The sequence below is a fragment of the Muntiacus reevesi genome, chromosome 6, assembly GCF_963930625.1.
Source record: "Muntiacus reevesi chromosome 6, mMunRee1.1, whole genome shotgun sequence".
In the NCBI taxonomy this organism is placed as follows: domain Eukaryota; kingdom Metazoa; phylum Chordata; class Mammalia; order Artiodactyla; family Cervidae; genus Muntiacus; species Muntiacus reevesi.
Genome location: NC_089254.1, coordinates 88472643 through 88761000, shown reverse-complemented (window position 1 = coordinate 88761000; position 288358 = coordinate 88472643). Strand labels below are relative to the sequence as shown.

Genomic DNA, 288358 nt, shown 5'->3' with positions numbered 1-288358 from the left:
TCTGTCTCAAACCGGGTGATTATTTAGATTGTCTGAGAACTGGGACTCTGGTGACCTTAAAGCGTGATTTGCCCTAAAGGAATATCGGTTTAAGTTCTCCTGGGTGGAGGAACAAACAAGCTCAGATTACACGGGTTTCCTTGTTGGTGGGGGTTACTCGTCTCACCCTGTTGCACAGCCTGGTGATCCTTTTATCTGTGAACCAGTGGCCCCTGCTGAAGGCTGGAGCTGCTTGTTTTGGAAAAGCCTATGCAGGCAAAAGGCCGTAGGCACAGCTCCTCACAGCTTATTGGCTGCTCTGTTACTACCCGGAAAAGGAGGAGGGGCGGAGCTACCAAACAGCTGATGGGAATGTGTGACCAGCGTGTTTATATACAAAAGAAGTTGGGGTTGGGGAGGCCTTGTGAGTGGTGTCACAGGATCAAGTGTATTTTCAAGGGGTAAAAGAGGAGAGGAAAACCTGACCTGTTAAGAGTACAAGAAATATTCAGGGTTAAATCAGAAAAGTGGATCTGATGCTAAGGAGAACTTGGCAAGCACTGTGTTTGTTATTGGTGTGAAATTTTGGAACTTAATTTTATAATACCAAGAGTTTTCAAAGAGTCCCTTTTTTCAGAGGGAGTGTGGTGGCTTAAAACCGGGTAACCACCACTTTAAATGTATTTAACTGACTCCTGCAGGGATTCAAAAGTATGGTAGAAAGGTAAGATTCCCTTATAAAAGCTTTAAGAGCAGTGATCAGAAAGGGCCAGTGTCTTATACTAAATTCGTTATCTGCATTAGTGAATCTTATAGAATCCTAGTTGTCTGCCTTAGGGTTTCAGAAGCTTTCAGTAACAAGTTCATCCCCTCAGCGATTTCTGCACCCTTCTCATGCCAGGCTTGGGGCTAGTTGCTGGGGGTTTAGTAGTGAAAAATTTGGTGTGTGCTTATGTAACTAAAACAAAAAAAAATCAAAGTACGTGTTGTGTTATATTAAGTGAGGACTGTATGTATCACCTTTTTTTTTTTTTTTAATAACATTTACTTTCAGAATTGACTTTTAAAGGAATAGAAAGTTTAAAGTCAATTTTATGTTATGGGATATATGGGGATCTCTCTTCCTGTTATTTAAAAGATTGATGTTAAAAACTGAAACAGAAACAAATATTAAAATGTGTAGCCATTTGTCGTCAACTTTGGTGTTTTGCTGTTGATCCGTAGTTATTCTTTCCCTAAGTTAGTAGTGTTTGTTGCTCTTTTATTTGTGCTCAAAGTGTGGACGGTGCTTTTATCTTTTAACTAACTCCAGTGTCATTGGGAAAGTGTGGTTTGCCTGTGATCTCTGTTTTAGTGAGATGAAAAGATGGAAGGTGGAACAGTTTTATGGTCTTAAAGCTAAAACTTAAAGCTTTGGCAACTCTCAGTGTTCTGAATTTGTCTTCTCTGCCTAGATTTTGGTGACAAATATAACATACTGGCACTTATTTTGGTTAAGCAGGAGCCTACATGAGTAAGCATTCACAGCTTCAGAACATCTGATTCCTGCAGTGCAATTCTAGTAAATTACACACAAGCCTAAAAATTCAGCTTTTAGGGGAAAACAGTCTTTGCAGATGTAACCCATAAAAATCCCTTACCTGTTTTCGTGTGTGTGTGTATGTGTGTGTTAAAGGAACCTGGATTTGTTGATTTTCTAGTATGCAGTTTCCCCAGCACCTTGACCTGTACATATCTACATACATTACAGATACATAATTATATGTAGTTTAGTATCTTGTTTCAGTCTTACCAGATTTTAATGGTTCCAAGAATCACTGGATTTTTTGGCATATGATTCAGACCTGCGAAAGTGCTTATAGTGAAATAGTTTTTTAACTGTAGACCTGCAGTGCATATTTTAGTAAAATACCTAAATGAAAAAACTTTAATTGAATTATACAAGTAGTAAGATAATTGAGGAAAATATAGGTTACAAAAAGGGAGAGAAAACCATCTCCCATAAGCCTTTCCTTTTAAATACTGGTTCTCAAACTTCAGTGTGATCTTAACTACTTGGTGGTGGTAGTGGTTTAGTCACTAGGTCGTGTCCGACTCTTGCGACCCCATGGATTGTAGCCTGCCAGACTCCTCTGTTCATGGGATTCTCCAGGTAAGAATACTGGAGTGGGTTACCATTTCCTTCTCCAGGGGATCTTCCTGACCCAGGAATCAAACCCGGGTCTCCTGCACTAGCAGGCAGATTCTTTACTGACTGAGCCATGGGGGAAGCCTACTTGGAGGGTTTGTTAAAATGGGTTGCTGGGTCCCACCCCTGAAATAGTGAGATTCACTCAGTCTAGAGTGGGGCCTGTGAACGTGCATTTCTGACAAGTTCCCAGATGATGGTGATGCTGTTCTGTCCAGCAACCACAGTTTGAGAACCATTGTCCTGAAATGTTAACATGAAGCTTTTTCTTATCAGTACTTCCCCCCGCCCCAGGATATATTATTTTCAATCTGTTGATCATACTGTATGTGCTGTGTTTTTGCTTAATATTTTTGCAACTGTTTTTCCCATTTATAAATATCGGATATAATAGCTCATGTAATAGGCTATTACATGAGCTAAACCATGACCTAAAGCATACCTGTGCCATTGATTTAATTCTTTGCCTTTTTTCTGTGATAAATAAGATTGAAATTAATGTCTTATGCATAAGGCTTTTCTTACATTTTTGGATTATTTCTCTTTTCTAGAAATGATATTCTAGATCAGAGAAGGTAAGCTTTTGAATTAAAATATTTAATTAAAAATCTTGGGTTCCCACACGCAGTGGACTCTTACTTTGTTATATTGTGTTTTAGTTGGTGTCATTTCAGCACTGAAGCAGTCAGCCTGGCATAGTAATGAAAAATGAGTTCTGATCTCTTTGTTTAAATTTTATGTTTTTTTGTGTGTGTGTTTGAAAATAGTGATTCTTACATTAGGGATACTTTTGTACTTCTCAAAGTGCCTTCTCTGAGTTGGTAGGTTGCACATAATATACTCATGAGCTATCTGATTGGTAAGAGCTGTAGAGTTTTAGTGACTTGATTATTTTTCCTTTTTTTATTTATTGAAGTGTAATTGACATAAAATAACTATACTTGTTTAAAGTGATAGATTTTGTAGGTTTTCACATAAGTATCACTCATGAAGCCTATTGCCACAGTCAAGATAGTGAACATACTCATTTTCCCAAAGTTTCTCTTGTCACTGTAGATTATTTTGCATTTTCTAGAATTTTATATGAATGGAATCATATACTGTGTACTCTTTTCTGTGTGAATTCTTTCCTCATATTTTTTATCTCCACACTTGTTATCATGTAGTTTTTTCCTTTTTTTTCTTTTTTCTTTTCTTTTTTTTTTTTAGAAAACCACTGAGTAGTATTTCATTGTATGACTCTACCATAATTTGTTTATGCCTCCCCCCTTTGTGGACATTTGGGTTGTTTTCTCTTTGGGGTTATTACAAGTAAAACTGCTTTGGACGTACACTTCCTTTTCTTTTGGGTCAATATATTGGAGTGGAATAGCTGGATCATGTAGTAGATACAGATTTAACTTTATAATAGGTTGCTCGAATTTAAAAAGTTAAATGATGATGGTTGTGGCATTGAACTCTTGTTTCAGTTGTGTGTTTTTTAAAGGAGTCCCATTAAATAACATAAGCCTAAACACTGATTTCTAACCTAACTCTGTCAAAGCTAGTTCTGTGGCTGCCCTTCCCTTCCCCCATTCAAAGTTAGTTAAATTTTCGTTGTGAAATATTTTTGTTTTGTGGCCCTTTGAAATCGTACTTCAAGAAATATGGTCACAAATAATTTTTATTTTTGCATTTGCTAACAAGACTGTGTTTTTGTGAGATGGTACACACCATCTTTGTTGATGATACCCTTTTCTTGCTTTTTGTAAAGTATTGATAAGTTTTTTAACATTAGTTTTACTTAGCACCTCCAGTTTACAAATAATTATGTAGGACTCTGTTAAGGTCTAAATTGTCATATGGACTGTGTATGCGTTTAGTCGCTCAGTGATGTCCGACTCTTTGTGGCTGCATGGACTGTAGCCCACCAGGCCCCTCTGTCCATGAATTTTTCCAGGCAAGAATACCGGAGTGGGTTGCCATTTCCTTCTCCAGGAGACCTTCTCAACCCAGGGATCGAACCTGCATCTCCTGCATTGGCAGGTGGATTCTTTACCACTAGGGCCACCTGGGAAGCCCCTTCCTATGGTCTAAATTCAGATAAAAAGAACCAACAGGAACCCAGTGGCAGAACTGGAAACAGATCCTAAGAGGGTATCCCTTAATATGTTTTCCTGGAATCTTTTTTAAAAAGTTAATATTTAGCAAAATAGTGGGTTTTTTTGTTTTGCTTTTTAACTTTTGGCGTCCTCTATAAGTGATTTGATAAGTTAATTAATAGACATTGCCATAGTAAAAAATTAGTTGTTGCTTTACTATCACATTTTTATACATTTCGAACGTTTGAATGTATACTAGTTTATATGCATGTTGCTCAAAAAATTAACATCTTAACTACTGACAACTGGAATTTTTAGCTTGGCTACCAAGAATAAAGACAACCTGTTTTATGTTGGAGTCAGTGACAGTTTATTCACTGGGTGGACTTTGGTTTTTGATAAGTTAATTAATAGACATTGCCATAGTAAAAAATTAGTTGTTGCTTTACTATCACATTTTTATACATTTCGAACGTTTGAATGTATACTAGTTTATATGCATGTTGCTCAAAAAATTAACATCTTAACTACTGACAACTGGAATTTTTAGCTTGGCTACCAAGAATAAAGACAACCTGTTTTATGTTGGAGTCAGTGACAGTTTATTCACTGGGTGGACTTTGGTTCAATCCTCAAACATGAGGATGGTGCCCTGAGCATATATATTAGTGTTATTTCCAGATTGCCAAAGTGTAATTTAAATGCAGTGTAGAAATCTTTGGAAACACAGGCAAGTCAGTGTGTACTTTTGATAGGCTGTTGTTACCTTGGTAACTCTCAGGTAGGGTATGAGAAGAATTGTTATATTTTTGTGGGGGTGCTATGGTTATTATAATTTTTTCTCTGTACCTCATTGGATGCTTTGGAAGCTGGCAGTTATTCGCAGGCTGGTGCTTGTGGTGGCACCTGCCCATGCCCGACAGAACCCAAATCCTTAAGACCCAGGTGGTGGAAAGTCCCACGGGGCAGTTATACGCTCATGAGGGGTGAAGGATCCTTTCCGCCTTACCCTGCCTTTTAGGTATCTAGGGCATCAAGTGGGTGGTTTGAATAGGTGCTTACTGATCTTTTAACCTGTCCCTCAGAGCAGCCAGGAAGGCATAGGAAAGCCATGTGACGTGGAGAGGCTTGGCTGCACTTTTTCAGGAGGACAGGGATGATTGGTAGGTCTGTCTTTGGGCTCTCAAAAGGTACCTGGGCTGTTGCACTTGGAGAAACCATATTTAGGGATTCAGAATATTATTTAAATGATAGGAAATGGAATCTTTATGACTTTTGTTCCACTTCCTGGTTTCCAACTTGTAAACTACTTTTAAGAAGGCATTATGTATCAGAGTAAGAGATACTCCCTATATGAGAAATTGTTATTAATATTGTCAATTGTGCATTTCGGTTTTAGTATTAGGCAAAATGTTTCTTTTTCTGTGTATTATGTTTTTATCATGCATGCTTTTCAAGGCTTCTTGGATGATAACATCTTAGTTGATGTAATATAAATAGAAAATTAGATACAGTGTGTGCCTGGTTCATGTTACTTCAGAAGCAATTGGGTTACTACTCAGCTTAGTGAATTTAGTTGTTTCATTCAGATGGTTCAGTATAACTTTGGTTATCTGAAATTTGCTTTTTAATCAGTTGACTTTCTGTTGTATAAACAGTTTTGAAAGATTGATTAATTTAAAAATTTGAGTAAACATTTCCATTGTAGTGTCTGTCTATAGAAAGTTGACTTGGTTAGAACTGTGTTGGTAACAGATCACTAGGTGTAATATAGTTAGCTACATTGTTTTATGGTTTTACAGACTACTGAATGTTTAGTACCCTTTTGCTAATCAATTAATCTAAATCTGTAAATAAATTAATAAGTCTCCTTGGCAACAAAGCTTGAAACTAGGTCATACTTTTTATTTCATTCCAAAGGAAAGAGACTGAATTTGCTTTTTTCACTAACAAATGGTCACCTTGAGAGTCCTACAAGTGGGATTTGGAACTTGGTCACATCATTAATTCAGATTAAGGCTCCTACAATGAAATCATCCCGTGAATTTCTTAGACATTTTGGGTCTTTATTGCAAACTTACATTGAAATGGATGAACACAGAAGGGAAATGTATTTTAAGTGCTTGTGGTGTTTTCTGGTGAGAGAAGTTTTAACTGTTTATCTTAATTTGGTGACCCATCTCAATGTTGCTTTTGAGTATATTTAAGTATGTTAAAATGTAGAACATAATGTGTATTTGATAACAGAATCACTGATCTTGACAACTCGATTTTGGCATTATTAGCATCTGTTGATTTTACCAGTTAATTCATTCAGTTCACCAGAGCCACCATCTTAATAATAAGAAAAAAAAAACAAACCCTGTATTTTGCTTTTCTATTCATTTGTATCTTTAGAAATTAAAACAAAAAACAAAATACTTTTCTTTTAAGTCAGGTTTATTTTATGAATGGAAGGAGGAGAGGAAGTAGACCTTTAAGTGTGTTCTTTAGTCTCATTACCTGGATTGCTGCCCATTTCTTCTGGTAGTGAAGGAAGGCCACCCTTGAATGCTGCCTTTGATTATCAAATGATGTATATTTGAGTATACCTGTATTGAGTCTTTCACCTTGTGAACATTTACTTGCTTTTTTCTTTCTATGGGCTCTTAAACTAGAATAGACAGATTCTATCAGTCTTTGAGTAATTAATGTGGCTTTTCCTTTGAGTTTTAGCCAAGAGATTTATACTGTGTTAACAGTGACATATCAGGAAGACTATTGGTGACTGAAAAAGACTAAATTCTTTTCATATATTTCATTCTGTATGTCTGTTTTCTCTTAGTGTGCCTCTCTCATATTGTGACTAATTTCTAGAAATCAGACAAAAGAGTTGAATTTACTGGCAGGAAAGTACACAAATAAGCCTTTGGAGAGAAGGTATTTCCTTAATTAAAAGTAGAAGTAAAGTCAGATTCTTTTTTCTAGAAGTTGGAAAATCAGAATATATTTGGCCTATTTCACTTTGTGCAATTTGGCATTTATTTATCAAACTTGAACTTACTTATGCTAAAAGCATGTAGTAGTTTACAACTTTGATACCCGTTCTCTGGTAAAAATAGACTGTGCCTTAGATTTGCCCGAACTCTGTTCAGTGAAGTGAGACATGGTGGAACTTGGCACCTTAATCTTGTGTTCTTACACTTTAAAGATCTTCATCTCTCATCGCTGTAGAGAATTTGGTTTTTCTAACTGGTTTTATGCAATCTGGCCAGTGTTTCCGAGATTCAGGAGCTGTTAACTATTTTCTTTATGTCCTCAAGGTAGGAAGTCTAGAGGTCTCTCTCAGCATCGTCCTGTGCTCTTCAGGCAAGGTAAATGGGGGTCTCCTGCCCCTTGGGAGCTTACTCCCAGGATTAAATTTTAGCGCTTTTACATCTTTTCTTTTTTGACCACACCACATGGACATGTAGGACCTTAGTTCCCCAACCAGGGATCAAACCCATGCCCCATGCAGTGAAAGCATGGGATCCTAACCACTGAACCTCCAGGGGGTTGCCCCCTTTGCATCTTGTAACTCAAAGAATGACTAAGAAAATACCATATCTACTTGTGCTCATTCTCCGTTTTGGGAGTTGGTCTGACCTGTGTGCTTAAACCTGTGAACTGGATTATCTTAACTGACAAGAGATACATGTCTTATCTTTCTGCTTAATGGGAAATAGAAATCTTTTTTATAGAATCAAAAATTAGTGTATGATTTATGCTTTTAAATTGGGGCTTATTATTTGAAAGAATTGGGTAAAATGTAACAATGTTTGTTAGTCTGTCAATTCTGGCTGTTTTAGTTCTCAGATGTCATTCTTAGAGTGTTTTGTCAGCTCTGATGAAGTTCTGATGGCATTTTATTATTTGAAGTTAAATTTTAGTAGATGTTACACTTTCATAGATATTTTAACCTGTTTTTCTACTTGGAGAAAACTTGGAATGCAGATGATAGTATCCAAAGCCCTTTTTAAATATGAGGACTCCTTGTAATTGAAACTTGAAAGTAATAATTGTATTCTTTTTAGGCAATATCATTTGTGGCCTTAGGTAACACTTTGAGAAATACTAGTGCTTGGCTATACTTCTTCAGACTAGGAGAGTAAACTTGGGTAACTTTGTTTTTGTTATTGATAGAAAAAATAGAAGCCAAAGTTGACATAAGGAATCTGCTTTTCATCTGTTACTTATAAAGTCAGTTTTGCTACTTATAGTTACTTTTATTACATGAAAAATAGATTTAAAGCAGTATATAGCCCAATGCCTCAGTTAATCCTATTTATGAATATATCATAAAGAAAAAATTGACTTAAATAGGTTTTAATATAAATGTTCTGATATCTCTTTACAACAGTAGAGTAGATGGCGTTGTATTTGGTATTCTTGAGATGTCTGAATTGTATGTGTCCTGTCAATAATTTTAGAAGAAAGTAAGCCTTGTAAAAAGTACCTGATTTATGGAAGCTTTCATCAAGATAGAATGGCAGCATGCTGTTCCTTTCAAAATTTTATGTATTTAATTACCTGAATTATATTTCAGATTTTAAAAGGTAAACTTAGGGAATGTGGGTATAATTGAGTAAAAGAATATGCCCAGAGCCACAATAGGATCCCATAAGAGTTTGAGACAGTTCAGTATTTAAGCATCTAAATATCTTTTTACCTTTGTCCTTTGTTTATTTATTTTTTTCAGATCATAGTTTAAATTTTGACATAGAGATATTTCTGTTATAATGCCACAAATGCATTACTGAAATACCTTGCATTCTGCAAAATCATGAAGTGGAAATAATAGTGCTTATAGACACCTCTATGTCTTAATACTCTCCAGGTATTGAAGATATGTCTATTGAAGAAAATTTAGTTGCCAACATTTTTATTGATACTTAAACTGAGTGTTTGTAGTCATTCAGTTTTGCTTTGTGTTATGGTAATTTTAACTATTAGTCTCAAGATGGTCAAGGATGTACAAACACTTTAGATGCTTAATTTTTTTATAAGTTGGGGTGATTTTAACAGAAGGCTTGGGATGTAAGCTGCCCTTCTTATTTTCTACTGATTTGCTTTAATGTTTTGATAGCTTTTTTATTGTTAAAGATAAACATAATTTTAGATCTACAGAGAAGTTGCAAAGATCAGAGAGTTCTTATGCCCCACCCAATTCTAGTTATCCCTGTGTTATTTATATTACTGAGGCATGTGTTTCAAAACTAAAAAATTAATGTTGGTATGTTACTATAAACTAAACTCCAGGCTTTATTCATATTTCACCAGTTTTCCCATGAACATATTTTTTTCTGTTGCACGTTTTCTGTATTAGTGGTCACGTCTCCTTAGCCTTCTCTAGTCTCTGACAGTTTCTCTTTGTTTTGCATGAACCTGACTGTTTTGGAGCACTGGTCAGGCAGTTTTTGGAGTGTCCAATTCCAGTCTATCTGATTTTTTTCCCCTCATGATTAGACCTCATAATACTTAGGTATTAAAATTTAGCCAAACTTCTTGTGGGGTTTGGAAAGAATACGGCAGAGGTGAAGTGCCCTTTTTATCACAGTGGGGTGTGTATGGGGGGTACCTATGTCCTCGTGACCTCACTGGTGATGTTAACTTTGATCCACTTGGCTTAGGTTGCACTTGCCAAATTTCTCCACTGTAAAGTTACTGTTTTTCCCTTCTGTATTCTGTTCTTCAGAAGCTAGTCACCAATGTGAAAGTGAAAGTCGCTCGGCCGTGTCCAACTTTTTGTGACCCCATGGAGTATGCAATCCATGGAATTCTCCAGGCCAGAATACTGGAGTGGGCAGCCTTTCCCCTCTCCAGGGGATCTTCCCAAACCAGGGATTGAACCCAGGTCTCTTGCATTGCAGGTGGATTCTTTACCAGCTGAGCCACAGGAAAACCCAAGAATACTGGAATGGGTAGCCTATCCCTTCTCCAGCTGGTCTTCCCGACCCAAGAATTGAACAGGGGTCTCCTGCATTGCAGGCGGATTCTTTACCAAGTGTTAGCTGACTGTCAAGGAGGCCAGAGGAGTTAGGCTTCACCTCCTAGAGGGAGTAATTGTTTTTGACTTTTGATTGTAACACAATAGTGCATTAATCTCAGTTATTGGTGGATTTTGTACAGAACTTACTCTTGAGTGGAGTATAAATGGTACTGCCTTTTTTAAAAAGTAAAATGGGATGTAGATATATGAGAATGTGGTCTTGGAGCACACAGATTTAGTGGGTTTGGTTATTTAGCAATTTGCATGGCAAATTTATCTTTCAACATTTGACTGTTTTTAGATCTAGAATAACATGTGGAAATGAAGATAAACTTAGGATGAGTTGCAAAGGTGTTAGTTAAAAACCTTATAACTCAAGAAATTCTATCATCTTGAGTTTTAGATCAGAAAGAGAACTTGGGTGTGAGATAGTGATAAAATGTTATTACACTCTGTATGTCTTTCTGTTGTTAACTAGTTATATAGTTAACTTAGAAAAAAAATATATTATTAGCTGTGAATTCTAACAAAGGGTCCTAATTTTGACCCATTGAAACATTTTATTCTATCTTAAAGGGGTGTATTTTTCACCATTTCGATCTTTTTCTCTTGTTTTTGGCTGTTCTGTTTGTAGTTTCAGTGAAAACTTTGATATAATTATAGTTGGCAGTTTTAACCCAGAAATTAAATTATTATGGAAAGATAAACTGCATAGAACTTCTTGAGAATTTTCAAAGCAATTGAAGCTTTACTTCTTTAATTAAGAGAACTTGTTTACTTTGACAGTTTTTGGTGTATTTTGACTGTTTTCTTTTTTTGTTGTTGTTGCTGTTTTCTCCTTTTCCCCTAGGAGTAACACTGATTTTCATATGATAAAAGTCTTAAAGTATTTACAATACATTGTTTTCTTGAGCAGAGTATATTTATAGTTGAGGTTATTGGGTAGGTGACTTCTGAAAAAGTAATAATGAGATATTAAAATTTGACCAAACCCGTTTGATTTCTAGGCTCAAAAGTTAAGCTAAAGTATTTAGCTCTCAGGGGCTTCCTTTGAAGATAGTGAGGAAGAATAGTAGAAACTGAATGTTAATGGTAAATATCTTGCTAGTTATACATATTGTAATATTTGTAGTGGTAAGAAATTATTTTAAGACTGTAGAAAATAGTTCAGGATTTATGTTTCAACTCATGAGGACGCCTGGGTTTTTGGCGTGCAAGTCAGAAGTGTTTGTAACCAGCTGTTTATTGTTTCAGTAGCTCTGGTGGTGCATTTTTAGACCTTTGACCTTAACGCCAGCACCTGCTTGTCACGTCAGTGCTAAGAGTCAGTGGTGTAGCACTTAGAGACATCTTACTGGTTTGATGACTCTGGGCAGATGTTCAGCTGGTTCTTTCTTTTGTACTCCTTTTTTCTTTGCTCACTTTCTTAAGTTTGAGTACCCTGGAAGGCCTTTTTTTTCTTTTTAAGTTTCTTTGTTTATTTATTCATTTTGGTCATGCTGAGTGGCTTGTGGGATCTTAGTTCCCTGACCAGGAACTGAACCATCACCCTTGGCAGTGAAAGTGCAGAGTCCTAACCACTGAACCAGCAGGGAATTCCCAAGAATATTTTTTTAGAGCAGTTTTAGGTTCACCGCAAAATTGAAGGGAAAGGTACAAAGATTTCCTGTATCCCCTGGCCCCACTCATAAGCAGCCTCCCTTCTTTATCAGTATCCCCTACCAGAGTGGGGCATTTGTTACAGTTGATGAACCTACGCTGACACATCATTATCACTCAGAGTCCAAAGTTTATACTAGGGTGCACTCAGTGTTGTGCATCTGTGGGTTTGGACACGTGTATAACAACATGTATCCGTCACTGTGGTATCATACAGAGTATTTTCACTGTCCTAAAAATCCTCTGCTCTTCCTGTTCACTCTTCCTTCCCTATCCCAGCCCCTGGCAAGTCCTCATCTTTTTACAGTCTTAGTTTTATCTTCTCCAGAATCATACAGTAGGTAGACTTTTCAGATTGGCTTATTTCACTTAACAATTCGCATTTAAGTTTCCTTCATGTCTCTTTTTGGCCCAGTTCTTTTTAGAGGTGAATAATAATCCATTGTCTAGATGTACCACAGTTTATCCATTCACCTTGGTGAGCCATTTTTTTGTGACCAGAGCTAATAATAACTTTTAATTGTTTTTCCAGTTTCGCTTTTGTACTTTAAAAAAAAACAACAAAAAACTCTTAGTAGCAAGTAGCTGAATTTTATACAGCTGCCCTGTTCTATCCTCACTTCTGCCTTTCTTATCCCCTGATACTTGTTTTATAACGCGTTACTTCTCATTCTAATATATTTCACATTTATTCTGTGAGAAGCCTTGCGTTGAGATGTTATGACCCACTTTTTATGAGCTGCACAGATTGGTTGAAAGTGCTGAGATGATAGCATTAAGTCCTTCTAGTGACAGGTCTGGAGCCCATGAAAGTTTCTCATGCTTTCGTCCCTTCTAGCACATATTCAGCCTTGCATATGAAGTAGGTGCTCAGGAAACACCTGTTCAATGAATTCTGATAAATAATATACCACAGGTTTCCACCAAGTCCTTGCTTAGATCAGTTTTAGACTAAACATTGTTTCTATATAGAAACAATATGGAAATCTCACAGGAGAGAGGCAGATCTCCTTCACATGATGAGGACTGAAGTTCTTTTATGTGCAGGTGCCATCTGCCATTTCTGTACACTGTTCATTTTTCCACATATAATATGTATTTGTGTTCTGAAATTGTCCCAAATGGTAATACTTTAGTTTATTAAATGGCATTTTCCAAGGAGTTCTTTTTAAAAATTCTTTGATTGCTGGTTTTATTTAAGATCAAAGGAAATTTTTAAGATTGGGAGAAGAAACAGCTGAAACTTTGGTTACTCCATTTGTAAAATAAAATACCTTAAACTCATCATATCATTTAGCTTATTAGTACTCTTATTTTGTACTTTATAAACTGTCTGAAGTTCTCCCTTACAAATTAGTAGTTCTAGAGATGACTTTTACTGTCTTAATATTTGATACCGTGAATTTGTTGGTCTGTTCAGGATTTTGTTGAGGACCTTTATTTTGTATTTATTTTTACCTTTTACCCATACTCTGAGGAAAGAGAAGATTTTAAGAAGTGCTTTAACAACTCACGCCTGCTGTAAAAGTTATATGTGGCCTATTTTTAGTTAGGCAGGATCATAGAAGGAATACTTTGTAATAGTTGGATTTAAAAAAAATCCTTTTTATTGAGGTATAGTTGATTTAAAATGTGTTAGTTTCTTTTATACAGCAAAGTGATTCAGTTACATATGTGTGTGTGTACTTTTTCATATTCTTTTCCATTATGGTTTATCCCAAGATAGTTTTCTATGCTATAAAGTAGAACTTTGTTGTTTATCCATACTGTATATTGATATGGTAGTTTGTATCTGCTAATCCCAAACTCCTAGTTTATCCCTCTCTCACACCCTTTCCCCTTTGGTAACCTTGTTTTCTATGCCTGTGAGTCTGTTTCTGTTCTGGAAATAAATTCGTTTGTGTCATATTTTAGATTCCACCTGTTAAGTGATATCATGTGTGAGTACATGTATTAGTATCATTCTTTTGTATGATGATCTCTAGGTCCATCCATCTTGTTGCAGATGTCATTTCATTCTTTTCTGTGGCTGAGTAGTATTGTGTTACGTATGCCACATCTTCATCCATTCATCTATCACTGGGCATTTGCTTCCATGTCTTTGTTATAGTGAGATATTTAAAAGCTCATTTTACAAATGCAGAACTTGAGGTTTAATGGTATGTTTAAACTATATATACACGTGAGTATACTTTTCTTTCTGTGTGCACGCACAGGCTCTTAGGGAAGAACAAATTTTTACTCCTTAGGTTTTTGGTAAGTTCTTCAGTCGTTTGAATTCTCTAACACAGAGGTTCCAGAGTTGCCTGCCTGGGGATCCCCAGGATGCTTTCAGGGAGATGATAAAGCAAAAACTTGTTTCATAGTTACATTAATTAATTTTTTTGCCTTTTTCTGTTTTTTTCAGTAGTGGTATTTGTACTGATGATGCAAGGCCAAAACCAATAATGGATTAAACTGTGAAAGGCTTGGAACTTCTCTAGCAATCCAGTGGGTTGCAGATTCAGTCCCTGGTGGAGAAACTAAGATCTTGCAGGCCACATGCCACCGCCACCCCGCCCCCACCATCGGGCCTGTGGCGCACCAAACCCGTATTAGTGGTTGTCATATTTTTCGCCACCATACATCTACAGTTTTTTAAAAAGGCATTTTCACTTGAACATGCTCTTGATAAGGAGTAACTTATCAAAACAGGTACTCAAAATTTTGACAATTACTCAGATTTTTAACTCTCAAGTACCTGTCTCTCTAGGTGGTGTATTCTATTGTGTTAAAATGGGGAGCACTTTTCCTGCATACTGAAAGTATGGTGGTGGTTTCCAGAAAAAGCACATAGGTGACTTGCCAGCCAAACTACCTGCTTTTTTTTTTTTTTTTTTAATGGAACACCATTTGAACTTGAAAGTGTGACTGACTGACAAACTGGTTATTCAGACTTGGATGTGTGGCATATGTTTTCTCAGAAAGGAACAAAGTGAGCCCATCACTTTAAGCAAAGCTGATAATGTATGTTGCCAGTGATGATAATATAGGCTTTAAAGTGAATATCAGAATTTGGAAAAACTTGTATCTGCACCACATGCTTGACAGTTGTCTAATACTTAGACATTTCTGATGAGATCCGTGGTGATAGTAACGTGATTTTTTTGATGTTGTGTGATGAAATGTGTCAATGTTGAGAAGATTTATAGAAGTCAGTAAACCAGTATTTTCTAAATGGCCAGTGCATGATAGAAAGTCATGTGTTGGGTAAAAGATTTGTTTCAAATGCAAAGTAGAGCAGTGGATTTAATGTAACTGTGAAAATTTCGTTTGTACTATTTCAGATTCCACATTGCAGGTAGCCTTTAGGAATCTACCACTTGTCAAGTTTAGGTGTAATACCAGAAGAATGTTCAGAATTTTCTGAAAAATCTGTTAAACTACTCTTCTGTCTCCTAACTACATGTGAAACATACTGCACCAAGTTGAATGCAGAAGCAAATTTGAGAATCCAGCTCACTTTTATTAAGCTAGACATTAAAGAGATTTGCTAAATTGTAATTTTTTTCCATAAAAATGATATGTTAACATGCATAAGATTTATTAGTAGTTTTAAATGAATTAACGTTTAAAAATTTTTTAATGATAAATATCAGTAGATATTTATACCAAAAAAACTCTTTGGGGTCATCAGTTTTTTTTTTTTTTAATTTTTAAAAATTTTCAATTTTTTTGCCTGCGCTGAGTCTTTGTTGCTGTACACGGGCCTTTTCGAGTTGTGTTATGTGGGCTTCTCCTGTGGGAGCTTCTCACTGCAGACCATGGGCTCTAGGCCACACAGACGTTAGTATTTGCATCAGGCAGGCTCAGTAGTTGTGGCACACAGGCCTAGTTGCTCTGTGGCATGTGAGATTTTCTGGGACCAGGAATCAAACCTGTATCCCCTGCTTTGGCAGGCAGATCCTTGACACTGGACCACCAGGATAGTCCAAGGTCATCAATTTTATAAGTGAAAAGGGTGCTAAGACCAAAAAGTTAGAGAACTGCTACTCTAACAGACGTGTGTCAGTAGGGAAGCTGTCATGTTGTTGTAAAGCCTAGGATGCGTTTTATTTGTACCTAGTATAGCGTTGGCAAAATAGTAGGTTCTTTAATAACATATTTGAATCAGATTGAATTGAATTATACAGTAAACCATGTAAATACACATTTACCCAAGAAGGAAAATAGGTGTGTGAAGATGGCAAGTGTTTTTATATTAGCAAAGAATGTCAAGTTTACACCGTACTTCATAGATTCTAAGGCATTTTTTTTCCCCTTAACATCTTTGAGATGTCTTAGAATTGGTTGTGAGTCAGTTTGTCAGCTCTTTTCTTTCTTGGTGTGTAATAGATGTCATGAAATAAGATAGTGCTTGTGTGGAGATGAGGAAACACATTGGGTAGCAGTTTACTTCTTGGGCTTCAGGGTATGATGCATTAAATGTTTTTATCAGGCAAAGTTGACTATGGGCAGTTGACAATGGGTCCATTGTCAGAATATTCCATTTGTAAAGCAGGTATCTTTATTCCAGGCTGGAAGACTATAATCCTAGAATTCAGGCTTTTAAAATAAAATATAAGACATGGCGTTAATTTTTTTATATATAAAGCTTTTTGTTTTTCTATTTAATCATAATGTTGGACCACAGTGGTGAGTATTGAGTTATTTTCATTTCTGTTGTAAAGCAGACTTTGGAAGGTTTTACTGTGTAGCTCTTAAAAATGAATGAAGGAGGGTAGCAGAATTAAGGTTTTTTAAAAAATTTTTTCAATTAAAATTTTCTTAATCTATTTACTGAAGCTTGAGGAAATTTACAAGTTTACTTTTGGCATCTGTTTTTTTTTAATCTACATATTTATTTATTTATTGGCAGTGCTGGGTCTTTGTTGCTGCGTGGGCTTTCTCTAGTTGCCGTGACCAAGGGCTACTCTAGTTGCCATGCACAGCAGTCTCATTTCTGTGGCTTCTCTTGTTGCAGAGCACAGGCTCTGGAGTGTGGGCTTCAGTAGTTGTGGCGCACAGACTTAGCTGCTCCTCGGCATGTGGAATTTTCCTGGATCAGGGATTGAACCAATGTCCCCAACATTGCAAGGCAGATTCTTAGCCACTGGACCACAAGGGAAGCCCTGACATCTGTTACTCTAAGTCTGAAGACTGTTAATATGTATTCTGCATGATTTCATGAGGACCTGTGAGGTATAGATACTCATTTCTTCATCTTCAGAGCATTTTCTGTTCTGTTAAATAATTCTAGTAAAAGATAAATTACTAGGTTCTATTATTAACCTTGTGCCTCTGTTTGTGCTGGTTTCGTTGCTAAGTTGTGTGTGACTCTGCGACCCCATGGACTGCAGCCTGCCAGACTTCTGTCCGTGGGCTTTCTCAGGCAAGAATACTGAAGTAGGTTGCCATTTCCTTCTCCAGTGCCTCTGTTTAATTCTATGTCTATAAATAATGAATAGGACCATGATATGAAGATATAAAGGTATTTAGAAATAGGTATTCTTAAAAATAAGTGTAAAAAGAGAGTTAGAGCCTGGAAAAGTGAGGAGTTAAGTCTGTTAGAGAAGGAGGAAGCTGAATGTCATAGAGACCGGAGGTAAATAAGCAAAAAGGCGCCTGTGGGGATGGCAGGTGGTTGGTGGCTTAGATTGATGAAAGGATCAGAGGCTGTACATTTGTCACTGTAAATATGTATATATTAGAGTGCAGTGTGTGTGATCAGGATTATATGAGTTGCTATAAGGTGAATTCAGTTCAGTTCAGTCGCTCAGTCATGTCCGACTCTTTGCTACCCCATGAACCGCAGCACGTTAGGCCTCCCTGTCCATCACCAGCTCCCAGAGTCCACCCAAACCCATGTCCATCGAGTCGGTGATGCCATCCAACCATCTCATCCTCTGTTGTCCCCTCTCCTCCTGCCCTCAATCTTTCCCAGCATCACGGTCTTTTCCAGTGAATCAGCTCTTCGCATCAGGTGGCCAAAGTATTGGAGTTTCAGCTTCAACATCAGTCCTTCCAATGAATACCCAGGACTGGTCTCCTTTAGGATGGACTGGTTGGATCTTCTTGCAGTCCAAGGGACTCTCAAGAGTCTTCTCCAACACCACAGTTCAAAACCATCAATTCTTCGGTGCTCAGCTTTCCTTATAGTCCAACTCTCACATCCATACATGACTTCTGGAAAAACCATAGCCTTGACTAGACGGACTTTTGTTGGCAACATAATGTTTCTGCTTTTTAATATGCTGTCTAGGTTGGTCATAACTTTTCTTCCAAGGAATAAGCATCTTTTAATTTCATGGCTGCAATCACCATCTGCAGTGATGTTGGAGCCCCCAAAAATAAAGTCAGCCACTGTTTCCACTGTTTCCTCATCTATTTGCCATGAAGTGATGGGACTGGATGCCATGATCTTAGTTTTCTGAATGTTGAACTTTAAGCCAACTTTTTCACTCTCCTCTTTCACTTTCATCAAGAGGCTCTTTAGTTCTTCACTTTCTGCCATAAGGGTGGTGTCATCTGCATATCTGAGGTTATTGATATTTCTCCTGGCAATCTGGATTCCAGCTTTTGCTTCCTCCAGCTCAGTGTTTCTCATGATGTACTCTGCATATAAGTTAAATAAGCAGGGTGACAATATAAGCCTTGACGTACTCCTTTCTTGATTTGGAACCAGTCTGTTCGTCCATGTCCAGTCCTAACTGTTGCTTCCTGACCTGCATACAGGCAGGTCAGGTAGTCTGGTATTCCCATATCTTTGGCTGAGCATTTTTTTTTTCTTTTTTTTTTTTTTTACCTTTTATCATCTAATGGACACTGTGGAACCAGTAGGGTACACCTGATATTTGCTAGAGGTATGATCTCTCATCTTTAGTCAACCCAAGAAGGACTCTTGGTAAAAAGAATTTCCACACATAGGTTGTTGAAATCTGATCATGAATTGGCAGGATTTTAATGGTGTTAGAAGGGAATGCATGGATTTTATGGCATGTTATATGAGAATGATTAAGGTAATGTTTTGAAATGCATATACTTTTCCAGATATGTACTACTTTTGAAAAATTACAGTGGGATGACTGTAGGTTTCAGTGACATACTTAGATTTGCATCTGCATTTGGTTTCCTTATCCAAAAAGTGAAGAAAATATTACATTATAGAATTGCTGAAGGATTATTTGAAATAATGTTTGTAAATGTGTTTACTGTGTATTTGCTTAGTTAACTCAGGAATTGTAATTGGCTAAGGTGGCACTAGTGGTAAAGAACCCGCCTGCCAGTGCAGGAGACATAAGAGATGCAGGTTCGATCCCTGAGTCTGGAAGATTCCCTGGAGAAGCGCATGGTAACCCACTCCAGTATTCTTACCTGGAGAATCCCATGGACAGAGGAGCCTGGCAGGCTACATTCCCTAGGATTGCACAGAGTCAGACATGACTAAAGCGATGTCGCATGCATGCACGCTAGTAAAAGATCTAAAATAATGTATCTGTAACATAGAGTTAGCAGATTGGCAGATAAGGACAGGATTGATGTTGGCAAGGATCCAGCTTCCTTCTGTTTTTTTTTTCCCCAGCCGTCTTTGTGTGTGGCTCACTTCCTTAAGGGGTCTTTCCTATCGTCATATTAATGTTTCATGCTAGAGGAGGAAGAAAGGGGTGAACAAGGTGAAAGGGATATGAACTAGGTAAGACAGCTCTTCCCCTTCCCTCGACCTCCAAGGAGATTTTCTGAACATCCTTTCCTACAAATTGCACTTCTTATATCCCAGGCACAACATGTCAGCTGACATGGAGGCTGCAAAGGAGGCTGGGAAACACTGCTTTTTGACTACTTTTTTTTTTTTTTTTTTTTACTACACTTTAATAAAGTCAGAATTTTATTAGTAAGAAAGACGGGGAGAATAGGTATTGGGTTGGGAAACCAGCAGTGTTTGGCACAGTAAATGCTAAGTTTTTTTCTTTCATACATATTTGAGAGCATTATCATTTTAGGCTTGGTTTTCCACACCTTGAATTTTGGTTCACAAAAATTGATCTTTTAACCCTTATTCCATGTCTTCTAGGTTCTGCTTTGTTGGGGGACTGGGATTGTATGGTAAATTATTTACTTGGGCATTAAAGGAGAAGAAAAGCCATTCACTTGACACTTTTCATTTATAATTTAGCTGGTATCTTCAAACTTTCACTCAGAGGACCTAATTTGGGAGTGTGGTCACGGGAGGTTGGTGGAGGAGATGCAGCACGTTAGTGTGAAGGATGACTGCCTGAAAGGCTCTTGCCCTTGGCTCTGCTGCTTCTTGCTGTGAAATGTACCTTTCGTGCTCTTCTGGGGTGTATCTGTTTCCTCACCTATCAAATAAGGAGTTGGCTTAGACATTTTGAGTCTTTGCAACTTGAAGACTTTGATTTTATCTGAAGGCATTTTGTGTATAACTCTTACTGTGTGTGTATGTATGTATATATATGTGAAGGAAGTAAAAGACCTTCACAGCCGTGTGTATACCTGGCATTGCCTTCTAGGGACTAGAGAGTTGAAAATAGCTTTATAGCATAAATTTAAAATCTTATTTTGGATCTTACTATTTTTGCAGATATGGGTAGCAAAAACAAGTAAGTTTTTTCAGTTTAGTACTTTCTTGGTATGAATTTTTACTAGGGCTTTTAGAAGTATGAGTTAGGAAACCCTGACATCTTCATTTCTGACTTTGAAATACGGTAGTAAAATGTTGCTTCATATTTAGAAACCTGCATTTAATGTTAAGTTTGTGTAGGAAAAGCCTGTTAAATGCTCTTTCATTTCTAGAAATGGATCCTTGGAATTAGTTAAAGTATTATGAAAATGTAATTATTCAGACTCTCTTCAGTGTTAACTCATCACCTATTTACCTGAGAATACAAGTGCTTTGTTTACCATGTTTAGGTCAAATTTTGACCTAGGTCAACTCTGTGAATGAAGCAGCTATTATCATTATTGTAGATGATGAAATTGAGGCAAGAGGTTATGGTCCTTCATTGACGATGGGTGCAGCCAAGTTAAGAGAACACTCATTTTGTCCAGGGGGTGAGTGTGTCTTTCATTGTATGTTTTAGGAGAGAAGCTTGTGGTCACCTCATGTCTTGTTTCAGTTTTGTTTTTTGTGTAGAGTATATTTTGAGAGGCGATACGGTGTAGCAGATGGGAGAAGGCCTGTGTTAGAATTTCTTGAAATAGTTAATGTAATTTCAATCAGTAAATTTCTTTCATCTTTGTTCTCTGATCCTTGGTGTTATGAACAATATTTGAGAATGCAGCCGTGTTTTAGAACCAGTCCTATCTAATATAAATCAACTCATATCTGTAATTACTTTTAGGAATATTTTCACTGATAGGTAAAACCAAGATATTAAATTATAGATCCTTTTACCAAATTTTGGCTTATTGGAAATGTGATTGAGAAAATTGGTTGTCAGTTCTATGATTTTTCTAAATTGCTACATAACTTCTAATCACATAAAAAGAGTCTAAGCTTGTCCACGCTGCCTTAAATAATGACTAGTAATACTATGTCATTCTAGGTTGTCAATAATACTTACTGGTTAAAATATACTGGTATCCCTTGATTTGGCTACATTGTAGATATTTTTTCTTTCAGCTATACATTTTTATGAATAAAACTACAAAAGCAGGTAAAACTTCATTATATTCTGGTTGTTAATTGATAACATAATTCAGATAGAATTGCATGATGTTGGCAGGATTAAGTTTGCACAGCAGGTATTGACTGGAAATTTTTCATTGTAGTTTACTATGAAAAATCTCAGATAAACAAGAGTGGAAGAATATAAATAAATTCTGTATACCTTCCCACTAGACTCAACAATAAGTGTTTTGCCATGTTTGCTTAATTATATATTTATAACTAATAAATATATAATTATATGTTTAATATAGATATATAACATATTTTATAAAAATGCACTTATATATAAATATGTAATTATTGGAGAAGGAAATGGCAACCCACTCCAGTGTTCTTGCCTGGAGAATCCCAGGGACGGGGGAGTCTGGTGGGCTGCCGTCTATGGGGTCGCACAGTCAGACATGACTGAAGTGACTTAGCAGCAGTGGCATGTAATTATATATATTTGGTTGAATCATAAGTTGCAAAAATAATGGCATTTGAGCTTAACTACTTTTAACATACATCTTCAAAGAGTCATGACTTTTCCTATATAACCATAGAACCATTATCACATCAAATAATTTTAACAATAATTGCACTTAAATCATGTAACTTCCGTGGAGGAAATATTCAAGTAATGAGACTGTTTATTCATTTTCAGAGTAAGAAGGCATATTTTTTTTCTTTAAATGATTTAACAGTATTAAAAAGACAAAGTGCCAAAAGATTACTTTAAAACCAATGCTATCCTAGTAAGGAAAATACTTTTCAGACATTCTAATAATTTATAAATTCAGCATTTAAATTAGAATTTAATTTAGCTGTTACAGCTGCTTATCTTCTAAACATTTAGCAATTTACATAGAATGAACTTGACATGTACCTATATTCATTGAATTGATTTTTTAAAGCAAAGCAACCAAATGGAACCTAGATTAGCATTCATTCATTGTACATATATTTATTTTTTTACAAAAAACTGCAAAGGTAGGATACATTTTAGTAAATTTTCGGTTGTGTATGATTTTGAAGTAGATTCTTTGAATTAACTGAAAGTTGAGCAGAAGGAACCCTTTTGATTTGTTATATATTAAAATCTTTTAAGAAATAGATTAATCCATTTTTCTGCCCTCAGAAAATGTGGAATGGTAAGTACAGTTGGACCCTGAAGATTAAAGGCCAGAGGGAGTGATGCGGTCATCCTAATAAAAATTAATAGTGACTGCCTCAGAGGCCATTGCATCAGTTAAGTGAGGCTGTACTTAAGGCTTAATGCAGTGTCTGATCTGTAAGCATTCAAATGCTAGCTTTAAGGAAAAATGTGGAATGTGTATTGATTTGAAGCTGTAAACACCAGGACATTTACAAGATTGCCTTTTTTTTTTTCTTTTGATGTATTCTATTTATTTGCTCATTTAAGAATGTCTTTAAAATGATGAAATTTTTTGAGTACCATAACAAATATGAGGAATAAGAGAATGATAGTAAAAGAGGATCTGTTACCCAGTTTAGTCTGATCTTAACATTTTGCCTTACTGCTTCAGAAGGTTGATTGATAACTTGAAGGTTCTTAGTTTCCCTGACCAGGGATTGAACTTGTGCCCTTGCATTGGAAGTACAGAGTCCTAACCATTGGACTGCCAGGTAATTCCCCAGAAAATTTATTTTTTAAAAAGAAATAAGATCAGATTACTTTCACTCCCCCTTGGAATCCTCCTGGATTTCACTTCCCTGTCTCCATGAAATAGAGGTAGCAACTTTCTTGAATTATCTTTCCAATCATTTTAAAAGATTTTCTAATATATGTATATGTCCATAAATATGTAGCATTATCTTGCATGTTTAAATAAGTGATATCAGTACTTACTACTTTTGAGATTTGATGTTGACAGGAGTAGATCTACTTCATTTGTAACTCACTTTTTTTCCATTATAATACTTATTACTAATTATCATTCTCATTGTTGGTACTTTTACTGCTGTTGCAGTGGTCAGGGAGAGGCATGCGTCTTTGGTGGTCTCCGGTAACTCATTTGTAAAAATTGCATGCATTTACCATATTTTACTTATCCATTTTGTTAATGCACATTTAGTTTATTTCCAGTTTCTCACCACTATATATAGTGCTGTAAAGAACATCTGTGAGAATCTTTTTGACCACATATGTTTCTCTAGGGCACTATCAGGCTTTTTTGTTTATTGAACACAATAAGAAATGTACTTTGCAATGAGATGCAGCATGTATATAAATAAATGTGTGTGTGTATATATATATATATATATACACATATATATAAAACAGAAACTTTCCTTTTGTAATAATATTTACCCTGAAAAAGTGATTACTCACAAAACCTTGAGATACCTCTCTTAAAAAATGCTAATCAGGCTCTACATTTGACAGATAATGGCTCAGTGTGTATAACTTGAAGCAGAATTGCTGCTCTTAGTGGTGTACATCTTCAGCTTTGATAGACATGAAAAAATTGCTCTTGGAAGTGGTTGTACCAAACTTTCCATCTCAGCAGCCCGTGAGACTTCCTGTTTATTCATACCCACACCAGCGCTTGTCTCGCTTTCTAACGTTTGCCAGTCTACTGGATGTGAAAGGGTATCCCAGGGTTTTCTCGGCCTGTTTTCTAATCAAATATTTTGAGTTCCTTTTCTGGCAGACCCTTTGCAAAGCAGTAGAGATGCTACCAAGAGAAGAGACATGGCCTCTCTGTTCTAGGAGAGAGAGGTGAGCTTTGCCAGCCTGTGAGTGGCAGAGGTGCACAGAGGAAGGAGCAGTATGCAGCCCACTGGCTATTGTTGCAGTACAACAGTTTGCATGGTCTTGAAGAAGTTTGACTTTGGTCTTGAAAGATGAGCAGGCATTTTCAGACAGCACATGAAAGTTGAAGGACATTCCAGGTGGAGAGGAGGGAACTAGACAAAGACATAAGAGGTGTAAAACCAGTCATTCAGAGAATTGACTGAGTGTTCATGACTGTGGAGAGTCCCAGGATTGGGTGGCCGAGGGAGAGGAGAAGCTGTGGACACATGGGCAGGCTGAAGGAGCTGAGCACTGCCTGCATTCACAGGCATCAGTGAAAGTTTTAAGTAGGGTATTAAATAGGAGATTTTTTTTTTTTAAGTCTAAAATAAATTTTTTGTATTTTAAAAGTTAATCTGGTTTTTGCTTTTAATTTCAGTTTCAGGCTCATTAGCTTGGCAATTTATTACTGCCTTTTGAAACAGATGATAGAAAGCGGTATTTTTCCTCTAAACTGGAATTGGTCATTTGCTTTCCAAAATAGAGATATTTGTAGCCTAGCATGTGATGCATTTGCTCTCATCCACGCTGCTTGGTTTTAAGTGGGACAGCAAACGGTCTTCATGGTATTTTATTTCTATCGTCAAATGGGTATAGTTTTGCATAGAATTGGTAACTTTAGGAATTTGTGGTTCTGGACAATCTTTCATGGTGATATTTTCAGTCTTCATCTCGCTCGCTACTTTATAGCAAATAGGAGTATAGTTGAAAGAACTTCCTTAAGAAAGCTTGAGTGCTTTCTGTCAATCAACTCTGTGCGTGTATAGATGATATGAGAGGTCTTTCTGAGGTCCTGTCTGCTTTTGGCATCCCTCAGCTGCCAGTTTTTTTTCATAGTAGCATTTCATAGGAGCATTTGTCTTGCTTTAAGGCGTGAAAGTTGAGGCCTGCCAGCACCTAATTTAAATAGGACAATTCTAGAGACCAGGTTGGAAAGAGCAACTGTATTTTGAAATTCTCCATCCCTTAAAAGAATAAATGTAAAATATCTAGCATAGAACAGTTAGCACTCGTAATAAATGTCACACTTGTGTTCGTTTTAAGTAGAGGTATGTTCTTTGAGATGCTGGGTCAACACTGACTACTGCGTAGATGTTATTTTTAATTTAGGAAAATCATATGCAAGTAGATACCTAAAATAACTTTTCTAAACTTTACAGTGCAAAGTCTTTGTTGTTTTTCCTAGCTACTTGATACTCTAAAAATACCCATTTCCCTCCATGAGATCTCTAAAAAAGGCTTTTTATTAGTTTAGGACTTAATCCAAGGAGAGCTCTAATTGAGGGAATCCTACCTGGGACTAAAAGAACTAGACAGAAGTTTGTGTTGCCCAGTTATCCTGCCTGTGCCTTTCGTCTCAGAACCCCCCAGTGTTGATTCTCTCAGCCTCCTATCACTCACACACACACACACACACACATACACACACAGTTCAATGGGTGAGGAAAGAGAGGGGTGTGAGGGCACACACACAGTTCAATGGGTGAGGGAAGAGAGGGGTGTGAGGACACACACACACACACACACACACACACACACACACACAGTTCAATGGGTGAGGGAAGAGAGGGGTGTGAGGACACACACACACACACACACAGAGTTCAATGGGTGAGGGAAGAGAGGGGTGTGAGGGTCTGTCCTCAGAATGGGGGCTGGGCCTATCCTACTTACTTACTGCATTTAGCAAGTGTAATACATGTTAATACCTTGGCAGCAGAAATAGGCTGGGTCAGTTGGATACAAGGTGACTGTTCTAAAATAAACAAAATGAAACAGTGTAATCTTGAATTTGTGGGCAACATGTGAGAGTGAGCAAAGGAGACTTTTGCAGATGGTTTGGCAATTAACTCTAAGCATGCTAGGAGTATGTTAGGCAAGTGGACAGGATGTACTCTGTGTGTACTGTATAACCTTGAAATCTTGCATCTATTTTCATTCCTCCAGGAATGAAATCTAAAACAGAAAAGCTACTTCCCTTTAGCTTTCAAAACAAAAGTCAGGTTAATAATCTGAATTAGACTGTTTGCTTAGTGCTGGAGATGATGGCTCTGGTCCTAGGTTTGATTTTTGGTGAGGATTTCTCTTTTTAAAAAATTCTGTTAGAACTTGAGCACAGATAAATGGTTTTGGAAGAGTGAGATGAAAGTCCAGGACTTAATCACTGTTCATATTCTGTAGGAAATGGCCGAGAAATTTAAACCAAATCTTTTGAGAGCTGTAAAGGCTGAGCTTGTTGATTTCTGTGTTAGATAAAGCCAGTGCTGTATCTGAAGACTGTTTTCCCAGTTTTCTTAGATGCATTTGGAATTGGATATATTTAATGGCAGAGGATTTCTATGTTAAGCCAGTTATAGTGCCCATTGAAACTTTATGTTTAGAGTGTGAGAGTCCTGGACTAAATAAATGTGATTATCTGCCTATTTAAAAAAAAAAAAACAGAAGTCATTTGAAGAGAAATGAACAGGTGCAGCACTATAAGCCATTTGAAAATGTAAAGTGCATATGAGAAAGCCTTCTGAGAGTCAGAATGTTTTATGGATTTCTTCTGTCTTGTCATTAATAATTGAACTTGGTGTGAAAGACATATTTTAGCTGGATGGACTTACAAGACTGGTAAAGGACAAGGAATTTTTTTAAATTATAGATTATCTTTGCAGTTCCTTTGATCTGCTTCTGTATCCTGAGCTAATGATTGAAAGAAAAATCTGTGGAACTGAATATTTTTATGGCTTTAGAGATGAGGTGGGAATTAAAAGGGACTGCGTGTTAGGGCGGGGGGAGTTCTGGGCAGGGGTCGTGGCCCACTTAGCCTGTGCTTCTGCTCTGGCCACAGGTGCACGCAGACTGTTTTACAAAGAGTTAAAGTTCTGCTTCTAACAGATGCCTTTCCAGTGTTTCTTCCTGGTGCTCTGAAAACCATATGTGGGGGAAGAGAGTCTTGTTCTGTTTAAAGGTTAAGGGCGTTGCCTGCCTGAAAGCACCAGTAGTATTATTTAATATTTATTTTTAAGGTTTGAGGCAAGAGATGAAGAAAACTTCCCAATATTTAACAAAATGGAGCCAAGCCATCGTTTTTTTGTTTTTTTTTTGGGGGGGGGGGTGGCAGTGTTTTTTTCTATGACTCCTTTAAAGCTATAAAAGTTAATGTCATATCCTCAGGGAAAGATGTTGCCTCCCTTAGAGATCTGTTCTAGGAGGGTTGGAAGTTAAAGTGATAAAAAGTGGGTTTGGGTTTGTTTTTGTTTTTTTTTTTTTTGAGTGTTTACTACGTGCCAGGCATTGTGCCTTTGGCACTTTGGATATCTTAGTCCTCAAAATAACCCACAGAAGGAAATCCTGTTGTCAGTTTTCCTGTTACACAGCTAAGAAACCTGAGGTTTAGGCTCCAGGCTTCCCGGGTGGCTCAGTGGGAAAGAATCTATGTGCAATGCAATATATGCAGGTTTGATCCTCTGGAGAAGGAGATGGCAGCCCACTCCAGTGTTCTTGCCTGGAGAATCCCATGGACAGAGGAGCCTGGTGGGCTACAGTCCATGAGGTCTCAAAAGAGTCGGACACGACTTAGCGACTAAACAACTCACGCCAAGTTAAGCTGCAGAGCTGGGTGATAACCCCAGTCTCTGACTCTGAGCCACTCAGCTCTATAGTACCGGTATTACCCAGACCACATGGAGAGATGGATGGTCTTTTTCCCAGAGGGAGTGGACTCAGAAAAGATAAGTAGTTTACTGTCATGAGGCTGGTGTTGAAACCAGAATTCAAACCTGGGTCAGTTTAAAGGGAACACCCATGTTCTTTCCATTAAGTGTATTGTATTACTTCTTAGAGTACATTGGTGGCTCAGACAGTAAAGCGTCTGCCTGCGATGCGGGCGACCCGTGTTCGATCCCTGGCTTGGGAAGATCCTCTGGAGAAGGAAATGGCGACCCACTCCAGTACTTTTGCCTGGAAAATTCCATGGACTGAGGAGCCTTGTAGGCTACAGTCCATGGGGTCAAAAAGAGTCAGACTCGACTGAGTGACTTCACTGTAATATCTGATTTACTGAGATCTTTTTGTTTCTTGTATTGGCTGCCATAAATATATAGAGAGAGTTGTTTAAAAAGTTCATTTGTAAGATGGTGCTTTGGAACTCAGTACGTTGTCTTCTGGCAACAAGTATTGTACCTGGTTGTCGTTCGGAGGCCATAGCCCCTTAGGGCAGTCGATACATTTCACTTTCTTATGCCTGTGATACCAACCTGGATTCTAAGATCTTTGAGTTTCAAGAGAATAAGAGAAGCAGATAGGTATGTGTTCCTGGTTGTTTCCAGGTTCCGTTTGTCCCTTCACAGATTTTATCTCCCTTGGTGTGGTTAACAAACTGAAATGAATGGGTTTTAGGATAAGTCCGGAGCCTCTGAGGTCAGACCTGGTTCTGAATGTGGCTGCACTAGTTACCAGTTCCACCCACTCTCCGCTCGGTGATTGAGATGAGGCTTTTAACCTTTCTCAGGCTGAGTTTTCTCATCTGTAAGATGGATGGGGACCATCACTAGCACTGGAATGAGAGACAAATAGGTATTGGGTGCTCAGCATAGTGTCTGAACATGAAAGGTGTTCTGGAAATGACGGCAGTGGTGATGGAGGTGGTGGTGTTTTATTCTGCTTCTGTTACCATCTCTTCTGTTACCAAAGGTTTTTGTAGCGGTGAATGCTTTCTGGAGTAGACTGTGCTGTAACCTTCTGAATTGGATTTAAGGTACAGTTTGGGATTCCGTTTATTTTATAGTCATGGAAATCAGTAAATTGCTTTGTAATTTAAATACTGTGTTCTTAAATTATGTGTTGTAAATTTTTATATGCTTTAAAACCTTGATTTTAACTGGAAATACATTGGTTGATGAAAGGCTTTGATATTAACAACTTTCATGAGCCTTTTAAATTTTTGCTGCATTTAAAAACATAATGTACTTTTTTCAAATGGAGAAACTGAGGTAGGAAGTAGGGATGGACTCTTGCCCAAGGACTATTAACTAAAACAGGGATGGGCCAAATAGTAAATATTCTGTAAAGAACCAAATAGTAAATATTTTAGGCTTTGTCAAGCAACAGTCTTTTTTTGCAACTCTGCTCAACTCTGCTGTTGCAGCACAGAAGCCGCCATCAGCTATTTATAAGTGGATGGGCTTGGCATGGTAGAGTCAAATTATATTTGTAGCAACAGATGATGGTTCATGGTTTGTGGATCCCTGGATTAAACAAAAATGCTTGGTTCGGTCTCATTTTAAAGCTCTGTCTTGGTCCTACATTTCTCTTTGTAGGTTGATGTAGATTTTTTAAAGGTTGGTTTTCCCATGGTTGATCCTCCTTCTTTTCACATAACACTTTCCTTACCGTAAAATGATTCATATACAAACACACATTGGGCTTCTCTGGTGGCTCAGCAGTAAAGAATATACCAGTGCAGGAGACATGGGTTCAATCCTTGGGTTGGGAAGATAACCTTAAAGAAAATGGCAACCCACTCCAGTATTCTTCCCTGGGAAATCCATGCGCATGCACACACACACCTTCAGCTGAATTGTTTCCCAAACTCTAGATATATACTATATAATTCTAGATATATTAGTATAGATATATACTATACTAATAGCTGCCTGCCTTCCAATTTCTCTCCAAGAATAAATATCCCAATGAACCCCTTAACATTTCTGATACTGATTTTAGTACTGTATTCTTCAGAGTCAGACTGTAGTCTTTGTATGTGTGGTCAGTCATCTGTTTCCAAGTGGGGAACCGGAATGTTCCCTTAACTCCTTCCCCATCCTGTTTATTCTGCCCCCCTTGAAATCTTTACTGCCCTGCTTCTCCCCATCCATATCACCACTGCTTTATTCAGCCTCCCATCATCTACCTGGACTGTTGCAAATTACCTCATTTCAGGGCTCCCTGTGTCTAGCCTCTGTCTCCTTCCAGTCTGCCTTTCATTTTGCTGCTAGAGTGATCCTGTTTTTAGTATTATATCTGATCATACCACTTCCTGCTTAAAAACCCTCAGTTGTTCTTCAGTCCCTGTGGTTTAAAGCCTACCCTTGGTGTAAAGGTCATTTCAGTAGAGAGGTATTGCCTTCCTATCGTGAGAGTCTGAGATGCGGTGCTGCACCCACTTTGCAGCACGCCAGCCTTTGGAGAGGACAGTTCCTAACTTGTCTGTGTAGTTCCTTTCTCTTCTTTTGGCTAACTTTGGTTTATTCTTTTTTTTTTTCTTCTTTGAATTTTTATTGTAATGACTAATCTTTTTTTTCCCAAGGATTTTTTTCCTCGATATTCTCTCAAAAATTATCCAGTCTGTGAATTCTTATATCTTTACTAAGAAGTCCTTTGCTGTCAATTTCCACTCTTCAAGTCTTGCATCTTCCTCAAACGCCCCAACTCCGTATTTGCCTTAGATGCTTTCCTGCCTTCTGCATTATTTTAATAGCACCCTTAGCGTTCCCCTCAGCAGTTACCACTTTATAATCAGTTTGTGCTTGTATATCCAATTCCCACCTCTTTCAAGCTGCTCCTTGGAGAATAGATCCTGAATCTTTTATACCTTTGTCCCCCGCTGCTAGAACTGTACCTGGTACACTTGGGCTTGGACATTGTGAAGAATGGTAAATATTCATTAATGAAGAGGTAGGGACACATGTACATTTTTCTTTCCTTTTTGGGGAGTTCTTATTTCTACTCTTCCAAGGGAATTAAAAGCCTAAGGAAAGTATCCAAGGGAAAGTTTCGGCTAGGGTCTTTGGTACAAAGAATGCTCAGTGAACAGGCCTGGGACTTAGAACTATCCCCTTGTATGCATGGCCTTCAAGGCTCTTCATGGCCTTCACTCCCTAGAGCAGTGGAGCTTCAAGGAGTGTGTGCACATGTCTGATGAATCCCTACCACCCACTGTCCCCACCCAATTATCAGTAGGGGCAGATGATGTTAATATCCTGGTAATTGTTATTCCTCCCACCTGATGTTTTCTCCCTGCTCCTTCCATGTATTTCAGAGTTCTTCATGATGATGATTCTTGTATCCTACTTCTCTTCTTCTGAGAGAGGGGCTCTAGATACAGTGAGGTTCAAATAATGTTAGCATCTCAGTATGGATGCGTATATACTTTCTAATAGGAATGTTGGTATAGATGAGGACTAACAATTCAAAGTAAAATAGTGTGCTTCAGAGATGAGTTTCAGTTCAGTTCAGTCACTCAGTCGTGTCCGACTCTTTGTGACCCCATGGACTGCAGCATGCCAGGCTTCCCCGTCCATCACCATCTCCTGGAGCTTACTCATGTCCATCAAGTCGGTGATGCCATCCATCCATCTCATCCTCTGTCTTCCCCTTCTCCTGCCTTCAATGTTTCCCAGCATCGGGGTCTTTTCCAGTGAGTCAGTCAGTTCTTTGCATCAGGTGGCCAAAGTATTGGAATTTCAGCTTCAACATCAGTCCTTTCAATGAATATTCAAGACTGGTTTCCTTAAGGATGGACTGGTTGGATCTCCTTGCAGTCAGTGAGACTCTGAATAGTCTTCTCCAACACCACAGTTCAAAAGCATCAATTCTTCAGTGCTCAGCTTTCTTTATAGTCCAGCTCTCACATCTGTACATAACTACTGGAAAAACCATAGCTTTGACTAGATGGACCTTTGTTGGCAAAGTAATGTCACTGCTTTTTAATATGCTGTCTAGGTTGGTCATAGCTTTTTTTCCAAAGAGCAAGAATCTTTTAATTTCATGGCTGCAGTCACCATCTGCAATGATTTTGAAGCCCAAGAAAATAAAAGATGAGTTTGATTGGCTTTTATTTGTGAGAAAGTAACATTCTGAGTTTTAAGTAATGAACTAAAGAACTTTTGAAACAAAACTTGTCTGTTCGCTAAGGGCTTGCCTGCTATAGTGAACATCATCCTTTGCCCTTTGTTGTACCCCACCTCTTTGTGGACCCTGACTGCTTAGCTTTGCAGGTGACCTAGGGGCTCTATGGGGCTTCCCTCATAGCTCAGTTGGTAAAGAATCTGCCTGCAGTGCAGGAGGACCCCAGTCGATTCCTGGGTCGGGAAGATCCGCTGGAGAAGGGATAGGCTACCCATCCAGTATTCTTGGGCTTCCCTTGTGGCTCCGCTGGTAAAGAATCCACCTGCAATGTGGGAGACCTGGGTGTGATCCCTGGATTGGGAAGATCCCCTGGAGAAGGGAAAGGCTACCCACTCCAGTATTCTGGCCTGGAGAATATCATGGACTGTATAGTCCATGGGGTTGCAAAGAGTTGGACACGACTGAGCGACTTTCACTTTCACTAGAGACTGTATAGAAAGGCAGCCTTTCTTGGGAGGAACTCCAGGTTGGCCCCTGGAAGGTGGGTTGGAAAATAGGAAGGGGGTGCATGTTTGTACTTTCTGCAGTTAAATCAGAAAGGTTCAAACAATTATTTGCTGTCATATTTAGAGTACACTTTGCTCGTTTTGAATGTAAGCCTATGCCAGTAGTTAGCTGGAGTCTCTAAAGAAAAAATCTCTTTATTCCTAAGTGACTGCTTAGTAATCTACATAACAAATGAGCCATTTTGCTTCAGAGATGTGAAATAGGCATCTATAAGTGAATAGTTTTTGAAACTAAAGTTGTTAAGACAAAGTTCATCTTTTCACAGTAGGGTTTCCCCAGAAAACCCTCTGAACTCTATTGAAATGCAACTAGTTTGAACTTGGAAAGCATATTCCAATAATAGGCCCATGCAATTAGCCTCTACTATATTGGAGTGAATGCTGGAATTTTTTGTGTATTATCATCATCAATTGGTGTTAGTCCCAGGGCAGCCACATAATAGCTATAAAACCTTGATTGAGAGATGCAGACAAAGGTTTCTGTCTTACTCATAGGCGTGCTTTAGTTCTTGAAACTAAATAAATGTTAGGCTCTTAAAATCTTAATACTTTTTTGGTAACCATCTGTCGATGGTAAGATTAAGAAATGGTGCTTCAGAACAATGTCATTATTTTGAATTAGACAAAAGTGTCGAGGGGCTCTTCATTTAGTGCCATATTCATATGAGACCTTGTGTAGAATTGACAAAGTGATGTGCTGGTGAATGCTGAACCACCACCCATGGAGGGATAAAGCCCTTATTTGTAGCAGTTACTGATTTTTGAGGTATAAATACTCCACCATGCCTGATTTTAGACTACAGATGGGAGGTCACTGAACTTGAGAAGAGATGCATGTGATCAGCAGGCTTCAGCACACTGCTGAATTCACCTCAGTCACTAAACGTTTGGACTTTTACAGCCTGTACTTTTAATGCTTGTCTCGTTCCTGACTTGGCGATTGTCCTTTGCTTTCCAAAAATTAGCCTTAGAGATGTATAATGTACTAATACATACCATAAAATTTTGGCAATTTCAAGTGTAGATTTGGTGAGTTTTGACAAATGTATAACACACGGTGATCTTGTTACCTTCTACCTCTTCTGCATGCAGTTGCCAGATTGATTTTTCCAAAAATCTTGCTTTGCATCCACCACCCATCTGTGCATAAAACCACTACTGGCCATACACTGTCCCTAGGATAAAGGACAAAACTCCATGGTCTTGTGCTCAGCTGTCTAGCTGCTTGTTGGCTTCTCTGGCCTTGTTTATTACAGTTCGACTACATGAATCTCTTATTAAAAAAAAAAAAAAAAAAACAGAACCAAACAAAACCTGTTCAGCTGATTCCTGGCACAGTTTCTGCATCCGTCCCGTTGCTTATATCTGTACTGTGCTTGTAGCACTGCTGGAACTTCACGTTGCCTCTTTTCTTGACTGTCTTGCCTTTCTCTAAATCTGGCTTAGACCCTATTTTCTAATATACAATCAGGTCTTGAGTAATTACGCCCTCATCTGACTTGAGTGTACTGCTGTTTGGCCTTTGAACTTTGCAATCTATGTTGAAATCTCAGGTTTTTTATGGAGTAATTTGGTCTTGTCTAGTAAACTTGTTAACTGCTATAGGGTAGAAAATGTTGTACAGCTCAATTTTTAGCACATGGCTTTGCTTTAAAAAAAAACAAGACTTAATAAATTGTTCTTGTTGACAGTAAACTTTTCAGTGGCTCTTCAAAATCAGTCACCAACTCAGTGACACTGTTGGGGTGAGTAGTACTGTGCTGTATTATAGTTCTCTTAGGGGATGAAAGTTTGATTGTCAGAGTGAAAAAAAAAATGTATGAATGGGCAGTCAAGTTTCTCAAAACCAGTGTCGGTCATTAAGATGCACATTGGCGCTTTTATCTCTGCCTCACACATCCATCCAAAGGTGGTTAGCATCATGGACTTTGAACTCTTGGCAAGACTAAAACATTTAAAGTAGGTCCCAAAAGAAAAGCCTTTGTTCCTTTCAACCAACCTTATTTCGCTTTTTCGAGTCCTAGTAAGAAGTCAGTAGGGTGTATCTCATTGATTTCCTTCCTGTTCCAGGAAGCCATATTATGGTATTCTGAAAGAACTTTTGTGTCTTTTTTAGCGACTTTACTATAACCAATTTGTTTTTCTTTTACTTTTTCTGTTAAAAAAAAAAAAATGGAGACGTGCTTGTTGAAATCTGACATTGAAAGATAACCTAACAAATATTTAGGACAATTATGGGTGCCTTTCTCTGTTTCACAGCCTACCTTGCAGATTTCTTTTCTTCCATCCTTTAAATAATGGATGTATTCAGGTTCTTCATCTTTTGGTAGTTGGCATGCCTTTCTTGGGTTCTTTCATCTATGATTGCTCAAATACAAATGTCTCCAAATTTTAAAAATTCCGTGTCTCTGGAGTTCCAGCCTTGGATAGCCAAATGCATGCTGGACATCTCCAGTTACCTACCCTTCAGAGACTACAGATTCAACATATCCTAAATGGTACATCGTCTATAAGTCTTATGCCCACTCTCATTGCTGTTGCTTTCTTGCTGAATGGTATCAACCATCCCAAGATAACTAAGCCTAAAATCTTGGATTCATCCTTGGCATGTCCCTCTTCCCTCACCTTCCCTATCAGTCAGATCCACCTCAACATTTTCCTTAAATCCTTTTCCTTGACTCTGTTTGAAGATAGGCTAACCTCATGCTTTGTTGGGAGAGTCTTTTAATTGGGGGGTGAACTCAGAGAAGAACCATTTCCCTGGCCTCAGGCTAACCAAACTCGTGAGTCTGAAATTGGAAAGCTAGTATATAATTTTCAGTGTATTCTCTGCTAGACATAGCTAGAAGCCCATACCATAATTAGAATGTTATCCGAGAAGGAGTCAGAACAAAAGCGATGCCGTGAATCAAGTATTTAATGGCTTATCATGATCGAATGATGCTACCGTCCGTCTCATAACAAACAGGAAGATCCTTTGTGACCAAAAAACTTATCCGTGAGCAAAAGGTCCTCCTCTGCTGCCCAGTTACTTCAGTGGCCCCTGCCAGCCTTTCTCTTTTCCATTGTTCTTCAGTGCTTGGAGGGCAGACCCTTGCTATTGAATACCTTCTTTCTTTCTTTTTTTTTTTTTTTAAAAAATACATATTTATTTGGTCTTCCTGGGTCTTAGTTGCAGCATGTGAGATCTAGTTCCTAGACCAGTAGTTGAACTGGGCTCCCTGCACTGGGAGCGGGGAGTTTTAGCCACCAGACCCCCAGGGAAGTCACTGAATACCTTGTGTCTCTACATATTTAAATACATTCTTTCTGGCTCTGCTTGAATCTTGTTATGCAGCAAACCAGGCTTTCTGTTTTAGATGGCTTGTGCCTCCCTCTTATTAGCCATTATGTGTTGATCTTGAGTTGAACTTTGAGGGCCTTCTTATTTCTTATGTTTAGAGAAAACTTCATTGTAGCTGCCAAGAGCAAAAGGCTCATCTCCCCTTGGGTTCAGCTGGCATCATTACCTCCTGAAAACACCCTCTCTATTCCCCACCCTCCTGAATTTAGAGCATCCTCTGTACTCCTCTGTAGTACCTCTGGGTAACCCTTACCATAACACTCACTCACTTCACTACTTGGTAGTTGGTTGTCTGTCTGTTCCCCCACGCGAGCTTGAGCTCTCTGAGAGCAGATCCCACTCTGTAGCCATGGGCCTGGCACTCACTTTATTTACTTTAAACAGTGTTTGCTGAGCACCCACCATACTCCAGACAAAGAATAAGTCAGATACTAGGTTCCCTGCCATCTTGGAACTTACATTTTCTGGAGGTTAGGGAGAATGAGATTAGACAAAATAGTACTTTAGTAAGACCTAGAATGAAACAGACCTTAGGTTGAAGTAAAGAATAGTTAGGGGTCTGTTGGGGTATATACTCCGAGTGATGAGAAAGGTCATTGAGGAAGTGGCATTTAAGACACAATGTAAAGGATAAGAAGAAGCAAACTATCTGTATAAACAGGGAAGTCAAGGCTAGCCAGAAGTAGCCATTGCAGAGGCGCTGAGAAGGGCAAGAGCTTGTATTGCAGGGAAATGAAAGACCAGCATAGCTAGAAAGGCAGGCAGAATAGGGCATGAGTGTGTCAGTTTTATTATGGGTTCGGATGAGTAAAATAAGACAGCTGTTCATACGGTGATTCACACAGGTTAAGATTTGTTTGCAACTGGATTCATCATTATTTGTTAGAACTTGTGATTCTAGATGTTCTTTTTGTGTATTCTTTCCTGGAAAGTTAATTTTCACAAATAATGATTGAAAGAGAACTGAGAATTTCAGTCTCATGTGTGAAAAATAGCTTACAGTTGGCCAAACACTCATAGGAAGTTCCTTTTTATGCCTAAATTTATCTCCCTAGGGAACCTAGAATATAGACAGTTTAGCCTTCTGTATCATTGAAAATTTTTCACTTAGTCTTACTATCATATTTTCTGCTGATCCACCTACTATTTCAGCACCAAGTCCTCTCTCCCCTCACGTATAATTTGTCATAAAGTTCATTCAGCTCTTAGAAATCTCTTTGAAACGTGGCTTCCTCTCTATCCTCCTGTTCCCTGTCATCTCCTCCCTGTTTTTGCTGATCAGATCCCAGCTGGCCTTCCCATCACTGGCTCCCAGACATTTCTGCACCTTGCCGGAGTTAATCTTCCTAAATCAAGACAAGACCGAGCACGCTCCACCCTTCTCCAAAAGCTCTGGTCTATATAGACAGTGTTGAGTGGCTAAGAAGAGCACAGACTTGAACTAGGCTGCCAGGGTTTCAGCCCCTGCTCTACAACTTGCTGGCTGTGTGAGCCTGAGAGGGTTACTTAGTCTGTCTTTTTGTAATAACAACTTGTCTCCCTGGGCTGTTGTGAGGGTTGTAAGTTAGTACGAAAGGCTTAGAATGGTGCTCAGAGCGTTGTAAGTGTTGAAGGGCTAGATGTTAATATTTGTGACTAAAGGGGAAGTAGCAATTTCTTAAATTGGGGAGGGGCTGCATCGGCATAGAAATTGGGCTGAATGCTATCTTTGGAACAAATTATAGGTTAATAATCCCCTCATTAGCAGTTGCTAACATCAATATTATTAAGGACGTAGGCATATTAAAGGTAAAAAGTCATTATATGCTTAACTCTTCTCAAGATTGAAGAGCTGTAATTTTAGCTTTGTAGGTTAGTAGCTAAGGTAGATTAGATGAATAGATGTACCTTGTTAAATCTGAGGTCACTGTCTTGGAAGTATTAATGATAATAGCAAATACTGAGCCTTAACCTTAATCCTACGATATATTTGCTGTTGCTTTCTTTGTGCATTGAGGCAAATGAAGGCACAGAGAGGTTAAGTGACCTGCCCAAGACCCGTATGGCATCTGGGGATTCACACTAATGAGCCCACTCTCTAACCACTAGAATTCCAGACAGTATTATTGTGAAATCTCTATTCCTGGAAAAGAGCCCTCTTCCTTTGGGGAACTGGAACTTTGCAACCCAGTGATGTGGTGAAACTGAGTGGCAGAGGTTGGTGAGAATTCTCTACTGTCCTGTCAGCCCTGGATTTTACTATCTGCATAATGCTGACACTGGATATTGTCTCTTGCTATTAAAGTAATCATAGTGGTTTTAACAGAAAAATTCTTCATTACACTTGGCAGAATACAGTCAGGTATTGATCCCTGGGCAGCTTCCTTTCTGTCAGCTGGGATATTCATGAGTCACCTTCCTTGGCTGTCTAGCCAGCATATACTTGGGGAACACATGCTACCTGATCAAGCCCAAAGTGTGGGGAAGGTAAATTTTTGAGGGAAAACATTCAAATGCAGATACTCAAATGCTCATCTTGATGGGTTTAATCATCAAGAGACAGTCTGTCAGAGTTGAAGGACAAATAATGATAGATACATTTATTTCTTGTTTGCTTAGTGTTTTTAGGGTGGTGATTATTTCTTTGGGGAAAAGAAATCCTGAAAAGAAAAAATCTTATAGTACTGTGTGGCTTAAGTTCATTTCAGTTGCTCAGTCGTGTCTGACTCTTTGTGACCCCATGAACCGCAGCACTCTAGGCCTCCCTGTCCATCACCAACTCCCGGAGTCCACCCAAACCCATGTCCATTGAGTCAGTGATGCCATCCAACCATCTCATCATCTGTCGTCCGCTTCTCTTCCTGCCCTCAATCTTTCTCAGCATCAGGGTCTTTTCAAATGAGTTAACTCTTCGCATCAGGTGGCCAAAGTATTGGAGTTTCAGCTTCAACATTAGTCCTTCCAATGAACACCCAGGACTGATCTTCTTTAGGATGGACTGGTTGGATCTCCTTGCAGTCCAAGGGCCTCTCAAGAGTCTTCTCCAACACCACAGTTCAAAACCATCAATTCTTTTGCCTTCAGCTTTCTTTATAGTCCAACTCTCACATCCATACATGACTACTGGAAAAACCATAGCCTTGACTAGATGGACCTTTGTTGACAAAGTAATGTCTCTACTTTTTAATATGCTATCTAGGTTGGTCATAACTCTTCTTCCAAGGAGTAAGTGTCTTTTAATTTCATGGCTGCAATCACCATCTGCAGTGATTTTGGAGCCCAAAAAAATAAAGTCAGCCACTGTTTCCACTGTTTCCCCATCTATTTGCCATGAAGTGATGGGACCGGATGCCACGATCTTGGTTTTCTGAATGTTGAGCTTTAAGCCAACTTCTTCACATCAAGAGGCTCTTTAGCTCTTCTTCACTTTATGCCATTGGGGTGGTTTCATCTGCATATCTGAGGTTATTGATATTTGGCTTAGCAGTGAATAATATTTATATGCTCATTATTACGAGATCTTTTGTTTTTTGTAGTCAGGGGTAAACTGTGTCTTTTAGTAAGTTGGAGACTAACATAGTTCTTTGAATGTTGAATATCTGTTGTTGAGGGATTCCGTTCTGTAATTCTTTTGTGAGAATTCATTATTTTGTATGCTGTAACAGCAAAAGTAGTTTGGTCTAAGGGGAGCTATTTAAAATATCAGAAGCACCCAAGAAATAAGAAGTTAACTTTACATTCTACTTGAGGGGATAAGTAAAAGTATAAATGATTTAAGTATTTAGAGAAATAAGCAAGGTACTACTCCCATCATTTAACTGAGTGATGCCATGTCAGACCAAACTTGCCTTGTTTTCAGTTTTTTTGTCCAACACGCTGGATCCTTTTCCTCTGGGTGACCCAGCCAGGGCCACACTTGAATTGGTGAGAAAGAGCACTGGCCAATTTGAAGCTCAGATGCAATTGGGGTAGTTTTTAAAGATTAACTTTGTTTCACTTTAAAAGCTTGAGTGCCAATTCTGGTGAGAGTATCAGGAAAACAGTTTGGCTCATATGATGGTGTTATAAAGTGATTGTATGCAACCTTTTTTGAAGGATATTTAGGCACCAGCAAAAGTACAGCAAGATTCATGTGTTGAGATGTTCATTATAACATTGTAATAGCAAAATACCAGCAACAACCTACTCTTCACTAATGGATGCTCAGTTATTTAATGTATAGTACAGGGGTATTTCACAGGCATTTTTTTAAGGGAGCTTAGGTCTATATGTAGTAATAAAGATGTTCTCTGTGTATAACCCAAAGAAAGGTGTTTATAGAAGAGTTTACACCTGTGTGTCTGGGTGTACATGATGATGTTAATGTGTGTATATATAAGCATTAATATAAACAGTAGTGATATCTGGGCAGTGGCATTAGAGAGGGGAATGGGGACGCTGCTTTATGCCCCAGTCACATTTTAAAAGACAAATTTTTAAAAGCCTAAAACTCAGTGCTTTACCGCAAGAGATTATTTAGTGGTACTGTAAGGTGTTCTCAGAACTGCACTCTGCCCTGTGATTGTGGGACCAGAAAACTGTCTCACTTAGTGGCACCTGAGCCTATCAATCCTACTTGTCCCCATGGTATAAACACAGGAGAGGGAAACCTAATAGTTTTGTCACCTTTTCAGTGCCAGATTTTCTTACTATATATACACCCACTCTTGTGTATGTCTGGGTTTATTTTTTCTTGTTTTGCTCAATAGCTTGGTTTTTTTCCACATTGTTTAATTATCCAGGAAGTAATCCTTATAAGAACCTTGACTTTTTAATTTCCTAGCAATGACTCATAGCAATATAGCCTTTATTCTCTTTACTGTTTGTATACATTTAAATCTCAAACTTCTGTTTAAATTATTATTAAACTAGCTTCCATATCACTCATTTATCATTCCCATGTCTCTTCATTGTACGCACCAACCCATTTCTTACTATGCACTAATCATTTCTGTTGGTCTCAAGCTAGCAAGCTCACTAGCATGGCAAGAAAACTTCCTTTCTCAGCTCTGTCACCTGTTACTTGTATGGTGCTTTAAATAGCTGCAACCTCCCTTGTATCACATTGCATACCTAGCTTACAGTTCACTTTCACCTCACATCTCTTGACTTTCCAGGGTTTTCTACTGTTCAGTCATATTGGGGTTATTTTCTTATGGCAGGATATTTCTCTAAAAGCGGCTCCCCCCCGCCACCCCACCATTTCCACCATTTTAAAGTTTCTTTTGTTTATTTTCAGTATGGACTTTTTTTTAAAGCAGCATTCCAGTTTCTGTTGAAATTTTTTATCCCAGTTTTTTTCATTCTAATTATGTATAAAGGTAATAAATGAAGGCAACTTGTAATAGCTACTTGATCTTATCAAATAGGACATTTGCCTACTCAATACCCTTTTATATACTATAGTTTTTAAGCAGAATTTCAGTCGAGAAGACAATGCTATTTTCTATATTACTTTAGATTACTTTTTAATCCTTTTCTTCCCCACACTTTATCTAAGCCTTTATTAAATTTCCAACAGAGCTATTACCTCTCATAAGTCTTCCAAATGGGCAATGGAGACTGGGCTCAACTGAATGAAGGCACATTCATTTGCTTTGGAATGCAGAGTTCTCTACATGGTGGATTGTACTTTAATTTAGCATCCTATCCAGTGTATTTATCTGTAGTTCTGCCTTTTTCAGTGTAAAATCTTGACAATGATCTTGAACGTGTTACTGTTTCCTTTGTATACATATATTGCTTTAAAAAGCCTGAGTCTGTGCTGCTTACTTCCAATTTATAATTTTTATGAAGTCAAAGTTGTTGTTAACACTTGACACCTGCTTTGCCCAGTGAACGTGGAAGAAGTAAAGTGAATGGCAGGCGTTGGTCCTTCATGTTCTGGGAAAGAACCATGGGGTGAGGAGGCTCTGAGACCAGGCTCTGGAGCAGTGATTTGTAAGAGCAAGCCAGTTGTGATCTTCCCCTCTTGCCTGGGTTTACAGGCATTTGTTTTAAAGAGCTTGCTTTAAGAAATTTTCCTTGGGATTATTGAAGTCATAAAATTATGATGGGGAAACACTGGTCTCCAGAGACACAAGCTTGTAATTAGCCAGTGCCGAGAGGGAAGGAAGAAGAGCCATGGCCTGGGTTGCACATCTAGGTCTTTCCATCTGTAGCTCCATGACCTCAAGATGTGTTGACTGTTCTTTTTTCTTTTTTTTTTTTTAAGAGGATGACTGACTACATTGATACCTAAGATCTCCTCATTTCTGTGATCCACTGTTTCTCACTTGTCTGTAATCTTCATCTCCTGAATGGGTACCACTGCTCAGTATTAATTGTTGCACATCACTTTGCAGTTGTAATATTCTGTATGTCACTTGGAGAGTGCAGAGAAAATATTTCCTTTAAAATGTTGCTGCTCACTGTGAATGCATATGCCTTGATTAGAATATCTGTGGGTAGGGATTATCAAACACGTAACTTAATTTTATTTTAATTGATTGGCATTGTAGTCTATATGTCAGGTGTTAGGGTAAAAACTGCTCTGCTACATTTAAAACCAACAGAGGAAGTAGGTTCTCAAGGATTTTCTGAGAAGAGAAGAATGCTGGAAATATGAATACAAATATACTGCATAGATACTCCATAAATCCATATTAGCTTCTTACTGAGAAGTTGCTTCATGATGTACATTGCCCTGCACTGTGGATGGCTTGGTGAAGTAGCATACAGCCCAGAAGAGAAGGTGGAATGTGTTTTAAATAGATGTTTCCATTAAGATTTTGCAGATGACCACTCATGTTTCTTTATCATCTCTGGGGAAATTACATGTTGCCTGTGACTCTGAAGTGTTCAGGTACGGTTGTCATCTGTAAGTCTGTGATTCAAGTGCTTCTTTTCCAGCCTGCTGTGATTAGGTAGTATGCCTTTGCAATGACAGGGTTCTTTCTGTTTCCTTCTGTGGCATGTGGAGCATGGTTTCATGGACTTCCATACTGAGGACAGGAGAACTGGAGATTGTAATTAAGTACTGGTATCTTTCAGTGCCTGCCAAGCAGAAGATGCGGGTTGAATCCTTGGGTCGGGAAGATACCCTGGGGAAGGAAATGGCAACCCACTCTAGTATTCTTGGCTGGGAAATCCCATGGACAGAGGAGCCTGCCGGGCTACAGTCCATGGGGTAAAGATTCAGATACAACTTAGTGACTAAAAATAGCAATCTTTCTATGTGTCCTATCTCTAAAATTTTTCCCAGTTTTTTTTTTTTTAAACAATTTCTCTAGATCATTGGTTTTGATTTTCATTATGGACTTGATATCTCAGAAATGTTCTGTGACTTGAAAATCTTGCCAGTCTTTTATTTTCTTCTCTGCAGTTCAGAGGTGTATTCCAAGTTTGCAGATTTAAATTGGACATTTAACCTGCTGATTTAGTTCTTTGACAGTAGTAGAAGTAGAGTACCCCTTTCCACAGAAGTAGAGTGCAAATATATATATAGTCTTCTGATTAAAAAAAAGGATAAGTATTGGATATTAAAGAAAAATAATTTCATTAAGATGTTCAAGTGTACACAAAACTAAAGGTTTAATGAATGCCCATTACCCAAATTGAAATTTTGTTAATTATCAGTATTTTCTCCCACATCTGTTTCTCTTCTTTCTGAAATATTTTGGGGCAAATCCCAGACACTGTTACCTGCATCTATCAGTAGGCCCTCTTAAAAATACGAATATTTTCTTAAATAACTGTAATGACATTATCACACTAGGACAGTGATTTATTATTTTTTTTTCTTTTTTTTTTTTCAGTGATTTATTTTTAACATACTGTGAATCAAGCTGTAACAAACCAAACTATGAAAAATTTTGTGAGTTATTTAAGAGTAATATACTATTAGATAGTACATTATCAGTTTGTATGCATGGATTTATACATTTTTAGTTAATAATGAAAAAATGTGTTGTTGCCATAAAATAGCAAAGCATCAAAATTTGTATATTAAAGTGCTGTTGCAATTTTGTCAGTAGCCTTCTAAATATTTTTAGGTGGTTAACCTGAATTTGAACTTTTAAGAAAAATTTCTAGTTTTTCAAGCTTTTTAGAAAATGTAAATCTTATTTCTGTTTTGACTATGTTTTCTTGGTCTCAAGATGGCATCATTGTTTTTCCATATTTCCCTTTGCTTTATCTCACTTCTGCATCTGGGTCATCTTTGACTATGTGACTTTGTAAATCTGCTGTATAAAAAATTTTGTGGAGTTGAATTGGGGCTTAGATTTCTTATGTGTCTTTCTGATACACTTCCTTTTTCTAAAACCCACCTGAAAAAAATTATTTTCCATAACATATGACTCTTAATTTTTCTTTTGAGTTTTTTCCTTTATTATTTGGGAACCTAGTAGCAGAATAATGCTTCTAGGGAAGAGCTAAGTTATAATGATTTTCCCATTAAAAAAAATAACATTTACTTAGGTCTTGCCGGTGTTTGCTTTGGTATCTGACATGGAAGCTTTAAGTAAAAGCATAAACTTGAGATGAAAAAAATACCCACACACAGAAAAACTGCAAAGGATAGTGTAATTTATAGACTGCTGGGTGGTAAGGAACATGCTTGGTTTTTAACTTAATTTTTGGACTATCTTTGTTAAATTTAAGAAATCATGCATGCTACTTTTTGCCATTTAGATAACGAGTCTTTCAGTGTTCAGTATATCATAGTAAGTTGTCAAATTTTTTGCTTTACTTACTTCCAGACAATATATATTTATTTTGAAGAAGGTGTTGTTGTGTTTTTTTTTTTTTTTTTTAATTTTGGCTGCACCGTGTGCCTTGTAGGATCTTAGTTCCCCAACCAGGGATCAAACCTGTGCCCCCTGCACAGGAAACACAGACCTAACCACTGGGGTGCCCGGGAATTCCCGGAAGAAACTATTGTAAAGTAAGCCATGTCCCCGCCGGTACCACGCGTCGGGCTTCCCAGCTGGCACTAGTGATAAAGAAACCGCCGGTCAATGCGGGAGACACAAGAGATGTGGGTTCAGGCCCTGAATTGAGAAGATCTGGAGAAAGGAATGGCAGCCCACTCCAGTGTTCTTGCCTGTAACATCCCGTGGGCTCAGGAGCTTGGTGGGCTCCAGTCCGTGGGGTTGTAAAGAGTCGGACACAACTGAGCACACACTTCCCTCCAGAGTTGTCTGGCCCGCTTTAAACCTGAAAACGTACAGCTAAAAATTATGTGTTGGAGAATGTCTTACTTAGAATTACTTACCCTTTTTTAAAAAATAAAATTTCATGAACTTTGGTTATCTGATTTTTATAACCTACCATAGATCCATTTTAAGGAATGGTAGCCCAGTGACAGCTCTCAAATGTGGCTAAAGAAGGAAGACAAAAAAAAAAAAAAAGAAGGAAGACAAACTAGGAAAAGAACCTGCCAATCTCTTCAACTAAGAGTATGGGAAATTTTTATTTCAGGAAAAGTATATTTCTTAAAGGGCGTCATTGTATTTTGTAGTACTGTATAGCAGCAATCCTGCCTTTCCATAGCAAACCATCTGTCTCTGTCTCTACCTCGCTGTACTCTTTCTACTCTAAACTCTAATATACTTTATGCAAACTTTTTTTGCGTTTACTTACACAGATCTTACGTTCTTTTGCTAAAATTTAAGCTTCTTGAAGGCAGGTTAGTTTCAGAGTGGTTTTTGTTTGCCTTGTAGTATGTGTGTGGGACATGTGTAGCATAACATTTCAGTAGAAATTAAAGCCTGTGATCTTTGTGAATTTAATAGATGTTAACATTATACTCTCCATAGCCCAGCTTATAGATTTCTGTTAAGTAATGTAGAAAGCATAAATATTTCACAGGGGGTGGAAAATACAAGGAGTAAAACTGCTGAGCTTAAGAGATAAGGCACAAATATATTGTTTTGGTGATTCCTTTTGACATTGTATTACACATTGTATTGTACATTGTGTGTGTATATTTCCCTCTTGCTACCTTTCATCTTTTTTGCCCTATGCTTATTTTCTCAGTAGCTTTTATTTCTGCTGTTTTTATTATTTCTCCTTTGAATAGAAGTCTCCCTTCCTCTTACTACAAAGAACACAAACATTTAGAAACTTTTTTAAAAAATTTAAACTTTGATCTCAACAAGGAGCCTTTTTGATATTACACATGACCAGTTTTTTTCTTATAATTTAAGCAAAGCCATGTCTGTAATTATTATTTTGCCCCAAGGCTGTTTGTCATGAATATGCAAAAGCCATGCTCATCTTCCTTCATTGTGGTTAGATTTTTCTTAGACATCCTTTTGAATTCACTTAAATTTGATTCTTCTAGAATTTGACTGTCTTGACACAGTATTCTTCTCTTTCAATATGAAGTCTTCGTTTTCTTAAGTACTAGATCACTTGCTAAATTTTTTTGTTTTGGGGCCTCACCACACAGCACTCAGGATCTTAGTTCCTTGACCAGGGATCCAGCCTGTGCTCCCTGCAGTGGAAGTGTGGAAACCTAACCACTGGACTACCAGGGAAGACCTGATCATTTGCTAATTTTTTTCTTCCTCAAACTAAATATTGGACTTCAGGAAAGTGTTGGATTATTTTGTAAGCTCTTAAGAGAGCTACAGTAGCTAAGTTCTTCTAAATTGTCATGCTTGTTAAATACTAAAGTTCTGATAACTGACTACATTACCTTTTCAGAACTTATAACAAAATTTCAAATGAGAGAGAACGTATAATGAACCCCCATGTACTCATCATCACATTCAGTAATTGTTGACTCAAGGTCAGTGTCCTTTCTTGTGTACCTCTCTCTCCTAAATGAGTTATTTTGAAGTAAATCCTACACATACATTTTAATTAATATTTCAATTTATATCTCTAAAGGAGAAGGATTCTTTGTAAACATAACCCCCAAAGTATTATCTTTGTTATTTTTGAACATTACTTGATTAGTAGACATACCATATTTTTATCAAGAAAACTAGATAGAGAAAGTTGCCTAGTTTCTTCAACTTTCGTAATGTAGTTACTCTCAAGGAGAGTTGGAAGCAGACTGATCTGAACATGTAGATAGAAAGCCATGCAAATAGCTTTTACCTTCTTCACAGAAGCAGCCCATTCTTTATCCTGGTCACTTAGTGCCATAGACACAGCTCAGGGAAGTCACCATCTTTTATCCTAGTAACTCATTATCAGCAAATTTAGGAAACTATGCTGTCTGAATCCCCTTGGCTCGCTTTTTGGAAAATCCCAGAACTACATAAAAATCATTTCTAAAATCCCAATAGACACGTTTTGCCAAGAATGTCAGTTGTCTCTTGACAGTTTGGCATTAACCTTTAAATATTAGATTGTATAATCATAATGCCATTCAGGGAAAATAAAGTGGTGGGTGGCTGGCATTTTAAAAGTGAAATGAACTTGGGTTCCTGGGAATGTTGATCATTATTCTACTGAAAATGCTGATATTCCTTAATAGTGAAACACTAAGTAAGTAAAAAGCAATATTTTACAAATAACTTAGAGGTGAGTAAAATGCAGGTTTTATGAATTTAACATATTTTTACCAGAACAGTATCTGAAGGGTGTCTTATATTTTCAGACTTTGAAAGTGAGACAGTAATGAAGGAACCTTCTAGTGAGTTCCCGCCAGGCTACTAGTCTGACCAGCACATATCCAAAATAGATCATTATTTTTGTCATTGTAACCTGCCTTCTCATTTGCCTTCCTCGCCCTTGACTTTACAGCAGAGAGCAGAAAGAAACTCATGGCCTGTACTGTAAATACACATGGTAACAGTAGTCAAGTAATTTTACAGTTTTTGTGGGCAAGTCATTCATTCATGGTGATGGAATGACTTATTTTTAACTCAGTGTTTTTCTTTCAACTAAACTTAAAAATTCTTTTTTTTTTTCCCATCTGATTTAGTGTCTGTACCATTGCAAGGCAGCATAAATTTAGCATGGCTTCTTCATTTTACCAACTTTGTAGAAGTGTGTAAAGGTTTCTTTCAGTTTACTTTTAGCTTTTCATATGAAATGGACTATAAGAACTCTTTAATTTACAGTATAATGTGTAATTAAAGACAGACGCAGTATATCTGGAATGTGGGTTCTACCAGGGATCCTGGGAAAGAGGAAATTTGGAGCATCAATTTCTAATCTCATTTTAACATGACGTTTTCGAAAGGAGAATCTTCTTTGGAAAATAGTTAAAAGCATAGACTAATCCCAGACAGATCACAAAATGGAAGAAACTCACATTTACTGCATCTACCTAAAGGATAGAAAAGATATCTTCAATTTTCTAGAGGGGACATTCATGTAGATAGCTTACACTTTTAAATGATTAATTAACTAATTGCTGTAGATCAATGTCATTCATAGCAAATTAGGTCTGGTATGGAATGCTGCTTCTATGGATTTTTATATTGTAAAATTAGTTTGACTTCTTTTGTTAAACTCATTTAATCCTCTACCTTATTCCATTATTATCCTTGCAGTTTTTTTAGTTTAATATCTGAGATATCTATGTGGCACTATAGTATATTCATTTTGACTACTTCTGGATACATCCCAATTAAACCGAAACATATATTAGAGGAGCTCTAGATGGTGAAAAGGCACTAGTATACACTAATAGACACTAATAACAGCCTCTTGTATAAATGGCTTATAATTCTTTCAACCAGTTTCCTATTGATAAATACTTAAATTATGGACTTCCCTGGCAGTCCAGTGGTTAGAACTCTGTGCTTTCACTGCTGAAGGCCTGGGTTCGATCCCTAGTTGGGGAACTGAGATCCCACAAGCCACGTGGCATGGCCAAAGGAGAAATTCAAGACAAAAAAATTATTTTCATTTTAAAAATTTAAGGTAAAAAATATTGTACATGCATCAGATAGTCTTACTTTTAGTACACTTTTTAATTAAATAGATACACAGAAAGTGCACAAATCATTTTTGTAGCTCACTGATAAATGGAATTGTAAACGTGTAATCCGCACTCTAGAAGTCCCCCTCAAACCGCTTTACAATGACCACAGTTCCCACTAGGGGGTAGCTGTCCTAATTTCTAACATCTTGACTCACTTAGCCGGTTTGAACTGGGTGTAAATGGAATCATACTGTATGTGCTCTTTGGTATCTGGCTTCCTTTACTCAACTGTAATGTCTGTGAGAGTTCATCCATTTACTTGTAGTGGTCGTTACTGTTTTTGTTTGTTTGTTTGTTTTTCTGACTATGCTGTAGGGCATGTGGGATCTTAGTTCCCCCAGCAGGGATCAAACCCTCACCCCCTATGTTGGAAGTATAGAGTCGTAGCCACCGGACCACCAGGGATGTTCCAGGTTCATTTTTCTTGCCATGTGATATTCTGTTGGGTGACTGTACCACTGTTGTTGTTTAGTCGCTGAGTCGTGTCTGATTCCTTTGTGACCCCACGGACTGTAGGCCACCAGGCTCCTCTGTCCCTGGGGTTTTCCCAGGCAAGAATGCTGGAATGGGTTGCCATTTCCTTCTCCAGGGGATACTCCTGACCCAGAGATCGAATCCACGTCTCCTTCACTAGCAGGCAGATTCTCTCTCACTGAGCCACCAAAGAAGCCTAGCTGTACTATAATTTACTCTTTTTATTGTTGATGAACTTTTGGGTTGTGACCTAACTTTTGGATATTACAAATAGTGCTATATGAACATTCTATTTTAAATTGTTTTTAATTTATTGACTGGGCTGGGTTATTTATTGCCTCACAGGCTTTTCTCCAGTTGTGGCAGGTGGGGGCTACTCTCTCGTTGCAGTGCAAGGGCTTCTCATTGTTGCTGAGCACAGGCTCTAGGACAGCTGGGCTTCAGAAGTTTTGGTTCCTAGGCTCTAGAGCACAGGCTCAGCAAGCTTGGTGCATGGGCTTAGTTGCCCAGTGGCATGTGGGATCTTCCTGGACCAGAGATCGAACCTCTGTCTCCTGCGTTGACAGGCGGATTCTTTGACTAAGCCACCAGGGAGGCCTTATATGAACATTCTTAAACGTGTATTTTGGTGAACATAGCACTTCCTGTCTACCAGCAGTGGTGCTGATGGATATAGGGCATATGTGTGTGCAGCTTACCACGCCAACAGTTTTCAAGTGGTTCAAACTGTATCACACTCCTGCCAGCAGTGTTGGGGTTTTGGTTTTTTTTAAATAGCTTCAAAGATGTGAAATTTGAGTGAAAGAATAAATTCATTTTAAGTTTTAGAGTATAGGGCTTAAATTTTGTTCTCAGGAATGCTAATATATACTCCACTGAACACTGGGTTTTATCTAGCTCTTTCATCTCTATCAATTAATAATGGAAAATATCTCATTTTTAAACTACTTTAATGAGTTGGGCTTTTTATAGCTTAATTCCAGTTTTCTTAACTTGGCTGTTCTGGCCTTTTCTACCTAGTTTGTGCCTTGTCCTTTGTTTTTTATTATAAAGAAGTTTTAAATGTGTATGTGTGCTTGCATCTGCTAATTTTTCCCTCTGTGGTTTCTGCCTTTGGTGTCATTCTTAAGCCTTTTTATCTCCAAAATGTTTTTGTTTGTTTGAGAACTTAATTGTTTGTATTTAATTTTGTTTACTGTAACTAGATTTGACTTTTTCTTTCACTAATGCAAGGGAGCTGTTTTGGCTTTTTTTGTTTTAAATCAAGCACTTACTTTAACTTACTACATTAGCATTAGCTTTGGAATATTTGTAGGGGGATGTCAGAGTGTGACTGGCCAGGAAGAAGTTAGTACACCAAATCTTGCATTCATGTGTCATCTGACCATGAGAAATGAAGCCAGTTTTCCAATGTGGTTGCTATTTGAATTCTTTCAGTGTGCATGTTATTAAAAGTAGTTAGTTTTTGTTTAGAAAAGAATGAGATCAAATAGACTACATTATCTTACTTAATATCTCTAGTTGCTCTTAAGCAAGGACTTTGCCAAAAATACACCTGACCTCTGTTCTGTGACCTACAGGACAGAGGATTTGGAGAGTCAAATTTCAAGCCTTAAAAAATAACATTTTTCTCTATTTAAGAGGTTGCTTAAAATTTATTTGGCATTTTTCTTTTTGTATAATAGTATACATAATTAAAATGTAATTTGTACTTCTGATTGAGAAAGAAGAGTCCAGTCTGTCATATCTTGTTGTGGTGGGGTTTTTTTTTTTGTTTTTTTTTTTAATGTTCCAATGGGATTTGAGAGTTCCCCAGAGCCCCCACCACCTAAAAATTTTATCACTAAAGTCCTTATTGGGTTAGACCACAAAGCACAGACAAAACAGAAATTAGACCAGAAGCCCTATCATCTAGAAATGGGTTATTTTGGTTTCTGTAATTGAATCTTAGTACCTTAAAGGAGTGAGTCCCAGACACACAAAATTGATGAGGAAGAGAACACAGAAGTGCCAGTGCTCTGTGATTCGAGCCCCTGAACACATAAAAAACTAGAGGCCAGTGTAAGGAGGATAGAGGTTTGTGAGCGAGGAAAAGAGTAGCTGAAAATAAATACTACACACAAAGTTTAAAAAAAAAAAAATATATATATATATATATATATTTTTTTTTTTTGCTGTTTTTTTTTTGCATTTGGCAGTGCTACTTATAGCACAGTTATATCACTAGTTGTTTCAATTATTCTCTAAGCCAGGGAGAAAATTATCAGGACTTCCTTAGAAAATCTGTAATTTTAGGTGCGCATTTCCAGTTCAGGAAAATCAGTGTTTTTCCTGAATGCTTGAATTTGACTAAAGGGAACACTGGATTTATGTTAAAGGATCATTGGGGAGAGGTTGGGTGGAGAGAAAACAGAGGGGAGAAAAGCTAAAATTAAGTTCCTGTTTTTCATTTACTTAAATACACAATGCAGTCTTACACATATTACATACTTAACCCATTTATTCTTCACAGAGGTCTGTAAAATAGTGTTTTCCTGATTCGCCAAAAACAAAAGGCTCGAGGAATGAGTTTACATTTTTTTTGTCTAGGCTCAAACCCACCAAATGGCAGTCCTGGGATTTGAACACCAATCTCTCTGAATCTAAAGCTCATTCATATTCTTTTCACAGGAGTATATATTGCCTTTTAAACTACCAGAATTATTATCACAGTTGATTGGTTTCTTGTAAGGTGTTGGTAGCACTTTAATTGGCATGTCTTGGGGGTGCCATCTTTAGTTCTGGGTAATAAAGCCGGTGTAGTTTCCTTTACCTTCCACCTTAGTATTGAGAGTAAGCATGAGGTCACTATCCTAGGAGGACTCAATGAATTTGTAGTGAAGTTTTATGGACCACAAGGAAGTAAGTATATGTGTTGGTATGTGTTTTTCTATTTTACTTATATTCCTTAATAGACAGTGTGAATATCAAGATAGATGGTGATATGTATAGTTCTTGAAAAGTAAATTTAATTGAATTCTAAAAGCAGTAAGGAAATCTTGCTGTTAGGATAAATATTCTATATGCTTTTTATCTTATCTCTGTGTTAGTGTGACTTAGTATTAGTCACTTAGCCATGTCCAACTCTTTTCGACCCTATGATTGTAACCTGCCAGGCTCCTCTGTCCTTAGAATTCTCTAGACAAGAATGCTGGAGTGGGTAGCCATTCCCTTCTACAGGGATCTTCCCAACCCATGGATCAAACCTGGGTTTCCTGCATTGCAGGTGGATTCTTTACCATCTGAGCCACTAGGGAAGCCCCGTGAGACAGTATTAAACATAAATTGTGAATTCTGGGTTTTGTGGAAATGTTTTTTGTTGTTTGGGGGGAGGGGTGGATTGGGCATAGGATAGACTGAGATAGTAAGCTATTACTTACCAAATAATTGAACAGTGTTTGAAGAATTAGGTAAAAATCAGGTAAAGAAACAGGTAAATTTGAGAGAGAAAATGAATCTATGCTAATTCTAGATTTTTTTTAAAGGAAAGTATTACATTTGAAGATAGAGTACCTACTAGTTATAAGAGTTCCCTGACTCTTGAAGGAATTAATTTGCAAGATTCTCAAAAGAGATTAGAATTTAATGTTTAACTTATAGTCAGATTCTGTTTTCTAATTTGGAGACAATTCTAATGTTTTAACATTTTTGCTTTTATTTCAGCACCGTATGAAGGCGGAGTATGGAAAGTTAGAGTGGATCTTCCTGATAAATACCCTTTCAAATCTCCTTCTATAGGTATGTTACTACCTAGTTTCTCTCCTTAGAGAATTTTGAAATGGAGGGGGGAAAAAACAAAAAGAAAACAAGCCTACATTTTATGGGCGATAATTAATTCCAGAAGTATTTGCTCAACTGAATTTCCCCCTTTTTTTTGCTCAGGTTATTTAGTAATTTTAAGGAGGGACTTCCATAGTGTGATAAGAGGTGTTTAAATACATCCTTTACATGCTTGTAATGACTGTAACTCTAGATTTTTCTGTCTTTTAGGGTAAGATTAAATAACTTTAAGACCCACTGTCCATTCAGGCTATTAGCAGTAAAATAATAGACATCTTAAATCTCATTTTAAATGCCAGATTGTTGAAATGAATATTATATAGTGCCTATTCTAGTTCTGTCATTTAAAAATCCTCCTCATAACCTTACTTTTGCTTTTGTTCACTCCAACTCTGTGTACCTTTTTCCATTCTTTCCACTCCAAATCTTTTTAACCCTCTAAACAGCTAAAGAAAGTAGAAACAAACCTTAGTTAGGGTTACATAAAATACCCTCAGTGAGGTATTTTTTCCTCACCTTCATCTTCTGCAGTAATTTGGTGATATTAACTTATCACCCCCATTAAGGCATTAGTGACAGTTTAGGTATTAGCATCAGATGCTGCGGAGGTATATTTTGGTTGAGCTTGATACCTTTAAATATTTTGAGCCTGTAGTAACTTAGCTAACTTAAGCCAGCTTGTAAAAGTTTCATTCTGTAGATGATTTTTAGATGTTACAAAGAACTGGCCAATTTTAAGAAGGAAGAAGAAAATAAAATTGGAATATGTTTAGAGCATTCTCTGTCACAGTGAATCATTTATTCAAAATTGTCAGAGCTAATGCCAAAACTCTTGGAATTTACACTTCTCCCTTGCCCCCAGAAAAGGGTTTTTTAAAAGAGGTGAACCAAAGACATTCCGAGCTTTGTGTTTTAATTTGAAGCCCCCATGTTTCTGTCTGGGATAAATAATGTGAAAATGTTAGTAATTCCCAATCAAATGCAGTGGCCTGTTCCCCTGATGTCTAGCTACTTTATATGTTTTACAATTTAAGGCTATAAAAATACTATAGAGCATCTATAATTCCTTTTTAGTCTGGTAACTCTTAATGTTCATTTTAAGAATAAACTGGTAATTTCCTCTGAAGGGCCCTTAGCTGAATTTTAAACTTGGTAATTAACAAGATGGGCTTGCCTCCCAGGTGGCTCAGTGGTAAAGAATCTACCTGCCAATACAGGAGATGCAGGTTCAGTCCCTGGGTCGGGAAGATTCCCTGGAGAAGGAAATGGCAACGCACAGCAGTATTCACACCTGGAAAATCCCAAGGACAGAGAAGCCTGGCAAGCTGCAGTCCATGGGGTCGCAAAAGAATCAGACATGACTTAGCAACTAAACAACAGTTGAGGAGATACTTTATGGATAATTGAATTGGAAATCTCCCGTTGCTATCAGAACCTGCAAACTGTAGAGTTATCAGATGGTGATATAGGAAGGGTACTCTGAGGTGTTGAATCTTTGAGACAGTTCCTGACTGTATACCTTAGCACAGGTGGGACAGCAGCTGTTTCTCAGTTCCTGGTGTGGTGGAATGTAGGTAGAATCTTTAAACCTTTATAAACAGAATCTCCAAACCATATAAATTGATTCAGGTATATTTCATAAGTAACTATTTACCTATAGGACTAAAAATTTGCTTGCTAAATCTAGCAGTAAATTTAGTTTTGTTACCCTAGATTCCTAGTCAGAAAAGAAACAGTATAGCTTGATGAAGTTAACAGTGAACCAAGACATGCAATTACATATCCTATAGAAATGTAGTTATTTCTCAAATCTTTTTTTTTTTTCTCAAATCTTAACATGTTTCCAGGTAACAATTATTTCATCATAACTTTCAAAGTAAAACTATCTGAACTTCAGACATTGTTTGTTAACTAATGATGCAACAGAAACCTCTGTACTTCCTTAAGTTAATGATGTAACATGAAATTGGTTAGGACAAATGACTAGGCTAACTTTACTTCTTGATAATTTTTCCTTTCCCTTTCTGTGTGCTTTTAGAACTTGATAATACCTACAAATGTGTATGTACCATCTTCTCTTAGGGAAGTAGATCTAGTTGAAATATTTTACAAGCTGTCCTTGTTTCCTCCAGAGGAAGATTGCATAAGAGTTTTAATCAGTTGTGTGGGGTGACCCATTTTCAGGTCATCAACAATGTAATTACTGTTGCAATGTGCTTTAAACATTTTGAGAGGTAGTAGCTCCTGCAGAGTAGGCAAGGACTTGTTTTTGAATTGTACAGATGGCTGCAGGAGTATACAGAAGAGGAGATAAGATAAATCCAACCTAACTGTTCTTTTTAAACCCTGCCTCAATAGTATATAAGCAAGCATGCCCTTCTGTCCGAGCCAAATATTAATCTCTTAAATATTAAGATGTGTAAATTTAGATGAAGTGTTTTAATGATTAAGTCTTGGGATTTTAAAATATATATCTATGTATATTTTTTTGTTTAATGTTGCTATGTATATTTTTTAATTGTATAAATGCTCCTTATTGATAGGAATGTAGGAAGGTCCAGGTGAGCAAAACTAAAGAAAAAATAGTGTCTTATAATCCTGTCCCTCAGTGGATATTATTATTTACATAAAGTACATAAAAATGTACTTTAAAACATTTTTCTCTAAATATTTAAATGTATATGCAATGTACTTTTACAGGTAAACTGTAAACTCCAAACACAGTTTAAGGGAGTTTTCAATAGTTACCTGACTGCTTGACATGTAACTGAAAAAGTCCTTTTAAAAAAAATTTTCATCTTTAAGTAAGTAAATTAGCTCCTTAATTTACTTACATCTTAACTCCTCTTTGGAAAGAGAAGGAATATTGACAGCCTCCTGGGGAAGTTACCAGCTTACTCTTACAAAGCTATCATTGTTCCAAATATCTTAATAAGCTCATCTTTTGGAATTTTACATTCTCTTTGAATATCATGAGTGATGGCGAGTCTTGATGCTTTGAAGCTGGATATAAATTTTTGAAATGGCTAAAGGTCATTTAATTCCAGAGAATAAGATGAATTGAAAAACCGAGTAACATCAGTTGAAGTCTGTAATGATATATGATTATGAAACTGACTGAAGTTTAAGAGTTACGATTTCCTTTTTAAACTGGCCCTTTGGGCTCTTTCAGAAAGAAATTCTAAAACTCCTTTAATCAGTTGTAACATCATTGAGATATTTGGATCGTTTTCCAGAGAGACTGCTTTGATATAAATCATATTTGAATCTCTAAGTTCTGATTTATTGGAAGGCCCACACTTTCATCTCCCCATTCAGAAACTAGAATGAGCGCAGTGTTGCTGGGCGTGTCACCTTGTAGGTAGGAGGGTCTGATTGGTCAGTGGACTGGTTATCAGGAAAGAATGGTTCTGGCCTCAGTTCTCCTTGACTCTGATGATACTTATCTGAATTGTTTCCTCTTCTAGAAAATGAGATAATGTAATTAAATGGACTGTGCATGTTTGATATTGACCAGTGTATTAAATATTCAGGATGTGTGATATGGCATTCCACCAGATACTTAGGAAGGCTGTATAAGGCTTTCACCAGTTGGGAGGGAAAAATATCAATGTATTTAAAATACTGCATTTGCTCTAGTGACAGCATTTCATTGCTTTTTAGGAGAAGTGTGACTCAGCACCTCAATTGAGGAAGAGAGTATCTGGAGGAGATAGATGTTTACACAAATTGTAACTCATGTATTGAGAATAGAGTCTTTACAAAGTTTCAGAGAGGTGAAGCTGAATGTAAGGACTTCATAAATACTCTTTCAAAACCCCAGGTGATGCCCAGTCCATAAAGGTTTTGTTCTATGCAAAGAAGTTGCTGCAGAGACTGTTGTATTCCGTACTCCTGTAGATTCACACTTTTCGGCCATTACACATGTGCTCAACTAAGAAAAAGCTTTTACCCATCTAAGGAAACAGACTTGCAGTTGCTGCCTGGGGGGAAATAAAGATGAGTGATCCCATATATAAAGAGGTCACATAGAGAAATTTTTTCATAAAAATGAAAAATAACCAATTAGGATACAAAATAGTTTTGTGTCCAATCCACAGAATGCAAAGATTAAAAAATGAGAAAATATATGACTTTCTAAATTGGCAAGTTAAACATTGTTGGCAAAGGTATTATGATACAGCCAACCTAGCAGTATATATTGATAAAATTTTATATCCTTTGAGTGATTTTACTTAAAATAAGGAAATATTCAGATCTGTATACTAAGATTAATGCACAGGAGTATGTAAATTGCAGTGTTATTTTTAAAACTTAAAAGTTGGAAGCAACCTAATGACTCCTTTGATAAATAAAGTAGTTAAATTATGGTTCCTTTTATCCCCCCTCTTTCTTACGCCACATAGCATGTAGGACCTTTAGTTCCCCAACAAAGGATAGAACCCATGCTCCCTGCAGTGGATGCGTGGAATCTTAACCACTAGATACTGCCAGGAATGTCCAAATTATAGTACATTTTAATAAACAATATGTTTTACCCTGTTTGAGTTTCCTGAGCCATACAGCAAGTTTCCCTTGGCTAGCTATTTTACATGTGGTAATATAAGTTTCCATGTTACTCTTTCCATACATCTCACCCTCTCCTCCCGTCTCCCCATGTCCATAAGTCTATTCTCTGTTTCTCCATTGCTGCCCTGCAAGTAAATTCTTCAGTACCATTTTACTAGATTCTGTATATGTGTTAGAATACAATATTTATCTTTCTCTTTCTGACGGAATTCACTCTGTATAATAGGTTCTAGGTTCATCTACCTTATTAGGACTTAAATGCATTCCTTTTTATGGCTGAGAAATGTTCCATTGTATATATGTACCACAACTTCTTGATCCATTCATCTGTCGATGGACATCCGGTTGCTTCCATGTTCTAGCTATTGTAAATAGTTAACACCATCTTTAATAAAAGAACACACAAGAGGGAATCCGCTAGTGGTCCAGTGGTTAGGACTTGGTACTCTCACTGCCAGGGGCCCAGGTCAGGGAACTAAGATCCTGCAAGTTGCACACAGCGCAGCCAAAAAAAAAAAAAAGATAAAATAGTGTAACTATAATTTTTTTCTATGCAAATACCAAGTTTGAATACCACATTTTGGCTATAGTTATCCATGGCTGTTAAGGGAATTAAAGCCATTTTTCTGTAATTCCCAAATAGTCTACAGTAAGTTCCCTTTTATTATAAAAGTAAGTATTTAAGAAACTTACACAAGTGTGTGTCTTTCAGATGTCCTGTCTGCATCTTTGTCTGAGTCTATGCTTTTCCTGTCTGTTCTAGAAGGCCATCAAGCAGTCCTTGGTCAGAATTCTCAGTTTGCTAAGGCTCCCGTGTTTCCCACCACTCCCCTTAATTTTTTTCCTTCAGTTTTAATTACTTGTGCATGTAAGTGTGACACAACTGAAGCGACTTAGTAGCAGTGTGTAAGTGTAAATACTGTGTCCTTTGTCTCTCTGCTTACAGTTTGGTTTACTCCATCTTGGAGCATCTTTGCACCTTTACATGTAACCATTCTCCACTCCTTTCTTCTCCTTTCCCGTCTCCTGTCCTCTTACTTTGAGTAATTCTTACCTGCTTTTTTCAGTCTGACTCTTCCACTTGTTCTCTTTTGTTCCATATTTCTCTTCATGTGAACCAAAAAGACCCCTTTGTATCTATTAATAACAGTAATCCTTTTGATAAACCTAACCCAAGGGGTAAAAATTATGTCTTTAATAAAATATGACATAAAATATTGGATTTAAGGCTTTCAGCCTCTAGAGGTCTTGAAAGTACCTTGAAAAGTTCGCTTCAAGATCTGCAGTAGTATCCATCAGATCTACCTATGTTACTTGAACAGTGGCATTCAAGGCAAGATTTTAAAGTTGTCATTGAACCTTATTTTTAAATGACTGCTGGCTAGTATATTAAGAGACATGCATTCTACTAATTTCAGATAGAACTGTAGAGTATTACAGAATCTTTTGTAAGTAACCTTAAGACAAGCTCAAGAACTCTGTCACCATTGATACTTTTTAAAATGGAAAACTGTTGCAAAAGCCAGCTAACAAGTCTAGAAACTAACTATGAAGTACTACATGTGTGTATCTCCATGTGAACAGTGAGGAGGACCTTTTCCCAGGAACAGGCTGCATGCGCTGTGTGTCTGGGACTGTAATTGGATGATACCAAAACTGACTGTGTAAAAGGAGTGGTTGGTTGAGAGCATGATTCTGGAGAGACCATGTCATGGTTTGCCAAGTGTTGATAGAATGGCAAGGGGAAAACCAAGCTCATTCCACAGTATAATTGATGTCAATAGCATATGGCAGGAGGTAGTCAAGTCCATTTAAGTAAGTAGAAACAAAATGAAAGTCATAGGCAGTAACAAAAATTAGAATGCTATTTTGAGCCATACTAGTGGCCTTTACTAGTTCAGACTATCATCTAAATAGAATGGTTTTAGGTCATTCTGTTCCAAAAGGAAGCTAGACTACATAACCTCTCAGACTTCCTTCTGAATTTCACAGTCTGCCGCCAGTTCTTAATTAAAAAGATATTCTGATGATCAATGGCAACCCACTCCAGTACTCTTGCCTGGAAAATCCCGTGGATGGAGGAGCCTGGTAGGCTGCAGTCCATGGGGTCACTGAGAGTCGGACACGACTGAGCGACTTCGCTTTCACTTTTCTCTTTCTTGTGCCCAAGAAGGAAATGGCAACCCACTCCAGTGTTCTTGCCTGGAGAATCCCAGGGACGGGGGAGCCTGGTGGGCTGCCGTCTGTGGGGTCTCACAGAGTCGGACACGACTGACACGACTTAGCAGCAGCAGCAGTGTACCATATTCTTTTTACTTGTGCCAGTGGTTAAGGGGAATGGTTTCACCTTTTTCGTTGACAGATTTAGCAGACTCTTCTTGCATAATACACTTTATTTCACTGTGACCAGAAAATACCTCATAGTATTTTGGGAATAGAGTTCTGTAATATGGTGTATGACTAACTCTGGAGCTTAGAATACTTACCATTTTCCTTTGCGTCTTCCTGGTTGGAAACATTGTATAGTTACTCCCTCAGGAACTAGTGTGAGTGACTTTAAGTGAGTGGTGTTTAGTCAGGAGTGGACCAGGATTTGGAATAGAGAGGAATGTCATTCATGAGAGGTTTGGGGTCAGTCATTTAACAAAGACTGATTTGAACCACTGTATTTCCACAAAAAGAATGAATTCTTAGACTGAGGAAGCTAAAGTCCATTAAGATCACCAATATACTTCTCTACTTTTATAACTTTGGGTTTGAATGTAGTTCCTGTTTAAAAATAGTTACTTAAGTGATGTTGTATAGTGATCTATATTTTTTGAATTCCGATAGAAACAAGGCTCTAGTAGGAGATTTTCCTTAAAAAAAAAAAAAAAGATAATACTATGAGATCATAAGCCATTGTTAAAAGCTCTCTTTTTACTGGTGTTCTGAAAATGAAATTTTTGGGATATGATTTTGAAAAGATTATGTTTGGCAGCTAAGGTAGAACCTACTTTCTCATAAAATGGATACAGCTTATATTATTTCTTCAAATCAGCTCCACAAATTTATCAGCTACCAGCTGTGTGCAGGGTGTCTTTCTAGGTGCTAGGGACACAGAAGTGAACGGATTGGTCTCTTGACCCTTAAATCATTTTGGGGTAAATGGGGATGGGGGGCCGATAAAGCAAAATTTTTAATGTCTTGATAGCTTTATTCAGAGAATTGATGTAATAGAATTGACCTGATAGCTGTCTTAGATGAGGTGTTCTGGAAGGGGATCTTTGACAAAATAAATTTAAGCTGGGGTTTAAATGAAAAGGGGAAAAAAGCCAGCCCTGATCTTTCAAGGTCAGAGATAAGAGCGTTTTAGGCAGAAAAACTGAAGACAGACACCCAGGCAGGAACTTAGCTGACATGCTCAGGGAACAGAGATGAGGCTGGAAGGCTGGGTAGAGAGCGAGATACGAGAAAGGGTCCAAAATGTAGGCAGGGTGAGGCCCTATTAGGGCTTTGTAGGCCAGATTAAAGGGTTGAGTTAATTATTTAATGTAATGGGAAAGATCACTGCAGTGTTTTAAACAAGTTCAGTGACCACTCTGCTGTTGTGGGGAAATAGTAGAGATACTAGTGGGTTGGATCAAGGTGCCAAGGTTGAAAATCTGTGGTGTAGATCCACATTACTTTGAAGAAATCTGTCTGTATTAAGGAAAGCATACAAAGGAGGCTAGTACCTAGAGGAAGATAAAAGGAAGGCTTTGCTTTCTATTTCTTGGAGATTTCAAAGGATGTTTGTATGCTCACTGTAGGGAGTTGTCTAGAAGAGAGGGAAAGCTTGGTGATGTTTGAGGTCAGGAGGAGGATGAAGGAGTGGTGCCTTCGACACTGCAGGAGGGGACAAGATGGGAACACACGCAGAGGACTGGTACTTGAGAAGACCATGAACATATGAGCAAGCTGTTCAGGCAGGAGAAATTAGCATGGGGGGGGGGGTTGTTGGGGACAATGAGGGGTCCTGCTGATTAGCACCCATTTTCACATGGAAAATACACAGAGCTGTTAAGTCCTACTAAATGAAATGGGGGACCAAAGGGAAGGAGAGATTTGCAGCATACTGGTAAAATGTCCAAGTCATTGGAGAATGGGGGAGCAAGCTACCACAGAAAGGAGAGAGGAAAATTATAGGGAATGTTGAGTCCGCAAAAGATTATAGAGCATATTTTTAAAACCTGGTACATTTGTTTCCTTAATGTCTCTTCTCCCTGCCAACCCAGGAGATACAAACTTCACAAAGACAGTCCCTTGGTGTGGTTCACTAAAAATCTATCTCCCCAACTCAGGACTTGGTGCATTGCCTGTTCTGCAGAAGAATATTGCTTGAGTCAGTGAGTGAATGCCTATTTAGTGGCATTCTCAAGTCCAAGTACAGAGAACTGTGAATGATCGGTTTCCTTCAGTTGTAGATGGGCATTTTGGAGGGGATAGTGCAGGGAATTAGTAGAGGAGTGCTAGAGAATGATGATGCTGATAGCTCTTAGACTTAGTATGGAGAAGGAGTGAAAATAGGGTGGTAGGTAGGAAGAAGGCTACAATCCATAGAGTTGCAAAGAGTCGAAGATGACTGAGCATATGTGCATGCGCACACATACACAGGTAGGAAGAAAAAGGGGAAGGGTCAGTGGATTAGAGTTCACAGGTGAAAGAATTGTTCATGGGGGTGGGAAGCACTTTGACAAGGATAGGAGACTGTCATTGGAGAGGGGATGTCTGAATTTGTGATTTTGAAAGTGAAGCTGTTTATAGGGATAACAGACTTCAAAAGCATGTCCTGGGAGTGTGAATGAGGTAGAACTGAGGAAAGATCATTGAGGAGAAGCTGAGATAACTGAAAGGCTAGGGTATGAAGAGGATGGTCTGTATAGGCAGTTATGTCACTAAAAATGACCGGCGTTGATGGGGGAGAAACTTGGGGGCCAAGTGCTAAAGTTCTCAGTGATGGAATAAGTCAGTTGCCAAATTGGCCCTTTCATTGAAAAACCTGTTGTTCACAATTTGTAATATCTAAGTACTCTTAGCTTCATCTTGCTATATAGCCAGAGTAAAAATAGTAGTCGGTTTCATTTCCCTTCCCCATATCACCTCTGAGGGGTAGCTTTGCTTTTATTCATGCTTGCTTCTGTGAGAAGTTTCACCCGTTTCCTTCCTGAAACTGGCTGATGTCAGTTTTAATTCTACCTTTGGCAATTTATGATTATACAGTCTTTCCATTTGCTGCATAGAAATCCTACCTAACTCACTGTTTAGGTTAGTTGCTACTTTAACTATAGTAGATAACCTCTAGCTTTAGAGCTGATTAGTTATTCTGACGTTTTCTGGGCATAAAATTCACCTTCCCTTTAGGACTGGTGGTCTAATGAAAACGTATAGTCTTAGCTTCATTTTTCTTTAGTTAAATGAAATTCATTTAAAACTTAAAAAACTAAGTAATATCTTGGTTCCCTTGGAAATGCTTGTCCATGCAGTTGAAGATTTTGTTCGTATTCTTGTAGATACCATGGTTGGTGAAAACCATATTGCTAGAAGGAACTTTGGAGATTTATACCATCCAGTTACCTTATTTGAAGGATGATAAAAATGAGACCTAGAAAGGCAGAGATACAGTACTGCTGACTAGTTGCAGAGTCTGCCTTCTAACTTCCATTCCAATGTTTTTTCCATATGCCAAATGCAATCAGAACAGTCTTTTTAATAATAAATGTTGGAGTAGATGTATTTTCCATTTCCAGTGTGATAGGGTTATTAAAAAAAAAAACTAATATCCCATAATCAAAATACCTTCTAATGTGCTTGACAATTCCTGAAGGATTAAGAGAAGGTTATATTGGATCAGATATTTTCATTTTTAGGACAAGGAAAGTGATATGAAATTACGTGCCTGAACTCTATCAGCTAATAGTAACATTACTGAGTACTTACTGTGTGCCAGTTACTGGTCACATGCTCTGCATGTATTCATTAAATCTTGGTGACACTCCTGTGATGTGTGGATACCATTATTTAACCCAGCTTTATGAACAAGGAGACAGAAAGACTAAGAGATACAGTAGGTCTAAGTGGAACTTCGGCAGCCTGACTGGAGCCTAATTTTTTAACCCCAACTTTGTATAGTAAGTGGCAGAGACTTGAAATTAAGTCTCAAAATTTCACATCCAGGATGTTCTGCTCATACTCCCCTGTCTCTGACCATGAAAATAAATCCTGCCTGATTGAGTCAGTGTGGTTATATGAGTGACCAGGAGAGTGAAAGATAAACTGTGGAGACAGGAAAGAGAAGGCAATCTTCCAAAAAATGGAACTGCCAGAGAGTAGGTTTTGGTAATCTGCTAGGCTGGTAGAAGAGTTGTACTGTTGAAGGATAACACTTCATCTTTTCTTAGTTATAAATAAACTTTGCTTATCCATCCAGCCCATTCCTCAGATTCCATATTATCAGAGAGAAAGGAAGAAGCAGAAAAGAGGACCCCTGGTTGAGTTTAGATCTCCTGAACACACACAAGATCAGTTCAGAGGTTCCCATGACACAGGGCAATGAGAGTGAGCTCCTTGCTTGGTTCCTCACCCCAGAAGAGACCGGCCCAGGTCCATCTCTTCTGAGTAGGAAAGGCTCAGCTCTCGGAAGAGACTTCTGCCCGGGTGCAGGCTGCCACGGGCTGGGCCTGGCTGTCCAAGGTAAGATGAAAAGTGTGTCTGAGGGTGCACTGATGCACAAGACTGGCAGCAGAGCTGTCGCTGTGAAGCTGGCGGCATCCACACCCCTTTTTCAGCTGGAGCATCCTAATTCCAGTCACCTCCTGCTCGCTAGGAATGAAGACCCAAGTTATTGCCCTTAAAAATTTATAGTCTGAGACACTGCTAGGGAAGATAGGATTTAATCTTTAATAAATATATTTTAAATAATTCTATCTACTTTAAAAATAGAGAATTGATCATTTTTATTCTGAATGGTCTACTTTATGTGGGTATTTGTGCTGAAGATGGAACACCAGAGTAATTTAACACTTTCTCACAGAGATTTATAAGCTTATAATTAAATTGTATCAGCTGCAGCTGCCCCAGCCATCTGAAGTCCAGGTTCATTTGTTCTCTAGGATAAAGTTCTCATTTCTGCCTTTCAAGCTTTTCACCCATTTACCTTAGGGTGGATTTACCTTGTTTCATGGATCACCTTGTTTGACCCCTCATTTCTTCAAGATTTTTCTGGATGCAATTTCTGGATAGGTGATTGGCCCATGGTATTTCATTCTATCCCCAAATTTGATCACTAAAAATATCCCCACGAATAAAAGGAACAAAGATGGAAAGTATGATTAATTTCTGCCTTTTTTATATATTGATCCAGTATCAGTTATTCAAAAGTGTGTACAACTTTGTACAGATCCCCTCCTGGGATTGGATACAGAAACAGTCTGAAATTAAAAAAACAAAACAAAACAGTTTTCAGCATGACTCGGCACGATATTATTTACTTTCTCTGCTTTTTAGCCTGTGGGTCAAGCAATTTGTTAGTCTAGAACAGTTGAGTGTTGGAGTGAAACAAGCAAAAGCATGGCATATTTTTCTATTTTAATAATCTGTGCTTTTATTTTCTAAGATGTGTAGTTTTGCATCAGCTTAGCATGGTTTGGATTCCTCCTCCAGAATTACAGATCTTCTAATTTCCTTCTGATAAAAGAGGACAGAGGTGGTAAGCTGTTCAGCTAAACCTTTGTACCTGTTGCCCCCCTTTGTATAAGTGCTTGAGCCATACCAGAGAATAATTGTCAAAAAAACTGAAACGAGTTCCGAATTTTATATGAACAAATCACTGAAATGTATCATTAGAACATCTGGTAGTGAATAAAATCTTATATCATGTGGATTAAAAATGACTTGCTGCTTCCACTTGTCATGTTTCCATAAAAGCAGTTTTCAAAACATGTTCTCTTAAAATATCTTCAAAATAGTTCCTGGTCGAATGGAAACAAGTGTTGGGAAAATTCTGTTGTTGCAGACAAATTCATTAGTGTGGTGATAAGCTTTGCCAAAAGGAAGGAAAACGTGCCAGGGCAAACACGCTCAGTCCTGAGAACGTTCCTTCCCTGAATTCCTAGCCTGTTCTTTATCCGTCTCCTCCCCTCCTTGTGCAAAAGTTCCACTGTTGCCATCATTATCCAGAATGTAAATAGCTTTGCCAGAAATGCTTCCCACAGCTTGTCCAAGAACAAATGTAAAGGACGTGTGTGTATATATATATGTGTGTTTGTATATATAGACACACACACATACCCCTTTCCATTTATTTGCATCGGGTAATTTTTCTAACAACAGAAAAAACCTGGTGTAGGAAGAGATGACTGTGCTGTGGAAATTGTTTTTTTGGTAGAATTGGTCTGGCTGTGCTTGTTTCTCAGTGGCAAGGTTATAAACGCCATTTCTGCCTACTTTGGAATAGTCAGCAGATTTTTGTGTCTCTTTGTGGTATTTTAGCATGTTAGAAGCTTTGTATTACATTCTCCAGAATACTTCTGTACCTAAAATGTGCCCTCACAGAATTAATTTCCTTAATGAACTTAACCATTGGCCATTTCTCCTTAAGGTTCTCTATTCTCAGAACTCTGGCCATTGTTATTAAAACCTAGATTTTAGAACTGACCGTCCTTTTACAAACAGAACAAGAGTAGGGGGGTTGGAGATCATGTCGTCCAGCTTTCTCTCTTTGCAGGTGAAGAACAGGCCCAGAGAAGTGTAGTGACCTGATCAAGGCCTGCAGTTAAAAGGCAGAGCTGGGGGCCAAGCCCCTGTTAGCACTTCGACCCTTGCGGTCTGGTCCTGCTCTCCACCTCACAGCCAGGTGGGGTTCAGCAGGGACAATGGGGACGGGGCTCCCACCCACTTGTTACTAAAGAATATGTTTACTGAGCCCTTTTTGGCTCTTTTTTTATGTAGTTTTGGACTCAACCAAGCCAAAATCTAGATTTAATTGAAAACAGTGTGGAAACTGTGTTGATGCCACATGTAATCTCCAGACCTTGTACAAGGAGTCAGGCACCTTATTCTTTCAGAGACAGTTTTGATAAACATTTAAGGCTTGTTTCACCATAGCTATTTCCTTGGCTTATACTTTTGAGGTCCCCTGTGACATCACATTATTGAAGCTTTATTCTTTTATTTTTATTATTGAAATATAGTTAATTTACAATGTGATGTTAATTTCTGTTGTACCAAAGTGATTCAGTTATACATATATTTTCTTTTTTTAATACTCCTTTCCATTGTGGCTTATCATAGGATATTGAATATAGTTTTCTGTCCTAAACAATAGGACCTTGTTGCCATCCATGCTGTGTATAAAAGCTTACATCTGCTAACCCCAGCCTTTCCCCTTAGCAGCCACCCGTCTGTTCTCTACATCCATGATTCTGTTCCTGCTTCGTAGATGGAATCATTTGTTCATATTTTAGATGTCACATATAAGGGATATCATGTGGTATACATTTGTCTTGCTCTTTCTGACTCACCTCTCTTAATATGATAATCTAGTTGCATCCATGTTGCTACAAATGGCATTGTTTTGTTCTTTTTATGACTGAGTAGTATTCCATTGTGTATATACACCACATCTTCTTTACCCTTCATCTGTCTGGACATTTGATTGTTTCCATGTCTTGACTGTTGTGAATGGTGCTGCTGTGAACACAGGGGTGCCTGTGTCTTTTTGAATTAATAGTTTTGTCTGGGTGTAAACCAGGAGAGGGATTCCTGGATCGTATGGTGATGCTTTATTTAGTTTTCTGAGGGGTCATTCCTTCTAGCCCATTTCCATGGGTGCAATCCTACTTCTAGTACAGAGGTGGAGGTATTTTTCTTTTTTTTTTTCTCTTTGTTTTATTTGGAGGATAATTGCTTTACGGTGTTGTGTTGGTTTGTGCCGTTAGGAATTAGCCACAAGTGTCCATGTGCCCCTTCCCTCGAGTCTCCCTCCCACTCCCCATCCCTGGCTAAGTTCCCTGTGCTATCCAGCAGCTTCCCGTTAGCTGACTGTTTACTCTCCCAATTTGTCCCACCCTTTTCTACCCTCTGCTCTGTCCACAAGGACATTCTATTAGCACAAGGACATGTGCTATTCTCTATGTCTGCATGTCTATTTCTCCTCTACTAATAGGTTCATCAGTACCACTTTTCTAGATTTCATATATATGTGTTAATATATTTGTTCTCTTTCTGACTTATTCACTCTGTGTCACAGGCTCTGGGTTCATCCACCTCACTAGAACTTGTGGAGAAAATATCCTCACCACTGAGAACTAAGCACTGTTAATATTTGTACATTTTTGTTTCCAGTTTTCTATGTGCACACTTAAAAAAAAAAAAAGAGCAAATAATATGTAAGCACATTATCTCTTTTTGGTATATGTGCTGCCAAAGCAAGCACCATCTCTTTTTTAAAGGAGTACAGTTCTGTAAATTAAATTCATCGTTAATCACTATTCCCCACTCTGTTCCCCATTCCCACCATGACCTTGACCCTGCACCCTCTAAAATAATCACTCTTGTAAATGTGGTATGTGCTGGTCCAGTAGTTTTCCCTTGTTACCGTAGAGAATAAGCAGTCTTGCTTTGTTTTCATTTATCTGAATGGTGTCATGATGCATATATATATCATCCTGCAGTTTTTTTGTTTCCCCTCAGCCTTGGCTCTATACTAATTGATACATACTGACCTAGTCCACTACCTCAGCTGCATAGGACTCCCAGTACAAGGATGTGCAGCATCTCTCCAGTCCCTTGGTGATGGGGTTGAACTTAGTTCTTGGTTTTTATAAACACTACAGCAACAGGTATCCTCACAGGTCTTGTTGTACACATGTATTAGTAATTTTCTAAGGTTAGGTAGAATTTCTATCCTGCCTTCTCTTCTCTTAACATTAAGGCATGAATGTTTCCATTGGCTTAATATAATCTCCTTATAAACACAGACCTTGTGAATCTAGACTTTGAGACATCTTTAATGAAAAATTAATATGACGTAGTAATTGGACACAAACCCTTTTGCATCAGAGTAATTTGAAGATTGCGTGGACTCTCTTAATAGTAGGTAGATAAAGCATTAAGCTATGTTAACACCAAAGATTAAAGAACAAAAATCGGAAGCATGATTAGTACTTTGAGTGGCTTGAGCAAGTAAGGGTTGGAGTGCCTGGGACTTCATATAGTCTAATCTCCATTTTCTAAGTCTAGAGAAATGTCGTAGATTTTTGGAGCTGACCTCTGTCACTCCTCATCCTTGAGAATCCTCCTTTGGTGCCACGTGTCTGCCTCTTTCCTGAAATCTCCCTCTCCTCATGCATGCTTCCCTGTCACCTCTTTATGCATCTTGCAGTTATTCTTCATGTCTCGTGTCCCATTGCTCCTGTCTCGTGACCTCCTCAAGAATAGTGTACTGTCTTTGCTTCGTTTTGTACCCTAAATAAGCACAGTGCCTGATACACAGTTGTTGAACAAATATATTTTGAATGAATGAAAGAGGTGAATGTGGAGGTATGGGGGTGAGAGGGAGGGTGGGATTGGAACATGGCGATGCTCACCTTAATAAAACAATTTATTGAAACTAGGGAACTGAATAAGGAAGTCTTAAAAGGAAGTTAGGCGGTAAAGATGACAAAATGACAGCTTTGACAGTGGATCTCTGCTTTAGAGGACTGTCATTTGCTTGTATACAAACTGATTAAATCACTGGTTTTGTGTTAGGAAATGATTTCTTTTCAAAGTTAAATACCAATACATTTGTTTAAAAGTCTACACCTGCTTGTTTTTATAGGAATAAATCAAAAAACTTGAATCCCCAATAGATATAACCCTCTTACAGAATTTTTTTTAAACACCTTGCTCAATTTCTTGGTTGCCCCAATTTTAGTCAAAACTGGGTTTCCTGGAATGAGTAGACTAAAGTTAAAGGAAATATTTTGGTCACTGTTCTTATGAAATCCTTTGTGGTTTGGAAGCAGTACTCCTTCAGTGTTTCTACAGCTTCATTCATGTTCCGCACACAGTGTAGCACAGTGATGCCAGTAACTGAGCTTCAGAAGGAGAAGTTCAAATGCAGAAGCTCCACATTTAGAAATTGAACAATAAACCTTTGGGGGAGGGAAGTCAGAGTAGCTTTCTTAACTTTTATCATAGTACTAGTTATAAACCATTTAATACTATAAATTTTCTTGGCAAGTACAATCATAACTCAGAAAGTAATTCTTTTAATGATTATTAGATGCTTCATTAGATTATTCTAATAATCTAATGATTATTAGAAGCTTCATTGCTCTCAAAGTTTGCCCATTTGATTAATAGAATGCTGATCTAGTTTAAGTAACTGACACTGTCAGGAGAATATCGTCTAATCAGTAACCCAGGATCTAAGATTGAAAGTAATGAGTTATCCTAATACTGAGATTATTTCCAATACTGAAATACTTTCATTGTTCTCTGGATACTTTTTGCTGCTAATTAACATCTCTCTTTACAGGATTCATGAATAAAATTTTCCATCCCAACATTGATGAAGCGTAAGTAACTATTTTTAAATGTTTAAATCTTAGCAGCAACTCTCTTGATTACAGTTTATATATTGTAAAAGAAAAGTCTCAATTATCTTTTCGGATTTTATCAACAGATAGGACTGTAAGGTCACTGACACTATAGAATCCAAGAATACAATATTCTAAACCACTTAGTTCAAAGTCTACTATTGGACTACTTGGTTTTTTTCTATTGTCACGAACGAGTCCTTCATTTCCCTTGGTATCCAGCTAACATTTGTACTATTCCACATCTCCATCTCTTTGTATAGACACAGTCCAGAGATCGGTCTTCAGTGTACAGAGTGTATTATTTTCAGCCCCTAAAGTATTTCTCAATTCTTGAGAGTAAAGCAAACAATTAATGAATCACAATTACCCCTTTCTTTCCAATATTTTCTTAGTGGTATTTTAAAATGTACTAAAAGTGCCTCCTATTTTGTACTCCCAGGGCAATTTAGAATACTATTTGTCCCACAGTTTTTCCTTCTCATAGCATTAAATTTTGATATTATGTGTATACACACATGTGTGTACATATGAAGTATTCTGAACTCTGAGAGGTTGTATGTATATATGTGTGTGTGTGTGTGTGTGTGTGTGTGTGTATATGTGTATCATGCCCCATTATCTTTTAAAACTGTCAGTCATCCTAATAAGGATGATCTCTTATGTAACTGCAATATAGTCATAAGATTCAGGAATATGAATATTAATACAGTACTTTTTCCATCTACTGCCATTTTCTGGTAATGTACTTTTTAGCACTTTTTTCATTCATTAAAGGATCCAGTCTAGTATCATCTGTTGCATTTAGTTGTCATGTTTCTTTTCTTTAAAGTAGTTCCATCTGAAACCATTCCTCAGATTTGTACAGAATGGACATTTTGGAAGAATAAAGACCAGTTATTTCATAGACTATCCCTCAATTTGGGATTGTCTGATTTTCCCTTATCATTAGGTTCACAGTATGCTCTTAAGACCAGAAAACCAAAAGGAGAGATTGTGTCCTCCCCAGGGTATTCCATTTGGAGGCACACAAGTCTGTCTACCCTGATTACAGTGTTAATTCTCATCACCCAGTTATGATGTTGTCTGGGTTCTCCATCGTATAGTTACTGGCTTTTCCTTTCAGTCTGCAGAGAGACACTTAAGACTTTGTGTATATTCTGCTCCTCATTGTGTTTTTACCAATTGGGATTCTTCGGGGTCTTGTCTTTTTTTTTTTCTCAATGATGTATTAAAAATATTTCTGATGATAAAATTAGTTGCCTGATACATGCAACTAACTTTCTGATTTTTTTTTTCTTTTAATGGCATTCTTTCCATCTGTTTCAGGTCAGGAACTGTGTGTCTAGATGTAATTAATCAAACTTGGACAGCTCTCTATGGTGAGTTTGGCCATGGAATATTTTTTAGAGATATTGAGACACTGCCTAAAAAAATGTTGTTTGGATTTTCTTCTCTGGTTTAAGATGTTTTGTTGGGAATGTGAAGGGAGTTTGAAGGCCTGGTGGGAAAGTTTAATCAGTGAAAAAACATATTTTCTCATGAGCACAGACTTTGGTTTAGTGGTGAAGGTTTGAAATAGTCTTTAAGATTCTGAAATGAAGGTATACTGATACACATATGCAGACACACAAATACAAACAGAAACATATATATGTTATTCTGAAGCACATTGTATACATGTTTATCTGTAATGTCTTTTAGTTTTGGAAAAACTCTTAGGAATGTCCCTTTGAAATGAAATGATGTAATTAGGAGGTTTGGGAGATCATCTGTTTCAAAAATCAAAACTTTGTTATGAAGCAAAGAATGATTTAGCCTTACCTTCATTGCTGAAACTGACATCTCTTACAGTGAATCTACACGTAAATTGAGGTCACAGAGAAAGAGTATCAGGTCTTATTTCCTTGAGCTTGTAACTTGGTTGGGGAGCTAAAAATATTTTTAAATATATTTAAAGTTAATTAGGGATACAACAAATCAGTCTGTGTGTTCTCCCCACATGTCCAAGTTCTCAGCTTCCCAGAGTCTCCCTGTTCTCATGCCCCCACTTCATTAGCATCCCCTGATGCTCCAGCTGGAAGTAATCTCTGGACATGGCTCAATTTTACAGCTCTTTTTTTTGTGGGGGGTAGGGGTGGCTTTTGCTTTCTACTTAGTGTTTGTTGTCTCTCCCTACATTGTCTGTGATGCTGGATTATTTGCTGCCCTAAGGGCTGGCAGGGCACCCGTCCGATTGGTCTTTTAAGTCCTGGCATGCCTAGCATGGTGCCTCGCACCAGTGTGTTTGTAAGAATGAATGGTCCAGACAGCAAACACTTGCTGAGAGGTGCAGAGAGGGAAAGATCACATCAGGCAGGGGTTAAGCAGAGATGGCTGCCTCTTGTCATGAGACCTTCTGGTGGTCTGAAGGTTCACAAGATCCCCTTATGCCAGCCTGCATCTGCGAGTCACCTTGCACTGACCTGGTGATAAGAGCCACAGAGGTTGGTCAGCAGCAGCGCAGTTAATCCTTCTTTCTCCCTCCTCCCGATTCGTTCAGAAGTAACTTCCTCTGCCTGGAGCTGTCCTCCCTGATGTCTCTGTGGTTGGCACCTTCTTTTCTCATCTCAAACATGCTTCCTTAGAGAAGCCATCTTTCCTGGCCACTTCATCTAAAACAGCGTCCATCCACAGCGCTGCACCCTCTATTTTAAAAACCTTAAAATTTGTTTATTGTTCATCTTGTTCTATCAGATTGTAAGCTCCACAAGACCAGAGACTGTCTCGTGTGTGTATGTACATAGGTACAAGTGCCTAAAGCAGTACCTCGTGTACAGTGAGGGTTCAAATATTTGTTGAATTAATAAGTGATGTTACATGCCCAGTACTGTTTAACATGAGAGTTTAGGAAAACGGCAGCTTATAAGGAGATGAGGCAACAGGAAAGAACATATACTCTGAGGTTTATTAAATGAATTCCTTTCAAGATGGTTTTTTTTGGTAAAAATGTCTCGTGGCAGGCTGCCTGGAATATCTGATGTAATGATGTGTTGTCTTAAACTGCATTCACATTTTAGAAATGTACATAACTAAATACTGCAAGCTGGTTCCAATTACAATAAAGTAAATTGGACTTCAGTTTGACTAATTCTTTTACTATTGACCAGAGGAGCTTTGTGGGAGAGGTTTGCTGATTCTCAAGCATCTCACATCTCAGAACAGATTTTTTAAAATGACTGTTTTATTGAACTTTAACTCACATACATAAAATACACACATTTAAAGTGTATATTTTGATAGTTTTTAGTATATTCACAATTATGCACTATACCATTGCCACATTTTTATCATAGACTATTTCTGTCACTTCAGAAGGCAATCCTGTACCCTTTAGCTATCACCCGTTCATCTCCCAGCCCCTCCCCCAGCCCTAGGCAACAGCTAGCCTACTTGTTGTCTGTATAGATTTGCCTGTTCTGGACATTTCTTATAAATGGAATTATATTAATATAATATGTGATGTTTTGTGACTGGCTTTTTCACTTCTTACAGCGTTTTCAGGATTCATCTATGTTGTAGCGTGTATCAGTATTTCATTCCTTTTTATGACCAAGTGATGTTCTACAGCACAGATACTTTTTTTTTTACTTGTCAGATGATAGACATTTTAGTTGTTTATGCCCTTTAGCTATTATGAATAATGCCTCTATAAATATTTGTCCACACATAGTCTATGTGGACATGTTTTCCTTTCTCTTGGGTATGTACCTAGGGTGATATGGTAACTTTGTTTAACCATTTGAGGAACTATTTTCCAAAATAGTACCATGTTACATTCCCACCAACAGTCATAATATATGAGGTTAATAATAGACTTTCAAGTATAAGGCCAAGATGACTAAGGTTTCATCACATCTATAAAAATTTTAGAATATGTTCTTGTATTACCTTGCAAAGCACTTAGTAATAAGAATTAAACCACATTGATCAAAATGAATTTTGATTTCCCAATTACATGTGTATGAGTTACCTTTAAGTGTTCCATAATACAAGAACATGAGCACATAGGTAAGTGTGGGAAACCAGGAAAAAATATTTTTAGAGTATAGTCAAAATTATACTCATCATGGGAGCATTGTTTTGACATTTTTCTCAAATCCAAACTATTCCTCAAGAAAATGCAGCATTTCTTCTATGAAAAGTCTTATTAGGAGCAGGTAACTACAATTTATTTATTTAATAAAAGTACTGGTAGAAAGGATTGGTTCAGGTGACCTTGAAGTTTCTTTTAGACTTAACTGATCTTGAGATCTAAACTGAATTTTTATTAAAAACTGCTAAACCCTCTGGCATTGAGGGTTAGTTCATAATCAGTAAATTTTGAATCACTCAGTTTCCTGCTGTGATTCTTGAATTCTAGTTCAAAGGACAAAAAAAATCTAATCTAATATGAAACAATTAATAGGAGAAAGTTGGCAAGTTAACGTGGATATTCAACTGAAAAGCAAGAGGCTTAGCTTGGTAACCAAAACTTGTTTAAGCACCTCTACTATATAATATGGTAAGGAGCAGGGAGGTACTTGTGAAATTTCCTTCAATTAACTTTGGCCCGGGTATGTACTGTGCAGTATGTATACATATTTTTATTGTAATGGCAATTCCTAGTTGAAATTTCAGATTTATACTCATCATTACCTGATAATAAACAGTATTTGTGTTTGTAGCAAATTTAACCCTTTATTCCTCTACCACCGTCACTACCACTCGCAACCCTGCAAAAGAAAATTGATATCTGGCAGCCCATTGACTCATCGCCTCTGTCCTCCTGCTTTTCCTTTACCCAGTGTGCATGCAGTTTGTTCATTCAGAAGCTCAAAATTGGTATAGCTGTAGTTGACTCACCCAGTAATTTTAAATTTTATGTTTTACTTTACCAGAGAATGAATTATAGTAGGTAATATGGTTAATTTTGTAAAGATGCTGCTTGTCATCAATATGAAGTTATCCGTTGGGTTTGGAGTTACTCTTGTCACTCTTTGCAACATCAAAAGGAAAGTAGCAGATGCCATCACAAGATTGACTCATTTTGGCTTTCTGTATGATAGCATCTTTTTTTTACATCCCTTTCTGCTCTTCCAGGCAGTAGTGATAAAAGCTTGGAAAACTTAGAATTCAGCCAAGGGAATCTGGATTTCAGTTTCAAAAACAACTGTAATTTTAAAGACTGGTGAAAGGAAAGTTCATTAAGCCATAGGTAGCTTTCTTAGCTCCTCTTCTGTTTTCCAGTCTTCCTTTTTACTCCAAAATATATTTTACCCATCAGTGTATTTTCAACCTACACTCCTGGAAGGTCAGGGACCTTCACTGCATTATACAACTTCAGTTTCCCTCTCACTCTCCTGGACTGTGCATACCTGACCCTTGCAAATTATGTTTCAGTCTCTAGCCTTCCTTTTGCTCATTTCTCAACTGACTTGATAAATTACTTATTTGTGAAGTAAGTGTGAACAAGTAATGTGGAAGAGAATTTTCTTATAAAATTGGGCAGTTAATTTATTTTCACCCTTAAGGTTGCTAGCCAATGAACTGGATGCTCCTCTTATTTTGCTGGTGAGAAAAATCAACATTTGGGAAATTACTTCACCTGGAGTCATTTGGAGAGTCAATAACAGACAAATGAAGTTGACTACAATGAAAGGAGTACTTCAGGGACTTTGAGATTAGAATTAGGCAGAAGAAACAATGCTTCTTTTACTAGGCATTTAGAAAAATTTTAAGTCATAAATTTGCTTAATAGTACTATGCTATAACTTAATGACTTTAAGCTGCTAAGTGAATTTAAGTCTTTCCATATTGGACGTACATTGTTATTACACCCCTGTTTTCGATCAGGTAGTCTGTGAATCTTTCCAAACAATTCAGATTGTACCTGAGGGTAACTTTATCTTACAATAATGCTTTAGGCTGCTTTAGAGTTTTGCTTGGTATGTTTCTAGACATTTTAGTGTAGTTGTAGAGATAAGATATCATTTATCTGTCTGCATGGATGATTGACTCACCAACAACTACTGTTTAAACAGGCTTGAGAGCTCAGTATTAATCCATGTTAGAATCACAAATGTCATCCTGCTTTTTGGAGCAGCTGGATTTCATTATGAGTCTCCTAGACTGAGGCCAGGTAGAGCAGTTTGTTTCTCATACTAAGGGAGAGATGTCAGCTGCAACAGATAAAAAAGAAATATGCTGGAGTTTGGGATTTGATGGTTTCTATAGTGCTAGCTTCATGATCCACCTCCTTTGTGTGTTTGTAGATATTTAGATTTGGTGTTGGCCTGTGGCCCAAGAGTTTAATTAGCTATGCACAGAAAAATGGGGCCGCCTTGGGTTGAACAACTTAGCAGAAATTCATTAAAAACATCACATTCACATTTGCTGATGGTTAGCATTAGAACCATGGAGTAGTCCAGGCTTTGTGGATCATGGGACATGAACCAGGCTATGGTCCTGAAAGATAGCCACAGCCATGTTCTTCTTTCTTTGGGGTTATAACTGCAAAGAAAGTGATTGTGACTTTATAGATTTGTTTTCTCTTTGTTTGCTTGTGATCACTGTGTCTAGGTAAAATTTTTCCCCACTCATGGCCACTTATCTTATAATTCCATGAAGTTATCTTGTTCTTTTCTGAGATTAAAGACAAACTAAATTATTGCCTAGTAATTTAAAACTTTAATAATGAGTTTTAGTATGACTGTAAGAATATCCAACTAGCTAATTATACATTAACTGCCCTCATTTCTAGAAGGCTAATAACAAATCCTATTACCATGTTTTAGCTTGCAATCTTTTAAGGTAAGCAGGGTCATGCCAGGTTTAAACTAGGATGAATGACCTCTAAAGAACACCTAGGTAAGGTGGAAAGTGTTTCGAGATTGATATGACGACAAGGGGAATGTTTTTGTTGAACGAGGGTCTCTCTTATTCCTTCTGATCTGTGTAGTAGCATTCATTTCATTCTGCAGATCTCCACAGTTTAAAGACATTATTGGGAGGGAGATGCAATTAGGCAGTGGATGAAAGATGACTTTCTAAGATGGCGGAATGCTTTAAAACATTCCATGTTATAAAACTACACCTCTGATCAGTGACCTGGTGATCTGACACTTGGCAGAATGTATCTGGTATTCCTCCAGGTTTTAATTAGCACCCTATGTCTTTGACATTGCTCTTTCCCACATATGACAGGAATACTTATTTTTAGCTTGGAATACTTAAAAAAGTGTAATGCTTTCAGTAGTGAGATTAAGTATATTATGAATATTGCAAAGATTCTTCAAGTGTTTACTAATTATTACCAATTCCTACTAATTCTGACTAGAAGATGTGAGGAGGGAAGAGTTGCTTTTTTGCATGCATGAGACCTTATTTTGTCTTTAAAATATCCCCATGGACTAACATGGGCTTCCCTGGTAGCTCAGCTGGTAAAGAATCTGCCTGCAGTGCAGGAGATCCTGATTCGGGAAGATTCCCAGGAGAAGGGAACAGCTACCCACTCCAGTATTCTGGCCTGGAGAATTCCATGGACAGAGGAGCCTGGTGGGCTGCAGTCCACGGGGTTGCAGAGAGTCGGACATGACTGAGCGACTTTCATTTTCATGGTCTAACACGAGAACATAAATCTAATGAGTTCATACCTTTCCTATATTTTATCCACACAGAAGACCCTCTCAGTAAAGTGATTGGATACATTCTTGAGTATGTCATCTAGCATTTTGGTGTGCCGGATATATTATTCCATTATAGCATGTTAGCATTTGGTAAACTAAATACAAGCCTTGTGGCCAGCTGGTTCTGTATCACGGTGCCACAGCAAGTCTTTGTAGTAATCTCTTCAGCTTGCCACATGTGTGCCCTCAAACAGCTATAGAAATAGGCTTTCCCTATTAAGTTAGATTCATGTTAGTTAGAGAATATTTCATCTCAAAGCCACTTCTTTTTTCAAGTCCTCCTACCTATCTGAGGGCATTCCTCCTGATTGGCTTTAGTATTCACAGACTGTAAGCAGGAGAAAATTAAAGTTAAATAAAACTCAAAACCATCATTTAGTGGTACAGCTTCTTCGGAGCTGACAGGAGTAGAAAAGTAAAGCTCTATTAATTAACCCCAAATTCTTAAATAACCCGAGGAAACCTGGAAATTGTATTTGCCTTGTTTCAATCTTACAAACACTGACTACATGTACGTTAGTGTGTTTTTATACATACAGATACCACCCACCTACCCCCCCCCAAAAAAAAAAACTTGAGTAAGCAAAATGGAATTTTATGGTTGGCTTTATTTTGAACATGTAACTGTAAATTAAATCCATAGTTTACTTAGCAATATGTTGAATTAATTCTTCATAAGATGAGCAGAGTCAATCAGTGGGATTTTAAAAGGTCAGCTGCTGATTTTCTCTGGCAAATTAAGGATAACATAGCTTTAATTCCCCAGTGATCTCAACTTATTTAGCCATCAGCTTCAGCTATAATGGCCTGAAGCCATGGAAAGAGGAGGTCACAGAGTCAAGAGTCCTAAGCCACTGGAATCTACTGCCTGTGGCTTTTGCCCATCTTTTTACCTCTCTGATTGTAAGGGGGTACTTTTCCTTTTTTACTCTTTTAGCCCTGCTTCCTATTGAATTACAAAACAGTTGAACACCTTAGGGAGTCATGGCCAACTCAGTGACTCTCAGCTTGGGAAACCAGGGGTCCTTCTCTTGGAGGGAGAGGGTCAGTAAAATATAAGTTTGTTTTGGATAACATGCTTCTGGAGTACAAAGTACTGTAGGAAAAACGAGAGGAACTTGTTCTTGATGGGAAGTAACCTGAGTGATTGTTTTAAGGACATGTTCTCTGGTTCCAAAGGCTAGTGTTTGGAGACTGGAAGGTTGAAGCCAGAGATGGTTGTCCTGACGCAGATCTAGAAAGATAGACTGAGAGACTTCCCTGGGGGTCTAGTGGTTAGGACTTGGCGCTTTCACTGCCATGGCCCGGGTTCAATCCCTGCTAAGGGAATTAACATCCCAAAACTGTGTGGTGCAGCCAGAAAGATATATTGGACTTGATATAGTTACACGCCAGGGGAAATAAAAGAGGAACTAGAGGCATTTCACTAAGGTAAGTAGTGAGTCTGGAAAATTGACTGAGTACATGGAATAAAGGAGGAAAGCCTAACCAAGATCCTTCCAGAGGTTTGGAGCAGTCAATATAGGTGTTAGGAGAAAGGAATATTTAGGGAAATAATTTTAGGCCATGTCGAGTTTAAGACCAAAAATGTAAAAGACTGGTTTGGTAGTTATCAGCATAGACTTAATTTCTTTAAAATTGTGAGATGATGAACTTTCTGGAATAAGAGTGTAAAACACACTCTTTATATTAATACAAAGACCACAGAATTCACATTGCTGTGCAGGTGGCTGATGTCTTTCCAAACACGTTTTTCTGTATGTTGTTTGTTTAGCTTTAATAAGAAGGAACCCAGGGCCTTGGGCATCTGAAGGATGGTGAGAAGAGAGGGCATGAGAGGTGGCATTGGAGAATGGAGGAGGGCTGTTATGGTTGGTGGTACCTGTCCATGACTGTGCTATACAGTGGTGGTATTTTCTGAGTCACAGTATTTTGGATGTTAAATATGAAAAACAAATGAAGATTATGACGTTTAGGTCTCTAAGAGGACTGCCTGCTTGGTAATTGTGGTTCCTGGTGGGGCTGGCCACGTCAAGCTTTGGCGTCCACAAGGTTTTAACCTGAAGATAGCAGCATGCTTTACAAAAGTTTCCATTTTAATGTTCAAAGGAAATAGAGGAAGAAGAAATAACTTACGGTCACTGGTTCATAAATAGCCAAGAATAAAACATGAGATACGTGATTCATCCTCTCCTATGTGTCTTCTCCCTTAAGCCACGTACCCATCTTTTTGTGAGTCACCTGGAGTAGGATGACTTTACTTTGAGAATTGGTACATTTTTGTGCGTGTGATTCATTTTAATTTTTAATACATATCACTTGAGGGATACAGGTAACTGAAATTTCTTCTGAGAAGATTGCATATTTGTATTAATATTTTAGTCTAGTCCTTTGGTGCAGTTCAAAGACTATTTTACAATCATTTTTAGAGATGTATATATCTTGTAAGGAATTGCGGTATTATACTTCTCTTTTTGCAGATGAAGAAATTGAGATGCAGAGAGGAAGAGACCTGCCTTTCCTACTTATAGTTTGGAATGCTCCCACTTGGAGGAAGTGATGGTGATAGCAGTGTGCAGGAAAAAAAACATGATGAAAGGGTCAGGGAGGGCCCCTAAATTAGAGCCTCTGCAACAGCTTAACTGCCAAGACCTGAACATTTTCTTGAGCTAAAGAACCCACCAGCACATAACTCTTTTCATTTGGTCATTGGGGGTAGGGTAGGTGGTGCATTTCTATACACATATCATACACATGCTGATGCCAACCAATCCTAAATCAGAATCCCTAGGGTATGTAGGAAAAACTCCATAGGTAATTCTAATGGATGAACATCCAGGAGCCAGACTCGCTAAAGAACCATTGCTCTAGACCGAGTTGGGTAACTGTTGCTTTTGGTGAGAGATCAGTATGATTTGAGTGTTTTTAATAATTCAGTCACTCAGTCATGTCCGACTCTTTGCAACCCCATGGACTGCGGCACGCCAGGCTTCCCTGTTGATCACCAACTCCCAGAGCTTGCTCAAACTCAAGTCTGTCCTTCAAGTTGGTGATACCATCCAACCATCTCATCCTCTGTCATCCCCTTCTCCTCCTGCCCCCAATCCCTCCCAGCATCAGGGTCTTTTCCAATGAGTCAGTTCTTCGCATCAGGTGGCTAAAGAATTGGAGTTTCAGCTTCAGCATCAGTCCCTCCAATGAATATTCGGGACTGGTTTCCTTTAGGATGGACTGGTTTGATCTCCATGCAGTCCAAGGGACTCTCAAGAGTCTTCTCCAACACCACAGTTCCAAAGCATCAATTTTTTGGTGGTCAGCTTTCTTTATGGTCCAACTCTCACATCCATACATGACTACTGGAAAAACCATAGCTTTGACTAGATGGACCTTTGTCAGCAAAGTAATGTCTCTGCTTTTTAATATACTGTCTAGGTTGGTCATAGCTTTTCTTTCATGGCTGCAGTCACAATCTACAGTGATTTTGGAGCCCAAGAAAATAAAGCCTGTCACTGTTTCTATTTTTTCCCCATCTATTTGCCATGAAGTGATGGGACCAAATGCCATGATCTTAGTTTTCTGAATGTTGAGTTTTAAGCCAGCTGTTTTGCTCTCTTTCACTTTCATCAAGAGGCTCTCTGGTTCTTTTTCACTTTTGTAACGGTGATGTTATTTGCATATCTGAGGTCATTGATACTTCTCCCTACAGTCTTTGATTCCAGCTTGTACTTCATCCAGCCCAGCATTTCTCGTGATGTACTCTGCATATAAGTTAAATAAGCAGGGTAACAATATACAACCTTGATGTACCCCTTTCCCTATTTGGAACCAGTCTGTTGTTCCATGTCCAGGTCTAACATTGCTTCTTGGCTGCAAACAGATTTCTCAGGAGGCAGATCAAGTGGGCTGGTATTCCCATCTCTTGAAGAATTTTCCACGGTTTGTTGTGATCCACATAGTCAAAGGCTTTGCATCAACTCAATGGACATGAGTTTGAGCAAACTCCTGGAGATAGTGAAGGACAGGGAAGCCTGGTGCGCTGCGGTCCATGGGGTCACAAAGAGTCGGACATGACTAAGCAGCTGAACAACAGAACTGAGCTATGAGTGTTGTAGTATTGTTAACATTAATACTGTAAGATCAGGCTGAAGACTCAGTCCTGATGGACTGCATTTTGTTAAGTGCTGATTTAGTTCAAGGGAAAAGGAAAGCTGTTTGCTCATCATAAACCATACTTCTCAGGGATCTTGGGACTTGCTTTAAAAATTAAGGCATCCAGTAATGGAGTCAGCTGACTGTAATCTCTAGATTGGGTGATCCGTGTCTGGCTGTCTCCATTTCAAAAAGTGAAAGGTTAGTGTTTTTTAAAAGACTTTGGAACTGATCAAAGTTTTTTATTATTAACAGTTCTAGGGGGAAAAAAATTATTATGATGGATTTTTCCAAAGATGAGTATCTTTATTTGATACTTGGTTTATGGTTTATGTCTCTCCTGCCAAAATACTTATCTTGAAAGAAGATATTGTGCACCTCTGCATGTTTGAGAGATGTTTCTTTGGGGAGGACCCTCTCAGTGGTCAGCCATTCTCGGGAGTACTTTACTGCTTTAAAATGGCCATGGCCACAGCATCTTGGCCTTCAAAAGCTGCCACCTTCACCCAACACTGGGCCGCATGCTCTTCTTTTTCTGTTCTTCTGTCTTTAGAGCTGTGACTAAGCACCTCTGTAAAATGGATCAAAAGTATATTACTGTAGGAAGACAGTAATTTTCTTGTGTCTACAAGAAGGAAAAAGCAATAATTGAGGGTTCCTTTATTTGTTTGGAGCAAATACATAGGCAAAGCCATCTATTGATAGCTTGAAAAAAGTAGTGGGGAAGGGTATAAAGTCTTTTCCTGGAACACATGAAGCACCTAGTTATGAGACATGTTGTCTGCAATATTTCTCAAGTCCTGAAACACTTTTGAACTTACAAAGAGTAAAATTTTCAAGTTTTTTTTTTGTTTTGTTTTGTTTCCGTTTGATGGGAACATTCAGCTGTTAATCTTCTGGGGGCAGCGCCTAGAATGCTCATGTGGCAGGAGAGGCCCCCAGTTTACTATGTGTGTGTATCTGTGAATGGCCATGGGCTCCTTCCTGGGGTTGGGCTACCTGAAGAAACACCTGAACATTCTCTGCTTAGAGACCATCCTGTTGGCCTTGAACATACGAGAAAGAAAACCTTCGGGGAGAGGGATGGCCAGAGATGTAGGGAGCTTGTGCCATCATGGTTGAGAACAGCGTTCCTTTAATCCACTAACAGAAGCAGCATAGTGCAAAAGCCCAGGTTTGAAACCCAGTCCCATGGACACCTAACCCCTCTCTCTGCCTCATTTCCCCCATATGTAAAATGGAGATAATAATGGTGCCTACCTCACTGGCTGTAGTGAAACGGAAGAGTGTGTATGTAAAAGTGTTTACAGGGTCTGGCTTGTAGTAAGGGCTGTGTAAGTGTAAATTCTTGCTGCCAGTACTATCACTGTTACTATCATTAGTGTTATTGTAACTCTTCTCTGTGCTGGGATCATGTTTAAGCTGTAAAACTCGGCGTTCACACCCCCTTTTTCCCTCCATTTGCTTGTGTGCTGAGTCACTTCAGTTGTGTTCGTCTCTGTGCGACCCTATGGGCTGCGACCTGCCTGACTCCTGTCAGTGGGATTCTCCAGACAAGAATACTGGAGTGGGTGCCCTCCTTCCAGGGGATCTTCCTGACCCAGGGATCAAACTCGCGTTTCTTATGTCTACCTGCATTGGCAGGTGGGTTCTTTACCACAAGCGCCACCTGGGAAGCCCAGTCCAGGGGATCTTCCCAACCCAGGGATCGAACCCAGGTCTCCTGCATTGTAGGCGGATTCTTTACCATCTGAGCCACCAGGGAAGCCCATGAATACTGGAGTGGGTAGCCCATCCCTTCTCCAGGGGATCTTCCCATTCCAGGAATCGAACTGGAGAACCCAGGTCTCCTGCATTGCAGGTGGATTCTTTACCAGCTGAGCTACCAGCGAAGTCCCTTAATTTGCTTACCTTTTAACATTTTCTACCATTGCCTTGATAACCCACCCACTAAAGGATAAAGAGAGAAAAAGAAAATTTTTTTCAGACTTGTCATGTTTTATTAAATGTTTCAAACATATGTCAAAGTAGAAAGTACATACTTATAGGCAAATGGCTATTTTTAAAGGTTAAAAAAAAAATAAAGTGTTATTTGAAATGTGAAAAGTAGAAATTACAAGCCTGTTGCTTTGACATAACTTTAAAAATGTTCTTATGCATTATACTGTATACATCATTGTAACCCTAGAGAACATAATATTCTACAGACTTTATCTATTCAGCAGTAGAGCATAAGCATTTTTCTCTGACCCTAAGCTTTACAAATAGTTTTCAATGATTTCATACCATCAATAATTATTGGTTTGTTAAATATGTTGCTTCCTTTAAAAAAAATAAAACAGCAGTGAAAAATCCCGCTGGATGGTTGGGGCTATCTTGGAGGATCATTTTTGTTTTCTCTTTTGGTTAAGGATATCCACATTTGTTTTCTGGTATGTGAGAATTTTACTATAATGTGGTTCTTTGGAAAGTTAGCCTCATCAGTAATACTGAGTCCCTGACTTGGGGTTGAAGGTAAACCTGCTCTGCGTCAGTATCTGTACATGAGAATAGGACTGTGCTAGGGGTCCCTGGTGGCTCAGATGGTAAAGAATCCGCCTGCAGTGCAGGAGACCCCAGGTTCAATCCCTGGGTTGGGAAGATGCCCTGGAGAAGGGGATGAATGGCTACCCACTCCAAAATTCTTGCCTGGAGAATTCCATGGACAGAGAAGACTGGCGGGCTACTGTTTATAGGGTCTCAAAGAGTTGGACACGACTGTGTGACTAATACACTTGGCCATCGTGGGACTCTTCATAGATCACTCTCCAGACCTGAGTTGTCCAATATGGGATCTACTAGCCACATGTAGTTATTTAAATTAAGGAGCATTAAATAAAATGAAAAATTCAATCCTCACAGTCAAACCAGCTATATTTCACGTGCTTAGTAGCCACGTTTCTAGTGGCTACCATATTAGTAGTAGATACAGAACATTGTCATCATTGCAGAAAGTTTTACTGAATAGTGCAGTTATAGGCTTTGTTTTGTTTTTCTATTTCTTGTTTTATTGAAGTATAATTGACATATGATTTCAGACGTAGGTGATTTGATGTTTTTATATATGTTGAGAAATGATCACTGCATTAGCCTAGTTAATGTCTGCCACCATACATACTAAATGAAAACTTTTTTTTTTTTTACTTGTGATGAGAACTTCTAAGATCTACTCTCTTAAGTTCAGTTCAGTTGCTCAGTCGTGTCTGACTCTGTGACCCCATGAACCGCAGCACGCCAGGCCTCCCTGTCCATCACCAACTCCCAGAGTTTACTCAAACTCATGTCCATCGAGTCGATGATGCCATCCAGCCATATCATCCTCTGTCGTCCCCTTCTCCTCCTGCCCCCAATCCTTCCCAGCATCAGGGTCTTTTCCAGTGAGTCAACTGTTTGCATGAGGTGGCCGAAGTATTGGAGTTTCAGCTTCAGCATCAGTCCTTCCAATGAACACCCAGGACTGATCTCCTTTAGGATGAACTGGTTGGATCTCCTTGGAGTCCAAGGGACTCTCAAGAGTCTTCTCCAACACCACAGTTCAAAGGCATCAATTCTTTGGCACTCAGCTTTCTTCACAATCCCACTCTCATATCCATACATGACCACTGGAAAAACCATAGCCTTGACTAGACAGACCTTTGTTGGCAAAGTAATGTCTCTGCTTTTTAATATGCTGTCTAGGTTGGTCATAACTTTCCTTCCAAGGAGTAAGTGTCTTTTAATTTCATGGCTGCAATCACCATCTGCTCTCTTAGCAACTTTCAAATATGCAATACAGTATTATTAACTATAGTCACCGTGCTGTACATTACATTCCCAGGACTTAATATTTATTTTATAGCTGAAAATGTATACTTTTTGACACCCTTTCACCCGTTTTGCCCACGTCACATCCACTATCTCTGGCAGCCACCAGTCTGTTAACTATTTGTTTCTTCTTCTTTTTTTTTTAAGATTCCACACATGAGACCATACAGGATTTCTTTGTCTGAATTATTCCACTTAACATAATGCTGTTCAGGTCCATCCATGATGTCATAGAGTTTTTTGAGTGCTCAGTTTTTTAACGTTACAGCGATAAGGGCAATCTGCTTCTTGTAGGATTTTTCTAGAGCAGAAGTCAGCAAAGGTTGGCTGCCTGATTTTGTATGTAAAGGTTTATTGGCACACAGTCACACCCATTTGTTTATCAGTTATCTATGGCTTCTTTTGTGCTGCATGGCAGAGCTGAGTGTTGAGTAGCTGTGACCGACCAAGTGTGGCCCACCAAGCCTAAATTAGTATATGCTCTGGCCCTTTAGAAAAGTTTGCTGACCCCTTTTATCTAGACCAGGGTGTTTCACTGTTGACATTTTGCTCCCAGATAATTATCGTGGAGGGCTGTCCTGTGCACCGTATTGTCAGATGTTTTAGCAGCATCCCCGGCCTCTGTCCACTGGATGCTAGTGGCACCCCAGCCTCCCCTACTTCTTCCCCCATCCAGTTGTGACAACCAGAAATTCCTCTCGACGTTGCTGAGTGGCCGCCGGTGGGCAAAATCGCCCCGGCTGGGAATCACTAAAGTGACGTGGCTTGACAAAACATTCACTCATAATACCACATGAGAACACCCACTCTAAAACACAATCTGTGAAAAGAGCAGAATAAATTGAAAAGTAGTTCCTATGCTACTATTCTTCAGCATTCCCTCCAGAAACAGAAATGTTCTTTATAAAACATGGTGAGTAACTTAGAGTGGGCCGAGAGATGGAAGCACTAAGGTTCCACAGTTCACTGTCTGCTAACTGAGCAGCAAATAGGATGGAAGTTAGAGCATCTCTGAAGTTATGTGGCTGTGTTCAGAGGTTTTCAAGGCCTGCTTCCTTCATAAAACCCTAGATAACTGCAGGGTTTTGTTGTTTTTGCTGTGTATGTAGATGTCATCTGTGTACACCCAGCACCTTATGCTGAATCTGGCAAGAAGGGAGTTAATAATGTTTATTTAAATGAGTATTAATAAAAGGAGTAAGTTGATACTTACCTGTCTTACGATGGTTTATGATTTTAAATGGTCCATATAGTTTTCTACCCTCATTGCCCAGAATAATTGAAAAACTGATTATATTTACCTCCATTAGAAGGAGAATTTTATTTAGTGTCAAAGCCCATAAAATTGTATTCAGTTCTCATAAGACCTAGTGCTTGAATACTTTTCAGAATGGGGATTTCCAAAATCATAGGAAATGTTGATGCTAAGAAATTAACTGCTCACTTTGTAAGAATGTACAGTGCTTATACAGTGTTGGGGTACAAGTTTTAATAAACCTTGTAGTATTTCAGAATTCACAGTTTACAGAGTGGAGTGAATTACAATTGGGACAATTGCCTTTCATAGAGAATATCAAGTGTACCTTTATCTGTTTCTTCAAATTAAAATTACATTTTAAAATTGTATTGAAACGAATATGTAATATAAGTCACATGTAATGGACCACAGTTTTATGGAAAAGTATCCGTGTAGTTAAATATTTTGGAAGGTAAGAAACTTTGACTACTGAAGTCAAATGAATTTTAGGTGAACTTGACATACTTGCCGCACATGACATACTTCTGTTTGTTTTGCAGATCTTACCAATATATTTGAGTCCTTCCTGCCCCAGTTGTTGGCCTATCCCAACCCCATAGATCCTCTCAATGGTGACGCTGCAGCTATGTACCTCCATCGACCAGAAGAATACAAGCAGAAAATTAAAGGTAAGGCAAATAGCTTAGCCTGGAGACAAAAGAACTTAAGTCTGTTAGGTGTTGATCATTAAAAACCCTTCTTAGTTACTCATAATTTTTCTCAGGCCTAAAAAGAGCCAGCTCTGGGCTGGAGCAGAGCTCACTAACCTCTGTAGCTTCAAGGGCCAGAGACACCTTTAGAAAGCTGAAGGTTTCAACAAAAAAGAGGAAGAAGAAAAAAAGCAAAGGCTGAGGAAATGGAGACTTACTGGTTGGTAGTAGCAGACACAGCCCCGCCAGAAATCCCTGTGACCCCCCATCAGGAAGAACTTCTGCCTTCACTTGCTTCCTCTTGTCTTGTAATTTAGAAAATTTACTTGAGAGTAAAGTATTAATTGAAAGGCATAATCTCACATTTTTGAAATAAATGAAATCATCTTGGCCTTTCACGACATCAGTTAACTTTGAGAGTTGGGGAATAATTACTGAATTCATCATTAAATTTTTTTTTATTATATCATTTTACCCATTGAATAAAAATTACCCAACTACCCAAGAACTCTTTTATTGTTCCCATACTGACTTGCTTGCATTTGGGGAAGTTTACATCTAAGGTACTTTCCTCTTCCGCTGCAGGTATTTGTCCCAGGGCTTTGGTGCTGTGGATTTTTCTATTAAAACTTGAAAATGTGCTATTGAAACTGAGATATGTGCAAATGGTAGTAGTGCTAGTTAGCTTATCCTTTAAGATTTAGAATCCTGTTTTCCCATTCTTAAGGGTACATGCAAATGGGATATGAATCTCATTAAAATGAAAATGGGGTTGTGAAAGAGCCGCTAAAGCTACACACAGGGTTACTGGCATTCATAACATTCTTCTACCTCTCTAGATGTTTGAGAACTGTCAAAATGGAAGGTCTAGATACATAAAGTTCTACAAGAAAGGAGAGGCATTCAAAGTCCAGGAAAATAGGCTCTTCTTAACAAATGGCGGTCATTGGTATTTACCCAGGTTTTAGCTTGACTTGTTCATCTGCAGAGCTGCTCAGAATAGGAGCTTCTGCAAAGTGGCCGGCCCCTCCGAGTACATTTGCAAGAGATGGCAGTAGCAATAATTTATGAGAGCCCAGAATGCATAGGTCTTCACTCTCAAATGTGAAAGTATGAGACAGATGGGGTCATCTGGGGCTATTTGTTGAACAGTAGTTTTCCATTTTCTCATTCTTCCCTACTCTTTTAGGGTATTTGGTACTTTTTGTTGAAATAAAATACAAATAAATCTACTCTAATTAACTTACCTAGGTCTCAAGTGCTTTGCCAATTAATATCTAATTTATGTAGCCAGAATATTGACATAGCCAAAGAAACATATATTTCAAGAAAGCATGTATTTCCTTTTCAACCAGAAAAAATTCTGTTACAAGACTATATTACTTTGACATTAAGAATCACTTAGTGTCTGCAACCCACAGATATCTCTATGCAGAGCATATTTCTATAGTTCTTATAGTCATTATGCCTCTCTATTTAGCATTTTTCCTGTTTTAGTACATATCTGCTACAGGAACCTAACCTCCATTTTTATCTTCGAGCAGCAAGCTCCAGCTTAGGGGGCTCTAGATCCAAAGCATTAATTTCACTTTGTGTTTCTTAGTAACCTGAGAAGATCATGACTACCAGACCTGAGCGCACCCCAGCTTCCTACTGTACCTTTATATATATATATATATCTAAAGGTGTACTTATATATCTATATATATTCAAAGGTATATGAATATACCTTTATATATATATATATATATATATATATATATATATATATATATATATATCCCCATCTTTTCTGGTTCCTCCTACAGGAAATAGGAGATCCTGTCTTATTTCTCAGACCCAGTCCCCCCACCAACATGATCTTGTTCTCCATTTATCCCCTTCCTCTTAGCATTGTTAGTCTTCCTCCTCCTCCTGGTTCCCCACCATCCCCAGGCTGTCAGAGGTCTCCCCATGTCAAAAGCCTTCATTTGCTTCTGTGGACTCCTTTAGAAGTCCTGTTGTTTACTTCCCTTAATTTTCAAACTTCTCAGTTCCTTCCCTTAAACTCATGGAATCTAGCTTCTTTTCCCCTCTTCTGCTGAATCTGTGACCCCCTCTCTCCTTAATCATTTGAGTTTTTCTCAAGACCCATTTTCCTCCCTGCAGCTGTGGTATTTTTACCCCTTGCCTTTCTGAGGACTTTTCCCGTCCCAGAGTTCGGTTCGGTCTCTCCCTTCACCGCCCCGCTCCACCTACCCATTAGGAAGCTAATTCACCCCTTACTGCTTCAGTGTCAGCGTAGTTAAGTGTAACCTTTCTTACCGTGCGCATGATTCATAGTTAGTTGGTGCTGTTTTATCTTGTAGATAGCGAACTGTCTGTAGGACAGGACACCACTGGAGCTTTCTAAAGAGTTTCAGATACCCAACTGTATCTGCTTCCTTAGCTGGTCAGGTAGAGTTTTCAACCATGCAGAAAAGCAGAATAACTTAACTATGTACCCACTATCCAACTGTAGCAAAACCTGTACCTTTTGCCTTGTTTGCTTCAGATTTAAGAAAGAAAACAAACTTAGTTCTGTCTGAATGTGTCTCAACATCCCAGCCACTTCCTCCTCCCCAGTGCTTGGGGCGGAGCTGTCTATGCCTTTCCCCTGGGGTGGCATCTCCTGTGCTGCTTCTAGGAGCTGCTTGAAGGTTCAGGGCAGATACTGCCTTCCTGGCTCCCCCTCCGGGACCACAGTCCCTTCCTCCCACATCCCTTTGCTGGCACTTACGCCCTCACTGCTTTTGTGTGCCTCTCCTGCTCCTCAGTGACCTTGCTTTTCATTTCTCTGTCTCCTGAAAAGCCTCCTCCCAGTAAGCCCTTAATATAGGATGGTCTCCTTGAATGCACTGATAGTGTGGAATTACAGCGTCCGAGAGCAATGTCAGTATGCAGCAACTTCTTTCTACAAAGAAACAAAGTAGCCAGCCCATCAGAGAGTAAAAATAAAATTTCTAAGACTTCAGTAAAGGTTTCTCTCACAGTAAGAAGAATTAAGGCAGATTCCTACCTAGCCAGGGGCTTTTGAAATCGTGTTTTCAGAGTAAAATTTCATTGTAATGAATCCGCAGGGGTGTAAGTCAGAAGCCTGCAGACTTTTTCTGTTAAGGACCAGATTTGGTCACATATGGTCTCTGTCACATACTCTTCTTTCCTTTCTTTTTTTTTTTAAACAATCCTTTGAAAATATAAAAAATACTTTTCACTGACCCTGCACCGAATCCTTCAGACTTGGCCCATTTACCTTCTCTTCTCATCACCACCACTCCAGAGGAGGAACAGCCAGCGTAAGGACACGAGGATCTGTTTTTCTGGGTGGGAGTCTGTCCTGCCCTTTCATATTATGTGTAGGCTATTTACTTGAAAACCATCTGCAGCTGGAGCTTTTAGGAAAAGTTTAACTGTTTATTCAGCAGTTCTTCACACTTTTTGAACCAGCAGATTCAGCCTAGGCTACAACAGCGTAAATCTTCAGGTAAATAAATGAATAGGTGGTGAAGTCACACTCAGGCTCTCTGTGTCCCCAGATAGCAGCTCATTCCTGAGCAGATCGAGAGACTGTTTTCACCCACTGCTTCAAAACCTGACAGGCAGGATCTGTTTAGACTAAAACCTACTTCTAAAATAATAGATTTGGGCTGACTGTAATTACATAACTGCAACCCTGAAAAATGACGGGGGATTTCCTTATACATGACTATGAAATCATAATTAGCCCTGTTCTGTCTGGGGAGGGCGGGGGGAGCAGTGAATAGTTTTATGAACATAGGAAGTAAAAAGAAAGTGTGGGGTTTGCAATTCCCTGGTTCATCAAGTGTGGAGGAGTGCAGCTATATCAGTAGACAGCAAGGAGAGCGGGAGAGCGCCCTAGCCGGAGGACTGGGGCCGGGACGTCTGCCAGCTGTCCTGAGCCTTGCTGCCGATTCCAGGGGTGGTCAGCTCTCTCATACATGCCCAGGGGGAGGTGATGGCCCACGGGAGATGTGAGGGTGGTGTTGCAGTGCCTCTGTTCCCCTGCACATCAAGTGTTCAGCTCTGCCTGTCTTACCAAGGGGGCAAAATGCATAACATCCAAAGACATCTCCCTGTGCAGTTTCCCCCTTTGCTTACACTCTAGTGACTATAATAACTGTCATCTTTGTCAGTCTGTCCCCCCACGCCTGCAGCACAGGGAGAGTGTGACGCTCCCTTGGACTCGGCAGCTTTGGGGGTCACTGAAGCACATGCCCGCCCGCTTACTGTGTTTTCTCTTCCCCACCCCCCATGCAGAGTACATCCAGAAATATGCAACGGAGGAGGCACTGAAAGAGCAGGAAGAGGGCACCGGAGACAGCTCATCGGAGAGTTCTATGTCTGACTTTTCGGAAGACGAGGCCCAGGATATGGAGTTGTAGTAGAAAAAGCACCTGCTTTTCAGAAAGACTATTATTTCCTAACCATGAGAAGCAGACTATAATATTCATATTTAAACAAAGCAATTTTTTTTATTACTAAACAAGGTTTTTATGAATAATAGCATTGATATATATATATTATATATCACCCTTTAGATCTTGATTTCTTGGTCATTTCTCAACCTGAGGTGCATAGCATATTCCCACATTCCATTTTGGTAGCAATATGCGGTCCGAATGCATGCATTGATAAGTTCATTTGGCCAAGTCAGCCTGTGTGCTACTGAACTGTAAAAAGGAATAGCCGCTCTGATAGATAGGCCTGAGTCAAAATAACAGGAAAAAGTTGCTTCTTTTATTGATGGTTCCAAAGAAACAAACCAAAACCAACCAGCTCTCAGACACGAAGATAGAATAGTGCTTTTTCAAAACGGAAAGGAAAAAATTGGGGAGGAAGAGGCCTGCTGTGGGAGCATTCAGAGCCTGCCACGTCAGGATCAGAGCTGCTCCTTCCTGTGCGTCCCAGGTGGCCCCACTTCTGTGGAGCAACAGTATAAAACAGGGAGCTCTTTGGAGTATGAAACTTAAAATGATTTTTTTCGACTTGGATTTTAAGTACATTTTTATATGTAGATTTCTGCCCTTCTTGCTACCAGGCCCTGCAGCCACAAGTGTTTTGTTTTGTTTTTTTTGCTTTGGAGAACCTTTTGGAAATGGTTTTGCTGAATCTGATTCTTTTTTCTTGGGGGTAGAACTTATATTCCAGACCATTTTTTGAGAGGACAGGACAGGAGGAGAAAAGTGACTGGGAAGAAGCTTCCTCTCACGCGGCAGAGTCCGCCCTCGTCGTGCTGTTGGCCACTGTGAGACCGCTGCCCTGGACTGAGAGCTTTAACTTTGAGGATGCTCGTGGGGGTTTTGTTTCGAGGTTTTGGGTTGTTGGTGGTTGTTTTTTTTTTTTTTTTTTTTTTAATTTTGGTGTGTGTGCGTGTGTGTGTATCGTGCTTAGGTTGCACATTTAATCTTCACCTTCCAAGAGATGGCGTCCCCCTTGGACAGCCGCTCAGCGGACCGTTAGACTCGGGAAGAAGACCCTGCTGGCGGCTGTGCCTCCTGGGTCCTCTCACTCACGTTTTGACTGTCTGTTTCCTTCTGCTGGCGCTCTTGACAGCAGCCTGAGTCACCATCTGCCTGTGGAAATGGGAACCGGGTATTGTAGACCCAGCACACATAGTAAATTTATAATGAGTAATAATCGGAACAAATAAAGGTTCTTGTACCCAAAGTGACTCTCCATAGGAAAAACAGCTTTTTTTTTTTTTTTCTGAGTGAGACTGAATAGGAGGAAAGGATTCAGAAATACGATGTAGAACAGGTTTTGAAGGAAGAGAGTTTTCTCTCCTGTGTATGTTAAAAGGAAATCAGACAGTTTCAATGCCTGCTAATCAAATGTTTACTCAGCTAACCATGTGTCCAGGTTGCTGGCAGAGTTTCTTTCCGATCTGAGTGTTGCCTGCTGAATTTGGAGAACTTCAGACAGTAGCTCTGGGGAGTTTTGCTTTTGCTTTTTGCCACAACCAATAGGACAATAGCAGAATTAGCCGATCCTAAAATCTCCTAAAGATGATTTTTGAATGTCCTACTGGGAGAATTTAATCTTTCTTTTTGATATGTATTTTTAGTTTAGAAGTGCTATATTCCACAAGATATGAGTCATTGAAGTTGGAAGATACCCTATCTTTTTTATTCAGAAAGCACAATCACTCTTTTCTTTGAAAATCTATATAAAGTACAACCTGTTTTTAGCATGATTATTTTCCTAAATAAAAAGCAAATAATTTACTTATGTTAATTACGGGCATGAAGCAAAAGGTTTTCTTAAAAAAAATTAAAAGTGCAGTTAAGTAGGGCTGTGGTTAGTTCATGTACTGAGTTATCTCTCTAGCATTTGTGGCTTGTTGGAAGGGTAGTATTAACTATTTAACATGTAATGGTGTACTTTAACTCTTATCTAGCACGTTGTCTTCTCATTACTTTGGGGGAGGGAGGGTCTCTGCTGGCACTGTCTAACTTGCTTACCTGCTGAATTAGCAGTTTGCTTGTGCTATAACCGTAATCTGTAGGTGCGACTTAGGGTAGGCTTAAAGTACTGGGTGGTGATTTGAGTTCAAACAATAAAAAATTGTATTTTTTCAATATTGTATAAACAATAGTGTTCTAATTACCTTTTGGGGAAAAAAAATAATGTTCAGATAGAAATTGCTTTTAATCTTGTCAGAAAACAAACAAACAAAACTAGTAGAAGCAAGTTTAGGGAAGGTACGCGAGCAGGGCCACAGCTCTACTCCCCAACTTCAATCCATGTTGATCTGACAAAAAGACACCAGCCAGCTCGCCTGCACTCGAGACCACCAGCGCTAGGAGTCTGGTGGTGCAGAATTTCCCAGCTGGAGATTTGTCGGGGGCAGTTGCAGGGGTTCAGACGCTGATATGAGTGTGGCTGCAGTGTGTGTGTGTGTGTGTGCACGTGTGCGCGCGCACGCCCACCCAAGTCTGTGTGGTGACGGTGCCTTTAGGCGTCTCTGTGAGCACTAGAAGCTCCTGGAATAGCTGCCCGCGTCGTGCTGAGCCCCGGCCTCTGTTCAGGTCTGTGCTTTCTGGGCGCTCACCTTGGCCCCGTGCATGTATGTGTTGGGCTCTGTGTGGAGTTTTCCTCTCCACGGGGAAGCTGACTTTTGATAAGTTGAAGAGATTCCCTTTTTACACTAACTTTTGTCCCTTCCCTGTGCCTGAGAAGGGTAGGAGAAGAAGCTGGAAGAGGGCCTGGCTGTGATTCTGAGGCCTCGACTGACAGTCGAGTGAGTCTGCAGCAAGGGGTGGTGTGACACCAAAAGCTTTTTTCCACGTTGTCCCATCACAACACTCCTGAGAAGCATCCAGAGCCCCTCAGAAAGGCTGCACGTTGTTAAAGGTGGTGGTGGCAGATCAGAGCTGCTTCCGGCAGTTTCCCTTCTCTTCTTTAGTACCCCTCACTTTTGAAATCCTACCTTGCGGTTTATCAGCACAAAGCATTCTTTGCCCCTGTTCAAATGACCGAGCTCCATCTCTCACCAAACACACCAAAACGAGATGGCTGCACCACGGCCCACTGCCCTCCAACCTCCCCAGCACCGGGGCCTCACGGGTTGCATTTAATGGTAGCCAACCTAGACACTGGCATTTATGCATTTTTGTCTTCAATTGTATCACCCTCCTTGAAGTTACTGTGCAGGTTACCAGCGTTTCGAATTAGTGAGATAATTATCAGAAGTTGCCATATATCTCTGCAGTACCTAACATTTTTTTTCCACTCCAAAAGCGGTTCTAATTGCCAACAGGCTGATCTAAGCTCCAGAAGAGTGTCTCCCTTTGAAGGAATCAATCTTTCCCCCTCACAAGGCTCCCAGAAGCCCCAGTTGGCCTTGACCTGACACTTTTTTTTTATTAGGCGTCCTGTTGGGATGGCCGAGAATCATGAAAAACAGATCCTCTGGCTAGCCTCCATGGTGAAGTTGTTAGACACCAACTTTCTGGCAACTAGGGTTTGATTTTTAAATGGCATGTGACCCTTCTGTGTTCTAGGGACTCAATCAGAAAAGTGAAAGCCATTAACAAAAGTTAGTAAGAGTTTTATTCATCTCATCAACTTCCTGCCTGGGTTCACAGCCTTACTGACTGAATGAAATCAAATCATTTCCGATCGGACGCAAAGACCTGCATTTCTTTGGACTTCTGAATCCATGTTCACGTTTTCTCTGGCCACTGAACACCTTGGAGATTCCATTAGGGACTGGATGGAGTGGAGGCCCCTTGGGGGAGGGGGAGTAAGTCCTCAGGTGTGCAGGCTCTCCACTCACCTGAGGAAGGGCCAGGACTCTTAAGTCAGCAAATAATCGTCTTGGCTGTGGGCTTGGGAAGAAATGGCCATTATTTACTGATTGTATTTGGTACATATTGTGTGATACTTGAAGAGATAAAAGGGATTTACCAGCCCTTAATTGAAATCTAAGCTTTTTATCACTTTTTTTTTCCTTGCCCCCTCTCCTCCCTTCCACCTTTCTCCTTGCATTGTGATGATCTAGTAGGCACTTCTGTCAACAGGACAAATGCCTCTTCTGACTATAACCTCTTAATAGTTGTGTATAATGAAAACTGTAAACTTTTTTTAAATAAAATGTGTATATACCTTGGCAAATGGCTGGACCTTGATCAATAAGATAATAGCCCCTGTGATTACTGATCCCAATTTTTTTTAAAAAAAACTTCCGCCCTGTTCTTCTGGCTCCTTTGAGCAGCAGACATTGACTTTTTTTTTAACTGAGAATTTCTTACAAGGCAAATGACTGGGTTAGTTTGGGAAGGGAGGGTCGTGTATAGGCAGTAGAAACTGCCTACAGAGCCCTGTCCCTACACCTGGAGTGGCAGGTGACTGCCGGCTGTAAACAGGGCTGTCTTTGAGGCTTTTCTACTAACGCCTTGAAAAACCATCTGTTCCGTGGGCTGGAGGACCGGGCCTAAACCCATGTGATTCAGCAGGTGTGGCTCCAGCGTTGTTCTTCAGCCCAAACCTCTAGACCTGGTTAACTAATGCTGAGCAAAAGGCACCCCCTTGGCCTGGAGTTCACAGGCAGCAGGGCTTCCTGCCAGGGCTCATCTGCCTCAACAAGGAAGGCAGGAAGCAGTGGGTGTTGGGTCGGAAACTGGATTAGCCCAGCTGGATTAGCCCGACATTTCAACTCTTTTTCTAAAGCACTTGTCCGCATCGGCCAGCAGGTGGCGATGTTTCCTCGTTAGTCCTACGCTGGATTAAGTTCAAAGACCCTATAAAGGGTCTTTGGCGACATGCCCTCATCCCCCCAACTCTCTTGCACTGTTTTCTCCTTACTCATCTTCCCCACACTTTTTCCCTCACTGCATCCCAGTGCATTCGACTGTAGGCACAGCTTTTTATCTACTAGTGAGGAGGGCAGGACCACCTAGGAACCCTGCTCTGGTGCCAGCAAGCATCTCAAGCTCCCCTGGCTGCCCGCAGTGCTCAGATACAAAACAGTCGACAGCAGGCTCTGACAGCTCGCTAACTTCTCAGCCAGGGTAGTAGGGGACCGAAGAACTGGACCACCACTGTGAGTCCTGGTCCCATCTCGTCTGTTGAAACCAGCTGTGTGGCCTTGAGCTCCGTGGACCTCAGTTTCATCTGTAACATCAAGTCCCTAAACTGATAGACTTTGACTGACACTTTATGACTCAGAACTCCATCCAGGCTCTGAAATGATATCACATCTTAGTATCCTGAGAGAAGAAGATGTATCGACCTGAGAAAACACCAAGGTTTCAAGACCAGAGGTTAGAGGTTTTAGACCCAAAGACCTTCAGGAGTTTAGAGCACCCATTTTCGAGCTGAAAGAATTAAGGGTCATGTGAACCAGCATCCTGTTGATAACCACATAGGCAGCTGCTGTAAAAAAACCCCATGAGGACTCTCAGTGCATCCAGTGCTTGGCTCCCCCACCCACCATAATCTCACCCAGCATCACTTACCTCTCAGCCTCAGTCCAGTTGCTTCCTGAGTGGCAAGGGGCTTTTTGCTGCCTGCCTGAGGCACTGCCCCTTTCCTGAGAAAGGGGAATGCGGGGTTTCTGAAGTACATTGTCCTGGAACAGAATGTTTCGGGCTCAGAGTCCCTTATGTTCACTTTAAACTCTTATCTCCAAAGGTTGCTCTCTACCTCAGGGAATAGATTTCTGTGACTCTGGACCCTGATGTTTTCTGCTCCCCACCTAGTACCACGGCAAAGGGCATTGGACTGGCTCCCGCAGTCCTTGGATCTGCAAGGTCCTGGTGGCCTGGGAGCCACTTGACAGACCAAGCAGCCTTGTTGGGGGGAGCTCACAGGCTTCTCTGGAATCCAAACACCCCCAGTGAGCCTGGGACAATCTACCTGGGGCCAAGACGGCTCCCCAGTGCCTCACATTGTAGGGTTTGTGCACTCATAACTGCTTAGAACCGCAGTTATGCATACTAGGGATTTGTTAGGAGGTAAAAGGAGCCGGAGCATGTCCCCTCTCACTGTGTGTGTGCGAGTGTGTGTGTAGACCCATATAGTGAAGGATGTTTATTTTTCAAAGGGGTTGGGGCACTTGTGTGAACCTGGACTCCTCAGAGCACTTTGGGGCTCAAATTTGGCTTCTAGTGTCAAATGACTGAGGTGGCAGGAACAGACTTGGCCTCCCTAAAAGAAAAAATTGGCCCTTCTGGCCGCCCCATCATTGATGATTAACCTGGGAAGGGGCAGCTGGGTTGCTGGTGGGTTCTGGCCTTCCGCTCTCGCTCAGCTCCCCTTCCCTCGGTTCCTATCACCCAAGTCAGCCAGCACTGAGCAAGCAGCTCGCTTTGAGAAGCTTCAGGCCAAGTTCTGTTCTCTCCAGCTCTGTACACAGTGGGTCAGGTGCCTGCGAATGCGCATGTAAAAGTGTACATTAAAGTTAAGCTTTTAAAAGATGCACTTCGACAGATTTCCTCCAAAGAAGTCTGTGCTGCTGACAAAAGGACATTCCAGAGACCCGTGGAGGTCTTACACAGTGCCCTCCTGCGGACATAACCACCATGAGCTGTGACCCTTGGGGGCTTCCCCATGCCATCCTCATACTGACCTTAGAAGCCCCTCAGGAAGTAAACCAGCCCTTGGCCCCGCTTCGCACTAACTCCTTGTGAGGTGCCAAGAGACCTGGGCACACAGTGTGTGGCATGACCCATGCTGGACCCACATCTGCAGGTCATCGACAAGTGTTCCTTCTGTGCCTGGCTGGGTCTGTGGGCACCTGGGTCTCTGTGAGTCTCATTCTGCCACCTGGGGCTCCTTCAGGATGCCTCCTGGTTGACCCCGTGAGCCTAGTTGGCCTGTCCAGAGACCCTGTGGGCTTGATCCGTGAGGGTCAGGGCCTTTCCTCACACACATCCCCATTTCCACTGATAGCAGTGTCCCCAGCCTCTGGGCCCTGCAGTGGAGTCAGAAAACTCAGATTGAAACCTAGAGCAGAAATATAAAAATAGAGTACCATCTACATCAATAATTTAAAATTTTCTAGTAACTACATTTCTTTAAAAAAAAAAAAGTAATGTTTTATTTAACTCGATATATCCAAAATATTATTTCAATGTGTAATGACTATTTAAGAATGCATAATATATTTTGCATTCTTATTACGGTGCTAACTCTTTGAAATCCAGTGGGTGTTTCACATAGCACATCTCAATCTGGACGCTTACATTTGCAACATTAGAAAAAAAAAAAAAAAAAGAGTCCTGCCAAAACAAAGTTGGGTTACAGAAAAATGTACCCTGCTGGTTTTGAAATAGTTAATTACAATCAAATAAGATGAAAAATTCAGTTTCTCAGTCACCACCTGGCACGGGCTCAAGAGCCACAAGTGGCTGGTGGCCACCCACTGGACCGCGCCCCTGGACGGCTCCGGGTGGAGGAGGAATTTTTAGGACAAGCGAACAAATCACAAGAGACTTCACGGGGCGCAGAACCCAGACCCGCACACCCAGACCCGAGGAGAGTGTTCTGGGATCGTGCGGATCCCGCTGCGGGATCGTGGGCGAATCATGGCAGCGGCCGGGGTGGGGGCGACCCTCGGGGTCGGGCCCGCGGCCACGGGGTCGTGGTTTCCAGGACGCGAGGGCGCCCCCGGCCGTTCGCCCCGCCGCGCGCCGCTGGCTGGAACCCGCGACCCCAAGCCACAGTCACTCCGTGGACTCGCAGGTGTCCCCTTCGGGGACGGAAGTGGCTCCTCCCTGCTCCTCGAGCCTGGGGACTCCGCCGCGGCCAGCGCGGAGGGGCGCGGCCCACCCCTGGCCACCCTAGCGTGTCCCGCCTCCGGCACTAGAGGGCGCGCGAGCCTTGCGCTGCGGCCTCGGCTCCGGACAGACCCGCCCTTCAGCCCGTGTGCCCGCCCAGCCGGCCGAGGTGGGACCGGGAGACCCGCGATGCTCCGCGGTTGCCAGGAGGAAAAGCAGTGAGGTCACCAAATGTGAGCCTGGGATATGGCCCTCCCCTCCCCCGGTGTCCCCCGTTGGTGCCACAGAGGCCGCCCCCTGGCTCCCCGTCTCTGGCCCGGATCGTCCCTGCCCATCTCAGTAGGAGCCAGAGCCTCCCAGCCTGACTGTCGCCTTAGCCGTGGCTCCCGGTGGCCAGCGACAGATGAAACTGCTTAAGTAAGCAGCGGCTTGTTGGAAGGTCAAGGTGGGGCCCCAGAATTCCGGGGGCGGGGGCGGGGTGCTGTATGACCAGGCTTGGGATGTGAAAGGAGCTGAGGGACTTTGGAGATCGGCCTCAAGAGCAACCCGGCCAGAACAAGTGCACTGTAACAAAAGGCGGGGCCAGGCAACCTGAATCTAAACATCCCTCCTCTCTGCATCACCTGCTGAAAACAGGAAAGCCCCAGCGAAAGCCAGGACCCTGTGCTAGTGGGTGGGGGCCCAGAGGTAGGGATATAAGCCTCTTCAAACGTGATCCCTTCAGGGAAAGAGCCTCCAGAGCAGACAGGGAATTCAGCACAGAGGTGCCAAAGGCCAGGTGCGTACATTACCACTGTGCCAGCCACTCTCCAAACCTTCTGCTACTCTCAACCTCCCCAACTGACCTTTGGGGCAGGGAGGAATAAAACTCTACAAAGAACTACAAACCACGAAGAGGGGACTTCCTGGAAGAGAGAATTTGATCCAGCCTGGCTGGATGGGGAGGGATTGTATAAAGAGAGAAAGCCCAGAGCGGCCCAGGTAAGGAGTGACCAAGGGTGTCTAAGGAGGTGGGAATAGATATGGGGGGAAGATAGAGGAGGTGTCTCAGAGCTCTGGTTGGCCTTGAGGTATGGAGCGAAAGGAGCTTGAATGGGCTTGGGGCCAAGTCAGCCATCAGAGGCACAAAACGAAAACACATAGACAGAGAACAGTGGTCGGGGCCTGAAGAATTCCCCAGCAGCAAGAGAACTGGGCAAGGAGGGACAGTGACACAGCCTGCAGGGGCAGGTGGGGCTAGGGGTGCTGGGGGCTGGAGGATAAGAGAGGCTTGAGGATGTTACTTCTGAGACTCAGTGGAAGACCACAACCTCCACCTTGAGTGCCCTGTCTTGCTCTGTCTTTCCATCTTGGCACTCTTGCTCTGGAGGAGCGGGGAGTCACCTCATGTGTTTTGAGCTGTCCTGTACAGACTGGTTCCGAATAGGAAGAGGAGTGCATCAAGGCTGTATATTGTCACCCTGCTTATTTAACTTATATGCAGAGTACATCATGAGCAATGCTGAGCTAGAGGAAGCACAAGCTGGAATCAAGATTGCCGGGAGAAATATCAATAACCTCAGATATGCAGATGACACCTCCCTTATGGCAGAAAGTGAAGAAAAACTAAAGAGCCTCTTGATGAAAATGAAAGAGGAGAGTGAAAAAGTTGACTTAAAACTCAACATTCAGAAAACTAAGATCATGGCATCCAGTCCCATCACTTCATGGCAAATAGATGGGGAAACAGTGGAAACAGTGGCTGACTTTATTATTATTATTTTTTTTTTGGCTCCGACATCACTGCAGATAGTGACTGCAACCATGAAATTAAAAGATGCTTACTCCTTGGAAGGAAAGTTATGATCAACCTAGACAGCATCTTAAAAAGCAGAGACATTACTTTGTCAATAAAAGTCCTTCTAGTTAAGGCTATTGTTTTTTCAGCAGTCATGTATGGATGTGAGAGTTGGACTATAAAGAAAGCTGAGCGCAGAAGAATTAATGGTTTTGAACTGTGGTGTAGGAGAAGACTCTTGACAGTCCCTTGGACTGCAAGGAGGTCCATCCTAAAGGAGATGAGTCCTGGGTGTTCATTGTAGGGACTGATGCTGAAGTTGAAACTCCAGTACTTTGGCCACCTGTTGCAGAGAGCTGACTCATTTGAAAAGACCCTGATGTTAGGAAAGATTAAAGGCAGGAGGAGAAGGGGACAACAGAGGATGAGATGGCTGGATGGCATCACCGACTTGATGGACATGAGTTTGAGTAAACTCCAGGAGCTGGTGATGGACAGGGAGGCCTGGTGTGCCGCAGTCCATGGGGTCGCAAAGAGTTGGACACGACTGAGTGACTGAACTGAACTGAACTGTGGAGAGACTCACATGGCTGGGAATTGAAGCCCTAAACCAGAGGCTTCTCCAGACCCAATTAAGCTGGGAATGACTGCAGCCCAGGCCTCATGAATCCCAGATTCCTGATCCTCAGAAACTGAAATGCAGAAGCAGTGTTTGTAGTTTTAAACTTCTAAGTTTGGGGTGTAAGTAGTTACACAGCCATCCGTATCTAATACTCTGTGACCTTGTGGAACCACCGTGTTAGCACTGGACTGCTTGTCTCAAGACTTACGTCACATGAGAGAAAAAAGTAATTTTTATCATATTTAAGCCATTGCTTTAAAATTTTTTGTTTTGTTTTCTATGTTTTACAACTGAACCTAATGTTAAATTATTCTGTAATAAAGACTAGGAATAACAGTGAAGTGGGTTCCTACTCTCTTCTTCGCTGTCATCCTCACTTTGGCTTCCACTTTTCATGTCACCTCATAGTCCGAGAGAGCTGCTAGAGCTTCAGAAATCGCATCCCAAGTTCTAGGCAGTAGGAAGAAGGAAGGGGAGAAGGAAAAAAGGTCTTTATCTTCCACCTGACAACTCTTTGATCAAGTCTCAGGGACTTCCTTGCTGGTCCGGTGGTTAAGAACCCACCTTGCAATGCAAGGGACACTGGCTTGATCCAGTCCAAGAAGATCCCGCATGCCTGAAGGCAACTAAGCCCAAGTGCCACAACTACTGAGCCCACGGGCTGCAACTACCGAAACCCGCAAGCCCTAGAGCGTACACTCTGCAACAAGAAAAGCCACTGCAGTGAGAAACACGTGCGCTAGAACGAAGAGTAGCCTCCGCCTGCTGCAACTAGAGAAAGCCCCTGCACAGCAACAAAGACCCACCACAGCCAAAAATAAATCTTTTAAAGAAAAAAAATTATGAGACAATTGGGGATATTTGAACAATGAGTGATCATATTCAGTTCAGTTCAGTTCAGTTGCTCAGTCGTGTCCCACACTCCGCAACGCCATGGACTGCAGCATGCCAGGCTTCCCTGTCCATGACCAACTCCCAGAGCTTGCTCAAACTCATGTCCATTGCATCAGTGATGCCATCCAACCATCTCATCCTGTCATCCCCTTCTCCTCCTGCCTTCAACCTTTCCCAACATCAGGGTCTTTTCAAATGAGTCAGTTTTTCGCATCAGATGGCCAAAGTATTGGAGTTTCAGCTTCAGCATCAGTCCTTGCAATGAATATTCAGGACTGATTTCCTTTAGGATGGACTGGTCAGGTCTCCTTGCAGTCCAAGGGACTCTCAAGAGTCTTCTCCAACACCACAGTTCAAAACCATCAATTCTTCGGCGCTCAGCTTTCTTTATAGTCTAACTGTCTCATCCATACATGACTACTGGAAAAACCATAGCTTTGACTAGATGGACTTTTGTCAGCAAAGTAATGTCTCTGCTTTTTAATATACTATCTAGGTTGGTCATAGCTTTTCTTGCAAGGAGCAAGTGCTTTTTAAGGCTGCAGTCACCCTCTGCAGTGATTTTGGAGCCCTAAAATTTAAAGTCTGTCACTGTTTCCACATCTATTTGCCATGAAGTGATGGGACCGGATGCCATGATCTTAGTTTTCTGAATGTTGAGCTTTAAGCCAACTTCTTCACTCTCCTCTTTCACTTTCATCAAGAGACTCTTTTAGTTCTTCAATTTCTGCCATAAGAGTGGTGTCATTTCCACATCATAGGTTATTGATATTTCTCTTGGCAATCTTGATTCTAGCTTGTGCTTCATCCAAGCCAGCATTTCTCATGATGTACTCTACATATAAGTTAAATAAGCAGAGTGACAATATACAGCCTTGACGTACTCCTTTCCCAATTTGGAACCAGTCTGTTTTTCCACGTCTGGTTCTGTTGCTTCCACGTCTGGTTCTGTTGCTTCTTGACCTGCATACACGTTTCTCAGGAGGCAGGTAAGATGGTCTGGTATTCCCATCTCTTTAAGAATTTTCCACAGTTTGTTGGGACCCACACAAGTCAAAGGCTTTGGCATAGTTAATAAAGCAGAAGTAGATGTTTTTCTGGAACTCTCTTGCTTTTTTGATGATCTACTGGATGTTGGCAATTTGATCTCTGGTTCCTCTGCCTTTTCTAAATCCAGCTTGAACATCTGGAAGTTCTCAGTTCACGTACTGTTGGAGCCTCGCCTGGAGAATTTTGAGCATTACTTTGCTAGCATATGAGATGAGTGCAATTGTGTGGTAGTTTGAACATTCTTTGGCATTGCCTTTCTTTGGGATTGGAATGAAAACTGACCTTTTCCAGTCCTGTGGTCACTGCTGAGTTTTCCAAATTTGCTGCCATATTGAGTGCAGCACTTTCACAGCATCATCTTTTAGGATTTGAAATAGCTCAACTGGAATTCCATCACCTCCACTAGCTTTGTGTTCATAGTGATACTTCCTAAGGCCTACTTAACTTCACACTCCAGGATGTCTGGCTCTAGGTGAGCGATCACACCATCATGATTATCTGAGTCATGAAGATCTTTTTTGTATAGTTCTTCTGTGTATTCTTGCCACCTCTTCTAATATCTTCTGCTTCTCTTCAGTCCATACTGTTTCTGTCCTTTATTTTGCCCATCTTTGCATGAAATATTCCCTTGGTATCTCTTATTTTCTTGAAGAGTTCTCTAGTCGTTCCCATTCTATTTTTTTCTCTATTTCTTTGCATTGATCAGTGAGGAAGACTTTCTTATCTCTCCTTTCTATTCTTTGGAACTCTGCATTCAGATGGGCATATCTTTCATTTTCTCCTTTGCCTTTAGCTTCTCTTCTTTTCTCAGCTATTTGTAAGGCCTACTCAGACAACCATTTTCCCTTTTTGCATTTCTTTTTCTTGGGGCTGGTCTTGATCACCATCTCCTGTACAATGTTACAAACCTCCACCCATAGTTCTTCAGTCACTCTGTCTATCAGATCTAATCCCTTGAATCTATTTGTCTATTAGGTCATACCTGAATGGTCTGGTGATTTTCCCTACTTTCTTCACTTTAAGTCGAATTTTGCAATAAGGAGTTCATGATCTGAGCCACAGTCAGCTCCCGGTCTTGTTTTTGCTGACTGTATAGAGCTTCTCCATCTTCAACTGCAAAAAATATAATTAATCTGATTTCAGTGTTGACCACCTGGTGATATCATATTGGGAAATTATTATTATTTTTTATAGGTGAGAAATGTATTGTTTAATATTGTGTGTATATATTTGTTCAAAGACTACCTACCTTTTAAAAATACATATTGAATTTATGGGTGAAATAATATGATTTTTAAATTTGTTTTAGAATAACCCAGTGATGGGAGGGCATGTAGTAGATGAAACATAATTAGCCCTTTGTTAACAACGTCTGAAGCTAAGCTGAGTGATGGGTACATGGGAATTCATCAGACCATCCTCTCTACTTTTAGAAAGTCACTCAGTCATGTCCAACTCTTTGTGACCCCATAGATATACAGTCCATGGAATTCTCCAGGCCAGAATACTGGAGTAGGTAGTCATTCCTTTCTCCAAGGGATCTTCCCAACCCAAGGACTGAACCCAGGTCTTCCGCATTGCAGGCAGATTCCTTACCAGCTGAGCCACCAGGAAAGCCCAAGAACACTGGAGTGTGTAGCCTATCCCTTCTCCAGGGATCTTCCTGACCCAGGAATCACACTGGGTCCCCTGCATCGCTGGTGGATTCTTTGCCAGCTGAGCTACAAGGGAAGCCCTCTCTACTTTTAAGTAGGTTATAAATGTTTCATAGTAGAAGTCCCTTTAAAGTTCTGGGACTTCCCTGCAGGTCCAGTAGCTAAGACACTGAGCTCCCAATAAAGGCTTTGATCATGAGTTTGACCCCTGGTCAGGGATTTAGATACCACGTGCCACAACTGAAGATCCTGTGTGCCGTAACTATTTGGCCGGCACAGCCAAATAAATAAATAAATTTTTCAAAAAGAACTTTCTTGAAAGTTTTGCTATTAGGTAAATGCATTGATATTAATACTTTAAAATTTTGGGTTCTAAAACATTGGAGCTCTATTAGTAAGGAATAGGTCTGGGGACACACAGCTTAGCTCAGTTCCCAACATGTCTTATGCTCTAATGTCCCTCCAGGCCATGACACCTGCTAGACAGTTCCATTGCCTGGTACTTCCTGGATCTTTCTGTGTGCCTAGGTTTGTATTATGGGTCAGGGAGGATGGGGGTGTCACTGAAGGCATATGAGACCTAGGCCCTGGTCTCAACAGTTTGTAATTTATTTGAGCAGACACTGCCAATTGCAACAGCACCCACACTCCACATAGTCACTCCAGTATAGGAGATGAATCGGTGGCAAAATGTTCCATGTGTGTTCCTTTGGCAAGAAGTGTAAGGCCAAGGTGTACAGGAGGGCTGCATGGAGGAGGAGAAGGGGATGAACTGGCTCTTGACTTGACTTGATAAGAGAGGAGGCCCATCTGACAAGAGGAGCATGAGATCTGGAAATGGATCATGGCAATGATTGCAGAGGATGAAATGGTTGGATGGCATCACCGACTTGATGGACGTGAGTTTGTGCAAACTCCGAGAGTTGGTGAAGGACAGGGAAGCCTGGCGTGCTGCAGTCCATAGAGTTGCAAAGAGTCAGACACGACTGAGTGACTGAACTGAACTGATGGTTTCACAACTTTGTGAATGTACTTAATACTACTGCGTAGTACACTTCAAAAATAGTTTAAATGGTATATTTTATGTTATATGTATCTTAACCAAAAAACCGAATAAAATATGTAAAAAGAAAGAAAAGGTAGACACCTGATAAACACACAAGGAAAAGTATACATATTGGTGGCTCAGATGGCAAAGAATCCACCTGCACTGCAGGAGACCCAAGTTTGATCCACGGGTCAGGAAGATCCCCTGGAGGAGGGAATGGCAACCCACTCCAGTATTCTTGCCTGGAGAATTCCATGGACAGAGGAGCCTGGTAGGCTACAGTCTGTGGGTTCGCAAAGAGTCAGACATGACTGAACGGCCAACACTTTCACTTTTACCACTCTCATATACTCCATACCCTGGTGGAAAAGACAGACCCAGGACTGGACAGTTAAAAACTCTGCAGAAGGGGCTGTGATAGAGACACAGCTAGGGTGGCCTGGGCCATGGTAATCAGGGAGGACTCCTTGGAGGAGGAAGACTTGAGCAGCATCTTCCGAGCTGAGTGACAGCTGAGGAGGCCGAGGGTGGGGGCGATGTTCCAGGCTGAGGAAGAGGCATTTATTTAGGCCTGAGGGTAACATAGTGCATATGGATCCTGCTGTGTGTGGTGGGGTGGGGGTGGGCAGGAGGGGGTGGGAGTGGGGGTGAAAGGCCTAAAGTGGAGGTACAGGTGGGACCACCAAGGATGGGCGGAAACCGGGTAGGAAGCAGGATTTGATCCTAAGATGTGGGGATGCAGAATTTGCCTGCAGCAGGGGAGAATATGAGCAATTGAGCGCAGAGCAAGCAGTGCCATTCTGTAGGCCGGAGCCCAGCCAGGGACTGTCAGAGGTTTCAGGATGGTGTTGGCTTGGACCAGAGTGGAGTCCAGGCAGATGGATCTCATAAGAAGTGGTTTCTACAATGGAATTATAAAGATTTGGTGCCGTGAGACAGAGGAGAGTGAGTGTGACTGAAAATCGCTCAGTCGTGTCCGATTCTTTGCGACCCCATGGACTGCAGCCTGCCAGGCTCCTCTGTCCAGAGATTTCTCCAGGCAATAATATTGGAGTGGGTTGCCATTCCCTTCTCCAGGGGATCTTCCCATCCCAGGGATCAAGCCCAGGCTTCCCGTATTGCAGACAGATTCTTTACCTGTCTGAGCCCCCAGGACAGAGGAGAGGGAGATGACAGAGGCGGCTCTGGCAGGGTCACAGTTATGGGGAAAGCAGGGCTGGAGAAGCAGGTTTCGACCTGGTGAGGAGGCTGATGAGACCTCGGGGGTGTGGAGGAGCTCTGGGGAGCCCAGGTGGAGGGCTGAGGGGTTGGCAGTTGGCCTCCCACGAGGAATCAAGATACCCAGCGTTGCTGAATTATTCAGCGGCTGCCTCTCAGCCGTGACTGTGCCCCCTCCAGGGCCAAGGCCAGCGCTGGAAACCCAGGTCGCTCTGAGCTGCCTGGGAAGTTGGGGACATGAGTGCCCTGAGTCTCCAGGGAGAGCCCATCCCTCCTCTGCTGGCGGGCCTCTGAGCCTGGCCAGGCTGGGGCATTGTCTCTCTGACACTATCCCTCCTGCCCAGGGGCCTGGCGTCCTGGGTGGGCCAACGAGAACCGAGCTCCGAGGGTGGGTCATGTCCTCACCTCGGCCCAGGGCCTCACGTCCCACCATCCATCTGCTTATCACTCTAGTTCTGTCACCAGGACGCCCGGGCCCAGGGTGGTAGACTTGGGTAAGCTCTAGGTGAAGTGGGCACGGGGGCAAGACCAGGCTGCAGCCTCTGACCCCCAGAGCCTGGTGTCGGGCAGTTGGTTGAAGCTCTGGGCTCTTGTAAAAGCTCCAACCAGAGAAGACCACGCTGGTCATCCTGCCCCGACACCCCTGTCTCTGCCCCCGGCCTCCACCCTAGTGGACCCAGACGTCAGCCTCCGCACGTGAAGGCAGCTCTGGTTGGGGCAGTCTCGAGACACACTCTGCGCCGTGGCTGGGCGAGCAGAGGCGGGCTGACGGGGTCGCGGTGGCGCTAAGGTCGCACGCTGGCTGGTCCCCTACGGAGCCTGGGCCGGCCCCGCCCTCCCGCTTCCCTCTTGTCTGCACCTTCTCAGTGTCTTTGGGCTGCCCGAGCCCCCGCTTGCCCACCTCCTTCCCCCAAAGTTTTCCCTTCCTGCACAGGCCTATCCGTCCCTCACTGACGGCCTCCTCCCTGGAGGTGTTCTTTTCCCCGGTGTGATGTGTTCAGGTAAGGTCAGACACGACTTAGCAACTGAAGAGCAACAATAACGACAGCAATGCCTGATCTCCCACGGGGGATCTACAGGACTCCTGGAAGAGGCATTTTAGAGCGGCCAGAACCTCCCCCCACCTCAAGGTCAGCTGCCAGAACCAGGCCATGGGCCCAAGGACAGAGCTGGAGATCCTTGGGGAGACCCCCGGGCAGCTGTGGGGGTGAAGGGTGGTGCAGGGGAGAGGCAGGGCAGAACTTTGGCCCTGGGAAGGGAGGAGGCCCTTTCTGCAGGGCCAGGGTGAGAGGAGCGCCCCAAAGCTTCCTCACTCCCTCCTGGGCCAGAGGACAGTTGGGGTGTAAGCAATGCCTCCTGGACCCCGCCACTCTCCTTGAATCTTACCATCCTCCAGACCTACTTGGTCTGGGACGCCCTCTCAGGAGCCCCCACAGCTGGGCCTCTGCTGCCTTTGGCACACATACTTAGCCTGTGTGATCTGACGGTGGCCCTGCTGTGTCCCCGCCATCCACTGAGACCCCCATTAGGGCAGAGACCAAGTCCCGGGGTCCCCAGAAGCCCAGGCTCAGAACAGAGATGAACACTGAACAGTCCACGTGAGAAAACTGAGGTCCAGCCTGGGACGGACTTGCACCCGAGCCAAGGTGCCCCTAAAAGGCCTCCCAGGTCACCTCCTAACTCTTCCATCTTGGAGAAGCCTCTGAAAGAAGCAACAATGTGAATATGGAACGTTCGGGATGTCAGAGGAAAAATAACATCTTTGCTTTCCACTCTGATGCGGAGATCAAGGACCAGGAAAAGAAGCAGTGTCTGATAACCCCACTACAGGGAGGAGTCTGGAAAGCAGGGGGCACCTGGGCTCCGGTTACTGTCCCATTCTGGAAACAGGGCGAGGGGCCAGCAGGATCAGTGGCCATTATTAATGCATGTGCTGGTGGTGGCCAAGTGGCCGTCTTAGCCTCCCCAGCTGGGCCCAGGGAGCCTGCGGGGTGGGGGTTCAGGAACCTGTGTTCACCCAGCTCTGGCCCCAGAGACAGCCTCGGGGAAATGCCAGACTGGTCTGTGAAAACAGCCAGCCCCCATGTTTTGAGAGCTCAGACCAGCAAGCAAGAGGATGGGGTCCCTGAGCAGTGCTGGCACGTGACGCAGCGTCCACACCTGTCCCCACAGCCTCCCTGGACACATCTGTGCCAGCTGTCTTCCCTAGACTGACACAACCCGAGATTTGAATTTCATTTTGCAAGGAAAATGACCTGTGATCCTGCCGGGGCCTTCACCCTGGACAGTCCTAGCTCTTCCCAGGGTGCCTGGCACCCCACAGGCCACTCTGTCCCACACGGCACCCCCACACACTCCAGGCAGCTCTCTCCCCCTAGGGGCAGGGTCAAGATGTTCCCAGGGGGACTTTCTTGGTAGTCTAGCAGTTAAGATGCCACACTTCCACTGCAGGGGGCATGAGTTTGATCCCTGGTCCAGGAACTAAGGTCTCACATGGATTCCATGTGACCAAAATAAATAAACAAATAACAGTAAAAAAAAAAAAAAAGCTGCTCCTGGGATCCTTGGTCTGGGTCTCACTGTCCACCCTGGACCTCGATGCCTTGGGTTTTATTGGTCTGTCTGTCTGTTTATACCCTGCCTTGTTGCAGAAAAGATTTTAGGCACAGACACTTTGTACCTAGTAACCCACTTGGTCCTGAGAGACGCAGAGGGTGGATTCCTGCCCTGTGGGACGTGAGCAGCCACTGGTGCTTCAGCTCAGAGTTTAAGTGACTTGCTTAAGGCCAAGCAGAACCCATCCAGTGTCACACACCAGCCCCCTTATAGATAGCACGGTGTTCTTTCCACTGGGCTCTATGCCTTCCCATGAATAATTCGTGCCCAGCTGGCAGGACAGTCACCAGCCACATCCCACTTCTCACTTTTCTGGAACATCAACACCAGCCTCTCTGATCTCCCTCTGGCAGCTCCCTATCCACACCTGGGAGTTGGAGGACCTGTGTGTTCAAAATTCTTAACCAATTCCTTCCCCTCCAAATACCGTCTCCTTCCTTCTCAGGCGAGCATCTCATCTCCTGAAGCTGCCTTGTGTCATCCTGATAATAATCTCATTCATAAAATCATTCATTTGATTCTGGCCCATTCACACACACACACACACACACACACACACACACACACACACACTCCATCAATCACTTTGCAGGAGCACCTACCATAAAGCATTTCTAATTCATAATTTGACACTTGCGAAAACAAGAGTTAAGAGGAAATGTACCTTTGTACCCTACATGCAAAAAAGCATTGCATAAATAAGTAGCATAATTGAAGGCGGGGGTGGGGGGCAAAGCCTTATTTAATATCCTATGAGAATTGCACACACAAGGTTCTTTAAGGTTGCCTTTAGAGTTCAGGGCAGGGAGACTGTCTGATGGGAGGTTGTCTCCTCAGTTGATCCCTGGGTCCTGAGGCTCCTCTGATGGAACAAACCTCAGGGCCATTTGGGTACAGTGAGAGCACTTGTGACCTTCCTCCGTGTGTGCTAAAGGAATTCCTTCCTGAAACAGAGGCTCCGACTGGATCCTTGATCACCTTCAACGTGGAGAGCCCCAACTGGGCCACCAGGGAAGCCCAATGTGTCTCCAGAACTCCTCGATATTCTTGGCTTCCCTGAGGTCCAGTCTGTGGTCCGACGGCTGGCTCAAGCCTCTATCCTTGGCCCTGGATGGGCTAGTGAGGGGGACTTCTCTGAAATCTGGGACATGTTCTAGAAAGAGTACCTGGTGACTTCTACAGAACAGGGTCAAGGGTACAGAACCTCTAAAATACCAGACTCGACTCTTCCCAGATGCCTCAGAAACAGACCTGACAACTATTTGTAGCGGCAAAACATTGGCCACCACAAAGGAGCAATGGAATAAACCATGATATGTTTACATATTGCAACGGGTACAAAATAAAAAGGCATGAAAATGTCTCTACTTCCATAAATAGATAGAGTGATCTCCCAGATATATTAAATAAAATTTAAAAAAAATTTAAGGTAGATCTCCTTTTCTTACTCATACTTCTTTTTCTTCCCTTTCTGAATAATTCATTCCCAAAGCCATGAAGTGGGCTGGATGAGGTAAGCACGCTGTGGGGCAGGTGGGCCCCTGAGTCAGGTAAGCCCAACCAGGACAGAGACATTCCCATGGGAGGCCCACCCATCATGGAGTGTCAGAGATCAAGGGGAACAGGAGGGTGGATTAGAATGCGGTATCCGACTAGTAGATACCCCACTCTAGGGATAGAGCTTCTGTCCCACTAACAGGACCTGTAGGGAAGAAGTGACTGCATCTCGAGATTGGTTGCAGACAGGAACTGATCAAATAAGTCAACATTTTAAGAGACTCGCAGGAACCAGATTTCTCACTTTTGGAGGAGAAGGTACAAATATGGGAAAAAGAGAAGCTACGGAGTTGGAAAACTTGTGGTGTTTTGTCATGTGTACATCAATGTAAAAATATGGTTCTAGGTAAATATGTATTTGCATCTATAGATCCAAGAATAAATATAAATGTAAACATATTTTCTAGCACTCCCCACTAAGAGGGCATGGGATCAGTGATAACAGTGATAGCAAAGGTTATTTTTCACCTTTGATGTGCCTACGATACTCCGAGGATGAGCAGTGGCCATCCCCAGTGCCCAGACTGGTTCTAAGTAACATTTTCCACTAAAAGGAACTGGGACTCCTTGGAGCAATGATTGATTTTAGTCCAAGGGCAAGTAACGAATGGGACTTCCCTAGTTGTGGCCAAGACTCCATGCTTCCAGTGCAGGGGGCACAGGTTTGATCCCTGGTCAGAAAACTAAGATTCCACAGGCTGCGCGGTATAGCAAAAAAAACCATTTTTTTTTAGAAGAAATGTACATATGAGTCTGAGACATCTTGTACCAAAAAACAAGGAAGTGCTCAAATAAAATAAGGATATGTCAAAAGAACCCAGGAGTCCTCTTGAAAGGGCTCCCACTGGCCAAATCTAAGACAATGAACATCAAAATAATGATAGTAAAGTAAAAGATTATAATCCATTGAATAAAATATCAATCTGTGACTCTACTGATATAAACACACAAATTGAAAGTTTGATGAGGGACAGGGTACTTACATGGTTTCCCAGTGGTTCAGCAGTAATCTGCTTGCAATGCGGGAGACCCAGGCTCGATTCCTAGGTCAGAAAGCTCCCCTGGAGAAGGGCATGGCAACCCACTCCAGTATTCTTGCCTGGAAAATTCCATGGCCCGAGGAGCCTGGAAGGCTACAGTCCATAGGGTTGCAAAGAGCAGCCACAACTGAACAACTTAGCATGCGCACACACATACACACACACAAGGGTATTCAAATAGGCTCAAAGCATCTCCTACAAAATACTTATCAATAACAAAGGGGATAAGAGTAAGTTCACGGGGAGGGAGGGGGAGCCCTGCAGACAAGATCTAAGAGAACATCATCAGTATCAGAGCAAAGAATATTGCACCTTCTGATGCAACAAGAAGGACACAATGCTGCTTTTGAGATATTTATGTAGAAGACACATCACCTGAGGGATCCAATCATGAGGAACCATCATCAGACAAACCCCAACTGAGAGCCATTCTGCAAAATCGTGGGCATGAAATTTTCAAAATTGTCAAGGTCACGAAAGTTAAGGAAGGACCAAAGAACTCTTTTGGATTAAAGGAGACCAAAGAGACTTGACAAGTAAATATGATGTAAGAGTGTGAGCTGGAGCCCTTTGTGATTAATATAAAACTGATCAAGCTGAGGGGGGTTTGAGGATTTAGTGACTATCAACCATAGTTTCTCGATTTTAATGTTTGTATTCTGGCTATGTAGAAGAATGGTCTTTCTACAGAAAATATAAAAAAATATTCAGAGGTGATGCAGTATTCACCATTAGAATATCCATTATTCTCAAATGGAAACAAATGTTCTTTTTACTGTACTGAAACCTTTTGTGTAAGTTTGTAATTATTTCACATTTTTTAAAAAAATTAAATCAAGGTAGAGAAAAGCATGTGTTTATGCTTCATTTATCTCAGAAAGGAAAATATGAGGGCATATATGCACATGCTTTCATTTTTAAAAAAATGAAAGAAAAACCCATACAAAAATTTTAACTGGTTATATACAGGGGCAGAGTGGTGGAGAGAATGGACATCAGATTTAATGATTTTTTCTTTTTGTAGATTTGACTATGGAAGTGTGTAAATATTTTACAAAATTATTTAAAAAAATTAAATGTAAACCATTTGTAATAGCTCAAAACAACTAAAATGTCAATCAGTAGTGAACTGGTTAAAATAATTTCTATGCAGCTGTAAAAATGAATAAAGGTGACTTTTAGTTACTTTATGGCATGACAGTGTGCTGAACAATGTATAGATAAATCACAGTTATATAACAATGCATGTAATCTATATTCACATTTGCCTACATTTCAACAAGCTCTCAAAGGATACTCAAGATACCAATAAAAGTGGTTGGAAAGGGGAAAATGAAAAAGAGGCTGGAAGATTTTTCTTTATCTTTTTTTGTTGTCTTGGATTTGACTATATGAATGTATTCTTTCTTTTATCTTTGTTTTTAAAATTTTTATTCGTGTATTTATTGCCTTATCTTGGCCATGCTGCAGAGCATGCATGTGGGATCTTAGTTCCCCAACCAGGGATTGAACCTGAGACCCCTGCTGTGCTAAGTCTTAACCACTGAACCACCAGAGAAGTTCTTTTTTAAATTGTGTGTGTCCTCTTTAAAAAAAAAAAAAAAAAAAAAAAAATTAGTTAAAATGCCATTTAAAAATGAAATGTAAAAAAAAAAAAGAAATTCTTAAAAATAAAAAATGGATTAAAATGAAGGAATCCTTATATCTAGTTAAAGGGCACACCCACAACAAACGACTTTAAATCACAATACATAATTTGACTTTATATTCTTCGTAGAAAATACTCAACAGACTAAAGAACTGAAAACACTTAAATTTAGCAATCATGCTGTCGGTGGTGGGGTTGGCTTCGTCACTCTGAGCTGTGTTGTGTGTGGGCTGTAGAATAAAACAAGTGAGCAATTATGTTGATATCACTGAGAACTGACATGGTGTTGGCATGGGAGAAAGCAGACAGATGATCGATAGGGTTAATTAAAATATGGCTGGGTCTTAGATTTGAACAGAAAATTTTTAAGAATTTATTTTTTAAAAAGTTGTTTTTCAAAACATGGGACTTTCCTGGTGGTCCAGTGGCTAAGACTCCATGCTCCCAATGCAGGGGGTCTGGGTTGGGGAACTAGATCCGACATGCCACAACTAAAGATTCTGCGTGCTGCAATGAAGATCAAAGATCCTGAGTGTGGCAACTAAGACCCAGCACAGCCAAATAAATATATTAAAAAAAAAAAAAAAAAACCTGTTCTTTAAGACAAATAATATTTCCAAGTTCAGCTACTGGAAACGACTGGAAATAATGACCAATCCGGTCGCAATGAGATCTTTGATGCCCAGATTCTAGGCTCTGAATACTATCTCCCACTGAAAAGAAACAGATATCTGTGGAGGAAATTGATTGATTCCAGGTCTGGGGGTAAGGGTGAGGGGCAGAAAATGTCCAAGGTGAATCCAGAACGCATCATACCAGAAAGTAAAGATGCTCTCAAGGAACAACAGGTCACTGAGTCAAAACAACTCAGGAGCTAGCCTGAATAAACTGTTTGGCATTATTAATTACCAAGGAAATGCAAATTGAAACCACAGGTGAGATGATGTGAATGTCATTAAGGATGATAGATACCTAAAGTCCACATGCCCTAGAGCCCTGCTTCATAATAAGAGAAGTTACAGGCAATGAGAAGCCCGCACTCCACAACTAGAGAGTAGCCCCTCTCACTGCAACTAGAGAAAGCCCAAATGACCATGAAGACCCAGCACAGTCAAAAAAATCAGCCAATAACATTATTTTTTAAAAAAAGAAAATGAAGGGGAATCTGTTTTGGGATCAATTAGGAGAGAGAAGAGACATACCAACCAAGAGCTAGGTATGGACCACATATGGATCCCAGTTCAAACAAACAAAGGGGGTGTTATGGGCAGAATATATGTGTCCCCCCCTCCCAAATTCAAATACTGAAGCCTGCATCCTTAATGTGATGTATTTGGAGGTGGGGCATTTGGGAGGTAATTAGGTTTAGATGATTCTTAGGTAAAGAATCTCCCTGCTATGTAGGAGACTGGGGTTCTGTTCCTGGATTGGGAAGATTCCCCTGGAGAAGGAAATAACAACCCATTCCAATATTCTTGCCTGGAGAATTCGATGAACAGAGAAGCCTGGTGGGCTACAGTTCATGGGGTCACAAAGAGTCAGACACAACTGAGCAACTAACATACTTTCTAGGTTTAGATGAGAGCATGAAATTGCAACTAGTGTCCTTAAAAAAAGAGGGAGGGACCAGAGCTCTCTCTCTTCCTGCCACGTGAGGACACAGAGAATGTGATGGTCCACAAACCAGGCAGAGAGCCCTCACTAGACCCCATATCTGCCAGCACCTTGATCCTGGATCTTCCAGCCTCTAGAACTGTGAGAAATAAGTGTCCATTGTTTAAGCTACCTGGTCTATAGAATTTTGTAAAAGCAGCCCAAGCTAAGGCAAGGGGTCTTAAGACAGGGCAAATCAGGAAGAGCCTGCTAACAGAGACAATGCTTGCTCTGAGTTTGGAAAGATCAGCAGGAATTGTCCAGGCAAAGAGTTGGGAGCAAGTGTTCTGTAAGAAGTACATCCTCATTCAGGGAACTGCAGTAGTTCAGTGAAGCAGCTGGGTGGGGAGCACTGGGGAGGGAAGAGGTGGGCAGGTGGGGTAGGCAGGGCCAGGTCTTGCAGGTGGAGTGTCCCAGTGAGGAGAGAGATGAGGTCAGCTCTGTTCCAGGAAGCTCGCTCTGGCTGCAGAGGGGAAGTGATTAAGAAGGGCTGGATGTTCTCTCCCACTGATACCTGGCCATGCAGGGGACAGCCAGATCCAAAGCTGGCCACAGTCACTGGTCACAGTGGACTGTGCCCATTGGGACATCTGGCCAGGTTATAGAACCGTCAGACATGGCATGAGGCCCTGGTAAAGTGAAAAAAAGCCAGTGTTAGTCGCTCAGTCATGTCCAGATCTTTGTAGCCTACCAGCCTCCTCGGTTCATGGAATTCTCCAGGCAAGAATACTGGAGTAGATACTAGCCATTCCCTTCTCCAAGGGATCTTCCCAACCCAGGGATTGAACCTGGGTCTCCTGCATTGCAGACAGATTCTTCAACATCTGAGCCACCAGAGAAGCCCAACACCCTGGTGACATGCTAACAATTGTGTCAAGAATCATAACCTTCAAGACAGGTGACAGTATGCTGATGGTAGTTTGGGGATCAATATAAAATAATTATGCTGGAGTTTCAGGGTGACATACTAGGGGGATAGAGGCTTGGTAAGCCCCCACTTGGGGCTTCCTCTAGAACCTCATTTGGGACAGGCTGACAGGTAGCCACCAAGAGGAACATGTCTGCCAAGAGCAAAGAAAGGAGCCTGGAGGAGGAGCATCCCGCCAGTGGGTATCCTGGGACTTGAACCTGGATCCTCCACACGGGACATAGTAAGCTACATGAGAAAGAGGTGTCTGAGGGTCACCTCCCCCAGACCTCAGTACTGCAGGGCTAACTTAAAGTAGTGGAGTTGGGACTTCCCTAGCGGTCCTAAGCCTATGCACTCCCAATGCAGGGGGCCTGGGTTCCATCTCTGGTTAGGGTACTAGATTCCAGATGCTACAACTAAGAGTGTGCATGCCAAGACTAAAGAACCCACATGCTGAAACTAAGAGCTGATGCAGCCAGATAAACAAATAAATATTTATTTTCAAATGAAGTGGTGGAGTGTAAATGAAGAGGTCAGTGAGGCGGTTACCCCCAGAGAGAACTGCTGGTGCCCTGCCTTGAGGGTGCCATCCTTGAGGTGGAAAGACCTGGAAGGACTAGGAGCTCCCTGGCTGAATGTGGGGCAAGGCAGCTCTCCGATTCCTGGGCGGAAAGTCTGGGAGAAGAAGCAGGTTGTGGGTCTTTTTAAAACATGTTGGCTTTGAGGTTCCTGTGAGACAGGCAGGTGACGGTGTCCACAAGGCCACTGGGAGTAGAGATCTGGTAAAGTGAAAAAAAAGTGAGTGTTAGTCGCTGAGTTGTGTCCAAATCTTTGTAGCCCACCAGCCTCCTCTTGTCCATGGAATTCTCCAGGCAAGAATCCTGGAGTGGGATGGAGACCCACAGAGAGAGACAGATTCAGACGTCAGCAGCCTACAGAGGGTGGCGGTGGTCTTTGGGTAATGTTCTAGGACACCAGCTGTGTTTCTTTCATAACGCTGCTATAAAAAATGACCACAACTGGAGGGTGGAGATCAACAGAAATTGGACTTTCCTGACAGTCTAGTGGCTAAGACTCTGCTTCCAATGCAGGGGGCCCGGGTTTGATTCCTGTTCAGGGAACTAAGATCCCACATGCTGGGCAAAGTGGCCAAAATATAAACAACAACAATAGAAACACATCCTCTCTCTCAGTTCTGGGACCAGAAGTCCCAAGTTGGTAGGGCCCCTGCCTCCAGAGAGACTAGGAGGAAACCTGCTCTTCACCTCTCTCCCAGCCTGTGGGGTGGCCGGCAGCCCTTGGCCTGCCTTGGCCCATATCTACGTCACGCCCATCTCTGCCTCTGTTCTCTCTCTGCCGCCTCCTCTGTCATGTCTGTCTCCTCTGTGTCTCCTGTAAGGACACTCATCGCTGGATTTAAGGCCCACGAGGATAATCCATGATGATCCCCTTGTCTCAAAAGTCCTTAGCTTGCTTCCATCAGCAGAGACCCTTTTTCCAAATAAGGTAACATTCACAGGTTCTAGGGATTAGGCCGTGGATGGGCACATCTCTTTTTTGGGGGGTGGGGGGGAGGCATCATTCAACCCACCACACCATCCTCTAGGGAGAAGAAATATGCAAGAACCCTGCGAGCGGGAGTTTCCCTGCGGGGCTGGACCTCGGATGCAGCAGGACTGCAGAGGGACCCCTGGGGAGAGAGAAGGTGGGAGTAGACGGTTCTACTTTGTTTGCTGTGATGCTTGCTTCTACTCCTTGGCTCCATTTCCTTTGAAGTTTAACAAAGTCCCTTTTGAAGGTTCTATTCCATCTTGGCTGTGTCGCAAAGAACCTGGTTCCTGGACCAGAGTAACAGATGGGACTCAGCTCACCTGCACCAAGGTGGTGTCAGCAGATATCGAAGTGAGACCCTGGCGGGGAGGAAGTGAGGGCATCGTCGGCTCCTTAAGGCACACGGGCTGCCCTCTTGGAAGCCTCCTCTCAGGGTCAAGCCTTGGTGAGTCAGGGTTCCGTTTCACCAAGGAAGGTGATGTCTTTTACCCAGGCCTCCAGCCTGAGAAACCTCTGAATACTGGTGATGTTGATACAGAAATAAAGAAGGCAGAGAAGAGGAAAGGGTGGGGGTGGGATTGGGGAGGGAGGGACATGGTGTCCAGACCCGCAAGTTCTGGGTGCCCCTCCTCTTGCCCAGGGAGAAGCCCCTCCAGACCAGGATCCCCAAGAAGGCTGGGAGAGCCCCTTACCCACCCCCAACATCAGCCACACAGGCTGCTGTCCCTTGGCCCTGAGCGAGACGTGTAGACTGGTGCGGAGGGAGGAAGGCTGCCCAGGGCCAGCCCAGTCAAGGTTCTCTCGGAGCTGGAGGCTGGAGGCAGGCAGGGAAGGAGCTGGCAGTTGAGAAACACCGAGAGAACTGGGCAGCCCACCATCCAGATACCCAGGGTCTCAGAGCTCCAACAAGACGTACAACAACAGTGCGTGTCCTGAGGGTGATGCTGGGGGAGTAAAAAGGGCTGTTGTGATGAAGTTTGTTTTGTTTTGTTTTGTTTTGTGATGAAGTTTTTAACACACACATACAAAGTGGTCACTAGTGAGGCACTGGGGCCGATAATACACTTCTCTGAGGTAACCTCCCCCAACCTAGAAAAGTGGGAGTTCATGTCCTGAAAGCAGAGAAGCCCCTTTAAGGAGGAATATCTGCATGATTCTCACAACTCAGGTTACCTGGTAGGGTGGGGCATCATGCAGATTCATGGGTACCCTAGGAGAAGACCCCTTTGTTTTATTCTGATTCCCCAGGCCCAAGAGCCTTTCCAGAAGAACTTAGGGAGGAGATGCCACCCCCTTCCTTATGTTCCAGATGTCTGGCACCAGGAAGTTCTGCTTGGTATCTCTCCTAAGGCCCTCATGCTGCACCCTGGCAGATACCCTGTGTTGGACTGGGAGACACAGACAGGGTCATTGGAGGGGAAAAAAAATACAACAGAACTTGAGGACTCTGCCCAGCTCCACAGTGACCACTATACCCACCTTGACTTTGAGGGACAGGCAGGCAGGTGGGGAGGGACCCAGTTGCCACCTGGAGGAGACAGCTGGTCTTAGAGTTCCATTTTCAGTCTCTGTCAACTTCAGAAGCAATTTCCCTTATTACTGGCGCCATTGGCTGGAATCCTGGAAGAGCAAATTAACATTGGAAGCAGGTGGGCACAGTTAATACCTGCAGATGGCTTTATGATTCTCTCAGTGGCAAACAAAGATAACCTAAACGCTAAACAGCCAGGTCTGGGTTGACCACACAGTCCTTCCCACCCACAGCAGCTTTTGCTCAGCAGGTGATGGAAAAGACCCCAGGGCCCAGCCTTCACTCTGTCTGTCCAGGTTCAGGATTCCACGAGGAGGGGCCGCCGTCACCCTGCCAGGGCTGCAGCTCTGTGAGGAGGCTCCCTCCTGTCACTTCCCAGTCCTCGCCCACCCCAGCCTCTCACTGCCCTACAAACCAGAAGTCCCGCTGTATTGCAACTACTTCCGTGACCCTGTGACACCCGCAGCCTCCAGGGCAGGCTGGTAGAGGCACCTGGGCACCCCAGCCCTGGCAGCACCCGCACCGTCCACTGAGCGCGGGCTGTCCCTCCTTCCTGCTGGGCTCCTGCAGCCTGTATTCAGGAACCTATCTCAATGAATCTCACGGCCCAGGTCATGGGGAGCATCATGCAGATTAGTGGGGACCCTAGGAGAAGGCCCCCTTGTTTGACTTTGACACGAGGATCCTTCCCAGAAGAATGCAGGGAGGGGATGCCATGTCCTTTTCTGCTTTCAGGACCTGAACTCCCACCTTCCTGGGTCGGGGGAGGGAGGGGTGTCTCAGGCTGTTCACCACCCCAACTTCCCTCTCCCAGACTCCATGGCTCTGAGGGCAGGATGTTGTCACAGCTCAGCAGGTCCCTCCAGGGCCTGAGGGTGCAGAGCCCCACTGTCAAGGGCGCCCTGCGGCACCTGAGGCTGACCACATGGGGGTCCCAGTGCAGGCTCCCCACCACTGATGCCAGGAAGTAAGAATACTCATCACTAGCTTTTGCGCACCCACCATGTACGACGTGCTGAACGCCTCACATACTGGGGCTCACACAGCTTCTAAGGTGGGTCCTGCCTGGAATGGCGAGTGGGAAGTGGGGTGTATTGAGGGGCTGCCTGACAACCTTCCCTCTGGCGGAGGTTTCCAAACCCCTGAAGGGGACTGAGGGCTGGAGACGGGTTCCAACACTGCTATTAACCTGCTGTTGGCTTGGCGACGTCATACCTGCCACTCAGTTCCCGCGTTCTCAAATGTAATACGGGGGAATAGTTTGGGGCAAATGAAAACACTAGTCATTTTTCCAAAATGTTTTTTTTTTTTTTTAGCATTAGAGCCTGGAAGCTTTTCCTTAAAGGAGGTTTTCCTTGGGACCCTTTAGAACAATGGGTTAAAATGGAGCCATGCAAATTGACGGCGGCGCGAGGGAGAAACCCGGGTCCCGATCCGCATACCGTCTAGTGTCCGCCCTGGGAGGCTGTTTGACAGCCTCTGGGTTTGCTATCTGTCATGACAGCAACTCCGTGGTCCTGACCGCGCCCCACGATGGTCCGTCGACCCCCACCGCGCATCCCCAGCTCAAGTAGGTGACCCCGCCTTCGCGCTGGCCCCTCCCGGGCTGTGTCGCTGGTTTTGGACAGGGACAAACACCCTAAGTCCCGGCCCTGGAAAAGGAGTCGCTCGGCTCCAAGTCCCCGGGGAATCAGAGCTGAACTGTCCGTTTTTTCTGTGCGCCCAGAACCCCTGCGGCTCGGAGCGGGGGAGGAGACGGCCCGGAGCGGGGACAGAGGACCCACACGATCCGCCCGGCCTCCGGGGCCGCCCTCAGCGCCGCCCTCCTCGGAGCCTGCCCAGGGACCCCCGCCCCATCGCCCACGGCTATGCCCTGGCACCGACCCCTTAGCATTTATGACAGTGTGTGTGGCCTCTGTGATATGAACCAGTAGTGTTTTAAATTTGCACGTTCTCTGACTATTTATTTATTTATCAAATGTAGCTTTTTAAAAAAAAAAAATACGGATTTTTTTTTTTTTTTAAAGCAGGAAGTTGGAAACTGCCCATTTGTCCTTGAGATGAGCTTGGTAAATAAAGGAACAACCATGGGAGGAAATACTGCAGTAATGAATTGTCATAGAATGTAATCTTCCCAAGAAGGAAAGGTTGCTGGTGAGAAAAGTGAGATACAAAACAGGATATACAAAATGGTCTCTGTCTGTCTCTCTCTTTTTAATTAAAATGCACGTTGGGAAAAGACGGAGGAAGCCTGCAGTGGGTGGTGGCCCACGGGTGGTGATATGTTGTTCTCTGTCTGCAGTTTAGGGGTTACTTCTATGATGGAAAGATATCGCACTTTAGTTTTAAAAACGAATTAGAGAAAAGGGGAAAATATAAAAACCCAAAGAACCAAACAAACCCTGCCAAGGGCACACGCCTGGGCCTGGCACTTCCATGGCTCCCCCTCCCTTTCTCCTGGGCTTTTCAGTCATTCGGGTAATTCGATCCTCCTGGTAAGGAGGGTCTCTATCCCATGGGCTCCTCTCTCTGAGACCAGCTGCATTTCCTGAACTCGGGGCTCAGGGCTTAACAGGGAGACGCTGACTCAGGCTGAGCAGCAAGCCCGGTTGAGAGGAAAGTGCTTTGCTCCAACACTCACTGTGTCCAGAAGCTGAAGTGGGTCTGCAAGGCCTGAGTTTGGGTGAATGGTCCTGTCTGCCAAGGGCTTCCTCCCCTTTGGCTAGTTATTCTGTAAGAAGACACTGGAGGTGGCCCCTGGTCTTCAGAGACAAAGAAGAGAAACTGGTATCCAGGGTCTCCCATTTCTGTGCCCTGAACTCAAAGCTCTACATAGATCATTGAAGTTAAGTCTAACATTCCTATGAGGTAGATGAGTTTTATTCCCATTTTGCAGATGGGGAAACTGAGGTGCACAGAGGTGAGGGAGCTTGTTTCAGGCAGCAGCAGCAGCAGCCAGGAAAGCCAGATGCTCCTAGCTGCTGGCAGGGCCCAGTCCTGGTCTCTCAGGCTTGTTCCAGTGGGGCCAGGTCTTAGCCCCTTTTCTGGGTCAGGAAGACAGTGGGAGATCTCTTCTGCTACTGCTTAGCTGGGCCCCTGGATGGGACAGATCTGACAAGGCCCTCTGCTCCCAGGCTCAGCCAGGTCTGCTGTAGGTGGGTGGGGCCAGTGAGCCTGGCCATGGACAGACTGTTCCTGCTACTTGCCCCTCACTGGGTACAGAATCCCTTCAGGGCATGTGCCCAGCTGCCCTTGGGAGTTTTTTTGTTTTGTTTTGTACTCTGGCTGCACTACACAACATGCAGGATCTTAGTTCCTGGACCAGGGATCAAACCTGTGCCCCCCGCAGTGGAAGCATGGAGTCTGAACTACTGGACCGCCAGGGAAGTCCCCCAGCTGCTCTTTGGATGGGCTCCAGCCTGTAGCTGGGTGAAGGGCCTCCCGAGAGAGTGGGGTGGGTGGGGGTGTGGCCAGAAGGCCCAGGTTTGTATTCCTCACATCACGGGGAGCCAGGCGTGGCCCCCATGCGCCCTTCACCCCTCTGGGGTCTCACCTTCCCAGCTGTGTGGGCTGCCCTTTGGGGTGTGTCTGTGCCCCAGGCTCTTAGTTGTGCTGACCAGAGTCACCTCGGAGGACAGAAGAGTATACGGGAGGGGGCCGAGGGGAGAACGTCTGAGACAGACAGCAGAGGACAGGAGAGCAAGAGTTGACCAGATGGAGACAGCAAGGAGAGATAGAAACAGAGCCAGCAAGAGCAGACATCAGAAAGATTCAGAGAGAGACTTCCCTGGTGGTCCAGAGACTAAGATATCACGCCTGCGATGCAGGGGGCCTGGGATTCGATCCCTGGTCAGGGAACTAGATCTCACATACCGCAACTGAGATTTCCCATGTTGAAACTAAAAAGATCCTGCTTGCCACAACTTAAGGCAATGAAGACCTGGTGCAGCCAAATAAATAAATGAATATTTTTTAAAGAGAAGAAGAAGAAAAGAAAGATTCAGAGAGACTGATGGAGAACACAGGAGGACCCCCACTGGGCCAGCAGCTGCGGGGACTAGGGCTGCAGTGGAGAATGGAGCCCAGGCACTGTTGCCAGATTTAGCAAATAGAAATATAAAATTCCCAGTCCAATTTCAATTTCTACTGTGTTCTCAGTCGTGTCTGATTCTTTGCGACCACATGGACAGGCTCCTCTGTCCATTGGATTTTTCAGGCAAGAACACTGGAGTGGGTTGCCATTTCCTTCTCTGGGGGATCTTCCTGACTCAGGGGTTAAACCTGCGTCTTCCATGTCCCCACCACTGCAAGCAGATTCTTAACCTGCTGAGCCATCAGAGAAACCCAATTTCAAACAACTATGAAAACTTTTTTTTTTAAGTATAAGTGTGTCCCATGCAATACAGTTGACCCTTGAACAACACAGGTTTCAACTGCAAAGTCTACCTACATGCAGATTTTTTTCAATAGTGAATATGACAGTACTACATCATCTGAAGTAGGTTGAATATCCTCAGAGAACCTCGGATGTAGAGGGCTGACTATAAGTCTCAATTGGGTGGAGCATCCACATCCCTAACCCTCACCTTGTTTAAAAGTCACTGATTTGGGGACATATTTACACCAAAACAATGATTTATTGTTATCAGAAATTCCAATGTGACTGGCCTCCTGGGTTTTAAATGGCAACTCTAAACCCAGGGTCTACATTTCCCTCAGCTGCGCAGGCCAGTCAGAAGGCGTTTATTTGCTCCCTCTGGCCACTGACACCCATTCTCACAGAGCCAGGAAGGGGCCCTCCCCGTCCTGTGACAAGCTCAATCTTGTGGGGGCCAGGCCTTCCTTCAGTGGAGGGAAAGGCTATCCTACCACAATGTCAGCTCAGACTAGAAGCTCCTCTACCCTGAACTGTGAGGGGCTATCCTGTGCTCCCAGAAATGACAGGAGCAGCTCAGATGGGCTGAGGTGGGTTTCTCAAGGGATGAGTGGCAGCAGATGGTCTGGTCCAAGTGCCCAGAGGATGCACAGCTTCTACTCAGGGGCCCAGGCACAGGGGGTGAGACCAGGGAGATCACCCAGCACATGCCAGGCAGTCTCTTGGAACCAGCATAAAACACCTTAGCTGAAAGGGAGTTCCCATCCCGCTCAAGGGACGAGCGTCTGGAGGCCCGGAGAGGCAGGTCTGGGTGCAGAGCCCAGCCCCTTTGGTCCCCAGGGCGGTGCTTTCCACTGCTGTGTGGAGTGTCACCGGACCGCTGTGGCCTGTGGCCGGGACGTGTTACTGCCCCTCGAGGGGACCTGTGGGTGCTCAGTCGTGTCCGACTCTTTGCAACCCTAAGGACTATAGCCCACCAGGCTCCTCTGTCCATGGATTCTCCAGGCAAAACTGTGTGTTGCCATTTCTCCTCCAGGAGATCTTCCCGACCCAGGGATCAAACCTGTGTCTCTTTACATCTCCTGCATTACAGATTCTTTACCACTGAGCCACCAGGAAAGCCCTTGAGGGGACTTAGCATTTTCTATTTAACAAAACAAAGTCCTCTCCCCACCTTTGTCTCATTTGAGGTGCACGGTCACCCTAGGTGCAGATGGAACCACCAGCATTGGACCTGTTTTTATAGATAAAGACACTGAACTGCATATAAGAAATTGCCCGCAGTCTTTTATTTTTCTTTTTTTCCTTAAAGATTTATTTATTTATGGCTGCACTGGGTCTCTGTTACTGTGTGAGGGCCTTCTCCAGTTGCAGCGAGCGGGGCCTACTCTCTAGTTTTGGTGTGCAGGCTTCTCATTATGGTCGCTTCCTCTTGTTTCAGAGCGTGGGCTCTCAGCACACAGGCCTCAGTAGTTGCAGCGCATGGGCTCACTTGTCTTAGCACATGGGCTTGCAGTCCTGAAGCATGTGGGATCTCCTGGGGCCAGGGATCGAACCTATGTCCCCAGGATTAGCAGGTGGATTCTTTACCCCTGAGCCACCAGGGAAGCCCCAGAAACTAGCCCAAAATTCTTCCAGAGAGGTGGTGGTGGAGCTCCAACCAGAACCAGAGCTGTCTTAGCTGGAGGCAAAGTGAGGAGCCCCAGGGCAACATGCTACTAATTCTTCAGTCAGTCTGGGTAGGCACCCAGGGAAGTTACCTAGCTTCCACAGACAGAAACTCAAGTTCATAGGCATGCCTAAATGATGAAATACTTTGTGTTATTTGCAAACAATCCCCCACCCCAGAGAGTCTGGTAAGATTCCAATTCATCCAAGAAGGGACTCTACAAACTTGAATAAGATAACAGAGGTGCCTCCAGCAGCAACCCACCCTCACACCCCCTTGCTGGCAAGCTGAGCCCCCACCCTGCCCTCTGCAAAGGTAGGGGCTGGCCTTGGAGCCCAGGGCTCTGAACTCCCCGTTGCCTGCTCCGCTTGAATGGATGACTTCTGATCCTGCCCTGCACCTCAGTTTCCCCACCAGGGAAGTGGGTGGAGATACTCTGTCATCTCAGGCTTGAAACGACCCAGAGAGATAGATGCCCTGTTTGATTACAAAGTGGATTAAGTCCTGGGTACTTGATACAGGTAATTCTATCCTGTACATGGATAGTCTCATTGAAAAGCAGCCTCAGGTGGCCTTTCCCCAGCCTCCCTGCCCCTCCCTTCAAGCCCCCGTGGAATGGGCTCTGAAGGGCAAGAAAGCCGATAGGCTCCTCCTGGCGCCATGAGGTATCACTGTGGCTGTTCTTTCTCGAAGAGGGCTCCTAGGACGAGCTGGGGGCTGGGCGCGCCTAGGCCAGGCAGGCCCCTGTTCCCGCACCACTCCACCCAAGCTGATAGCTGGTCTTTCCCAAACAGGGCCATCATGGCCAGACAATGGGCTCAGACCAGAGGACCAGTGATCCTGCAGAACACGGGGAGGTGCTCAGGTGCCCAAGCGCATAACCCAAACTCAGATCCGTCCTTTGGCCAAGACCCTCCTAATCCCCTGGGCATTCGGGTAAGAGGGAGAGTGTGAGCTGCCCCAGGGGAAGCTGCCACCCTGTTGCAAGACCATCCTTAGCCGGTTCCTCACAAGCACGTGGGAAGGACTGACTGGGAGCCCTGGGGCCAGTGCAGAGCTAAGCGTTCAGTCACCGACTTGGTAGCTGGTGGTTAGGTGTACTTCTGTCTCCCTCCTTGTGTGAGGGTTCCACTGTTCTTTTCCTGTGCATAGCACTTCTGCAGACTGTCCTTCATCATCTGCTCCTTTTAGAACAGGCCTCGAATAAACAAGTGCACACGTGACATGTGCCCAGTGGTTTTCAGGCAGCGGGACATTAATGGAGCAGCATTCCCATCCCCACAACGACCGCCATCTCCCATTAGCTGCTCCCCAGGCCTCTGGTGGCCGTGACCGGGTGAAGCCACAGGCTGCAAATAGCTGCTGTGTGCAGACCAATGCCTGCACAGACTGGAACAGCGGGGCTGGCCTCTTCGATTTCAAATGGATGGACAGTCTCCTGAACTTTATACTTTGACACAGAGTAACATTCTTCTTGGTTATGGTTGATGCCCGAATTCAGAGACACAGCTCTAGAAGAAAGTTGGAAACTCGTACATTTTTTTTAACTGATTTTTATTGAGTAGAGTTGCTTTACAATGTGGTGTTAGTTTCCACTGCACAGTAAGAGAGTGAATCAGCCGTACATATACATGTGTGCATGCTAACTTTCTTCAGTCGTGTCCAACTGGCTGTAGCCTGCCAGGCTCCTCTGTCCGTGGAATTCTCCAGGCGAGAATACTGGAGTGGTTTGCCATGCCCTCCTCCAGGGGATCTTCTCGATCCAGAGATTGAACCTGAGTCTCTTATGTCTGCTGCATTGGCAAATGGGTTCTTTACCACTAGCACCACCTGGGAAGCCCACACATATACACATATCCCCTCTTTGGGGGATTTCCTTCCAGTTATGTCACCACAGTGCAGTAAGCAGAGCCTCTGAGCTGTACAGTAAGTTCTCATTCATTGTCTAGTTTAAACATAATATCAGTAGTGGATGTGTCAATCCCAGTTTCCCAATTCCTCCCACCACCCGCCCTCTCCCCCTTGGTATCTGTACATCTGTTCTCGACCTTTGTGAAACTTCTAGTTCTGTGACCAGCATCTACCCTCACTGACCAGGTGGGGCCAAGGCCTGTAGGTCCAGAGCTCAGGATGTGGGGCTGCCTCCCTGCCTGCTGGAAGCCAGAGGGCTCTCCAGGAATACCCACACTCAGACTTCTTACACACATGGAGAGAGGGTCAGCACCGCACTTAGATAGACTTGGCTGGAGTCCTGGCCGCACCTCATCCTGGCTGAGCAACCAGATTACTGAACCTCTCAAGCCACAGTTTTCTCATCCATAAAGTGGGCGTAATACCACTAACCTCATACAGCTGCAGGCAGGAGGGGAAAGCACACACCCAATAAATGTAACTTCCCACCTCCTGGGTTTTAAATAAATTACAGACCAGAAAAAGAAACCATGTTCATTAACAAATGCCATTTATATATTCAGCAAACACTTACCAAGTGCCTACTATGTGCCAGATAGGTACCATTAACACCTGAGCTCTGAGACGATTGGCAGGGGACTGGGGTGGGGGGTGGTCCTGAGCTCACAGGTAGGAACTACACCCAGGGACACATAGCCTGTGTGGTCACGAGGCATTTTGTGTTTGGATTTTCTTGTGGAAATCAGAAATTTTACCAAATGTGACAAGAGTCTTCAGGAGGAATTTCTTGATTTTCTAACCTCTAGATTGAAGGCAACCTGAAGCAAGGTGTCCAGGGGTCTTTGAGGCAAGGTCAAAGCCACAGTTAAGAGAATAGTTCTATGGATGTGACTCAGCCAGAGCTAGCTTGGGGCTGGCTGAGACCTAGGCAGATGGCCTGAGTAAGCTCCTACTGCAGCCTCCAGTAGACCTGAGTAGTGTGGAGTCAGTAGGCCTGACTCCTGGGATCCCAACAGCCAAAAATCTGGGGTTAAAGTCTCAGCCCTGCCGCTCACTACCTGTGGGATGTGAGCAAACCACTCGGTCTCCCGGATCCTCAGTGTCCTCACCAGTGGAACAAGGTTGTCCTGAGAATCCGATGAGATGAAGTGTGTGGCAGCTCTTTGTAAACAACCAAGTGCCATTGTCGGGGCTGGGAGTGAGAAAACCCAGGGCTGAGCCTTCATCTGCCCTCTTAGTGAGCTTGGAAAATGCAAACCTCAGATCTTCCCACACCACTGAGATCTGAGGGGAGAAGTTTATAGGACATGATCTACCCGATCTCAGTCAATCACTGGCCCAGGCACCCCAGGTTTCCCTGGGGGCTCCAAAGTGTTGGAGTCCTTCACTGTGGTACTTTACTCAGAACATTCTCTCAGCATAGAGAACAGACTTGTGGTTGCCAAACAAGACAGGGGCGGGGGGCGGGCGGTGGAAGGGAGGGATGGATTGGGAGTTTGGGGTTGGCTGATGTGAACACAGAGAATGGATAAGCAACAGGTCCTACTATATAGCACTGAGAACTATACTCAATATCCTATGCTTAAACCATATTGGAAAAGCATACGAAAAGAAACATATATATATTCATGTATTACTGAATCATTTGGCTGTAGAGCAGGAATTAACACAACGGGGACTTCCCTAGCAGCCCAGTGGTTAAGGCTCCACATTTCTAATGCCAGGGGCATGGTTTGATCCTTGGTCAGGGAAGAAAACCACAGAGCCAGACCCTTGTTCCCAGCCACCTCAAAACTTACGCATCCAGGCAAACAAGGGCATGAAAAAGATGCTTGACATCATTAGTTATCAAAAAAATGCAATTTGAAACCAAAAGGAGATGTAGTTTCACACCCTCTGGAAGGCTAAAATTAAAAAGACTGGCCAGTCAAGGGTCGTCAAGGGTATGGAGCAACAGGAACTCTCTATCGGTGGGAGCATGTTGATGGTTTCACATTGCGATGATGGGAGTGTTTGTACTACAGAAACCAGCAGAGGCTATAAATCAAGGCTTCCCCCCATTTCAAAGAGCTGACTGTTAAAACATTTTTTAATATTTATATATTTTTTTGGTTGCGTCAGGTCTTAGTTACAGCATGTGGGGCTTCTCTCTAGCCGTGGCAGGCAGGCTTAGCCTCCCCATGCATGTGGAATCTTAGTTTCCTAACTGGTGATTGAACTTGCATTGGAAGGCAGATTCTCAACCACGGGACCACAAGGGAAGTCCCTGGTTGCTAAACAGTTACCAGCACACTCTCTGATGGAAACTTGCCCATAAAGAGAGTTGTGCATGAATGTTCACAGTTATATAGTTTTCTTGATAGCCTCAAATTGGAAATAACCCAAATATTGACCAGCAGGTAAATGGATGAACACACTGTGGTACATCCAGACAATGGAATATGACTCAGCAATAAAGAGGAGTGAACTGGTAATACACATAACAACGTGGATGAAACTCAGAGGCATCATGCTAAGTGAAAGCAGCCAGGTTCGAAAGATTACATATCATGTAATTGCATTTAGGTGAAGTTCTAGAAAAGACAAAACTACAGTGATAGACAGCAGATTAGTAGTTGCCAGTAGGTAGTGGGAGGTAGGGGAAGGAGGTTAACCTGAAAGAGGCCTGAGGGAAATTTTAGGGGTAATGGATGTCCTAGATCCTGATTTGTGAGGGGGGGGTTACATGGGCACATATACTTGTCAAAGTTTATTGGACTGTTTGCTTCAATTGATTAACTTTATTGTATGAAAACTGTACCTCAACAAAGTTGTCCAAAAAAACCCCAAACCAAAACCCCCAAACTTATCCACTCTGAGTCCCACTGCTTTAGGCCCTTGTCCCTGCAGACACATAGGTGATACTGGTGGGTTCCCAGGCTGCCTGCCCCAGGACCAATCTTACAGAAAACTCCTCACCTGATGACTGTCTATAGGATAGGTTGATGGGGAAATGATTTTTTAAAATATATATTTATTTATATATTTGGCTGCACTGGGTCTTACGTGCGGCACACATGATCTTTGCTCTTCACTGCAGCATGTGGGATCTAGTTTCCTGACCAGGGATGGAACCTGGACCCCCTGCATTGGGAGTGCAGAGTCTTAGCCACTGGACCACCAGGGAAGTCCAGGGCATGTGATTTTAAATCAGGAAGATGTGCCGCATGTTACACCTCCTCCAGGATAAGCCAGGGGTTGCTGGAGTCAAGGATGACAAGAGTGGGCAGAGGTCTCTGTCCCATTCAGTGGCCGTCCTCGCCACCTGCCCTCTGCCTGAAGACGTCGCTAACCTGTGGAGCTGACTGACAAAACTTATGTCCTTTCCCCCAAAGCCTGGTGGAATGGAGAGAACTGGCGTCATTGAAGCTTAGAGGAAAAATGATAGGGGGTGGGGTGAAGGCAGGGAGGGACATGTCATTATTCACCGTGTGTGCTTAAAGGGTTAGCATATGGCAGATAATGACCAGATGTTCTCTGTCGGTTCCAGATGGAGTTGGAGAAAAATGGCCTTCGTTGGTAGTATGAAAGATTTAGGTGAGATACGGTGATGAACTTCCTGAGAGAGTTCTTGAGAAAGTGGACACATGTGTTCACTCATGCAGGTGCATGTGTGTATGAAGGTGTGTGTATGTGTCTTGTAAAACCAGAGCGGGAAGCGGGCACTGGGTATACATAATTCCCTTCTCTGAAACACTTCAGGAATTCGAAAGACAAACCTCATTCTTAAGTGAGCCTGGGTCCCTCTGGGCTGGGGACAGAGTGATAGACTCAGACCCTTTCTCTAGGTACCTTGGAGGGCAATTAGCTGGTCCATCAGTAAGACCCCCTAAACCAGAAGTCTGTGGAGCCAGATGGGTACTTACTTCCACAGCCCGGCCCCCTCCCAGACTGCTCTATGCACTCTCTTCCCCATTAGTGCAGAAAAGACCATCCATCACCAGCGGGATGGTGATGTCACAGCTGCAGGCCTCCAAGCGCACAGGAAGACCTCTCCGGCCCCTCGGAGGTGCTAAATCATTCATGGGGTAGAGAGCCCGGGTGACAGGAGATTTACTGCCTAGGAAACACTTCAGGGACGGGTGGAAATCAATTCTTTAAAGAGACCCCATCAGCTAGCAGGTGGCCTAAGGCTGAGGCTTGTCCACGTGATGGGGACCCAATGAAGTGAGTCCAGGCAGTGGGTGAGGGCAGTTTCCCAATTCCAAAGCAGAGGATGGAAGAGAGCCCAAGGCTTGGGGTCCAGGGTGGGTCTAAAGGGAAGGCATATCTCCAACACTCTGGGGGTGTATAATAGGAGGCAGTCTCCCAGTTTTCCAGCTCTGGCTCACATACACCTCTTGTCACCTGCTATGGGCTTCGGTGCTCATACCCGCAGGGCTCTGCAGGTCAATAAGACAGAACAAAGAGGAACATTGTTGGAAAGTGTTTGCTAAGCCTCTTGGCTCTTTGATCTTGGGCTACCTCACTCTGCCCAGTCTCTGCCAGAAGGAGAGTTCTAGGCTAACTTCAGTTTATCTGAAGTGAAAGTTGGAGTGTTACTGAGCATTCATCCTCTCGTCTCAAAAAGACTGTGAACTCCTTGAATGCCCAAACAGTCTGTTTTATGATCTAGAATTCCAACGCTTGATTCAGCTCCGGGGGTACCATGTGCAAATTTTTTTAATAACCTTTTTTTAACTATTATTTTGGGCTGTGCTGGGTCTTCATTGCTGCACAGGCTTTTTCTCTAGTTGCGGTGAGTGAGAGCTAGTTTCTAGATGTGGTGCATGAGCTTCTCATTGCAGTGGCTTCTCTTGTTAGGAAACACAGGCTCTTGAGCCTGCGGGCTTCAGCAGTTCTGGCATGTGGGCTCAGTAGTTGTGACTCCCAGGTTCTAGAGCACAGGCTCAGTAGTTGTGGCACACGGGCATAGTCGCCCCTCAGCATGTGGGATCTTCCCAGATCAGGGATTGAACCCACGTCTCCTGCACTGCCAGGTGGATTCTTTACCACTGAGCCACCAAGGAAGCCCACTGTGTGTTAATCTATGTGACATCCCGAACAGCCTGGGACTCCCGCTGCCCCACGCCATGTAGCACAGTGGGAGCTTCATAGCCAGCACAGTAGGGCCCTTCTGGTCCCAGCCCAGCTCATCTGCCTCTGTTTCTATGGCTACAGCACACTTCCTCCATGTGTCTTGTACAAGAAAAATGCAGGGTTAAAGGAGTGAAGGAGCAGCATTTATAGATCAGCTTTAGAAAAGCAGATACAACTCCAGGGTTTCCTTCACAGATGAGGAAACTGAAGCCTAAAGGGGGAATAGACTTGTCCAAAGGCCATGACATGGGAAAACAGGAAAGAGAAAAAGCTCCCAGAAGTCACACTGAGCAGTTTCCACCTCTCTTGAGATGACCCGGGTCATTACTGCTAAAGGGGTGAAGGGGTAGGCGGCTGTGGTGGAGAGGAAGCCTGGGACAGGTTGTGGTCCTTGTTCTGCGGCCTTGACTCTGGTCAAAGCTGCTTCCTACGGTAGGGATCACACAGCTTTCAGGACAGGCCTCCCAGTTACTATATAAGCTGCATCCCCACTGCTTTGGCCCATCCTTCCCTCAGCTGCCCTCAGCCTCAGGAACATCCATTTGAACTGGTTCCCACAGGGCAGGAGCCAGTGCTGGACTCTGGTTCTTGGAAGAGCTCTGTGAAGACCAGAATCCAGGAGAATCAAAGGGATTCAGGAATTCCTGATCTGCCAAGTCACAACTGCTCCCTCCCGCCACCCCCCCATCATACTTGGCAGGAGGGGATCTTGGCTGGTAGCCAAACACAGGGAGATTACCCTCCTTGCAGGCATCTCAGCACTTGCTTCTCATTCACCCCTCATGTTTGTCCTCAGGAAAATCTCAGCATATTCAAAGGTCTCCTCAAGTCCCCTTAGCCCCCACTCTTGGCTAGATGCCCAAGCCCACCTAGGGAACCTGGGTGTTTCTGAGGCTGGGAGCTCCTATGGGGGGGCACCATAGGGCGTTTCTCGGTAATTTTTCTTAACCAAGTACTCATCTCTAGGAGTTCTCTCTGGATGCGCCCAACTCAGCAGAGGAAAAAACCCCAGGTTGGCATCCAGAGAACCGTGCTCTAGTCGCCGCTCTGGTCCGAACGGGGGCCTAGCTGTGTCTCCGATCCCTCCTGTGAAAAAGGCTGAGGGATTGGATCAGACAGTTTCTGTAGCCCTGGGGAGGTCGGAGGGGACGCTCGGCGAGCTAGATGGCCCCTAGTGCCACCAGCGAATGTCCGCGAAGATGCGGGGGCGGGTGGGCTGCAGAGCATCCAGGAAGCGTCTGCAGGGAAGCGGGCACCCAGACACAGGGCCCTGGGACCGGGTGTGGGGGAGGAGGGTGGGGTGCGGGGCGGGGCTCGCCGGAGACGCTTCCCGCTAGGACGAGAGGAAGGGACACCACGCCCGGAACGGAATGCCTCGCGCCCGCCACAGCTGCCTGCGCACCCGGAAAGGACCGTTTGGAGGTGCGGGTTCTCAATCAAGAAAGGCGGACAACTTAACCCCCTCGAATCTGGGAGGACTGAAAAGAAGTGTTTCCCGAAGAAATAGTTTGCAGCTTCCAAAGCGCCTGCAAAAACATTTCGTTATTCGATTTCTCCAATGGGGCGACAGAGGATGAGATGGTTGGATGGCATCACTGACTCAGTGGACGTGAGTTTGAGCAAACTCAAGAAGAGAGTGAAGGACATGGAAGCTTGGCGTGCTGCAGTCCATGGGGTCGCAAAGAGTCCCACACGACTGAACGACAAGAATTCTCTGACTTGGGCAGGCTCCCAATCGACCCATGAAGAAACTGAGGCTCAGAAAAGTCAGGCAGGAGCCTAACAAATAGATACTTGTTAAATGGTTAAAAATGGAGATTATTCTAATTTGAGACTACTAAATCCTCGCTTTCCGAAGCATCCTAAAACAGAAATAAAAGTCTTTGCCTGATTTGGGGGCCAAATTATTCACCTAAATTCTGCTTTGGACATAGGAAGTGAAACAGCCCGTGGCCAAAACCATATCTGGGTCACCGACCTTTGGATAATCTGAAGGCTTTGGGACCCCTCCCCCACCAACTGCAGATACAATCTCTGCTTAGAACCTCGGAGTTCCCAAGCCCTGGATCCCTGCATCCATCCCCCGGCCTCAGGTTGGGGTGGGAAGCTAGGTTTCTAGCCCTGGAGGAATCCTGGCCCAGCTCTGACCCACAGGGCTCCTCTCCAGCGGCCGTGAACCAATTTTCTCCTTGTATCCTCCAAAAGAACATGTGGCAGGTGTTCTCAGTTTATTTCAGGTTAAGAGGAAATAGAGGCTGTTCTCAGTCCCAAGGGCTGAGCTCCCACCCAGAGATCAGTCCCCTATGCCTTCCAGCAGCTGCCTCCGCTGATTCCAGTCAAGGACAACTCTGGGGTGGGCACTCAAGCCTTGGCGCCGTGGGGACCAAAGTCAGCCCGGGTGTCAGCTGATGGGAAGGTAGGAGACAGAATGCTGTGAAACTGCACAGGCCGTGCCCTCTAGCTTCCCTCCGCCCCTACTCTGAGCACGAATTCTGGACCTGTGTCTCCCCAGGATTCTCTGGACCAGAGAATCCCAAGGCGCCCCCTCCACCCCACTCCTCCGCTCTCCTAGACCCAGCTCACCATTTCTGGGGCTCAGCTCTCTCACTGTGATTGATTAGTCCAGGCTTCAACATCTCAAATCAGATTTTTATAAAACCAATTCCTGAAGTTGCTTTTTTAATTGAAAATGTAATACAAGCATGTGATAAACACATAGGCTTCAAATAATCCAGAAGGACATACAGCTGAAAGCCCCCTGCCCTCTGGCCTCCAGTTCTCCTACAGGGAAACCACCCCTATTTGCTGGATCTTGGGTCTCCCTGCAGAGACTTGCTGCGCATAAAATAAACGACACCTAGATACCCCTCACTTATATTTTTCCACAGACAGAAACCCATGTGTTCTTTGGGTTTTTCACTTAACATCCAGAATATTTTCCAGGCTATATAACCACTGTATATTTTTTCCCTCCTCACTTTTAAAAAAAGCTAGACAGAATCCTAAGACAAGATCGCCTTTCATTTTGTTTTTCTCAATCTTTCTCCATCCTCTCATCACTCTCTGCCTCCGGCCCCACACCCCAGCCGGAGCAGAATCTCCCGGGTTCCCTGCCCTTTGAGAACCTTATAGAGATGGCGCACTGCCCAAAGAAAAAACGCAGAGACACACAAACACAATGTTTTTCGAAAAATGTCGGGGAATTAACTGGGTTTCGAACATCCCTGCGCGAGTCGACGAAGCACATCACATCTAAGATTTTAGAACAAAGGCTAAAATCTTTGTTCTAAAGGGCTGGGCCCGGGCCAAGATCGAAAGAGAGCGCTCCGCCCGCGCCCCCGCCCCAGAGGACTGGAGCCCCCAGCACGAGGCCCTGACAAGCAGTGGGTGGTGGTGGCGAGATCTCCCGGGGCGGCACCAGGAGCTTGGGGTGCAGCTGCGGGGTGACGCACCCTGAAGGCATCTCGCAGGCGGGGATGCAGGGTCCGCTACAGTGATAACACGGGGGGTCTGTAATTTGTAGAGATATACGGGTCACGAAATATCGGCGAGCCTACCGCGAGCATTTTTTTCATCCTACGAAGAGGTGAGAGTCACTCGACCCATTTTGCAAACGGGGAAACTGAAGCTCTAGACAGTGAATCCCCGAAAAACGCCCACCTGGTAACTAGAGCGCAGAAGGACTTGAAGCCGGGGTTGGGTCTCACTGGGGGATGCTAGTTACCCACGTCTTGGGGAGGAGAGCCAGGGTCCGTGCCGGGCCGCGGCCAGTCGGAGCCAGGACAGTGACAGAAGTGCCCCCGTCCGGGAGGGTCTAGGTGGGGTTCGGACGCCTGCCTTCCCCACCCGCGCAAGCCCTGCCTGGTAGAGTGGAAAGAGAGCGCGAGGCCAAGGCGGGATGGATGACCTCTTCGCCCACCATCTTCATCACAACGGGGAACTGCCATGGAGAGGGCGAGGTTGGGGGTTATTAGGGAAGTAGAGTGGAGCAAGGGCCAGGAAAGAACTGAGATGGCCGGGAGACGAAAGTCGAGACTCCGAGAGAAAGGGGCCGTGTCCCGGGTCGGAGCTAAGGGAGCCGAGTACTTCCGAGTGAAGTAAGCAAAGCAGTCCTTCCTAAAGATTCAGGGGTCCTTCCTGAGCCTGACCCGAGGGTCGAGGAACTCAAAACTACACATGGCGGATGCCCGGCTTCGGGCTGAGTCGGCTGTCTGCGGCAGAGAGGGTCTCTGAAGTGGAAGGACGCGGCCGCGGGCCAAACAAGACGGGAGAACCCGCTGAGGGAAGGCAAGAAGCAGGAATGGGGTGCGCGGGACACGGCAACAAAGTGAGGACCTGAGGTCGCCCAGAGCCGAAAGGGATCCGGGGTATCGGGTCCCCAGGGCCCGCCCCCTCACCGTTGGGGTCCAGCTCGGGTTACCGGCCGGGCTTTACTCCCTAAAATATGTATGAGTCCTTGCGGGTGCAGTTTCGCTGCCCCTCCCGGAGCGAGGCTGGGGGCGTCGGGGTGCTCGAAGAGCCACGGGGGGAGAAAGCAACGCTGGCTCCCGAGGCCGGGGCCGTCTCGACTTTCAGCCGCGCATTTAAGAAAAGGTGGAAACTGGATCTGTTTCGGCTGCGCCCCCGCCCCGGCAGCCCCGACGGCAGGACCGCGCGGCCGGGTGGCTCGCTTTGCGCCGCGCGGTGTCTGGTTCTCAACAGCAGGTGAATGGGCCCGGGCGGGGCGCGCCGCGCACTGGGGGCGGGGCGCGCTCTATAAAGGGGGGCGCCGCAGGCCGCGGGGGCCACTCGAAGCCGGCGGGGCCTGCGCTATCTCTTTGCGGTCCCGGGCACACCGTGCGCTTACCACCAGCATCCTACAGTCCTCGGGGACCAGGTAGGGCGCAGATGGGGACTCAGCTAGGGAAGCTCAAGACGACCTGGCCGGGTGAGGGAATGCGTGCGGGCTGGGGAGGGCTTAATGTGGAGCCAATCCCCTCCCCCGCTTTGGCCTGTTGGGCCCTGTGCCTTGCTCCCGATTTCCCCAGTCCCGGCTCTGGCTCACTGAAGCCGCATCTCTGGCTGCTTCGAAGCCCGGCTGCTCGCCAAGCGAGCCTGCTTGGGATTGGGGGTCTTGCCTCCTTCTCCCGCAGCGACACCCCGGGGCCTGAGCAGGCCCCGCCCAGGAGTCGGACCTATTGATGGGTTGGTAACCTCAGCGGCCTTCTCAGCCCCTCCCGGCTTCGCAGGGGCGGGGGTGCGGAAGACCGTAGACCTCCACCCCATCCCCCCACCACCACTCCCTACGCCCTTCTCTCGAGCCTAGGGCCTGGTGCTATCTTCAGTCTTAATACAAGAGACGTTTAGAATTGGTAGGGATTCGGCTAGGCACATCCTTTTGCGCGGGGGCGGGGAGGGGGTCGCTTCTCAACCGCCAGACAGACGGGGTTCGATCAGGAGAACTAGGGGCTAAAACGGAGGAGGACGGATTAACGTTTTATTTTAATCTGGTTTTGTCCTGCGGTTGCCGTCTGCGGCAGCCAGGAGGGGCTGAGGCAGGGAAGGGAGCCCAGAACAGCAAGGGTTGGGGGCGCTCTGATGTTAGGATGCTGGGGAAGGAGGAAGAGGTCACCTCAGCGCTGACAGCCTGGGAGTCTCCTAGCCCCTGCCCCGCCCCGCAGAATGCTCCGGGTGCTACCTGGGCGAAGGACCGCTGAAAAGGATCTAATCCGCGTCCGCGCCCCAGCCTTGGCCTGCCCCGCCCCCTCCTGGGGGAACCATTGCCGCAAAGGGGGCGGGGGGGAAGAAGAGGGGTGGGAACGAGTCTGGGGGCGGCTCCCCTCCCCCTCCCCCTTCTGGGACAGGCAGCCTTTGTTCGCGGCGGCGGCAGTGGCCAGACACCTGTGGGGCCGCGGAGCTGCCCGAGTGTAGGTGGGTGAAGACGTGGCGTAAGCCCCTCGTACCCACTTCAGCCCTGCGCTCCCGGCGGGTCCGCTGAGACAACTCAGGCTTGCGCACCTTTCTGCGGGGGAGACTGCGGAGATCCGTCCAGTGGCCCCACAGTGCGCCTCAGTTCCAAACGCACTTCCCTTCCCCCAGTCCAGGATCGGATTTCCAAGCTTGCTACCCTACGCACACCTCGGCCATTCCCCGGCTCCGAGGGCGATGAGGTGGCCGGGCGTTGGGGCGCACCTCGGCCAGCTGCACCTTGGCCTGAAGGCAGGAGGCAAGGAGCGAGGGCGGGCGGCGAGACCCCTTGGGTCCAGAGCCGGCCGAGCTGGGCGAGCTGGCGGGGCTCCCAGCGTCTCCGCAGTCCCGGTCGGGCGTGCCCTGCGCTGTGCACCAACCGGAGCCACATTCAAGGTGAATCATCCCCGGCCCGCCCCCTGCCCCTCCCCCGCCTCTCGGCACCTGAGCCAATGGCGTGGCGCAGGGGGCGGGCGGGGCTCAGGGGGCCGTGGACCTCCCAGAGTCATTATCCCTGCGCTCGGTGTAGCCCCTGCACCTCTGCGCTGGAGCCCGTGAGCCTCTCTCAGGCCGCGCCGTCCAGGTCACCCTGCGCACGGTTTTCCCGGGCTTCGGGGCCCCCTTGCCGCTCCTACCCTACCCCGCCAGCCGCGCGGAGGCTACTCCTCCTCAGGTGGCCCGGCCGGGGCCTTCCCCCCGCAGACCTGTCACCCGACACCCAGGAAGCGCGCGGCCCCATCCCGGCTCCTCTTTGTTCCCCCGCCGGGCTCCGCGCTCGGGCGCCGCCTCCTCCAGCGTCGCGCTCTGGAGGTTCGGGGCGCCGCCTTCGGGGCGGCCCGGGAGCTCCTTGGGTACCGTCCATCGGCCCGCTCCGAACCAGGGTGTCCTTTTTGCCTTGTTTCTCCGGTGTGGACTCCTCTCGGAGCAAGGAGGCGGCGGCGAGCCCAGCCCGGAGCCGGCGCAGGTGAGTGTCCGGGGCGGGGCCAGGTGGGGCCAGCGGCGGACCGGGAAGGGAAGGTGGACTCGGGCGCCCCGGGGCGAGCGGTGCTAGATCCGAGTTGCGGGCAGGCGACCGCGCAGGTCGGCCTTCGGGAATGACGCGGCAGTGCGGCCTCCTGGCTCTCCCGCGTCTTCCAACGGAGTCTCCCACGAAGCCCCGTGGTCCCGGGCTCCCCCAGCAGACCCTGCCGTGAGCCCAGGGCTGTGCCCCGGAGTCGGGGCGGCAGCGCGGCTTGAGTGAGGCTGGGGTTTAGCGAGGTGCTTATCCGCGGTGGCCCACACACCTTCCTTGGGGGAATCGAGTGGGGGTCGCGTCAGCGTTTCGCCGCCCTGGTGGGCTCGGGTGGAAGCGCAAGGCTGGGAGGAGGGCTGCAAACCGGCGCCGGGAGGGAGTTCCTGCCCTGAGAGCTGGTTTCTTCAGCCTCTTCTCTGGGCATCACTACAAGTCGTTACCGCTTTTGTGGCCCCGGGGCGGTCCCCCCCCCCCCAGTCTTAGGGGGCAATCCGTTCTCTGACCTCTGGCTCCCTTCTGCGTCGTTGCCACCCGTCCTGGGAGCCTCGGAGCACGCGGCCGAGAGACTCTTCCCCCTCGTCCCTTCTCCCATCCCTGTTTGAGTTAGCCAGCCACCGAGGCCCCTGAGCTCTGCCCTGGGTGGGCGGCTGGACGGCGCGTCTCCTGGCCTCACCGGCAGCGCATCCTAGGATTGGGCTGGGAGGGTGCCGCCCCGGAGTCAGGGATCGTCCCCATTCCGTGGTCCCCTCCAGGCCAAGCCATTCACTTTCCCTTCCCCCAGTCCTGGCATCCCTACACTGTGTATAGACGTACCCGCCAAGGGCTGGGAGTGCTAATACTGGCTCAGGGCGATTAGGAAACTGGAAGCCGGCGGTGCCCTAATCAACCTCCCCACCCCCACCATCACTCCCATCAGTTAGGTGAGGACCGAGCCGCTCTGTATTCTGCCCGGCTTCGCAAAGCTCTTGAGGATTAAAAGCCTGATTTCCTCCTGGGGGCCAGGTGGCGCATGTCTGCGTTATGCTCCTGGTTCTCTGGCTGGCTCACTGGGCTCACTCAACCGGGTGTGCACCACCCTCTGCCCTGCCCGCAGTGGGCCCAACGGGCACAGAGTGGGCAGTTCTTCCAGCCGAGAAAGAAACCTATCCTGAGTAGGGGCCGAGTGCACCCAAAGGAAGGGGAGGCCCCACGCCCAGCTCTCAGCCACAACTGGCCAGCGAATTCCCCGTGAGGTTGGTTCTTGGTTCAAATCCTGGCTGCTGAGCCGCAGCCCCCGCTGCTGGTCTTTTTATTGCTCAGGACCTCCCTCCCAACACTGGAGGCCCTGGCCCTGGCTACTGGGAGTGAATGCAGAACCTCTGGAGTCGGTCTTAAGTGAAAAAAGAAAAAATTCTGGGGTACCAGTCTCACTTGTGAGAATTTCGTTTATGCCTTTTTCCTGTGCGAACCGGGTTAACGCAGCCCGGGAGCTCACACAGCTTCTGCCTCTGTGTTAATGGTGGGTGCTCTGGCATCCAGGGCAGCGAGGGAAGCAGCTTTGGCCCCTCCCCTAGGACCTCTGGGGAGGAAGCAACGGCAGGTACCATGCCCTGGGCATGTCCGAGAGCCCCAACCGCCCCTTGGACCTCGGGGACATTCGTCCCATCCCTGCCGGAAGAGGGGGGCACAGCTGGGATCCAGGACTCCGGAATCATTGTGTAGAAGTGGAGAGCCTCCGGGCTTCCGGATGGTCAAAGACTGGGATCCGGAAGGGTTCAACCTCTTGACCTCTCAAAAGCCCACAGCACTGGAGGAGGACAGGGGCCCGGCTCTGTGTCTCAAGGCACCTGCACCGAGGGAGGGAAACAGACCAAAGTGTCCAGACTGCCCTAGCACAGTGCAGGATGGTGGAGCTGCGGCCCCCGAGGAAGGGTTTGTTGGTAGAGACCTTGTAGGGTGTGTAGGATACATGAGACCCTCAAGTATTTGGGGCACTTTGGTGGCACTGCGGGCAGAACAGGCCTACCCACTTGGCCTGCAGGTCGGACCTGCACCAGTTCTGGGGGCTTTGCCAGGAGCTCACTCACAGCCAAGGTGGGAGACGGGGACCAGCCTCCTTGGGAACCTTATCTTCATCTTCTCACTCCCCAGGTGGATTTCTGTGCCTTTGGATTTCAAAGTCGGGGCTGGGTCCCCTACCCCAACCCTGTCCGCCCAGGGAAGGTAGAGGGAGGTTGCTGGAGGACTCCTCTTAAACCACAGGCCTCGGTTTTCCCTCTTGAACCTTTTTAAATGAGGTTTTTGTTGGTTACTACCCTCCCAGCACCCCTTGTCCCCCATTTCCGCAGAGCAGACAGACCCTGCTTTCCCAGGGCCCCAGCCTGAGCTCCCCGGAGTTGAAACTGGAGACATGCCGCAGGGCCCTGGCGCTTGACCCCAGCTGGGGTGGCAGTCGCAGCCCCACCCCGGCACTGCGGCACCAGGGCCTGCCGCATTCCCGTTAGCCAGGCTGAGGCGGGTGCAGGGGAGGGGCCGCGCCCAGCTCTGCACCGAGTAAGGCAGGCTGGAAGGGGATTTGGCCTTGTTAGCTGCTCTCTGCATTCTCTCCCTAAGCAGTTGCAAAGGTGAGAAGAGAGACTGTGTCCGCAGAGATGCCCCATTAGTCAGGAGAGCACCTAGGAACCCGGTGACCCTGCGCTCTTACCTATGGTCACTTGTATTTTCAATGCTGGGCAGAGCAGAATCCATAGCTACAGTCCTCTCCTCAGACCCCAGTCTGCTCCTTGGGTGCCTGGGGCCAGGCTAGTGCCCAGTGTCGCTCCCCAAAGACAAGAAGGAAAAGGGAATTCAGGGTTCTGTTTAAGGATGCCGAGTAAGGCTTCTCCTCGCTTGGAGGAGAGGCTTTGGGAAAGAGATCCCAGACACTTCTCCGAGAGGATCTCCATCCCCTGCCGTGGAGGGGCCCAGGTTCCTATTAGCATGCAGATTTGTGGGTGTGCCCATCCATCTACATCTCAACAGCCCCTTGGGTGAGCCTGCTGGTTACACCCGAGAGCCCTTGAAAACTACCTCCCCTAGAGCCACTGTCTTGGCTAACAAGGCTCCCAGCAACTCCCCTCCCCCACCTCCACCATCATCTCTTCTTTCCTTCTGCAGGGTTCAGAGTTATATGGGGGAAACTGAGGCAGACTGCCAGAGAGTGACTTCCAGAAACCTCCTTCCCACCAGGCTGGCTTGGTTCTGGAAGACCAGAGCCCAGCAGGGGGCTGTGTTCTGGCAGGGTTTGGGGTCCCTGGGGGTGGGGAGGGTGGAGTGTAGAGCGGTGATTTCAGCTCCCCTAGGCACAAGTGACAATGGCTGAGTTGGTTGAGGATTTGGCATATGTGCCAGCAGCCCTGAGGTCACTGGGAGAAGCATCTTCAAGGGGTTTTCATAATATCTGGACCAGATGACTCTCTCTGACCCTTCCAGGGGGCTGCCCTGCCCTCCACTCTAGGCTGGCCTGGAGTAGGCCAGAATTACCATTTGCAGAGTTCCCAGCCCTCAGTCTTCCTCTGGGACCGACCCTCGTTCTCTTCCTCCCCTTCCTTCCCCAGGGCGCCTGGCACCAGAGGCAGGAGCCACCACAGCGACTTCTCTCGAGGCAGCCGCTCTGGCAACCACTGATGCAACCTTCTCGGCCCCTCCCTTGTCTCCCTGCCTCCTGCTTTCCTCTGCGGTTCCTCGGAGCCAGCCAGAAGCCGCTCCCCCTGCTAGAGAGCAGCCGTGCCTCCAGCTCCTTGCATGCTGACCCCTGGCCCTGGGTCTCCTGGCCGCGCCCCCACCCCAGCCCTCTTGTCCTGGCTTTCTCTGCCTGGGTCCCCGCCGCGGGCCAGCAGCAGAGATGCCCAGCCTGGACAGTTCACGGTCTGGTCAGGTTTGGGATGAGAGCGGCCGGTTTGGTTGGCCCTGGGGCTCCTCTGGCCACCGCGGGGCAGGCTGGGAATGGAGGATGGAGGGGACTGAGGCATCTTGGAACAGGACTGCTGGTGGCCGCTCAGAAGCCAAAAGAGGCACCTTGGGCGTCCTGCTGGTCATTGTTCGTTTGGGGCCTGGCATGATGGGCAGAGAGGAGGCTCCGGCAGCTGAGCTGGCTGTGGGCTGGGGGACAGGAGAGGGACTGCGGACGGCTTTCAGGCTGAGACAGGAAACACCTTGACCTGGATAACACCCCCTCCCCCCCACCGCCCCGCCCCGACCCTCTTCAAAGCCAGGAGCTGGGCGCCTCTCTCCAGCTCAGAGGTCATCTTGGGTTGAGACACGGCTGGTGGAACTTGCTGGTGGAACTTGCGAAGGTGCTGGGTGCGACGAGGGGGCGCCGAGCAGGGGGTGGGAGGCCGGGGCCTTGGAGCGGGAGTCTTTCTGCAGGTCGGAGGCCAGAGTGTGACTCCTGTTCTGTGTATGGCACTGGTAGAATTCACTGTGAACAGTCTCGGTCAGTGAATTACCGAAGGGCCATAAACAGAGCAGAGACAGATCCGCGAGTGTCTCAGGAGCACCTCACCCCCCCTTGCCACCCTCCCCCCCCAGTGGGCCTGGACGTCGGAAACAGGCTGCTTCCAGGGGCCGCAGCGATGCTTGAGGTACCACGTCCCTCCAGCGGGTCCCCCACCCCAGGTCCACTACCATCTGCTTGGCCGACTTTGGCACTAGCACATTTTTGCTTGTGTCTCTCCGCTCTGAGCAATCATGTGCAGTGCCAATATGGGAAAAGCAGGATGCCGCAGCCATTCACCTCCCCCGCCACCCCACCCCTGCGTCTTGTGTCCAGGCCCCCACTCTCCTCACTGGCTCCCTGGCCCATCTGGCTCAGCTGCCGTGAGGGCCGTGGCAGCCCGTGGGCAGCCGGATCGCCTTACACTGCCTGGGGCCACAGCAGAGCTGGAAGCCTGGCAATCTGAGCTGGGCCAGCAGATGGGGCTGCCCACGGCCGTGGTGGGGGGGGGGTGGGGGGCGGTCACCATCTGTGGGCCAGCCTGGGCGGTGCCATGGGTCGCAAAGGCCCGGCTTGGCTCCCAGCACCCCCTTGGGGTGGGACCTTGCTTGGCAGCACAGGGCCTGGCCTGCTGCTGCAGGAACCGAGGGGGGCAGCCCCTGCCAGGGGGTGTCCTTGAGGTCAGGCTGGCTGTGTGCGGGGGTTGGGGGGAGGGCTGTCATCCCTGGGGGGAGAGCCTGCCTTGGAGTGGGTCGTCTGGATGGCACTATGAGAAGGGTACTTGGTGAGCCTAGAGTCGGGGTGTGGTTCATGCCTTGCACCTGGAAGGTTCTGGGGTGGAGGTGAATGGTCCCCTTTACGCTCCACATGCTGGAATGTGTGTGGCTCCCTGGATTGGGGCTGTCATTTCTGAACCTTTGCTGTCATTGGTGTATCAGGCGACATTACGTAAGTCCCCTCCTTGATCTCCATCACAGCCCTGTAGGGTTTGGGGTTTTTTAAGTCATGTTGTACGCAGGGTAGCAGGCTCTGAGAGAAAATGCCCGGCTGGAGAGCCCAGTCCGTGAGTTACAGCTGGGCCTGACTGGCACTTCAGCCACAACGAGTGTGGGGTCAGCCTGGTTGATTGGTTTTGTGCTGCGGGCACTGCCTGCCCCCCCAGGGCTTGGAGGCACTTCAGCTCTGAACCTGTAGGCCTGGGTTCCCAAGGGTGCCCCAGACAGCGGAGAATGAGGCTGAGAGGCCTGGACACAGCCGGGGACAGCAGTCAGCAAGAACTCCGCCAGCTGACCTGGGATACTGACCAGCGGGAGCTGTCAGACCCGAAGTCACTGGCCCTGTCCCTGATGGAGCGGCTTGTCCCTGATGGAGCTGCCTGTCCCTGGGGGGAGGGGTTGGGGGGGGGCACGAGCCTCAGGCAAGGACTTAGTCAGTACCAGCAAGAGCCCTTTTTGGTTTCTGAGCCAAGAAGTGAAGTGGTGGTGGTGGTGATGAGGGGTGGGAGGTCTGTGGTTGAGGCGGTCAGTCAGTGGAGGATGGCCGGATCCCATGGGCGGCTCCCAAACCCTCCTGCCCAGGAACTAGGGACCACCTTGGGTGGGTCAGGCCATTTCTCTGCTGGTTCCCTACCTGGGAGGAGCCCCTCCTAGTCCCTCCTGGGTGGGGCGATGGTGTCCCTCAGCAGAAGGTCTTCCAAGTCCCCGAAGAGAAAAGGGGCATTTTTACTTGTTTCAGGGCCGGAGGGGAGGGACTTCTGCCCGGGTTAGCTGCCGCCCTGCAGCTGGCTGTCCCCCCTGACGGCCCAGCCCCCAGAGGGCTGGCCGCTCTGTGCTCTTGTCCTCCTGTGTCCGCTCCAGGCCTAAGATGGCTGACCTGCTGCAGCCCTTCCCCTCCAGGACTCAAGGGCTCCAGGACGGAGGGCCGGCAACAAGGGGGTGACCCCTGGCCAGCAGGGGAAGGCGGCTGGTGTGATGGCACGTCCCTGGGACTTCCGGAGGGCAGCCCTTGCGGTGGGCCCGCAGACCCTGGGTGGTGGCCAGCTGGGCTCCGCTTCCTCCTGTGGCTCTGCTTCTGCCCCCCGCACACCTGCCCAGGTGGACACCTCTGCTGAGCCCGGCCGGTTGGGAGCGTGGAGGGGCCGGGTCGGTGCCTCCAGCCAGCCTCCATGCCCCCCTGCCTCTGGGGGCCCAACCCAGGGATCCCCCCCGGGGTCTTCAGGCCCCAGTTAGTTTCAGTTCCAGGTGAGGCCCCAGCTCCTCCTGGCTTGGAGCTATGAGTTCACCCGCAGGAGTGGGGACCCCAGGAGGGGACCCCTGCAGCTGGTGCTCCTCCCCGAGTTTGGGGTGGGGTGGGGAGGGGCCCCCGCCCCCATTTTGCCTCCCCAACTGCCCTCACCTTTGTTCCTCACCACCCGTTACTGCGGGGGCCTGAATCCTCTGCGCTGTTTCCCAGAGGAAGAAGGTGCTCTACCCATTCAGCGGGCACATCCCAGTTTGGGAGATGTTTAACCCATCCTAATGCCCTGCGTCCCCCAGGAACTCCTGCAGCCTGACTTAAGTCTCTGCCGCTGCCACTGAAAGCATTTTCTTGTCGGAGTGGGAAGGTCTCTGGGAAGGACTTTGCTCTCCATTTTGGTGTTTTTTTTTCAAGAGCAGCCACTCCCCGGGTGTCGGCCTCCCAGTGCAGGGCCCCTCGTCCGGGGAGTCAGGGGTGGTGGGGCGGGGAGGGGGGGCCTGGGGCCGCTGGAGATGGCAGCTCCCGGGAGGGGCGGTGTGAAGTGGATTTTCCAGACTCCCCGCCCCTCCCCCACACTCCATTTGCTTATTCAATCCCCGCCATTATCCCAGTCCCGGCCCGGCTCTGCGAAATGTGATCTGGCTCCATTGATTGCTGGTGGGGGCTGCGGTGCTGGTGCTGCTGGAGAAGCTGAGCTGGTGCGCCGGAGGCAGAGAAGACCCCCCTCCCCAGGCGCCCACCAGCCTGCGGGCGTGGCCGATGAGGGTGGAAAGGGCCCGACCTTGCCCAACACACACACAGACAGACACGCACACGGCGGTGGGGGCCTCGGGGCTCCTGGCCACGTTGCTGGCCCCTGGAATACTCTTGGACCCAGAGACCCTTTGTGCTGGTGCCCCAGCAGGCCTGCCCGCCCCCACAGGATGTGCTGTCGCCGTCCCCACCAAGCAGACTTCCCTCTGTGGGGGCTCCTCTCCCGTAACCAGGCCCAGGCCCACTCGCCCTGCCCCAGGCTGCAGCCACCCCCACCCCAGTGGGGTATCCGCGGAAGGCCTGGGTCTCTTCACACCTCTCTTCTTCCCAGTGGCCGTAGCTGCTGTCTCCCAGCCCCCGCTCGGGGCCCCAGCCCTGTGGGACGGGATCAGTCTCCCAAACAGCTGCTTCTCCAGCCTGGGCTTCTGGTTTGGAAATGGGCCCACTTACTTCCCAGGGATCCTGTAGGCCAAATAGATCCTTCCAGCCATGGAAGCCTGGGCCATCCTGCTGATTGAAGACTTGAGGACCCAAGAGGTTTCCATGCTCCGTAGGAAAGGGCCTGCCCACATCTGGGGGATGTGGGACTCAGGTGCATGCTGTCCTTGGGGTAAGTTACCTGCAGGCCTGAGGAGGTGCCACCTTGGGGAACCAGATTGCACTAACCGTCCAGGGGTGTATGGAGTGGTGGGGCGGGTGTGGGTGTATGTGGGTTCCTTGGTTGAGGAATTCTGTGTGGACGGGATAAGCTGATTCTGGTTTGGTCATTCCTGCTACTGGCTGGCCAAGATGAGTGATGTCAAGGGCCCAGCAGCTACCTGAGCCCAGTCGTGGGGGGAAGGCCCTGCCCAGGTGTTCACTGACCATCTTTAGGGAAGAGCCCCCACACGTGGACTGATTTGCATCTTTGGGACTTGATGATAGGGAAGAGTATTTTGCTTCCCTGGTGGCTCAGTAAAGAATCCGCCTGCAATGCAGGAGACCTGGGTTTGATACCTGTGTTGGGAAGATCCCCTGGAGAAGGGACTGGCTATCCACTCCAGTATTCTTGGCTAGAGAATTCCATGGACAGAGGAGCCTGGCGGGCTACAGTCCACAGGGTCGCAAAGAACTGGACATGACTGAGCCACTAACACACATATATGGGGAAGAGTATTATGTACAGAAATATACCTTCCTACCTGTGGAGTGAGTGCCCAGCTGGTGAGGTTAAGCTCTAGGGACTGTCACGGGAGGGGTCTTCCTGGATCAAATGGGACCGTGACATGGAGTGCCTGGTAAATAGCAGAGCATTGCCACTTCGGCTGTCTCTTCTTTTGAGCCCAGGCAGAGGTTTTCAGAGGCGCCCCAGTCCCCCAACCCCTCTGTCCTCCTTCGCACACCTATCTCCTGCTCAACCACCAGCTGGTGGCCTGGAGCGGGGATGCCCTGTCTGTGGGGTCTCCCCGAGAGTGGGTGGGCATCGCCTCGGGGCTTGGGCTGGTCCTGATCGCTACCCCCCCCCCTGCCCCCCCCCCCAGTCTCCCTTCTGCGGTGCACAGGGGCCTTGAGGAGACAGAGGTCCTGAGGAGGGGGTGGCTCCCACCCAGGGCTGCCACCAGGAAGGACACCATAGTCACCTCGTCCTAGTCGTGGGGAGGCTGCCTCCCACCAGCCCTCCGTGAACCATGCTACCCGTCCCTGTCTCCTCCCCCAGCTCTCGGGGTGCCAGGTCTGCCGCCACCACCTGCCTCCCACCGTTTTTGGCAATGGTAGAACTCACACTGGTGAGGTAATGGGATCCGGTGGTTCTAGACTTGCCAACTATGGTGCGAGGGCTCAGCCAGCAACTCCGGCCGCCGAGGGAGGGTCCGTGCTCCACCTGGACCTGCTGCCCCGCTGGGGAGGAGGAGGGGGCTCTGGCCCCTGGACCACCGGGCAGTGGCAGAGGGCGGTGCAGCTGGAAGTGAACTCAGCGTCTCCCTGCGCCCCCCTAGGTCACAGGTCTCTGAATCAGCCCGCAAGCTGTTCTCCGGGAACCTCAGTGCTACTGAGAAGGCCTGGGGTCCAGGCTGAGGTGACGGAGCGGGCGGGGTGCAGGGCTTAGGAGGGAGGGAACACTGGGGGTCCGCTGCCCTCACCCACCTCTTCTAGGTGAGGCGCCTCCTCACCCTTTGCCTGGAGGCCCTCTGTTCAGGGTGGGCTCTGAGACCCCGGGGGAGGACCCCTTCCCTTTCTCACTGAGAGCAGGTCTGGGGGAATGAGGGCAGAGAGGACTGGCCGTCTGTCCCCAGGCGTCCTTCCCGACACAGTGGTGGACGGGCGGATGGGACAAAGGCCCCAGAGATGTGATGTTTAAGCGATTTGCATAAATACGGGAACGGGTCCTTTGGAAGTTGGTGGCCCCTGGGCTGGAGCCCTGCTTCCAGCTGCAGCTCTCCGCTGGGTGGACGGTGGGTATGCCTCAGGGTCTGCTGACAGACGGCACCCACCTTCCCAGAGCCCAGGCTGCAGCGGGAGCTCCTTCAGACAGACCCTGGGCTCAAGAACCTCGCTTGGGTCAGGAGAGGTGGGAGAATAGTGGGGGGCAGGCCTGTTGGGGAACTTTCTGCTCCTGCAGAAGGCTCAGGGGCAGCGGGTTTAGAGCTCCAAGTGTGTGTGTGTGTACACATGTGCGCATACACCTGTATTCTGACCCAGTGAACAGTACAAATACAGATGCAAATCCTTCCCCCTGCTCCCAAGCCCCGAGACCTGCTCAGCCCCCGATTTCTGGGAAGACCCTGTCCCCTGTAGCTCTAGCTATCCTTCCCCGCCTCCTGCCCTCAGGGTGGTCAGTGGTTCCAGACACCGGGGCTGATGGTGGGCAGGGGCAGGCAGCTCACTCCAGGCTTGCCCTGGCCCACGCAGCTGCAGCCTTTCAGGATGAGCTGGGCTGAGTGAGGACGTCTGGGTGGGGTGGGGGAGGTGTAGGCTGCTGAGGATGTGTCCCCCAGAGGAGAGCGGCTGAGCCCAAGCTCTTAAGAGAAGGGGACCGTCCACTCACAGGAGTTTAGAAAACCTGATAAATTACAGCCAGGCACAGGGAGAGTGTGGGTTTCTGCCTCATGCTGGACATTTATTAAGCACTCACGGCATACCACACTGTGTAGGTGGAGCAGGCAGCGTGCAGGGTGTGAGGGGCACTTGCTGGGATGTGGGAGCCCTGGGGCTGAGTGACATAGGGCTTGGATGAGGACGAGGAGGAGGAAAGGAGGAACCTGTTGGAAAAAGCCCAGATTACCTTGGGGACCACGCCAGGCTGGAAGGCAGGAGGCCATTGCTGAGGGCCTTAGGGGCTATATGTTTGCCCTTGAACCTGAGGGCAGTGGGGGAGCCATGGAAGGCAGAGAAGTGATGTGATCAGGTGAGTGATTTGGCACGACCACCTACAGTAGATGGAGGAGGAATGGAGGGAGGAGACATGGGCACAGGTCCCTGGTGGGGGTAGTGGTCTGAGCGTTGGTTCAGGGAGATGGTCTGGATGGATGGAGGCTGTGCGGCTGGACTGGAGTGAGAACCAGAAACACTGCCTGGGAAGATGAGTGAGGGAACATGGGTCTCCTGCCTTAAAGGGCTTAGTTCCTAAGCCTGTGAGTGGCGAGGGGAGGTGTGCCGTCAACACTGCAGGCCCCCTCCAGGGGCAGCCTGGGATGCGCTGGGCGGGGGCCCTGTGTGTGTTCCAGGGTGAGCACTGGGGAAACAGCCCGATGAGAATAAGTTATCGTCAAAGCCGAGGAGGGGAGCGGAGCGGGAGGTCAGGCTATCCGCATCAAGCACCCCAGGCCCCTTCCCTGCTCCAGGCTGGCTCTTTGAAGCCTGGAGGGGCAGACAGGAATAAGATGATTCTGGGGTCTTGGGGGGAGTTGAGGAAATCAGGAGTGGGGATGGGGAACTTTGGACAGATATAGTCAAGGAGACAGCTACCGATCTTTGAGCAACTTACAATGTGTATTTTCATGATTTCAATTAATCCTCACAGCTGCGGGCCAGCCAGGATCAGGACGGATGACGAAGCACCTTGACCTCATCCAGGGAAGCAGAGCCCTGGCCATCTGCCTCCCAAGGCTGCGAACGCCGCTCTGCATGCAGGAAAGGAGCTGCCCAGGCTGTGGCCCCTTCAACTGCTGCGGAAGCCCTGCCCTCTCTGGGGGCCGTGGTTGCTGGGGCGATGAGACCAAAGCCAGGTCTGATGGGGAGCACCTGGGCACCGTCCCCACAGCCACCCCTCAGCCCGGCCCCCAGATCATCCTCGGTGCTGATCTGACCCGTGGCACCCCCCTCCCCCACGCCAGGATAAGCCCAAGCGCCTTACATGGTTTATGAGGCCTCGTGTGACCTGGCCTGCCTCAGCAGGCTGGCCCCTTGTCACTGCTCCTGACTTCCCTTTGTGTTCTGCTAGGAGAACCCACATGGGGGGGCTTGCCCCCCCCCCACCTTTATCCGTGCTCGTGAATCTACAGTCTGGCAGCTACCCAAACGCCCCGGACACACCTCTCTCCCAGTCCTGGCTGCCTCACTGAAAGTACCTGCTGGTAGGTTTGCTTCTCCATCAGTTGAAAGCTATTTGGGGATCCGGTGGGGTCTCACTCATACCTTCATGCCCAGGGCCCAAGGTGTCTAACAGAGAGGCCCTGGAATGTGACAGGGTATCGAGTTCCAGCTTCCACATTCTGCATGTCTGCTCACACCTGTAGGATCCTGTTCACCCCCAGATCCCAAGTTCCCCAGGACTGGAAGGAACACTATGGTGCATGTAGCCCCTCGGCCCCTTAGGTCAAAGGGAGGTGCTCCCTTGAGCCAACTGATATCCTTGTTGGGGATATCATGCAAAGGGCTGGGCTCACTGCTGGAGGCCGGGCAGCCAGTGTAGATGGGGCCTGTTCCGGCACATACAGCTCAGCTGGGATGGCAGGACAGGTATGAATAGCCATGTGGATGGAGGGCAGGTCTGTGCATTGGCGATGGTAGGAGGCACTGGGCCCAGGGAGGAAGGCATGGTCCCCACGGCAGGGCTGGCTCTGAGTAAAGGTAGCACCTAGATTGAGAAGAGGATCACGTGGAGAAGGACGTGGGCAACAGCCAGCTCCAGGAGGACCAAGCTGTAGCCACGAGATGCCAGAAGAGTCAGGAAGGGAGTCGTGGGAGGTGAGGCTGAGGAACCCTGGACTCGCCCCTCTGCTCAGGCTGGAGGACACAGTCCTGCTCCTACCACAGTCATTTGCCACAGGCTACAGTGGGAGCATGTGGTTGATACATCCAGGACAGCCAGAACAGTGGTCTCGTGGGGGCATTCTTGCCCCTTTGGGTGACATTGGGCAATATCTGGAGACACTTGATTTCAACTGGAGTGGGAGTTGCTACCAGCATCTAGTGCATGGAGGCCAGGGATGTTGCTCAACACCCTACAACGCACAGGATCGCTCCCCACAACAGAATGATTGACCCAGATGTCAAGAGAGCTGAGGTTGAGAGATCCCAGAGTGGTAGGTGAGAAGCACCAAGTTGACATCTGAGAAGGAAAAGTGTAAAACCCTATGTTTAGAAGAAAAATCAGTTGGACAAGGGCAAGAATGGAGGAAACCAGGCTGTAATGAAATGCGGGTGGAAGGAAGAGCTGATGACTCCAGTTAACTACGTATTCACCTGGGATGACACTGAAGGAGGGACAGCATCAGGCCATGGGGGTGGGTGGTGTTAGGGGGGTGGGAAGGGAATGGGTGGGTGTGAATAGACTATATCTGTGCTTCAGTCAGGGTCTGGTGCCATCTTCAGAGCATCTGCAGAGAGCTGGACCAGACCAATGACAGTCCAGGGAGCAAGGTTCCCATTTGCAGATTGATTATTGCTAGCTCGGTGATACATTTAAAGATGTGTTTTTTAAAATATTTTTTAAATGCAGCTCTTTTGGTTTTCCCTGGGAGGGTCATTCAGGACATCTAGTCCACTTTGTAATTAGAAACAGCTCACCACCCTCTAGGAAATGTTGGAACTGGAGATTTTAGCCATGAAAAAGGGTGGGAATGTGAAGGCTGTTTCTAAGTATTTGAAGGCATGGAGACCTTCACAGTTCTCTGTGGCCCCAGACACAATGGAAAGACTTTACAGAGAAGCAGATTCTGTTTGTCTCACAGAACTTCCTGACGGGTAGGTTGGGCTGTGACTTAAAATGGGTTAACTCTCTGTCTCTGGAGATGTTACACCCAGGTGTTGGGGTGCTGTGGGGGATGGCGGCCTTAGATGGGGGCTGGACCAGGTGTCTCTGTGATGTATCAGGTTTAGATTTGGCTGGTTCCTCAGCCAAGGTGGGAAGGGGGCCTTTGCATCTCCTTAAGCTCCGACCACAACCTAGGTGTTAGTCCCCAGTTTTGTTTTTAATATTTATTTATTTGGCTGCATCCGGTCTTGGTTGCAGCACGCTGGAACTTCATTACATCATGTGGGATCTTTGTGGCGCATGGACTCTTTAGTTAAGGCATTCGGGCTTAGTTGCCCGACCAGGGATCGAACACAAGGCCCTACATTTCAAGCCAGATTATTAACCACTGAACCCCCCAGGGAAGCCCATCACATGCAGCTTTTTTAATGTTTTTAAGTGCTGTTGTGGTGAACAAACTGCAAATTAATGCAAGAGTTTTGCATTCATGGTGGACGTGTCTCGCTCTTCTCAAACATCAGACACTGGAGAGCCAGTTGCTGCAGCGGAAGGGCTGGTGGGCTGTGGGTTTTTGATGGTGGATTAGTCTCATATAAGGGTTCTCAAAGCTCTGACTTAAGTGTTGGCCTATGGCTGACCTGAACCTTCCAGGAATGGCAGTCACCCCCTGCACTGGCTCCACTGGGGCTTCTCGGGGTAAGAGGCCCGTCGGAAAAGGAGACAGCTGGCTTGGGGAGGGTGATGGAGGTAGCAGTGAAGCTTCCCTCTTCTCAGCCTGGGCCCCCAGCTGAGCTTCATTAACAGACACTTCTGGAGGCTCCCCACCCCCTGATGTTATCTGCCCTGCCCTGCCGTGGAGGTCTCTCTCTTCTGGGAGCCAGGCTTCTGCCTTCTCAGCCCTCCCGGAAAAGTGGCATGGGTGGAGGGCGGGGGCTTGAAGCCTTTTGGACCAGGAGAACAAGGACAACTTCCTGTAAAGATTATCAGGGGAGGGGAGATGCCTGAAGAGGCACCCCTTGTGTGGAAACAGAACCCTTCATTGCCACTGATGAACCCACAAGTCTGAGGTGTCTTTTATGAAACCAAAGGTATCTTGCCTTGGTGGGTTTAAACACAAGGTGGGTTTTACTTTCTGCAGTCACTGCCTTTGCCATGTTCTGTTGACTCTCCCTTCTAATTCCTTAATGAGGTTTTGAGTGAATTCCATAGCTTTGTAAATATGGTGCAGCATTAGGCCCAGACCACGAGAAGCTTCAGTCTCAATACTGACTTGAACTTCACCCTCTTCTGTGCTCAGAGGGAAGGCAGGACCTGCAGTATTTGGGGATGAGGGTGTGGTCCAGAGCCTCTAGAATGGGGGGTGGAGCCTGGTTTTGCAGAAATCCTGTTAGTTATAAGCACTTTCCTCAATTCCAAGGACCCCAATAGCACCTCTCCAGTTCCCTGCTGGTCTTACACAAACTGGGGAGGGATCAGCTGGAGTGGCGCCTGGAGGCCGCGGGGCTGGTTTTGCCTCTTAGTAAGCCCTGGTGGCTCAGTGGTAAAGAATCTACCTGCCAGTGCAGGAGCCTCAGCTTTGCTCCCTGGTTGGGAAGATCCCCTGGAGAAGGAAATGGCAACCCACTCCAGTATTCTTACCGGGGAAATCCCATGGACAGAGGAGCCTGGTGGGCTATACAGCCCATGGGGTTGCAAAAGAGTCGGACACAACTCAGTGACTAAACAAGAAGCTCTGGTGGAGGAGAGTGGCTCCTATGATTGGTGATTCTCTAGAGAAAGTAGGGGTTTGAATGTCCTCAGCTGTGTTTCCCAATGACCAGGGAGTGGGAGAGCCCCGAGCAGCCTCCAGCTGCACCATTTCACGTGACTCACAGTGGTCAGCTGCTCATCATGCTGGTCTTTCCTCCTCCCTTTCCTTAGTGATCTGCAAATAACCATCCACAGCCTCTCCCAGAATAATTTCAAAATTGAAAGCACACACGTAAGACCCTCTGGAAGTGTCTGTTGATGGAGCTGGGCTGGGTGCCCAGGCTGGGAAGAAGGAGCCTTCCTTGCGGCCTCCATTGCCCTCCCCAAGCCCATGGCCTTCTTTTCTAGCCAACCTCTCACCCCGAGAAGCCCCATGGAGTCAGTGCAGGGGGAGACTTCCATTCCTGGAAGGTTCAGATGAAGCTTCAGCCAACACTTAAGGCAGAGCATTACTTTAAAGTAATGCTTAATGCTTTAAAAAATGTTGTGAAAGATGCTGAATGTAGTTACCCTTAAACTTAACAAAAAATTTTTTTCTGGTGCTTTTTCATAACTGATGACTTGTTCCTTTCTTCTAATTACAGGAACCCCTTTACTGGGAGCAAAACGGGAACCTTCATCATATCACTATGTTGACCCCACAGTTGGCAAATGTATGACCTCCTTTTATTTGGTCTTGAGTTCTTTTTTTTTTTTATCTCATTGCACACATCCTTTATATAACCTGCTTCAAATTATTTTTCTAGAAAAATGTCAAAAAAACAAAAAACCCTTTCCTTTGGGGATGATGAAAATGTGAAATTCGAAAATGTTGTGTAGTGGTTACACAACATTGTAAATACACTAAAGCCCCTTGACTTATGCACTTTAAAGCGAAAGCGCTAAGAATGTAAATTATGTATCATTAAAACTTTTTAAAAAAAACTTGAGGTTACTGGGGATGGTGGGAGTGGGGGGATGGGGCACACTATTGATTACCCAATGACTCCTAATTTTCTGACTCAAGACATTCAGTCTCAGGAGGATCTTCGTAGAGGCAATGAAGGGCAGTGGGGAAGCTGTTAGGATCCCAGCTTCACTGTTTCCTGGTTGGTGCAGCTTCGGTGGAAACGATGGCAACTGCCATGCGGTGGATCCATATCCCAGACCCTGCAGGGGCTGCTCTACTTGTGGGATGTCCAGCCTCGCAGCTGGGTTTGGCTACCCTGTCCCAAGGCAGATTAGTCCGGAGACACACGTGACTTCAGCAGGCCAATCAGCTGTGCCCTCCCCGAGACCACCCCTCCTGGTTGGAGAGCACAAACTTGGGTTCCAAGGACACTGGTCTTTCTTTGTCAGGCACCTCCGGATTTCTGCTCTTCACATCCAGAATGGTTCCGATCACCAGTGGGCCCCAGGAGCTTCTGTCATCTCATTCAGTCTGTGCAGGCGGGCCGGGCAATGCTGGGGCATGGGCGGGACACTGAGGCCAGGATTCACAGTCAGGACGCTTGGCCTAGACCAAGGCAGCTCTCCTGGCTCACTTGCAGAACAGGAGTGACACCCGACTCAGCCACCTCATTCAGAGAGGCAAGCGACTCCACACTGTTGGTGATATAGGATCTCCAGAAACGTCTGTTGTCCATGGAGTTTAACCAGTGTTTTGTACCGATGAGAACTGTGGATTAGGATAAAGAATCCTATTCTGTGTTTAGTCTCTTAATTTTACTCTTGTGAATTAAAAAAAGAAAAAGCTCTCTATAAAAATAGTTCTGGTAAGGGAACTAGAAAAATATTTTGGGTTTTGAGACTGAATGGAAAAGCCAGAGAAGGCACTCAGGAAGCAGAGGGCCGTGGGGGTATGGATGACTTCCACCAAGTCAGAAGTCTGGGTACAATGCCACCAGTCATGGGGTCCTGGGCTTCTCTGTACCTGTAAGCTTAACCTTCATGGCCTAAATGATGGGTGATGGTTAATGTCCCTCCCAGCTTTAGAAGCCTCTTGCACACAAGGACCAGGGGAACCCAAAGACTGGTTGAGGTTTAGGCTCAACTGAAGACATCACAACCCAGCTTTGCCAAGATTTGGCCTGGCTTTCTTGCCCAAAGCTTCCTGGGTTTTAACATCAACTGATCTCTCTCTGCATTTGGGCCCTGGGGCTTTTGTTTTTAAATTTTTTTTTTTTAAGTTAGTTTTAAAATTTTTTGGCCACACTTCCTGGCATGTGGAGTCTTAGTTCCCTGATCAGGGATCAAACCTGTGATTCCTGTAGTAGAAGCTTGGAGCCTTAACCACTCAGATGCTGGGAAAGTGCCCCCTGGGGTTTTTAAAGATAGCATAATGTGGGCCATCCCTGGTGGTCCAGTGGTTAGGGCTCTGAGCTTCTGCTTCAGGGGCACAGGTTTGCTCTCTGGTCTGGGAACTAAGATCTGCATGCCATGCAGCGCAGACCAAAAAAAAAACGAAACCGTAACGTGACTGTTCATACTCAAGAATGTGTTTGTGCACCAGCAACTTCACTACCCTTCACCCTGGGGACAATCTCACAGGGCCGATTTTTCTTAGCAATAAAATCAACATTTTTACATCATTTTTACATTTAACAAAGTTAACATTGGATCTTTGCAGAACTATTTGGAAGTAATGAGAATGTGTGGGAATGGATGTTTTTGGGGTTCTGTGGATTTTCTGATTGAATAAGGACCAGGCATGGTCCTTAAGGCCTGCTCAGAAAACACCGGCCACTGGGAGAGGCTGCACGTGAGCTGAGCTCAGGACTCAGCTGGAAGTTACTTTAAAGATGAGAATCTAGGGGCTTTCCTAGTGGCTCAGTAGAAAACAATCCGTCTGCCAATGCAGGAGACATGGGTTCAATCCCTAACCCGGGAAGATCCCGTGTGCCGCGGAGCAACTAGGCCTTTGCATCACAACTACTGCGCCTGTGCTCTAGAGCCTGGGAGCTGCGAGACCATGTGCCACACCTGCTGAAGGCCCGCGAGTCAGAGCCCGTGCTCATCAGCAAGAGACGCCGCTGCAATGAAAAGCCTGTGCACTGCAACTGGAGTTTGCCAACTGTACACTGCCCCCTCTGGCTGCAGTTAGAGAAAAGCCGCACGGCAATGAAGACCCAGCACAGCCATAAATCACACAAAACATGGGAGTCCAGATGTGCAGCTCATTTTATGTCACCTGCCCCCGAGAGTTTGGCACAAAGAGCCGAGCTTCTGGAGGCAGGCTTATTAGTCTGACTCCAGCTCTCCATTTACTAGTAGTTCTCGGAATTGGCCGAGTCTTAGCTCCCACACCTATAAAATGGAATCTAACCTCCATCTGAGGTTGTGAAAAGGATTAGAAATAAAGGTGTCAAGTATTTTGCATAGTGTCTTGTGCAGAGCAGCCGTTTAATAACTGATAGTTATTAGTTTCTTAAAGGGTAAATAAATTCAGAAGAAATTTGAGTTAATTTAAGTTACACCAACAATTTTATTGACAAGTGCATTAAGTTTGGGGGATATTTGTAGCTCCCCTCCCCAAGTATTAAATAAGCTACCTCTTAACCTCTTTGTGGTTCAGCTTGCTCATCTGTAAAGTAGGGATTGTAACAGAACTTTTGCAAAGACTAATAAGTAACTTAATGTATAGGTAAGTCTCTTAGAACAGGCACATTGTAAGGGCTGTACAAGTGTTCACTATTTTAACTGCTACCATATAAACACTCTTAATTGCAGATAGGCCATGGTTCTCATAAATTAGAGCTAGGAAGGCCTCTGCACAGGGCTAGGGCACAGGTCTGTCCTTGCCTTACAAGGTGGCTCTGGGTAAGACCTGGGTTTTTGGGGGATCCTGGCCCTGCTCTGCAGATGAATATTATCCTGGTACCTTTGCCTCCCCTCTCCAACTCTTTGCAGAAATACACTCCAACACTCAACAAACATCCGCTAACAGCCCACTGGTTTTTCAGGAGGGAGAAACTCAAATTCAGAGTGGGTTGGGGACTCATTCAGGGGCCCAGCAGCAGCAGCAGAATTCTCCAGCTATTTCAGAGTCCAGTGCTAACACCGTGATCTCCTCGCTCTGTGCACCTCCTTCCTCTGGGCTGTCTCCACTGTCCCAGGTGGATCTTCTCCAAGAGCTGCCAACCGGGAGCAAACAGCAGAGGCCGGATGGGATGCACTGATGGGCATCCTTGATGCTGGCATCTGAGCATGAGCTGTGTGGAGGCCACAGGCTGGCCTGGCCTGATGACCTGGGGGGCCCACAGCCCACGGAGATGGAGGTGCGAGGGGAAATGTGGGCTGGTCTTCCTCAGCCCACAAAGCCTCTGCTCCAAAAAAGCTTTGACGTTCCCCCCAACACCAAAAGGACCTACCACAGGCCCAGAGCTGCTCCATCCACAGCTGAGGCTTTGGAGGGGGCTGGTAGGGGGTGGGGGGTGCTGATAGAGGAGAGAAGAAGAACAGCAGCAGATAGGAAGGAAGGTAAATGCAGGAGCAGGCCCTCTTCGATGTGAGAAGCGGCTGGAAATGAGCCTTGTCTGGGTCTGAGTGAGGCCCAGGGCACTGGCAGCTGGGGCTCTTCCTACAGGGCGAATGGTCCCTTCTCTTCCCTGCCCTTCTGGTTCTCCTCGGCTCACCCATCTCAGTTCAGATGGCTTCAGTGGTCACCAGCGTCGCCAATGGATCTTCTCAGATGTAGGACTTAAAGTGAAGAATTCCGAGCCCGGGGTCTTGGTTTCGGTGAGCACCAGATCCTTGTCTGGAGCCTAGATGATAAACTACTTATTGCAGAGGACCCTTGAGCAGATAAAATGAGATAACAGAACCCCTTCTGCCACATCACTCTGTCCGGATGGCACCTTATCACACTGGGCTGCCGCGGTCTGTTCACACAAAAACATCTCCTCGTCTCATCCTGTTTCTTAGGCAACTGCTATGCTTCATTCACCTGGCACGTGGCAAGCATTCACTAAAGTAAAATTGATGCCTGGGGCCAGAGCTGGTCTACAGGTGGGTTTTGTTTTGCCGGCAGAGTATGTGAAAGACTTTTGATTTGTTGTTGAAATCAGGAAATTCATGCACAAATCTGGACTCCTCAGTTTCTCTGGAAAATTTAAGAGATAGGACTGCAGGGCCCATGTTCCTCCTGCTTGGAGACAGTTCACTAGCACTCAGGAGAGGCCACTCCCTTTAGAGATGCTCTCCACTGTGCCTGTCTCCATCACTCCTTCCCCTCTCACAATGGAAGGGCTTCCGCTTTACTCAGATTCCACCTGCTGGGGCCCTGTAGGCAGCTGAGTCAGCAGCTCCTGCTGGTGAGCTGGGCAGAAACAGAAGTGAAGTTCTCTATCAGCCCCACCAAAGAGGGCTTCAACCATGCTTGTTGAATAGGCAGCAACTGGGTCTTGCCAGGCAAACAGGATTACTGTGCCTACGGAGAGACACCACCCCCACAGAGGTACTCTAGACAACCAGCTGTTGCAGGTGTCTGCTTGCTCTGGCTGCCACCAGTCCTTTCTCTGCCTCACCCTCTCTGGTGACAATAGATGATGATGTGCCATTTGGGCAAGAAGAAGGGGGAAGGGTGGCACTGGCTTTATTGGGCCACTCTCAGCAAGGAAAACATCTCTGACCTCCCGCATTCAACTATTGTAATCATTATTACCAGGAAACAGACCCAAACACCCAACAAAAGGAAAGAAAGGGGTGATGGAGGGGGCAAGGAGAGCATCATTTTGAGCTGAGGAAAGCAGCGGGCACAAGTGTGGGAGTGCAAAACCACTGGGAGGTTTAGGAAGGGTCCGAAGCTGGGGGTGTGGCAAGAGGTATGGGTAGAAGAATGACAGCTGCCACATGAAGGAGTGAGCTGTGAGAGAAGCCAAGGAGGGAGGCCTTAAGGGAACAAAGGCATGGGGCCCCCGCTTCAAGAGGGAAAGTCCACTGCAACACTGAACAACACTCATGTGAGGAGGACACAGATGGACAAGTATCACCACCCATCCTGATTTTAATGTGGAATGCAATTAACCCCTAAAAAAGGAACTCCAGGGAAGAGGTTTTCAAACTATCTTTAGGATTTTTCAAACTAGACGCCCCCCCGCCATAACCCCTCTGGACAGCATCTTGTAAAACTGATTCAGCAGAGCTGCTCTGGTGACAGAAGACAGGCAGGAGCCACCCCCTTCCACTCCCGCACCCCCTTACAGGGCTCCACAACGCCCAGGAACACGGGTCAAAGGTCGCTGAGCTTGAGTAGAAGCACCTACTCCTTTTACAAAGCAGAACAAGCCACCCCAAGAGAGAGCTCCTAAGAGGCTAAGTGCTCCTACACAGACGAACACTTTCACTTCCTGTTGCCACATCGTTAACTATTTATTGAATGAGGCAGTAATAGACAGAATGGAAAACGACACAGAATCCATGCTCTGCTACTGGGGTTCTGCTTTTCTTTTTCTTCTTGGCAATTTCTCAAACTATCAGGAGGGTATTTCACCACAAAGGAACACGGACTTTAAAGCCCCTGGACAGTTTCACAACGATGATAAAAAATAATAATTAAAAAAATAACAAATTGTAGAACTAGGACTGTTTTATGTAAATTTCCCTTCCCTCCCCCCATTACGTACAGGAAAAAAAAAAAAAATACAAAGAACACTGGATAGTTTTATATAAAACAAGCAAATACAAGAATCTGAAACTTTTCTCAAAGGCTGAGCAAGACGTGAAGAATCTTTTTAATGTCGCGTTAAAAAAAAAAAAACACATTAAATATACAGTCACACATGGGGGTGGGGGGGCCTGGGAGGAGGGAGGAAGAGTCATCCCTGTACTCAAGGGGCAGAGATTTGGCCTGTCAAAAAGTCAGGTGAATTAACCCCTGGAGACTCAGGGCTTGCTTGTGGCTGAGAAATCACAGAATTTCATTACAAAGAACACCCAGACCAATTAACAGCCATGAGAGGGAAGCTGTGGGGCCTGGGCCTAGCACGATGCACCTGGGACAGCTGCAAGGTCCCTTCTGAGATCGGGCCTGATCCAGGGGCGCAGGAGGGACCCTCAGCCCTCTTCTCTCCAGCGCCCCTCAGTCTGGTGGCCAGCCTTCCTCGCGCCAGGAGCCCCTGTCAGTTCTCGTCTCCTCTGTTAAGCTACAGGAAGTCACAGGAAGGAAAAAAGTTGCTCCCATTGGTGCACCCTGGTCTTTAAAAGATTTTTCTCTCCCTCCTTCCTTTCCCCTTCCAACCCCTCCCACCCCCTCATTCTCTCCACGATGCACACACCCACAAGCACACGCAACGCGCACGCACTCCTCAAACCCTTAATACTTCTGTCAGCTTCAGTTCATATACATGACCAATTCAGGACTGACCTTAAAACCAAAGCGACGGGTTAACAGTCGTGAGATCAAGAAGGTTTCCTGGGGAGGGGAGGAGATGGGAAAGAAAGAAAACCCTCTCGACCCTGCCTGGGAGCTTTAAAGACATTTCATTTGCCTATGGCAAGGTCAGCATCTGGGCCAGCCCGAGGAGCGTCTCAGCTGCCAGACCACGTGGCCCCTGGGTCTTGCAAGCACAGTTTCTGGACCTCACCCCAATCCGGAACCTCCGTTCTCAGGTGAGCCCAGCAGGGAGACTTCTAGGTGGCCACTGGGAGGCAGCTTTGGTGAAGGGCATGGTCACCTCCGCCTGAGTTTGTCAGTAGCTCAACGCATGACCCTGGTATGAACAAAACCAGGTGGCTGTCTGGCCACGTACCCTACACCCACTAAACTGGGTGAATTATTTTTCCACAGCTCACCTTGATTTCATACAGATAATTCCATGCGGGTTTCTTTTTTTTTATATATATATATATATATATATATCTACACATATATATATATACTCTCTATATATATGTAAATGTGTATATCCATATGTACACATATACATATATTCACATTCACACATACACACATGGAAGTATACACACGTTTCCGCAGAAAGAAGTCCTGCCACAATTTGGCTTTTTCGGGACCGTGAAATTGACAACGCAGTATCTTATTCCACCAATCCCAGAAAATCAAGAGTGGTGCTTTTTAAAAAATGCAATTCCAAAATCCACTGCCTTTCTTCCTTTTTAAAAAAAAGGTTAACAAAACTCTTCTTCCAAAGTCGAGAGACTTAATTCCATTTGATTGCACCTCTGCAAACGTGTAAAAAATTTTGAAGTAGACTAGAAAATGATGCCATGGTATGGCTGCATGTCACTGTTCCAACGTCACCACCTCCACAGCCTGGCCGTCCATGGTGACTGCGCTGTCCGATATCCTGGTGGTCACAGGGGCCATGGCCACCTGCACCGGCCCGTTACCCTGGGCGAGGCTGGTTACCACAGTCTGGTACATGCTCACAGGGATCTGGACCAGTCCTGTGGAGACAAGGGGAGACCGTCAGTGGGGACTGCGGATAGGTTCCCAGATGCTGGCTGGACGGGGCAATCAGCTCCAGCCCTCGGGGTGCCACTGTCTGCAGCCACAGGTAACTGCATACCCACTGTCCAGGCACAAATACATCCCTTTCCCCACCCCATTTTAATACTTTAAAACAGACTATCAGGAAAGAGAATGTGGAGAAGTGGTAGACACATGCCTCAGAACAGGGCCTCCCCAAAGTGCCAAGAGATGACCCCGCCTGCCTGCCTCTCTCCAACTTTAGGAGGCCTGCATAGACCCCGCAGGGATGAATTCTCCTCCCAACAAGCCTGTCTCTTCTGACTGCCCTCCTCTCTAGGAGAGGCCACCATTCATGTTCTTGGATATTCTGCTACACTGACTTCTTCAACTCTCTGCCTATGCTCAAGTTTCTCTCAGCTTGAAAAAACTCCCTTAAACTTAGCCTGCCTTCTGGCCATTGTCCCTCTCCTCTGGGTCAGTTTTTTTTTTTTCCCCCCTAAAGCCTAGGTCATTAGTTTTCTGATTTTAGATTTCATAGATCAATAGAAATTTTAAATACATTCTGGGGTCAACTTAAAAAAAAACCCCAAGTACCTCCTAATATCACTATTATTTCACAGTAAAAAGAAGTGTTTAGTAGAAAGAGAGGAGGAAGCGAATAATTTCAGAAAAGGGCAGTCCTTCCAAAGAAAGGAAAACTGACAATTTTATATGACATATTAAAAAAAAATTCCAATTAAATAAGACAGAATAAATGCACATATAAAATTCTTCTTCCTCATAAAACAAAAATTATAGTGAAGGAGAAAAAAAAAAGATATTAATCAGATATGGCAATATACTGGGTTGGCCAAAAAGTTGATTTGGATTTTTAAATAGCATCTTAGGGAAAACACAAACTTTTGGGTCAACCCAGTATTTCTGGGAGATGCAAAGCACACATAAAGTGGTTCTGACATTAAAGAAGAGGAAGCTGCACGTCCTGTGTCCTGGAGTTCTCAGGGCATGGAGGCTTAGCTACTGCAGAATGAGAGGAAGAAGTGAAAGGTAGGAGTTAGCTGACAGTTTGTAGTCAACTGACTGGACCAGTAGGTCCTACCAATCCCAATACTCAGGCCTTTGTTGACCAGACACCTGAAGTTCATCCACTGTATTGAGAAACTGACCTGGAGAAGCCCCAGAGAAGATCTATGATAGTATCTGGTGGGTGGGGAGGTGAGGGGTCGGGGGTGTGGAGACAATGAAAGATCTGGCCTGCAGTCCTAAGACTCACCACCCCGAGGCCTACAGGTCACCCAGCTCTGCCCTGCACACCCCAACAAGCTGTGTTTCAGTGTCTCACTCTTAAGGAACACAGAGGTAACAGACGTGGGGAGCAGAAACAAAAACAAATGGCCCTAAACTCTAATACCTTCAGAGACAGAAAAGATTTGTATCATACAAACAGATACTTTTATTAAAAAGGAATGAGAGAAAATCTGTCAAAGAAATCAGATAGATGAAATACATTCCACATAAAGATGAAGGTAAAGTCAAGGAAATCTTCCAGAGAGAAGAGATTAAAAGATGGAAAGTAGGAGACCTTAAGAGATCCAATCTCTGATAAAAGAGCTTTCTAAAGACTAGAAAAAACAGAAGGTAGGAAATTATCAGACACATTGCAAGTAAATCTCTAGAACTGAAAACATGATTTTCAGATTGAAAAGGCCCATTAGATACCCAGCAGAACAGAAGAAAAAAGATCCAGATGCTAAGATACAGCTTCGTAAAATTTCAGAACACTAAGGATAAAGCAGAGATCCCAAAGGATTTGAGAAAGGGTAAAAAAAAAAAAAATTCACATACAAAGAACTGGAAATCATTATTGGATTTCTCAAAAGCAAGCCTGGAGGCTAGACGATGATGGAGCAGTGGCTTCAAACCTCTGAGAGAAAATGCTTTCAGCCTAGAATTCTCTCTCCAGCCCATGAAATGACACCCACGCCAATTAAGTGTGGGGACAGAATAAACACCTCCTCAGACTTGTAATGGCTGTAAAAGCCGGCTACCCGTGCACACTTTCTTTGGAAGCTCTGAAGGATGTTCCCCAAAGAAATGAGACAGGAAAACTTAAGAAGTAAGTGGCTGTGGGGTCCAGGAGACAGAGAACCCACTGTAGGGAGCTTGGGGACAGCAGGAGGGCCCAGGATGGGGGCTGTGCAGTACGTCTGGGAGGAGAGGGGATGTGACATGAGCTCATGGGATAGAGTACCTCGAGGGGTCTTCCAGAATTGGGTAGAACCGGTGATTACTCCTTAAAAAGTAGAAGAAAAAAAAAAGCAAGGATTAACCATACCCACTCGTCGTGGCAGTGAACAAGTTTTACCTTTATAAAAATTTTATGTTTATAACAATATAAACATAGAAACTCAGTTATTGAAAATTGTGATGATGTCTCAACTCAAGAAACAATATGACTATTATTCAGAATAATACACATACATACCAGAAAAAAGAACATGGAGTGTTGCCTCTGGGGTACATATATATATATATATATTTTTTAAAGACCTTTTAGTTCTTTTTGTCATTTAAAACTATGTATCACTTTTATGAAAATCAAAATTAATTGTAAAAAGGGATGTTTTACCAGAATATTTCCTAATGCAAAAAAAAAAATCAAACATAAAATAACATGTCAATTTTACAATGTTAAATTGTATCTAACTGTTTTCCAGGGCTAACTGTTGACAGTTTGGAAATAAGTATTTGTTGATGCTTCCCTGGTGGCTCAGACGGTAAAGAATCTTCCTTCAATGCGGAAGACCTGGGTTTGATCCTTGGGTTGGGAAGATCCCCTGGAGAAGGGAATGGCTACCCACTCCAGTATTCTTGCCTGGAGAATCCCACGGACAGAGGAGCCTGGAGGGCTACAGTCCATGGGGTAACAGAGAGTTGGACACGACTGAGTGACAAACACAACACAACACCATAACATTTAATGATGCAACCTGAAATGAGGCTAAATGTTCTGTATTGTCGACGTTTTGGGATTCCAGGCTTACCCTGCTATGTGTTAATGAGAATGGAAGGCACGGCCCACAGTCCTCACATTTGAGATGCTGGGGCCTGAAAGGGGAAGGAGAGGGCCAGCCCATACATCGGCCTCAGATGACTGTAGGGCTCAATGTTTTTCATCTAGACCTTTGCAAACGGCTTTCACATGTCTCTAGTCAATTCCTCTTTCCATTCACTCCTTTCTGCCGCCCAAGTTATCTTTCTATAACACGTCATTCCCCAAGCTCAAACTTTTCAAATTCCCTGATGCTAGTTAAAAAGTTCCCAAAGCCTACAATAAAATTCAAATGTTGGGCCTGGCATTCAGGACTCTTGTGATTTGTCCAGCCTTACTTCCCTCACTCCCTGTGTTCTGGGCATCACCCTGGACTATTCTTAATTCTCCAACACATTGGTAACCTTCCTTTCTCTGGACCTTTGCTCAAGCTGTTTGCTACCTGGAATTCCCTTACTGCCCACGCCTTCCCCTTTAAAACCCTCCTCTTGAAAAAAAAAATAAATAAATAAATAAATAAAACCCTCCTCTTGGAAGCCTATCCCAGCTCTAGTCAATACTGACAGCAGCCTCCTCGGGGTTCTCAGTAAGCCCTGGACAGCAGGGTATGATCTGGCTGGGTCCAGTTAATGCATGTAGATAGGCCTTCCCTATCTACCTAGATTGAGCCCTAGATTGAGGGCTCCTTCAAGGTCAGGCCTGGCTCTGGTTCATGTTTAGTATGAGGGACAAGGTATGCCAAATACGGGCATCAGCACAGTCTCAAGGGCAGCAGGTCAAGGGATTTTATTGCGGGCCCTAACCAACGTGTGGCTGGGCTCTAGTCCCTGGCATCTAGACTTCAGGCATGGGCCTGAGAATATGTGAAGACCAAGACCCTCTTCCATCATCCTAGTGGATCTTCATCATCACTTTCATTCTCTCTTCTGATCAAAACAGACAAAGTTAATGAAGTAATGTTTTTTTGCCAAATGCCCTGTGGCAAAACCAGGACACCTCCAAAGAACCCACATGCGAGCAAACAGCAGCCAAAACCAGAAGCAAAGATCAGTCTTCTTTTACTGTTCTTGCTTCTGAGACTGATTCAGTTCCAAAAGCTCTAAGCTGGGAGAACAAGTTACAAACTTTACAAACACACTGAATACTATGAGTGGGACCTTTTTCCTGACTACAAGCAACTGTCCTGGGTCAGTGCTGGGGTGGAGAGAAACTGGATGAATTGTTAGAATTAAATCTCTTTCTTACTGGTTTATGATGTGTTTGGGTTACCTATAGTGTGGTATACTATAGGTATAGGTATATATGTCCCACACTGTTGTTGAAACCCTTTTTAATATCATGGAAGATTTGCCCTAAAATAAAATGGAAAAAGGTTCAAATGCAGAAATTCAAACTGGCTGACACTGCCATAACTGGAATAATCTTTTGAATACAAACTGATTTGTTCCTCTCTTTTACAATTCTTCACTGGCTTCCAATGGCCTGTAGAATATAAAGTCCAAATCCCTTTGCAGGTATTTCAGCCCTTCACATCAGCCCCTGTTTCTCAGTTAGTTCAGCCTAGTGATATGTGAATCCCCACCCACTGTACATTCCAGGCAGGTGAACTACTTGGATGAGGCTCCTTCCACACCTGCCTCCATGGGGTGCACACATTCTGACTTCTGCCTGGAATGACTGTCCTTGGCGTGTTCCTTGAATGGGCTTCTAGTCTTCCTTCAGCTGTCAGCTGCAGTCTCTTCTCCTGTCTGAGCTCCTCTTCTCCCAAGGGCCCACAGCACTTTGCACTGGTCTCCATGGAGGAGGCGGTGGTCATATACTTTATCACTGGTTACTTGTCTTATCTCCAAGGAAACTGTAAATTCCTTAAGGGAGAGATGGAATCTCCATATTTGAGTCCCTAGCAATGAGCACGTGTTTTCTATACAGTTTTCTACACAGTTGAATGAAACCTGCCTTCCAAGATTGCACAGGTGTCTACCTCCGCCCCCCGACCCCGGGACAGGAATGATTGACATGGGTGAGCCTTCAGGTGATTAGGACGTTTCAGAACGGGAGCTCTCAGTCCAGAAAAAGCAATACAGAAATGACTACATTCAAAGCTCATCCAAATAAAACCATTTTAAAATATTTCATTTTCGGTACTTCACAGGTTGGGAAGGAGTAAATTTGGCCTTTACAACTGGGTGATAAGATGACTCCCACACAAAGCCATCTCGAGAGTGAATGACTAGTGACAGTGACTTCATATCTAAAAAGTTTCTTGGAGAAATCCCATATACAGGGTATTTCATAACCTCAAATGCCTTGAAATCCAAGTCCGTTATTCTCTACGCACAGTTTCAGTCTACCTCTACCTTAAACAAGTGCATTACCATCCCATTGTGAGGATTTTAAAATCTCTCACACACACAGCCATTTTGACATGAGATTAGATTAAATCGTCTCAGTGTCTCTGACCTAGCAGCCTTTATGTCCATGGCAAGGGAAAGGGGGAGGGGGCTAGAGGCTTGGAAACCCAGCGCGCACTAAATCGGCTGGCTGCCCTTGGAAGAGAGATGATTAAATGCTGAGGTACAGTAATCAGGCCAGGATTGTCCCTACATCTGCTCAGCCTGCCCCTGATTAGCCCTAATCTAGAAGGCGTATGTTAATCTCAGCTTGTATTCTGGGTCATTTCGATTGATTAAGCAACAGGAAGCCTTTCCCATTCTACATTAGGAACTTGAAGTTCTCCTTTTTGTTTTTTTCACAGAGACCCTGCACAACCCTCATAAGAAAGCTCTCCTGGCATTTGTATGGTGCTTTTCAAAGTCTTCTCACCCCCACTGCACAGCACTAGCTTCCTGCTGAGACTCTGGAGCAGCAGGCGGGGCAGGTATTCTTTCCTTCCACAAATGATAGGCAAGTTCTGTTGGACTTACTATAATTCACACTTATAAAAACCCGGAGCTTTTAGTACCCCAATCTCTAGTACCTCATCTTTCAAAGCTGTAAGAAACCATAGAGTTCTTCAGTTTAGAAAATCTAGTCCCTCTTTTTCTTTAAATTCCAAAGCATAGAGATAAAAAGTTTATTTAAACAAAACAAAACATGGACTGAGGGAGACTGAGTGACCGAGCCTGTAGCTGGGAGTCTCTGCAGGCACCAGCAAGCCTCTACCACTGACCACTACAGCCAGCAGGGGCCTGGAAGGGAGAGGACAGTCTCTTCTGGGCTCGCTGCTGCCTCTCCTTTCAGGTTTCTTGGTAAGGTTTACAGAATTGGCAAAAATGGAAAAAGAGGCCAAAAGAGACTTGGGAACTTCAGGTTCCAGGGCAAGGATTTCCATGGCCAACAGCAGTCAGCTCCCAAATCCTGGAGGAACTGCTGACCCCAGAACAGAAAGAGGAGACCTGACTCTGCTCTGTTTTTCTATCAGTTGGGTATCATTCTTGAGCCCAAATGGTCAAATACGCTCCTCCCATCTTAACAAATGGCAATTACATCCTTTCAGTTGCTCAGGCCCAAAACTTGGAAGTCAGGCCATCTCTGACTTTTCATGCAATTCATCAGCAAATTCTCTCCTTTCAAACATAAAGCCGTAACACAGCCACATCGGCTGCTGCTCCCCTGGGTGAACCCCTATCCTCTGTCGCCTGGACTACGTGTTAGCTTTCCTCCAAATTACCCTGCATCAGCCCTGGCTGCAATGCACTCTCTGCTCCCCACACAGAAGCCAGAGGGATCTTCTAAAACTTTCACACGATGGACATGGGGACACACATTCTGAAAATTCAGATATTTGCTCTTCCTTGTTTTCTGCAAAACGGGTTCTTCAGTGGTCTGTCTCTGAACGTGTCACCAGGGGAGGCTTTGTGGTAGACCGTGGGCGCCAGCGAGAGTAACTCTGAAGGTTAGGGTCACTGCCCTGCACACTCTGGATTCATCATTCATGAGCTGATCTACTCTATTCCTGACCTCTTCTGAGGTAATGAGTTCCATCACTTATCTACCATGTGATGAATCTCTTTCTCTCACACACACATGTGCATATACCTGGAATTTATTTACTGACGGGAATTCATTTATTTATCCCAAGACTAACTTCTCTTAGCGCTTTGAGATCTGATGGATAAGTCTATACATCACAGTTAGCTAAATCTAGAGATACTGTTTGACAACAGCTAATCCAACTCCCCCCGCCTTTTTAGTGGCTCCCTGCTGCTGCTAAGTCGCATCAGTCGTGTCCGACTCTGTGCGACCCCACAGACGGCAGCCCACCAGGCTCCCCGTCCCTGGGATTCTCCAGGCAAGAACACTGGAGTGGGTTGCCATTTCCAGGGAAAAATAAAGTCCAAATAGCTAATAGATGAGGGATTATATCAGCCTTTCCCACAAATACTCTGCCTTATGCTTTCATCACAACTGTACTTGTCTCTTCAGTATACCCTAGCCACCTCATGTATTTACTCAGGCAGGTCTCTCTGCCTAGAATTATTCCTGCCAACCTGTGTTCTGTTCTTTCACCATCTTTCAGGGGTTCCTCCAGACAGAACAGCCCACCAGGTTCTCTCCTTCCGGGAATTTTATTGCTTTACCACTCATTTGGCACCAGATCTGTGCTAACCTGTTCCCAAATAGTTACTGTTTTTCTCTATACAAACACTGCTTACTTAGATCTGAGTAGGACAATGTTCTTGAACAGTGAGCAACTTGAACACAGTAGACGTTAATACCTGAATATGACAATTGATCACGTTCTTCATCTTTTCAGAAACTTGATTATATTCCCCTTAGCTTTGGTCTCTGTGGCCTGAAGCCTTTTACTCTGCTTTGAAATGAGTACCATTCTCCCCACAACATTCTTAAGGCCGAAGCCAAATTCTGTATGGCAGTTCAGATGCATTTGAGGTGAAGGTAGAACAGGCACTTTTATTTTCATTAGCTTCCCAGTCAGAAAGAATCCTGGCTCTGCCACTTACAGGCTTATGAAGTCTCACTTTCTTCCTACATAAAATGGTAATTACTAATATTCTCAGGGTTGTTGAGAACTAAATGTGCTGACGGGAGTAGAGTTTAGCACAGTGCCTGGCACACAGTAGGTGAACACTAAATGTCAGCTACTTTCCCAGATGACTTGGAATGAGAGGTCTGATGAAGTCTGGCTGGGGTCACAGATGTTAGACTAAAGCTCTCAGGAAGCAGAAAGGAAAGCAGAGACAGAGCAGATCTCCTTTCAGCTGCGATTTGCTCCTGCCAGGAAGCACATCATTCGCCAAAGGCCTTCAAAGATGTAAAGATTAGAGATAAGAGCCATGAAATCAGGGCAGATGGACTGGCGGGCTGCTTCCTTTCTGAATGCAGTGATGGTCAGCACGGGCACTGGGACCGCATGATGACATATATGAAATAGCTGCTTATTCGGTACAGCAGTAAAGACACAACCCAGGCTAAACCACTAATCAATATTAAGAATGTTAACCATACGATCAGGGACAGTATGATATGATGTCACCATGCTGACAAACTTCTCAACCCCAAAACTAATAGCACACGCTGGAGCCCAGCAGAGCTCAGAGTTGCAGGCCTAGTCAGGGTCACCCAGAACCACAGACTGCCCTCCCCCCACCCCACGACACGACGAAACAGAGCGGGACAGACAGCCTGAGGAAGAATGGGCCTTTCATTTGCTCTCACAATCTGGGAAACCTTTGGGAACTGTTGTTTGCTGTAACTGAACCTTTCAGCCCAAAGGCCTTCCTAGTTGGTCATGGAAATATCTTTTAGTTTGGGAGAAAAATATTGATGGTTGTGAGAGAAAAGTAGTTAAACAAATAAATTATCAAGTAAACATAACGGTGAAAGAACAATAATTCTTAAAGCTGAAAGGAAAAATTCGCAATGTAATGCTTTCTGTGGTTTATGCATAAGAAAGTGAACTGTATGTATTAGGAAAATACTGGCTTAAATGGGGAACCTGTGACTGTGACTGGAAAGGAGAGGAATAAATAAGATAGTGAAACCATCTATTCACTTCTGCAGTTTTTAAAGAGTCATCAAAAATATCTATAAGTGTTTTTAGGGATGACAGGCAGGAGGGAAGTCCTTTAAAAAATTTTATCTTCAGGCCTGGAAAGAAGTTACATCAGTGCCACTATTGTATGAAGAAAAACAGGCATGGTGTGTCCTGGCATAGAGATGGGAGAACATGACGGAAAACCAGGTAAAGAAGCTAGTAGGCAGGCGGCAGGCAGATAACGAGGCTGAGAAACACAAACAAGGACCACATGGAAAGAGGACAGATGAGGGCAAGAAAATGAAGGTCATGAAAAGAACAATGATATCAAATGAAAAGGAAAGCCAGGTAACCCTCATAATAGTAAGACAAGGGAGAAATAGAAAAAGCATTTCTCTCTCAGTGGTTCTGTTTCTGCTATATTAGCTGCTTCTGGGACATTTAATCTTCCTTTTCCGTGTTTTTAAAGTCCATGGCTTTTGAGGGCATTTGAGGGATTTATGGATTAAAATATGTATTACATCTGGCAAGTACTGAATATTCTCATGAAGCCAATAGCAGACTCAGAGGTACCCTGGTCTAATAGGCACTTCTCAGCACCCAAGATTTCCTCTCCTCTGACAAGATAATATCAACCTGCTCTTGGAAAAACCACTTTCTGGAATAACTTCCACAGCAGTGGCTTTTTCTGGGTAGGACAGACTAAGGACTGGGTCCTTGGTCTTGATTTTGCAGACTCCAAGAAAATCGTCTTGCCTGCATCACACAAGCCAAACGTTGAGTGAATTCACTTTTACTTTATTAGTGAATGCATTTCAAAACATAATTTGGAGATATAATTTTACCATTCCCTCTTGAAATTACTAGAGTCCCCAGGAACACGAACGAAATCAGGGTTCTATCCTTTAGTGTTCAGAATCATTGTGGGCTACATCCTGGAGACTGAAATCCCAATATAAGACTGAACAAGCTGACTCCGATTCATGCTGTTCTGACCAAGAGGGCTTTAAACCAAAAATGGCAGGAGAGAAAGGTGTTTAAAGCTTGCAGGACATGTAGGTGCTCAGGAGGATGTCTGATCAGAGATGTATGGAGAAGGGCAGGCGCTATCTAGTAAAGTTCCAGAGATCACTGGAAGGGGATAAGGGAACACCCCAAATCTCCAAAGTCTGTGTAGTAGACGAGGTGTGAACAATACATAAAGAGTTGGTATTTTTAAATATTAAATACAGCCCATCTGACAGAAACCTCAGGAGAAAGTTACCAAGCTGTTTAAGAGTTTCCAATAGTCGGGTGTAGAAATGGACCAATCAGGAGTTACCTAGAGTTAAGAATGGAGATTTATTTATTTTTCTGTTATTATTTTCAAAGTTTTTATTATAGAAAATTTCAAATAGGCACAAAAGGAGAGAGACTAATGTAAGGACTCCTACCCCCTGTGCCTACCACCCAGCCCTTGCCTCCTCCATCTGAACAGGGACAGACTGAGGCAAAAAATCTGCCAAAGGTGCTCTCCTGATTTTTCAGTGCCTCACTTAGCCAATCTTAGAGCATCATTTGGGGGTTTCCCTGATGGCTCAGATGGTAAAGAATCCACTTGCAATGCAGGAGACCCAGGCTTGATCCCTCGGTCAGGAAGATCCCCTGGAGAACGGAATGGCTACCTACTTCAGTATTCCTGTCTGGAGAATTTCATGAACAGAGGAGCCTGGTGGGCTACAGTCCATGGGGCCGCAGAGTCAGACATGACTGAGCGCCTCAGCAAAATTTGCTTTAGACATAGTTAGACACCTGAAGACAGCAGATTAGATGTGGAAATAAACAGTTAAGGGGTCAGATGGTCACAAAGAAAGAAATCTATCTTATAAACTTCATTCAAATGTAGTATTATTCCATCTTTCCTATCTGGGCTGTAGTTAGCATAACCAAACTGTTAATGGGGACAAGTTCTTTATAAAAGAATTCCAGCTAATAAAGGCAGAGGAATGATAAGACTAGAGAAATCACTAGTTTGAAACTGTTAGTGAAATGATGGATCTACACAAAATCATTAATGGTTACTAAAACCACTGGGGCTTCCCTGAGAGCTCAGCTAGTAAAGAATCCGCCTCCAATGCAGGAGACCCCAATTCAATTTCTGGGTTAGGACGATCCCCCTGGAGAAGAGATAAGCCACCCACGCCAGTGTTTTTGGGCTTCCCTGGTGGCTCAAAACCATTAGGTGACCAGATGATGAGGGACTGTAGAATAGAGGAACTCCACCACCCGTGCAGGCTGCAGTGCCTGGAAGGGTAGCCTCTTAGCCCACCCTCCAATCACTTCCTTCTCTCCGCAAAGATGAAACCCCGTGGCCTGTTCAGCATCCATTTGCAATGGGCAATTTGCCATACAGAGGCCTGACAATGACACAGAACTTTTCAAAAGCACCAGGCAAGAAGGGCCACTAGGAAGGGCAGCAGCAGGAAGTCTGCTTCCCCTGCACACCTGTGTCTGGGGTACAGAGGTGTCTCTGACATCTACCCACGGGGTTTACACATTCCTCTGGGAAACGTGCCAGCACACTGAGTGCGAATGATGCCCGCTATATAAAGGTAGGTCTTTACGGTCACCTCTTAGTTGAACCAAAGGGAGGATGGGTCATTTCCTCCACAGCGCCCTGCTAAACTCTGATTTTATGATGTGCTTTTCTTGTCACAGACTTATTGTCTAATCATGTCTTCTTTAAGCTAACATGAAAACTAATTTGTGTTTCTTAAGTATGCAGCAGCTGGGCAGGGGGTGGAGGAGATGGTTCAGGCTTTACCCTGGCTTGCTTAGAGAAACTGTCCAAGGATTTAAAATGTGTCATGAGTGATCTGCATGACAGATATTCTGTGTATGGCAATTAAGAGTTGACTATATTTAACATTTATAAAACCAACAGGGCCATTTCTGTTTAATAGGGCTGCTATGAGGATAAGTAACATTATATTTAAATGATTTAAGTTCTTGAGAAAAGAGATACTGTCTAAATTTGAGGTAGTGTGGGTAGCTCAGACAGTGAAGAATCTGCGGACAATACAGGAGACCTGGGTTCGATTCCTGGGTTGGGAAGATCCCCTGGAGAAAGTAATAGCAATCCATTCCAGTACACTTGCCTGGAGAATTCCATGGAGAGAGGAGCCTGGTGGGCTACAGTCCATGAGGTTGCAAAGAGTCAGACGCGACTGAGCAATTAACATACATACATGTCATTATTTCATAAAGGTTTTCTCCCAGGAGATAAAGCCACCATGTCCATATAGTAGCTACTAGAGACGGACAAATGGAAGAAACAAGCTTAAAGGTCCGCCCTTACTCCCCAGACTTGCTGAAAATGGAAGATGCCACCAGCTCAGTGCTCAACCCCCAGGAATATTGTCCATGCCCCATGTTGTACACAAAATGAACAATCCATATACACACTCTTGGCCCCCAAGTGTTCACATGCCCTCTTGTCAATGAGGAGCTCTGTTTAATGAGAAAAGAACTCTTCAGGCAAACAGTGGGGCTGTGAAAGCTGAAGGAAGGGAAGGCCAGGGAGCAGGTCAGCTGTAAGTGGACATTCCTAACATTAAAGTCTTTTCTCATAGTTGCAATTCATTTTTATTATCATCATTATTCCTGTTTTGTGAGAAGTTGGAGGGGCTGGGGAAAGGACACAAGATTCTTAGAGGAAAAATAATTTTAAGGTGAAAAGACAAAGATCATAGTCAAGAAACACTGCTGGAAGTTGATCTAAATAACCAGGCAAGTTTCCTTTTCTCCTTCCAGCAAGGCTGAAATATTGGGGTGGCCAAAAAGTTTGTTCAGGTTTTTTCCATAAGTCCAAGGCTCACTTAAGCAGTCAAGACATTTTAGGAGGTTCAGACCAATCTCTGAGACAGTCCTGTCCATGAGAACTCACTGTGAAGGTGGGCACAGTGTACTTGTGCACTGGCACTAAGGTGGCTGAAACCTGGCTAGTGTAATTGAGGAACTGAGTCTTTAATTTTATTTGATTTTAATTAATTTCAGTTTATAAAGGGTTAGAGCAAGGCTCTAGCTTCCAGTGAGCCAAGTCCACACCTTAAGCGTGCTTCAACTGCATACACACTGCAGAACATGGTAAGAGTTGCTTTTGTTTAGATGGAAACTCAATCTGAAATTGGATGCTCTGCTTTGACCTAAAATACATTTTCCTGGCATTTCCCTTATTTACTTCACAGCTTTTTTTTTTACTGCCCGGCCCCATCAACTTATTTTAACCTGTCCTACCTCCTGGGTGCCTAGGTGAGAAACTGCCAGCACTGGAGAGCGCTGAGTAGAGCTGCCCACTGCAGCCCTGCAGGCAGCAGGGGAGGCTGGGTTGCGCAGTCAGAGAGTGCTGGCCGCCTCAGTGAGCCAATCTGATAGCGGGTCTTTGCAGTCTCGCTCAGAGCAGGGTCTCAGTTTCCATATTGAGACCCCTTCAACGATTCTCAGGTCCATTTGCTAGCTTTACAACAGAAAAGATGTTTCTATCAATTCTACTTTCGAAAACCCCATTTAGGCTCTGAATATCTCTCAATTGGGGCCTTTCTAATAATAAAGATTTGGTATAATTATAATGTCACAGGCAATCATGCTGACAAAGCAAAACCAATATGTCTCCTCGCTGGGCCTTTGCTCTCAGTCTGACCAACGGGAGGAGAAAAGAGGCTTTGTCAGGAGCAGATGTACAGTGGGAGGCCCCGGGAAAGCAGATCTGCTGAATGAAGCAGGTGCCACTTAGACATTCACTTTACTGACTCCAGCCACAACCTTCCTTTCATTTGATATCCTGCTCTTGGCAGGAGGATGGGGAAAGAGCATCACACAAAGAGGAAGCATGTTTATCCTGTTCAGATTACCGCTCTGCTAGGCTGCTGCTGCTAGGTTCTGCACATTTGTTCTTTATTAAGCAAATGGTAGAGCTGAGAAGTGAATCCCTGTTTTACACAGGTAACCTGAGAGCCAGAGGGCCCCCAAATCATAGTGGCTGTGACATGCAGGCTATCAGAGTTAGTAACAGTGTGCTGACGTTCCTTCAAAATCCTAATGCAAGCATAAATAAAAGAGGAAAGTCCCCTTAACCAAGAACCTTAAAAACTTTACTCTGTAAGAATTTCTCCTGTTATGATAATCTGGTTCTTGTGTGAACAGTGATTAATCCCCCCTTTACATGCTTAATTAAAACTGCTTTTTCATCCACATATTGAATAGTAATGATTCCAATTAAACTTGTCCAATTATGGCTCTAGATTTGGTATGCCAAAAAAAAAAAAAAAATCCCTTTACAGAATATTACCTGCAATGACAGGCACCAAGATTCTGTCTTGGTTACAAGGAGCTGGAATCATCTAAGACCAGAATCTGTCTTTCGAATACAAAGACTCAGAAAGATCTGGGGACCTAAAGGGAAGGAGAATGAGATAACGAAACATGTAACTTGGCCTTGAGGACACTGGAGATGGGGAGGATGCCGTGATCAGTGGTGTCTGTCTGCCAATGGCAGGTACCTTCTCGGCAATCTCTGCCCTGAAGCCCTGACCTGAGTCCTCTGCCCAGAACGTCCCTAACTTGTCAAGTTTCCCCAAGCTGAGAATACCCAACACAGACCAACCTGGCTTCACACATGTGCCAATTCCCTCTGGGGTCCCAAGGAGCCAACTCTGAAGACATTCAGATTTCAATATGGAAAACACCTCAAAGCATCTGAAGGACCTGGCCATGGCTCAGATGAGTACTAAGAATCAAGACCAATGTATAGGGGTCACTTCACTGTAAAAGCCCTATTTTTCTCTGAACGGCCTCAATTAGTAGCAATTCCTTGTGTAAAATGATGAATGCCTGAGGCCGCCCCAGTTTATGACGGTGTAGAGGAGATGACATATCCCCTTTGAACTTGCAGACTCTGCAAGGAGAAAGAGGACTCTAAATACCACAATGATACTTTCTTTTTCTTTGTTTGTGCCATGTGGCTTGTGGGATTTTAGTTCCCTGACCAGGGATTGAACCCAGGCCCTCGGCAGTGAGAGCATTGAGTCCTAACCACTGGACCAGCAGGGAATTCCCCACCGTGACACTTTCAAGAGGCAGTTCTGCTCCTTCAGAATGTATCCACAGGTCAGCATCTCTGCAGGAGACAAAGGTACCAAAGAACACCAAAACTAAACACTCCTTGAGCTGCAGAGGCAATGTCTGATGAGTGACAGAATAGACAGTACTTCTGGAGAACCGGGTCTCAGTTTTGTCTGCCCCAGCGTGTCTCAGGGGTGGCCACCTGCCTGTGTCTATTAGTGCCAGAGGCTTTCCGAAGCAAGGATTCTCAGTGTGAGATTCACTACCTTCTTCCAGCTCACTGTACCAGATCCTAAGAATGCATCCCAGAGGTGTTATGAGTAAACCCTCTGAAGACTAAATCCCTTCCCATTCAATGTGAGTGTTTAATAACAGTAATAGTAGTAGTAGTAAACAGTTACTGTATGCTTACAACGCCCCCCAAATCAGTGCCATCAATGTATATCCTGGGGGATGGGAGGAGGTGGAGACTGGGATGTCAAAAAAACTGCTACTTCCCTCTGAGAACTATTCTGGAAGGCATTTTGGACCTCAGGAGATCATAATGCAGCAGGTGGGGAAGGAGGACAAGTCTCTATGCTACAAAAGGGCTGGATGAGTAACATACATGAGACAGAGAACTGTAACTCTCTGGATTCTAGAATCAAGAGTGCCATTACACATCTTCATGTTCCCATTTCTCAGAAGCAGCCATGTTTCATTGTGAAATCTGGAATTCATCCAATGGTAATGGCTTCTTTCAGCCTGTAAGCCACAAGGCTCTGGCTATTTCATCCTTTTAGGGGTCATGATAAATCCATTAGCATACCTGAGCTGAAGAAGGCTGCAGCTGAGAAGAGGAATTTGCACTTGTGAAGCATCCAAGTAGAAATGGGCAAGTGGCCTTGGTTGTGAATAAAGGGATGAGGAAGTGAGTCTAGGTGTCGCCACTGCTTCCTGTCTCAGATTTTCCTGCTCAGGACTCTGCAGTGCACAAAAATAGGCCAGCTCTTCTTGCAACCCTCTGCCCAGCTGTTTACTGGCTGCGGATTACTGGAGTCACGTGGCAGGTTTTTTTTTTTTTTTTTTTTAAGCAAAGCTTTGCTGTCTCTGAGCTGAGAAGGTCACTGGGAAGGAAGGCTCATGATGCATTTCTGTTGCCTTCCCCTGTGCAGGGTGGCACCACCTGCCAGCAGACCACAGTGCTTCTGCTGTGGCCTTCAGGGCAGTGCTGTCTGACAGAGCTCTCAGCAGTGGTGGGAACGCTTCGTATCTGTGTCCATTAGTGGTCACTAGCTGCATGTGGTTATTTAAACTTGAATGTGAATACATTAAAATTAAATAAAAAAATCAGTACCTCAGGTCACATATGGCTAACTGAGCACTTTGTGGCTTGTGTGACTGAATAACTGAATTTTTAATTTTATTCAATTTCCATTTAAATTCAAACAGCCACATATAGCTAGTAGCTACCATGCAGGGCACACCTTTATTTTATTTTTTAAAAATTTTGCCTGCACCATGCAGCTTGTGGGATCTTAGTTCCCTGACCAGGGATTGAGTCCGGGCACTGGCAGGGATAGATCGAGTCCTAACCACTGGATTGCCAGGGAATTCCCAGGATATAACCTTAGATCTTGGGTTTTGATGCCATTTACTTGTTTGCTTCTGTTAAGACTCATCATGACACTGACTTCTAAAGTGAGCAACACATGGCTATGACCATTCCTCAAAACAAGCCTGAAAAACAGTGAGCCACACCAAGTAGCAGTTCAATCAGATACAGTAAAGATGATGATTTTCATCTGTTTTATACTGTTTTTATATTCTTGGTTGAGTGGACTGGCAAGATGGAGTGAAGTGGGGGGGAAGAAAGGCGCCCACAGAGGCAGCACAAAGAGTCCAGGAGATGTGGGTTTGGTTTCACTGTTTAGCAGCTGAGTGACCCTGGGCGAGTCCTAGTGTAGCTGCCTCTACAAAACAAGCTATGAGGTCTGTTCTACCCATCTTCCTGGGTGAAGGTAGGTCAATGAGAGTACTTACTTAGTCAACTGCAAGGTGGTGGCAACGGTAGGGCTAGTAGTAGGAGTGTTGATTTAAAAAAAAGAAGAAAAGGAAAGAATGTAGGAAGAAAAGAAAAAGATGAATGCCCTAAATAATAATGTTTAATGCACACTGTCAAAAGGCAAATAAGGTAAATAAGGAGTGAAACTGAAATAGTTATTCTCCCAGTATGACACCTACCAACATGTTTCCCAGAATGAAGATGCATCACCTTAGGAGAAAAGTTAGCTGACTTAAATGGGGAAGCCCCTCTCTGCAGACAGTGTGTTTTTCAGGGCGGCCCTTGGAGGACACTGCGCAGTGTCCCACTCTGAGCTCTGCCCTGGCTGCCGCAGTTCCCTGGTGTGGCACCAGCTTCCCAGGCAGCCCCAGTTCATGGGCTCAGCCTCACCGTTCTTTCTGAGCCACAGCTCAGAGCTCTCCTTATCTGTCCTAAGATGTGATCATCCTGGGTCTCTGAGTACATCCTACTTCCCCTCCATTTAAAGAAAGACTTGTGATTCTGAAGGGGAAAACAGCTGTATGACAGATGAATCTGTACTTTTTCTCACAGAACAGGCAATGCCTTGGCTTGGTCTGACTGACACCATTCTAACCTCTTAGCTTCCCCTCAGGTCTCCCTGTCAGTGGAAAAGAGGGCCATTTACTTTACAGGATGATGGCCTGAAAACCTACAGCTCCTGCTCTCAGGGCGCTTGCAGCCTGGGGCTCTCACCTCACACACACAACCCTGGGGCTCAGGGGCTCGCTGCTTCCAGTCTAGGAGGCACTGAACTCCCCATTTTTGCATTAAAGGTACAGACAGTCTCACAGTGTCAAAGTAACAACAGTTATTTTAAAGCTATTATCACACTTTACGGTGACTGAATATGCACATTTACAGTAAAACTTTACTTAATACAATTTATTTATTTAAACTTTAAAATACTGAGGCAAATAGTGATTTAGAGCACACACGAATAGCATATCTGCATCTTTTGGAAGCTGCAACATTGACATATTTCCTAAGTTAATTAATACTTACATCTTCACTGATTCTTCTGGGAACAAGTCCATATATTAATGGGTCCAGAGAATGAGGACCATAGGAAAAGGGAGAAGGTGAGATGTATTTTATAGTTTATCAAAATGAGCACTGACACTTTATCTCTTATTCTTAAAGATGAGCTGGAACAAAAAGGACACGCTGCAAATAATAATGGATGACGGTGGTGGTGATAATACAAAAAAAGTGAAAAAAAAAAAGTCACCCTTTGTGATGGAAGCTGAAATGCTGCTGGACCAAGGAAGGTGATATAACCGATTGCAGGAGCCATTCCACAATATCACCTTCAATTTCCTTTGCTCAAGATTATAGAAAACATTCCCATCTATTCCCATCTTTACAGTATTCAACTCTGGAGCATAAACCCTTCAACTGTGTAGGGTAAGCACTGGGACCTGTCCTACAGACAGGAAAGCTGGGTCTACTGGACAGTGCTGTGCGCGCTGTACCACTTAATGTATTTGGGGGGATGCTTGAGAAGAAACTGATGCTGGCAGCTAATAATAATTTCACATTTATGAATGATATATCTATGTGCCAAGCACTATGCTAAGTACTTCACAGCAATCACTTTGTTTAATGCTCACAACTACCTCATGAGCATAGAAATATTGTCATCCTAACTATACAGCTAAGGCTCAGGGAACTCGCCTGAGAGCACAGAGCTAAGCAGAGGTACAGCTTTTAGAGGCCCCATCTAGGCCTGAAGGTCCTCCCCACCCCCCTGCCCTTCCTTTTCTTCTCTGTGCCACACCAGATACCCTATGTGACCCTAGCCACACTTTCTATGGTAGAGGTTCTTCATCTTGGTGCGGGGTGGGGATATGGGAGCTCTCTCTGATCTACTTGCACATCTGATCAAAGCTGCAGATCCCAGAAAAATATAAAATTTCTGTGCAGAATTTTTCACAATCTACAGATCCGAGTTAAGGATGCTCCAGGGCTACAGTCCATGGGGTTGCAAAGAGTCAGATATGACTGAGCAACTTGACTTAAGCTTTGTATAATACACATAAGCAGGTTTCTACAGAAAGTTAACACATACACGTTGCCTGCTGCAGGTCCAGCTGGGCTGATCTTTTTATCGTAAGTACAGGATGGACCTTTCAGCCATCCTGTCTCACTTGGGAGGCCTTGCTGGATAAGAATGTGTGTTCTAATCTCTCATGAAGGATCCCACTCAAAAGTCCTGCTCCCTTTTCTGAACTCTACGTTACTGTCCTCATCCATCTACTCTTTTGTCCCCCTTGCTAAAAAGGCCAATTAAAAGAAAAAGTATTCCAGTGATCATGGTTGAGATTAAATTCAACTGGGAAAACACATGCATATTTTTAAGTTTTTTAAAAGGCTAAAGAAAAACAAGGAGGTGAAAAAGTGATGACATGGTCAATGTGAAAGGAAGATCAAGGTTTTTTTCTGAAAATTTTATGTCGATGAATCTGGGGCAAGAGTCAACAGTAGCAAGGCTGTTGCCAGGGTCAGGCCAGAACAAAGAGGGGAGTGTGATACTGAAGAGAAATGAGAAGGGCTGCTCCTTCTCTGTATGTAATGTAAATGCCTTGTAACAACCAGGTTCAGTGTTCAGAAGACAAGCCCTCCAGCCCACTTCTCTCCATGTAGGGCATGGGGAAGGCAGCTGTCTCAGGCAGGACAGCATGGGCAGTGGACAGTCTCTGGGTGCTGGACAATAGAGAAGATGTAGTTTAGGAACACTCTGGGGAATGAAAATCAAGGGCTGGAGGCAGAGCCAAAGGGAAGGCTGCGGTGAGCAGGAGGGGAAGCAGTGGGCCAGTCAACTTGCCCCAGGCAGAAATGTACACCCCCCAAGCTCTCTCCCACATTCCCCAACCGTACCACCTCGGTTTCCGCTTCCCTGGAGACAGGTGGGGAGACTGAAAGAGCCCAGGCACATACTGGAGGGCAGCAGGATTCTGAGGAAACAACTCTTCACCTGCATTTACCTCCTTCTGACCATGATCTATGTCTCCCTAAACAAGCTCCCCTCATTCTAAACAGCACCCACCCAGGAATTCCTTGGTGGTCCAGTGGTTAGGACTCTGAGCATTCACTGCTGGGCCCAGGTTTGCTCCCTGGTCAGGAAGCTAAGATTCACATTCTTATATAATGCCATATACCAAAATAAATTCAAGATATTTTATAATATTTAAAATAAAAATAGAATTCATAGAACTGGCATGTAATTAGATATTGATCTGATTTGGGTGAAAGAGAAACAAGGAAATAAAAGTGAAAGTAACAGAAGTGAAATAAAAATAAACTGGGAAAGTTTGCAATACAAAGGATAAAGGGATTATATCTTTCTCCTACTGATTTGGAGAAACTCTTTATATATTAAAGACCTCAGTAGAAAAATGGGTGAAGAACACAAATACAAATAGACAAATACTAAAATATATATGTGTAGATAAAAACATGGGAGAAAAAAGTAAAAATATCTTTCACTAGTATTAAAAAATACAAATTAAATAAAATTCAACTTATTGCCTACCAAATAGGTATACACACACAAAGTAAATTATGCTAATATCTAATGTTGGTGAGGGGTAACTAAGCAGGTTCTAAACAGTTCTGTTGGAAGTATTAGGAAGGATAAGCTACGTAGAGAGCAAAGATTCATAGGTGTGGGCAAGATTTTGTACCAAGATGAACACCATTATTTATGTTGTAAAAAATTATCAATAACCTAAATTATCGACAATAGGGGGCTGATTATTATGATGGATAATATGATGATATATTAGCAAGTATTAAAGTGATCTTTTCAAAAAACATTTAGCCAAATGAAAGTGGTTAAGATATTTCAAAACAAGTTAGAAAACAGTACAACATGATCCTAATTAGATTAAAAAATTTTATGAATGGGGTGGGGGAGGCTATATTTTAAAAACTCAACAAAAACAAAACCAAAAACAAACTCTCATAAAACATTCTATGTAGTGGGATCACAGATGAGCTTTATGATCAGGACCAAAACAACCCTCCCCCAAGAAAATGCTTTTTTCCTGTGATAGAAAAGTGCCAACCATTTTAGAAAACACTGATCCTTTCTAAGCAACACTGGTAAGTAGTTTGATGAACAACATTTGAAGCAGATGATTCCCATTACCATTATTGATTAACCATGAACTTCAGTTATTTGTTGTTTGTCCCCAATCGAGATTTTTGTCATTTTGTTGTTGTTGTTGTTGTTGTTGTTGTTGAAACAGGGAGGAAGATAAAAGATCTGAAGTGGTCCTGAAGTCCATTATTAGCAAAGGGGGTTCTAGGGTACAGAGGATGGTAGAGAGAAAGGAAACCAATGGGCAATTTAAAATTGTACAACCTCTTAAGGTGTGCTGTGGAGGTCAAACAAGGGATAACTGTGTTAAAAACAAAGAAAAGAAGGCAAGGAAAGAACTCAACCAGAGCCCTTCCCCAGCCTTACACATTCTGAAGAGAAAGGCACTTGTGAAAACCTTTTAACTGAACCAAATCATGAAACACCATCATAAAAGACAAAAGACACATTTATAACTATTTAATATGAGAGAACACAAATGAAATAGAGTTAATGCTAGTGCTGAGTAGTCCCTTTAGTGTTGGGGTGGGACAGGGTCCAGAAAAAAGGAGAAAACTTCAGGTACAAGGTCTTTGTCAGGTTTGCCTTGATGACTTGGAATTTAAACTTCTGCCACCCAGGTGTCATCATCCCTAACTTGAAAACCACTGACCTACACTGCCCTGGCCATCTCGCATTGGTTACTGTACTCTAGTAAGTTTCATACACAGTGGTCCTCCATCCCTTGTAGTTTCATCATAGAAGATGCTGAAATTCTTGCTTCAGGCCTGAACCGGCCAATATCCACACTGTTCTTTTAAGAGTCATCTGCTAGTAGGATTTTTGTTTAAGTCATGCTCTGGAATCTGGGATGTATTTTTTTTTCTCCCCAGTTGTGTCTGTTACCAAATAGCAACTTGTTCTGCTATCATTTGGTTATTCCTGATAAGAAACAATTCTTGATAATAAATTTGGTCTACCGGCAGATACCATAAGCTTGTCATCACACAGGTGACAGACAATGCCAACATGACACAATCTGAAATGATGATGAAAAAAGAACCCTTAAAAGTCCAGACAGACAAATTAGTTGGTTAAACGAGAATAATTTGGTTCCAAGTCCCAGAGTAAATCCTAAAGCACTCTGGGTAAAAGTGTTAGAAGAAGGTGCATCAGAATTACTTGGGTCATATCCAATATTTGATTCATCTTCTGAATTGCCAAGGTATAGATGACATGATGTGTGCCTTTGCCTAATATTAGTAGGATGTGGCACAACTCAACGGTCTGATCTGATGGCTGAGTAGACATATCTACTTGGCGGGAGACCCAGAGAGTCCTCACACTTACCTATTAACTAATCTATCTGAAAAGGTGAGCCGGGGGAGGAGGCAGAGCTACAAAGCAGTCTCCTCTTGCTCAGACAGGTCAAGACCATTAGAAGGGATAACAAAGTCTCCCATCAAATCTGCACTGGAAGTATTTTTAGCAGTTTCATAGTGAACAGGGGTAGTTCCCAGGTGGTGCTAGTGGTAAAGAGCCCGCCTGCCAACGCAGGAGACGTAAGAGGTGTGGGTTTGATCCCTGGGTTAGGAAGATCCCCTAGAGGAAATGGCAACCCACTCCAGCATTCTTGCCTGGAGAATCCCATGGACAGAGGAGCCTGGTGGGATATAGTCAATAGGGTCACAAAGAGTTAGACGCAACTTAGGGTACACACATGCATAGTGAATAACAGCAATTGCAATTCAGAATGTGACATAATCAGATATCCCATCCTTCTCCATTCAAAGTAGATGAGGACTCAGATGTGGAACAGAAAAAGGTAAGAAAAGAGTAGGATTCTAGCTAAAGAGGGAGAATTTCCTTAATTCCAACTATGGTTCATTTCATCCTGAATATACCTGGCTGTAAGATGCCCTTTACTTTGCAGTGCTCTGGTTAAGATCAACTCTATCTCTATTTGGGTTAGTTCACGAAAGCCCCTAGCCGTACAGAAAAAGCAGGCTGTCGTAATTATGTTTGTCTGTCTGAAGAAAATGATGCTCAGAAGCCACACAGTTCTTTACATTTCCTATTGTTCTCTGGAAGACCGAAATGCTTTCTTCTCCCCACTTTTGAAGAACGATGCAGCATTTTGTCTTTCTTCCAAGACTTTTCCACTAACATATTATTCTGTTCTTAGGAATCTACCCTTCAGAAAGTGCCAAGGGCTTTCCTTTTAGCCACTCATGCCACTAAGGAATTGTCTGCCTAAATAAAAGTATGTTATTATCTATCCTCTTTCTAGGACTTTAAACTACAGGTCTCCAAAAACCACAGAGCAGTTAATCTGCCCTACTGAAACTAATTATATGTGCATTTTAAAAGCTCAATAAACAGTTGCACAGAGTCTCACAGAGCAGGGCTGCTCCTCCTGTTGACCAGACTTCTGAGGCACTTTCCCAGGCAGCCCAGTCTGGATAACTGACTCCCAGAGCCTGCTGAAATGGATTCAGAGAGCCTCACTGGAGCTGAAAATCCCTGTCAATGTATTTCTATGAACTTTATCTCTTTTGTTTATTCAGGATAGCACCAATATCCAGAAGATCAAAGAGCTGGGAAAGAAGGGCAGAGCAGTGGCATGTTACTGGCTCAATCCAGAGGTCTCTGATGAAGCCGCACTGAACAGGAAGCAGAACCCTAGCATCAACCAGAAAAGCGCCTTCATCACAGCCTGCTGGCTGACCTCGATATGAGATGGTGCTACCTTTCTCAAGGTGGTCAGAACATTCTTTGCTACCCCAATGCACTCGCCCACAGGAGTCTCTGCCCTAGTAAAGGACACTCCTCCACACCATGGGAGAAAAAGGATAAAATGCACCTCACAGAAAAACTTTAAATCTTTCTCAGCAAGTCCTGTCACAGCAAACAGTTACTTCTCAAATAAGCCATTCAGTTAGGTAGCCACTATTTTGACTCCTTCCTCCCCCACAGGAAACCCAAAGTCTTCTACTCGTGAAAGAAATCAGAGGCTCCTAGAATTTTTCTAGGTATCAACTGCCTACCAATACGAACTCAGAGTTCAACTTCATTCTGAAGGGCTTGTTGTCAGTCATGTCATGAAGGCTTCGGTGGAAACAGGGAAGAAGTTCGATAAAATATTCATGCGCTCTTACCATTAGCATCTTGGACTCCAGTAAGTGCTCCGACAGCTGCTGCGGTTTCCCCAGACAGGACGATCTGTCCCCCCCCTTGCAAGGTGGCCTCGGCCAGGGTGGCGACAGCATGGGCGGCAGCTTCGCTGTGGGTACAGGAACAGGAGGGGATGTGTGAGGTGACGGAAGGAACAGCGCAGCCGCAAGACAGACCGACTTTCACCCCGGACGCCATGTCTGCCAGCCTCCCAGCAAACAAGGGATTCCAGCGTCACTGAGACCACCAGAGCAATTTTTAACTGATAACAGTAAATAGCTAGAGAAATGCCAAGTCTCTCGTACTTATACAGCTAGAGTGAGGCTTTTCTTTAAAGCCGGGAAATGGGTGTTTGAGGACAGAAGGCACTCCTTCCCAGTCTCTTTTTTACCAGTATCAACTGAGTGCTTGCAAGTCATAGTGGGAGCTCTGATACAAAGTCACGATGCAACAGCCATTTCGGTTGTCCACCGCAAGGTTTTCTTTTTCTCTTTTCTCTTACACAAGGCAGACCATCTGAAACTGCCCTTTTATGGCCAAGCATGGATGATAATATGAGGAGTCAGAAACCTGGGTTTTTTATTCAATTAATATTAAATAACAACTCTTCACTACTCTATAACAACATATATGAGAAAAGAATCTAAAAACAATAGGTGTATATATAACTAAATCATTCTGCTGTACACCTGAAACTAACACAACATTGTAAATCAATTACACTCCAATATAAAACAAAAAAATTTAAAATATACATAAAAATATATTAAATAATAACAACTTGATTTACATCCATGATTTCAAATATAGAGTAATGGTTGACTGGTATCTTGCAAAGTTCACCCCTTCCTTTTGCCTCATGTATACGTAGGCAACACTAAATTAACACTTTAAAGTTTAAATTATCATTATAAGTCCAAACTCCTTGACTCAAAACTTAATAAGTAAATCTCCCTTCACTGTAAAGCAAACACTTTGTAGAATAGAAAGGTATTAGGCATCTCTTTACACACTATTCTGACAGTTTGTATCCCATTTTTCTTTTCTTTACTATATACATAAATACTCATTTTTACTGATTCTGTGATGATACAAACTATAAAATGTATTATTACTGTTTTATGTGCCAATAAAAAAGAAAAGTTCCTGTGAATTCCCTGGTGGTTCCCCTGGTCAGAGAACTAAGATCCTCAAGTCACATGGTGTGGCCAAAAAAAAGTTCCTGACAACTGTAATCATAAGATTATAGTTTACCATCCAAACTTCAGAGATGTTAAAATATCGGGTGCTGGGGGAGAGCAAGCGACAAAATACCAGATACATTCAGCACCTCTTCTGGAAAGTATCAGCTACTACTTTGCAAAGGTACTGAGCGAATATCAAAAGTGGGCCTGGAGGAGAGAAGGTGGCGTCACTAAGTTTATCAGAGGTGGACGAAGTTCTGGGTCAGACACTAACTAAGCCAGTGGATTCAGCTTCGCTCTGTAGCTGTGGACTTTGCCATAACTATGGCAGTCATCTTGAAGGGCAAAGGGCTGTGAACTGCTTAGGGCAAACGTGTCATGACTGTGGGCAAAGCAGCATGTACCAAACTTAACAGTGTCACGTTCACCTAAGAAAGTCAACAAACAAGTAAAGCGACTGACATAATCGTTCTTCCGAGGAAGACTTCTTTTAACTTCTTACCTAACTTTGTATTTCCCCATGTAAATATTCTTTGACATTTGTTCAAAATAATAAGAGCAAAATTGCTGATTTCCCCCACTTTCCTAGTTGCTCAGCTGTGGATGTTTTTAATTTCCAGCCTTCTTTGTCTGACTTAGTCCAATATATTATACATTTCAAATTTTTTACTTCCTTTATAAAAAATTGGGGGATGGAATTGAGGTTGAGCAAAAAAGTTGGACAGAATCAGAGCTTCCATACAGGCCCTTTAAAAGTCAAGATCAATCTCTATGCTAAAATGTACTTCAGATCCGATATCAACAGCCCATCATTCCACAGTACCTGTACATGAATTCAGAGGTAAAGTGTGGACTCTTGACCTGGAATTACTACTAAGGCTACTCTTTACATTTTACAAGGTAGATTTTAATTTTAGGATGCATCATAACTATTTATTAGAGATGGTAAAACAAATGATTATTTAGTGCCTAAGACCCATAACTTTGCATATTTTTCTGAGAAGCCTGTGTCAGGTAATACTACCAGACAATTCAACAGTGTTCAGCTATCACTTATTAACGATAAAAATATTTAACACTTTGACCTGAGACTTCATGGAAAGCCAAAAAGTAGAGTCTTTGGAAAAGGCTTCAACTGTGGTACTCTGAAGAAGAAAGCTGGTATTTGAGAATTGTTTATATGGAAATAGGAGCTCTGTTTACAGGTCACCTCAGAGACTGCTCATTCCCCACAGTTTTTTTTTTTTTAATTACAATCTACAATAATTTTATTTCTATGACCATCAAAGGTGCTCTCCTGACACTCTTGGATGCATGCTTCCAGTATGGGGTTTCACAGGCTCCAAGGGGGAGAACAGCTACCCAAGCCCTGACCTGGAAGAGTCCTTGTATCCAGTCACACCCATTTTATGATGTCTGAAAATCTAAATATTTGAAGTCATTTTCTTTGATACCTTTCTAAAGTAAGTTATGCGAGGAGAAAAGCTGTGAACCAGCAATGACTAAGGCAACCTGGAGAGCCAGGGATGAGCGGTCTGATGGGGATAACAGGTCTACATGTTGGTGAGGTTACTTACTTACTGCATGTCCTGTCAGGAGTCAGGGGCAAAGCAGTGATGGATGAATCTTTCACATGGAGCATGAAGACAATGGTGCTGCCTGTGGTCAGCAGACAATTATTTCCAAATCTAGTCTAACCACTTACACTAGGCTTCATGGGAAATGATCAAATGATATGCTGCTAGAAAAAGATTACCTTTACTTAAAAGGTGAGTCAGGATCAAAACGTCACTAAGCCACCACTTCACAATTTTTTAACAAGTCATTTCCAAACCAGAATTTCAATGAGAAATTTCCATCAACTCCCCCCTCTCCCTTTTTCCCAACTTTTTATCTGCAAGTGTCTCACCTTCATCTATAGGAAAAAGAGGCAGCTGCACACTCTGCCCTCCATTTCCAGATAGGATTTCTGAACTAGGTTGTCCATCCCACATTAGTGGACAAATAAATACAAATCCATATATTAAAGCCATGCTTTGTTTTAATAATATCTCTAATTTTAAGTCAATATTTTCATTTAAAAGACAGTAAGAGTAAATTTTTCTTTAAAAATAGGATTCACTTCCTTTTTTAAAGCCAAGCCTCTTCACTGCAGAAGAACAGCAATTCTAACTTCCTGGGGCATTTCTCTCCCCACAGCACTGAGTCACAGCACCATACACAGTAGACATGCAGTAAAAACTATCTCCCTGTCAACAACACAGCACACGTTTATAGGAGGGCAAACATCGATTCAGTCTACCCGTATTTACCATGCATCTTTATGCATAAAGACTGTACTGACGCTGCAGGACCCAGAATGTAAGTCTAGGACGACTTAACCAACAGGCTGAAACTTGAATCACTGTTCTGCAACAAGCAGATGGTGATTTCACTTCCTTTCACGTCGGCCTGTTCAGGGTGAACAGCTTTTTTTTTTTTGAGTTGTGATGCTCTGCTTTTCATTTGTTCACTTTGACTCTCTATCTCCTTCCTAGAAGTACTGATTCTGTATTTTGAAAATAATTAAAATTAACAAGTTTCCAGAGTATTCAATGATGATTTCTTCATAGCCCTTTTTGGTTATTGTAAAGCCAGGGTGGGCGACAGGTTGTGAGCCCAGGGCCCTCAGTCTAACTTGCTATACAAAACTGCTAACAGTCTGGCTGGAAAAAAGGAGGCCTGTTCTGCACCTGTCCTGACCGCCTTTCCCATTAACAGCCGAGGGAGCCCCTCTGCCTTGGGCCCCACCCGCCATTCCATGTGGCCGGCCTCTCTCTCTTTAGTCTGTGCCCACACCTGCTGCTTACAGTGCAGCAAAGGTGCAGGTGATTGTTAAGAGAACCAGGCCTGCTCCACCTGCACCCCAAAGAGATGGCTGGAACAGAGCAGCTCTATGAAATCATTGTTACCACAGGAACAAAGACCAGATTCACAGTGTATTTTTCACCAAGATGACTTCCAGCAACAAATTCTGTGGAGAGGCTGGGAATGGGTCTCATCCCACAGAGAAGCAAACACCAAGGGCTTGTGTTTCAAGTCCAACCCTCCTGACATTAGACAGTGGTAGCAGCTCCTGGAATTCCAGGAGCCCATGACGTTCCCCTAACAGCCTGCAATGTCTAGTCGTCACTGCCAGGCCTGGTTTCTTCACCTCCAGCAGTGGCTGCAACATACCATCCCCCAGCACTCACTGGGGCCATGATTGCAAACAGATTTCAACATCTCTTTACTCCTTCATGCCACGGTGATCCATATTCTCCTTACTTTGGAGTAAACACTGTAGCCGCCTCAGCTGCCTCTGAGTTTGTTAACAAGCCCCCAGGGGAAACCATTACCCTCCCTGCCTTTGGAAAAAAGCCCTGGTCCTCACACGAAAGGGAGCCAGAAATGTGCCTCATATTTTCCAGCATATACAGGCTTCTCAGGACACTCACACTTCACTGGATCGTCCAAGGTGCTGGCTCAATGACATGAAGTTCTTCTGGCCTTCAGTGGTGGCCTGTTAAGACCACATGCTACAGTGAGGGGTTACCAAACCAAAAGGAAGGAGTGTCTTACTCTGGCCATGGTTTTCAGGAAGTTTATCTGTATGTGTCTTCTCTCAAAGGTACGAGTAGGCCTGAGTCACAGTGCAAGAGACCAAATAAGACTTTCATGTTAGTGAAAAATGATACGGTTCAATGGGCTAAGAAAGAAGTTTCTGTTCCGAGTCACTCAGGGACTCACTGGTAACTGGAAGGATAAGCATGTATATGTTTCAGTTCAATCACCAAGTCCTGGCCACAGTTCCTTCAAAATCCAGTCACTTTATCTCCACTCTTACTAGTAGTTTCCAAGCCTTTGACGAGTCACATGTGGACCACCTCTTCTCAAATGGACTTCCATTTCTAATCTCTTCTTACTATAAGCAATTCTGAATAGATGAATCTTAAAATCTAAGTTAATTGATAATAAATGTAAGCCCTGAAATGCTAACTACAGGTCAGCCAGTTTGATGAGAGTTTTATATCCATCATTTCAATGAATCTTTACGATTCTACATGATGAAAATTATCCTCATTTGATGAGGCCAATGCACTGGGGTGAAATTTCTCAAGGCAGTATATGGCAACTAAATTGCAGAGGTAGGAGTCAAACCTGAACCAGTATGACCCCAGAAATGGTCTTAGCTATCATACTATACAGCCTCATGGAAACCTGTACCTAAGCCTATCAAGGCTTTCTACCATCCATCACAGCCAATCTAAACTTTATCTGATATTTATATTTTGGAGGAGGCAATCCCCTCCTGAATTCCCCCTATGTTCATAGTCCACACTATACAATTGGACAGTGAATTACACTCTGACTAATATGTTTGCTAAGTGTTTTACTGAAATCAACCTCCCAATCACATTATTATTTCTTTAATGGCAGACAATGTATCTTAGAGCACTCGTTATATACAATCTTACCTAGTAGAGTGCTGGCATGTCACAAGAATTCACTGACTATTTGAGACTAATAGCTGCTGCACAAAATGATAACAGCAACCTTACCATATGCTGGGCACTAATCTGAGGCTCTCACATGTACTGCCTTTTCCAACTCTCACTCCCATTCTCACAGTAGGTATTGTCTTTACCCCTGTTTTATACAGAGGAAAGCCTGGGCATTGAGTTCAAGTAAACTGCCCAAGTCAAACAGCTAGTAAGGGACAGAGATAGGATTCAAACCCAGGTAATCTGGCCTCAAAGCACACCCTCTTAACCATTATTTAAAATATCTGGGTCCATTGAAAATAAAATTGTGTCAGCAATGAACAATAAGAATAATATGGGGATGATTTTTTTCTGTCAACAATCAATAGAAGGAAACACATGGAAAACAATACAATTTCGTTTTGGGAACTACCTCTTACTAGACTATTCCATTCTACAGTATCCTTCCTAAATATATCTGTAGAAAAAAGGTTCAGTTTTTCCCCAATAATCCAAAACTTATTTTATTTCAAAGGCAATGATAAGCAAAGGAAACAAATTTCCTGAAAAGTCAGTAAAGTTAGCTCCTGATCAGCTAAAACATGGATTAATATCCATAACAAAAAGCAGTTTCTTTGTAGGGTAAAAGGAAAATCAATCCCAAAGCTTCTTGATTTTTTTTTTTTTATTACATTCTTTGGTCCCTTTAAAAACACAAGGTACACCTTGCTGTTGCTTTTGGTCTGTTAATGATCACAGAACAGGATACAGCAAAAGGGACCCATATCCCTGACCAGCAGGTTTCATCATGAAGTCAGAAAGGCTGAACTGGTTGCTGGGGGTGGAGTGGAATGGGAATGGGGTGGGTGAGGGCTAATTACAAGACAACTTTACAATATCTTATGGGTTAAGAGTATTAAGTTCCAAATGCCAGTTGTGACAAAGTGAGGTACGACGTTTCTCTTTACATCTGTATACAGGGACAGAGTCACCCTCCTCTTTTATTGCCCACCCCTGCCTCCACCTGTTGAGTGCCATGGTGACCGTAGCTCCCTGTTGCATCTCCTGAGAAGCTGCCACTGCGGCCTCTGCCAGTGATGCTACCGCCTGGGTGGCCTCTGACGCTTGCGTCGTCTGGATGGTCATCTCACCCCCCTGTAACGTGGCCCAGTTTTGTTCCACCTGAGGCAGAAAAGGACAGGCTAGTTAAAAAATCAGTCACAAGAGGATGGTGATTATGATTTCAAAAGTCATATTTCTAAAAAATTGCCATGTGCTCAGCCAAATACATACATACTATAAGGTAACATGACTTACAATGTATAGGACAGGGTTTTTAGCATATTTTTTGGGTTAAAAAGGGGGTATTAGAATATATGTTTGAATTTGCTTAAGTTTGCACAAAGAAACTCTGGAAGGACACAAAAGAGACCAATGAAAATATTTTCCTCAGTGTGTGTGGAAATGTGGGAATAGGTTGGATAGAAAACAGAATGCAAGATTTTCCACTGTATCCTTTTAAATAATTTTCAAAATATCTGAGTTTTTGAATAAACCATAGTATACTTCTAAAAAACAATTCAAACTGTACCGAAGGGGATAGGATACAATGCCAGTATTCCAGACTCTGCCCAAAGGCCACTACTATCACCTGTTTCTCCATTTCTCCTGCATCTCTCTGCAGAGATATTCTCTTGATATATGAGTGTATTCAGACACACACACACACACTCTGAAGAAAAACTGCAGCATATACTACATATATCCTTGTACCCTGCTTTTGTCACAAACAATACAGCTCTGAAATGATTCTAACTTGGAAGGTATCAAACTGCTTCATTTGTTCATGATTCATAATAATGGCTGCATAGCATTACACAGATACACATGATTTATTTAACCAGCCATTTTTTAATGGGCATTTAAGTAGCTTCCAATGCTTTGCCATTACAAACAGTACTGGATGATAAACTTATATACTACTTTGTATAGTTTATGTAAGTCTACTTATTCAGTAAATTCCTAGGGGTAGAATTATATATTAAAATTACTTTGTATTTCTATTTTTGATGGAAACTGCCAAATTTAATAAATATTTTTTTTAATGTAGCAAGAACTGCTTTTCTTTTACTGGTGAGGAATTATGAAGAAACAAAACAACAAAACAAAACAAAAAACCGTACTATCTGGTTATTTGTGGTAGATCAAAATTTATCTTTTTTAGATCTAGCACAGGGTTTCTCAGCCTTGGCAATTTTGACATTTTAGGTTAAACAATTCTTTGTTTTGAGTTCTGTCCTGTGCATTGTAGGATGTTTAACAGTATCCTTGGCTTCTACCCAAGGAGATACTAACAGCATCTTCCCCAGTCATGAGAATTAAAAATATCTCCAGACATCACCAAACGTCCTCTCTGACTGGCACAGTGGTGTCCCTGGTTGACAATGACTGATTTCAGTATGATGCTTTACATTAAGAGATTCCATCCCCCCACCCCCGCTCCCCAGTTCTGGATACCTGAATCTAGCTACTTCAGTCCATTTTGTTCAATAAATACTGTTGAGTATCTCTCCCATCCCCCACAACCAAAAGCCAAAAAGCAGCAGGGGCAATGAAAGCCATTTCAGTTCTAAAATATGGCAGGTGATAAGTCGAGCAGCTCAGGTATAATATTTCTACAGATTCAGGTCTTAGGATGCTAGCTGTTCTTACTGGAGCTCCCACTGGGGCCCAGTGCTGGTTCACTTGTGCCTGTACCTTACTGTGTCCCAAAGAAAGTACCACAAGCTCTAAGAGAATAGATCCTTAAAATGCCTTCCTCTTTGGGTCTATTGCTATACTTTGATTATCACAGTGCTTCTTCAAATGTTTGGCAAAGGCCCCCCCAGAGAATGAGACACCACTCTGAGCTACCTTAATATGTGCCCTAAGTTCTTATGGGCAGTGGGTTGTGGCTGCAAGCCTTCAGTGCTCTAAGAGTCAGAGACATCCTACTTCCTTCCTTTAAAGCTGCAAAGGTGCCCACTCAGGAATTCACAAAACTCTTGCTTCTTAAGGTATTATTGCTTTGGTCTTATTACTCCAATGAGCATCACAGAAAACAACATCATTTGAGATAACGAATTACACTGCCAATTTCTAGATGGCCGATGATTCTATTCTGAAAATCAGCTGAAGCTGTCCAGCCCTGTAGCATTTCCTCTTTCCACATCTGCCCCAACTATACTTCTGCCCACCCCACTGTGGAGTGGGGCCCTGTGCAGTTCTCCCAAGTACTCAGGCTCAACTCACAGCAGCAACTTCATATACATGCATTTAGTTACAGCTATTATTTGTAGTGGAAATGGTATTAGAATGTTGCCATATACAGTATACGTTAAGGAAGTTGAATTTATGGCACAGAAGATTAATGGATTGTGGTAAACGGTGGAGAAGAAATGGGAAGAAGAAGTAGATGAAGAGATTTCTATTCAGAGTAATGACAGGCAATACATCAATCAGTTTAGGTGTTAAGTTTCTCTGGAATTTCCTATTCTTGAGTCTCAGTGCTTTGGCTGTGCTTGCCTGGGCTCTTTCTGTGCTCCCTTGCCATCTTTTGGGAGCCACTCTATGGTTATCTATGCCTGGGTGTCACCATGTCCCAGAGAAAGGGCCACACACTCCAGAAGGGAAAGATATTCAGAGGACGTATGGCCAGCTTCTGTGCTTTTCTGAGAGAGAGCCACTACAGTGAGGCCTTTCAAACTGTGGCGACCTTTTCACTCTGGCCACCACGAACCACCTGTGGCTCTTCCCACTTTCACACTGTGACATGCTGCGTGTGCTGCTCCCTTTGATAGGAACACAACTCCCATCCTTCCTGTTATTGCTTCCTATTCACCCCTCTGAGATCAGGTGAGATGAGAGTTGGGAGAGCTCCCTTGAAGACAACTCCCTATAGCCCAAGGCTCAGGACCTCTCCTCTTGTGTCCCACCACACCCTGGGCTGGCTTCTACTAGATCCTTATCCCATTGCCATTTTCTCTGATGTGTTTTTCTCTACCAGCCACCTGTGGGCTCTTTAAGAGCAAGGAAGGCTCCAACTAATAAAAATAAATGGGGGGAAAAATGATAAGTAAATGGATTCTTAAAGAGAGAAAAAAAAAAAGTAAGAGCAAGGAAGGTCTTTATTTTCCTCTACTTTCCTCTACTAAAATATATAGTGCCCGGCACAGAACTCAAAAAGCATTTACTTAACAGCGAGATGAAGAACATGTTCCATTATTCACATTTCCCTGCTTGTTCTTCAGTGTGCCCATATTTAAAATAAATTGATATTCATAAAAAGCCCACCTAAAATAAGTTATGCTACTTCAGAACTGTTAACATGTGTTGATGGCTCAGTTTAAAGTTCATGTCTCTAATGTGTCCATATTTCAGTTCTTCTGCTGCTTCTTTAACGGAATCATGTGTACCACTATTATCAGCTATCACAGTGATGAAACTAATTGGATGTTGAATGCAGTATGATTTAATGTAAGACCTTTCACTGGCAAGGCTAGGATAACAAAATGACCTTACAACTTCTAAAAGTATAAATCCTGTTTATTTCTCTAAAGCACTTTCTGTTCCTAGGAAGAAACTATGCTAAATACAGGCAGTAGGATGTTTCTCCTGAGTCATCTGATGCTTTGTTGGCTTGATGTGGTCTTACCTTTCCAAGCCAGTGAGACAGTCTGACTAATCACAGCACTCGGGGCTCAAAACTAAGATGCCTAACAACCATGTCAACTTCTAAGAGAAATCAGAAGGCAAAGAGAAGCTAACTATAAAATCTAAAACATTTTGCCACTTTCTGAGACAACGTATGCTTCTTTTCTTCATATCCTTTTTGTTTTATTGGAAATATGGGAAGGATTAGAATTTTTAAAATCTGACTGAATTTGGATATTTACCAACAGGTTATTTGTGTATGTCATTCACACACTTCCATATAAATGACTTAAAATGATGTTAGTCTGCTAGAAAAGTCATAGATATGTGACTAAGATGTTTTTTCCCTTCATATTTTCCATGAACTTTTGAAAACGTTGATTACGTGAAGTCATTTTGTAAAACAGGTTTCAAAAAATTCATCTCTAGAGAAGTGTTTAAGAAACTCAAATAGTACCCAGGAAATGTTCAGTAGGGAGATATGGTAAATAACTTCAAAAAGTAACCAATCCCATAAATACCAACCTTTGTCTTTGCTAACTCCTTCACACTTCAGGGAGTGTCTGTCCTCTAGTCTTAGTGTTTGGGGACTGACAACTTTCCCCCTCAGCTAGTCCATTCTCTTTTATGATGATTACGTACTTTGATAAGTCAATCTTCTGTTGACTTTTACCTTTCTGTACTGGAAAACCAAAGGCCAGCTCCTGCCCCAAATCCTCCCAGTCTCGGTTACCAGAAACACTCCATCCTGAAGGTACCACTCTGCAGCATCTCTTACAGCAAGGACCACAGTTCATTCACACGGGCCCTCTCTGAGAGCAGGGCTCCTGTGTAATTCAGCTCCATACATCTAACACCTGAAATGCAGCATGGCAGGGGCTCACCACACGCTGGCTGGCAGGAGCCTGCTGCAATTCTCTTCACCTCACTAGCCATGAAATGCAGCAGTCCTCTACCTTTCCTGAGATGCACAAATGATAGTGATTTTGTGATGTTCTCAATGGAAACAGTCTATGGTTTTGAACAAAGGGGAGATAATATTTTTAGTTTCATTTCTGATATGGTTCTTTGACATCTGCTGGCTAGTTTTGAAACTTCAGGAGTACAACCTTTAGGGGAAAAGCCCATAGTGACTTAACAAACCCTTTCCTGAACTTCACTGATGGCTCAGAGCTTAGACAACATTTTTCTAAATGTGTTACTCAGCTTCAACACTTAAGTTACTCTGTACCTTTGGACAAGTCACCTAACCTTTCCCCTTTTACCATGTAAAAAGCGAAGATGATAACAGAACCTATACTTCCTAGAGGTGAAAAGTGCTTAGTTTACTGAGTGCTCAATAGAAGTTAACTACCTTTAAGTTTATATCCCATAATTAGCTCACTTTTGATATGGAAGAATTTTCTTGTTTTTTTTGTTTTTGTTTCTTTGGGGGTTTTCTTGACTGTGTCACACAGCTTGTGGGATATTACTTCTTCAACCAGGGGCTGAACTTGGGCCATGCAGTGAAAGCGCTGAGTCCTAACCACTGGACTCCCCGGGAATTCCCAAGGAAGGATTTTCTCATGAAGTATTTTTAAAGGCTCATTTACAATACAATAAATCATGTCTACTGATTTACAAATATATACACATATACATATCCCTTCAAAGAATGTTTTAGTCAACTTGTTTTAATGATCTAATTTTTAAAAATAAAGTCTAAAGATTAAATTCTTTGGGATTCACAGCATAAAAATATTTAATGGATATAAAATGCTATGTTGCAAATGTAAAATTTTAAGTTCCTGACAGTTATGTCTGAGTCATAAAGATCCATTAATTTCAATTGTTATACACAGAGTATGCTATTTGCAAAACTGGCATGGAATGATATTTTTAGGTTTATTTAAGACAATGCTATAGATGTCTAGGCTACTTACAGTCTCTTCGTATTCTGGCCCCTACCTTCTCCTCCACCTATACATTCAAGCATCAAGTAAAAACAGACTGAATCCTTTCTTACCTCTCCATCAGCCACCGCCGAATAATTCACTTGGGCAACAGTGACTGTGGTTGGCAATTCTGAAGCATCAGCCAATGTGGCTACTGTTGCCCCTGTACCAACCTAAACAAAAACATTGAAGTAATAAGTGTCAATGAATGGGTTCTTCAACCTCTCCTTTGCTCAGAAGTGAAGACTCATTCAATCCCAAACTCAGTAGAGGTAATGATTAATATGCACTGAAATATGAAATCAATGACTAAAATAACACATCAGACACTAACATGAGCTTCAGAGTTTTACTTCAACCAAATAAGTCAATATTAGAAGCCATCATGTTGCATCATTGGTGCCTTAAGTCAGCTAACCAACTTTCTCTTCTCACCCCAATCTGAATTTTAGACATTCCCTATCTACCAACAAATTGTGTTTTACCTCAGAAGAGGTAAGTCAGAAGGACTGCTTCCTGGCCACTAACAGAGTAAAATAACAAAAAATTAAAACCTTTTTTTGTTTTAACAGAGCTTTGATTTGGAAATATACAGAAAAGCTATCTATAGCTCTGTATTTAGCAAAATACAAGCAATTTAAAATATTATTTAAAAAATCAAGTTCAGGTAGGGAAGATCTTAGGAGCTGTATAAAGTTCATATAAGAATTTATGTACATAAAATTCTCTAGCCTGATCTGCTTCAGCAGCCACAGTCTGATTCACTCACCACGAGGCTTCCTCACCTGGATGAGCGAGACAGTGCCATCAGGGTTGCTGAACGTCTGGACCACGGTCTGCGAGGGTACCAGGTGGGCTATGCTGTGTGTGGCCGTGGCCTGTGTTTGTGTCTGCTGATCTTCAAACGCATACAAAAGGTCCTCCCGCCCATGCTGTTTATAACAGTTTTTAACTATGGTCCGTAGTGCTTGGGTCCATGAAACCTGTCATCAAAAGACCAGAAAAGCACAGAAAGTCACAAAGAATGCTGGTTATTTAGTTCCACTGGGGAATAAGGAGCTGGTTAGTTACCAAACAAATCAAACTGGGATGGAGTAACTCTCTTCAGGATTACTTCTCACAGAGCCATGTGAACACAAGGAAATTCAGCATCAAGTACCAGAGATTTCACACTGGCTTCCTGCCTGATCAAGATCTGGATTAGCTTTTGGGTTTTATACCCTATTCTAACCTGAGGGAATGGGGAAACAGTGTCAGAGTTTATTTTTGGGGGCTCCAAAATCACTGCAGATGGTGACTGCAGCCATGAAATTAAAAGACGCTTACTCCTTGGAAGGAAAGTTATGACCAACCTAAATAGGATATTAAAAAGCAGAGACATTATTTTGCCAACAAAGGTCCGTCTAGTCAAGACTATGGTTTTTCCAGTGGTCATGTATGTATGTGAGAGTTGGACTGTGAAGAAAGCTGAGCGCCGAAAAATTGATGCTTTTGAACTATGGTGTTGGAGAAGACTGTTGAGAGTCACTTAGACTGCAAGGAGATCCAACTAGTCCATCCTAAAGGAGATCAGTCCTGGGTGTTCATTGGAAGGACTGACACTGAAGCTGAAACTCCAATATTTTGGCCACCTCATGCAAAGAGCTGACTCATTGGAAAAGATCCTGATGCTGGGAGGGATTGGGGGCAGGAGGAGAAGGGGACGACAGAGGATGAGATGGATGGATGGCAACACCGACTCAATGGACATGAGTTTGAGTAAACTCTGGGAGTTGGTGATGGACAGGGAGGCCTGTCCATCGTGCTGCAATTCATGGGGTCGCAAAGAGTCGGACACAACTGAGCAACTGAACTGAACCTGAGGTCAACTCGTAAACCTCTCATAAAACAAGGTTACTCTTTTGTCAAGAATTTTATTTAAGATTCTTAGTAAATTTTAAAAGCTAACCAAAAAACAAATATGCAGAACAAGTAAGGGAGGATACCTGGTTTAGTCTTTTTTCTTTTTTAAAATGTTTCATTATCAGCAGACTTGACTAGTTTCACATCTCTATATATTTTCAACAGTGATTCTTGCTAATCAGAAATAAGGACATTTCTGAGTCTTCAAAGTGATTAATGGGGCTTTCCAGGTGGCACTAGTGGCAAAGAAGCTGCCTGTCAAAGCAGGAGACTTAAGAGACTTGGGTTCGATCCCTGGGTCAGGGAGATCCCCTGGAGGAGGGAATGGCAACCCACTCCAGTATTCTTGCCTGGAGAAACCCATGGACAGAGGAGCCTGGAGGGCTCCATTCATAAGGTCACAAAGAGTTGGACACAACTGAAGTGACTTAATATGCAAAGTGATTAATACTTTAACTTCAAGTTTCTTTAGTTTTCCAAGCACCTTATAAAATTACAATAGTCCAAAAGGCAACTGCAGAGAGAAATATAAATTCACAGACCTATCCCAAGTCTTTATTGTGATGGGCTGATAAATGGGAATTAGTGGATATCAAACTTCTTTTTAAGGATGGGTTTGACTACTACACACATTTTTAGACTTTTTATAGCCTAAGAAGCAGAACAAAAAAATTAGCTGTTTGGTTCAGAATAAAAAAGCAGCAGGAAACTCAGGCTAGAGAGGCCTCACCCTCTGCTTCTGCTCTTCTGTGCGGACGTCACTCCGCACGTTTGCCCACGGGATATCTTCAGGCCACCAGATGGGCTTGCAGCTTTCTTTGCCCCAGCCTGGTTTCCCCCGACCCGTAGAGTACTTCAGCATCTCTGGGATAAACGCCCGAAGCTGGGCCTGGAAAACAAGAGCACAGTCATCAGCAGTCATGAAAGACATCTGGGATATGTTTGTGTCTCCCAACAAATTCTAAGATTATAAAATAAAGAGCCTTCCTTGAGGGTCCCAGAGAGTTCCAAAATGTGATAGTTCCAAAATAGAACTGACTGCTTCCCATAGGTTACTAGAGCTCCATGGGTGATGGAGAATTATATGTACACTGATAAAGTGCACCTTAAGCTGCATGTCATACACTTGTTCCTATAAAATCAAGAATACCTAGCCCTGTGTTTGACTTCCACCCCCTAAGGTTCTATTGATGCTATAGCTCATCTCCCTTCTAAAACATCTATGCATATAAGGTGTCAAACAAAGTCAACATGCTTTCAGAAAAAAAAAAAAGTGTTGCTCTGGAGATAGTAATCAGAACAATAAGATGAGAGAACTAAGAAGTGAGAAACAAATGAAAATCACTATTATTTCTAAATAGTATGATTGTGTATCTGGAAATCCCTAGAGAATAAAATGAAAAACCACCATAAACAATAAGAGAATTCAGTAACATGACTGACTATATGAAAATATATGAAAGTAAATGGGATTTACTTAATAAAAAGGGAAAATTGAATCAGTCTGGGAAAAAAAAAAAAGAAAAAAAAGGGAAAATAACTCTAAAACTCTTCTAAAAAGTTTTTAGTAAGGTAGTCCAAAGTCTACGAGTTTGACATAATTGCGAACAATGATTTTTGGCAAGAGAATAAGTTTATCAAGTTATAGTCTTCCCCTTCAGACCTACTGCTTTCCTTTGAACCTGATGGTCTACAGTACTCCAGACATAAGCAACATCTTCCATCTAAGGACATACTTATATTGCCTCTTATGACCAAAATGAGAACAATTTTAGCATGAGTCAGACCCAAGGACGTGGGCTTGTAGCTTATAGAGAAAGAAAAAAAATCAGAAATGGGAATACTTAAGTATTAATGAGAGAATGAGTAGAGCAACCCTTGTATTGAAGAACCTACTTAAATATCAAGCTTTCTCATTTAAATATTATTTAATTGAAAGATGATAGAAATTAGCAGATAATATGGAATCACAAATCCAAGTCAGTAATGTTCACCTAATAAAAAGCTTTGGTTGACAGTATTTACATTGCTAATTCGTGTCCCAAGCCTGCTATTTCACCTCTCTTTCTAAGCCCCCCTCATCTCCCAGACAGTCTCCTGCCTGCAGGATATGATATAATACACTCTGTTATATATTTGGCTCTGTGGCATCAAGCAGCAGGCTAATAGAAATGTATCCATTTGCAAACCCAGGCTATCAGCTGGCTCATGAGGTCACTTCTTCAGTTATTTTAAGAAAGTGCATCTCAAAGTCATTTTTCCCTTTATCCTAGCTTCCTGGGAGTGTGTCTTTTTCTAGCCTCAGTTATATAGAGAAGGAAAAGGTTCAATCCTCACAATATTTACATTTCTTCATATGAAGAAACAACAGCTTTCTCAGATGCATAAACAAAGTAAACTCATATCACAGATTTCTACATCTCCCCTTTCTTTTAACTCCATTAACAGTCTCCAAAAGGAGAGTTCTTTATATCCATAGAATGAAGAGATAATGAAACAAGAAGGCTAAATATCTCTAAATTAACAAAAAAACAAAAGTTTTCTTAAAAGTCTGAAAAGATGTTTTATTTGCTAGAATTTCTAGATGGGAAATATTTCAAAGTCCTAGGAAGAAGACATAGTGGAGGCTAATGAGAGAGGCAGCAGAAACAGAAGCAGCACAAAGGAAAGGAGACTTCCACAGACAAAAAAATCCCAGTAAATTAAAAAAATGGACCCAGAGTGAAACTAACAAATTTCAATATAGAGTCAGATCTTAACTTTTTAAAGCATTATCAGCTGTACAAAATTTGCTTCTATATAAAAATAAAAGGCAAAAAGCACTTTTTACCAGAAAAGTTAACTTTTCAAGTATGTACAGTTTAGGGATGAAGGAATTTTTGCTTTTAAGTGCACAGAGATAACGTGATAAAGGCAATTTTCCACCACACTATTTTTATACTGTTCCAAATAGTGAGTGCTCACAAAGGTATATTAATAAAGGGAAATGAGCTATCTAGTATAGAAAGAGTTAAATTATTTCTTTCCAGAATTCAACACTGTGCTCTCATTACCAGTTGGATTAATTACTGGTCCTGGAGAGTTTTGGAAACCCAAGCTACTCAATGTGCTTGTTAAGGAAGGTTTGTCTTTAATTCGCAGGGGAGACAATCAACAGGATGAGCAAAGGTAAAGCTTATCCTCTCCGGCTGTCCTTTAATTGGGCCGCAACAAGCTTTCCTGGCCTCTCATTCCGATTTAGGGCTCAAGATGGGCTTCAAGTGTCCAGCTTGGTAAGTAAGCCCACCTCAAATCAGCAGAGGGTAGAAAACACCACTCCTTCCAGGGCACATTCAGCAAAGAAAAAATATGTAAATCTGTGCCAGTGGCAATCAAAAATAAAGATTATATGGAAACCATAGATAGTTTTTAAAAGAAGATTTTTCTAACTTTTAAAGTTTTAATCTGGCCAAAATGAAACAATACTTCTTCATATGCTATAAATTTTCCACTTGTAAATTCAGCCACTTCTTTGTGGGCCAACAATACATTACCCTTATATATTCCCAAATACTCTTCTTATTCCCTCTCTCTTTGCTCTGCATGTACCCGAGAGGAGGAATTTTGAGGCTTCAGACGTCCACTTAGGTTCAGTTACCAAGAAAAGCCCTTTCAAAATAAAATGTTTGCCAGTCCCATATCTACTGAAGAAGGTGGAGAATATGCAACAGATTTAGAGATAACAGCTAAAATCAAGCCACATTAAAAGATGATGTTTTCTACATCCCACAGGAAAACAGCAACGGAGCAGAGAAGGAAAACTGAAGAACTTTCAGACTGTGGCTTCATTATTTTAATTTAAAATTATGAACTTCCAGTTGACAGTCCCTATCATACTCTGATGGATATTTAAAGGGCATTAGAAAATAAAAGCAAAATGATTTTTTTGCTCATTATTGGGAATTATTTGTACCCCTGACCTCTGTTCATAGAGGTAATGAAAGTGGCTTTCCTTACTAGAAACACCAATCCTATGTCCCCACATTCCCCAGGAGGGCCAGCAGAAACACTGGTTTCTCTTAATCTCATTTTCCCATAAAACACACTTCATTGGAAACACAGGAAGAACAAGTTTGGAAGGAAAGATAAAATCACAGAACAGCCAATGAAGACATTCCTCTCTCAAGCCAACACTTCTGCCTCTGTCCCCATACACCATCAATCCATTACCTTGTCTCCCTCCCATTAATCAAAACGTTTTTAAAAATTCTACCTTCTCTTTGAAGGAGTCAGAGACTGGTCAGTTTCTGCTACCTTATCCTAACTGTGCTCTTCTGTACAAAAATCTAAATAACACAGATAAGGTCAAAGCCCTCTTCTTGTTCCACCCTTCCCTTATCTAGTTACCTGTCCAGAGACATTAATTTGATGAACATCCTTTCTTACAGGTCAAATTCTATGCATTTGCACACATATATACTGGAATGGGGCTTCCCTGGTGGCTCAGACGGTAAAGTGTCTGCCTGCAGTGTGGGAGACCCAGGTTCGATCCCTGGGTTGGAAAGATCCCCTGGAGAAGGAAATGGCAACTCACTCCAGTACTCTTGCCTGGAAAATTCCAAGGACTGAGGAGCCTGGTAGGCTATAGTCCATGGGGTCACAAAGAGTCGGGCACGACTGAGCGACTTCACTTCACATGCTGGAAAGGCACAGTTTAATGTGATGAAAGAAAACACATATATTTACATATTTTAGTACAATTCACTTTTTCTACTCAACATTTTGCCATAGAGATCTGCTCAAGGTGGTACGAGAATAATCTCATTTTCAAAAAAAGTAGTTGCCTAGTATCCACAGTACAGATTTTTCCAATTTATTTAACCATTCTCCTATTGATAAACATTTAAGTTGTTTACAGGGCCTGGACAGGCTACTTTAAGCACACCTGTGAGTATTTCTCTAGTAGAAAAGAATTGCTGGTTAAAGGGTATATGCATTTAACATTTTCATAAAAACTGCATAACCAGAGGATTTTGTCAATCTTATTCCCACCAAAGGTGCAGAACAAAACCCATTATTTCAAAACATCCCTTCACTTTTCACATTTTTCCTTTGTTTTGCTTCCAAAAGAGAAGAAGAGCATAGCTCCAGCACCTGTGCACTGTCCACAGCCGCTGGGCCGGGACAGGTTCTGGCTCTTGCCTGCGAGCTGCCTTGAGAGCGTGGGGTGCACGGGGGCTTCATATGTAGCCTCCTGAGCTGCCTTCACATTTTCTAATTATTCTTTCTTATTCTGGCTCATTGGATGTGGGAGAAAGGATTTATTTTAATTATCATTACTAGTGAGGCTGAGACTTACATGTGTACTGATTATTTTTCTTTACAATTCATAAGACTTTATTTTTCTAATTATCTTTTCACTAATTTGAAAGAAATAGTCATCTGCTCTAGATATTCTTTGCCATATAGTACACAATTCTTTTTCTCTAGTTCTGTCCTGAATATGGAATATAAATGCATGTTCCCTTCCCTTAGTATTCCTGAATAAAACCTGAATTATTTTACTCTATTCAAAACAGGCTGTGCTCTATTTAAGAACACAGCCAATGTTTTTGCTATTTTTCTTTTCTCTTGATCTCATCCTGCCTACCTAACATTTACAAAATGTGGAATGGCATCAGACACATCAATACTTTCTGATCATTTCAGACAGTAAGAAAAGCCTACTCTGCACACAGATTCTGACATGACAGTAGGAGAAGCAGTTAGGACCTGTGATCCATAACAGTGGTTCTCAAAGTTGACTGCACAAGGAACTGCCTGGGGAGTTTAAACACTGCAGAAGCCTAAATCTCATCCCCAAATATTCTGGTCTAATCAGTCTAGAGCATGACCTGGGCACTACTTTTAAGTTCCCCTGGTGGTTCTACTGTGCAACCAAGTTTGAGGACCACTGAACTGATTACTTTTATCCACCCCTTCTTATTTAAAAAATTTTTTTAATTGTAGTAAAATATACATGAAATTTATCATTTTAAAATATATAGTTCAGTGGCACTAAGTACATTTGTAATGTTGTACAATCATCACCGCTATTTCCAGAACCCATTCCCCATCAAACAGAAACTCTCTATCCATTAAACAATAATTCCCCATTTCTATTCCCCCAACCCCTAGTAACCTCTATTCTATTTTCTGTCTTTATGTACTTGCCCATTCTAGATCCCTCATGTAAGTGGAATCAAACAATATTTGTCTGTGTTTGGCCTATTTCACTTAGCATAATTTCCTAGCTTTTGAGGAGAAAAGAGAAGATATATGCTTTTTTAAAAACAATGCAAAAGAATACTCAAAAAAACCTAACTTGGTAACTGATGACTGTTTTCTGAGTAAAACCTATTATATCCCTGTGAATAATTTCTTTCAAAGAAGTAATCACACTGTGCTGAATGTTTCTGAAGGTTCCCCTGAAAACTGGTGAAGAATTACTATCCTGTTGCATCATTACTCCAAGGGGATATTAAAGCAACAAAGACTGCCCCAGTGAGAGTAAGAGGAGGGCAGTAAGTTCAAGGGAGGAGAGGAAAGGAGAGGTGAAAAAGAGTGGATTTTAACCAATAATACCAGACTGTTCTTTCCAGAGGTATTTATTCTATAATTCTTTGCCTGGATATTTTCTAACACAAATTCCAAAAAGATTAACAACCTCCCAAGAACAAGAAGACTCCTATAGAACTCAAATGTGGTAAAGAACATAACTGATTTTCCACCAGCAAAATGGTAATTATTACTTAAAGACTCTACAAGAAATGATTTAAGTCCTTAAACTCAAAGTACAGTCTGAGAGCAAGCAACACTGGCATCACCTAAAAGGTAGAAGGCAGAATCTCAGATCCCACTCCAGTCCTGATTCATAATCTACATTTAAACAAACAAGACTCTCAGGTGATTTCTTTGTACACTGAAGCTTGAAAAGTATAATTAGGCCATCCTCTGGTCTCTGGTCTGAAGTATCCTAGAAAATTTTGCTAAACTGTCTTTCAAAATCTCTGAAAAAGATGATTTAATTATTTCATTGTAAACGAGGTTGCAGAATCTATATTAATGATTTCTTCTCCTAAGTCTTTTCTCAACCTCCTTCAATTCTTATGCAAAGAGGCAGACAGAAAAGGGATAAAGTCTAGCCACTGTTCTTAAAGGAGCCTAGAAATTCACATTTTCATTTTTTCACTAAAAATACTATAGAGCTGTGTGGTTTTTGCCGGATAAACACAAAAATATCAGAATCAAGATATATTTATAACAGTAAAAACAGAAGCTTTTCAGGTAAACAATTTATTTATTCATATTGAATTATACTTTTACCAAAAGTAAGCAAAACACAACAAAAACCAAAACTAGTAAGCTAATTCCTAAAAGAATCAGGGCATTCAGTTCACACAGAATTTAAGATACTTTGTTATTAGTATCTTAATTTCAATCTGTTGTAGAAGGCAATTTTGATGGTTGTCAGAGAAAATCAAGAAATTTGTTTTGTAACAGTAACTGTTCAGTGCAAAATTACCTGAAACGCTCAATCTGAGTGATGATCACAATATAGTTTTACACACAAAAAAGAGAGAGAGTGACAGGAGTTGGGGGAGAGACAGAGAGGGAGAAGCAAGCACTGGCAGTATGGACTCCAGTCTAAGTTCTACTTGTTTGTCACTAGAGCTTGCTTCAATCCCTACGTTGCTTTCTCTCTTTATGCCTCAATTCTTTAATACCCTGTGAACTGTACTGTTGTACTTCACTGCTGAGCAAAATCAAAATTCTAGGTTCCCTAAGTTTCTCTAAGTGAAAAATGAGTGAGAAATGTTATGTTCAGGTTATTCAATATAGGTAACATATATATCAAGCATTTCTAATTAGTAGTAATACTTTGTGTGATTCCTTAGTTTTCAAAGTACTTTTCAATATAACATCTCATTTTTTCTACCTCCAGCTCCATAAGGAAGGAGGGCATATGTTTTCTCACTTTCGTTAGATGAAACTAGGAACCAGGGCTACTGTGCAGTAGAGCTGGGACTTAAAGACTAGATCTTCTGACTCTAATTAACCATGCTAATTTTCTAATTTTTAAAGAATCAAAATAAAGAAACATATAACATTGAAACAATACTGAATGCAATTTATTCTCCTTGGATGATTCAGAACTCATTTTAGGTTGTATACGGAGTTATATTTGTAAAGTAGTCATCTCCATAGCATTCAGCGCAGAGAAGATGATTAGTCGAGCTGTCTGGTTAACTCAAGTCCATCTCTATTCTAGCGCACTTTTACAAATCTGGAATTTTATCACTTCAAGGAAATCATGGTCCCTAGAATTGGTATACACTTAAACTTAATTTGGTATCCAAAACTGGTATCCACTTTGTCCTTTATGGTTACATATCATATCTGAGCTCTTCTTCCCTGATTATAAAATAGAAATTATAAAAATACATAAACACACTCTTACACTGGACAGCAAGGATTGAATGAGATACTCCTGTAAAGAATTAGTTTTGTGCCTTCCAACACACAGTAGCTACAAGAGAGAATTTTTAAAAAAAACAAACAACAGTTGACATCTTCACCAGAACACTAAAAAAAGAAAAAAAAAATCATTGGACAAAACAAAGCACAGCAACATCATCAAACTTGCACTTTAAAAAATTCAATTTTGGTCCATGGCTGATTCATGTCAATGTATGACAAAAACCACTACAATATTGTAAGGTAATTAGCCTCCAACTAATAAAAATAAATGTAAAAAAAACCTCAATTTTCGGTTTCTATGGTTATAAAAGTAATTCACATTTAGACAAAGACAATGAAAATCACCCATAATGCCACCACACAGTGATAATCACTGCTAATATTGGTGTATACCCCTTTAAAATTTCTCTCTCTCTCTCTCACACACACACACACACACACACGCGCGCGCGTGCACACAGACAAATTTTGTGTGCATGTTTTAAACAAATGAGATCAATTAACTCAATTCTGTATTCCCTGAATGGAAAAATCTAGCCCCTCTAGTAGAAACAAACAAACAGAAATAAAGCCCTAAACTCCTCAAATTATACAGTACATAAGAAAGGCTATTTCATAATCAGTTTTTAATTTAATATACCACAGTATTAGTCTACGATGATAGAGAGATAATCATCATTTCTAGGATCTTAATATTTTACTGCATATTCACTTCTAATCTCTTCTGGGCTAAGCTGCTCTTCTTTCCAGGTAAACACCACTACTATAATTTATTCAGTCACATTATTCTCAGCTTTTCCTTTTGTAAACAATGGCATGAGCATATATCTTTGCTTACTTGGAGGGCATGACACGCACACTGAAAATTTTGCCAACCTGTCTTCTGGAAAAATTCTACCAATGTACATTCTATTGCTGATACTTTATATTCCCATCACCTTGTCTATCTAGGTTTGGTTTGAAATTAAACTCTGCTTTTACTACCCTTAATAGTTTTAGGATCAATAGGTTAAAATTTTTTTAAAGGGAGGTATCTGTCTCACATTAAGAAATTATTTGGGGAAAACAAAATAAAATACAGCTTAAAAAAAAATTGTGGGGGGCCACCCCCAGGATTGGAATACTCAGAAATTTCCATTCAGCTGGGAGCTGGGTTTTTCATCATTCTGCTCATTCCTCCTCACCATTTGTTTTGTTTGCCACGTGTTATTTTTCACTCGTCATCTGTGGTGAGAAGGATAAGGAGGGAATGTACAATCATAAAGAAGATGTTGCTTCCAACAAAGCACCTCTGAGACTGATTCATAACTTGGTACCAGCTTCCCTTGGATGCACCACTGCACCAAGTTATACTGAGTGCATATTTCACAAAAATGAAAAAACAGTTTCAAATGTTTTTCCCCTAACATGATAATTAAACTATTTGCTCTGACTTCTATGGTCATCAGCAAACTTTCATAATTATCAGTAGCCATGATTTAATATAATAAAAATCTCAGATTATTTCAACTGAACACACCAAATGTGACAAAGAAGCAAAACACTCCCATGGCAGAAGAAGAGTTTCTTAAACATGGTACATTCCTTCTTCTTAATGATTACTCCTTACTTCTGATTAAGTAAGCCTCTTAATCAGAAGCTTAGTCAGCTTTAGATGTACTTTATATCTGAGATAGAGTAGGTTCTTTACATTAATGAGGTAAAATTCACCTTATGTTTTCTTTAACCAGTCAGAATAGCCCAATGTATTACTAATAATAGAAGGTATGAAGTGACAGGAAAAAAGTTTGGGTAATGTTTTCCTTTTTGAACCATTATCTAGAGATGCTTCAAGTGTCCACAGAAAGATCTACGAATCCAACAATCAAAAGATTACAATTTAGCTTTATATTTATAAAATACTACATTATTTCAGACCAAGTTGCTAGTTTAGACCGGTTCAGACTTAGGGAAAAAAAAAAAAGGCGCCACCCCTTGAGCTGCAGCATCAATGTCTGCACTGCATGAATGACTACTCGGGAGCCTCGCAATCCAGTTACCCGTGACACTGGACTCATTTCTGTTCTGACCTTCAGGTCATCTACTGAACAGATACTATTACTATAGCAATCCCTTGGCATCTTCGGGGCATTGGCTGCAGAAGCCCAGCACAGACAGCCAAAACCAGAGGATGCTCCAGTCCCTTATGTAAACTGGCATAGGATCTGCACACAACCTACACACATCCTGCTGTACACTTTGAATATCTCTATATTATCTGCAATACCTAATACAACGTACATGCTATGGAAACAGGTGCCAGTGCTGCAAATTAAAATTTTGCTTTTTGGAACTTTCTGCAATTTTCTCCCAGTTGAACCCACAGATGCAGAAATCACAGATACACAAAGTCAACCGTATTTAGAATACAGGTATTATCTGATGCCAGGCAACTATACTGGACCATGGTGAAGAATGGAAAGAAACTAAGCCCTTGCTCTCAATTCTAGCTGAAGAAACAGACCACACACAAGTATAAATTTAACAAATAAGATAATTTCAGGTAGTGAAAAGTCTTGCAAAGACAGTAAAATGGGGCTCTATTAGTCTGTGACTTGGTGGTGAAAAGAAAGCTTCATTAGATGGGATAATCAAGAAAGGCTTGTCTCAGGAGGTGATATCTGAGCTAGACTTTGAATAAGGTAAGGTCAGTCATGCAACAGTCTCAGAGAACAATGTTTCAGGCAGGTTAAACAGCAAAAGTGAAAGAAAGAGTTTGGGGTGTTTGACAGAAAGAAGGAGGGCGAGCATGGCCAGAACACAGTGACTAAGGGGGAGAATGAGAAATGAGGCAGAGGCCTGGTTATACAGGGCCTCAGAAGCCTTGGCAGTGTCTGAATTTGATTCTAGGAATAGTAGAAAGCCATTAAAGGGCTGACACAAGAGTGATTTTACCTGACTTAGTTTTTTAAACAATCTCTGGTGGCTCTGTAGCACATGGACTGCAACAGAAAGATCAACAGAACTGATCAATGGAAAGAGTCCATGCAAGAGAAGCTAAAGGTTTGGGCAAGGGTGGTGAAGGGGACCAAGATGAATGGTCAGATTCAGAGTATGTTCAGAGGTGAAATGACATGACTTGCTGAAGAACTAAATGTGGTTGTTGGGTAGTGAGGGCAAAACAGGGAAACCAAGGATTACTCCTATGCGGGTACTTAAGCAACCAGAGGGACTGTGCAGCTGTTAGCTGATGTGAGGGTACTAGGGGAGGAACAGATTTGGAGCGGGGAGTGGAGGCAATCAAAGTTCTGTTTTGGGCCTGTCTGGTACTGGAAATCTACTAGTGATATAAGCTGGGGTATAGACTGCATACAGATGGGATACAAAGCCCATCGGACAGGATGAGATTACTTGGAGAAAAACTACAGCTAGAGCCCTGGGACACACCAATACTGGTCAAGTGAGAAGAGGAAGAGGAGCCAGCAGAAGAGCTGAGAAGGAGCATGCAGAATGGCAGGAGGACATTCAGGAGAGTGTGGGGTACAGAAACTGAGAGAAGAAAGTTCTGAGAAGGAAGGAGTATGATAAATGCTGCTGAAGTCTGAACACGACAAAGAAAGAAGGGACTTTCCTGGCAGTCCAATAATTAAGAGTCTGTGCTTCCACTGCAGCAGATGCAGGTTCAATACCTGGTCAGGGAACTAAGATCCTGCATGTCATGTGCCACGGCCAAACAAACAAAAAACAAAGATAAGAAAAGAAAACTCACACTGGATTTAAAGCTAGAAGTATTAATAAAGAAAAAAGGTAGGAAGATATGTTATAAAAAAAGGCATTTGATCAGGATCAAGCTATCACTTTTAGAGCTAAAAAAACAAAAGGAGCCACCTCAGCAAAACCCCTGAGGTTATGTTGATTTACCGTGATTAGCACATTTTGACTTTCCCTCTCAAAGGGAGAGCAGGGAAGCAATGACCCAGGAGGGTGTCCGTCTGGAGTTTTCCATTCTTATTTCCTGGAGAGGGGAGGCCCCTGTGGCACCACTCTCCCAGTGTGGTGGAATTCAGAATTTATATGGAAAGAGGAACAGTTCAGCTCAAAAGAGACTACAGGTCTCTTGCCCCATTTGATTGTGATTCATCAAAGTTCTGAGAGTCTCCTGTCTAAACCAATTCCAGCTAAAAGTTTCTTTAACCCAAGGGCCCAACTGAAAGGAAAAAGCTGCCAACAGGAGAAGACCATATCTATGCCCTCCGTTTGGGGGACACCCCAAACTCTTTCTTTCACTTTTGCTATTTCACCTACATTTTCGCCTACATTTTCTTTTCCAAGATTGCTGCTGTTTCACTATCAGACTCCAGCCTGCATCTTACTCTGATGGTGGATCACTGCGGACAAAACTAAAAAAAGTGATGTGAGGCCCGCCCACACCTGTGCCACCTGTCTCTCCTCCTCACTCCCCGCCCCTTACCTGGGTCATTTTGTCCACAGAGACTGGAATTCCATCGATAGTGAGAGGCGGCAGCTCTGAGTTAACCTCCTGTGGCGCAGGGGCGTGCTCTGCCAGGGCGGACTCCAGGTCTTCCAGGATCATGCTCTTGTACTTACGCACCTGCAGGGAATTAAGGGCAGAAGTAAACAAGATGCCCAACAACCAGGGAGGGTTGGTGCCAAGCAACCAGAGAGTGGGTAGGGCTGGACTCCCTCAGCCGCTGCAGAGCCCTAAGAACAAACATGTCTACAACTAGTGGATAAAAATACCCGCTGGCCCCAAAGACATCACATCGTACAGAATTAAATGAAAAGATGATGAAATTACAGGTAACAATGGGAGAAAGAAGCCAGAGGAAAGAGTTTTCTAGAAATACAGCTCCTCAGTTAAAATCACATTTCCCCAGTAAATGCTGGCCCCATTACCTGTTCCAGATCTAACAGGAACGGTACTCATATTCTGCATCTCCCAGGCCATCTGATAAAACCCAGCTGTGGCAGTTAATTACCAAAATCATTTCCAAGATCACTGAGGATTTATGTCTCGAAAACTCTAAGCACCCTCTTTGAAACTTTCCTATGCTGCTCTTTTCCTAAAAACCTAGACTACCAACAGATCAACTGTAGAAGAGGCTGAACTAAAAGGCATCAGAGGAAAAAAACAAGAAGCGTATACTGGGTGTCACAGTGTAGCTGGGTGTCACAGGCGCCACTGTCAGTAAGGCCCGGGGGTCAGAGAGCGCACCACTGGTCAAGTACTCTTCCTTTCCGTCAGGGACTCCTTGGTGATAGAGGTGAACTTTAAACCCATGAGGCCTCTGTAACTCTGACAAGGCCATGTCTGAACCAGATCCTGTTGCTCTGACTCCATTCCTTCCACTATCAGTGAAAGTCTCTCAAAAAACAGAACTTAACAGCAGCAAGTTGCACATGTACACATTATTCTATAGAATGTAGAGAATACACTGATTCTACCACTACCAATAATGGGTTCACTTAGTTACAAGAAATACACCAGGGGGGATGAGGATACTTTAGGGATAATAAGGGAAGCCATGGAGTTATAAAAATGTAACAAGATGGGATAGAAAATTAACTTGATTTCAGGGCTCAGGCCATCATCATAGAAAAAAAGGTAAGAGAATATCAGGTTTACCCAGAAGTTATAACAATGTTATAGTCCTGGACTGAACTCTCAGCCACCATATACTTCCTTATAAATATCTCATTATAAAGATTAGAAGAGAAAAATTCCCATACTCCACCTCAAACATATGGAAAAGTAAAAATTATTGGCTATGATGTACAACTTTTATAGAAACTTCCAACAGATCAACAATAAAGGTGATGAAAGGAAAATAATACAAAGTTATAAAATCATTATTACTCTAGAAATTCAGTTTTATCCTGGTTTCTAAAGAGAAAGTTTCAAAAATTATTGCCAATGTATTTACTGTAAATAGCTGTGTTGCCATGACATCTTTAAGGATATATATTTTCTGATTTCTTGGTTTCTACATCATAAGTAGAGTTTTTACACTACCAACCCACAGAAAAACTGAGTAAGCCTAGGTTATAGTCTTTGAACTTTATGTATCAGGTTAAACCATTATATCAGTATATATGCCCATAGTAAGAGTAAATGAAAATAGTATAAAAAACTTCCATTGTGCAGAAGCATCTGGCATTCAAAGAAAAAAAATCATTAGCTTATTACTATTATTACATTAATAGCTAGTTTAAACAATTTCAGCCATTTTTATGGGTCAGTAGAATTCCAGAAATTCAGATCCAGGCATTTTGCTAAACTTACCATTATATCTTGATTTAAAAAAAAAAAATGCTGGGAGAACATCCTTCAGAGTAATTTACAACTTCAGGTTGTGACCACAGTATTTCTAAGTTTGCTTAGTAAAGTTAACTAACTTTCCCAGAGTTATAAAGCTAGCATTTCAATTCTACCTAATTTATAAATCCTGAGATAACCCCTCCCCCACCCCCCACCAGTTACCACTCCTCTGAAACTCGGATACTTCTTAAAATCGCTATAGACCAAGTGGTATGGGGCATAGCGGTCATGGCCTGCACATATGGTTGCTATCCCTAGAGGCACAACTACAACCCCCCCAGGCCTTTTCAATCAGCAAACCACTTAGCACCATTTCAGAAAGGAATGTGAACCTTGGCTGTTGTCTGATAACTTCCCCAGTGATCTTTCTGGTAAGACCAAAAAGCACCAGCGTCAAACTTGTCACAGCTGAGAAAAAGTCTCAGAGACAATAGAGCTCTTTTTACAGAAATGCAGCATTACCCATGCTCCTGGTGGTAGGGAAGACAATATATTACATGCAACCATGCAGACAATGATGACTCTGAAACAGGAAGTAATTCGGAATTGGACTCTGAATGTGAAAAAGTTTTAGGAATAGCTAAAAAACAATTTCAGAAATAGGAAATTTGTTTCACTTACATTTTCCTTTTTACATATTTACAAAAGCAGTATGATCAAAAGCTGTCTGTAAGTAAGCCTGAAAAAGCTCTTTCAATAAGTATAAAATAAAAATTCTAAGTGATATAAGCACTGTGTCAAAGTTTATCAGTGTTTTTTCTTTCTTTGTGGCACATAAATAATGGCGCATCCTATAACTCATGGTATCACAGATATGATGAAATACAGGTTTGTTTCAGAAACTTCCACTTTCTATTCCAAAATCCACAGGTAAAGTCTTTGTCATTTCATACCAATATGTCACTGCCAACTAACTGGTTTCACAATTCAAGTTAAAAACCACTTAAAAACAAATTCAGTTGGTCTGCCTACCACACTCTCCTCCTCCAATTCATTCTCTATACTGTTGCCATTTAAAATTTCTGAAAGATTGACATAATCAAATTCCATTTATTGAATATTAGCTATGTGTCAAGCACTGCAAACATCATTCAGTTAATTCTCACATAGTTTTATAAAGAAACTATCATTATATCCATTTTGCAGATAAGAAAACTCAGGCTTAAGTAACATTCCCAAACCATATAGGAATATAGCGGAAAGTCAAATTAATTTTTAAGTAGCTCCAAAGCCTGTATGTTCAGTCACTTCTGATCATTTCTCTTTTTTCTCAAAAATAGTACTACAGTGCCCCACTTCTTATAGGATTGCATTTCAACCATTCCGATCATTCCTTGCTTTCCTTTTTTTTCCTTACTCTCGGCCAAGGCCACCAACTACAGCTGTGCATGCTCAGCCCTGTAGATTATGTGAATAAGCACCCTCTTGAGTTTCCCCTGTATAAGTCAGCGTCCTACTAGGCAACTTTGCTCACCATCCTTCCTCTTTAGCCGGCCAGCCTCCTCACTAACTTTTGCACACAGCAAGTTATTTTCTATCTCTGTGGAGAAGGAAGTATTCTTGCCTGGAGAATTCCCACGGACAGAGGAGCCTGGCATGTTTCAGTACACGGGGTCACAAAGAGTTGGACATGACTGAGTGACTAACATACTTCCTATCTGTGGGTCTTTAATTTTGTTTCTAATTCAAATACTATACATTATTCAAGACCCAACTCAATTCCCACTTTCTCTGAAAAAACTTCCCAAGTGTTCTTGCCCTAATTCTTTTACTCTTTTAAATGCCAACAGACTCAAATAATCATGTATCACTTACGTTGTTTTATGTCGCACACAACTAGTGTTATGACATCACTGAGCCCAGGAACCAGACCGTTTATTTTTTCCACATATATTATGAAATGTTTCACATATTCAGATATGTACAGATAATACATTAACATTCTCATAATTACCAGCGACAAAGTGTTTAGGGTATTTATAGGAGACTTTAGAGTTCTGGGCACAGAATGAGATTGTTGAGGATTTAGAAATTGGTTGCTACAACCATAAGGTCAATGAGCCTTTAGTGAGGTTGCAAAAATAATCCCAGATAAAATATCAAAATCCTTCTGTATACTTGCTTTTCTGGATAAAAGAAAAGTCTTCAGGAAGGTCTCCAAAAAGATTTTTTTAATTATTTTTTACCTATGAGCTCCTCTGTGATTTAAAATACACTGTCATCTGATGAAGATAACCAAGAGATGCCCAAGCGCAGGGCTGCCTTCAGATCAGGGATCCTGAAACACACCTGGCACAGAGCCAGCCACAGGCTGTTGAATCTGCTGGCTTCATCCTCTTCTCTCTCCAGGCCCAATGTCAGCCTCTTTCCTCTCCTGCCTCAGTCCAGATTTTTTCCCCAACCCCCTTGGATCCCTTGTTTTGAACCTTGAAACCTCAAAAGACCTGGATGGAATTCTTACCTCATACTTTATATCTAACAGTCTTAGCTATTTGTTGTATAACTTAATAAACAAGCAACAGGGTTTTACTTTATTACTTTTTTATATTATTATTATTGCCTGTGTCATGTGGCATATGGGATCTTAGTTCCCCAGCCAAGGATCTAACCCACGCCTTCTGCATTGGGGGCTCGGATTCTTAACCACTGGACCGTCAAGGAAGTGGTTTTACTTTATTACTTTTTAAATATGCTTCCACATTTCAAGTAACCTGAAGCCATCTTTAAAAAATTTATCTAAATAAGTGAATGACTTAGAACAAGAAATCATGACCAACTCCAGAGTCCACTAATCTACTGGGAAGGTGGAATTAAATGAAGGCAGAAGGATGATTTCAAGGAAGTTGTGACAACCCCTGAACTACATCTTGCTTCTGTGACTGTGATTCCTAGGCCTATTCCTATAAAGCTCATTTCAATTCCTTTCATGCCAGTTCTTCATAAAGACTACATATAGGAGAAAGATAATCAACTTTAATTTCTATTTCTCCCCAGTGAGGTTGCTATTATCTTCATTTCACACATGAGGACACTGAGCCACATAAAGGAAAAATCAGTGTGGGAAATCATTCACAAAAAGAAAGCTTAAACACAGTTTTCACCAAAGCAAAGTTTTTAGCTATGTACATTAACACCAATCTATGTGCATGATTCAATTAACCTGTCTAAAACTCACATTCCATTTGTGGGCAAGGAAGTAATATGGGCAGAACACAATATGGAGAAATAAATGAAAAGCTGGAAAACATAAGAAAAGCTTCAACACCACCTATTAGAGGGCCCAGCAAATTTTTCAATTCTCCTTTGACAAATTTGTAAAAAACTGATAATCTTGAGTCTGAAATCTATATTCCAAAGATGAAAAGCCCTATGGAATTTTAATCTTCCAGAGTTCCCAGCAGCCTCCAGAAAAAAGAGCAAGAAGAAAGGCTAATGATGGCTTCAGGCAGGAGGACAAAATGCAAATACCAGAGTTTTAATATTATTTAATGAGATAATACATGAAAAGTGCTTATAACTTATAACCTAGAACACAGCATTCAGTAAATGTTAGACATTATTATAAAATCCAAATAATTTCTTTTACTGTTACTAATATGAGATTATGCAGAATACACTGTATAACTGATTACAGTGAATATGAGCTCTGATTCTTTAATACCACCCTGTATACGAGTATATATATAAGATTAAGGAATATTCTATACTTTGAAGGTTTAATGGAAGTCACTCGAAATAAGCAGGAGTATAGTATCCATTTGAGAGATATGGTTTAATTACTTTTTCAATTTTGTGTTTATTGTCTTACTGGTTTGGATATATTTTGGTTATTTTCTTATTAAATTATCCACTTGGTTGAGGTCTTTAAAAGAATAAAATTAATGCATAGAATTTCCTTAAAATGTTCAATCTATTTTTTATCTGCAACTAAACTTCATCTCACTTCTAAGACTGTGTATTTGTTTTCTTCATCCTTTTTCTCAATTAGTATGCTAGTTTATCTATTTCATTAGATTTTTCATAGTACATTTCTTGAATGTAACAATTCTCTTTCTGTTTACAAAATCATTAATTTCTTCCACATGTTTACTTACTGTATATCTTTCTCGGATGAGATTTCTTTTCTTTCTTATATATATAGAAAAAAAATCAAGGCAATAAACATCCTTTTAAGCATTAATTTAAATCATAATTTTTAAGGCTATTTAAAATTTGCTTTTAAATAGTTTGCAGATTAAGTTGTTCTCTCAAGTGTTTTTGTATACATATAAGTGATTCACTTTGCTGCACAGCAGAAACTAACCAAGCATTGTAAAACTACTACAATAGAAAGTATTTTTAAATTGCCATGTGGCTGAAAATTTGTCAATCTTTATATTAATTTCTAAATTTTCTATTCTTTAATCAAAAATATGACCTGTGTAATTTTCTACCTTTTACAATTTATTAAGATTTTCTTTGGGACCTAATAAAAACACATGGTCAATTCTTATAATCCATTCATGTAATTTTTCAAATATGGTATATTCTCCCTTAGTATGGTATCAATGTTAATATATCTACCTTTTATATTAACCTTATTAATTCTATTCTTCAGATCTCTATATTCTTATTTATATTTTTCTTGAGTGACAAAAATATTGCAGACTCCTACTACCACTGTGGTTTCTAATTTTTTTAATCCCATTTCTAATTTTTGATCTATATTCTTTAATGTTGAGACATAAAAGGTTCATTATAAATTTATACTGCTTATCAATACTCAAAGACCTATGGTCCTCAGTTAATATTCATTTGTCTTGAGAACTTGGCTTTGTCTCATATTAATGCTTCCCTGGTGGCTCAGAGGTTAAAGTGTCTGCTTCCAATGTGGGAGACCCAGGTTTGATCCCTGGGCTGGGAAGATCCCCTGGAGAAGGAAATGGCAACCCACTCCAGTATTCTTGCCTGGAGAATCCCATGGACAGAGAGGAGGCTGGTAGGCTACAATCCAAGGGGTTGCAAAGAGTCGGACATGACTGAGCAACTTCACTTCACTTCATATTAATGCTGTGACCCATGATTTATTTTTGTAGGGATTTGTCTTACACTTGCTTTGCTTAATGTTTTGCTTTTAAAATTTTAACAGCTTTATTGAAATATAATTCATATGCCATATATATTAGCTTCCTATGGTTGCCAAAAAGTATTACAAACTTGGTGGCTTCTATCAGTAGAAATTCATTCTCTTAGTTTCATAGGCCCAAGTTGTTGGCAGGGCTGGATGTTCTGGAAGCTCCAGGGGAGAATCCATTTTCTCATCCTGCCTAGCTGCTGTTGAACACATACGGCTTTGCTTCTGACCCGTTCCTTGCACCCAACCTCTTGCTTCTGCTGACACATCTCCACCTTCTATATCAATCTCCTTTTGGCTCCCTCTTACATAAAGACACTGTGACTAGATTTAGGGCCTACCTGGATAATCCAGAGTGATGTCCCCATCTCAAAAATCTTTAACTTAACCACACCTGCAAAATCCTTTATGCCATATAAAGATTTGGATCTGTGTATCTTTGGGGGCCATTCATTATTTAGTCTATCATACATACATACCATACAATTCACCCATTTGAAGTGTACAATTTACTCTTTTATCTGTAGGGTCACGTAAGCATCATCATAATCTATCTTCCCTGAAAGAAACTACAAACCCACTAGCTGTCACTTTCCATTCCTCCATCCCTACCTTTCAAATCTGGCAACCACTTACCTACTTTCTGTCTCTACAGATTTGACTACTCCAGATATTGCCCATAAGTGAAATCATACAATATGTAGCCTTTTATGAATGGATTCTTTCACTCAGCACAATGCTTTCAAGGTTTGTCCATGTTGTAACACTTATAAGTACTTCATTCCTTTTTACTGCTGAGTAATACTACACTGGATGGATAATACAACTTTTTTAATCCATTCATCAGCAGATAAACATTTGGGTTATTTCCACTTTGGGCTATTATGAATAATGCTACTACGAACATTGTGCATTCGTTTATTATTTATATAAGTTTTGTTGCTATGAACACTGTGTGTATAAGCTTTATTCTCAGTTCTCTTGGATAAATGTAGGAGTAGAATTGTTGGGTCATATAGTAACTGTTCTTTCGATATTTTGAGAAACTACCAAATTGTTTTCCAAATCAGCTGCATCATTTTACATCTCTAACTGCAATGTATGGGGGTTCCAATTTCTCCACATCCCCATCAACATTTATTATTGTTCATCTTTTAAATTATATTCATTGTAGTGGGCATGAAGTATCTCTTTGTAGTTATGATTTTCATTTCCCTAATGATTAATGGCTATTTATCAAGTGCTCATGTGTTTGCTGGTCATTTCTATATTCTCTTTGGAAAAATATTTATTCAGATTCCTTGCCATTTTAAATTCTGTTAATCATCTTTTTATTTTTTTGGTCACGTTGTGCGGCTTGCCGGGTCTTCATTCCCTGAACCTATGCCTGCTGCAGTAGAAGCACTAAGTGCCCACCACTGAAAACCAGGGCATTCCTGGGTTAACTGTCTTGTCACTGCTGAGTTCTAAGGGTTACTTATATATTCTGGGTACAAACTTGTATCAGATATGTTTTGCCAATATTTTTTTCTTTCCCATTCTATAGACTGTTTTCTCACTTTCTTGATGGTATCATTTGCAGCTACTTTGAACACTTGTGAGTCACTGTAAGTATGTCATATAAATTGAACAGAACTGGGTTTTGATTTGGATTATTTCTGCTCCAATCTAAAATAAAATCTTTAACAATAATATAAATATAATATTTATATTATAGTTTTTAACAAAATTAACTGGTCTCACTTCCATTACTTTGTTAGTCAGGTATCATTTTGAACTAGAAAGTCATCTATCACACTCCTATCAGGAAAGGTCTTAATATGCATCCTATTTTAGGGACTCAGGAATCTGAGGAAAAACTCAAAACAAACTCAAAAATGTTAAAGAAAGAATGACAACATCTGTGTATGGGGAAGAAAAATACAATAAACAAAATCTCAACTGACTACTAATTCTGAACATGTGAAGTATCTATGCTTAATATGGGAGAAAATCTAATAAATTCATTTTAAGCTCAGAAATTTTATCCTAGTAAAAATAAAACGCAATTTAATTCTGAACAGATCATTATTCTACTAATGATTCAAAGTTACTTCATCCAAAGAAAGAACAGTTCACAGAGTAAAAGTATCCAAGAGTGAAACACTATTTTTATAAAGTTAGCTATAGATAGGGATATAATTAAAATATTCAACTATATTTCAACACTTAAGGATTAAATCAATTATTTGAAGAAATAAAAACGATTTAAAATATGCAATTCATATATCAGTGATCAGTAAAATGCTCCCAGGTTTGCCTTAGGAAGTTCACATCTTGAGAAAATAGCATTTTGTTTCAGCAATTTTCTTATAAAATCTTGCATTGGTTTCTTAAGGAATTCAACATCATTTTTTTCCATTGCATCTGATGAGGCAAAATAGCTTGTTATGAAAAGGAGAAACAGAAATGATCCATTTTACTATGATCTGCATAAAGGAGTTTGAAAACCAGTCTGAATTCCCACCCCTGGATGAAGGGAAGATAAAATAACTATTGTGCTAGACAAAGGATCAAAAGAATGCAAACAACAACTCCCAGAAAGCAAAGGGTGTCAGGGAACACACACAGTTTTCTTACCACATTCTCCAAAGGAGCTGCACCGAACACTTTAAAGACAGGGTTGGGTTTGGAGGGAGAGATACAAAGGACAATAGCTTGCTGTCCTACTCGAGTAGTATATTCATCTAGTGTGGCTCGAAGTTTCCTGAATCAGAGAACAAAAAGACAGAAATTACCTGACACAGACACAAGATTTCCTTTGACTTGAGACAATTTATTCTAATTAGGTATGTCTTCTTTTACCTGAATTGTGAAAAGGCTGTGTGTGAGGTTTAATATCCTGTTCAGCAGAAATATGTACATCCCTTTTTCCTAAAGACCGTGACTAGCTCACTGACATAAGAGTCTACCCCAGGTTTACGTCACGACACAGCCATGATACAACGTTGAATACAGAGAGTATCATACTTCCTGATCTCAGCACCAAAAGTGTGCTGCTTATAATAATAAAGATTAATGCTGAGATGTCCTTCTATAGACTTTACTATATCATCTCCATGCTTACTGAACGGGCCTAAAATGAACTGTTTCTGATTTCTTTGATTGATATGATCACTGTTTATGTCTTGCTCCGATGCTCAGTCACATCCGACTCTTTGTGACCCTATGGACTATAGCCTGCCAGGCTCCTCAGTCCATGGGATTCTCTCAGCAAGAAACCTGGAGTGGAGTGCCATTTCCTCCTTCAGGCAATCTCCCTGACCCAGGGATAGAAACTGCATCTCTTGCGTCTCCTGCATTAGCAGGCTGATTCTTTACCACTAAGCCACCTGGGAAGCCTGTTTATATCTTACCGATATAGTACTTCAAAAATGTTGTCATGTTGTCATTTCCAGATTTTCATTGTGATATAAGCAATAATTCTTAGTCCTGAAGTAGTTTACAAATGAGGATGGAGTAAAAGAGCTTTTTCAAATCCATCTGTTTCTGAATGAAACAGAAACATTGTCCTTTCCTTCTGGAAATTATGGGAGATTATTTTAAAGTTCTACATCCCATAATTCTTCTGGGAACCTAGTCTACCCTGTCAAGGGACTGGTGAGTCATGCCAATTCAAATGAAGCAAAGCCAACAAATCACAAGAAAGTTTTCCAACTTTCTCCAAAAGCACTGTGTCTATGCCCCTTTTAGAAAAGATGGCTCTATAAATAATATATTCAATTCCTCCTGCCTGTACTATCATTAAAGATAGTAAGATTTATCATTAAAGGAAAGGAAATTTTTTTGCCTATCTAGTGGTATATAACCTCTGTGCTGAAAACTACCATTAAGTATTTTCTGGACTTTCCCTTCAGTTTCTTATAATCTTATGTTCTTAACATAGACTGTATTTTCTAACTTTTGTCCACATATCATTTACAAGTGCTGGTACTCCATTTGGATTCAACATTCCAATAAACATCTTAACAATTTGGATATATAAAATACTATAAGAAGAAACTTCTGAAACATTTTATAGACTAAATTTTTTATTATACATGAATGCATGTTGGTCAGCCTGTCAAAATATGAAGTCCTCCATGTACCACAGATATGCAATAATCTTTCTTTGCAACCTACAAACTCTTCAGAAGAAATAAAAACAAGTGGAAGAAGTGGAAGTGAAGTCACTCAGTCGTGTCCAACTCTTTGTGACCACATGGACTGTAGCCTACCAGGCTCCTCCATCCATTGGATATTCCAGGCAAGAGAACTGGAGTGGATTGCCATTTCCTTCTCCAAGGGATCTTCCCAACCCAGGGATCAAACGCAGGTCTCCCGCATTGCAGGCAGACGCTTTACCATCTGAGCCACCAGGGAAGCCAAGTAAAGGACCACATACCAAACAAGAAATCCAGTGGCATTCCTTGAAGGAATGATAAGAAAATACATTCACTGTCTCCAATTCCTCTCTTCCCATTCTTTTTTTTTTAACTATTGTTTTTATTTTCTTCTTTTTTTTTTCCTTTATTTTTATTAGTTGGAGGCTAATTACTTTACAATATTGTAGTGGTTTTTGTCATATATTGACATGAATCAGCCATGGATTTACATGTATTCCCCATCCCGATCCCCCCTCCCACCTCCCTCTCTACCCGATCCCTCTGGGTCTTCCCAGTGCACCAGGCCCGAGCACTTGTCTCATGCATCCAACCTGGGCTGGTGATCTGTTTCACCATAGATAATTCCCATTCTCTCTTGAAGACCCTTCAATCCTTTCATCCTTACTGCTCCTCTGAAAACACTTTATCAAGTTCAATCATGACCTCCACGTTGCTAAATCTAATGGTCAATTTGCATCTTAGTCAACCTGTCAGCACCATCTGATAGTGCTGATCACAAGTCCTCCTTCTTGAAACAATTTTGTACTTGGTTTCTAGGACACCATTCTCCTGGTTTCCTCCTGACTCACTGGTCACTTCTTAGGCTCTTTGATAATTCCTTTCCTTTCTTTAATCCCTAAGGGGTAAAGTGCTTCAGTCCACACTCATTCCCTGCTACTGCTGCTAAGTCGCTTCAGTCGTGTCTGACTCTGTGCGACCCCATAGACGGCAGCCCACCAGCCCCCCCCCCCCCCCCCCCCCCCCCGTCCCCGGGATTCTCCAGGCAAGAGTACTGGAGTAGGGTGCCATTTCCTTCTCCAATGCATGAAAGTGAAAAGTGAAAGCGAAGTTGCTCAGTCGTGTCCAACTCTTCGAGACTCCATGGACTGCAGCCTACCAGGCTCCTCTGTCCATGGGATTTTCCAGGGGAGAGTACTGAAGTGGGGTGCCATTGCCTTCTCCAATGCATGAAAGTGAAAAGTGAAAGTGAAGTCGCTCAGTCATGTCCGACTCTTAGCGACTCCATGGACCGCAGCCCACCAGGCTGCTCCGTTCATGGGATTCTTCAGGCAAGTGTACTGGAGCAGGCTGCCATTGCCTTCTCTGACACTCACTCCCTAATCTGCTTCGAATGCTGCCTATGTGCTTATATCTTCAGACTTGCTTTCATTCCTGTACCCTCAGAGTCTATTCTTAACACAGTAGTCTGAGTGATACTTTAAAAACATAAGTCAGATTACATCATTGTTTTAATCAAAAGTCTTCATTGACTTCATGTCACTTAGAGTAAAGCCCTTAGATTGGACCAGAAGATGCCATGGCGTGGCTTTCCACTACTATTAAGAGTACACCTCTTCTCATTCTTTCTCTAGTTGTTCCTCAAACATGTCTAAGACATGCCTTCCCACTTCAGAACCTTTGCTTTTACTACCCCTCAGCCCCAAAAGTTCTTCCTGTAGATATCAACATGGTTTCCCTTACAATTACTTCAGGTCTCTGTTCAAAGGTTGCCTTAACAAAGATCATTTCTATAAAAAAAAGAGAAACTACCATTTTCCTCCCAATCCTCTTACCTTTCTATTTTCCTTATTTTGCTCTGTTTTTTTCACTTTTCATCATCTGATGTATCATATATTTATTTTCTTATTCCCCCCATTAGAATATAAGCTCTTTAATTTATTTTGTTAGCTGTTAGGTTCCCAAGGCCCAGAACAATACCTGGCACATAGCTGGCGTATCTCTGAATGAAATACTATGATTCTATACATCTATACAGAGAAGTTAGGGCTTCCCTGGTGGCTCAGTGGTAAAGAAACCATCTTTCAATGCAGGAGACGTGGGTTTGATTCCTGGGTCGGGAAAATACCCTAGAGAAGGAATTGGCAACCTACTCCAGTATTCCTGCCTAAGGAAATCCTATGGACTAAGGAGCTTGGTGGGCTGAAGTTCACGGAGTCACAAAAGAGGCTAATATGACCCACCAACTAAACAACATACATCTGTTAACGATAGTTCTAGTCTCATCTATTTTTATTAAAAGTACTTTAAAGTGTAATTCTGTTATCAAAGAATTTAACTTGGTATCCTTTGATGAAGGGATTCCCTGGTAGCTCAGCTGGTGAAGAATCTGCCTGCAATGCAGGAAACTGGGTTTGATTTCTGGGTCGGGAAGTTGCCCTGGAGAAGGGGTAGGCTATCCTCTCCAGTGTTCTTGGGTTTCCCCGGTGACTGAGATGGTAAAGAATCCGCCTGCAATGCAAGAGACCTGGGTTTGATCCCAGGTTGGGAAGATCCCCTGGAGGAGGGCATGGCAACCCACTCCAGTGTTCTTGCCTGGAGAATCCCCATGGACAGAGGGGCCTGGTGGGCTACCGTCCACGGGGTCGCAAAGTCAGACATGACTGAGCGCCTAAGCACAGCACAGCACCCTTGATGGACCTAACAAGGTATATTCTGTCATCCACACCATGAAGTATTTGAGGAACAGCAACAACACGGATAAGGAAGCCCTCACCTAAGCAAACGTGTTTGCTGTCTCTTCCGGATAGATGGATTAGATTCAAACACATGAGGACGTTTCCGTTTCTTTCCTGTTGCCACAGCAGCAGCAGCTGCCATTCCCACAGGACCTGAAACAATAACATATGTGCTGAGACCAGGCAGAGCCTGTTAACTGCACCGCAGAAAACAGATGTACAAAAAAGTAGCATTTATGTCCCAGTATGTTATCAATGAGTACAGAATATTACTGATGCCATCAATATACTTCACTGTTCAACATGGACCATATTTTAATTTACCATTAAAACTTACAATGAATCTTTTAAAAAAGTTAATGACTTACACCTTCCCATCACATACTAGTTTTAATTTTATATAATATTTTTTTGTTTTGTTTTATTAGCATATCCCTACTTTTAAGGCAATATTCCCAAAGGTGCTAGATGAAATAGCACCATTTAGAAGAAGAGCCTGCCAAGACAAAAAAAGTTACAGATTTCAAATTTCATTTCCATTCCTGTGCCCCTCTGTCCGTTACAAGGCACTGACAAGTTAGAAAGTCGGAGATAATCACTCATATTTGGAACACCAACCCTACCACCACCACCACATATAAGAAGAATATCTAGAAGAATACCAGCTTATTTCCACTTACTAAAAGTGGAAAATTTTTTCTTGTATATCTGAGAATTATGCCCTAAATGGAACTGTTAACCACAAGGTCATGTTGATGAAAGAATCCCGGAAGGAAAGTAATAAAAACTGTCCCACTCTAAGGGGAAAATGTTAATAAAATTTGGTCTGGTTTGCCCTGAAGCTAATGACTAAAACAAACAGTAGGCCTTAAGGAATTATAAGTCTCTGATTCACCCAATCTCAATATATCAATGGCATTCCTTTTATTTTTTAAAACAGACAAACCATCTTTATCTTTATTTGTGAACCCCCTAGAAGGTTTAAATGAAAATTAGGTTTAAGTGCTCACATTTATCCTGGCATATATGTTCTATAAATGGCTCAATTATAATAGGCCTCCCTGAAAATCTAGATGAGCCTCTATATTTAGTTGTATACTCAGTCTGACTTAAATAAAACCTCTCCAAAGAGCCCCCAAATAAGCAAGAAACAAGGTAATGCCTTTTACCTTCCTTTCCACTATAAACAGCTGGCAGAAGAAAAAATATTACTGATGCCTTTTTTCCTAACATTTAATTTTTTAAATTGTGGTAATGACACAACATATGAGATTCACCGTCTCAACAAATTTACACATGAGATCCACCGTCTCAACCAACTTTAAGTGTACAATATAGTACTGTTAACTATAGATACAACGTTGTATTCTAGAACTATTCATCTTGACTGAAGATGACTGAAACTTTATGTTCTTTAATGGCAACTCCCCACTTCTACACCCCAGCCCCTGGCAAACACCATTCTACTGTATGCAGAGTATAATAAGAGTTTGAATATGATACTTCATATAAGTAAATCGTGCAGTACCTGTCCTTTTGACCCGTATATGTTACTTAACATAATGCCACCAAGGTTCATCCATGTTGTCATATATGGTAGGATTTTCTTCTTTTTTAAACAAAAAGCTAAATATTTCATACATACATACCACATTTTCTTTTACTTATTCATCCGGAGAAGGGAATGGCAACCCACTCCAATGTTCTTGCCTGGAGAATTCCATGGACAGAGGAGCCTGGCGGGCTACAGTCCATGGGGTCACAAGGAGTCAGACACGAATGAGTGACTAACACACATTCATCTGTCAATGGAAATTTAGATTGTTTCCACATCTTGACTACTATGAATAATGCTTCAATGAACACAGCAGTGCCAATACCTCCATGAGATCCTGACGTCAATTCTTTTGAATAAACATCCATAGAAAGAACTGGATCATATGGTAATTGTATCTTTAATTTTGGGGGAGGACTTTCATACTGTGTTCCATAGGGGCTGTATCATTTCACATTCCTACCAACAACATAGAAGGGTTCCTATTTCTCCATATCCATGCCAATACTTATTTTTTTATTTTTTGCTAACAGCCATCTTAACAGGCATGAGGCATTATCTCATCGTGGTTTTGATTTGCATTTCCCTGATGATTAGTGATGCTGAGCATCTTTTTATATACTTACTGGCCATTTGTGTGCCTTCTTTAGGAAGATGTCTACTCAAGTCCTTTGTCCATTTTTTTAATCAGGTTGCCATTATGTTACTGAGTTGTGTGAGTCCAACATTTTTATTATTATTATATTAGAAGTTTCAAATATATATTTTTAAAAACTTTAAAATATATAGCAAAGTTGAAAGAATTTTATAGTGAACATTCACCTGTCTACCACCTAGATTCTACTATTAATATTTTACTATATATATCTGTCCACCTTCTTACCCATTCATCAACACATATTGGGTATTTTTAAATGCATTTCAAAGTAAACTACAGTATGATCCTACTATATACTTCAGTAGAAGTACCATTAGCTAGAGTTCAATATTTTTAAGTTTTTTCTTTTGAGATAAAATCTACATATAGCAAAAAGCACAAATCATTCAATAAATTTGAAAAATCCATACAACTATGAAACCCAAACCCCTACTAAGATATTTAATATCATCACTACAAATAGTTCTCTCCTGTACCCTCCCATCACTTCTTCCCTATACTTCCCACCATAAGGACACAATTCTTGTTTGTTTCACCCTACATTAGTTTTGCCTATTCTAGCACATCAAAATAAATGGAATCATACAGTATATGCTCTTTTGTGGAAGGTTTCTTTCACTTATAATAGTGTTTTTAAGATTCATCCATGTTACTACATACATATATATATATATATATATATATATATAAATATTTCAATAGACTGTTCCTTTTTATTGCTGAGCAATACTCCGAAGTATGAATAGTCCACAATTTATTCTGAGAGACACTTTGGCAAGTTCCAGTTTTAGGCATCATGAATAAAGTTGCTTAATTAAATTAATTAATTAATGCAATTTAAATAAAAATTCCTTTTGGTATGGAACTGGAAAAATTGAACTTTATTTATTTATTTTAAATTTTATTTCAGTTCAGTTCAGTCGCTCAGTCATGTCTGACTCTTTGCAACCCCATGGACTGCAGCGTGCCAGGCCTCCCTGTCCATCACCAATTTTCCCGGAGTTTGCTGAAACTCATGTCCATATTCATATATAAATAAATAATATTATTTGTTCTAAATTTTATTTATTTTTAAATACCATTTTATATGCAATGTCTATTTTGAAATATTTAACTTAATAAATCCTATCAAGAACAACCTACTCCCTTTTCCCTAGGAAATAAACCCTATTTATTTATTTATCTGGCAGCACCAGGTCTTGGTTGCAGCACATTTGATTTTTGTTGTGGTGGCATGCAAACCCTTAGTTGTAGCATGTAGAATCTAGTTCTCTGACCAGAGATCAAATCCAGGTCCCCAGGATTGGGAGGGCAGAGCTTTAGCCTCTGGACCAACAGGGAAGACCTGGTTCTAAATTTTAAATGGAAATGCAAAGGGCTAAAAACAGCCAAAACAATTTCTGAAGATTTTAAAAAGGAGGCTGGGGCACACACCCTACCAAGTACCAATAGTTACTATAAGGCTACAATCCTTTATGACAGTGTAGAACTGACTGAAAAGACAGACAAATAAACCAACGTAACTTACTTGAGAGTTCACAAATACCCTGCTGTGTCAAAAGACAAAGGTGAGAAAAGGATGGATGATTAAAGATCTGGAGTCAGAGTAACTGACTGTCTGTATGCAAAAATAATCAAAAGTAGATCCATACATCATACTATACAAGAAAATAAATTCCAGGTAGCTTAAAGGCTTAAATGTAAAACAAAAACATCAATAAAATAACAATAAACTATGTAACTTCTACAATAAACTACTGGAAAGTATTCACAAACACAGGGTTAAGAAGAATTGCTTAAACAAAACTCCAAAAGTTTAAAACACTAGTAACTGCACAATGATATAAATCCAAACCTCTATGAACAAAAAGAAATAATAAAAAATTGGGAAGGGAGTGGACAACTAGGGGAAGAAGATAACTACAATACATATTTACCAAGAAAAGATTAGTGCTAAAAAAAAATCAGTAACTCTTAAAAAAAAAATTGGAAAAATGGACAAAGGAAAATATGCAAAATAAGAATAGCCAATAAAGTTCTGAGATAACACTCTATCTTATTTTCCTGCACTGGCTGGAACCTCTTGCTCAAACAAGCAAATTAAACCAACACTGAGATGCTATTTCATACCCATCAGACTGGCAAAAATAAAAACAATTGACAATACCAAATGTGGCGAGCATGAGAAGCAATAGGCACTCGAGTACACTCCTGGTGGGAATGCAAACAAATAAAACTATTTGGAAAGACATTTGGGATACCCAGTAAAGTTGAAAATGTGCCTATCTTTGCCCTCCTGAGTATACCCTCAAGCAGCGTTTTTCAAACTATGAGTAGTTTTTTTGTTTGTTTTAATAACATGGAATAAAGTGAAAGATATCAGAACATATCAAAGAGTGTGTTACTTGCAGTAGAAGTTAAGAATCACTTCCTGAGAAATTGTTATTTCAATTATATGTGCATCTTTATTCTAGATCACAATGTATTACTGTGGCACACTGTCAAAAGAAGTTTGAAAACCGAAGCCAAGAGCTCTTACAATATGTACAAGAAAACACACAAAATAATTTCTATTTGTAGCAACTGTGTTCTCCCAATATATGACACATTCAGATAATGAATGGATACTAAATAACAGTTAAAATGAAAATTATCTAGCCATATTATCAACATACATAAATCTCAGAAAAATAATACTGAATGAAATAAACACTTTTAGACAAACAATATCAGAGTGATACCATTTATATATAATTTAAAACATGCAAGTGAAAGTGAAGATCACTCAGTCATGTCTGACTCTGCGACCCCATGGACCATACATTCCATGGAATTCTCAAGGCCAGAATACTGGAGTGGGTAGCCTTTCCCTCCTCCAGGGGAATCTTCCCAACCCAGGGATCGAACCCAGGTCTCCCACATTGCAGGCAGATTCTTTACCAGCTGAGCCGCAAGGGAAGCCAAAACATGCAAAAACAATGCTAAATATTGTTTACTGATAGATACACACAAAACAATATGAAAGAAATTCAAGAGAATGATGACTATCAAATTCAGAATAGTGGTTACTTCAGCAGAGGGAGAGAATGAAATAGGATTAGAAAAAGAGGATAACCAGCTACCCTTCCCTCTCCATTTAAAGTAAAGTTCATTATATTCCTCAGAGAACTCAGTGCTTTCGAAATTATTTAACTTGGTTATATGTACCCTTCTTCCTATCACCGGTCTGTAAGGTCCTTTAGGAGCAAGTTCTTGCCTGTCTTATTTATAGTGTCTATATATACTAATACAAAGTATGTAATAATTTCTCAGTAACTGTTGAATGATTAAATCATTTATATCAGTTGGGCCTCACTTTCCACATCTGCCACATAAGAGGGTTAGATTAAAATTCTTTGTTGATCTTAATACTATGACAATGCAGTACTGTACTATAGCAAAACTATGTCTCAAAAGCACCTACCTTCCTAGGAAAGAAGTTGACTTGGATTCATTATGTTAGGATGCCCTCTTCTGGGAAGTATAAAAATTTCAAAATATATTTCACAAACATTTTATATGTATTTTGCCACTAAATCTTATTTTTAAATTCACTATTTCAGAAAAATACACTGGATAATGACAGTGTAAGTTTATTTTCATTGCAGCTGTCTTCTTTCACTTAAATACAACATATACTTTTTTTTAAAAATGTAGTACTTTGGCTATTTCTAATCATTAATTTCCTGTCCATCTTTTCCTAAGTATCTTCAAAATCAGTGTTCCTTATACAATATTAGATCCATCCAGACAGGGTCTACATGGAGCTTTCCACATAGCGCTAAATGTACAGTGTAAGATCATGGCATCCAGTCCCATCACTTCATGGCAAATAGATGGGGAAACAGTGGCTGACTTTATTTTTCTGGGCTCCAAAATCACTCCAGAAGGTGACTGAAGCCATGAAATTAAAAGACACTTACTCCTTGGAAGGAAAGTTATGACCAACCTAGACAGCATATTAAAAAGCAGAGACATTACTTTGCCAACGGTCTGTCTAGTCAAGGTTATGATTTTTCCAGTGGTCATTTATGGATGTGAGAGTTGGACTATAAAGAAAGCTGAGCACAGAAGAATTGATGCTTTTGAACTGTGGTGTTGGAGAAGACTCTTGAGAGTCCCTTGGACTTCAAGGAGATCCAACTAGTCCATCCTACAGGAGATCAGTCCTGGGTGTCCTTTGGAAGGACTGATGTTGAAGCTAAATTCCAATACTTCAGCTACCTGATGTGAAGACCTGACTCATTGGAAAAGACCCCGATGCTGGGAAAGATTGAAGGCAGAATGAGAAGGGGACGACAGAGGATGAGATGTTTGGATGGTGTCATTGACTCAATGGACATGGGTTTGAGTGGACTCCAGGATTTGGTGATGGACAGGGAGGCTTGGCATGCTGCGGTTCATGGGGTCGCAAAGAGTTGGACATGACTGAGTGACTGAACTGAACTGAAATAGTAAAGAGAATGATATAAAATATCATCCAGCGTTAAGTCATTTAGGGGCCCAGAAAATCTCAAAACCTTAAACTGGATTAAGATGATCTAGGATTGCTAGTGCCCAGGCACTGGTAGAAGCAAACAAAAATCCTCTCTAGATGACAATAATATTATTCTAGATCCCAAATTATTCTAATAATCTTCTAAACACACACACATACAGCATTCATCCAAATAGAACCAGAACATGAAGAGAAAAACCAACATAAAGCAAGCTGGATATAAGAGGGAAAATTAATATTAAGTATGTATGAAACAAAAGTAATAGCACAAGTATATATAACTTCTAAACTAACAAGAAAAAAATGAAAAAATAAAAAACAAAAAAACTGCAATCACTCCAAAAAAAAATCAAAAGGAAAGTAAACAGGACAAGCAGGACAATGAGAAAGCATATAGTAAACATGATAAATTTAAACTCCAGTGTATCAGTGATTGTATGTGTGATGTATTGTATCAGCGATGTATCAGTGATGTATCAGTGATTACTTTTACTGTAAATGGACTAAATGAGTTAAAAGTAGGTCTTCCTTGGTGGCTAAATCCTTGGTAAAGAATCTGTCTCCAATGCAAGAGACCCAGGTTGGATCCCTGAGTGGGGGAGATCCCCTGGAGAAGGAAATAAAAACCCACTCCAGTATTCTCGCCTGGGAAATCCCATGGACAGAGGAGCTTGATGGGCTACAGTCCAAGGGGTCGCAAAGAGTTGAATATGACTGAACTATTGAGTTAAAAGTAAAGAGTACTGGAATGGATGAAAAAGCAAAACCAAAGTTCATGTCACTAACAGTATATGCGACTAGAACCTAAGTCTCAGTGTAATTCAGGTACAAGTTGAAAATGCAAGGCTTTAAAAAAAAACATGAAGATACGATATGAAGATATCTGAGTGCCTGTATCCTTGGCTCTTCCAGATAAGCACAGTACCAGAGTTAAGCCAAAAATGAAGATATTCCAATCCAAACATTACCTGCAGCAGCCAGATGGGCTGTTACCTCATCAGCCGCTGTGGAGTTAAGTATGTCTGAATCATCATATGAGGTGTCCTCAGGAGAAGAAGGTGAGTCTTCGTCAGCACTCAGCATACTGTGCTCGGTGTAGGTGGCCACGTGGACCTGCTGAACTTGTTGGGCCACTGCATGAGCTTCTATGGTAGCCATGTGTTCAGTTTGGGTCACTCCGTGTTCCTCCATGAAGATCCACTATTGGAAAAAAAGGTAAAGAACAGGATTCAGCGTGTAATACAGGTCAATGCTTAAACTAAGAAATACTTTCCTCAAGGGAAGAGGAACTTCGACAAGCCTTTCATTTTACTATATACCTCACCACACCAAGTCATAGGAAATGGGCAGCATCATTACCCTATGACATAAACATGGTAGAATATTTTCCTTGCATGAAACTATTCTGATGGAAATTCACTGTGCTAATTTTATATTTAAAGTCACAAAACAATAAATATCTTTGGTATTATCCATAATGATAAAAAAGATATTTAAAAGGTCCTGGTGACTGGCATTTGACACTGTGGACATAAAAATGGTAAGTAAAATACTTAACAGTTCCTTTGTATTTCAAACACATATAGGAGTTAAACATTTTTTTCCCCAAACTGTGATTATTCAAATTGGTTCTTCTGCTTATAAAACTGTGTTTCTTATATGCCCTGAAATGACACAGTAACAGGACTAAGGTTTGCTCTCCTACAGACAGGACTTATGCTCTGTTCCCTCTTTCCCCTCCCTGCCCTAACATACAGAGAAGTACACTATCCTTAACAGTTTTTTGAAGCATACATACATATGTATGATTTAAAATAAAAATAGGTTCACAATACATGTATTATTCTGTGACAAGATATCTGGACATTTTGACATGTCAAAATATACAGATCTACAGACCTTTCTATGTAGCTGAAGAATACTTCACTGTATTGATGTGCCATAATTATGCAACCAATCACCTACTGATACATAGGAAAGTGAAAGCATGAGTCACTCAGTTGTATCTGGCTCTTGACGACCCCATGGACTGTAGCCCACCAGGCTCCTCTGTCCATGGGATTCTCCAGGCAAGAACACTGGAGTGGATTGCCATTTCCTTCTCCAGGGGATCTTCCTGACTCAGGGATCGAATCCAGGTCTCCCAGGAACATTCTTTACTGTCTGAGCCACCTGGGAAGCAGGTATATATAGGAAGATATATAGGTATATATAGCAGATATATAGGTAGGCAGCTTCCGTATTTTTGCTACTATAAACATCAGTGAAGTGAACATCCTTTTATATCAAACTATGCATATCAGTTTCTCAAAAAACTTTCAGAAGAATTACCATATGATCCAGCAATTCCACACTTCTGGGTACTATATATGCTGGGAGAACCGAAAGGAGGGTCTGAAAGGGCTTTTTGTACACTGATGTTCACAGCATTATTCACAATGGCCAAAAGGTGGAAGCAACTAACTATCCACCAACAGATGAATGGGTAACAAAATGTGGACAGACCTACAATGAAAAATAAATTTACAAAACTAATTAAAAAATAAAATGAATTTGAACCTTAAAAAACAGTGGACACACAAACAATGGAATGTTAGTCTTAAAAAGGGAGAGATGCAAACTATGAATAGAGGGGATCTTTCTCAACTTGATAAAAAAAAAATCTACAGCTAACATCATACTTAATGGTGAAACTAAATAGAATTTGAAGATTTGAGATACCCCCAGATTTGTACATATCTAAAAATGCAATTTAATGCACCATTTAAGTCATGCAATTAAACATAATATATGAAAGGAAGATACCATTAAAATACTATTTTTCTATCCATTTCACTGTTCTAGTCTGAGACAAACTGCCTAGGGCATTTTAGAATTCTGGGTACTCCAAAAATGTTTTTAAATGATTTGGGATTAGATGGCATCTAAATCCTTTTCAAAAGGATTTGTACGCTACGCACTTGGCATAATGGATTTCAGTTCTTTTCTCCAGAACAGCAGTTCACAGAATAAATCAATAGGGATGTCTGTTTCACAGGCTTGTCACTCCTACCCAGAGCCTCATCTCTTTCTAGGTCTTTCCCCACACCATCCTTCAGCCTCACTAACCTGTCTGCTGACCCTCTGTAAAAAGCAAAGGCAAAGCCATTTCAGACTTCTTTGAACCAGAGTGGGATACTTGTAAAGGATGCTTTAAATGGTTTCATAATTTAGTAAGCAAAACAGGCTGTCTAAAGCCAGATATGACTGGCATACACATACTGCAGGCGATTGTCATACCCCATCCCACTTAAGTCATTTTGAGTGAGGCTTTCTAGCTTTCATCCTCAAAAAGTCAGATTCTCTGGAGAGCAGAAAGGATAGGAACTTCTAATAGATAAAAACATTAGATAAAATGAAAATTTAAAAATAGCACAGGCTCTTACCAGACATTCAGAACTCCTGGACAAGTTACTTAACCTTTAAGCCTCAATTTCAACCTTTTTATTTTTTTTTTAATGATAAAGAAAATAAAAGTAGTATCTTTGAGGAAAGTAGTACCTTTCCTCAAAAGGAAGTGGGTTAAAGGAGATTTTCCAGATATGGTGAAGAACACATAAAAGCTCAACACTAATTATTATGATGCCAGAATTCCTGTGTCTTCATGATTCTATCCTTCTTGACACATTACCTGACTAGCCTCTCAAGCACTGGGCCTCAGTTACCTCGTCTTTAAGCTATACATCCATCTCTGAGGATACGGCTTTCTTGCTGCTGCTGCTGCTGCTTAGTCGCTTCAGTCGTGTCTGACTCTGTGCGACCCCATGGACTGCAGCCTGCATGGCTCCTCTGTCCATGGGATTCTCTAGGCAAGAGTACTGCAGTGGGTTGCCACACCCTCCTCCAGGGGATCTTCTCAACCCAGGGATAGAATCAGAGTCTCCTGCACTGCATGCAGATTCTTTACCACTGAGCCACCAGGGAATCCCCATGGTTTTCTTAACTGCATGCACAAGATTTTGAGTCAAGCATCTAAAAAGACTTTATTATATTAATTCCAGCAACTCAAATACTAGACTCCGAAACATTAACATAAGGAAATTATAGGGAACCAACAACTCTAACATAATTTCATGAGAATGCACAAAACAGAGAATGGACCCGATAGTGATTCCTCTGAATAGATACGAAAAGCAAGATGAAAGGACAGACAACATGTACCTGTGATTCTAAATATCATATACAAATAAAAAGGCATGTCTATTACCTGGAACCAGTGATGTTCAGCCAATTAGTTATACTCCATTTAAAAAAAATCATTCCCCCTCAAAATAACACAACTTGGTAGCAATTTTATTAAAGCCTGTTTCTTAGCCTAGGTCATCACCTGCGGTGCAACATATACTTCATCTGAAGGTTCTTCTTTAACATATAATCTATAAGGGATTGGGGAACTTCCCTGTGCAGAAGACATGGGTTTAATCCCCGGGTCAGGAAGATCCCCTGGGGAAGGAAATGGCAACCCACTCCAGTATCTCGCCTGGGAAATCCCATGGACAGAGGAGCATGGCCGGCTACAGTCCAGGGGGTTGTGAGAGTCAGACAGACTTGTTGACTGAGCACAAATGCATAAGGGATTGGAGAATGGGCATTTTAGACAGAGGAGTTCCTATTTTTGCCACTGTGGACCAGTAGGCATGGGACTAAAGATAATGGAAGAGAACTCAGAAAAACAGATTTTCTGGTCAGAAGCATCCTGTTAGTTGCAGTCAACAGTATGTAAGGAGCTACTGGAATTTGGATGAAATGTCCAAGGGCAGTTAAATTTAGTCTAATCCACACATAATGAGATTAAGTGTAGAGTATTAAAAAAAAAAACACACAACAAAGTTGGAAGAGCAGGCTGAGAAATCCAATCAAGGTATAACTAAAAGTAAGAGAAAGCCTTAGTCTCATCAAAAGAATTATCACATCAAAAGAAAAGCTACTAAAACTGCTTGGGGGAAATTCTCAAAGCAAGACTATGTCCACAGACAAAACCAGGGACAGAAAAGCAGAAAGGTTCAATTTAATTCATAGACATGTCCAGAATCTAAATTCATAACTAGGACAGAAATTTTACTCAACAAAACAGCCTTTCCCAAAAAAGCCTAAAGCCAAAGACAATAATCTGATTCTTGAGGGACACATGGTAATGGATCAAAATTTTACCACAGCAGGAAAAACTTTAAAACAATTGCAACGAGAAAGTCAAAGTGAAAATAGAAACAAGGTAAAATGTGGTTTAATTCTGAGTAATAAATGGAGCTCAAGAAAAGAGGAATGCATTTGACCTTCCTAGGAATATTCTCCTTCAAACAGCCTAAGGGTGTTAATAGGACTTGCAGAGGAAGAAGAAAATACACACACACACACACACACACACACACACACACACACTCCTCACATCACTGGGGTCTACAAAAAAAAAGAACAAGCTTGCAGAGGAAGAAGAAAATACACACACACACACACACACACACACACTCCTCACATCACTGGGGTCTACAAAAAAAAAGAACAAGCCACAGTCATGATGTAGCTTCTTGCTTTCCATTTTCAGACTCCAACTAAAAAGTTATGAACCCTGGCAATGTAAAGGCAAAGATCAGGCTGAGAGAGGTAAGGAGACAGGAGAAGGCAGACAGGTTGGGGAATGGCTGGGAGCGTAAATCCTATCTTTACACAGTGAGGGAATCAGAGCAAGAACAGAGATCTCAGTATCATAATGCAACTCAGAAACAGGGGAAAGGAAGGAAGCAGAGTGAGGTAAAATGTCCCAAGCTTGATAAATCAGGAAAACGTAGTACAGGTGTATTTTCTAAAGTTATGGAGGTAATACTGTTTGATAATACTATAAACAAAATAGTTAAAACTATAAACAGAAACAGTTAAAGTAACTGTCTCTTAACAGTGGGACTAGGTGCAGGTGAAGAGTGTGGCAAAAGGCCACTGATTTTTTTATTATAAAGCCTTCTATTTGAACTTTTACATAAGAATGTATTACTTTGAAAAATGAACCTTAGAAACAAATAACCACAACATAGCCTTCCAAACTGATTATTTTGAAACTTTAAAAATTAAATATGCTAGAGCAAACCATCACTAGAAAAATCAAGTGCCTTTCTCATGCTCAGGTCAAAAGAACAGCACAGTTCAAGTTTAGAAAAGTCTTACCTTGAGTAAGGCTAACTGCCTAATTTATGACTGGAATCACATATTTTTCATTCCAATGTGGATAAAATTTGTAAATATTCATTAGTAACAACTGAAGAGTCCACATACTGCTTTTATACATATGTGAAAAAACAAACTTTAACACACAACTTCATAATGCCTTCAGAGTGAGTGGACGGTTTTGTTTTTTTTTTTTTTAATTTTTCAGTGGGTTTTGTCATACATTGATGTGAATCAGCCATAGAGTTACACGAATTCCCCATCCCGGTCTCCCATCCCACCTCCCTCTCCACCCGATTCCTCTGGATCTTCCCAGCCCAACAGGCCCGAGCACTTGACTCATGCCTCCCACCTGGGCTGGTGGTCTGTTTCACCACAGATAATATACATGCTGTTCTTTCGAAACATCCCACCCTCCCCTTCTCCCACGGAGTTCAAAAGTCTGTTCTGTACTTCTGTGTCTCTTCTTCTGCCCTGCATATAGGGCCATTGTTACCATCTTTCTAAATTCCGTATATATGTGTTAGTATACTGTAATGTTCTTTATCTTTCTGGCTCACCTCACTCTGTATAATGGGCTCCAGTTTCATCCATCTCATTAGAACTGATTCAAATGAATTCTTTTTAACGGGTGAGTAATATTCCACGGTGTATATGTACCACAGCTTCCTTATCCATTCATCTGCTGATGGGCATCTAGGTTGTTTCCATGTCCTGGCTATTATAAACAGTGCTGCGATGAACATTGGGGTGCACGTGTCTCTTTCAGATCTGGATTCCTCAGTGTGTATGTCCAGAAGTGGTATTGCTGGGTCATATGGTAGTTCTATTTCCAGTTTTTTAAGAAATGTCCACACTGTTTTCCATAGTGGCTGTACTAGTTTGCATTCCCACCAACAGTGTAAGAGGGTTCCCTTTTCTGAGTGGACGGTTTTGTGAAACCTATATTATAAGTTCATGGAAGGCAGGGCCTGGGTACTAAGGTCTCTATGAATAGCAGCCATCATAATTTGTTTCCTAATAAATGTCTATGGGTAATTGGTTGCACATTATAATTAGTAAAGCTATACCCAGGCAATTACAGTTTCCATTAATTCTCCTATAATACTGTGCTAGCCATTAATCTCTTCTCTCAACTTCCAAGCCCTCTATACTTGTACTGAAATGCTCTCTAGCCAATTCTGGGCTGGGTTGGTGAAGTTTATTTACCAGCTTCATGTTAGGTTTTACCAAGGAGAGACAACAGGTTAAGATGGGAAGAGGTGGAGAGAAGGGACTGCCTTGCAGTTTTCATTCCTAATTGAGCTGCTCCAATGACCAAGGACAGCCTCATCTCCCAGCTCCAACTGTGCCCCTCTCCCTGTTGGCTGAGCACCAGCTACGTGACATCCCACTCGGAGGTGAGATTACCAGCTGTGTGGGGGCCCCTCTGAACTCTTAGGTTCTTCTAGTTTGTTCCCCTAGTCCAAGGGGAGCCGGGGTAGCTGCTTCCCGTGTTACCTGGATTAACTCAGTGTCTGCTTTTGCCCTTCTAGTCTTCCAATGCCTGTGTAAGCAATTCCAGAATAAAATTCACTGAAATACCTCACATGGTTTACAGGTTCTGACTGATACAAAGGGAAGAAAATACGTACCTTTGTGGAAATAACTCAAAAGTGTCAATAAGCAGCAAAATTTTATATTGATTTAAGTCAATACAATAAAATGTATTGACATTTTTATACTATCAGTTAAGTGATTCGAAGGACATTTTTATAAGGACACCACTATGGTTTGTTTCCATATGCTGATGGAAGCTGAATACAAAATCTTGAGTTTGATTAGTCATTAAAAAGAGGCTAAGTTAAGAGTATAAAATGCCTCAGGAAGAGAAAAATGGGACACAGAAGTGAGAAGGGGGTACAGACAGGAAGAGAAGTAGGAGTTATACAAATACACAAACTTTTATCTGTTTATGAGTCTACCTTCCTACCTGCTCTTTTAATAAAGTACTTAATAAGTTTAACATTCCAGCAAACCTCAAAATCAACATCACAATAATAAATGCCTATTTATGGCATTTATGGAAATAATAGTGACAATCACAAAAAGATCTGTCATATTATTCAATAAATATACTGAGTTCGGTGTCTGGACAAAGAAAATGTGGTAGGAGTGACAGCTTTGACCTTTATCTGCCACTCTAATTTCTTGGGCAGACTGATTATACAGATAGATCTATGTATATCTACTGAAAATCAATAGTAGGTACTAACTATAATTTCCAGTGTGGCTTGCAGAGATTTAGAGTTTTGTTTTCTTATTATACAACTAGGCCCAAAGAATTCAGTCCAAGAGCATGCCAAGAGTAAGCAAAGCGTCCTCTCCATTCCACCCCATTCCTGCTTGAAAGCTCATCCTCACATCCACAGCAGAGTGGTTAAGAGTACAAACTCTGGAGCCAGAGTACTGAGTTCAAATCTTGCTCTGCCACTCACTGTCACCTTAGACAAGTTCCACTTGACTTCTATACCTTAGTTTTACAATCTTTCAGTTGGGGAGATTAATAGAAACTACTTCATAGAATTATTGTAAGGACCAAACGACTTTTTTGGACCAACTTTTATAAAAGGGCTTAAAATGGAACATGGTATATAATAAGTGCTAGTTAAGTGTAACCTATTATTACTAGTATTACTATTCCACATAAAGGCAGTTTTATAAAGCATAGAAATGTCAATGCGAAAGTTACAGGATTTATTTTTACATTGGGAGAAAAGGTGCTTATAAATCACAAATTGGGAGCTTGTGATCTAAACAAAGCTGAAACACTAGAGGGTGCCACAACCAAGGAAAAATGTAAGGAAAGCACAGTGAATTTCAAGCCGTGCTTGAAACTAAAATTCTTCGACTGGAATAAACATCCTTCTGTATTAAATAGGTGAATCTACTCTACCAAATGCTTCAAAATACATCAACTCTTCTATAGGTTCTAGACAGTACTGCTTTAGAACCTATAGAAGAGCTGATGTATTGTTCAATAGGAATTTCTGCAATGATGGAAATGTTCTCAATTTACACTGTCCAAAATAATAAGTCACTAACCACATGTGGTTAACTAACCACATGTGCCTACTGACCACATGAAATGTGACAGTTTTAAATAATTTTAATATAAACAGCTACAAGTGGCTATGACTACCACAATGAACAGTACAGTTCTTCTACATTCTATTTTTAAGCTTTGAAATGACTTGCTTCTAATCATTGTTCAAGAAATTTCTAACGAAGTAGGTTCATACAATATTTCAAGCAAATCCATCCCTTGTGATAATTCAAAGCTGCAAAGACTGTCTGCATTGCTCCCTCACCCTAAAGGTGTTCACAATCAAAAGCAAAGCTTTCTTTTACTCATTAGAGAAATTTTGCCTACCCAATTCCCTGACTGTATTTCTTGAACCCTGGCTTAAAAGAGCTTAAAAAAATAAGGACAAATTGATAACATTAACTTAGAAGGCTTTTTGCCTTTAAAAAAGCCTTTTCCAGGACTTCCCTAGAGGTCTGGTGGTTAAGACTCTGTGCTTCCAATGCAGGGAACACAGGTTCGAACCCTGGTCACGGAACTAACATCCCACAGGCTGCTCCCAAAAAGACATTTTTTTTAATAAATAAAAACTTTTTCCTTATAAAAGAAAAAATCATATTCTAGTGATAATCATCACCAAAGGCTAAGGGAGCACTAGAAGAGAGGACTACAAGGACACTGAGCAGGAATCGTGACGGGGGTCAGAGTCTTCAGCCGGGAGTCCATCAGGCGCCAGAGTGAAAGAAGGGGGCTGCAAGCGGACGGGAGCGAATACCCAGACAGCAGACTCAGGAGGAGTCTGGGGACCAAAGGCACACAGCTTTCAGCTGCCTTCACACCAGATTCTTTCTTTACACTGTAATTTAACCTGCTGAAAATAAAATGATTCTAAGGATAATGCTGACCCACCTGTCAAAGAGGAAAGTCGTCTCCACATTACAGCTTACAACCCTGTGTCTGTCACAGTGACCTGAGTGAGAAGGTACCTAATGAATGTTGATGACAATGATAAAAAGGATTAGAAAATGCATTCTCAAATATTCAGATGCTTATCAACAGCTACAAATATCAATTAAAAGGAAGTGAGTTGCTGAAGCTATCACTGGATCAGAAACATGGTGGATAGGAAGGAAGCTTAGTATACCCAGGCATTTTCAAATGGGTTAAGAATGCAGCTGGCTCTTTTTGCAGAAAAATCATGTGTCCACAGCTGCTCCCCAAATTGCCAAAAAATCAAATAAGTAGCTGTCATGTGACGGCAGGATTAGAGGCTGCCTCAATTTCCATTAAGGAGAAATAATATGAATTGCCCCAAGTCCCACCCCTCAGTCTCACCAGCACAAAGGACACTTTTATTCAGATCCTGCTTACTGTGAAATATAGCATTGTTGCCTGGCCGCTTCTGTAGTGGGCCTTGAGTCTGCTGGATTTGCCTTTACACAACCAACATTCAGTTAAAGCCGTTTTTTAGATTTTTCAATACATGATTTTTCTTTTGAGATAACTAGGACTTGCTTCTGGATAAAACTGTGAATGTATATGTGTCAATATTATGGATCCAGAAACCTCTGGAATCAACCATTCTCTCATCCACTTCACAAATATTTACTGAATCTTATCAGGTACTCCTAGATTATTTAACACACTATTTCAAGAAAAACTGGTAATTCTAATTTTAAAAAATTATCATAAAAGTGACACATGTTCTTTTTGGGTAACTGAAAAAACACAAGTCAGAAAAAAAAAAAAAGAAACAGAAGTCAAGACCACCACCACCTGAGACAGCCACATTACTAAGTTAACAATTTGGCGTGCATGCTTCTGGGCTTCCCTGGTGGTTTAGGGGTTAAGAATCCGCTTGCCAATGCAGGATGTGCAGGTTCAGTCCTTGGATTGGGAAGATCCCCTAGAGAAGGAAATGGCTACTCACACCAGTATTCTTGTCTGAGAAATCGCATAGACAGAGGAGCCAGCCGGGCTACAGTCCATGGGTCCCAATTGTCGGATACCACCAAACAACTAGACAACAATTCATGCTTCTAGTATTCTCCCCTGAATTTCTTACATGGTTGTTTTGTGTTTTGTTTTTTTTTTCTTTAGACAAAAGTGAGGCTATAGTGTATATATTATTTTAGAAATATTTTAGAATTTACTATAGAACAGAATTTTTTATGTTATTAACAATTAACATCATTTTTTTTTAATGTTTAAAGAGCATTCCCTATAAAAATGTATAGTAGGATTTTACTAACTCCCTGAAGTTAATTGTTTAGATTGTTTTCAATTTTTCACTACTGTAAATTGCATTGTGATGACAAGTCTGATATTCAATAAATATCTGTTTAATAAATGTGTAAATGAATGGTTTACTAAGTTAAGTCTTTAAGTACATACCCAATTATTTCCTTAGCTCTTAAGAGACATAAAACTTTTGAGTATTCATACAGTTATAATTCTGGACATGGCTATTAAAGAAGGCACAGAAATGTAATGTGGTAAAAACAGTAATCTAAACATAAAGATAAGCACATAATACTTTGGGGATGGAAGACAAACTAAAAATATTAACCATAATGATGTAAAAGTAAAGTATGGCTCCCAGAACCTGGAATATTGGAAAGAGGGTTAGCGCATGGGGCACTTATAATGCCATTTTACAAAATGGTAAGTTGGTGGACTGAAAGTTGATGGATCAAAAAATAAGTCTATCAATTTGAAACTATAAAGATAATTAATGAAAGAATTAAAAAAATATAAATATCAAATAATGGGGGATGGAGAAAGGAGGAAATAGAAAAAGTGACTTAAATTCTTATTTTTCATACTAAAAAAGTCCACAGATATGGCCTAAAGTTGGTAATTCAAGAAAACAGAAGTTTACACATATTATTAATATAGCCTCATGGAAGTAATGCTAAGAGAAGCTAAAAACAAATAATGAAATTATTTTTAAAGGTTGTCTCTGGACCATAGGGCTACGGGGTGGGAAGAAGAGAAAAGAGAGGAGACTCATGTTTTTTCTCAATCATAAGTTTCCTCTGCTATTTAATTTGTTAGGAAGTACAAAGAATATCCTGATATAATTGGCTGAAAAACCTGTAATTATCTACTTTGGATCCCCTAACTATATATATCTTCTTATCTTGATAACCAGTCAGACCTAGATGCTCACAAAGAGTTATCTTTAACCAGATGTCTAAGACCTTGGAGGCTATCTAGTCTGATTGAGACCCAGAAAGGCTGAGACCCAAAGTCACAGCTCGATTGGCAGCAAAATCAAAATCTGAACCCACATCTCCTGCATTCTAATTAAGTGCTCCATCAAAGCTCCCCACTTTGTCCCAGAGCACAGTCTCTGACCATAACATGCTTGGGCATGTTAACTCTATCCCACACTATCCTGTGTATATCTTCAACCCAAGATTTGGATCTTACCAATCTGATCACATGGACCACAGCCTTGTCTAACTCAATGAAACTATGAGCCATGCCGTGCAGGACCACCCAAGACAGACGGGTCATGGTGGAGAGTTCTGACAAAACTTGGCCCATTGGAGAAGGGAATGGCAAACCACTTCAGTATTCTTGCCTGGAGAACCCCATGAACAGTATGAAAAGGCAAAAAGATAAAGACACTGAAAGATGAACTCCTCAGGTCGGTAGGTGCCCAATATGCTAATGGAGATCAGTGAAGAAATAACTCCAGAAAGAATGAAGAGACGGAGACAAAGCAAAAACAACACCCAGTTGTGGATGTGACTGGTCATGGATGTAAAATCCGATGCTGTAAAGAGCAACATTGCATAGGAACCTAGAATATTAGGTCCATGAATCAAGGCAAATTGGAAGTGGTCAAATAGGAGATGGCAAGAGTGAACATCAACCTTTTAGGAATCAGTGAACTAAAATGGACTGGAATGGGTGAATTTAACTCAGACGAACATTATATCTACAGCTGTGGGCAAGAATCCCTTAGAAGAAATGGAGTAGCCATCATAGTCAACAAAAGCGTCCGAAATGCAGTACTTGAATGCAATTTCAAAAATGACAGATTAATCTCCACTCGTTTCCAAGGCAAACCATTCAATATCACAGTAATCCAAGTCTATGCCCCGACCAGTAATGCTGAAGAAGCTGAAGTTGAATGGTTTTATGAAGACCTACAAGACTTTCTAGAACTAACACCCCAAAAAGATATCCTTTTCATTATAGGGAACTGGAATGCGAAAGTAGAAAGTCAAGAAATACATAGAGTAACAGGCAAATCTGGCCTTGGGAGTACAGAATGAAGCAGGGCAAAGGCTAATAGAGTTTTGCCAAGAGAACGCACTGGCATAGCAAACACCCTGTTCCAACAATATAAGAAAAGACTCTACACGTGGACATCACCAGATGGTCAATGCTGATATCAGATTTATATTCTTTTCAGCCAAAGATGGAGAAGCTCTATACAGTCAGCAAAAACAAGACCGGGAGCTGACTGTGGCTCAGATCATGAACTCCTTATTGCCAAATTCAGACTTAAATTGAAGAAAGTAGGGAAAGCCACTAGACCATTCAGGTATGACCTAAATCAAATCCCTTACAATTATACAGTGGAAGTGACAAATAGATTCAAGGGTTTAGATCTGATAGAGTGCCTGAAGAACTATGGATGGAGCTTCGTGACATTGTACAGGAGACAGGGATCAAGACCATCCCCAAGAAAAAGAAATGCAGAAAGGCAAAATGGTTGCCTGAGGAGCCCTTACAAATAGCTGTGAAAAGAAGGGAAGTGAAAGGCAAAGGAGAAAAGGAAAGATATACCCATTTGAATGCAGAGTTCCAAAGAATAGCAAGGAGAAATAAGAAAGCCTTCCTTAATGATTAATGCAAAGAAATAGAGGAAAACAATACTAGAGATCTCTTCAAGGAAATTAGAGATACCAATGGAATATTTCATTTAAAGATGGGCAAAATAAAGGACAGAAATGGATGGACCTAACAGAAGCAGAAGATAGTAAGAAGAGATGGCAAGAATACACAGAAGAACTGTACAAAAAAGATCTTCACGACCCAGATAATCACGATGGTGTGATCACTCACCTAGAGCCAGACATCCTGGAATGTGAAGTCAAGTGGGCCTTAGGAAGCATCACTACGAACAAAGCTAGTGGAAATGATGGAATGCCAGTTGAGCTATTTTAAATTCTAAAAGATGATGCTGTGAAAGTGCTGCACTCAATATGCCAGCAAATTTGGAAAACTCAGCAGTGGCCACAGGACTGGAAAAGGTCAGTTTTCATTCCAATCCCAAAGAAAGGCAATGCTAAAGAATGCTCAAACTACTGCACAATTGCACTCATTTCACACACTAGCAAAGTGATGCTCAAAACTCTCCAAGTCAGACTTCAACAGTATGCAAACCGTGAGCTTCCAGATGTTCAAGCTGGATTTAGAAAAGGCTGAGGAATCAGAGATCAAATTGCCAACATCCACTGGATCATGGAAAAAGCAAGAGAATTCCAGAAAAACATCTACTTCTGCTTTACTGACTGTGCCAAAGCCTTTGACTGTGTGGATCACCAAAAACTGTGGAAAATTCTTAAAGAGATGGAAATACCAGACCACCTGACCTGCCTAAGAAATCTGTATGCAGGTCAGGAAGCAACAGTTAGAACTGGACATAGAATAGACTGGTTCCAAATTGGGAAAGGAGTACATCAAGGCTGTATATTGTCACCCTGCTTATTTAACTTATGCAGAGTACATCATGAGAAACGCTGGGATGGATGAAGCATAAGTTGGAATCAAGATTGCTGGGAGAAATATCAATAACCTCAGATATGCAGATGACACCACCCTTATATGGCAGAAAGTGAAGAACTAAAGAGCCTCTTGATGAAAGTCAAAGAGGAGAGTGAAAAAGTTGGCTTAAAACTCAACATTCAGAAAACTAAAATCATGGCATCTGGTCCTATCACTTCATGGCAAACAGACGGGGAAACAATGGAAACAGACAGACTTTATTTTGGAGGGCTCCAAAATCACTGCAGAGGGTGACTGCAGCCATGAAATTAAAAGACACTTGCCCCTAGAAGAAAAGCTATAACCAACCTAGACAGCATATTAAAAAGCAGAGTCATTACTTTGCCAACAAAGGTCCATCTAGTCAAAACTATGGTTTTGCCATGAAGGAATGGGGCCAGACGCCATGATCTTAGTTTTCTGAATGTTGAGTTTTAAGCCAACTTTTTCACTCTCCTCTTTCACTTTCATCAAGAGGCTCTTTAGCTCTTCTTCACTTTCTGCCATAAGTGTGGTATCATCTGCATATCTGAGGTTATTGATATTTCTCCCAGCGATCTTGATTCCAGCTTGTACTTCACCCAGTGCAGCATTTCTCATGATGTACTCTGCATATATTAGTGGTTCAGAAAATGATGGTATGATTTGCAGTCCTTGGAATTTTAGGATAAATGGGACAATGACATTTATCAAGCAGTTTCGCTGGAGCAGTGGAGGCAGGAGTCTGACTGTAATAGGTTGAGAAGAGGACATTCCACAAAACAACTGGGTCCTAATAGATGCTTGCTCCTTGGAAGAAAAGTTATGACAAAGCTAGACAGCATATTAAAAAGAGATGTCACAAAGAATCAGACACAACTGAATGACTTCACTTTTTCACTTTACCAACAAAGGTCCATATAATCAAAGCTATGATTTTTTCCATAGTTGAAGGAGATCAAACCAGTCAATCCTAAAGGAAATCAGTCCTGAATATTCATTGGAAGGACTGATGCTGAAACTGAAACTCCAATACTTTGGCCACCTGATGAGAACTGACTCACTAGAAAAGACCCTGATGCTGGGAAAGATTGAAGGCAGGAGGAGAAGGGGACGACAGAGGATGAGATGGTTGGATGGCATCACTGACTCAATGGACACGAGTTTAAGTAAACTCTGGAAGTTGGTCACGGACAGGGAGGCCTGGCATGCTGTAGTCAATGGGGTCACAAAAGTTGGACACAACTGAGCAACTGAACTGAACTGAACTGAGAGGTCAGTGAATTTGCATTATAAAACATGCACATCGAATTGAAGTGATTTTTCAAACTTCATCTGCATTCACTCAGCCCAGTCCCTCTAACACGCCTTCCAGTCCCCTCACCCTTCAATGCCCACCATCACTGCCTTAGTGTGCGTGCTCAGCTGCTTCCATCATGTCCCACACTTTGCAACCCTATGGACTGTAGCGAGTCAGACTCCTCTGTTCATGAAATTCTCCAAGCAAGAATACTGGAGTGGGTTACTGTGCCCCACTTTCCGACCTGGGATCTTCCTGACCCAGGGATCGAACCCACATCTCTATGTCTCCTGCACTGGCAGGCAGGTTCTTTACCACTAGCGAAAGAATAGTTTCTACAAACTGATAGACCTGACAGCATTCTTCCATGCCACAGGAATGAATGTAACTCATAAGCTGCCAAAGCAACGTCTTTCAAAGCCACTGTCTTCCGTGAACACCAGGGCAGTGGTTTCATGTGGTTTCAACTGGTTTCATGTTTTTCTTCATTTGTATTAAATGACTTATTTAGCTAACTACCCACGCCCACTTCCAAAAGGTGGAAAGAGAACAAAATTGTTGTTGATTTGTTTTGTTTTAAAAAAGAGAACAAGGGACTGACTTTTGGGGGGAAAAAATGAAGAACTGAGCTCACATTTTAATGCTTGTAATCATTATACCATTTTATAAAAAATATTTTAAATTGAATTTTAAAAGGTATGAAATTCCCTACTATTTATATAAATTATTATTTGCATAGATTATTTATGTAAATTTAGAAATTTGTAATGGGAACCAGATTAGTCACTGGAAATTAAGTATATGCAGAAGGGTCAAAATCTAAAAACTAAAACCCCAGTACTGAATGCATTTTCTATAAACTGTGCATAATTTATGGATATTATATTGTCTCATTAATTTAAAGTAAATAACACCAGCCCAGAATGGATGCATGAGACAAGTGCTCAGGGCTGGTGCACTGGGAAGACCCAGAGGGATGGGATGGGGAGGGAGGTGGGAGGGGGGATCAGGATGGGGAACACATGTAAATCCATGGCTGATTCACGTCAATGTATGGCAAAAACGACTACAAAACTATAAAGTAATTAGCCTCCAACTAATAAAAATAAATGGAAAAAAAAAGAAAAAAGAAAGTAAATAACCCTGAATGTTTAAATTAAGCTTTCTCACACATGGAGTTGCATATAATGAGATCAGTGGGGCCAACAGTAATACTGATTAATATTGAAAAGCAGGCTGAGCAGTGAGCCTAACACTCATCACTTCCTGGTTTACTTTCTGCATTTTACTTCCTCTGATCCACTCTGAAACTGAAGGTTAAGGGACACATACATACAGTTTGATGGTGGCAGCATCAATTGAAATTTAAAAAGTCGAAGTAATTGGCCTCCAACTAATAAAATAAAATAAAATAAAGAAATTTAAAAAGTCAAACAATGTATATGAAAACACCTTGTAACTGCAATATGCTACAGAAACATAAGACATTATTTTGCTTTATTTTACTGTGGAGCAAGAAAATGAAGCGGAATCCGAAATGACTGTTGCCATCTGTCCCTGCAACCATCCATCCAGCACTGGAGTACCAGGATCATAAGGGGAGGATCATAAACAGTTCCAGGTCTATTCAGAGAGAAACCATATAAACCAAAGTGAAGTCGCTCAGTCGTGTCCGACTCTTCGTGACCCCATGGACTGCAGCCCACCAGGCTCCTCTGCCCATGGGATGTTCCAGGCAAGAGTACTGGAGTGGGTTGCCATTGCCTTCTCCGATATAAAACAAGCAGCCCCTCATATCTGTTTTGTTTGGTTTACACTGTTTTTTGTTTGGTTTTTCAGTGTGAACGAATTGGCAACATTTTAAAATAGGGAAACAGAATAAAAGCTTCAGATTTCTGACTTTCCTTAAAAAATCAGGACAATCTGGATAAGCCAGTAAGCAGTACTGTGTTAAAGCTTGGGCTGGAGAGTCAGTTCTGTCATTTGCTAGAGCAGTTACACTTAACCTCTCCATGTACAGCAGTTACCTTATTTATAAACTGGTAATAATGTATTAATACCTTCGTCATAGTGTTAATGTCAGGATTAAATGAAATGAAGAAATTAAGGACTCAGTAGAGTGCCCCCCACCTCCATTAAATGCTAATTTTTATTATAATTTCAAACTGGCAACAACTGATTAACTGGAGGGAGAAGAACATGCTCTTACCAACAAGATATCTTTAAGATGTCCACTCCTGGACTGCCTTGACCATTTACAATGCCCGCTCAATCTAGCAATGGAGACTGCAAACTCTAAGAGCAGCAAAGACTCAACACCGCAATGTATAAAAAGGAGAGGGTAGATAATCTAATCAATCAACAAATATTTAAGAAGACATATAGATGGCTAAAAAGCCCATGAAAATGTGCTCAACATGCTTAATCATCAGACAGTGCAAATCAAAACTACAATGAGGTATCATTTCACACCAATCAGAACGGCAATCATTAAAAAAAAAATCTACAAACAATAAATGCTGGAGAGGGTATGGGAAAAAGGGAACTCTCCTACACTGTTGGTAGAAATGCAGAGTGAAGAATGGTTTAGAGGTTCCTCAAAAAACTAAAAATAGAGCTACCATATGATCCATTAATCCCAGTCCTGGGCATACATCTGGAGGAAACCATAATTTAAAAGATAAATGCACACCAATGTTCACTGCAGCACTATTTACAATGCCCAGGACATGGAAGCAACCTAAATGCCCATTGACAGACAAATGGATAAAGAAGATGTGTATATATACAACAGAATATTACTCAGTCATAAAAAAGAATAATACACGTGCAGCAACATGGATGGACCTAGAGAGTTTCATATTGAGAGAAGCAAGTCAGACAGAGAAAGACAAATATCATACTATATTGCTGATATGTAGAAACTAAAAAGGAGATGCTGGAGGAGACTCTTGAGAATCCCTTGGACAGCAAGGAGACCAAAGCAGTAAAACCTAAAGGAAATCAACCCTGAATATTCACTGCAAGGACAGATGCTGAAGCTCCAATACTACGGCCACCTGATGCAAAGAGCTGATTCACTGAAAAAGACCCTGATGCTGGGAAAGATTGCGCGCAGGAGGAGGAGGGGGCGACAGAGGATGACATGGGTGGATGACATAACTGACTCAATGGACATGAATTTGAGCAAACTCCAGGAGACAGTGGAGTGCAGGGAAACCTGGCACGCTGTAGTCCATGCAGTCTGGACTCAATGAACTCATTCCTTTCATATACATCTCAGCTATCTGGGCCAATACCCTGTCACAAAGAGTTGGACACAACTCAGCAACTGAACAACAAAAAGGGGGTACAAATGAACTTATCTACAAAACAGAAATAGTTATAGATGTAGGTAACAAACTTGCGGTTACCAAGCGGTAAGGGGGGGAATAAATCGGGAGACTGGGATTGACATGCACACAACTACTATATATAAAATAATTAATAAGGATCTACTGTACAGCACAGGGAACTCTACTCAATAATGAGCCTGTCGGCTTAAAAGACAGTCACAATCTTAAAGTTGACAGTTATGTTTTATTCAGTGGGAATTTTTAGGACTTCAAACCCAGGAGACAGAATCTCAAATAACCCTGAAAGAACTGCTCCAAGGAGGTGGGGGGAGATGGGGAGTGCAGAGAGTCAGGTTATACAGAAGTCTGAAACAAAGGGCAGGTAGTCTGATCATCAAAAAGTATTTTTGTGAATTAAAGAAAACCGGATATCTCAAGTTAAGGAATTTGGCACTTTTCCCTTTTCTATGTATGGGAATATGCAAGGGTCTGGGCTCATGGAAATCATTCCTTTCATATGCATCTCAGCTATTTGGGCCAGTATCCTGTGTTTTTCCTCAGTGCTCACTTTAGGGAGTGGCTGCAGCCTCAGGGCTGCCAGATCACAGCTATTATTTTCCTTCCTGGTTGCCCTTAGGGCTCAGAAATTCACATTTGGGGGGTTGAAACTGCTGATGACTGTGACATCCTTGTTTACTGATATGGCAGGAATACTCCATTTCTCAACCTATATGGGAAAAGACAAAGAGTGGATATATGTATATATATAACTGGTTCACTTCGCTGTACATCTGAAACTAACACAACATTGTAGATCAACTATACACCAATAAAAATTTTTTTTTTTAATTTACTGGGAACCAGGTTCTAGGAAAAAGACACACTGATAAGCAAGAAGGCAGAGTCTCATCTCAAAAAACTTACATTCTAGAGGAAGGAGCCATAACAATAAAGACATAAAGGAAAAAATAAGAATTTCTGCTATGCAGAGGATAAAATAAGGCAATATGATAAGAAAATGGCTGTGGAGCGGGGTGGTCTCTGATGAGGCACATTTGATTTGTGACCTGAATGGGTGAGGAGCAGTCAGAGGAAGAGTCTGGTGAAAAGGGAAACAGTGGAGGGAGATAAGATTGGAAAAAATGAAGTAAGGTCTTTATAAGCCTTGGAAAGGAGTTTGGATTTTATTCTGATCAGGAAAGATGTTACAGAAGTAGCTACTTGAGAGGTGTCACTGGGAGTAGGAAGGAGGGTGGGGTGGAAGTATTCAGAACAGTGGAAACAGTGTAACATATGGAGCATGACCAAGCATGCAGTATACCAGAGGTTCAGCTAGGGGGAAGCCAGATGGTGGGGGCCTTATCTATTGTGCAAAATAATTTGTGCTTCATCTTACAGCTCAGTGGTACTCAATATTATGAAAGATCCATTTATAACAACCAAAGGAAGGGAGGGAGGGAGGGATGGACTAGGAGGGAAGAGAGGGGGAGGGGAGCGGGGGGGAGGGGGGAAAAGGAGGGGAACCTCTACTAGATGATAATTTTATCTATTCAGAAAAACAAATTATGAAAAGAGTATACTATAAATCACTTGAAAGTGAAAGTTGCTCAGTCGTGTCCGACTCTTTGTGACCCCATGGACTATACAGTTCATGGAATTCTCCAGGCCAGAATACTGGAGTGGGTAGCCTTTCCCTTCTCCATCGGATCTTCCCTACCCAAGGATCAAACCCAGATCTACTGCATTGCAGGTGGCTTCTTTACCAGCTGAGACACCAGGGAAACCCATAAATCACGTAGTTTATTTGGAAACGCAAATGTTAGCAACACTTTTGAGAGAGAGAGTATTTATCGGTTCAGTCTAGGAATAACCACAAGTCACGAAAGCCCACTGCAGTAACTCCTGGTCACCCTTAGGGTTCTAGACTAGAGGATGAAGCATTACTATAGGCGGTAAGGAGAAACCGTCCTCCCAAGTGTGTGAAGAATCACTCGGAGAGGACTGAGGCTAGAGGCAGTCAAACCAGTCAGGTAACTAACGGGGCCCTGAGTTAAGAAAATGGAGATGGACAGCCTGTGTTAAATATTTAGGGGGTGAAAATGGAAAGGATTTAGTGAACAACTGGATGGGAACAGTGAAGAAAAGCTAAATCCAGGATGACACCAGTGTTCCGGCCTGGGTTAAAGAGTGGCTTATTAACCAAGGTAGAAGAGTTAAAGAGCAGATTTAATGCAGGACAATATTTACAGGAACTCTCCAAAGAGATACCCAGCTGTGATGCACTGAAGCCTCTGATGCAGGTGTAACTTGAGACTTATCAAAAATGAGATGCTAATAAAAGCACAGAGCATGAATAAAACTGACCAGGAATAATTAATGTAAAGTGGGTGATAAAAGCAAAGGAGAATATTTAAAGAAACATACCGAGGAAGGAAAAAAACAACAGGTGAAGACAAATAAGAAGCTGGAAGGAAAAAAATCAGAATCAAGAGATAGCAAGTGTCATGGAGGGCAAATGAGAGAAGTCAAAAATATCAAATGCAGTGGAAGAACTAAGATGACTTGCCAAGAAATTAAAATCACTCAATCAACATATGCATAAAAATCACCTACTGTGTGTCAAACTTTGATGCAGACACAGAGGAAAGAGCAATGAATTTTTTAAAAAATCCTCCTCTTCTTGGATTTTACATCATACCAGAAGGAGATAAACTAAACAAATATATACATAATATTTTAGGGAGTGGAGAGGTGGGGACAAGAGAGGCTGCTGGCCAAGAAATGCCTTTCTGACCATATCTGAGCTCAAACTGTAGGAAGTAAAGGAGACAGCATGAAACATGTGGGGGAAGAGTATATAAGGCAGCAAGAACAGCAAATGCAAAGATACTGAGACAGAAGCATGTTTGGTGTGATCAAGGAACAGTAAAATGGCCCATAAACCTGAAGCACCCTAAGCTAGGGGAGAAGCAGCAGTGAGAATAGCCAGGCGTGTGGGACCTTGAAGGCTACATAAGATCTTTGAATTTTACTCTGAATGAGATGGAAAATCTTTGGACGATTTTGAGCAAGAGTGTAGATGTAAACTGATTTTCTGGGCTGGTATTTGAGAACAGACTGAAGGGAAGAAAGGGAGGAACCAGGAAGACCAATTATAAGGTTTCTGCAAGAAGAGCATGGCTTGGACCAGGATAGCAGCATCAGAGGTGATAAGAAGTAGTTAGATTCTGCATGTTTTGAGGATACAGCTGTCAGGATTTCCTGACAATTGGGATGCAGGGTAGAGTAAAAGAGAGGAGTCTAAAAATGACTTCAAGGTTTTTGGTTTGAGCAACTAGAAGAACTTAATAGCTATTTACTGGGATGGGAGTGAATGCCAGAGGAACAACTGAGATGTCCATTATACCCACAGGAAACTGTGGAGTGGCATGTTGTGAACTGGAGGCTTAAGTGTGATATTTTTTAAACTGCTTTTAGATGCGTTTAAATGCTCTTTAACATTTATTTTTGCTCCTTTTTGGAAGAATATTATTAAGAACTGCACTTGCATTCTTAAAAATATTGAGGCAAACATTTATTATTTGGGTTTATTCATTTCTGGACAAATCGGCTATAAATGTGCCACTATTACCCTTTCTAAGGTAACTATAACACTAGGTCACAATTACTTATCATATCAGATTTCTGTCAAATATTTTTCTTTATGGATATCAAAATGGTCTATGAAAACAGGATAAGTAACAATGCTGGAGAGATTCAAGGATATACTCTACAAATTACTATATGAATAGTCTGTCTTTCTTTTTTTTCCTTTTCTTTCTTTCTCTGATAGTCGTAGTGTAAGCAGAAAGAAGCCAGAACTTGGAATCAGTAATGCCTGGTTTTGATTTCTAGTTGCATAACCTTGGAATAAAATTATAAAATCTCTATGAGCTTCTGTTTGATCATCTGCAAAACTGACAAGGATGATGCCTACCTCGCAGGGTGGTAATGGTAACAACAGCTAACACTTATGGATCCTTAACTACGGGCTAGGTGCTTTTCTAGTGACTTTTGCATATATAATGACATTATAATGTATTATGTAATCCTCATGACTCTAGGATCACTGTCATGAAGTGAGGCACAATGAGGTTAACTAATTGTTCTAAAGCAAATAGTAAACAAGACACAGAAACAAAATTCAAGGTTTGTCAGTGTGCATAACAGAGCTTTACGATTAATAAAACATGTTCATATCTTGTTTTTAAAGGTAGATACAACGTAGTATTGGGCTTCGCCAGTGGCTCAGTGATAAAGAATCCACCTGCAATACAGGAGACATTGGTTCGACCCTGGGTCAGGAAGACTCCCCTGGAGAAGGGAAATGCAACCCACTCCAGTGTTCCTGCCTGGAAAATTCCATGGACAGAGGAGCATGACTGCCAGGCTACAGTCCATGGGGTCGCAAAGTCAGACACGACTAAGCAGACACACAGCACAGTATTAGACTGAACAATGCGAAACTGCTTTTTAAAGATCCAAAACATCAGCAATTTCATATGGTTCAACCAAAACTACTATGCTATAGCCACTTTAAAAAATGAAATGTGAAAATATTTTTTAACTGTAAAGCACTAGGGAAGGTATAATTTTTAAGCAACAATAAACAGATCCTCACTAAGAATAAATGCAATTATGAAAATGGCAGTGGTAGGAAAGGGAACAGACAGTAAATACGACCAGCAGGGGTTGAGTCACTAAGCTGAGTCCGACTCTTGCAACTGGATTCCTGTATTTACATTCAAACTGCAATCAATGACTACAGTCAATCACAAGTCCGTTACATATCCAGCCCAGGTTTCCACTGCAGCCTTGGTATGTTTGAGGATTAACTGTCTGAACGGTATGGGGACAATCTCAAAGGACATAATTTTCCCCTTGGAATTTATTTATCTTTTTACTCAACCAATTAGAAAGTAAGCTCACAGGGGCAAAGATTTTTCTGTTTTAATCAGTGTTATCCCCAGCACCTAGAACTCTTCAAGACTCACAATAATCACTCAAGTTTGTTTACTGAATGAATGAGAAATCAGAACCTCCTAAATTGGACAATAACATATGAAATACATTTTAAGACAAAGAATACTCAAGAGATTTTGTATAAATAGCAATAAACAAACCTTTCTAAATAGCAAAATAATGGCCCTATCATAAACACTTCAAAGTGTCAGACATCTAAATCTGAATAGTACCTATTCAAAAATAAAAATCTCCATATTTACATAATCCATTAGAACAAATTATATATTGAATTCCTTCCAAAATTAAAACTAGAATAGCATATAATCAAAGTTTTAAAATCTTAGAATCCTAGATAAGGAAAGAAAGTTAGAGAAAAGTAAAAAAGCACATATGTTTCAAGAATAAAATTTGCAAAGTGGTTGAATATAAAATTAAAATGACTTCACTTCAAACTGGGAATAACATTTCCATTTTAGAATTTGTTTAACCTGTACAAGATATGCCTAAAGTTAAAAGATGAGGGAGAAATGCTATCCTAAGTTTCTAAAGAAATATAAGCTACTTAAAAAACATTTACACTATATTTCCTGCTCAAAAAAAATCACCAAAATTTTTCCATGACTACAGAAATGTTGCATCTGTTTAGAAGTTATTTGAAAAATGACAGAACACTGTACAAAAAAAGTAATAACCATTCTATAAGAATAAAAAAATAAATATTTTTCTCACTACCAATTTCTCAACGTGATCTTTGATAAAATTCTAAGAAACAAAAGGGGGAAAGGGACCATCAAATGTAGTTTACTGTATACATTTATTAGCAGCCGCTTAGTCCTGGCCACAACAGACACCCTGCAGCTGCCTGTCAAACCACCAAAAGCTGCCTGTCACCCACCTTCCTAGGCGCTTAGAACTAAGCTCACTTGGGTCAAAACAAGTCAACTAACTGCTATTCTCATCAGGAGTAATATACTGGAATAAAAGTATAATTCTGTCTGCCAAGATTTTGTTCTTAAGAACAGTCTTGTAACTATTAAAGGGGACACCAAATTAGAGCTATGCCTAAAAGAAAAGGGTTATCAGTATCTATAGCTTCACTGGGATAATACTTCTGAGGTCGTGATGTATCATTTAACCAGAGGAAAGAGAAGCAACTGGAAAAAAATTTTAAAAAATCACAACCCCCAAAAAGACTTAATAAAGTGTAAACTACTGAAAAAAAGGAGTACACTAGTAATAAGATGTAAATAAAAGTAGGTTCATACTTTAGAACGGATTCCACATGTTGTGCAGCAAGGAATATTCCTCTGACTTAATTTAGTTACAGATCACTGGTCAGAGAAATATTACAGAAGTATTAACGGATGAAGTAGACGGATAGGCACAGACACAGAAAAATGTCCACAATATACTGCGGTAAACTGGGAAAACAAATAAACAAAACAAATGAGTCAGGGTATAAAATTCTGCTAGAATGAATGTGGTCTCATTTGAAAAACAAAAGTTATAGATATGATTACGGAAAAACAAAAGAATCTAGAAAGGTATATTGAAGCTGTCAAGAATGCTTTTCTGCTGTGCACAATGGAATCATGAAGATTTTTTACAGATTTTTTTTCTCCTTTTATGTAGTTACTTTTACAATGGGGGGATGGATGGTGAGTCGGGGGTTAATCCCAGATCTGGGAAAGAAAAGACAAACAGCATGATAAGCCCCTCTCCCCCTTCGGTGAATGGAAAATCTGAGGGTGACCTCTAAGCTCATGAAATCAGACAAACTCATATATAGACCATCAAAACTGCCCAATGTCCTCTGAGAACTTCCTTTAAACAGAATCCAATGTAGAACTTAAAAATGTAAGACAAAGGTAGAACACTTCCTATTGAGAAGGAGCTGAGGAATGCTGACAGCATACGTATTCATCCCCCTCACTTCCTTCAGGAGGTACCCTCTGAGACCCCTTAGGAGTCCACAGAGGACAAGTGAAAGCTCCCTGATTATTCAAATCTCCCATCATGCAGTTGGGACACTGAGACCCAAGAATCAGCCTCCTGTTAAGACCTCTGCCTTCCAGACTGGCCCCAGGGTCATGTTATATACTAGGCACTACAGCCACAGTCCTTGGGACTTGCAAGCGTTTCAAACACACACAGAAAAGTTTAGAAAAAGCTGAAAACACAGAAGAACTGGCTTCAAAATACCAAAAGAATGAATAATCAAAATTAATAAATGTCAAAGAAAAATAGCGATAAAGCTTCGTAATGTTCAACATGATTCAAGCACACTGAGGTTTCCTAGGGGCTTTGCAAACGTGTATGTCTTTCTATTGTCTGAGGTTCCTGTTTAGCTATACATATTCATCAAAGTAACACAAGATGGCATATCTGCCACTGAGAAAGACAAGTGGGGGAAAAAAGGCAACAATTGTTTTGGAAACTGAAAAGAAACAGAAAAGATATGTTAATCAAATAGGTGGATAACTAGAGACACAAGAGATAGGAAAGCCTGCACTTGAACGGTAAAATCAAATTCAAAAAAACTCAAACAGCCTAAATGAATGAGTAAAATCTCACAGGATAAATTTTAACAAGCATAAACATAATATTCTGAACTTTGGCTTAAAAAACTCCATTGCAGCAGAACACAGGATGATGAAGACTTGTGTCATCATCATAGAAAAAAAAAAAAAACAAAAAAACTCAAGGGGGTGCTGATTCACACTAAATTTAGTATGGAAATAAGAATCATGACAAGCATCATATGCAGACTACGGATAATGAAAGGTGCTTTCTGCATCAGCTTGATCACACTGTATTTAGTGCTGGGCACTTTTTTTTTTTTTTAAGGAAAATGTATTTTTAGTCTTTGATTAGAAGAAAATGAATGGTAATTAATGTAGGTGTGAAAGGATATTCTACTTGCACTTCACCCTTCCTTCCCTTACCACTCAGTATTCACAACTGTCTCTAAAGTCAGGAGTCATATTTTTTTTGGGGGGGATTATGTTTTTAAATTGTCATTTTGGGAGTATTTTTATTACCAAGACCAAATTTCAGAACTGGACATTTCCTGTTGTCAATGTATTGTGAGCACTTTACTTTTTAAAGATCTTAAAAATTAAAAGTACATTGGGACTGTGAAAAAGTCAATTATTATAAGCAATAGTTGAAAAAAATGGAGATATCTAAACCTAGAGAAGAAAGGGCTTTACTGAAAATGATCTCTCATTAAATATTAAAAGAATTGTTAAGAGGAATTATAAATATTATGTGACCTCAATAAGAACAAATAGGCAAGAAGTTAAGGTAGGTAAGGCAGAATTCCAGCAAACAGATCATTCTTCTAACAGGGGTGTGAAGACAGAGCCGGTTGTTGCTAGGAAGCAATGAGCTCTCCCATCAATAGGCATCTCCCTGCAAAGCAAAAACAACCACTGGGGGGCACTGAAGAGGTGGGTGTGCACCTATCCTACTAAACAAACTAACATGCAGAAAGTAAGGAGCAAAACAAAACCACCCCAAGATTCTGCACCAGGAGATTTTCAACCAGGACGTTCAAAATGTGTATTAGGAAGACTGTCTCAGGTGAACTGGATACATACCCAGATAAGATCTGCTATAGTCCTACTGATACACAATTCTGCTGCAGTTTGGGGCATGTACAAATGTACACACAAACAGCATCATATCGATTATATAGATCTTTAGTTTAACTAAAGGTGTGGTCCTCTTTAAGACTTGTAACAGTGGGACTTTACTGGTGGTTCAGCAGGTAAAGAATCGCCTGCAATGCAAGAGACTAGGGTTCGGTCCCTAAGTGGGAAGATCCTCTGTAGGAGGGCATGACAATCCATTCCAGTATTCTCGCCTAGAAAATCCCACAGACAGAAAAGGAGCCTGACGGGCTACAGTCCATAGGGTCACAAAGAGTCGGACATGACTGAAGCGACTTAGCACACACCCATGTCTCTCTTGGCTTTTTAGTGCTCATTTCATTTTAGTGCTAAATAATATCCCACTGCGTGCACGTACCAGTTATCAATTCTTTCATGGGTCGTGCCTTTGGTGTATCTAAAAAGTCATCACCATACTCAAGGTCATCTTAATTTTCTCTGATGTTATCTTCCAGGAGTTTCATAGTTTTGTGTTTCACACTTAGGTCTATGATGCATTTTGAGTTAATTTTTATAAAGAGTATGAAGTCTGTGTCTACATTCATTTTTTGGCTGGTAGATACCCAGGTGTTCCAGCACCACTTGTTGAAGAGACAATCTTTGCTTCATTGTATTGCCTTTGCTCCTTTGTCAAAGATCAGCTGACTACATTTATAGGAATCTATTTCTGGGCCCTCTATTCTCTTTCACAATCTATTTGTCTGTTCTTTCACCAATACTGCATTGCCTTGATTACTATAGTTTATAGTGGGTCTTGAAGTCAAGCAGTGTTGGTCCTCTAACTTGGTTCTTCTTCAATAATGTATTAGCTATTCTGGGTCTTTTGCCTCTCCATATAAACTTTAGCATCAGTTTGTTGATATCCATAAAATAACTTGCTGGGATCTTAATTGGGACTGCACTGAATCTACAGATTAAGGGGGTAAGAATTGACATCTTAACACTATTGAGTCTTCCTATCCATTAAAACCTACTTTAGCACTCCTTTCATTAGAGCTTTGTAGTTTTCCTCGTATAGATCTTGAACATATATTAGATGCATATCTAAATATTTCATCTTTTTCATTTTAATCAATAAGTTAAAAGAAAAGTACTTAATAGTTAAAGAGGTAAGTGTCATTTATCTGCTAAGTTTACTACAAAAATTTCAGAGTTTTAAATTTTAAAAAGATGTTAATATTATCTAACTCTTCTCAGATGCCACTTATACAGTGTTTCCACACTAAGAAATACACCATTAATGATTGATATAGATAGCAAATTTACTAGGTCTATGTGGAATACCTGGTCTATGTGGAATATCTAATATGGAAAGCTCATTTTCTTTTTCAACTAAAAAAGGATTACAGCCCTTATGTGGCTATTTTGCAGTTTTATGTAATCCATAAAACTGCATCCCATTCATATTAAAATGTACCCAGAAAATGCATAAATGTAAGTGGGAAGCTGGGTAATCAAAGGGAAAAAAAACTAACTGTGGTTATCTCTGGATGACAAGGTTACACATTTTTCATCTTTATATTTTCTTTTATTTTCAAAATTCTCTACAAAGATTATATACTACTTTTATATGTCACTGAATCAAATATTATACAGCATGTAAAATGAGTAAACTATAACTACATGCATCAATCTCATCATGTAAGTTTAAAAACATACAAAACAATATTATCTTTCCTATGGATAAAACACATAAAGTTGTTGAGTTTTTTTTTAATGAAGGGGAATGATAAACATCAAATTCAGAATAATGGTCACAGATGGAAAGGGAAAAATTGAGTAAAGAATGGCCAGAAGGCTTCAATATTATCTGAGATATTTTATTTTTTTAGCTGGATAGAAGATATGTTATTCATTATATTGTTCTACATCCTTATTTATGCCTTTAGTATTTTAAAAAATTTAAAGGTGGCAGCTACAGAAATCGTATCAAAGTAGTAAGCAGTACTTAACCTTCATCGTAAACTACTTAACTGGGATATGGTACTACAGGAATAACAGTTACAAATGTATCTTTTATAAATGAGAAAACTCTCTGGAAAATTTAAAGTAGGAGTCCTGAAAGTAGGTTTTCATGTGTATATTTACAAGCAAATAACAATCTGAAACCTGTATTCCATAAAATACCTATAGCAAGCATTCCCATCAGTGCTTTGCACACAGAGCTCAAAATTAAATCTGTTCAGGAAATGTAATACATAAATTATCTTTAACTTGTAATACATGAATTATTTTTAATTTGACTTTATTTTACATTTCCACTTACAACTCTGAAAATAGACTTTTTACTTTGGTTAGTTTTAAAACAGAATTTGGTCTTTTAAGGACGTCATAAAAATAAAGTTAATCTTATTTTTATGACAGCCTTAAAAGGTGACTGGTAGTTTCCAGTTTGATGATTTTAAATGGTTTCTAACCAGGACATGGCACCTACAACAAGAAGCACACAAAAATGACTCTCACACAGTAAAACACCCCTGCACTAGCTGAATGCTCTCTGCTAAATAGGTATGATGATGTTTAGCTAGTGCCTACCTTATCCAACTTTTTGGTAGTATTCACTGTAAACCGAAGCAATGACTTTCCAAAGACGAAAAGGACAAAAATTTACAATATGTTTAAAGGAGACTCAGGAACTTTTAACATGAAACAAAAAAGTGTGTGGTTTTGATGGCTACAAATGCCTTACCTCTTACAATCTTTATTTGAACTAGGAGTGAGAAGTTTTTTAAAAGTAGGGGTTGGGGGTGGGAGCAGAGAAAGACCTGGGATGGTTTAGACTAACACTGTTCCTTCCCATTTCAAATCCCAGTTTACTGCCCATTCCTATATCCTAGCCCTAAACTAGAAAAGCTGTACAAACTAATCACTTCAAAACAAGAGAAGTACTATTTAACGAATTTTGAGATTATCAAAACTTAGCTAGATGAACTGAAGCTTCTACATTTAAAAGAGGGTATAAAAGAGGGTATATCTCACCCTCTTATTACCCAATTTCTTGCCCCAAAATACACAGTAAGATACTGATTGGACATATTTCCTTAAAGAGGAAAATGACCACCTGGGTCCGCAGTTTATTTAGACCAAGGACTTCTAGTCACTATTCTTCATAAAAAATGATTTGTTTTTAACATTCACTTTCATTAACTCTCTGTGAAGACTTTACTAGATCAAGCACAAGCTGCAACCTATTGAAATTTAAATGAGATGTTTGCTTTTCAGATCAGATCCATCTTAACTTGAGGATCCTTTCTTAGACCACTACAAATTTAAAGACTCAAAAAGTAGAAGACTCTTTAACAGAAACCTAACAAGGCTCAAAGTGTGGGCTTTGTAGCAACTGGTATGTGTGTATCCTTTTCCTGTGCATTCCTGAAATCAGTTAACTCTCAACATCACCTTATATTCAGGTATTTCATCATTTGCATTTACCACGTATATTATCATCCACATTCCATTTGTTCACCCTGTTCTCACCAATGTCTATGGGAAAGCTGCCTGAGCAAGCCTGCTTGGATGGATGGAGGCAGCTACATAAATTTACTCATCAAGTTTTGTCCTGTTTAAATGTCATCAAATCACATTTATTAAACAAGTATCTTTTGAGCACCTTTTCTGTGTAAAATCCTGGACCAGAAACGGAAGGGGGACATGTGGGATGATTGGTTCAACCCTTAAATAGTTTACAGCAGCAGTTCTCAAAGTGAACCTTAGAAGCTTGGGGATCCCTGGGTCAAACTATTTTCATAATAGTTTAGACATTCTTTGTCTTTCCTCACTGTGCTTATATTTGCACTTAGAATGCAAAAGCAATGGTAGGGTAAAACTACTGGCCATCTTAGCACAATTTAAGGCAGTGGCACTGAATGGTACTGGTTGTCATTATATTCTTCACCCTCACGTACTCACGGTAAAAGAATCAACTTCACTATTTAATGTCTTCATGAAGGAGTAAAAATTATTTTATTACATCTTCGCCCTTGAATTCATGTCTTTTTACTATTCTGTATAATCAAAATTATACATGAAATTAAAAGGGATGCCCTGATAGTTCAGTTGGTAAAGAACCTGCCTGCAATGCAGGAGACTCCAGTTTAATCCCCAGGTTGGGAAGACACCCTGGAGAAGGGAAAGGTTACCCACTCCAGTATTCTGGCCTGGAGAATTCCACAGACTGTATAGAGTCGGACACAAATGAGCAACTTTCACTTTCATACAAGAAATTAAGACATTTGCTTCTTGGAAGAGAAGCTCCGACAAACCTAGACAGCATATTAAAAAGCAGAGACATTACTTTACCAACAAAGGTTCGGGTTCGTCTAGTCAAAGCTATGCTTTTTTCAGTAGTCAATGTATGGGTGTGAGAGTTGGACTATAAAGAAACCTGAGCACTGAAGAATTGATGCTTTTGAACTCTGGTGTTGCAGTAGACTTTTGAGAGTCCCTTGGACTGCAAGGAGATCCAACTAGTCCATCCTAAAGGAGATCAGTCCTGAATATTCATTGGAAGATGCTGAAGCTGAAGCTCCAATACTTTGGCCACCTGATATGAAGAACTGACTCACTGGAAAAGACCCTGATGCTGGGAAAGACTGAGGGCAGGAGGAGAATGGGACGACAGAGGATGAGATGGTTGGATGGCATCACCAACTTGATGGACATAAGTTTGAGCAAGCTCCAGGAGTTGGTGCTGGACAGGGAAGCCAGGCGTGCTGCAGTCCATGGAGTTGGACATGACTGAGCAACTGAATGGAACTGATAATCAAAAAGTATACAGAGTATTTCTGTATTCGGAAGTATGATGGTTATTTCAAAAATGGTTAGCCTTTTTTTCCCAAGGAATACCATTTTTACTTGAAAGAGTGGCTAACAGACAAACTATGTGGCTATTCAGACCTGGGTAGCTGACAGACATTTTTCCAAAAATGAACAAAGTGAGCCCATCACGTCAAGCAACTGAGAGCATTTGTTGTCAATGATAAAATTGGGTATTTCAAGTGATAATTAGAACTTTGGAAAACTTGTATCCACCACAGTGAGCTTGATGATTTTCCATTACTTAAAAGCCTTTTCTGATGAGACCAGTGGTAGTGTTCATGAATATGACTTTTATGCCAACATTTGGCAGATCTGCATAAAAACTATGCATGGGTTAAAAGATCCACTCAAAGTGCATGAAAACCAATATATTTTAATGTAACAAAGCATAGATAGATGTGGTTTCAGATTCCACATTGCAATTAACCTTGAAGAAATTAACACAGCTGAATTTTAGTATAATATCAAAGAATATCATCTACAATAATCTGAAAATGCTCTTAAAATACTTTCCCCTTTTCCAACTACATATTTAGTATAAAGCCAGATCGTCTTATACTTTAACAGAAGATGTAACGCACTGCATCAGACTGAGTGTGGAAGCAGACAGGAGTATTCAGAGGCCTTCTATCTAGCCAGACAGTAAAGAGATTTGCAAAAACTGTGAAATAATATTCTTCTCACTAAATTGCTGTTTGGAAAATACAGTCATTTTTAATTAAAATGTTTCACTTATTTTAACATGTATTGGGTATATTATTATTTTTAAATTAATAAACATGTTTTAATTTGTAATATAGTAAGTATCATAAGTTACAATCCATATAAACAAAAGCTCTTGAGTTCTCAATGACTATTAAGAACCACTGGCTTACACTGTAACAAAAACGGGAGGAAAAAAACCCCACGTACAATAAACCAAGGTTGAATGTCCAACAGATGAATGGATAAAGAAGATGTGGTGTTATTTAATGGAGTATTACTCAGCCATAAAAAAGAATGAAATAATGCCATCTGCAGCAATATGGATGGATCTACAGATTATCGTAAGAAGTGAAGTAAGCTAGACAAAGACAGATATTATATGATATCACTTATATGTGGAATCTGAAAAATGATACCACTGAATTTATTCACAAAACATACTCATAGGCTTAGAAAACAAAATTATGGTTACAAAACAGGAAAGGTGGGAGAAAGGATAAATTAGAAGGTTGGGATTAACATATACACACGCTGAATATAAAATAGTACTCAATACTCTGTAATAACCTATATGGGAAAAGAATCTTAAAAAGAAGAGATATATGTATAAATAAACCACTTTGCTGTACATGAGATGAATACAGCACTGTAAATCGACTATACTACAACATTAAAAAAAAAAAAAAAGGCTCACAGTGTCTTACACTGTAACAAAAGAGGGAAAAACCCACGGGTGATAACCCGAGGTAGACTACTACGGCTACCACAACCCTTCTATTTTTGAATTTTCCAGCTCTCAACTAGACCTATACTATCTACCTGGCTCCTGAAATAACCTCACCCTGCTGTCAATATAATCAAAATGAGTAATTCATTTAGCAAGCATGAAAAGGCCTCAAGCAATATCAAGATAATATGTTAAACCAACTCGAATTGATGAGCTTTTTCTTCAGTCATTTTCTAAGTAAGTGGCCTGAATTAAAACTGGTTTTACTTCCCTGGTATAAACTTAACCTATAAAGAGAATTCTTTCACAAAGAACTATATAATATACAACATTCTTGAAAATACATCCCACACAATCAAATCAGTAATGGAAAGCTGTAGAATCTAGTCTCCTGCTTCTCAACAATAGGGTATAAAAAAGAAAAAGAAAAAAAAATCTAGAAATCCTACACTGGGGCTGCTGAGGATGAAAATACAAAACACGGCATGCAAAAACGTACTGGTAGCTGTATGTCAGGCACCGTGTTTGTGATGAACACCAATATGATGTCTGTTTTCACAAAGCTTACCATCTGGTGGGAGGGACAGACACATACCAAGTAACAAACCAACAAATGTAAGATGACATATACAGACATACATGGCGAAGAAAAAGTACAAAAACAAGGGGAATCTGGTAAAATTTCCCTGAGGAAATGATGCTTGAGTAGAGACTTGAATAAAATTTTTAAGCTTTTACCAGAGAGAAGGAAAAAGATTTCCAGGCAGAAGGAACAGCAATAGGAAAGGTCTAATGGTTAGGGCAGCATGTCTGACACAGAATGAGTTTGAAAGGCAGGTACAGCCACATTAAGGAGCTCTGTCTTCATCCTAAAGGGGGACATGACCAAACCTGTGTATTTGGAAAAGTTCGATTAACTCTATCTGCAATGAGGAGAATGGACTAGTGTTCAGCCAGTGTGGATGCAGGTAGACCAGTTAAGTTATAGGTTATCTTAACAGTCCAGAAAACAAACAACTACTCAAATGGAAGTGGTAATGGTAGGAATGAAGAGGACAATTTGAGCTTATTTAGAAAGTTAAACATGATTTGACAATATGAAAAGACCAGGTTTCTGTTCTAAGAAAATAGATGAAATAGTGATACCTTTCACTGAGGTAAGAAAGAATGGAACAGGGCCAAGTTTGAAAAGGGAATCTCATTTTGGGATGAAGTGAATCTGAGGTACCCAAGAGTTGTCAATTAGGCCACTGGATGTAGAGTTCTTACACTCTGTGGGTAGGCCAAACCTGAGCAATACATATTTACATGGAACAGTTGCATGTTATTTTATCTTTTAGGGAAAACAATTATTGTCATAAAATAATCACTATTCTTTAAGAAATAGAATTTCAAAACTGTGCTAGCCTAAAAGATAAGAACCACTACCTTACCAAAGGCCCTAAATTAATACTAGCCAAAGATTACCTATTTAAAGTACACTGGATATATACCACTCATCTAGCTACAAAATGAATCTCTCTGGCATGAAAACAATCCATCTCGGTGGATTCTCAAGTTAGACTTAGCTGCTGCTCTCAAATCTTTCGGACACAAACACTGGGGGGAAGGAAAAAAAGTTTGAGGCAAAAAGTCTGTACTTATTCCCAGATTGTCCACCTACTCCTATGTCTGAAAGATACTGATTTAACCATCTTAATTGTGAAGTATAAATGATAAAGTTTTCCTCCTAGAAGTTTCTAATTTTCAAAGTAGAAGGGAAAAGAATGAACAAATCAGACTTTTTTCCTTCCAACATATACTTCCACGGGTTTTATACTATACTTCAATGAAAAATGACTAGACAACTTTAGATATTAATTGTGATAACTAAGGAATAAGCAAACAAAATGACAAACAAACCAGCTTCCAGAGAGACTAAAGCAGAACTAAAAGGAGTAGGCAAGAAAATTGGGTTATATTACTAACTTTTCTAAAGAGAATCCACTACACAAAATCTTTAAGAAAAGTGAGAAAAAGTCAGTATTCTTTACATGAAACCAGAATTATATATATTCGGGCTTCCCTGGCGGCTTAGAGGGTAAAACGTCTGCCTGCAATGCAGGAGACCCGGGTTCAATCCCTGGGTTGGGAAGATCAACTAGAGAAGGAAATGGCGACCCACTCCAGTACTCTTGCCTGTAAAATCCCACGGATGGAGAAGCCTCGTAGGCTACAGTCCATGGGGTCCCAAAGAGTCGGACACGACTGAGCAACGACGACCACAGAATTAAATACATTACATACTTATTTGAGACAGAGCATGAATTAGACTACACAGCATTTTATATTTATAAACACATATATTTATATTTTACGTACATAAAATCTTTTGAACTTTCCACAGATAATGCTTTTAAAAAAAAATAAGCATTTTTAACACTTCTGTATTAAATGATTGCTGCTACAAGTATCAACTCATTCTCAATGGGAATATAACAACTCAGAAGGCCCCAGGGCAAAATAAAAGACTAGCAACATTGACACAAACCAGAAACTATCCTATAAATAGGAATCCTGGCTCAGGAACTGTGAGGACAGAGTGGAGAAAAAACAAGTTAATATGTGAATGAAATTGAGGTTAACCCAGGATTTAGCTTTCATTCTTCACTATGTAAGCATTCACAGGCAAGCCCTTCCATTCTTACTCCAAGTTACCCTTACCTCAGCAAAACTACACAGAGAATGAAACAGGCAGTAAGCATTCTTGGACAAATTTGTATTTGGATAGAAACTTTCAATGTCTTTTATATTTCATTGAAATGGATTTAATAACTGTTCCATTAAGAATGTTCCAAGGCAAAAACTGACAAACCAAACATCCTTAGACATTTCTGGCTCAAGACAGTATACAGAGTACTATTTCATATTATCATACAGTACATATAAGAACAGTGTGTGTGTACATGCAAGTACACACATGTATACTTAGAAAAATATCTAAAACCATATAATTAAAATATTGTTAAATATCTATGTAAACGATTATAAATTGTTTATTTACAATTATTTTAAAATTTTTTCTTTGCTACAATGAACATATTTACATACTTTTTACATGAAGAAAATATATTTCTTAACATGTCATAACACAACTCAGAAATAATTTTAGAAGGAACTTTTTATTTAGTAAGAAACTTTACCATTTCTGTACTCTTCATTTTTCAAATGGGGAAATAGGCCTAGTGAGAATAAATGACTTGTGCGACCAAAATCTGTTAGTGACTCCCTACGGTCATAATTATATTATGGCCATAATCATACTTTTTATTTTTTCTAATTATAAAAATTAATGCATTTTCATTATGAGCATGTATGCTCATAAATCAAAGATAACCATTGATTTGACTGCTTTGTTTCTTTTCTCAAAATTTTCACTACAAAAATTATACATTTTCAATGTAGAGAAACTTTCAAAATACAGAGATTAAGAATTACAGAAAACAAAAGTGTTAACAATCACAAAACTGGTGATACTGAAATTATTTCTTCAGACTCGGTTTCTAAATCCAGTATAGGATCAAAAGACCTTAAGAGTAGCTCAGACGGTAAAGCATCTGCCTGCAATGAAGGAGACCGGGGTTCAATCCCTGGGTCAGGAAGATCCCATGGAGAAGGAAACGGCAACCCCACTCCGGTATTCTTGCCTGGAGAATTTCATGGACAGAGGAACATGTCAGGCTACAGTCCATGGGGTCGCAGAGAGTCGGACACGACTGAGCGAGTAACACACACGTGATGGTGTTTTTATGTAGCAAACTGACTCTTTCATTTGTGATTATTATGTGAAAGATCTACTATTGAAAATTTTACTTAACAATTGTTTAATGAGACAAAGGGCTTCCCTGATAGTTCAGTTGGTAAAGAATCTGCCTGCAATGCAGGAGACCCCGGTTCAATTCCTGGGTCAGGAAGATCCACTGGAGAAGGGATAGGCCACCCACTCCAGTATTCTTTGGCTTCCCTGGTGGCCCAGATGGTAAAGAATTCACCTGCAATGCGGGAGACCTGGGTCTGATCCCTGGGTTGGGAAGATCCCCTGCAGAAAGGAAAGGCTACCCACTCCAGTATTCTGACCTGGAGAATTCCATGGACTATGGGACAAAGTGTCGGACACAACTTGAGCGACTTTCACTTTCAAAGATAATCCACAAACACACGCCCAACTGCAAGTTGCATAACACAAATTTTCTTAAGATTATCCAACATGTTTATTCATGTATTCTTACATTTACCGATATTTTTACAAGGTATCCTATACAACTGCCAACTGGCATTAATTACAGAAAAAAGCATGAATTATAGGCAAATGTATTTACAAAAACAAGCAAATCAAGCTCACAAATTACTGAACCACCATTAAATCAATTAGCAAGACAATTTTTACCTGATCCTTTTAAAATGTTTACCTTCTACGTATTTTACAATGCACATACATATATTAGTACAATAACAGGAATACCATCTATGAATAAATGTTTTTCAGACTGTGAGTGCAAAACTTATTTGTAAGGGTGACAACAAAAGTTGGAGATCACTGACTAGAATCCAGAGCCTAGCTGACAAAATTGCCTCCTAATCTAATTTCAAGGATCCAAAGATTAGAAGAAGAAAGTAAAAATTATCAATTATCTAAAACTTCAGAATGAAATATTTTGAGAGTCAAGTAAAATTCTAGTATGAAACATTATTAAATAATCTGCTTAAATTTCTGCATTTTACCAATGATTTAAGAAACATGGACACTGGCAATTTGTTACCATTATATCATCTTAGATCTTAAAACATTTCTAAATTGTCATATTTCATACAGACTCTATACAACAAGCCAATGGCATTTTCACTTCACAGTCAGAAAAATTAAGCAAGGAGAGAATAAATGTCTTGTCACAGATCACCAGACTAAATCGTGTACTTTGTAGAAGTTTTCTATGGACTTCCCTGGTGGCTCAGACAGTAAAGAATATATTTATATGTGTATTTTAGAAGTTTTCTAAAGTGCAGATAAGCAAACTTATTGACTTTGCTGTACGCCTGAGACTGACACAGTGTTAGGGATACATTGTGTATCCATACCCCAATGTAAAATAAAGATTAAAATTTAAAAAGTGAGTTTGATTGTAACCTAATGAACTACTTAGCTTTCTTTCAAAATTCACTTTCTCTTTAAAACAATAGTAATTTGATCCTCCCACAAAGCCTATTGTATAGAGTACATGAATAGTCATATACAGTACAAGTGTAAATTCTGGAATATAAAAAAGCAAGGAATTCAGATGACTTGACAAAACTCTAAAGCTGGTTAAGCTTTGCTTTGGCATTCCTCCCACCTTCCTTCTGGCGCTCCTACTCTTCTCTCCAAAAGGTACCTTCCATCTTCCCAAAGTTCCTCACCCCAAACACCTACTCAAAATTTCTTTCACTTGCTTGATCTAGCCCAGTCAGGATAACTGATTTCAGCCAACTAACACAGCCAACATTTACATTACCAAGGGCCAGAAAGGCCCTTAACTTCTCTGTGTCAAGAACCCTTTGAGAATCTTATAAAAATTAAGGACCCTCTTCGCAGAAAAATCACATAGGCCCACACAGTAATTTTCAATCTCAAGACCCAGAATCTCATAGCCAAAATATATCCATGAACCCCAGAATTATAAAACCCAAGTTAAAAACCCCTACCTGTATCGTATAAATATCATAAAACCTCAAAACCCTTCTAAAGGAATGTGTTTTAAGAGATAAGTTCAAATATGCTACACTATATATACTCAAATACATAAACTCTAATTGTTAAAATTTAAGTCATCTCCCAAAGTTTTTAATGCTATAACTCCCCTGAATAACAGGACCTATTTCTAAACACTAGTCATCCATTAATATTAACTTGAGTTTTAAGGCTCTACCTCTATATTCAATAAGACTCTATAAATCTGTTTAATTATCATGATTCATGACAAAATAATACATACATACATACACACACATAAACATATCCTGATAAAACCCAGTTTTTATCCCGAGGAGCTCTGCAGTATTCCTCACATTGCTATACCCTGTTAAAATTCCCTTAATCCCTATCCTCAGTTTCTTCAACACTATACCGTTTACCTTCTCTCTTCAGGCATTGGTTTTCAACTTCCCTTACAGGCCTCTGTTCTTCCACTTGACCTTCAGATATGGATGCTACCCAGGGCTGCCCTTAGTCGTTTCCTCCCTCTTGACACTATACTCTTTGGCAGTTTTTACATCACATTATGTTCATGAATACAAAGTTCCTGACAGGAGCTCCCCCCCCCCCAATTTTCCCTTGATCTAAAGTCCAAATGGTCAGGTACCTAACTAATATTCGACATTATCTCGATCCCTACCCTAGCATCATGCCCTGTTTACCTTCCTCAAACTCTCTACTCCCTATACATCCCTTATCTTATTAAAGGCATCATCATCATCCATTAGCCAATTATAGTCTGTAACTCCATGTTCTTCCTAATCAGGCCACAATCTCACCAGCTTCATTTTCCAGTACTTCCCCAAGTACAGCAAAATCTACTTGGTGTTTCTCAAGTCAGACTATCAGTGCCCTTCCTCTAGCCTCTTCTTTTTCCTTAGTAAAGCAGCTACTCGCCCTTCAAAGGCCCAATGGGTTAGCCAGGAAATTCGTTCAGGTCTTTCTGCTAAGATGCTACAGAGAAGCCCAAACAAACTTTTTGGCCAACTCAATACTTAAAACACCCACTACATGAAAAGTCTTCCCATGCCTCACTTAATCTCCCTATATCACTCATCCCTTCCCCCAGAAATCCCTTCCTTCTTCTATAATCCCACACCACTCTTTCCTCATTTTAGTGCTCAACAAGTTGTATTATAGTTAGTTGAACCCTTATCTTTCTTCCCTATAGACAAAGCCCATGATTTGTTCATTCCTCTTGCATCTAGAACATGTCTGGAGTATAGTATATATTTAAATGCTACCTGGTGAATGAATGGCAAAACTCCAGAGTGAGGACACACTTAAGGTTGTTTCTCAGTAGAGTGGACGCCTCATTCTCTTTTGAGCATAAATCAAATTAAGTCCCCTAGTCCCTAGCAACCAGTCAACCCTAAAGGAAATCAGTCCTGAATATTCACTGTAAGGACTGATGTTGAAGCTGAAACTCCAATACTTTGTCCACCTGATGTGAGGAACTGACTCCTTAGAAGACCCTGATGCTGGGAAAGATTGAAAGTGGGAGAAGGGGACGACAGAGGATGAGTTGGTTGGATGGCAAACCGATGCAATGGGCATGAGTTTGAGTAGGCTCCAGGAGTTGGTGATGGACAGGGAAGCCTGGCGTGCTGCAGTCCATGAGGTCGCAAAGAGCCGGACACGACTGAAAGACTGAACTGAACTGAGTCCCTAGCTCTCCACTTCAAGTCCACCGCTTAGTTTTTAAGCAATATTTCATGGGGAAATTTCCCCACTTCCTCTTGTCTTCTGTAGGTTTAGCTGTCAGCCTAACCACATTAGCATTCAGTGGCAGCAACGAAACACTCTCTCCAAGTTCTAAAAAGCTAAGGCTTTACAATTACCAACAGTAAATAAAAGCTCCTTTTAAAAAATGGTCTTAATATTTAAGCACACAAAGTTCATTCTTCATGATTCTAAAAAAGGCTTGGCAGAGTTTATCCAACATGCACCATTGAAGAGTTCTGAAGAAAATTTCCACTTAAACTGTCAGCCAAACTTTTCATATTTGTAACCACAGAAATCAGCATACATGAACAAATGTGAATACTATACTGATATACTTTACTGTCTGAACTACCAGGGAAGCCTGATATACTAAATAATACACTGCAAACAGTAGACGCCAAATCATGTATATCATCAAATGATGACCCACACAAAAGTAGCTCTTTTAGCTTCTTTTAAAAACACATCTCCAAAATTTCAGTGATCATCCAATGAATAAAACCAGATTCTTTTACCAGTTTCATCTACCTTTTCCCCCCTCCTCCCTACCATCTCTCCCTCAACACACACACACTCCTCCCTTACTAGGCATGGCTTCCTCAGAAATTATCTAATGGCTCAGAAGCAGTTTGATAAGGAAGGTTATCAAGTTGGAATTCTGGAGAAGATTCCTTATGGTCGGTTTATTTTCTAAGTGACTGCTGTTGATGATAAAATACAGACTGACCTCAAAGGATCACACTGTAGTAGGCCTGCCTTAAGTGCCCCCTAGTTTTGTTTTGCCTTTTTTATGGGGGGGGGGGGGGTCTTTTAAAAATATACTAGATTATCTTTATGAAGTTGTATTTCTGACTTTTCTTCAGTTCATATAAATGTTCACATTTTAGGACTAAAGACCACATCATGAAACATTTTTGAAGGTTCAGTAATTAAACGGCTCTAAGCAGGATTGAAACATTTTAGCTTAATTATGAACCACACTGCAGGAAAAAAGAAATGTGTGTGTGTGTATATATATATATAAATACATATATATATATATATACACACTGCAAGGTATATATAATCCACCTATTTTTTCTTGAGCAATTATAAATTCTGTTCATTTTCTAAGCTTTCTCCATATTACATCACAATAACTTCGGACAAAGCATTCTTGCTGCTCCAGGAGTAACAGCTTCCAATAGCTCAATGTGGTTATAATCTTCTGGGAACACCTGAAACTGATTTGTTTTACCTCCTTTACTCTTTCTCTTCCAGCCTGACCTCCTTAGTCAAATACTGCTGGGTAAAAGAAAAGCCAAGAAAGTAGATAGTCCACCACGGAGTCAATAAGGAAGGAACTATATGATACATAATGCTTAAAAATTAACATGTATCCAGAGCCTAAAGAAATACTGATTGGACTCGGTCTAAATAAAATGTTTCTAAAATAAACTTAACAAGTGGGTTTCTTTTCCATTGCTGTTTTACTAAGCATTCATGAAGAATTATATTTGGGTAAGCTCAAGCTGAAAACACTAGTTTCAGCTCTCAAGGAAAACATGAAAGAGCACAGAGAAAAGGTACTTTGGTGTAAAGCATTTTCTGACATGTTTTTTATAAAACCATAGATTGGTATTCTTCGGTAAGAATGATTTTCCAAATACTATATATATATACAAACATATTAATAAACATCACACTTAGTCACATATAAACATCTAAATTCAAATATCAAATTTCTTGGATTAATTACAGCCCTACAGAGAGTACGTGGAAACTCTGTGGAGATTAGAAACTTCTGCGACTCAACAATCCACAAAGCTTCCCCTTTACCCTCCAACTTTTCAGAGGGGCACTGAGTGGATGAAAGAGCCCACTGCAGCATGAAGGATTGAGCTTGCCTAAAGATATCTGACAGAAGCTGAATGTATGCAATGACTTCCGGTTCCCCAGAGACTGGAGGGTGTGCTTCTAAAGGCTGACAGCTTAGTCCTTCCAGACTAAGAAACCAACATGCCTGTTCAAATACTTGTGAAAAAAAATTTAATTTCAATAATTATGGTTCCTCGTATTATTATCATTCCCTAACTAAGACTGATTGAATGCCTTATTACATAGAAGGAAAGAGTTATAAAAAAAATTTAACCCCAGACTACAAGGAGCTTTCCCTTAAAAGTCATCCACTTCCTATCATTTCACATAAAATACTTCTTGAAGAAAGTCTGCTTGAACCTATGATGCAATGCAAACTCATATCCTAGGAAGTTGGTCTTCAGCTACCTAACAAAATTAGAGATGGATACATAATTGTGATTTAATTAAAAAAAAAAAAAACCCTACCATTTTGGGTTCCATTGGAATACACAAGAATTGGGAGGGAAACCTGAAATTCCTTCTCCTTTAATTCCCTCTACATTTAGACAAGGGCCCTCATTATCTCCTACATCTAGAGATATTTCCCTAAATCCAGGAGCTGAATTTGCTTAAAACTTGGTTAAGAAAACTCCTGGCTTGGGAATAAGAAATCTTTTCCCCCGCCTAAATGAGAATATGATTATGACTTCCAAGCAAAAAATCATCTTCCTCATGTATGCTGAGTCTGAGATGGGGGGAGGAGGAAGGCATGCACTGAATCAAAGGACCTCGAATAAGGATGAACCAAAAGAAAGTAAACAGTGGTGGACCTGATGGATCCTGTTGAAAGGCACATCTAACTCCTGTCCGAAGGGGAAAAAAAGGTCCTGCAAAAGAATTCTTCATACAGTTCTGGACTCAAGTTAAGATTAAGTATACTACATTACATTCGATAACCGCAAGTTTGCTTCAGCGCTCATAAAATATGGAAATCTCACTTGGATGCACAGATAAGGGCTAGTCATATTTTCACTAAGAAATAACACATCAAGAACTTTCAAACACAATTCTAGGGAGTCAGGCTACTATTGACTTACGGGAAGAAAAAAAATCCTAGCATCTCCCAGCCCTCGCCCCCACCTCCCTTGAGTGAGGAATAATCCAGTAACTTACTGTTCAAGGCCAAAGGAAAAGGAATTTTTTTAAAAAAACTGGGGAAAGGTGAAATGCGGAAAGGATCACTGTGACAGCAGATGATAACCTGCAACAAAAGGTGTGAGATGGGCATACCCATTCTCTTGCAGAGCAATGTCGGAGCTGACAGTCTCACTCACACTTCCTTTCACCGTAAGTTTCCAATACCCTGTTTCTATACACTTAAGAAAATGTGAATTTTACTCTGACCACAGAAAGAGTTAAGCACAATTGACATCAGCAGTAAAACAAGCAATTAATATATTCTAATCTAATGCTTAAGAAGGGATGGAGACCAGGCAACAGCTCCTCCAACTGGCTGGACCAGTTATTATTTGAAGCCCTAAAAATATTAAAATTTTTAAACAACTTCAAGTTCTGATGGGCACAGTCAGATGGACTGTCGAAAGTTTAGAACCAACAGCAACGGCACAACAGGTGGACATCATGGCCCAGTTCAGCGGCTAACATGCAAGGGCAAACCCTTGAGTTCCCCGAAAGGCTGGGGTGTGGGATAATACCCATGCACAAGGCCATCCAGAGCTCCTGTCTTCCCAGTGTCAAAGGTCTGGTCCCTTCCCGGGGTCGCGCCACTCCCCCATCCCTCCCCCTGGGGACCAACATCCCACGCACAGAAAGAACCGAGGCCCCTCCACCCGCAGCATCTTAGCTAGCGAAGAAAACACAATGTCGCTCCTTATTTCTGAGTACAAAAGGACTCTGCGCCCTCCTCCTTGAACTGCCGTCGCTGCCGCCTCCTAACTTGCAAGAAGGTGGGCAACGCGCCATATTCCAGCGTCCCCCAGTCTACCTGGGTAACAAGCCCACGCCAACCCGGCGGGAGGGAAGCTTCGGAGGTGGCCCGAAGAGCCAGCCTCCTCTCCCGCAGGAGACAGCGGCTCCCGCGCCCCGGCCCAGCCCGCCGCGCCGCGCCGCGCCGCCCGCGGACCAGACCTGGGAAGGGCCGAGGAGGCGAGCTAGGAGCCGCCGCTCCGGTCCCGCGCAGCCCGCCCACCTCCCGCTCCCAGGCCAGCGCGCTCTCCCGGGCCTCCAGCTCCCGAACCCACGGGAAGGCTGGGCCGGGGCCCCGGGTTCCACGGCGGAGAGGAGGCCGCGGCACCGAGAGCCTTAGGCGGCGGGGCAGGCCGGAACCCTGGGGCTCTCGGGAGGGCAGCGCCTCCCTCCCGAGCCCGCCAGGACGCCTGGGGCCTAGTGCGGCCTGCGCATCCTCGGGGTGGCGGTTTGACTGGGCCGGGCCGGGGCCCCCCGCCCGAGGCGGGCCGAATCCGGCGGGGGCCCAGGCCTGGAGCCGGGGGCGGCAGGGTGCTGGCTGCGGGGCGGGCCGGCCGGCCGGCGGGCGGGCGGCGTGTTGCGGCTGCGCCGGGGCTGAAATAGCTGGAGATTGCGCGGTAGGGCACTCACCTCAGAGCGGCTGCGCTACCGTGGGCCTGCGCCGTGGAGACTGCGACCGCGCCGGCTCCTCGCAGCCTCCTGCCACCAGCGGCAATGGCGAGCGCTGCCGCCTAAGCCGCCGCCGCCGCCGAGGAGGGGGAGGGGAGGGAGGGGAGGCACGCACGCTACGCACGGGCTCGGCTTCCCCGCCCGGCCGCCGCCATGATGGGGAGGTCGGCGCTGCTTCGGCGGGGCATCCCGGAGGGGGTTTGGGCTCGGGCCTCCGCAGCCCCCCGAGGTCTCCCTGCGTTCACGTTTCCCTTCAGAGTTTTGGATCGGGCCGGAATCGCAGAGACAACAGTATTTAAGTCAAATGTGGATGCCCCGGGGAAGTAAGGCAGGCGACCCAAGATGGTTGCTAATCCGTAAATAGTCACATTTTTCGCCCCCCGAGTCCCGGGAATTAGGACCTCCCGAATGTGCCTCGATCACCGGCATGGGGCTTCCCCCGCCTTTTCCTCCCCTCTGCTTTGCCAGTCGCATCCTCACCCCGCCTTTGCAATAACCTTTGCTTCTCTATTCAAGCCCTGCCGAACTATTTAAAAGCTAAAGTTTTTGTACCAAGCAATCTATAAATGTTTTCGCCCATTCATTCGTTTGGCAAACATTTCTAGAGGGCCCGTTCGTTGCCAAATATTTTTTTGGGCGCCCTGGAGATGTATGTACTTGTTAGGAAAAGGAAGTCCTCACTGTTAAGAACATAATCAATGAGTGCAGGCAGTCAGGAGCAATAGGGACCCTCCAAGCAAGGAGGGAAGGCTCAAGAGTAGAAAAACTAATGTTAGAGACAGCAGAGAGTGTCTTTGTTTTTTAAATTGTGATCTGGAGACTACTTGCATCAGGGTCATTCAGGCTAATTATTTAAATTTTGGGGTCCAAATGGTTTCTCCAGAATCTTGGCTTTTTAGCCCAAGAGCCCACATTTCTAACACCCCTCCCCATGCCTCCCCCACCGGTAAATACACATGGTTGTCAAGCACCATAGTTTAAGAACCAGTTGTTTTAGGGACTTAAGAAACATCCCAAAGGGTGTCAGGAAACAGTTTCACAAAATCCTGATACTTTTAATTTCCAGCAAGATTCCATTAATCTCAAAATGCAACGGTAACTAAAAACGAAATGCCTTTTTTATCCAGCATTTCTAATAGAGTGTCACCACCTACCACCTAGGTGTTCAAGCCAGAAACCTAGGAAGGATCCATTACTCCTTCCTCCCTCAAATGCCATTATCCAGTTAGATCTTTTGAAACAGTTGTTCCATGTCATTTTTTCCTTGGTCCAGGTGACTCGCATCTCTCATCAAGATACTGCAATAGATCCTTCATGGTCTCCCTGCTGCAGGAATTGCCTTCTCCAATCCATTCTCCACCCTCCAGTTTGAATGGTCTTTCAAAAAAGTAAATCATGTCATTTCTCTACTTAACAGGCTTAATAAGATCCCATTACACATAATTTAAAGTCTTAGAATTCTTTGAGGTGCCTTCAGGGCCCTTAGTTTCTGCTTGAGCCTAGCCGCTCCATTCTTTCTGGAGCTATTAGTAATTGCCCTTCTCAGTAGCATACTGGACATCTTCGGACCTGGGGGGTTATCTTCCGGTGTCTTATCTTTTTGCCTTTTCATACTGTTCACGGGTTCTCAGCAAGAATACCGGAGTCATTTGCCCCATCTCCATGACAAGGCTGTGATCCCGTGCTGCCTCATCTGTCACAGACTTCTCCCTCAGGCTGCAACCAAACTGGGAAGCTCTCTGGTCACAGGACAGAGGAAGTTCTCCCATCTCACAACTATTGCAAGGACTGCTCTCTGCACAGAGCTTCTCTCTCTTCTATGTATCTGCTTAAACCTGCCCCTGAATAATTCCTAGTACCTCTTTAAGGTCTCCTCCAGGAAACGTTCTCTCGTTTCCTCCTTCCATCATCACACCCAGTATTTAACACCTATGTTTATTGAACCTTCATATCCTGTCAGGCCCCATTTTACATTCCTTATACACATTACCTCTTTTCTTACTTAATTCTCAAGTGGAATCTATGAGGTAGATACCAGTATTATTATTATCTCATTTTGATGATGGAGAAGCAAGTTTAGTAAGAGATTGCTTGTTCAAACCCAGAGAGTAAAAGATGGAGCCAGGTCTGAAAGCCATCAGCCCGACCTCGGAGTTGCGCTCTTAACCATTACCAGCTTTTTTCAGATTGTAGATTGAAAGCCACTGATGAAGCACAAAATTAAGTTAGTGAGTCATGATCAACATTCCGTAAAAGAAAGAGAAAATATCAGAGAACATCAAACTCAGTCAGACTCTTGTTCTATAAAACTCACTTCAGATGTATAAGTGTATGTATAGATGTGTGTATGTTTGTGCTAGATCATGCTATAAAATACATTTCTTCTTGGCCTACAGTTGCAAAAAAGTTTGAAAGCACTGGATTATACTTTCTATACAGTACTTCTCCAACCATGTATCTTCCACAATTCAGAAGTTGCATGAGGGTAGGGATTTTGTTTATGGGGCATGTAGCATCTTAGTTCCCCAACTACGGATCAAACCCATGCTCCCTGCATTGACAGCATGGAGTCTTAACCACTTGACCACCAAGGAAGTCCCAATAGATCTTCAATAAACATATGATGAAAGACCTGTGTCTACCTGCCTCAGAAAAATAGAAAAGTAATACAAATTACAGTTGGTCTGTGGCTCTCAGTATCGGAGGAGTTGTAGTTTTAGGACTCCAACAGATAACAAAATCCCAAGATATTCAAGTCCCTTATGTAAAATAGCATACATTCTAATATTTGCATAGAACCCACTCACATCTTCCCATCCTCTCGTATACTTTAAATCATCTCTAAATTACTTATAATACCTAATAAAATGTAAATGCTATGTAAATAATTGTAAATACAATGTAAATGCGATGTAAATAGTTGCCAGTGCATAGCAAATTCAAGTTTTGCTTTTTGGAATTTTCTGCAGTTTTTCTCCAAGTATTTTTTTTTTTCTGAGTATTTATGATCTACCGTTGGTTGAATCCACACATGAGGAACCTATGGGTACAGAGGGCCATTGAACTTTCCAAAACAAGTGAGCCTGGGAACTCCAATTGCTCTGATCAAAAGGCTCAACAGAACCTGAGATTCTAGAATCAGTGTCAGAAAAAATATGGAAAAATCTACTGTAAGAGATTAAAGAAGATTTTGCTTTATTGACTATACCAAAATCTTTGACTGTGTGGATCACAACAAACTGTGGAAAATTCTTAAAGAGATGGGAATACCAGACCACCTGACCTGCCTTCTGAAAATCGGTAGGCAGGACAGGAAGCAACAGTTTGGACATGGAACAACAGAATGGTTCAAGATTGGGAAAGGAGTATGTCAAGGCTCTATATTGTCACCCTGTTTGTTTAATTTATATGCAGAGTACATCATGGGAAATGCCAGGCTAGATGAAGCACAAGCTGGAATCAAGATTGCCGGGAGAAATATCAGTAACCTCAGATATGCAGATGACACCACACTTACAGTAGAAAGTGAAGAACTAAAGAGCCTCTTAATGAAAGTGAAAGAGGAGAGTGAAAAAGTTGGCTTAAAACTCAACATTCAGAAAACTAAGATCATGGCATCTGGTCCCATCACTTCCTGGCAAATAGATGGGGAAACAATGGAAACAGTGGGATACTTTATTTTGGGGGGCTCCAAAATCACTGCAGATGCTGACTGCAGCCATGAAATTAAAAGACATTTGCTCCTTGGAAGAAAAGCTGTGACAAACCTAGACAGCATATTCAAAAGCAGAGACATTACTTTACCAACAAAGGTCCATCTAGCCAAAGCTATGGTTTTTCCAGTAATCATGTATGGATGTGAGAGTTGGACTATAAAGAAAGCTGAATGCTGAAGAATTGATGCTTTTGAACCATGGTGTTGGAGAAGACTCTTGAGAGTCCCTTGGACTGCAGAGAGATCCAACCAATCCATTCTAAAGGAAATCAGTCCTGAATTTTTATTGGAAGGACTGATGCTGAAGCTGAAACTCCAATACTTTGGCCACCTGATGTGAAGCACTGACTCATTTGAAAAGACCCTGATGCTGGGAAAGATTGAAGGCAGGAGAAGGTGACGTCAGAGGATGAGATGGTTGAATGGCATCACTGACGCGATGGACATGAGTTTGAGTAGGCTCCAAGAGTTGGTGATGGATAGGGAAGCCTGGCGTGCTGCATTCCATGGGCTCACAAAGAGTTACACTGAGCGACTGAACTGAACTGAACTGAGATACCAACAAAGTTGGTTCTTAAAGAAGAACTAGATACCAACAAAGTTGGAATGTTCATTTGATTGACTTGTTACCTATAAAAAATTGTACTGTGTGTTAAGTACCAAGTGAGTAGGGATACAGATGGTAAGCACTCAGGTGATCAACAATGAAGCTGTGTGGGAACTAGGAGGAGGTAGAAATAAGGAGAGATGAGCTGGGGCAACTGTCTTCACA

At 42.3% G+C, this 288358-nt stretch overlaps 2 protein-coding genes and 1 non-coding gene across 7 annotated transcripts in view; 1 reads left to right on the top strand and 2 right to left on the bottom strand.

The window, feature by feature from the left end:
• UBE2H (ubiquitin conjugating enzyme E2 H) overlaps nt 1-96875 on the top strand; it is a 100611-nt gene extending 3736 nt beyond the window's left edge. The window contains exons 2-7 of one of the 2 annotated variants that reach the window (XM_065938792.1): nt 52410-52486; nt 53288-53362; nt 70515-70554; nt 71905-71957; nt 88071-88199; nt 92517-96875. In XM_065938792.1, coding sequence (XP_065794864.1) covers nt 52410-52486; nt 53288-53362; nt 70515-70554; nt 71905-71957; nt 88071-88199; nt 92517-92641 — 499 coding nt within the window. In that variant the 3' untranslated portion in view covers nt 92642-96875. Of the gene's footprint in view, nt 1-52409; nt 52503-53287; nt 53363-70514; nt 70555-71904; nt 71958-88070; nt 88200-92516 lie in introns of both variants that reach the window. The other variant, XM_065938793.1, reaches the window with a different exon arrangement.
• Nucleotides 96876-132298: 35423 nt separating this feature from the next.
• TRNAG-CCC (transfer RNA glycine (anticodon CCC)) lies at nt 132299-132371 on the bottom strand. Its single transcript has one exon. It is a non-coding gene; the product is annotated as a tRNA-Gly (tRNA).
• Nucleotides 132372-164464: 32093 nt separating this feature from the next.
• Nucleotides 164465-283947, bottom strand: NRF1 (nuclear respiratory factor 1). 4 transcript variants are annotated; one of them, XM_065938915.1, is made up of 13 exons: nt 283833-283940; nt 247466-247542; nt 238266-238497; nt 230586-230700; nt 226287-226413; nt 216686-216826; nt 204467-204625; nt 202620-202817; nt 201906-202007; nt 196233-196390; nt 189507-189631; nt 167305-167346; nt 164465-165028 (listed from the first exon to the last, which is right to left on the bottom strand). In XM_065938915.1, exons 3-13 carry the CDS (start codon nt 238486-238488, stop codon nt 164865-164867), a joined length of 1554 nt encoding a protein of 517 aa, XP_065794987.1. In that variant the 5' UTR covers nt 238489-238497; nt 247466-247542; nt 283833-283940; the 3' UTR covers nt 164465-164864. The 4 variants fall into 4 exon arrangements, 3 of the variants coding, with proteins under 3 accessions (XP_065794987.1, XP_065794986.1, XP_065794988.1); XR_010663654.1 differs by lacking the exon at nt 247466-247542 and adding an exon at nt 179430-179533 and having other exon boundaries at nt 164957-165028; nt 283833-283947; XM_065938914.1 differs by lacking the exon at nt 247466-247542 and having other exon boundaries at nt 283833-283947.
• Between the last annotated feature and the right edge of the window lie 4411 nt (nt 283948-288358).

What these genes read in the sequence shown, in the direction of transcription:
- NRF1 (XM_065938914.1), bottom strand. Translation starts at nt 238,488, where the DNA reads ATGGAGGAACACGGAGTGACCCAAACTGAACACATGGCTACCATAGAA. An exon ending in CTGTGGACAAAATGACCCAG is followed by an intron (nt 204,626 to 216,685) that starts GTAAGGGGCGGG and finishes CTTGTTTTCCAG; the next exon opens with GCCCAGCTTCGGGCGTTTAT. An exon ending in ATTCTGGAAGACCCCTCGAG is followed by an intron (nt 165,029 to 167,304) that starts GTACTCTATCCC and finishes TTGTCTCCACAG; the next exon opens with GACTGGTCCAGATCCCTGTG.